Source organism: Odocoileus virginianus, chromosome 18, assembly GCF_023699985.2.
Source record: "Odocoileus virginianus isolate 20LAN1187 ecotype Illinois chromosome 18, Ovbor_1.2, whole genome shotgun sequence".
Classification (NCBI taxonomy): domain Eukaryota; kingdom Metazoa; phylum Chordata; class Mammalia; order Artiodactyla; family Cervidae; genus Odocoileus; species Odocoileus virginianus.
Window position 1 is genome coordinate 53335649 of NC_069691.1, and position 237677 is coordinate 53573325.

General features: G+C 46.4%; 1 protein-coding gene across 3 annotated transcripts; it reads left to right on the forward strand.

Moving 5' to 3' along the window:
* The first annotated feature begins 70658 nt into the window (after window positions 1-70658).
* SH3RF1 (SH3 domain containing ring finger 1) lies at window positions 70659-228141 on the forward strand. Of its 3 annotated transcripts, none has more exons than XM_070480710.1 (12): window positions 70660-70803; window positions 72245-72728; window positions 183729-184004; window positions 184753-184848; window positions 199655-199957; window positions 201036-201146; window positions 208278-208426; window positions 209177-209347; window positions 211734-211990; window positions 213142-213446; window positions 218005-218297; window positions 226233-228141. In XM_070480710.1, exons 2-12 carry the CDS (start codon window positions 72336-72338, stop codon window positions 226399-226401), a joined length of 2523 nt encoding a protein of 840 aa, XP_070336811.1. In that variant the 5' UTR covers window positions 70660-70803; window positions 72245-72335; the 3' UTR covers window positions 226402-228141. The 3 variants fall into 3 exon arrangements, with proteins under 3 accessions (XP_070336813.1, XP_070336811.1, XP_070336812.1); XM_070480711.1 differs by having other exon boundaries at window positions 208314-208426; XM_070480712.1 differs by lacking the exons at window positions 183729-184004; window positions 184753-184848 and having other exon boundaries at window positions 70659-70803.
* The last annotated feature ends 9536 nt before the right edge of the window (window positions 228142-237677 follow it).

Genomic DNA, 237677 nt, shown 5'->3' on the forward strand with positions numbered 1-237677 from the left:
TTAATACATAAAAGAACTCTATAGAAATGTCCTGTTTCTGGGAGTAGCACACTATTCTGATTTACCTCTCTGTTTAAAAGAATCACATGCTAGCATCTCACATGATAGCAAAGTAATGCTCAAAATTCTCCAAGCCAGGCTTCAACAGTATGTGAGCCAAGAACTTCCAGATGTTCAAGCTGGATTTAGAAAAGGCAGAGGAACCAGAGATCAAAATGCCAACATCTATTGGATCATAGAGAATGCCAGAAAAACATCTACTTCTGCTTCATTCACTATACTAAAGTCTTTGACTTGTGGATCACAACAAACTGGAAAGTTTTTAAAGAGATGGGAATTCAGACTACCTTACCTGCCTCCTGCGAAACCTGTATTCAGGTCAAGAAGCAATGGTTAGAACCGGACGTGGAACAAAGGACTGGTTCCAAATTGGGAAAGGAGTATGTCAAGGCTGTATATTGTCACCTTGCTTATTTAATTTAAATGCAGAATACCTCATGCAAAGTGCCAGGGTGGATAAAGCAAAAGCTGGAATTAAGATTGCCAGGAAAAGTAATCAATAACCTCAGATATGCAGATGACACAACCCTTATGGCATAAAGTGAAGAGAAATTAAAGAGCCTCTTAAGGAAAGTGAAAGAGGAAAGTGAAAAAGTTGGCTTAAAATTCAACATTCAGAAAATGAAAATCATAGCATCTGGTCCCATCACTTCATGGCAAATAGATGGGAAAACAATGGAAACAGTGATAAACTTTATTTTCTTGGGCTTCAAAATCACTGCAGATGGTGACTGCAGCCATGAAATGAAAAGATGTTTACTCCTTGGAAGAAAAGCTATAACCAACCTAGATAGCAAAGGTCTGTATAGTCAAAACCATGGATTTTCCAGTAGTCCTGTATAGATGTGAGAGTTGTACCATAAAGAAAACTGAGTGCCAAAGAATTGATGCTTTTGAACTGTGTGTTGGCGAAATCTCTTGACAGTCCCTTGGACTGCAAGGAGATCCAACCAGTCCTTCCCAAAGGAAATCAGTCCTGAATATTCATTGGAAGGGCTGATGGTGAAGCTGAAGCTGCAGTACTTTGCCTACCTGATGCAAAGAGCTGACTCATTGAAAAAGACCCTGTTGCTGGGAAGACTGAAGGCAGGAGGAGAAGGGGACGACAGAGGGCGAGATGGTTGGATGGCATCACTGACTCAATGGACATGAGTTTGAGCAAACTCCGGGAGTTGGTGACAGACAGGGAAGCCTGACGTGCTGCAGTCCATGGGGTCGCAAAGAGTCCGACACAGCTGAGCGACTGAACTGAACTTATTCAAAAAATTTTTAAATGCTAAATAAAGTTGGCTCTTTATCCATAAATTAGCATGTACTTTACCCTTTATAACTATTGATGATCTTTCAAGACTGCTTATGTATGTGTGTGTTTCATATACACTTGAAAACAGGTGAGGTAAGATGATGAATTGAAAGGCCAGCGCTTTGGAGAAAGCCTCAAACCCAGAGATTAATACAATATTTAAGAGAAAGTGGGCACTTTTGACTGGAGTATATGTCTAGTGCCTCACTCGGGTAAATCAGACTCATAGATTAAAGGGGCAAAAGTAAGGCCAAGTATTCATCATATTGGAGGATCCTGTAGGAAATTCCATGTTAAGTTGAGGCTCCAGAAAGCTCAAGGAGACCCCCAAACTCAGGGACTGTCAGAAGAGAAAAGGACCAGAGGTCCCCTCAAAGTTGTAGCCACAGACTAGCCCTCGATTGCTTTTATATCTTGAGCACCAAAATTTGGGTGGATTGGGGAATTTAGACTCAAACATAGTTTGAGGTGGTTCCCAACTGGTAGTGGTCCTTGAACCTAACAGAAGCCATTCCAGCAGCTCTCTGAAGGAAGGCATATTTATTTTGTGTCTTGTAAAACAAAAATGTAAGAGCAGTGAATACAGAGTTAAGGATATAATGGTACAGAAGAATTTAAGGCAATGTAAGTGGGAAATTATAGGAACAGGATATGCACAGACTTTAGATTTGGAATTATCAGAGATGTGTTTAAAACAACTATACTTACTGTGTTTACAAAGTGATGTAGATTTGAAGAATCAAATGGAATTCCAAATGAAAAATAACAATAATCAAAGTTTTGAAAGTGAGTGAACATGCTTAGCACAGTATACATGGCAGGAAAGAGAATTAACAAACTGGAAGCAATTATCCATAATAAAGCACACACAGAAAAAGACGGAATGTATACAAGAGAAGGAAAGAAATTCAGTGAGAATGTTTAATGTCTGTTTGATTAGAGTCCTAGAAAAAAGAAAGGGGTAAAGTTATTCAGAGAGATAAAAGCTGAGCATTCTTCTGAACTATTGGAAAACTCTGATCCACAGATTGCAGATGAATGGTGAATTCCAAGGAAGATAGAGTAAGAGATGCATGCTTGGTGTCTTCAAAGTACAGATGGCACAAAAACACATGAAAAGATGCTCAACATCACTCATTATCAGAGAAATGCAAATCAAAACCACAATGAGGTACCATTACACGCCAGTCAGGATGGCTGCTATCCAAAAGTCTACAAGCAATAAATGCTGGAGAGGGTGTGGAGAAAAGGGAACCCTCTTACACTGTTGGTGGGAATGCAAACTAGTACAGCCACTATGGAAAACAGTGTGGAGATTTCTTAAAAAGCTGGAAATAGAACTGCCATATGACCCAGCAATCCCACTTCTGGGCATACACACCGAGGAAACCAGATCTGAAAGAGACACGTGCACCCCAATGTTCATCGCAGCACTATTTATAATAGCCAGGACATGGAAGCAACCTAGATGCCCATCAGCAGACGAATGGATGAGGAAGCTGTGGTACATATACACCATGGAATATTACTCAGCCATTAAAAAGAATTCATTTGAATCAGTTCTAATGAGATGGATGAAACTGGAGCCCCTTATACAGAGCGAAGTAAGCCAGAAAGATAAAGACCATTACGGTATACTAACACATATATATGGACTTTAGAAAGATGGTAACGATAACCCTATATGCAAAACAGAAAAAGAGACACAGATGTATAGAACAGACTTGTGGACTCTGTGGGAGAAGGTGAGGGTGGGATGTTTCAAGAGAACAGCATCGAAACATGTATATTATCTAGGGTGAAACAGATCACCAGCCCAGGTTGGGTGCATGAGACAAGTGCTTGGGCCTGGTGCACTGGGAAGACCCAGAGGGATCAGGTGGAGAGGGAGGTGGGAGTGGGGACTGGGATGGGGAATACATGTAAATCCATGGCTAATTCATTTCAATGTATGACAAAAACCACTGCAATGATGTAAAGTAATTAGCCTCCAACTAGTAAAAATAAATGGAAAAAAAAACAAAAACAAAGTAAATGTGTAAAATAGAAGACAAAGAATCATAAAAGAAGGTGAAAATAAAAAGACACACTACACGTCAAAGGAATGTTAAAGACTGACTTGGCTTTTCAGCAGTAGCAGTGAGACAGTGAAATGGTACCTTCAGTGGGCTAAAAGAAAATAATTGTTGTTCCAAATTATGTAAATAATAAGGATGTCTGATGAGTGGATAAAAATTAATTTTGACTCCACTGCTGGCCATAAGTAAAAGACAGATTTATCTTGCCACCTTTAATAACTCAAACACTGGACAAAAGACGTGAAGCAGTGCTTCTCAGACTGGGTAACAGACAACAAAAGGAAACAGATGATTAAACCCTGTGATTGCCCAAGGTTACTGTATAAAAACAGGATGGAGGTCACACAAATAACTCATTAAAGGGGACTTGTAAAAACAACTCAGCAATCTCCCCAAGTTGAAAGTGTAGAAGTTAGAGTTTAGAGAGGGAAGCAGCCAGAAATTGTAATACAGAGTTCCAGAATGGAGAGAGTCACACAGAGAAGCAGTAAAATCCCCAAATATTTGGAAAGTAAACACGTTTGTTCTTTAAAATTAAAATGTTGATTTACAATATTGTGTTTCTGGTGTACAGCAAGCTGAGTCAGATACGATCATGGGATGGAAATGATATCTCATGCAAATGGAAATGACGTGAAAGTGAGGGTAGCAATAATCATGTCAGACAAAGCAGAATTTAAAAGTCATAAAGATAAAGGACACTACATAATAAACTAATAAATACAAGAGGAAGATATTGTTTAACATACATGGCCCCCCATAGGAGAGCCTAAGTACATAAAACCAATATCAATGGACTTACAGGGAAAAATTGACAAGACTGCAATAACAATGAAGTGAAGTCGCTCAGTCGTGTCCGACTCTTTGCGACCCCATTGACTGTAGCTTACCAGGTTCCTCCGTTCATGGGCTTTTCCAGGCAAGAATACTGGAGTGGGTTGCCATTTCCTTCTCCAGGAGATCTTCCCAACCCAGGGATTGAACCCAGGTCTCCCGCATTGTAGGCAGACACTTTACCGTCTGAGCCACCAGGGAAGTCACAATAACAGTAGGTGATGTTAAAACTCCACTGACATTTCAACAGACAGAACTTCCAGGCAGAAAATAAAACAACAGAGATCCTAAATGAAACAATAGCACAGTTAGACTTTAAAGGAGATTACATCCCCAAGCAACAGAACACATGTTTTTTCAAGTGTACATGGAACAGTTGTCTAGGATAGACAACATGCTGCTGCTACTGCTGCTAAGTCGCTTCAGTCGTGTCTGACTCTGTGCAACCCCACAGATGGCAGCCCACCAGGCTCCCCCTGTCCCTGGGATTCTCCAGGCAAGAACACTCGAGTGGGTTGCCATTTCCTTCTCCAGTGCACGAAAGTGAAACATGAAAGTGAGGTCGCTCAGTCGTGTGCGACTCTTATTGACCCCATGGACTGCAGCCTACCAGGCTCCTCCATCCATGGGATTTTACAGGCAAGAGTACTGGAGTGGGGTGCCATTGCCCTCTCTGATAGACAACATACCAGAACAGAGGATAGAACAAATTAAAGAGGATAGAAGTCATTTCAATAAGCTTTTCTGACCACAGCAGCACAAGAACAGAAACCAAAGAAAGAGAAACAAGAAAAAATGATGACATGAAGAATAACCAACATGTTAATAAAAAACCCAATGGTTGAATAATGAAATTGGGAAACTTAAAAACACCTTGAGACAGGGATAGCCATATAAATATCTTTGGGATGAAACAAAAGCAATCTTAAGAGGGAAGTTCATATCAATAGAGGCCTTCATCAAAGAGAAAAATCCCAAGTAAACAACCTAACCTACCACCTAAAAGAATTAGAAAAATTATAACAAAACCTAACATCATCAGAAGGAAGGAAATAATAAAGATCAGAGAGGAAATAAATAATACAAATTAAATAATAGAAGAATTCAATAAAACCAAGAGCCGGGTTTTTTTTTTTTTTTAAAGAATAAAATTAACAAACCTCTAGCCAAACTCACCAAGGAGAAGAGAGGACCCAAAAAAGAAGTGAAAGAGAAGAAGTAGTAACTGATACCACAGAGACACAAAAAACCATGAAGGACTGCTTGTAAGCAGTAATATGCCAAAAAGTTGTACAACCTAGAAGAAGTGGACTAATTTCTAGAGAAAAACAACCAATCAACAACAAATTAAGGAAAAAGAGACAACAGAAAAGGGAGATCACTGGTAGTAAAACTGCATGCGTAACTTTAAGAACTGCCAGGAAACAAGTTGAGAACCATGTGGCTTCACAGAGAATTGTAGCAAACATCTAAAGGAAATCTAATGCCTATCTTCTTGAATTATTCCAAAAAGTTGAAGATGCCCCCAGATTAGCTTACAAAGTTACCAGTATCCTGATACTAAAACCAGACAAAGACACTGCAAGAAAACTACAGTCCAACCAAGGACTACTATCTAGAATATATAAAGAACTCTCAAAACTCAACAGTAAAATCAGTCTAATTAGAAATAGGTGAAGACATGATAGATATTTCACCAGAGAGAATATACAGATATCAAATATGTACATGAAAAGGGGCTTAAAATCCTTAGCTGTTGGAAATGCAAATTGAATTACAATGAAATATCACCATACACCTATCAGAAGCAATGAAATAAAAAATAGAGACACCAGCAAATGCTGATGAGGGTGCACAGAAACCAGATTGTGGATATCCTGTTGAAGGGAATGTAAATTTGGCAGTTTGTTATGAAGCTACATCTACCTACTATGCAACTGACCCAGATAGATCAGGCATTTATCTAAGAAACCATTAAAACATACATTTTCTCAAAAACATGTACAGAACTGCTCATAGCAGATTTATTTGCTATAGCCAAAATCTGTAAACAACCCAGAGTTTCTTCAGCAGGTGAATGGTTAAATAAAACTGGTACATCTACATCATGGAATACTGCTCAGCAATGATAGGAACTCTACTGATACACAGAACAACTTAGATGACTCTTCAAAGATTTAGGTCAATTAAAAAAAAAACAATTTCAAAGTGTTAATTAGTATATGATTCTATTTGCATAATATTTCCAAAGTAACAAAAACTTAGAGAAGATCATCAGTGTTTGTCAGGGAGTAGAAATGAGTGTGTTTACAAAAAGGCAAGTTGGTGGATGCTTGTGGTGATGGGACTGTTCTTTATTTTGACTCTGGTGATGAATACATGAACATATATGTGATGAAATTGTGGAACTACGTACACAGATATGCATAGTTGGTAGATGAGAACTTGGGGAAATTTGAAAAAGAGATGGATTATGTCAATGCCAGTATTCCTGGTTTTGATATTGATTGTACCATAGTTTTGCAAAATGCTAACATCTGGAGTAACTGAATAAAATGTATTTAGGATCTCAATTTCTTTAAACTGCAGGTAAACTATAGTTAGCTCAGAGATTTCAATCAGAACATAGTTACTGGGCTTCCCTGGTGGTCCGATGGTTGGATGTCCACCTGCCAATGTAGGGGACATGGGTTCAATCCCTGGCCTTGGAAGATGGGCACCTGGGACTGTGCGCCGAGGCTTCTGAGCCCACACTCTAGAGCCTGCGCTCCACAGGAGAAGCCGCTGCAGCTGAAACCTGCATACCACAACTAGAGGGCAGCCCCACATGTTGCAGCTTGAGATAGGCCTGTGTACAGCGACAAAGATCACCACAGCCCAAAGTCAAATAAAAATTTAAAAAAGAAAATAGTTGTTATGACTATATTACATATGTTCAAAAAATAGATCTGGAAGAAATAAAAGACCCAGCGAAAACCTTAAAGATGAAACCTACCACTTGTCACATGAAAAATACCCTGAAGAGAATAAATGCAGGTTAGACATTGCAAAGGAAGGCGCTGAAAACATGGCAGTAGAAACTATATTTCTCGTAATAAAACCGAGAAAGTAGTAGTAGCAATGATAAGAGCAGCAGGGACTTGGAGCAAACCCAAGTGGCCTGATTATGTCTAATTGGAATCTCTGGAGAGAAAAAAGGAGGAGATACTAAAAACACTTGAAGAAAGGGCTGAAAAATTTTCCAAGTTTGTTTAAGACCGTAGAGAGAGAGATTCAAAAAACTCAACAAACGTCATGCACAAGAACCATGAAGAAAATACACCATGGAACACATAAAGACACAAAATTTTAAAAATACATTGAATGATTATCTGAATAGTCTCAGAAAAAGTGTTTGAGAAAACACACCACCTATTCTTAATAAGAAATCTAAGCATTTAGAAATACATGGGAATTTTCTTAACTCAATAAAGGAAATCTATGAAAAAGGCCACAGCTAACATGGTATGTGATGAAAATTGTAATGTTTGTTTCCATTTGACAGTGTACTGCAAGTTTCAGTTAGTACAATAAGACACTAGAGAAAATAGAAATAATCTGGATTGCAAGGAAGAAGTATAACTTTTTTTTAACAAGTAGCAAGATTCTCCATGTAGAAAACATGGTTGGATCTACAAAGTAGTTCCTAAAACTAATACATGAATTTAGAAAGAATGCAGGATCTGAGCTCAATAAACCAAAATTGACTGGCTTCCAATATGCTAGCAACAGTCAGAAGTTGAATTTTTAAATTGCTCATTTTAATTGCATAAATTATTTTAAATACTTTAGAGATATATCTGACAAAGTATGTAAACAGCTTTATACCCTGAGAAGTACAAAATATCACAGAGAAATTTTAAAAGACATAAATAAATGGAGAGTTAAACTGGATGCCAACTACTCTCATTTCACTTCAGAATTTTACTGAGTGGGGTGCAATAATATAAGAAAATTGGAAGTTTTGAAAAGAAGGAAAATCATTTTTCACAGATAGAACCCTTATGTGCATAGGAAACCCCCCACAACTGATCATTTAGAATAAATGATCTTAGTCAGACTCCTAGATAAAAAAATATAAAAGTAAATTATATTTCTGTGTATCATCAAGAAAAATATAGAAAATAAAAGGCTCTATTTATAATAGCATTAAAAATATTAAGCAACAAAGGATATGTAATCCTCCAAGGGGGAAATTGTAAAATATTATCAAGAGTCAGAAAAATGAAAGTAATAGAATACCATATTCATGAATTAGAAGACTCAACAGGATAAAAATGTCAGTTCCTACCTAATTGATGTATCTATTGATTTAGTGCAATCACAATCTAAGTCTGAATTTGATATGGTCATTGTTGAATTTATATAAAAATAGAAAAGGCCAGATATAGTGAAGAGACTTTTAGAAGTAAAGAGTCTAGTTGTTACAGATGTCAAGACTTATTATAAAATTATAGTGACTAAAATATGAGGTTATAGTGAGAGAAAATTCAGTAGGCCAATGGAACAGGATAGATATCCCAGAAACAGATTCATCTGTGTATGGATATTTGAAATTCATGGAAGTGTCACTTCTGAGTTGTAGAGAAGAGTCTCTTAAATAAATGGTGCTGGGACAGCATATCTAATACAGGAAAGAAGAGAGGAAGGAGCGAAAGGGAGGGAGGGAAGGAAATAAGGAAGAGCGAGATGGAGGGAGGAAGGACATTGGGCCCTGATTTACTCCATGTAAAGATCAATTCCAGGCAAATATTAATGTGAAAAATAAAACTGAAGTTTTCAGAAGCAAACTCACGGTAGGGAAGAATTGTTAAGCAACTCTTAGAGTCTAATTATAAATGAAAGATTGATAAATTCAAGTACATCAAAGTTAAGATTTTCCATTACTCAAGTCCTCATCAGAGCAATCATAAGAAAAAGAAATGAAAAGTCTCCAGATTGAAAGGGAAGAGATAAACTGTCATTATATGCAGAAGACATGATGCTATATGTAGAAAACCCTAAAAACTCCACACAAAAACTAATAGGACTGATAAATGAATCCAGTAGGGTAGCAGGCAGCAAGGTAGCAGGATATAATTAACATGCAGAAATTGGCTGCATTTCTTTACACTAACAATGAGATATCAGAAAGTTAAAAAAAAATCCTTTAAAAATCACATTTAGAAAGTTAATACTTAAGAATAAACAGGACCAAGGAGGTAAAAGGCATATGCTGAGAACTATAAAACAATGATAAAGGACTGAAGATGATTCAAAGAAATGGAAAGATAGCCCATACTCTTGGGTTGGAAGAATTAATATTGTTAAAATGGCCAAACTAACCACAACAATTTACAAATTTAATGTGATTCCTATCAAATTATCTATGACATATTCCACAGAACTAGAACAAATAAGACTCAAAATGGCTTAAAGACTTATAAGACATGATACCATAAAACTCCTAGAACAGAACATAGGCAAAACACTCTGGCATAAATTGCACCAATGTTTTCTTAGGTTAGTCTCCCAAGGCAATAGAAATAAAAGCAAAAGTAAATGGGACCTAATCAAATTTACAAGCTTTTATACAGCAAAGGAAACCATGAACAAAATGAAAAAGTCTACAAAGTGGGACAAAATATTTTCAAACAATGCAACCACAAGAGCTTAATTTTCAAAACACAAACAGCTCGTGCATTCAATAACAACAAAAACAACCCAATGGAAAAATGAACAGAAGACCTAAGTAGACATTTCTCCAAAGAACACAGACAGATGGCCAAGAAGCCCATGAAAAGATGCTTATCATGATTAATTATCAGAGAAATGGAAATCAAAACTGCAATGAGATAACACCTCAGACCAGTGAGAGTGGCTATTAAAAAGTCTACAAATAATATGTGTTCATGAGGGTGTGGGAAAAAAAGGAAGCCTCCTACACTGTTAGTGGGAATGTAAATTGGTACAATCAAGAGGGAGAACAGTATGAATGTTTCTCAAAAAACTAAAAATATAGCTACCACATGATCCTGCAATCCCACTCCTGGGCATATATCCAGACAGATCTGTAATTCAAGAGGATACAGTTCACCTCAATATTCATAGCAGTACTATTCATAATACCCAAGACATAGGAAAACTCAAATGTCCATCAACAGATGAATGGATAAAGAAGATGCAGTGTGTATGTTTGTGTGTTTGTGTGTGTGTCAGTTCAGTTCAGTTCAGTCACTCAGTCGTGTCTGACTCTTTGCAACCCCATGGACTGCAGCACGCCAGGCCTCCCTGTCCATCACCAACTCCTGGAGTTTGCTCAAACTCATGTCCATAGAGTCGGTGATGCCATCCAACCATCTCATCCTCTGTCATCCCCTTCTCCTTCTGCCTTCAGTCTTTCCAAGCATCAGGGTCTTTTCCAGTGAGTCAGTTCTTTACATATTTATATTCAGCCATAAAAGTGAAAGAATGATTTGCAGTAATATGGATGGACCTAGATTTATCATATTAAGTGGAGTCAGAGAAAGACACTTACAAGTGCAATCTAAAATATGACACAAATAAACCTATCTTTGAAACAGAAACATTCTTACTGACATAGAGAACCAACCTGTGATTGCCATGGGGTGGATGGGGTGGTGCTGGAGGACTGGATTGGGAGAGTGGGTCCAGTTCAGTTCAGTTGCTCAGTCGTGTCCGACTCTTTGCAACCCCATGGACTGCAGGACGCCAGACTTCCTTATCCATCACCAACTCCCGGAGCTTGCTCAAACTCATGTACATCGAGTCGGTGATGCCATACAACCATTTTATTCTCTGTCGTCCCCTTCTCCTCCTGCCTTCAATCTTTCCCAACATCAGGGTCTTTTCAAATGAGTCAGTTCTTCACGTCGGGTGGCCAAGGTATTGGAATTTCAGCTTCAGCATCTGTCCTTCCAATGAACATTCAGGACTGATTTCCTTTAGGATGGACTGGTTGGATCTCCTTGCAGTCCAAGGGACTCTCAAGAGTCTTCTTTAACACCACAGTTCAAAAGCATCGGTTCTTCTGTGCTCAGCTTTCTTTATAGTCCAACTCTCACATCCATATATGACCACTGGAAAAACCATATCTTTGACTAGATGAACCTTTGTTGGCAAAGTAATGTCTCTGCTTTTTAATACGCTGTCTAGATTGGTCATAGCTTTTCTTCCAAGGAGCAAGCATCTTTTAATTTCATGGCTGCAGTCACCATCTGCAGTGATTTTGGAGCCCAAGAAAATCAAGTCTGTCACTGTTTCCATTGTTTCCCCATCTATTTGCCATGAAGTGATGGGACCAGATGCCATGATCTTAGTTTTCTGAATGTTGAGCTTTAAGCCTACTTTTTCAGTCTCCTCTTTCACTTTCATCAAGAGGCTCTTTAGTTCTTCACTTTGTGCCATAAGGGTGTTGTCATCTGCATTATCTGAGGTTATTGATATTTCTCCCAGAAATCTTGATTCCAGCTTGTGCTTCATCCACTCCAGCATTTCTCATGATGTACTCTGCATATAAGTTAAATAAGCAGGGTGACAATATACAGCCTTGACGTACTCCTTTCCCGATTTGGAACCTGTTGTTCCATGTCCAATTCTAACTGTTGCTTCCTGACCTGCACACAGATTTCTCAGGAGGCAGGTCAGGTGGTCTGGTATTCCCATCTCTTGAAGAATTTTCAACAGTTTGTTGTGATCCATGCAGTCAAAGGCTTTGGTGTAGTCAGTAAACCAGAATTAGATGTTTTTCTGGAACCTGCTTGCTTTTTCAATGATCCAACAGATGTTGACAATTTGATCTCTGGTTCCTCTGCCTTTTCTAAATCCAACTTGAACATTCGGAAGTTCACAGTTCACATATTGTTAAAGCCAGACTTGGAGAATTTTGAGCATTACTTTTCTAGCATGTGAGATGAGTGCAATTGTGCGGTAGTTTGAATATTCTTTGGCATTGCCTTTCTTAGGGATTGGAGTGAGAACTGACCTTTTCCAGTCCCTGTCGCCACTGCTGAGTTTTCCACATTTGCTGACATATTGAGTGCAGCACTTTCACAGCGTCATCTTTCAGGATTTGAAATAGCTCAAGTGGAATTCCGTCACCTCCACTAGCTTTGTTCATAGTGATGCTTCCTAAGGCCCACCTGACTTTGCATTCCAGGATGTTTGACTCTAGGTGAGTGGTCACACCATCATGGTTTTCCAGGTCATTAAGATCTTTATCTGGGTCACCCTGAAGCCTGAGCAGTGTAGACCCGGAAGGCACACACTGCCGTGAGCGGGGGCAAACCCAGTGGTGCATGCACTGCGAGCACTCCCCACACACGCCAGTGATATTTGTTGGCAATGTCCCTCCCTCACCACAACACAACTGAACAAGTAAGCCTAAATTCTGCCTCCTGTGTCGGGGCAGAAATTAGACACTGAAGAGACTTGCAAACAGAGGAAGCCAAAATAAAGAAGAGGGAACTGCTCTGGAAGCGACAGGAGCACCAGATTAAAACCCTGTAGTTAGCACTGACTAAGCATTGGAGGGGTCCTATAGAGAGCAAGCACAAGCTGGAAGGAGGAACTATCTGAAGCTGAACTGACCCCACATCACCCACAACTGCTCCAGAGAGATTCCTAGATATGTTTTGACTATTATCACTTTTAAGTTTTTTTGAATTTAAGTTTTTTATTTTATCTTAATTTTCATTTTTATAACCTACTGTTATGAGATGAATTTCACCATGGATGGTTTGTTGTTTTGAATCAAGTATTTTGCCTGGGATTCTTTAACCTACACCAGCATTCCCAGTTATTTTCCAAATTTGGTTTCTGATAATCTAGTGTAAGATGACTGTGTGCTCAGTAAGAACAGGAACCTTGTCTTATCCAACTTTCATCTTTGGGGCCTATTTAGGTTCTGATAAGAGTTAACAGGAGAATGTTGGATTCCACCAAAAAAAGATACCCCACGTCCAAGGGCAAAGGAGAAGCCCCAGCAAGATGGTAGGAGGGGCAAAATCGCGTTTAGAATCAAACCCCATATCCACCAGAGACACTTGGAGGGCTCAAACAAAACCTTGTGTGCACCAGGACCCAGAGACCCCACAGAGACTGAGCCAGAACTGTGTCTGCATGTCTCCTGCGGGGTACAGGTCAGCAGCGGCCTGCTGCAGGGGCAGGGGCTCTGGGTGCGGTAGACCTGGGTATGGCGTAAGCCCTCTCGGAGGAGGTCGACATTAACCCCACCATAGAGCCGCCAGAACTTACACAGGACTGGGGAAACAGACTCTTGGGTCCAGGAGGTTCAAATTATTATATTTAAGATCCCTAAAAAAGGAGATCATATTGTATAGCACAAGGAACTATATTTGATATCCTGTAATAAACCATAATAGGAAAGAAAAACAGCAGACTTCCATTCCTCAAAAGACACCAGAACGGAAAAGAGAAGCCACAAAGTAAAAATTTTGACCAGTATTTAGAGTATATAAAAAGCCTTTATGGTCAATAGAGTTGAAAAGATGATTGATCTCATTGATACATAAGGAAATACAACTTAACCACAACACAAAGGCATTACACCTTCATTAGATTAGCAAGAATTAGATGAATCCAATACTTGGTAATTTTGTGAAGCAAAATGCACTCATATGTTGTGATGGGAGTATTCATTGGTACAATTATTTTGGAAACAATTTGATATTGTCTTGTAGAAGGTTGAAGATACACAGACCTGATGATTAGTATTCCAGTCCTGGGTGTATAACCAACAGAAATGTGTGCACGTGTTCATGAGAATTCATGCCAAAAATGCTCAATGCAACATCATTTTTAGCAGCTCCAACCTGGAAGAATCCCAAATGTCCATCAACATTAAAAAAAAAGTTATAGCTAAACTATACTATGTTTGTATGAAGGAATATTCTACCACATTCAAAAACATGAATGAGCCTTAAAAAATTTTGAGTGAATTAATCAAGATAACAAAGAACATATACAACAGGATTCCACTTGTTCAAAGCCTCAAAGAAATAGGCTTAGGGAAACAATCATAGAGGGTAAAATTATAGAAAAAACAAGGAAATAAATTATCACAAAAGGGAGAAGGGATTGTAGTTAGACACAGGACCAACCATTCTAGACAAGTGACTTGGGATACATATTTATCTCCATGATTGTAACATGCCAAAATGCAAAATGAATGCCTGCAAATGCATATTCAATTTTCTTACTGGGCATGTAGTGAGAAGACCCGATTCCCAGGCTTGGTTAGCTGCCTGATTAACTCAGTTGACCTAAGGCTGTTATTTACCTGCCGATTGACCTGAGGTCTCCCTGAGGAGACCAGTGCTCTGGATCCTGAGCTCTCAACTACAAAGTGAGTGGTTTCATCAAAGGAGAAATTCTCTGCAGGAATGTTTCATAAACTGTAGCTCACTGAAAATGTTAGTGAATTCATCCCTCTTTCAAAATTGTTAAAAATTTGCTAAAGACCTTTGCCTTGTTCTCATTTGAATTTGTTTTCAAGGTGTAAAACTGAAATTTTGAGGGTATAGTGAAACACAGTACTCTCAGCCAGGAACCATGAGGAATGATGTCTCTAGAGATGTTCTACTAAGAGTTGGTGTCCCACATTGAAACAGACTCCTTGGAGCATTAACTGCACTTTTGTAATTGTTTACTGAGTTGTAAGAATAGAAGAATTCCTTCTCTGGGAGGGAATTATAGGTTCTATTAACATGGTGTGTGTGTGTGCACTTAGTCGCTCAGTCATGTCTGACTCTTTGTGACCCCATGGACTGTAGCCTGCCAGACTCCTCTGTTCATGGGATTCTCCAGGCAAGAATACTGGAGTGGGTTGCCATGCCCTCCTCCAGGGAATCTTCCCTACCCAGGGATCAAACCCAGGTCTCCCCCATTGTAGGTGGATCCTTCACCATCTGAGCCAGCAGGGAAGCTCAAGAATACTGGAGTGGGCAGCCTATCTCTTCTCCAGGGGACCTTCCCAAGCCAGGGATCAAACCCAGGTCTCCCCCATTGTAGGTGGATTCTTCACCATCTTAGCCAGCGGGGAAGCTCAGGAATACTGGAGTGGGTAACCTATCTCTTCTCCAGGGGACCTTCCTGACTGGGAGATCCTCATTCCCACCAGGAATCGTACCAGGGTCTCCTGCAATGGAGATTCTTTACCAGCTGAGCTACCAGGGAAGCCCTATTAACATCATAAACAGGTTCAAAATTGGGAAAAGGAGCACAACAAGTCTGTATATTGTCACCCTACTTATTTTACTTATATGCAGAGTGTATCATGTGAAAAGCCAGGATGGATGAATCACAAGCTGGAATCAAGACTGCGGGGAGAAATAACAACAACCTCAGATATGCAGATATCTCTAATGGCAGAAAGTAAAGAGGAATTAAAGAGCCTCTTGATGAAGGTGAAAGGGGAGAGTGAAAAAGCTGGCTTCAAACTCAACATTCTAAAAACTAAGATCATGGCATCTGGTCTCATTACTTTATGGCAAACAGAAGGGGGAAAAGTAGAAGCAGTGACAGATTTATCTTTTCTTGAGCTCCAAAATCACTATGGACAGTGACTGCAGCCTCATTAAGACACTTTTTCCTTGGAAGCTAAGACAAACCTAGACAGCATATTAAAAAGCAGAGACATCACTTTGCTGTGATGTATGTATACAAAGTCTGTAAGGTCAAAGCTACAGTTTTTCCAATAATCATATACAGATGTGAGAGTTGGACCATAAAGAAGGCTGAGCACTGAAAAAAAAAATTTTTATTTCAACAAAAACTTTTTATTTATATATATGTATTTATTTTTTTTTCATTTATTTATATTAGTTGAAGGCTAATTACTTTACAATATTGTAGTGGTTTTTGCCATACATTGATATGAATCAGCCATGGATTTACATGTGTTCCCCATCCTGCACCCGCCTCCTACCTCCCTCCCCACCCCATCCCTCTGGGTCATCCTAGTGCACCAGCCCTGAGCACTTGTCTCATGCATCCAACCTGGACTGATGATCTGTTCCACAATTGATAATATACATGTTTCAATGCTATTCTCTCAGATCATCCCACCCTCGCCTTCTCCTACAGAGTCCAAAAGTCTGTTCTATACATCTGTGTCTCTTTCTGTCTTGCATATAGGGTTATCGTTACCATCTTTCTAAATTCCATATATGTGCATTAGTATACTGTATTTGTGTTTATCTTTCTGGCTTACTTCACTCTGTATAATGGGCTCTAGCTTCATCCACCTCATTGGAACTGATTCAAATGTATTCTTTTTAATGGCTGAGTAATATTCCATGGTGCATATGTACCACAGCTTTCTCATCCATTTGTCTGCGATGGGCATCTAGGTTGCTTCCATGTCCTGGCTATTATAAACAGTGCTGCGATGAACATTGGGGTGCAAGTGTCTCTTTCAGATCTGGTTTCCTCGGTGTGTATGCCCAGGAGTGGGATTGCTGGGTCATATGGCAGTTCTATTTCCAGTTTCTTAAGGAATCTCCACACTGTTCTCCATAGTGGCTGTACTAGTTTGCATTCCCACCAACAGTGTAAGAGGGTTCCCTTTTCTCCACACCCTCTCCAGCATTTATTGCTTGTAGACTTTTGGATAGCAGCCATTCTGACTGGCATGAAATGGTACCTCATTGTGGTTTTGATTTGCATTTCTCTAATGATGAGTGATATTGAGCATCTTTTCATTTGTTTGTTAGCCATCTGTATGTCTTCTTTGTAGAAATGTCTTTCTTTGGCCCATTTTTTTTATTGGGTCATTTGTTATTCTGGAATTGAACTGCAGGAGTTGCTTGTATATTTTTGAGATTAATCCTTTGTCTGTTGCTTCATTTGCTATTATTTTCTCCCATTCTGAAAGCTGTCTTTTCACCTTTGTTGTGAGCACTGAAGAATGGATGCTTTTGAACTGTGGTGTTGGAGAATACTCTTGAGAGTCCCTTGGACTACAAGGAGATCAAACCAGTCAATCCTAAAGGAAATCAATCCTGAATACTCATTGGAAGGACTAATGATGAAGCTGAAGCTCCAATGCTTTGCCACCCAATGGTGAAGAGCCGACTCATTGGAAAAGATCCTGATGCTGGGGAAGATTGAAGGCAGGAGGAGAAAGGGGCAGCAGAGGATGAGATGGTTGGATGGCATCACCGACTCAATGGACATGAGTTTGAGCAAACTCAGGGAGATGGTGAAGGATAGGGAAGCCTGCATGTTGCAGTCCATGGGGTCACAAAGAGTCAGACAGACTTAGTGACTGAACAACAGCAATTTACATGGCAAAAATAAAGGTAATGCAAGACAGTTTTTTTAAAAAAATGTATCTAATATTTATCAAGATTTTAAAATGTGCATTTATTGTTAAAAACACTAAGTTATAATTATTTAATTATACTTAAATCAGTGTCCCCAAAGATTAGAAAGGAAATCAAGCATAAGAAGACTGCATTTTATGATAATTATAGCAATTTTGTAAATTATTCAACAGAAAACATTCTAGAGAATTAATATGAAAATATTGGTTCTGTGTGCTACTCAGCAGAGTCAGGACTTAACAAGATTACAGGCATGTCCATTATTTCTTTGCAAAGCATAAATGCCAAACTGTCTTAATTATCATAGCTTTAGAATGTATCATGAGCATCTGTTCAAGTCATGATGGAATAACAAGGAACAGATTTGCCCTCTGTAAATTTCAGGGCTCTCCAGAGAATCAGAAGAGATAGGAAGCATGTTTATTATAAGAAATTGGCCCACATGATTATGGAGGCAGATACAAAATCTGCAGTGAGGCCCAGGCTCAAGATTCAGGCAAGGCAGTGGTACACGTCTAGTTCTAAGGCCATTAGCTTGGAGACTTGGGAGAGTCGATGGTGCAAAGACTGGTAGGCGGACAGTCAGAAGAGCTGGTGATGCAGGTGGAATCTCAAGACTGTCTGCTGGAGGAGTTTTCTCGTGGTTGGTGGGGCCAGTCTCTGCTCTCTTCAGGCCTGCAGTGGGTTGGATGAGGCCCAGCACATTCATGGAGGGCACTATGCTACACTCAGTGTCCACCGATTTTAACGTTAATCTCACACAGAAGCACTCTTCAAGTAAATACATAAAATTAACCTTCACACCCTCCTTCCTTAAATGACTTCAAAAACAGACAAAGTACAGTGTTCAGACATTGGACACAAAACCCTACAGAACTATGACGTCTGAGTGAAAGGCAACAGAGGACGGGAACCTTGTCGTTGCCCAGCTCACTGCCTGGGAGAAGCCGTGAGGATGCAGCGCAGGGAGGCAGTCAGACAGACTGTCGGTCTCCCTTGGATGGGGAGACGGAGCGCAGAGTTTGAGGACACCAAGGGGGCTGAGACTTGCAGAATAAAGCCCTGGTTGGGGAAGCGCTGCATGTGAGGAGCTGAAACGAACGGAAGTCTTCCCTCAAGTTCCCACCTTAGTCCTGATTTGTGTGTGTCTGTGTGTGTGCGTGTAAACTCCGGGGAAGGTCCTACTGGAATGGAACAGGTGGCACAATCTTTGGAGCAGAGATGGCCAGGAAGCATTTGTGTCTCCACCTTCTGGAGTGGAAAAACCTGGCAGTCCATGGGGCGTTGGGTAAATGGCTCAGAAAAACATCACCTCACTTGTTCGGTTGCTAAATCATGTCCAGCTCTTTGTGAGCCCATGGAACACAGTGGGTCAGGCTTCCTTGTCCTGCACCATCTTCCTGGAGTTTGCTCAATCTCATGTCCATTGAGTCAGTGATGCCATCCAACCATCTCATCCTCTGCCTCCTGCTTCTCCTTCCCTCAATCTTTCCCAGCACAGGGTCTTTTCCAGTGAGTCAGCTCTTCACATCAGGTGGCCAAAGTGTTGGAACTTCAGCTTCAGCATCAGTCCTTCCAGTGAGTATTCAGGGTTGATCTCCTTTAGGATTGACTGGTTTAATCTCCTTGCAGTCCAAGGGACTCTGAAGAGTCTTCTCCAGCACCACAGTGTGAAAGCATCAATTCTTTGGCATTCAGCCTGCTTTATGGTCCAACTCTTACAGCCATACACCACCTCAGTAGCAATGCAGAATTCTTCCTAGACCTAAGACTGTTCTGACTCTAAGCAGATCAACTTGAAGGTAAGCCTCAAAAGGCTTTTGACAAAAGCTAGATCGCTTTGGTCATGTCCAACTCTTTGCAACCCCATGGACTGTAGCCTGCCAGGCATCTCTGTCCATGGCATTCTCCAGGGGATCTTCCCAACCCAGGGCTCAAACCTGTGTCTCTTCTGACTCCTGCATTGGCAAGCAGGTTCTTCACCACTAGTGCTACCTTCTGTCCCCAGCTGTTGGCCACTGCCCGAGGCAGACACGATATTCAAGAAGTGCCTCTAGTTCTTTCCACAGATGACTTTTGGAAAAAAGACCTTTGCACTTAGTGAGCTCTAAGTCAGGTTAAATAGAGCAGCCCTGCAGGTGGGGTCTTCCAGGAAACCACCAAACCAGTTATATAATCACAGTTCTCTGGGAATGAAGCTTTGAAGGCGTTGCAAGCTGGATTTGCCCCCTCTAGTGGGTGCTAGGCTGCTGTTTTTCATTGGGATTATGAACTGCAGGTTCTCCAAGCTACTACAGAACCTGAGAGGAGATGAGAGTAAGGCAAGTTAAAATACCACCCATCTCACTGCTCTTGCTGAGATTGTCATTTTTTAAAAAATAAGTGCTTCCCAGATTGCTAAAAGCCTCTGTTTAATTTCCAGAGCTCTGAAGAAGTTAAACTCGAGCACTTATGCCAATTCTATCATTGCTTTCATGGAGGAGAAATTTTTCAGTAGTTCTCCATTTTTACTTATATTAGACAGTAAAAATTTATAGCATAAATTTTATATAGTTATATAGCAAAGATGTATACTATAAACTCTAAAACATCCACTGAAAGACAGAAAGAGCTATGCTATGTATAATAAACCTACACCAACAAGAGATAAAATGGAATTATAATGATTATTCAATTAACAACAAAAAAAGAGAATAAGGGAAACATAAGAGAAATGGGACAGCAAATAAGGAGACGTCAGATTTAAACCCAACCATATCCATATCAATAATCACAATATGTGTCAATGGCTTAAACATCCCAATTGAAAAGCAGCAGTTGTCAGTTTGGATGAAAGAAAAATAAGAGCCAAGTCTATGCCTGTCCAAGAGAAGCACAGTTTAAATGCATATTGAATAGATAAAAGAAGCTTCTGGGTGCCAGTGACCTGAGGGCAGCTGGTCAAGAAAAGTCCCGGGTGGTGGCTGTCGGGGGCAGAAGCACATGTGGTGGGTGGTGACCAAGGTCAGCCCAGGCACTACACACACAGAGAAACGTCAGAGCACACCCAGACGTTGAATCTTCAAAGTGAGTCATTTAAGAGAGCATGGCGTACGTGACATTCGAGGTGGAAGCGACTAGGCCGGCATGAAGGTTGCTGAAGGGGCCATGCGGGCCCAGTGCCTGTTCTCAGTCTCCACCAGGAGCCCAGGAGACGTCTGCGGGTGGTCTCTGCCGTCTTCTTTGGCGTTCTACTGCCCCAGACATTGCTAATTCCTCTTCCTCTGCGAGCACTTCAACACCACTCACACCACAAGGCTCTGCGCCTCCTACACTGCAGAAAAATCATTGCCTGAGTGTTCCTTCCCAAAGGGCTTCACAAGGCTCTTACAGCAGCGACTGTCCTACTTGTCTTTGCATTTCTGACGTCTGGCCCCGTGGCTGGCTTAAGCTAGGGAGTCAATAAATGTTCATTGAATGAATGAATACAAAAATCCTTTACAGCCTGTGAAAAGCCTAGAAAATAAATTTTATGTTCAGTATCAAGTTTGAGTATTGTATTGATTAGACAAAAGCAATGAAAATGACAAACTCCCTGTAGCTGGCCAAAAAAAGTGATTGAGGCACATCAGATAACTCTGATGTTTGGCTCAGAAAGCTTCTTACTGAAAATGGAAATTCAAGACTTTAGTTGAATAAAGCATTCCTGATGGAGAGCACTTGATTAAAAAGAGCTCATTAACGAAAAACAATACTGTTTTTATAAGAACTAAGCTCCTTTCATCCAGCCCTGGTTTGGTCTCACGCTTCAAGAGATAGCACCTTTGGTAGTCATAGACGCCTGCTCCGCCACAGGCCGTGTTTGCAGAGGGTCAGGCCCTTCCCTGACGTCACTCTGGAAGAGATTACCAGCTAATTAGCCGGTCACCATTATTGCTTCCGAGCTCCAAGGTGGGGCGTCTGGTGAAATCACAAGGATTTCAACAAAATGAGCTTTTTTTTTTTTTTTGGTGACAGAAAAATGCTTCTCAGAACACTGAAATTTTGGATAGTTGGGATGGAATGTACCTGATGAAAGGTGACATGTAGATATTCCAAAGAGCAGAAAAAAAAATTTCTGGGATGGGATGAATACTTTTGACTTTGTCTTCAGATCAGACATGGGGGAAAAAAAATCTGTTTCTCAGATTTTAGTTTCTGTCTCTTCATTTCCTCTTTCCCAGCAATACATCAGCCATTCTGTCCATTGTATCTTCTCTGAGAATCTGTCTTCAGGTTGTTTTTCTCTAAATAGGCAACAGCTTTTCTCCGACTCTTGCCGTCTAGAGCCGTCACCCCACCCTACAGAGGTTCTGTGAGTCCTGTCTTTACTTGCAAAGACCATTCTTGCATTTTCCAAGGGAATTTGGAATTTGTCACTTTCATCTCTGTAAATCTATTAGTGGTCACTCTTTATTAAGTCTTCTTAAGTTAAAAATGCTCTGTGTGGACTTTCTGCCCCATGGGGGACTGGAAAGGCAGGGAGGTGGGTCATAGGAGAGGGAAGAAGTATTCTGAAGGGGTTCCCTGAATTGTAGTGCAATTATTTTAGTTCTTGTTGCTTTCTCCACTCTTCTTCCTGGGAAATTCCAACATAAATCTTTAACTTTGAGGACTTAAAATTTTAAGCCAACTAATCCATGATTTTAGCCAAAGGCCATTACAAAATATAGTATCATGTTTAAGTTGAAAACCTTCACTTTTGGCCATAGAAATTTGTACAAAATTTTCACATTTCTTTGATATATGTACTCACCTAATCAGAGTGTGTTACCAGGAACAACTCGCTTGGTTGTTCCATAATTGTGAGCTCCATAGTTGGGAAAGTGACTCTATTTAGTTCTCCTTGGCTTCCCTGGGGTGTCCAGAATAGAAGTTCAGGAATTCATTGAATGGATGTTTTATGAATATATTTGGGGCAATTAATACAAATGAGAGGCTTCTTTAGGTCACAGACATGAAACAGTAATCTACTCTGAGGAAGTCACTCGGACTGATGGAATTTGCTTCAGAAAGAAGTGATTTCTAGCCTGGGGACCTTGGTCAGGTCACTTCAGTCTGTGCATCTGTCAAATAGGGCTCCCTCAAAGTCCTGCTGAGTGAAATATCATATAAAAGGCCTTGTTGAGTGAGACAACATGTAACATGTGTCTGGCCCTCAGTGAGCACACAATAAACACATGCAGGCATCCTTTTTTTTCTTTCATGTTCTGTCTTGAACAGTTCCAAAGTCAGTGTGATGTGGCTGCAGATGCATGAGCAAAACAGAACAGATGGAAAGATTTTCCTCCTCCAGCACTGCCCTAAAAATTTCCTACAGCCCCTTTTTGCTGAGATTTGTGCTCATTTAATTACATTATACCCGATTAGTTAAAGACCCTTGGGCAAATTTATGATCCTATGATCCGGGCTTAACATTTATAAAAATAATTTTTATTTTTGGCTGTGCTGGGTCTTTGTTGCTGTGCTTGGGTTTCTCTAGTTACAGCGAGTGGGGCTCCTCTTCATTGCGGTGCGCCAGCTTCTTACTGTGGTGGCTTCTCTTGGTGCAGCTCCTGGCCTCCAGAGCACAGGTTCAGTCGATGTGGATAGGCTTAGCTGCTCTGCGGCATGTGGAATCTTCCCAGATTGAGGCTTGAATCCATGTCCCCTGTTTTGGCAGGCAGATTCTTAACCCCTGCTCCACCAGGGAAGCCCCATCCAGGCTTAATATTAGAAGTAGATACATTTCTCACAAGTGAAACCATGTGTAATTATTAGTCAAATCCATTTCACCTACCATCGGTAATCAAGGCCTTTTGAAGTCTTTCAGTTCCTCCGAGCATGGAGCCTAAACAATACGTTGTTTGACTGAATTGTTTTCCAGCAGCATGGAGTCAGTTGTGTCTAGTTCAAGCTGAGCTGGTTGAGACTGGATGGGACCCCAGACCCTACAGCTGGGTCTGCACCAGTGTCCAGCTGGTGACCTCTAGACTGTGCAGAGGCCTGTAGGCCAGGTATAATTCCCTGAATGTTGATTATGCACCTGTTTCCAATCCCCTTTCCCACACTCTCCATGCCTCAGACTGCCTGGCTTCTTTATTTGTTATTCTATAAAGATCATGAGCCTCTTGCCTTCAGGGGGCAGATTTGAGGTCCGGTATTCCATGTCCTCCCTTGGCTGCTTCTCAAATAAACTCTCTGCTTCAAATCTCGGCTCTGCTTTGGGCAAAATGAACCTGATTCGGTAACACAGGCAAAAACAACTAGTTTGTTGTTGTTGTTTTTCGAACTATAAAGTGTGTAATTGATCTCGTGTCCATTGGCTAGTAGAAAACTTAGAATCAAATTTGTCGCTTAATCTTTAGAAAAATATATCCTTTTGTTAGCTTCATTCCTAGTTCTATTTTGTCTATCAATTTTTTTCATATTACAACATGTTTTTACTGACATGTAATTACTGTGATCTTGATATGTATCTTATAAGCTGTCTGTAATCCTGGGAAGCATATAGGAGACACAGAGAAATATGTATGATTTGTCATCTTCCATGGCAACAAACATCAGTTGGAAAGGGGAAGTAAAAACAGAAGACCAAAGCACCTTGTTCATTTCCTTTTACAGACCTAATAATGGAGGATTTCCCTGTTCTCTGTGCTATTTTCCCCTCAAAAGCATGCTCATCAAAACTTATTTAGCCTTATTGTCTTTTTTTTTATATTATTACAAATAGAAAAGGAATTGATTTCAAGGGTATGGGGTAGGTCACCAGGAGTGCCGGAGAACCATGCCTAAGAAATCACCAGGCTCACCAGGTCACGGTGCGCAGGCAGTCAGACTGGTGCGGGTGGGGAGCTGTGGTTCCGAGCTGCGGCCCCTGCCTGCCCCGTCCCCTCTGTCACACGGCTGCTCTGCGGCCCCTGCCTGCACCTAGCCTTCTTTCCCCAGCATTGCTGCTCCTGATTCAAAGTCCTGGGTGGAGCTGCTCACTGGCTGAGGCTCATCACATGATCCTTGTCTAGCTGCAAAGGCACCTGGGAAAGGAGTTCTGGTTTTTAAGCACCTTCTTCCTGATATGATCTTTTTAACCTTTACAGTGAAAACAGGGTTCTGTGTCTTTCCACACTCACCAAATAGAGAATGGCCCCAAAATAAGAACGTTCATACCTTAGCAAAATGACAGCTGTCAACTCCAGTTCCCCCATTTGCCTGCCTTATAGCCCACACATGCTTTCCCCCCCATACCTACATTTTTTTAAAAAGGATATTATCTAACCAAAATATGCAACAGCAACCAAAAAAACAAACAAACCACATTTCTATCTCATTCTCTTCCCAGTGGTGTACAACCCAAAGCCTTGTCAGTTACTGCAAGGAGCTTCTTCCTCCTCTGGTTTGGCACAACTTGGTTCCAATAGTTCTATACTCTGCTTAAGTTCCACTATCAATAACACCCCCTATATAAAATACTGTGGAAAAGGGAGGAAGAAGCTTTCATCTTTTGAGAAGGTAGCTTGCAGGGTGGTGGTACTTCAGTTGCTCAGGCGTGTCTGACTCTTGTGACCCTGTGGACTGCAGCCCCCCAGCCTCCTCTGTCCATGGCATCTCCCAGGCAGGAACACTGGAGGGGGTTGCCATTTCCTTCTCCAGGGGATCTTCCCAACTGGGGGGTTGAACCCACACTTCTTGTGTCTCCTGCATTGGCAGGCAGACTCTTTATCACCTGGAAAGCTCTTGGTCAAACACAGAGACGAGTGGGCTTGGCTCCCTCATAGCCCCTCCAGAAGGCCCCGGACCTCTGACCATGTGGAGGGTAGGGGTGGTGGGCTGGGGTCCTAGAGATCTGACGCCCCATCCTTAGTCTTTATACCAAAGGAGAGAGGAAAGGGTGTAAGGACTGTCTGTCGTTTTCACCGATATTGATTTCCAGAACATAACAATGTGTCTGCTCATAGATATGTAGATAGGAAGAATCTTTTTCTCTCTGCATCTGTGTATGCGTCTCCCTCTCTGAGGAAAGAAAAATGATTGAAAGAAAATATACCAAGTTGGGAAAAAGTCATTGTCTCTAAGAAATAGTTGGCTTTTCCTACTTCCTTGTTCCTGTGCTTTCTAAATGTTCTATAATGATCCGCCTCATTTACATCTACAAAGACACATATAAAATATTTTTCTATTAAGTGTGAATCATCTTATCTCTTTGCTCTGTGGCAAACAATTAGCTTAAGCACTGATTTAACTTAAAACCAAGAAGATGGAATATTTAAGGGCTTCTCAGGTGGCACTAGTGGTAAAGAACCTGCCTGCCAGTGCAGGAGATATAAGAGATGCTGGTTCGATGCCTGGACCTGGAAGATCCCCTGGGGGAGGGCATGGCAACCCACTCCAGTATTCTTGCCTGGAGAATCCCATGGACAGAGAAACCTGGTGGGCTACAGTCCATAGGGTCACAAAGAGTTGGACACGACTGAAGCGACTTAATACAATACTTGGGCTATTTAAAACTCTATTTCTTTAGAGATAAAATGGCTTGTGTTAGCTAAGAAAGTATACTGCTGGCTATAAAAGTCAACTCTATGGTCCTGGTGCTGATGGAATGTTGTGTCTTGACTGTGTTGGTGTCAGCATCCTAGCTGTGATATTGTCCTTTGGTTTTATAAGATGTTATCATTGAGAAAAATTGAGGAAAATGTATAAAGCATCTCTCTGTATTATTTCTTCTTCTACAGCTCGATGGATCTGGGCTTGCTCAGCCATGGGGTGACTCAATTTGAACATTGCAGCTTTGGTGATGTGGGTCTTTAGAGGTTGATCTGGGTATGCCAGAAGGGATGAGGGCCTATGGGTTCTATGCTAATTTTAGGAAATCCATGTAACTGACAGAGGCTGTGATAATTTGTAGTCACCAAAGTTAAGTGGTTCCCTTTTATTCCGCTTTTTGGAGGTGAAATTTTGGATAGAAGTCTGCAACTGGGGTGTGTTAAAGGAACCTCAAGGTTCTTGGTTTGCTTCCCTGATAATGAGTGATTTCATCTGATTCACCATGTGTTATACCCACTAGTATGTCCCTTAGGAGAAGAGTCTCCCTTAATAAAAGTCACTGAGAGCTGCACCCCATGTATAAAGGAAGACTCTTAAGCAAAATGATCACAAACAAGGGATATGTAATGTAATGAAGAGCTTAACAAAAAAAGCCCAGCCAGTGGCTTGTCACAGCCTACTCTGTATTATTTCTTACAACTACATGTGAATGTACAATTATCTCAAAATAAAAAATTCAGTTTTTAAAAAGCCCCTAAAAGATACCATTCTGCTATTTCTTAGGTACATTAAAGGCCGAAAGTATCCACTGTTATTGTCCATCTTGGGGTGATTCTGAAGGTAGATATTTAATATTCTCTCGTCATGATGTTGACAATAAAAATTTTGTTGCCTTGTCTTTTAATACTTTAGGCCATAGATTTGGCCATATCCAAATATCCATGACCAAGTGGAAGGGGATTCTGTTAAATAAGAGCACGTGTTGTCGAGGATCAGCTCTGCTCAGGTCTCCTGTGTTTCTCTGCTTTGGATGACCCTTCGGGGAGGTGTGTTTTCTGAACAGCCTTGGAAAGTAGTGCCTCCATTCAAAGCAAAGGACAGGCGTGCGTATTGCCCATTAAAAGATGTGCAGGTTCCCCGGGCTCAGGGCCCCATCTGTAACACATCCCACTGTGTGTGGAGGTGTCATCTGGTCTCTTTCAGCCATCTGAAGGAGCTGGGGTTCAGGGAGTCAGTGACAATGTGGAGAGCCTGCTGAAGCTACTACACTGCTATAAGCTCTGCATGGTCCTTCGTCTCTGACCCAAGAGCCTCCCTTCTTCTACCAGCATCCATGAGACTGGACTGGGCTGACCCAGGCTGCATGCGGGGTGAACTCAGATCCTTGAGAGCTTGACAGTTCTGGTGATTAGGCTGGGGTGCTGATAGAGGTGTGACCTCTGGGATAGGAAGGATGAGGGCCTTGTGGTCTAGCTAATGGGATTTGAGGAAAGTCCATGAGAACTGACAGGAGGCATGCTAATGAAATTTTGTAGTCAACAAAGTAATATGTGGTCTTTCCCTTTATTTGCTTTTAAGGAGGGGAAATTGGGAAGAAGTTTGCAGATGGGGGTGTGTTTAAAGAGAGCTGCTCCGAAGGTTCCTTGGTGGTTGCTCCCTGCGCTCACATGGAGGAATCCCTTCCAATCTGGCAGATCCACCCAGTGTAACAACCAACACCTAGATTTGCCCCGGGTAGGCAGAAGAGTCTCCCCTTCAAGTAAAAGTCACTGAGAGCTGCACCCACACAGTGTATGAAAGGAAGGAAACTCGTGGCTGCAGCAGGCAGAAACGCGGTAGGTCATCACAACGGGGCTGGTTTGTGTGGGAGATGAAGCAGCTTTACTAAGAAAGACTGGCCACAGCCGTGTGCCTTGTGGCTCAGCCCCTCACAGCCCCTCATTTGGAGATGAGAGAATATTTGCACAGGGTCCTGGCTGCTGGAGAAACATTCTGACTGTTCTGGAAGGTTCTCAGAGGAACCCATCAATGAGGCACTGACTAGTCCTGGGGCTCTCACTGCAGTGGTTTGGGTTTAAAAAGCTGGTGGAGGTGACCAGTAGGATGAGACCCTGCCAGTGGGTAAAGCTGATGAACCCTGAGGAAGTGAACTACAGGGACAAAGCAAGGCTGCTGGTGGCTCCATCTGGGTCCCTCCTGCAGACGCCCGTCCCAAGGTGCCGATCTCAAATGAGCCCAGCTGGATCCATCCTCCTGCTGAACATGGCTGCACATTCCCATCAGGGATTCTGCACCAAGCAGAGGATTCTTGGGTCAGCTGCTGAGACCATGGCTGCAGCCGAAACTGGGATTCCTGCCATGAGCTGCCCATTGGTTGTGTAGGGGGGCAGGCCACCGTGCCTGGGTTATTACCTCTGTGCGGACCTGGCAGATTGAATTCATCAAAGCTTGGATCCTTCTAGAGGCTGTTGGGGATGCCCCATCATTGCTGACACTTTTCTTGGTTGCAGTGTGGCTGCTCTTCTCTGAGCAGCTGGGACTGCCCGCAGCCCTGTGGCCCTGGGGACTTCTCCGTGGCAGGCTTTTGTCTTTCCGGATGGTTCACCTGAGGATGGTGCACTTTTGTCACAGGAGCTATCCGCCATGGTGCTGTGAAGGTCAAGGCATGCAGTAGACCTGCCCCACCCTCAGCACCCACAGGCCCCTGATACTGCTGAGCATTTGGAAGATCTCCTCAACACCAACTCATGAAAGTCCAAGGCAGTGTGGCCACGGAGTCGGCTTCCCCAGAGAGCCATCAGTGCCTCTCAACTGCCCCCTAGGTAATACCCGCACAGAAGTGGTGAGGAGCTCTCTTTTGGACATTCAGGATTCTGTCCTGACAGGCCTGGGCAGGGTGTCTTTCTTTCCCCTGAGAGCAACCCCAGTCTGGCCCGGTTTGTTCAGTCTGGAAGGCAGCCTGTCCAGAACAGGGCCTGAGGAACCAGGTTGAGTTCTGGTCCTGATGTGGGGCCTGTCTGGCAGGGGGTGCTATCCTGGGTCGTGAGCGCAGTGGCCGTGTGGCGAGTGCACACCTCACCCAGCCTTCCTGCTGTGGCCCCAGGAGCTGATATGGGGGTGTAGTGGGCCTCTCTGCTGCTGCTAAGTCACTTCAGTTGTGTCCGACTCTGTGTAACCCCACAGACGGCAGCCCATCAGGCTCCCCTGTCCCTGGGATTCTCCAGGCAAGAACTCTGGAGTGGGTTGCCATTTCCTTCTCCAATGCATGAAAGTGAAAAGTGAAAGTGAAGTCGCTCAGTCATGTCTGACTCGTAGCAACCCCATGGACTGCAGCCCACCAGGCTCCCCCGTCCATGGGATTTTCCAGGCAAGAACACTGGAGTGGGGCGCCATTGCCTTCTCCTAGTGGGCCTCTCTAGGTCTCATAAAAAACACCCTCATCTCTGTTGCATCTAACCTGTCCAGACAAGAGGTCTGCATGCAAGTAGAAAATTATTAGAAAAATAACTGCTGAGATGGGCCATGATCTTGTAGTACTAGAACAAGGTAAGGGGATAGCCAGGCCCCGGGAAGTACAGGTTTGAGGGAGGGAAAACCCTGACCCTCTCCATCTTTCCAAATAGCCCTGACACCCTCCACAGGAATGGAAGTGCACAGGGGCGTTAAGTGCCTTGCTCTTACCTGGGTCTCCAGCCCCTTCCAGACAACTCCACCCAGGATCTGATCACTATCCCCCTTAACCCAACATGAGTGCAGTTCCTGTAACAACCCTGGGGTCTGCTGGTGGCCTGGATGAAAGGACAGGCTGGGCTGTCGACCATCAGACAGTCCCACTGAAAACACAGTTTCGACCCAGCTCTTCTGCTGCGCAGGCAGCCCCAGGGCTTGCCGTCAGCTGGGGACGGTGTCTGAGACTCTACCAGCCATGGCTCCCAATGGATGTGGCACCAATGCTTGTTAACAGCATCGTCTTTTCAGGTGCTTCCCAGAGACTGTACCTTTTTCATAGGTGCCGTGTGTTCACTCACCTTCCTCCTGGAGACGGAGTGACGCGCACGTTAGGAGTCGTCTTTGAGATCTGCAACTGTTTGTGGGAGCACACCTCCGCCCTGCAAGCTGTCCAGGTAACTTCACCCCTGCCAAGACTGTTCTGGAAAGTAGAATGGCCCATGACTTCTGCCTCATGCAATTGCTAGTCACCCTGCTGTATGTGGAGCAAGGCCACCAGCCAGGAGGATTTTGCGGTAGACTCTCATGGTTCATAGCGTTTCTTCAACTTGGAGTGGGGCCTCTGGGGGCACGGTCAGGGTTCCCTGGGTGGTTTGGCCTTATCCTGGTGCTTGGAGTCCTGTGGGTAGTAACTCTAGAGAGAGTCTGTCTGGGAGAGTTTGAGGAGATTTGGTCTTAGCCTCTGTCAGATCAATCAGCTTGGCTGATGAAGGATAAGTTCATGGAGAAATGTACCAGAAGCTGAGATGGTTGGGTTGGATGGTGGCCCCCTTCCAGCCCCCTGCCCCTCACAAAGATACCCGAAACCTGTGAATGTGACTGTATTTAATATTTGTTTTAGTTTCTGGCTGTTCCAGGTCTTATTTGTGCATGTGGGATCTTTACTGGGGCATGCAGGCTCTAGTTCCCTGAGCAGACATGAAACCTGGGTCCCCTGCATGCAGAGCTCAGGATCTTAGACACTGCGTTACCAGGTAAGTCTCAAATGTGACCTCATCTAGAAAAAGGTCTTCTCAGAGGAACTAAGTTAAGAATCTTGAGATGAAGTCCCAGCTTATCCAGATGGGCCCTCATTCCAGTGACAAGTGCTTGTAAGGGACAAACCGAGGAGAGATAGAGGAGGACAGAAGCAGGCAGGAGCTGAAGTGACACAGCTCAGGCACACCGCCCCGGAGCCGCCAGAGCTGAATGGGAGGAGACTCGGAGCCTTTGGAGGGGACAGGCCTGGGCCTCCAGCTTGATTCCAGACTCCACGACTCTGTATAAGAATAAGTTATGCTGTTTTGAGGCACCTAATTTATGGTCATTTACTGGGGGTTTCAGGAAATGAATACAACCATGTTGAGATGAAGTTTAGTTATTGGTGGGAGAAAATTTTCCATGAGTGTCTCATTTTTTAAGTGAAATATAGTTGATTTATAGTGTAATAGTTTCAGGAGTACAGCAAAATGATTATGTGTGTATATATATATACATATATATGTATACACACACACACACACACATATATATATATATATATATATATATGTATCCTTTTCCATTATGGTTCATTGTAAGATGTGAATATAATTCCCTGTGCTGTACATTAGGACCTTAACTCTTCATTCATTCTATATATAATAGTTTGCATCTGCTAATCCCAAACTTCTCTTTGCTAATCATGTCTGTTTTCTATGTCTGTGACTCTATTTGTTTTGTAAATTTGTTCATTTTTGTCATTTTTTTAATTCTATGTATAAGCAATACCATCTGATATTTGTCTTTATCTGACTTACTTCAGTCAGTAAGATAATCTCTAGGTCCATCCACGTTGCTGCTTACGGCATTATTTTGTTCTTTTTTATGGCTGAGTCATATTCCACTGTGTATATATGTACCATATCTTTATCCATTCATCTGCCAATGGACATTCAGATTGCTTCCATGGTGAGTACCTCATTCTTCTGTGTCTTAAAAAGAAGGCAGTGACTGCCATTTGTCCCAAATTTTCTTTTTGAGGGACAACCTTGGATACAGTTGTTGTTTTGACTGTGGTTAAATCTCAGCCTCCTCCCAGTTACTAACAGACTCCTTTCTTAAGTCTTCTGTAATCAGGCTGTGACTACCTCTCTAGCTCGCTGCCTCCCTCTGCAGATGCCTAACACAATTCCCTCCCCTCCTCTCAGACTCTCTAAAATATGTGAACATCACTTGTCACAGAGGCAGATCAGTTGTAAATAGATTAATTTATTATAACATTTTGCATTCGTGACCTGTGAAGAATGGGGAGTAGAGAAGAGAGAGTTTTTGCTTTTAAAAATCTGCTGAGTGTGGGAATGGAGACGAGGCAGGTAGGAACATGAACATGTGTAGTTATCTTTGCAAAGTCCCGTGGAGTCAAGAGTGCTCTCGTGAGAACAAATCACCCCTTCTTGTCCCCTCAAATGAGACAAGGAGCTGATTTGTCAACAACTCTTCTGCAGGCGAGAGACATACATTCCTCTCCTGGTTCCCTGCCAGCCTGGAGGGCTGAGATAAGGAGTCATACTGGCATGTGTGAACATTATGAGATGACTACTGGTGCCCTCTGTGGTTAAATGTCCTCAGCGCATCCTGTCAGCATGCTATTGTCACAGCTCCAAGCAGGTGGAAGGGTGAGGAGGATGGGGTTGTGGATGAGGGCTGGCTGCAGGCTCTGTGGACCAGAAGCAGCTCCACACACGATTCTCCCTGCGCAGCACCTCAGTCAGCTTTGGGGCTGGGGGCAGAGCCAGAGCCACACACTGCTTCCACGCCAGGAGCCCCTCCCTGCCACATCCCTCGAACCTGCGGAACCTGGCTACCCAGAGACCCACAGCCCTATGCTGCAGCTGAAGGGGGTATTCAGTGCAGAAATTCACAGGATTTAACCAAAGTAAAAGGCCAAATCCTTTACGATTGTACATTGGAAGTGACAAATACATTCAAGGGGTTAGATCTGATAGACAGAGTGCCTGAAGAACTATGGACGGAGGTTCGTGACATTGTATAGGAGGTGGAGATCTAAACCATCCCCAAGAGAAAGAAATACAGCAAGAAAAAATGGTTGTCTGACGAGGCCTTACAAATAGCTGAGAAAAGAAGGGCAAAGGAGAAAGGAAAAGATATACCCAACTGAATGCAGAGTTCCAAAGAATAGCAAGGAGAGACAAGAAAGCCTTCCTCAGTGATCAATGCAAAGAAATAGAATGGGAAATACTAGAGATCTCTTCAAGAAAATTAGAGATACTAAGGGAACATTTCATGCAAAGATGGGCACAATAAAGGACAGAAATGGTATGGACCTAACAGAAGCAGAAGATATTAAGAAGAGGTGGCATGAATACACAGAAGAACTATACAAAAAAGATCTTAATTGCCTGGATAATCATGATGGTGTGATCACTCACCTAGAGCCAGACACCCTGGAGTGTGAAGTCAAGTGGGCCTTAGAAAGCATCACTACGAACAAAGCTAGTGGAGGTGACAGAATTCCAGCTGAGCTATTTCAAATCATAAAAACTGATGCTGTTAAAGTGCTGCACTCAGTATGCCAGCAAACCTGGAAAACTCAGCAGTGGCCCCAGGACTGGAAAAGGTCAGTTTTCATCCCAATCCCAAAGAAGGGCAATACTAAAAAATGTTCATACTACTGAACAATTGTGCTTATTTCACATGCTAGCGAGGTAATGCTCAAAATCCTTCAAGCTACACTTCAATAGTATGTGAACCAGAAACTTCGAGATGTACAAGCTGGATTTAGAAAAGGCACAGAAACCAGAGATCAAATTGCCAACATCTGTTGGACCATAGCAAAAGCAACAGAATTCCAGAAAAAAACATCTACTTCTGCTTCACTGACTATGCTAAATCCTTAGGCTATGTGGACCACACAAACTGTGGGAAATCCTTAAAAAGATGGGACTATAGACCACCTTAACTGCCTCCTGCGAAAACTGTATGCAGGCTAAGAAACAGCAGAACCAGACATGGAACAATGGACTGGTTCAAAACTGGGAAAGGAGTGCATCAAGGCTGTATATTGTTACCCTGCTTATTTAACTTATACACAGAGTACATCACACGAAATGCCAGGCTGGATGAATCACAAGCTGGAATCAAGATTGCCAGGAGAAATTATCAACAACCTCAGATATGCAGATCATGCCACCCTTATGGCAGAAAACAAAGAGGAACTAAAGAGCCTCCTGATGAAGGTAAAAGAGGACAGTAAAAAAGCTGGCTTAAAACTCAACATTTAGGACTTCCCTGGTGGTCCAGTGGTTAAGACTGGGAGCTCCTGGGAGCTCCCAATACAGGTTCAATCACTGGTCAAGGAACTAGATCTCACTAAGACCTGGAGCAGTCAAATAAATAAAAAAATTTTTAAAAGCTCAACATTCAAAAAACTAAGATCATGGCATCCGGTTCCATAACTTCATGGCAAATAAATGGGGAAAAAATGGAAATAGTGACAGATTTTTGTTTTCTTAGGTTTCAAAATCATTGCAGATGGTGACTGCACCCCTGAAATTAAAAGACACTTGCTCCTTGGAAGAAAAGCTATGAAAACCTAGACAGCATATTAAAAAGCAGAGACATCACTTTGCCAAAGCTCCATATAGGTGAAGCCATAGTTTTCCAGTAGTCATGTATGAATGTGAGAGTTGGACCATAAAGAAGGCTGAGCCCCGAAGAATTGATGCTTTTGAACTGTGATGCTGAAGAAGACTCTTGAGAGTCCCTTGGACAGCAAGGAGATCAAACCAGTCAATCCTAAAGGAAATTGGTCCTGAATATTCATTGGAAGGACTGATGCTGATGCTGAAACTCCAATACTTTGGCCACCTGATGCAAAGAACTGACCCAATGGAAAAGACCCTGATGCTGGGAAAGATTGAAGGCAAAAAGAAAAAGAGGTGACAGAGGATAAGATGCTTGGCTATCGTCACAAACTCAATTGACATGAGTTTGAGCAAACTCCAGGAGACAGTGAAGGACAGGGAAGCCCAGTGTGCTGCAGTCCATAGGGAACGTTTCACGCTTTCAAACATATAGACTGTGAGTGGGGTCTCAGAACCTGCAGAAGCCACTTCTCACCTTGAGATAAAAAAGCATCACCAATAACAGCCGTCAGTTGCTTCTGAGGCCCAGCGATGCCCAGCCTAGGAGGGGACAGGGACCAGGAGTGCAGGGGGAAGAGCCAGGCTGGATTTCATTTTTCAACTGGTCTTTGGGATAAGCTGACATTTCTTTGCCCTTTTCTGAGACCAGAGATGTAATATACCATTGTAACATTTTCTCTAGAATTCTGGCACTTCATGAGGGCACTCACTGGCCTGCCTACATGTTCCACACACGTGCACCAGCCATTCGAGGAAACCCCAGTGGTGTGGTCTTTCCTGTGAAGCAGCCTTCTTTCTGGGGATCCTCTCCCAGGGATGACTTAGCCTCATCTCGTGTCAAAATGATTCCTTTCTCTCACTCTGCTTGGGCAGCCCCGTGAAAATGAGGCAAACTACTGACCTGGCCGTACTAATCACATTCTCATTTTTCCTGAGACCTATGAGTTGTCTCACCCATAATCTGTTTGGATAATTTCAAGACAACATTCCAATTTTAATTACTTTCCTACTTTCTGATGTCTTCCTTTGACGTTTAAGAAAATAATTCACTTACAAACAAAAATGGTTTGCAGATGGCTTTTTTCCCAAAAGAAATTTCCAGAATAGGCTATAAATTAAGATAATCAGATGTACTGTTTCCTGGAGATGAATCTCAGGATTTGACATGTTTGGGGGACTTTATAGATAGCTTTTAAGACCCTCCAAACTATCACTCCTATTTTTCATCTCACCTCTATTTTTAGGTCTAGAAGGGTGAAGACACTTGTCTGTAGAACTGAAATTGGATCCCTGAAAACGAGTGTCGGCAGGGCTCCAGGCAGGCACTCTGTGGCAGGAACACACAGGTCACACACTCGGCAGAGTCCGAGGCCTTCGCGTGCAGGTCCCGGGGGCGCCTCGCTGGCCTGGAGCCAGAACCATGGGCTGTTGGAGCCCTGTGCGCTTTGGACCCCTCCTCCAGGAATGCTGCAGAGGTTCGAGGCGGGTCGGTGAGGGAGCCTGCAGGACTCCTGTGCTGCCAACTCAGACTCCAGAAACTCAGGCTCCACCTTCTCCTACTGAGCGAATTTCTACTTATTCCCATCCTGGGCTTCAGTTTTTAACAGAAGAGTTGGCGCAATGCAAACGTTCTTGTACTTCACCGCAAGAGAAGCGTCTGCCCAGGCTTAGTGCATTTATGAGCATGAATGCCGTGTAAACTGCTTATACCTCTTGGGTGAGATGTGAATTCTGGAGGTGACATGTGTGTGTGTCAGAGGCCCCAGGGGAGGGTCCTTCTGCCTTGATGTATCTTTGTGTTAGCACGCCATGAAGGGACAAAGGGGCAGGATGTTTAAAAGCACAGGCTTTAGACACAGAAGCAGCTCTACTGCTAATCAGCTGTGTGATGTCTGGGAAGTGATTTGCTTGGGCTCACCTATTTCTTGGGAATAATAGCATGGAATTTCCTTAGGTTACTCTGAGGGTCACCTGCTGACAGTAACAGTCTCGGTGGGCAGTCAGTGAAGACTGTGACCCAACAGCTCTGGAAGATGTTATTCCAGCCTGTTTGTGAAGCAGAAAATGAAAACCACGTGCTCCTTTCTGAACACCAGCGATGCACAAGAGACACACAAGCTCCCTGTCCTGTTCTCAGTATTGAGGAATAGCTGAACACGTGTGTGCGTGCTCAGGTGTGTCTGACTCTTTGTGACCCCATGGACTGTAGCCTGCCAGGCTCCTCTGTCCGCAGGATTTCCCAGGCAAGAATACTGGGGTGGGTTGCTATTTCCTAATTCAGAGGATCTTCCTTACCCAGAGATCAAACCCACATCTCTTTCGTCTCCTGCATTGGCAGGCAGATTGTTTACCACCAGCTCTACTAGCATCATCTGGGAAGCTGAACACTATAAAATATACAAAATACAAAACTCAAAAAGCAAAAGGCATCCCACTTATCTAGCATATGTGAAGAACTCCTACAACTCAGCAACAAAGACAATCCAGTTTTTAAAAATGGGCAAGAGATGGTACTTTCTTGGTGATCCAGTGGCTAAAGATTCTGTGCTTCCAATTCAGGGGCCATGGCAATGGTTTTGACCCCTCATCTGAGAACTAGATCCCACATGCCACAACTAAGACCCAGTGCAGCCAAATAAATACATGTTTTTTTTTAATGGGCAAGAGATCTGAATAGACATTTCTCCAAAGAAGACATCAATCAGCTCATGAAAAGATGCTCAACTTCACTCACCATCAGGAAGATGTAAGCCAAAATCACAGTGAGATGCACTTCACATCCATGAGGATGGCTGTGATTACAAGACAGATAATAACACGGGTCAGAAAGGATGTGGATAAATTGGTACCCTCAGACACTGCTGATGGAAGTGTAACATGGTGCAGCGACTTTGGAAAACAGCACAGCATTTCCTGGAAAGGTTAAATATAGAGTCACCCTATGACTCAGCAGCCCTATTCAGTTCAGTTCAGTTGAGTTCAGTCATTCAGTTGTGTCTGACTCTTTGCAACCCCATGAACTGCAGCTCGCCAGGCTTCCCTGTCCATCACCAACTCCTGGAGTTTACCCAAACTCATGTCCATTGAGTCGGTGATGGTGATGCCATCCAACCATCTCATCCTCTGTTGTCCCCTTCTCGTCCTGCCCTCAATCTTTCCCAGCATCAGGGTCTTTTCCAATGAGTCAGCTGTCCACATCAGGTGGCCAAAGTATTGGAGTTTCAGCTTCAACTTCAGTCCTTCCAATGAACACCCAGGACTGATCTCCTTTAGGATGGACTGGTTGGATCTCCTTGCAGTCCAAGGGACTCTCAAGAGTCTTCTCCAACACCACAGTTCAAAGCATCAATTGGGGATACCATCAAAGCATCAATTCTTTGGCACTCAGCTTTCTTTATGGTCCAACTCTCACATCCATACATGACTACTGGAAAAACCATAGCCTTGGCTAGACGGACCTTTGTTGGCAAAGTAATGTCTCTGCTTTTTAATATGCTGTCTAGGTTGGTCATAACTTTCCTTCCAAGGAGTAAGCATCTTTTAATTTCATGTCTGCAATCACCTTCTGCAGTGATTTTGGAGGCCAAAAAATAAAGTCTGACACTGTTTCCACTGTTTTCCCATCTATTTCCCATGAAGTGATGGAACCAGATGCCATGATCTTAGTTTTCTGAATGTTGAGCTTTAAGCCAACTTTTTCACTCTCCTTCTTCACTTTCATCAAGAGGCTTTTTAGTTCCTCTTCACTTTCTGCCATAAGGGTGGTGTCATCTGCATATCTGAGGTTATTGATACTTCTCCCAGCAATCTTGATTCCAGCTTGTGCTTCCCCCAGCCCAGCGTTTCTCATGATGTGCTCTGCATAGAAGTTAAATAAGCAGGTGACAATATACAGCCTTGACGTACTCCTTTTCCTATTTGGAACCAGTCTGTTGTTCCATGTCCAGTTCTCACTGTTGCTTCCTGACCTGCATATTACCACATGTGAAATAGATCGCCAGTCCAGTTTTGATCTATGATACAGGGTGCTCAGGGCTGGTGCACTGGGATGACCCAGAGGGATGGGATGGGGAGGGAGGTGGGAGGGGGTTTCAGGATGCGGAACACATGTACATCCACAGCTGATTCATGTCAATGTATGGCAAAAACCACTACAATATTGTAAAGTAATTAGCCTCCAGTTAAAATAAATTAATTTAAAAATGATAAATTTAATTAGATCCCATTTGTTTATTTTTGTTTTTATTTTTATCATTTTCAGTTACCACTGTGAAAAATGTAAAGCCTATGTCCAGATAACTTCTTTGCTGGTGAATGTTCAGTTTTCCTAATATCGTTTGTTGAAGAGATTATCTTTGCTCTATTGCACTGTCTTTGCTCCTTTGTCAAACATCAATTGACTCTCTTCTATTCCATTGATTTATTTTTCCATTTTTCTACCAATACCTCACTGTCTTAATTACTATAGCTGTACCATAAGTTTTGAAGTTAAATAATATCTTTTCCTCCATATTTTATTTGTTGTTCTGGGTCTTTTGCCTCTGCATGTAAACTTTAGAATCAGTTTGTCAATATCCACAGAAAACTTGCTGGAAGTTTAATTGGGATTGCATTAAATCTACAGGTCAGGTTGGAAATAACTGACATCTTTACCATATTGAGTCTTACTATCTATGAACATGGAATATCTATTCATTTCTTTAGTTCTTGATTTCTTTCATTGGAGTTTTGAAGTATTCCTCATATAGACCTGGGACATAAGTTTTTTAGATTTATATTCAAGTATTCCATATTATGGATTGCTGATATCAATTATATTGTGTTTTTAATTTCAAAGTATCCTTGTTTATTGCTAGTATATAGGAAAGCAGTTGGTTTTTGCATATTAACCATGTATCTTGCAACCTTATTATAATAACTGATTAGTTTCAGGAGTTTTCTTGTGAATTCTTTTAGATTTTCTACATAGACAATCAGGTCAGCGCCAAACAAAGACAGTTTTATTTCTTCCTTCTCAGTCTGTATGCCTTCTATTTCCTTTTATTGTTTTTTTTTTTTTTTTTTTACATTAGCTAGGACTTCTAGTATGATGGTGAAAATTGGTGGTGAGACGGTGCATCCTTCCCTTTACCTAATCTTAGCAAGAAGGCCTCAACTTTCTGAGCACTAACTATGATGTTAACTGTAGAGTTTTGTATATGTTATTTAGGAAGTTGAGGAAGTTTCCCTCTACTAATGGTTTCTTGAGAGCTTTTATCATGAATGGGTGTTGAATTTTGTCACATGCTTTTCCTGAACCTATTGATACAATTATGTGATTTTTTTTTTCTTTAGCTTGTTGATGTGGTGGACCATACATGTTGAAATAGACTTGCATCCCTGGGATAAGTCCCACTTAGTCATGGCATAGAATTATCTTTATACATTGTGGAATTTGTTAGCTATCCTTGTTGAGGATTTTGCATATATGTTTAAGATAGATATTGGTCTGGCATTTTCTTAATGTCTTAATAATTGTTATTTCTTAAAAATGTTTTTTTTTTTAATTAGGGTAGTGCTGATTTCATAGAATGAGTTAGGAAATACTCACTCTTCTTCCATCCTCTGAAGGAGATTGTAGAGATTTAATATTTCTTTCTTAAATATTTGGAAGAATTCACCAGTAAGCCCACCAGGTTCCTATTTCCATGGGGTTTCCCAGGCAAGAAAACTGGAGTGGGTGGCCATTTCCTTCTCCAGGGGGTCTTCCCTGACCGAGGTATGGAACCTGCATCTTTTGCATCTCCTGCATTGGCAGGCAGATTCTTTACCACTAGCACCACCTTGGAAGTTGAGAAGAAAATAGGATCATATGAAACACTCAATTAAAATCACAAAAGGCAAAAAAAAAAAAAGACTAGAAGACAAAAAAAGGGACATAGAACAAGGATATAAGTAGAAAATAGTAACATCTATGATACACATTAATTCAACCGTATCAATAAGCATTTTGAATGTCAGTGGGCCAAAATACACCAAACAAAAGACAGAGACTGTCAAAGTGGATCAAACGAGACCCAGCTATATGTTGTCTACAAGAAACCAACTTTAAATATAAAGACATGTGATTAGAAGTAAAAGGATGGAGGAAGATATACCATGTAAACAGGAACAAAAAGCAATCAGGAATAACTGTTAATTTCAGACTGAGTAGACTTCAGACTAAAGAAAGTTATCAGGAATTTAAAAAGGGCATTACGTGATGATAAAGGGATCAGTTCTCTAAATCGCATAACAGTCCATAATGTGTATGCACTTAACAACCATTTCAAAATATGAGGCAAAAACTTACTAGATGAATGTAGTATTATAGTTGGAGACTTCATTTCTATCAGAAATGTACAGCTCTAGCAGGCAGAAAGTCAGTAAGGAGATAGTTGAAATCAAGAACATCAATCATCTAGATATACTGACACATGTACTATTTCATCCAGCCACAACCAGGTACACATTCTTTTCAAGCTCACCTGAAATTTTTTATTTTTAAATTTTTGGTCATGCCACATATCCTGTGGGATCTTTGCTCCCTAACCTGGGATTGAACCCAGACCTTTGGCACTGAAAGTACCAAGTCCTAACCACTGAACCACCAAGTAAACTCCCAAGCTCCCCAGGAACATTTACTAAGAAAGACCACATTCTCAATCATAAAACACACCTTCACAAACTTAAAAGAGAAGAAAGCATATAATGTCTGTTCCCAGAACACAACGGAAATAAGCTAGAAATCAAAAAATGAAAGACAGGTGGAAAATTCCCAAATACTGGATGTGGAACAACAAACTCCTACATAACACCTGGATTAAAGAAGAAATTTCAGCCCGCCAGGGGTCTGTCTGTGGGGTCGCAGAGTCGGACATGACTGAGCACACGTGCTCTCCTGTTTTCTCCCCCTTCTCAACACATCAGGTATGCTGCTGCTTTCTTTTTTGGTGGTTGCCCTAGAAGTAATGCTTCCCAGGTGGTTTAGTGGTAAAGAATCCGCCTACCAATGCAGGAGATACGGGTTTGATCCCTGGGTCAGGAAGACCTTCTGGAGAAGGAAATGGCAACCCACTCCAGAATTCTTGCCCGGAGAATTCCGTGGACAGAGGAGCCTGGCGGGCTGCAGTCCATGGGGTCACAGAGAGCAGGACACATCTGAGCAACTATTATTGCTGTCATTCAGTTCCAGGTGTTCAAGCTGGATTTAGAAAAGGCAGAAGGGAGAGATCAAATCTCCAACAACCATTGGATCATTGAAAAAGCACGAGAGTTCCAGAAAAACATTTGCTTCTGCTTTACTGACTACGCCAAAGCCTTTGTATGAATCACAACAAACTGGGGAAAATTCTTAAAGAGATGGGAATACCAGACCACCTGACCTGCCTCCTGAGAAACCTGTATGCAGGTCAGGAAGCAACAGTGAGAACTGGACATGGAACAACAGACCAGTTCCAAATCGGGAAAGGAGTACCACAAGGCTGTATATTGTCACCTGCTTATTTAACTTATAAACAGAGTACATCATGAGAAATGCCAGGCTGGATGAAGCACAAGCTGGAATCAAGACTGATAGGAGAAATATCAGTAACCTCAGATATGCAGGTGACACCACCCTTATGGCAGAAAGTGAAGAACTAAAGAGCCTCTTGATGAAAGTGAAGAAGGAGAGTGAAAAAGTTGGCTTAAAACTCAACATTCAGAAAACTAAGATCATGGCATCCAGTCCCATCACTTCATAGCAAATAGATAGGAAAATAATGGAAACAGTGACAGACTTTATTTTGGTGGGGGCTCCAAAATCATTGCAGATGGTGACTGCAGCCATGAAATTAAAAGACGCTTGCTCCTTGAAAGAAAGCTATGACCACCCTAGACAGCATATTAAAAAGCAGAGACATTATTTTACCAACAAAGGTCCATCTAGTCAAGGCTATGGTTTTCCAGTGGTCATGTTTGGATGTGAGAGTTGGACTCTAAAGAAAGCTGAGTGCCAAAGAATTGATGCTTTTGAACTGTGGTGTTGGAGAAGATTCTTGAGAGTCTGTTGGACTGCAAGGAGATCCAACCAGTCCATCCTAAAGGAAATCAGTCCTGAGTATTCATTGGAAGGACTGATGCTGAAGCTGAAACTCTAATAACTCTGGCCCCCTGATGTAAAGAACAGACATTTGAAAAGGCCCTGATGCTAGGAAAGATTGAAGGTGGGAGGAGAAGGGGATGACAGAGGGTGAGATGGTTGGATGGCATCACCGACTTAATGGACATGAGTTTGAGTAAACTCTGGGAGTTGGTGATGGACAGGGAGGCCTGTCGTGCTGCAGTTCATGGGGTCGCAGAGTCTGACATGACTGAGCGACTGAACTGAACTGAACTCAGTGCACTTATACATTAGCACACATCACCTGTTTACATATGCAAACACAGTGGCTGACTGCTAGATGGACTTGGCAGTGAACAGCCTGTGTATCTGAATCCTGAGGTCCCTCAGTGCTCACCATCCTTTTGGCTGCAATGTAAGCGCTAGACAGCTGCAGCATCCTTTGTTGATACGGCAGCAACAATATAGTTCTCAGGTGTGCTCAGCTTTTTACCCTGTTAGCACGGAGTGGCAACTTCCAGCCCCTAACGTGCCAGACCAGAATCAAAAAGTGCTTTTTCAGTCTGTTTTTCTTTAGCTAAAGTGGGTGGAGGCAGGACAAACAGTGGGAACTCAAAATTTGAAATGAATTAGTTTGAAATCTCAGAAATCTGATTTTGAGCAGGATTGATTGCATTGACTGGCTTTGAACAAGCATCCTATCTCATCCTTCAGATCCTGGTTGGATTGCCACTGGCCCCTGCGGGTGGGAATCTTTAGGATCAACTCTGAGAGAACAGTGAGGAATGATCTAATCATGTCTCATATCAAAATTGGCTGGGGGCACGTGAGTCGTCTACCTCCCATTACACACTCAGTCTCTCTGCCACCTCCACACTGCTACCTGCCCTGACATCCCTTCTGCAATCCTGGTTCTGCCTGCCTTTGGTTCCACTCCAGGCCCACTGCTCGGCCAGCACTCCAGGACTTCACTTCCTGCATCTGCTCTTTTTCAGATCCCGTAGTTCCTTCTCTCCTGTTTTAATTTCTTGTTTGCTTGAGCACGCCCTCACACAACGTCTTCTGAAAAATGCATGAGGCGTAGGCTTACTGAGTGTTTGTGGGTCTGAAAATAGTTTGCGTGTGTCCTGCGTTATTGATAGACTGGCTGACCACAGATCTCAAGAAGAAGAGCCTTCCACAGGTATTCTGTGAGAGAGAGTGTGGGCCTTCAGTGTGGTGGGGTCCAGGGCAGACAGCGCCTATACCAGGCCACAGAGCCAGGGGCCTCAGAAAGGGGTGTGGAGGGTAAGGGTCAGGGCCTCCAAGTTGGAGACAGCATGGCGCACAGAATCCAGAGATAAGGGGGAGGACTAGGGGAGACCCACCTAGGTGACTAGGAAGGCCAGATTTAGCCAGAGAGAGAAATACAGGCTATCCAGTTCAATTTGAATTTCAGATAAATAATGAATAATTCTTTTAGTGTAAATGTGTCCCATGGAGTCTATTTTACCTGGTGACCCTACAGATAAAATACACACACCCATCTGGCCCTCACAGGGTGGCAGGGAATTGACAGTCGAGCTGAAGCCTATATTATCTTCAAGGCTGTGAGAAAATGAACCTTCCTAGCTGAGGAACTTGGGTGGGGCTTGAGGGGGCAGGGCAGAGCAGCTGGGATGAAAAATCGAGAATTTTCCAACTGATACCTTGTCTTTCTACGGGGCCTCCTATAGCTCATGGAATTGGTTTTGCTTAAGAGGTGATCAGAGGGACAATGGCACCCCACTCCAGTGCTCTTGCCTGGAAAACCCCATGGATGGAGGAGCCTGGTGGGCTGCAGTCCATGGGGTCGCGAAAAGTCAGACACGACTGAGCGACTTCACTTTCACTTTTCACTTTTATGCACTGGAGAAGGAAATGGCAACCCACTCCAGTGTTCTTGCCTGGAGAATCCCAGGGATGGGGTCGCACAGAGTCGGACATGACTGAAGTAACAGCATTAGCAGTAGCTAGAGGTGATCAGTGCTGCAGGTAGGGAAGGATGAGCCGGGCACGCTGTGTGTGTGGTGGAGGGGCGGGGGCAGGCAGCCACTGGCAAAACACAGGCTGGAGGAGGGTGCCGGGCTCCACAGAGGCCTGGGCTGCCATCGCCCAGACTCAGGAACAAGAGCTTCATCTTAAAGAGCACAGCAAGAGTGCCGAAAAAGAGTACGGCCACTGATGAGAAGTAAAGAGAGGCCTGAGAAAACAAGTGGAGAAAAATCTCTCGAAGCAGTGGAAATGCAAGGACAGAAACCACAGAGCAAATATAAGGGGACCGGAGGTAAATGCAGGCATTTGAGAAAAAGCAATCAAGGGAGGAGAGCCGATATTTAAGCAAATAGGTGAAGAAAATCTTAACAAAGCTAAAAAATACTTGAGTCTTCAGACAGAAAGGATTATTTGCGTTCCAAGGAAGGAGCATCAAAAAAAAAAAAAAAAAAAAAGAACGCACAAGACAGATTCCTGTAAAATGTCATCATTCCAAGGATAATGATAAAGTTTCACAGTCTCCCAGACAGGAAAAACAAGTCATTGACACAGAAAGAGAGTCAGGCTGGCTGTAGATTTCTATCTGCAACTCTGAAATCAGAGGTCAGCAGGATAGTATCTACTGATAACTGTCAGCATGGGTATAAAGCAAAACCCAACCGCATGTTACTTAAGAAACCCACTTTAAACAAAATGAGAGAGGTTGAAATTCAGAGGATGTAAGCGAGGCCACTAGATAAATATAAACCGAAAGAAACCAATTTTGGCCTTTAATGTGGGAACAAGCAGGATTGATATTATGTAATGGTAAAAGGCAAATTTATAAAATAGGTGTAACAACCATAAACCATGTTCACCAATCAATATAGTAGTTAAATATGTAAAGCAAAAACCATCAACACAATGTAGTAGAAATGCAATTATAATAGAGGATTTTAGTACATATTTTTCAGGGTCAGACAAATCTAGACCAAAATTAAGAAAAAGAGGAATAGAATAAAAGGACCAACAAATTTGACTTGCAAGATGTATGGCACTTTTGGGCTTCCCTGATAGCTCAGTTAGCAAAGAATCCTCCTGCAATGCAGGAGACCCTGGTTTGATTCCTGAGTCGGGAAGATCCACTGGAGAAGAGACAGGCTACCTAGTCCAGTATTCTTGGGCTTCCCTGGTGGCTCAGCTGGTAAAGAATCCACCTGCAATGCGGGAGACCTGGGTTCGATCCCTGGGTTGGGAAGATCCAGAGAGAAGGGAAGAGCTACCCACTCCAGTATTCTGGCCTGGAGAATTCCGTGGACTTCAGTCCATGAGGTGGCAAAGAGTTGGACATGACTGAGCGACTTTCACTTTTTCTGTAATATTAAGATAGTTTTAGGTGTACAACATAGTGATGTGATATTTTTGCAGGTTATGCATCATGCAAGGTTATTCCAGTATTATTGACTCTATTCCCTGTGCTGTATGTTACATCTCTGTGACTTACTTATTTGAAAACAGAACTTGGTACTCTTAGTCCCTTTCACATACTTTATTCATCCCCTACCTTCTGTCCTCTGGCAACCACCGCTTGTTTTCTGCATCTAGGTGTCTGTTTCAGTTCTGTGAAGTCTAGTCGTTGTTTTGTTTTTTAGATTCCACATTTTTGTGTGGAATCATATTGTACAGTGAAAACATATAGTATAGGTGACCCTTAGAAATCATGGGCTTGATGGGCTTGAACAGTACTTAGTCCACTTATATGAGGATTTTGTTCTTTTTTCTTTTTTTTTAAGGATTTTTCAATAAAATATTGGAAAAATTCTGGAGATTTATACAATTGGAAAAAAATGCATGGATGAACCAAATAGACTAGAAATATCAAAAGAACTAAGAAAAATATATTTCATGAATGCTTAAAGAATATGTAGATACTAGTCTATCCTTACTCAGGCATAGGTTTTAGTTAATATAAAATAATAATGTATTAGTTTTCTCACTGTTTTGTAATTTTGTTTTCAAAGAATTACCTTACTGTAAAGTATGTCTCTGTCTCTCTCATAACAGAAGAAACTGCATGTAAGCCTATCATCTCAGGTGAGTGGTTTTTTAAAAGCTATAAAACAATATTTCTAATACTATATTAGAAATATGACTGCATGTCATAAAATTACTATAACAATTGACTCATTAGTGTATACTTAGGCTACCATAAAAACATTACTACATATTTCTTTTTCACCTTATCTTTCCATTTTTGATGTTTAGTGTTAGTTGCACAAATAACATCTACAGTGTTGTATTGTATCAGACCATGTTGGCACTGGTAGTGAAAGACAGATGATTCATCATGCAGACAGGCAACATGAGCTTAACAGTATTGACAAACACAGTACCAGTGATGTAAATGGATTTCCTGTCCCTTATGATTTCCTTAATAACATTTCCTTTTTTCTAGCTTACTTTATTGTAAGAACACAGTGTCTAAGACATATAACGTACAAGAATGTATTAATTGTCCATTTATGTTATTGGTGAGGCTTCTGGTCAACAGTAGGCTACTTGTAATTAAGGTTTTGAAGCATCAAAAGTTATATGTGAGTTTTCTATTGCCAGAGGGTTGGTACCCTTAACCTCTGTGTTATTCAAGTTTCAACTTGTATTTGTCTTTTGCTGTCTGATTTATATTTCCAAGCATAATACGCTCTAGGTCCAAGCAAGTTGTCACACATGACAAGATCTTATTCTTTTTTGTGGCTAAGTAGTACCACTGTATATTTATAGACCACTTCATTATCTGTTCATCTGTTGGTGGACACTTAGGATGCTTCCATATCTTGGCTACTGTGAATAATGCTACAGTGAACATAGGGGAACATATATCTTTTTTAATTAATATTTTCCCTTCCTTCAGATAAAAACCAGAAAATGAATTGCTAGATCATATGGTAGTTGTAATTTTAAATTTTTGAGGAACCACTTTACTGATTTCCACACTGGCTGCACCAATATACATTCCCACCAACAGTGCACCTGGGTCCCCTTCTCTCTCCATCCCTGACAACACTTTTTATTTCTTGTCTTTCTGAGAATAGCTATTCTGACAGCTGTGAGATGATAGCTTATTATGGTTTTGACTTACATTTCATTGATGATTAGTGATGTAGAGCATCTTTTCATGTGTCTGTGGCCATCAGCATGTCTTCTTCAGAAAAATATCTATTCAGATCCTCTGTCCATTTTTTAAGCTGGTTTATTTGCTTGTTTGTTTTCGCTTTTGGATTATATGAGTTCTTCATATATTTAGAGTATTTACCCTTATTGTGTTGGTCACTCAGTCATGTCCGTCTCTTTGTGACCCTGTGGACTGTAGCCCACCAGGCTCCTCTGTCCATGGAATTCTCCAGGCAAGAATACTGGAGTGAGTGCCATGCCCTCCTCCAGGGGAATCTTCCTGACCCAGGGATCAAATCTGAGTCTCCTGCATTGCAGGCAGATTCTTTACTATCACCAGTTTACTGAGTCACCAGTTACTGAGTCACCAGTTTCCTCCCATTCAGTAGTTGCCTTATTGTTTTGTTGATGGTTTCCTTTCTTGTATGAAAGCTTTTTGCTTTGGTTTCCCTCACCTGAGGAGACAGATCTGAAAAAAAATATTGCTACCACCAATGTCAATGTTTTTTTCTTGGAGTTTTGTGTTTCCAGATCTTACAGTTAGGTCTTCAAACCATTTTGAGTTTATTTCTGTATGCTGTGTTAGGGAGTGTTCTAATTTCATTCTTTTACATGTAGCTGTCCAGTTTTCCCTGCACCATTTATTAAAAAGACTGTCTTTTCTCTGTTGTATATTCTTGTCACCTTTTTTTGTTGATTAACTGACCATCAGTGTGTGGGTATATTTCTGGGTTCTCTTTTCTGCTCCATTGAAGTCATGAAATTGAAAGATGCTTACTCCTTGGAAGGAAAGTTATGACCAACCTAGATAGCATATTAAAAAGCAGAGACATTACTTTGCCAACAAAGGTCCATCTAGTCAAGGCCATGGTTTTTCCAGTAGTCATGTATGGATGTGAGAGTTGGACCATAAAGAAAGCTGAGCACAAAAGAATTGATGCTTTTGAACTGTGGTGTTGGAGAAGACTCTTGAGAGTCCCTTGGACTGCAAGGAGATCCAACCAGTCCATCCTAAAGGAGATCAGTCCTGGGTGTTCACTGGAAGGATTGATGTTGAAGCTGAAACTCCAATACTTTGGCCACCTTATGCGCAGAGCTGACTCATTGGAAAAGACCCTGATGCTGGGAAAGATTGAGGGCAAGAGGAGACAGGGACGACAGAGGATGAGATGGTTGGATGGCATCACTGACTCGATGGACATGCGTTTGAGTAAACTCTGGGTGTCGGTGATGGACAGGGAGGCCTAGCGTGCTGCAGTTCATGGGGTCACAAAGAGTCGGACACGACTGAGCGACTGAACTGAACTGAACTGAAGTATATTTCTGGTTTTGTGCCAGTAGCATACTGTTTTGATCATTGTAGCTTTGTAGTGTAGTCTGAATTCAGGGATTCTGATACCTCCAGCTCTGTTTTTCTCTCTTAAGCTTGCTTTGGCTATTTGGGATCTTTTGTGGTTCCATATAAATTTTAAGATTATTATATTTGTTTTAGGCTGATAGTCATTTAAAAGCTGAATGTTTTTAATTCTCCCCCAGCATTTTATCTTTTAACAACATATTTTACATCTTCTTGTGTATCCTTTTATTGCTTATTATAGTTGATTTTACAACTTTTGATTATGGTTTTTTAAGTGGTTGATCAGCTGCATTTATATTTGCCTTTCCCAGTGAGATTTTTTTCTTCATATATTTTCTTATTTCTTATTAAGGCCTTATTATGGCCTTTGCTTGAACATGATCCTTTAACATTTCTTTGAAGGCTGGTTCAGTGGTGATAAACTATTTTAGTTTTTGCTTTTCTGGGAAACACTATCTCCTTCAATTCTGAATGATAACGTTGCCAAGTAAAGTATCCTTGATTGTAGGTTTTTTCCCTTTCAGCAATTTAAAAATATCATGCCACTCCCTTCTGGCCTGCTAAGTTACTGCTGAAAAATCAGCTGATGGACTTACAGGGGATTCTGTAGGTGACTCTTTGCTCTTCTCTTGATGCCTTTAAAATTCTCTCTTTGACTTTTTCCATTTTAATTGTAACGTATCTTTGTGTGGTTCTCTTTGGTCCCTCTTGTTTGAGACTCTGCTTTCTGGACTTTGATATCTGTTTCCTTCCCTGGGTTAGGGAAATTTTCTGTCATTATTTTATCAAATACATTTTGTGTACTCTTTTCTCTCTTCTCCTTTTGGGACCCCTATAATGTGAATGTTGTGCATATAATGTTTCAAAGGTCCCATAAACTGTCTTCATTTTTTAAAACTTGTTTTTGTTTTTGCTGTTCTGATTGGGTGGTTCCCACTATCCTGTCTTCCAGGTCACTTAAGCATTCTTCTGTATCATCTCATCTGCTGTTGTTTCCCTTAGTATGGTCTTCATTTCAGTTAGCTTATTCTTCAGAGCTGACTGATTCTCCTTTCCTATTTTCTAATTCCTTACCCAGGTTCTCACCTTGACCTGTATTGTTTCCCAAGGTGCATGAGGCTAGAGCTGAAGGTGAAGCTTGTAGGTTGGCTGGAGCACATGTGCCTCTCTGTGCTGCCTCTGTGCTGGGACTCAGAGGGAGTTAGCACGCACACTGTTTAAGAGCTGAATCTTCATTTCTTACAGCCCTCTGGTTCTCCCAGTTGTAAGCTCCTCTGGTTTTCAAAGCCCTTTAAGCAGGCTTACCTTCCCAGCGCTGGTCGCCAGGGCTGGGGTGCCCAATGTGCAGCCTGCACCCTCATTCCCCAGGGACCTCAGAGTTTGTGATATCCCCTTCTGCTTTGGGTGCCCTGTGGAGGGTGCGGGTCCCGACTGGATCACGTCTCCACCCTGCCACCTCTCCTCACGTGGTTTTTTCCTTCACGTCCTTGGTTGTAGGAGAACTGTTCTGCCCATTGTTATGTCGTTCTCAGAGAGAGTTGTTTCATACATAGTTGTAGTTTTCGTGCATCTGTGGGATGAGGTGAGCTCAAGGTCTTTCCACTTTGCCTCCTTACTTCTTCCTACTTTGCCTCTCTTTTGTATTTTAATGGAACATCAATAAAAGTTAATTTCATCTTTGCTCCCAAATAATATCTAAGATATCTGAGCTGATTCACAAAAGTAGAGATTTTATAACCCGCATTCCCTGATTGTTATTTTTTTTTAAAAAGGGAACTCCTGTCCACTCCAAAACCCTCCAGTTATTAGAAATTCAGATCCAATATCCTAAATAAACTTCTGTCAAAATGTAAATAAAACTGAAATTATAAACCACCTACAAAGCAATGATGGAGGAAGCTTCATACCTAAACATACATGACACAGTTCAAACTATTCCAACTGGGAATTTATAGCCTTAAATGCTTTATTTTTAAATAAAAAATAGAAAAATAAATTTAGAGCTCAATCTGAGGAATAATAACAGCAAGATGAACCAAAAAAAAAAGTTTAAAAAGTGAATAAAGAGAAAAAAAAAGAAAAAAAGTGAATAAAGATAGAAATGAAAGAATAAAGCAACAGTAGTTGAAAGGATGCATGCTGCATCACTTCAGTCATGTCTGACTCTTTGTGACCCCATGGACTGAGGCCCACCAGGCTCCTCTGGCCCTGGGGTCTCCCAGGCAAGAATACTGGAGTGGGTAGCCATTCCCTTCTCCAGGGGATCTTCCCGACACAAGGATTGAACCTGGGTCTCCTGTGTCTCCTGCATTGCTGGCAGATTCTTTACCCACTGAGCCACCAGATAAGTCCATCTTAAAGCTGATTTCTTGAGAAAGACCCTGTGAGTAGACGAGCTCCTGGCCTGGTGAGGGAAACAAGAGGGAAGTTGTGAAAGCCAGGGCAAGCAGCTGACCCCGCAGGCACAGCCAGGAGGTGCTTCACTCTGTCCCACCTCTGCCTTGTGCCATTTTGGTCAGAAATATTTCCTTGCTCTTGGTGACATTTCCAGTAGAACCCATGGCTTTTCACCCACTTTGGTTCTAATGGTTGCTCAGTCCTGTCCAACTCTTTGTGACCCCATGGTCTGTAGCCCTCCAGGCTCCTCTGTCCTTGGGATCCTCCAGGCAAGAATATTAGAGTGGGTAGCCATTCCCTTTTCCAGGGCATCTTCCCAACCCAGGGATCAAATCTGGTCTCCTGCATTGCAAGCAGATTCTTTACCATCTGAGCCACCAGTGAAGCCCTTGGTTCTAACAACAGTCCCATTTTTAGGGACCCTGTGGCTTGAACACATTTAGATGAAAGCACTGCCTCATCAGGTCTGTACTTCCTCCCTTCCCAGCACAGGCCCTTCACTGCCTCTCAAGGCCAGCACTGACAAAGGGGCCGGACTGCCCACTGCACCGACGCCCCCACCCCCAGGCCCCCCAGAACCTCTGGTGGTCTCTCCCGCTGCGCTTTGACCTTGTGCTTCTCTTGATGTCAGCGTCTGTCCTGGGACATGCCCTTGGAGGCCACCACACCATGCCCTTCCCTGGAGCAGCGGATGCATTCGCCAGCCTCTGAGATGCTCTGGCCACCATACTCCCTTCCCGCTGCCATTTGTACGTGGGGTTTTGTCCGTGTGTTCGTTTTCTTTTTTAGAATTCAGGTCACCCTGACAGGTAGCCCTCTCTCAAGGAATAATTTCAAGATGACCCACACCCTGCTACCTAACGGTGCTATGAGAGGAACAGAAGTTGTCAGATGCTGGAAATGCTCCTCACTCTGCCGCTGGCCTGTCTTGCTGCCCATGGAAGGTCTGCTCCAGCCCACCCACCCCCTGCAGACTCCGGAGGGGGAGACCCGGGCTCATGCTGAATCCACAGCTGACCCTTGAGCTTCAGGACGCTTGCCCAGTCCCACAGCCAGGGGAGAATGACAGGATCCTTCTCAATCACTCGTCCACATGGGTGAGTGTAGTTATTGAAGCTCACTTCACCCCGTTTGCTGGGGCAGTGGGGGGACCCAGCACACCCCACACTCCCACCTGGCCTGGCAGCCCTAGGCCAACTCTCTCTAGCCCCATGTTGGAAGCCTAGTTCTCTCCTTTCTCAGCTGGAGGAGTTGTGGGGCTGCGGTGGGGGTTAGGGGAGCCCAGGGCAGAGCAGGTGTCCATGGGGATGGATGGTGGGAGCAGGTGTGACTGTCAGAGGTGAGCGGGAAAAGTGTCTCTATGAGGGGTTTGCACTGGAAGCCAGCAAGAAGGATGCCCACAGATCAGGGGCAAATCAAGCCTCAAAGGACTAATGAGAGAAACACCTAACCCCCTGGATATAGCTGAAACCCATGAGCGTGCATACACATGTATATATGTATATAGATACATTGAAAGTTTGAGAAGTAAGAGCATATTTTTGTCTCAAAATACTTTCTTTTTTTTTCATTTTTTTTTTCCAGAATACTTTCTAAGAAAATACTTGAGAGAGAAAAACGTAACTCTGCAGCAGAGATACCATCTGAAACAAGCTGTCTAACTGCCCATCACCAAATCCACATCACGTGTCCCTGGTGGACGCCAGGACAGGAGCAGAGCATTGCTTCTGAAGGGGCATAACCCAAATAATGAGGAATCACTTCCAACCCAAGTTTTTCAAAGTATCTGGCCTACAACTTTCAAGAAAATTCAAGAATGAACGAAGTTTTCCAAGGTGAAGAAAGGGGGTGTGCTAGCTACGTGCGGGGTCTTGTTCTGAACTGAATGAATTTTTGCTCCAAAGGACATTGTTGAGGCAGCCCCTCCTCCTCCTTGTTCTTATAATTATTAACTGTTGATCAGACTCCCTGGTGGTGATGTCTGAAGGCCAGTGTACCAATCCTAGTGGTGGTGCCGAGGTTTGCAGGAGAAAGTCTGTGAGGTGACGTGACATCATATTGGTAGCTCACTGTCAGATGGTTCAGGAGAATGGAAGTTCCTCATCTTGTACTCAGGACTTTTGTTTCAAAGTTAAACAAAATTTAAAAGTTTATGAATACAAAGTGAAAAGACTAACAACTGGGAAAACTCTGAGCAATGCCTATATCACAGAAGCACTAATATTTTAACATATGAGGGGCACTGATTAAGATAAAGAGAAAATAAGACAAAACCCACATGGCAAGGGAATGGTAAACAGAGATTACCTCATTGTTGTCAGAGACGAGCAATTAAAATATTAGCCACCTAACATAAGGTACCTGTCAAACTGATAAGAATTTTAAAAAGTGGCAGCCAGAAAGGGTGACTTGGGATGTGGAGTGAGTATTTTCATCCTATGAATGGTAGAAATGTAAATTGTTTAGTTTTTGTGGAGTGAAATCTACCTGGATCTGTTAAAAATGGATATTCCATCACAACTAGTAGAAAGAGAAGTTCTGGAGATTGGATACGCCAACAGTGATACTAGTCAACCCTCGTCACTGTATTATAAACTCAAAGATACTGAGACTAGATCTTAATTGCTCTCAACACAAAACAGAAATGCTCATTGGGTGACATAATTAAAGTGTTAGCTAGTGCCAAGGTAGAATCACCTTGTGATGCTCACGTGTATTGAGCCAACTTGCTGTATGCCTCACACTCACACAGTGCTATATGTCAGGTATATCTCAATTTTAAAAGTTCTTTAATGCATTTCCCTTGATGCAGAAATTCCATCCGGGAAAGCCTATTCTGTAGAGATAAGAATCTTCATTGAGATTTTGTTTTTATTTTATTTTTTAAAAATGTATTGAAATGTAGTTGATTTACAATGTGTTACTTTCTGCTATAGAGCAAGGTGAATCAGCTATCTGTGTACGTGTGTCCCGTCTCTAGATTTTTCCATGTCGGTCATTGCACAGTGGTCAGTAGAGCTGCCTGCGCTGTACAGTAGATTCTCACTACTGACCTGTTTGTATACAGTGGCGTGTGCATGTCAGTCCTGATCTCCCAGTGTATCCTGTCCCCTTAGCTTTGCTTTCAGTAACAAAAAGCAGAACACTAAATGACTATTAGTAGGGAAATGACTGGGATACAAACACCCCATGGAGAACTTAGGGACCATGATAAATAAGGAAAGCTCTTTGCCAATTGACTAAAAGGGCTTCCTACAATATATTTGTAGCAGGGGAGAAAGGCAAGATGTAGAGAAATACATAAGGTACATTCCTATTTGTCAGCACAGTTAACTTCCCAATGCATATAAGCCATTTATTTTATGTTTGGTTGCAGGAGCAGGTCACAGAATGCTCACCCTCATGGTTACTGCACCATACATTGATTTGGGGTGAGGACTGGACACAGATAAGAAGGAGAAGATGGATTTTGATGGTATCACTCCATTTTGATGAATTTCTATTGCTCTACAAACAGTCCTTACGATCTGGATTAACTGGTCGCTGAGACACCAGCAGTTTGGATGAATTGATAGAGAAAGATGGCTACCATGAGACAGTGACAAGTAACAGTCTGCAGATCCACTGCCCAGCAGAGGGGGCTGGAGGCAGAACACGCAGCTGGAGGCAGGATGAGTGACGAACACGCTCAGGAAAAAATCTGTGAAGACCCAGGTCCCAGGGAGGTTTAAGAGAAGATTCACAACTGATGCGTATTTCACTCACCAAAGGTGAGTGAGGGGCTGGTAAGCAGGGGAGGAAGGGAGTGAGCCCGAGGGGTGAGCATCAGAGGCCAAGGACACGCAGACTCAGGGGTGGCGCTCAGGAGAGAGTCAGCTTGTGCGCGGGGGGTCTGGAGCTCAGGGCAGAAGGGTGTGCACAGAGCAGGGCTGTGGGGTGTCCTCTCTCCATCCTCCCACCCTGCAGCTTTTCCAGCCTCACCATTAGACATTGGCACAGCTTCTGGAGTCAGGAGGAACGGGGGAAACACAAAAACAAAAGACTAAGCCCAAGATTTGAAAACCTAACATTTTTATATTTTTAAGAAAAAAAAAGTTCCTTAATTTTGTTGTTTCTTAGTTGCTACATCTAAGTGGTGTCCAACTCTTGGGACCCCATGGACCGTAGCATGCCAGGCTTCTCTGTCCGCCACTATTTCTGTGTTTGCTCAAATTCATGTCCATTGTGTTGGTGATGCTATCTAACCATCTCATCCTTTTGCCTTCAGTCTTTCCCAGCATTGGGGTCTTTTCCAGTGAGTTGGCTCTTCACAACAGGTGGGCAAAGTATTGGAGTTTCAGCATCAGTCCTTCCAATGAATATTCAGGGTTGATTTCCTTTAGGATTGACTGGTTTGGTCTTCTTTCAGTTCAAGGGACTGTCAAGACTCTTATCCAAAAGAAAGTTGTGGTATATATACACAATGGAATATTACTCAGCTATTAAAAAAAACTTATTTGAATCAGTTCTAATGAGGTAGATGAAACTGGGGCCTATTATACAGAGTGAAGTAAGTCAGAAAGAAAAACACCAATACAGTGTATTATGCATGTATATGGAATTTAGAAAGATGGTAAAGATGACCCTATATGCAAGACACCAAAAAAGACATAGATGTAAAGAACAGACTTTTGGACTCTGTGGGAGAATGTGAGGGTGGGATGATTTGAGAGAATAGCATTGAAACATGTATATTATATGTGAAATAGATCACCAGTCCAAGTTCGATGCATGAAACAGGGCACTCAAAGCCAAGGCACTGGGACAAACCAGAGGGGTGGTATGGGGAATGAGGTGGGGGGGTTGGGATGGGGGACACATGTACACGTGTGGCTGATTCATGTCAATGTATGGCAAAAACCACCACAATATTCTAAGGTAATTAAGTTAAGTTCAGTCACCCAGTCATGTCAGACTGTATGCGACCCCATGAATTGCAGCACGCCAGGCCTCCCTGTCCATCACCAACACCTAGAGTTTACTCAAACTCATGTCCATTGAGTCAGTGATGCCATCCAACCATCTCATCCTCTGTCGTCCCTGTCTCCTCTTGCCCTCAATCTTTCCCAGCATCAGGGTCTTTTCCAATGAGTCAGATCTGCGCATGAGGTGGCCAAAGTATTGGAGTTTCAGCTTCAACATCAGTCCTTCCAGTGTACACCCAGGACTTATCTCCTTTAGGATGGACTGGTTAGATCTCCTTGCAGTCCAAGGAACTCTCAAGAGTCTTCTCCAACACCACAGTTCAAAACCATCAATTCTTCTGCTCTCAGCTTTCTTTATGGTCCAACTCTCACATCCATACATGACTACTGGAAAAACCATGGCCTTGACTAGATGGACCTTTGTTGGCAAAGTAATGTCTCTGCTTTTTAATATGCTGTCTAGGTTGGTCATAACTTCCCTTCCAAGGAGTAAGCGTCTTTTAATTTCATGGCTACAATCACCATCTGCAGTGATTTTAGAGCCCCCAAAATAAAGACTGACACTGTTTCCACTGTCTCCCCATCTATTTCCCATGAAGTGATGGAACCAGATGCCATGATCTTAGTTTTCTGAATGTTGAGCTTTAAGCCAACTTTTTCACTCTCCTCTTTCACTTTCATCAAGAGGCTTTTTAGTTCCTCTTCACTTTCTGCCATAAGGGTGGTGTCATCTGCATATCTGAGATTATTGATATTTCTCCCAGCAATCTTGATTCCAGCTTGTGCTTCCTCCAGCCCAGCGTTTCTCATGATGTACTCTGCTTATAAGTTAAATAAGCAGGGTGACAATATACAGCCTTGATGTACTCCTTTTCCTATTTGGAACCAGTCTGTTAGTCCATGTCCAGTTCTAACTGTTGCTTCCTGACCTGCATATAGGTTTCTCAAGAGGTGGATCAGGTGGTCTGGTATTCCCATCTCTTTCAGAATTTTCCACAGTTTATTGTGATCCACACAGTCAAAGGCTTTGGCATAGTCAATAAAGCAGAAATAGATGTTTTTCTGGAACTCTCTTGCTTTTTCGATGATCCAGCAGATGTTGGCAATTTGATCTCTGGTTCCTCTGCCTTTTGTAAAACCAGCTTGAACATCTGGGAGTTCACAGTTCACGTATTGCTGAAGCCTGACTTGGAGAATTTTGAGCATTACTTTACTAGCATGTGAGATGAGTGCAATTGTGCGGTAGTTTGAGCATTCTTTGGGATTGGAATAAAAACTGACCTTTTCCAGTCCTGTGGCCATTGCTGAGTTTTCCAAATTTGCTGGCATATTGAGTTCAGCACTTTCACTGCATCATCTTTCAGGATTTGAAATAGCTCAGCTGGAATTCCATCACCTCCACTAGCTTTGTTTGTAGTGATGCTTTCTAAGGCCCACTTGACTTCACATTCCAGGATGTCTGGCTCTAGGTGACTGATCACACCATCATGATTATCTGGGTTGTGAATCTTTTTTGTACAGTTCTTCTGTGTATTCTTGCCACGTCTTCTTAATATCTTCTGCTTCTGTTAGGTCCATACATTTCTGTCCTTTATTGAACCCATCTTTGCATGAAATGTTCTCTTGGTATCTCTAATTTTCTTGAAGAGATTTCTAGTCTTTCCCATTCTAGTGTTTTCCTCTATTTCTTTGCATTGATCGCTGAGGAAGGCTTTCTTATCTCTTCTTGCTATTCTTTCGAATTCTGCATTCAGATGGGAATATCTTTCCTTTTCTCCTTTGCTTTCCCTTCTCTTCTTTTCACAGCTATTTGTAAGGCCTCCTCCAACAACCATTTTGCTGTTTTGCATTTCTTTTCCATGGGGATGGTCTTGATCCCTGTCTCCTGTACAATGTCACGAATCTCCATCTATAGTTCACCAGGCACTCTATCAGTTCTAGTCCCTTAAAGCTATTTCTCACTTCCACTGTATAATCATAAGGGATTTGATTAAGTCATACCTGAATGGTCTAGTGGTTTTCCCTACTTTCTTCAATTTAAGTCTGAATTTGGCAATAAGGAGTTCATGATCTGAGCCATAGTCAGCTCCCAGTCTTGTTTTTGCTGACTGTATAGAGCTTCTCCATTTTGGCTGTAAATAATATAATCAATCTGATTTCGGTGTTGACCATCTAGTGACATCCATGTGTAGAGTCTTCTCTTGTGTTGTTGGAAGAGGGTGTTTGCTATGACCAGTGTGTTCTCTTGGCAAAACTCTATTAGCCTTTGCCCTGTTTCATTCCATACTCCAAGGCCAAATTTGCCTGTTACTCCAGGTGTTTCTTGACTTCCTACTTTTGCATTCCAGTCCCCTATAATGAAAAGGACATCGTTTTTGGGTGTTAGTTTTAAAAGGTCTTGTAGGTCTTCATAGAACAGTTCAACTTCAGCTTCTTCAGTGTTACTGGTTGGGACATAGGCTTGGATTACGTAATATTGAATGGTTTGCCTTGGAAACGAACAGAGATCATTCTGCCATTTTTGAGATTGCATCCAAGTACTGCATTTCGGACTCTTTTGTTGATCATGATGGCTACTCCATTTCTTCTAAGGGATTCCTGCCCACAGTAGTAGATATAATGGTCATCTGAGTTAAGTTCACCCATTCCAGTCCATTTTAGTTCGCTAATTCCTAGACTGTCAACATTCACTCTTGCCATCTCCTGTTTGACCACTTCCAATTTGCCTTGATTCATGGACCTAACATTCCACATTCATATGCAATATTGCTCTTTATAGCATTGGACCTTGCTTCTATCACCAGTCACATCAACAACTGGGTATTGGTTTTGCTTTGGCACCATCCCTTCATTCTTTCTGGAGTTATTCTCCAGAAAGATTCTCCACTGATCTCCAGTAGCATATTGGGCACCTACCGACCTGAGGAGTTCCTCTTTCAGTATCCTATCATTTTTCCTTTTCATACTGTTCATGGGGTTCTCGAGGCAAGAATATTGAAGTGTTTTGCCATTCCCTTCTCCAGTGGACCACATTCTGTCAGACCTCTCCACCATGACCCTTCCGTCTTGAGTGGCCCCACACAGCATGGCTTAGTTTCATTAAGTTAGACAAGGCTGTGGTCCTGTGATCAGATTGGCTAGTTGTCTGATCATGGTTTCAGTTTATCTGCCCTTTGATGCCCCCTTGCAACACCTACCATCTTACTTGGGTTTCTCTCACCTTGGATGTAGGGTATCTCCACACCTGCTCCAGCAAAGCATAGCCACTGCTCCTTACCTTGGATGAGGGGTATCTCCTCACAGCCACCCCTCCTGACCATGAACATGGAGTAGCGCCTCCAATTAAAATAAATAAATAAAAATTTTAAAAAGGAGTCTTATCGTATATACCTCAGTGTAAAATAATCATGTCAAAACTAAGAACAGAGCTACCATATGATCCAAAATCCCATTCCTGGTCAAATATCTGGATAAAAACATAATATGAAAGGATACATGCCTTCCAGTGTTCGTTGCAGTGTTATTTACAATAGCCAGGACATGGAAGCAACCTAAGTATCCATCAACAGAGGAATGGATAAAGAAGATGTGATACATATATACAGTGGAATATTGTGTGTGTGTGCTAAGTTGCTTCAGTTGTGTAAGTGATTCTTTGTGACACTATGGACTGTAGCCTGCCAGGCTCCTCTGTCCATGGGATTCTCCAGGCAAGAATACTGGAGTGAGTTGTCATTCCCTTCTCCAGGGGATCTTCCTGATGCCGGGATCAAACTTCAGTCTCTTACGTTTCCTGAATTGGCAGGTAGGTTCTTTACCTCTAGCACCACCTGGGAAGAAAAAGAAAAAAGTAATGCCATTTGCAGCAATATGGATGGACGTGGATATGATCATACTGAGTGAAGGAAGTCAGACAGAGACAGACAATACCATATAATATTATGTATGTGAAATCTAAAAAAAATGATACAAAGGAACCTAATTACAAAACAGAAATAGTCTCTAAAAAACAAAACTGTGGTTACCAAAGGGAAAGGGTAGGGAGGGATAAATTAGGAGTTTAGGATTAACATATACACACTACTGGATATAAAACAGATTAACACCAAGGGCAGGAACTATCTTCAATACTTTGTAATAAATTGTAATAGAAAATAACCTGAAAAGGCATGTATACACACACACACACACACACATATATATATATGTATACATACACACACACTATAAGGTGCTTGGGGCTTCCCTCATAGTTTAGTTGGTAAAGAATTCACCTGTAATGCAGGAAACCCCAGTTCCACCCCTAGGTCAGGAAGATCCGCTGGAGAAGGGAAAGGCTACCCACTAAGTATTCTGGCCTAGAGAATTCCATGGACTGTATAGTCCATGGGATCACAAAGAGCTGGACATGACTGAGAGACTTTCACTATACACACAATATATATCTGTGTGTATGTATACACACATATATATTTATATGGTATGTGCTAAGTCACTTCAGTAGTGTCCAGCTCTTTGTGACACCATGGACTGTAGCCTTCCAGGCTCCTCTCTCCATGGCATTCTCCAGGCAAGAATACTGGGGTGGGTAGCCATGCCCTTCTCCAGGTGATCTTCCCGACCCAAAGATCAGACTTGCCTATCCTGGACTCCTGCATTGCAGGCAGATTCTTTACCACTGGGCCACTGGAGGAGCCTATATATATATATCTCTGTGTGTGTATGTGTGTGTGTGTGTGTGTGTGTGTGTGTGTATAAATCTAAGTTACCTTGCTGTACACCAGAAACTGTCAACATTGTAAATCTACTGTACTTCAATAATAATGAAATACGTAAATAAAATGATCATACTCTTACTGCTGCTAAGACTAGTGAAGTTTTACTAAGCTCTTACTAAGTGCCATAGAGATACACCAAGTGCTTCAAATGTCTTCTCTCTTTTAAGCTTCACCACAACCTGTTAGGGCGTGCGGTACATTGTCTCCACTTTCCAGATGATGAAACTAAGGCTGACAGAAGTTAAATAACTGTCTTAAAGTCATGTGAGTAAACTTTCTAAAGCCCTTCTATTCAAATCTGTCTGAGTCCACAGTCCTATTTATCCTGTTTGTACAATAATTGATATTTGCAATTATGGCCTGGAGTCGTCTGTAAATGTTAACCTCTTGTGTTTTTTATTTCAAAAAATCAGGGAAAGGTATACTATCTCTCTGATACTTTCATCCAAATAAAAATTGGTTTTCCAGAGTGACCCATATTTCAAGAATTCTGGATAGCTGAAGCTTTAACTGTACTTTGCAGCTTCTTACTAAATTTCGGTAATTAGAGTTCTACAAATTGCTTGCAATTGAGTTGCAAGTAAAATTTTTATGAAATGCTATAAAATATAGTGGTTATAAATTCTGAGTGCTACATAAATTCTATCTATTGCCATTTCTTTGCAAACATCAATTTTAAAAAGGTTTTTAAATGTTTTTGGCAGAATTATTTTTCAGTGTAATACTTCAATATGTACTTTTCTTGGCAATCCATGAGATTTCCTGGAAGTTCCTGCTGTGTATACACTTACTATGTAAACGTAAAACTTGACTCCCCAGTATAAGCATCAACCATTTGCAAATGCCAGCAGGTTTTATAAGCAATTTGTAGTCTATACGGTCATCATCTTTTTCTCGTATTTTTTTCTAATGCTTGGAGCTCGGGCCACAGAACTCTTAGAAAGACTATTTTCAAATTCCTTTTGCTTTAAGATCTCTCCATCTTTTGACTAAACATTCCTTCATCTTCCTGGAGTAAATCTGATTTAAAATGTCTAGTCAGCTTACCTGATCCCATTTCCTCCAATATGTCAACGTAGCCATAACTTCTTTGAACATTTAACCTTTCCTGAACCCCCAGCACCATTGTACAACCACATATAACAGTGTATACAGTTCCTTTTCCTTTATCAAAGGAAAGAATCCTTGGGGAATAAAGATTTGACAGCTCCAGTTACAAGATAATTGTAATACTTTTAAAAAAAGAGAAAAAGAGATGAGACAGATGGTGTAAGCTGGAGACATGTGGAAGTTTGCTTGAAAAAAGCTTCAGAAATTCCATTGACACTGAAAAGAAATTATGCAAATTGTCATTTTTGCACAAAAGCATCATGGAAAATAGGCAAATTATCTTAATCTGTAGTCTTCCACAATCTTGTCTAAGAGAGAGAATATCAAGTGGACTGATACCCTCCTGGTATCCTATTTTTTAAAAAGCTCTGTAGCCATTCATTTTTCTTATTTATTTTTACCTATTTATTGGGTCCACTCATTTTAAATCATAAGGAAAAGAGAATAAATTGAGTGGAATGGTTAAGAACATCTTCTATTTTGCCATGCTTAGGTCTAAGTAATTAATATAAGCCATTGATATGTTTTTTGATGAGTTATTCAGTACTTTTATCATACATTATGGAATTTACATAGGGGAGTGTTTTGTAGTAAATTTGCTAGCTATTTCATCAGATTAATTTATGTGGATTAAAGGATGATGGAAATTTAATTTTAAATATTATGCTTGTCACTTTAAAGCAAGATTTTCACATTGTACCTTTAAACTTTATATGCTTGTCTGATTTACACATTACCCAAAATTTACAAAAAAAGAAAATAAGAAGCTCTGAGGCCAAAGAAGCTATGAGGACAGGAATTCTAAGAAAGAGTGTGAATGTTGGAGTGAAAATTCTGGCATTGTAGGTTGAGGGGACTGAAGGACAGAAAATTAGTGAGCAATCTGATTTCAGTAAAAGGAGGACAATCACATCCTGAATTCAGGCAAGTGTTTGAAGAACAGGTTTGGAGTGTAACACCATCAGTATCTAGTGTGATGATAACTGTGCTTTTAAGAATATAAATAAACATGTTTATTTGGGAGCAAGAAGGAGCAAAGGTGACCTGTTAGCTGTAGACAAAAGAAAATGTTATGATGGGATCATTTCAACTCATTTTGAGATCACGGAATATAGTGATCTGAGTGTACATATGAATCAGAGAGAGTAAATGAAGAAAGGCCCACATCTTTGACCCAATATTATAATGAAAACAGAAACCTGGGTCTTACATTATGAGTGTCCCATGAGTGTGAGTGTGTGTTTAAACTGGCCAATTTAAATGCCATTAGAAAAGTCAACCTTTATGTTCAATTTGAACAGAGAAAGAGAAGTCTAAAATTTGATAAACAACAACCTCAAAGATATAAGTCACTCCCCATATATTTCAACCTCAAGTATATAAGGTTCAGACGATAAAGAATCTGCCTGCAATATGAGAGACCCAGGTTTGATCCCTGGGTCAGGAAGATCCCCTGGAGAAGAAACTGGCCACCCACTCCAGTATTCTTGCTTGGAGAATTCCATGGACAGAGGAGCCTGGCGGGCTACAGATGGGTTACCAAGAAAGATGATGGAATTTCATTTCCTGAAGATGATTAGATAAAGTGATGGATAGTCGGGAAGACTGCTTTAGAAGCAAAAAGATCACTTCAAGGTTTAAAGTTTCTAAGTGAAAATGGAGTTTGACAAGAGAAAGTATTTTTCACAGAAAGAAAGACATCCTAGTACATTTTCTTCAGATAATTTACATTTATGTTTGAACTTGGGTCAGCAGTCTCTCTGGCATGCTTAGAGTGACGTTTCACAGTATAAGCTGCCAGACCTTCTGAGGCTTAATGTGGATGACCCTGGACCACATCTGGGTCCTGAGTTAACTCAGGGCAGTCATGCGTGTTTCTCTGGGAAAGCTAATATTTGTCTCCCTTATTAACTGATATCCTTTATATAAAAACCTGTGCAGCTTTTATTAAGAGGAGAGGCCAAGCCCTGGACAGTGGGGTGGGTGGGCAGAAAGGAGACCAGAATGAGGGTAGGTTGCAACACGCGGGTCCTTCCTGTTACCGCAGCAAACCGGCACTGCCTGGAGCTCTTGTATGCTTCCTTGGCTTTATTAACCGAAGCCCAGAGGGCCCTCGAGGGACTAGCTTCCCTGCTCAGCTCTGGGTGACTAGATCGGTCCTTCCTTAACTGCGGGCCTAGTGTCGGTTTGTTATAACTGTGTGATTCCCAAACCCATGCTGGTCCTGGTAGGAGAGCATCCCTAGGGACAGGCTGGAAGCCCGCGTTTTGAAGGAGCTCTGCCGGTGATTCTGGCTGCACTGAACCTCAGGACCCATCCCCGAAGCCTGGGTCAGGATTAGAGGCACTTAGCCCCAGCTCCTGCCCAGTCAGACAGCTCCTCAGATGTCTCACGGAGGCTGGAGGAAGGTGCCATTCCCCACCCCGCCTCGGCCTCGCTCCCCAGCATCCATCCTGATTGAGCTGACGTCCCGGGGAGGGGCCTATGAATACTCCATCTGCTTGAATTTTTTTGCCAGACAGTGGAGTTTGCAGCATCTTCCCACTCCTGAGACCAAAATAGCCCCTCTGGCTTTGCCTTCTCTGAGCTGCTAAGAGCCCTGTTTCCTGACAACTGTGGTGCCTCAGGACCCCTGTCTTTCTACATGGTAATTCCATCACCCTTAGATGTCCTTTATGCAGTTAGGTTGAAGATAAATATTTAATTGGGGCTTCCCAGGTGGTGCAGTTGGTAAAGACTCCACCTGCCAATGCAGGAGACAGATTCAATTCCTGGGTGGGGAAGATCTCCTGGAGGAAAGCGACCCACTCCAGTATTCCTGCCTGGAGAATTTCACGGACTGAGAAGCCTGGCAGACTACAGTCCGTGCGATCACAGAGAGCTGGACACAACTGAGCAGCTAAGTGACCTTGCACACATACATTTGTTGCCACTTGCTCAGAATGTCACTACTACATCCAGGGCAGACTGTGGAGACAAGAGCAGAGGCCGGAAGGCTGACAAGGAGGACCAGAGGCCGAGATCCATGACGGTTGAAGTAAAGGTGCAAAGAAGGCAAAGGAAAGGAGGGAGAAACTGAAATATATTTGGGGGCGGGTAGCTGGCAGACTTGTTGATGGAGAAGAAATGGGAAAAATCACCATGACCCATGGGTTCCTAGTTTAAACACTGGATACATCATGCTGATATTTACCAATACCGTGACAACTGGAGGAGGAATTAGGTTTTTTTTCCTGTAATAAATATTTATTATGAGTCAAAGGTAGTTGCTTTTAGCAAATATATCTCACAAGTTTTTGTTTAACCACAAAACTTAAAAATCAAATGGGAAATTTCTAGGAAATTGCACAAACATTTGTGGTTGAAAAAGTTATGTAGGTTTTCAATTTGTCATTAAATGTCAATAAACATAGATAAGAACTGTTAACACAGTAATAATAAATATGTCAAGTACAGCTTTGCCTCACCTGGATCATTTCCAAAGTATCTCTTCGGTTATTATATTCTTGTGGAATGACTGAAGTATTAATATTCTGTAACTTTAACTTTCTGAGGTGGTAACTAATGGTGCACAACAACTTGCTTTTTTAATATATTTATGTTGGGAGAATTAGTTTCTGTCTTTACAGTGTTTCCCATCAGACATCACTGAATTTTGATTCATTTCAATTTTAAATAAGTCTGGTCACATGAGGCTTCAATATTTTTATAATATATAAAGTATATAGCTGATATACAATATTATATGTTACAGGTATACAATATAGTGATTTGTAATTTTATAAAGGGCTTCCCTTGTGGCTCAGACAGTAAAGAATCTGCCTGCAATGAGGCAGACCTGAGTTTGATCCCTGTGTTAGGAAGGTCCCCTAGAGAAAGGAATGGCAACCCACTCTGGTATTCCTGCCTGGAGAATCCCATGGACAGAGGAGCCTTGCAGGCTACAGTCCATGGGCTTACAAGAAGCTGGACACGGCTGAGCAACTAACATTCTATTTATAGCTATTATAAGATTCTGCTATAGTCCCTGTGTTGTACAATATATCCCTATAGTTTATTTCATAGTGAATAGTTTGTACTTCTTAATCTTCTGCACCTATATTGCCTCTTCCCCCTTCCCTTGCCCAACTGGTAGCCACTAGTCTGTTGTCTGTATCTGTGAGTCTGTTCCTTTTTTTTTATGTTATCTTCAGTAGTTTGTGTATACTTTAGATTCTATATATAAGTGACATCACACAGTATTTGTCCTTCTCTGACTTATTTCACCTCCAAGTCTGTCCATGTTTCGTGAATGACAAAATTTCATTCTTTTCATGGCTTTATCCATTCATCTGTCAATGGACACTTATGTTGCTCCATATCTAGGCTATTGTAAGCAGTGCAGCTGTGAACACTGGGGTGTGTGTATCTTTTCTAATCAGGGTTTTTCACTTTTTTCCGATAAATACCCAGGAGTGGCATTGCTGGGTCTTATGGTACTTCTATTTTTAGTGTTTTGAGAAACCTCCACATTGTTTCCCACAGTGGCCACACCATTTTACATTCCCGCTGACGGTGTAGGAGGGTTGGAGGAGGGACTGGTTTTGAAGGAACTTGGTGAGCAGACACACATGTTTCTGTATGTGTAAGCATGTGTACCAGAGCTCAACAAAGAGCATGCTGGATGGGGAATGGAAGAGTCTGACTTGTGTCAAAGCATCATCACTGCCAGCAGGAGCTTCTCGACACCTCATCTTTTCCCGTCTGCAACTGGGGAATGATTATATCTGTCTTCACCACTTCAGAGGGATGCTGAGAAGACAAATGAGATAGTGTTTGGGATAGCACTTTGAAGTCTTGGTTGGATGAGAACTGTATAAATCCAAGCTATCATTATCATGTCAGGGCGTGTTTATTTCTCATGTATCTGCTCAGAGTCACAGGGGCCATGCATATATCATGTGTACATCCTCTCCTTCAGGTTCAGTTCCCAGAAATGGTCAGATGAACATGTTTTTCTTTCCCTAACCCTCCTTTCACCTATATTATTCTCTTGACAGAATTTTACAGTTATTAATGTTGCTGAAGACTTCTTAAAGACCCTCGGAAGAAAGGATTTTGCCCAGTATAACTTTCCAAGGCAATTATAATGATGATACCTTACTATAAAAGAGATGTACAAGTTATAAAGAACCAGGGCTCTGCCTCACAGAATGCTCAACAACAGTCTAAGAAAGGTATGATTTTTCCCCCCACCATTTGACAGAGGGACGGTGGCTCAAGAAGTTCAAATAATTGACCTAAAACTTCACTGTACATGTTGGAGTAGTTCAAACTAATGAAAGTACTGTGTTCTAAAAAACAGAGTGAATGAGCAGAAGGGATATTGAAAGAACTGAGCCATATCCCAGGTGACACTTTTGGAATTGTGTGAACATCTTTCATCCCTGTATCCCAGACAATCTCCAGGTCTTTCATAATGGGTTGCTGTTTTTTAGTCACTAAGTCCTGTCCACCTCTTTGCGACCCCATGGACTGTAGCCTGCCAGGCTCCTCTGTCCATGGGGTTTCCCAGGCAGGAATACTGGAGTGGGTTGCCATTTCCTCCTCCAGGGGATTTTCCCCACCCATGGATTGAACCGGAGTCTTCTGCATTGACAGGCAGGTTCTTTACCACTGAGCCAGCAGGGAATCCCTTGATAAGGGGTGCAGCTAGGCATTTTCTGGTCTAGAGTTTCAAAAGCTGGACCATTCCACTCAGGGCCTTGTGTGCGTGCATGCATGCATGCTAAGTCGCTCAGTCGTGTCCGACTCTGTGCGACCCCGTGGACTGCAGCCCAGCAGGCTCCTCTGTCCCTGGGATTCTCCAGGCGAGAATGCTGGAGTGGGTGGCCATGCCCTCCTCCCAGACCTTGGGTACTGTTCTCTAAATACAAACAAGTAACTAAAATAAGAATAAAATAAAACATAATTGTCCTTTGGTCTCCAGAGTCATTACCTGGTTAAGTGTCAGCTTTCCCTCATAGGTCACACATCACGCTCAGGTGTGCCTGAGGTGACCTTCGAGAGACATCCTTGGGAACAACAGGAAGAAACGACTTGGAATCCGGACATGAGGTTGAGTCTCAGTCCAAAGTGGCTAGTTGTAGTGAGTGAACCTGTTTGAGTTTTGGTTTTAATAACCATAAATGACATATAATATTTACCTACTTACTGACTGTAACTGTCCAGTCAGCCTTCCCTTCACCCACCTTGTTGCAGATGCAGAAGTTGATAGACTAAGTAGTCACTTTCAGGGTGACTTGTTGGATTAGTGGTTTAAAACTGCTCTGTTCTGATCATGTACCCCCTTGTCTTTCTCAACTCAAATGCAGGTATATATTTGTTCACTTCATTTTTTATTACATGCAGATGCTTTTACTGTTCTAAACTTGGTAGTAATTCTTTTTCTTATTAAGGTTTACATTCATTTGTCAGATAAATACACATTCTAGGAGCTAAAAATGAAACATTTGCAAATAGTATCTACATTTTACAATTCAGTGTGTTATGAACAACTTGAAATAAGTTACTTTGCTTTGAAATTAGCAATGCTCAAAACCAAATCATTTCCATAGCTCCCTCATTCTGCTGCTTGATTTTGCCTCTCTGCGCATCTTTCATCACCTTTGACGTTGCTCACTTCTTGTTTTAATCAATAGTTTAAGACTTAAGTATGGGTGATTTACAGTGGTGTGTTAATTCCTGCGTACAGCAAAGTGATTCTGTTACACACACACAGACACCCTTTTTAATTGTCTTTTCCATGGTGGTTTATCGCAGAACACCAAACACAGTTCCCTGTGCTGTACCGCAGGACCTCGTTTATCCATCTTCCGTATGTGTATTCACTCCCTTCTAACGGGGGGCAAGTGGCCTGTCCTTCCTGGCATCCGTGCAGTAGACTGTCCGCATATTCAACCGTCAGCGCAAAGCTAATGAGAGAGCGGGCTTCCCCGGGGGCTCAGATGGCAAGAAACCTGCCTGCTCTGTAGGATAAGTGGGTTCCATCCCTCGGTTCCATCCGTGGCTGCCCACTCCAGTACTCTTGCCTGGAGAATCCTATGGACAGAGAAGCCTGGTGGGCCACAGTCCCTGGGATCGCAGAGTCAGACACGACTGAGCGATTAACACACACGCGCGGAGAGAATGGACAGGGCAGCAGTGAGGACTTGACCGCATCTCAAACGTCGAGCAGTGACCGCAGTCAGTGAGAGAGCGGTGACTGCAGGGTCACAGCGTGTCCTTACTCGGGTGGTTCTCATTTGTCTGCAGTGCTTTTGCCGTGGCCCCAGCCGGACCTTAGAGGACCATCCGCTCCCTTCAGAGGGTTGGGCTGGGTGAAGGGCAGGCAGCGGTTTCTCGCAAAGGAGTACGTGTCCCCGCTTCTCCTTACATTCTGCACACCTTTGAGGAAGGGTAGTTGGGAAAAACGTTTGTTGAGTGGACGGTAATGCAAATAAAATGACAATTTTGAGATCAATGACAAAATTTTAACTTGTCTTCCCTCTAAACTGAGTATGAGAAACAACCCCCCCACGCCTGTGGACGACGTTTTTCCAAAGGACCGTTCGGTTAACAGGTGTGTGTCTGGCGTTACAGGTGTGTGCGGGGGTGGGGGGAGCGAAGGTAGGCAGAGGCCTCGCGGCTGGTTCCGGCCAGGCTGACCGCGGGTCCGGGGCTGGGCTTCCTGCCAGCCCCGCTTTCCGGGTCCTGGCCCGGTCCCAATGCTCGCGGTAGGGTCTGTGTCCAGGAACCCAGCGGCGCCCGCGCCTCCTCTGCGGCCAGCGCGTCCCCCCTAGACCTCTCTCCCAGCCTCTGCGGCTGCCGCTTGGGTCCCCTCCCCGGCCCTTCCCGGGACCCGCCCCGGCCCCGGGCCCCCGGCAGGGCCCCCTCGCCCGAGGAGGCCGGGCGGTGCTCCTTGCCCCTCCTCCCTCCTTCCCTGCCCCTCCTCCCTCTCCCTCCTCTTTCCCCTCCCTCTCCCTCCTCTTTCCCCTCCCTCTCCCTCCTCTTTCCCCTCCCCCTTCCTCCTTCCCGGCCCCGCCCCCCATCCAGCGCACCTCCCCTTCCCGCCCGGCCCCGCCCTCCATGCCCCGCCCATCTCCCGCCCCCTCCTTCCCGGTCCCGCCCCTCCCCTCCCCCTCCCGCCCGGCCCCGCCCCTCCCCTTCAGCGCCCCTCCCCCTCCCGCCTGGCCCCGCCCCCTCCCCTCCCCCTCCCCGGGCCAGGCAGGCGGCGGCGGCGGGAGCGCGCGGGCGACGAGCGGAGCCCAGAGCTGCCCGGCGTCCGAGGCGGGCGAGCCGGAGAGCGCGGGGCGTGCGGACAAAGAGGGCTCCGCGCTGAGGTAGGACCCCCCGCCCCGAACCCCCGGCCCCGAGCCCCGCGCTCCCCGGGCCGGATTGGAGAGGGTCGGCCGGCCGGCCCCGGGCACTGCGGCGGCGGGAGCCTGGACGCCCGGCGGTCGGACCTGGCGACGCGGCGCTGCGGGCGCTCCTGAGACCCGAAACTTCCCGAGGGCGCGGGGCTCCTGTCCGGCCAGGCCCGGGGCGGCGGCTAGGCGGCGGGTGGACCCACCCGGCCCGGCCCTGCCTTCCCGGCCGCTGGCCGGGGCGCGAGGTCTGAGCGGGCGGCCCCCTGCAGCAGCCCCGGGGCGCGTCTACACGGGCGGCTCCCGGCACTTGGCCCTGGGATGTCTACGCGGGCGGCCCTAGCAGCAGCCCCGGGGCGCGTCTACGCGGGCGGCCCTAGCACCTGGCCCCGGGCGTCGACGAGGGCCGCCCTGGGCACCTGGTCGCGGCGTCTGCAAGGGCGGCCCCCTGCCTCTGGTTGCGGGAGCGTCCACACTGGCGGCGCGGGCACCTGGCCCGGCGTCCACGCGGGCCCGCAGTACCTGCGGCGACCGGAGCGACGGCCAGTTCCCCGCCCGCATCCACACCGTCACCTGGCTCTCCTGGGCACGCCTACACTGAACCAGGGGTCGAGGAGAGCAGTGCAGGCTCTCTTCTGAATGCTTTTTCCTGAATGGCCCCATTTTCATATTCTGCTCGCGGTTCCCAGTCCAGCATTCCATTCTCAAATTCTTTGGGTGATAATTTTGCCAGATTTTCTGAATGGGATTAGCACAGGCCGTTCAGAAATCGCTTCCGAGTTTGTCAGCCGCTGCCATGAAGGGTGGTATGTTTATATCTGAGCTGCTTTCAGGCCCATCTTCAGTGTGTCCTTTAGAATTGTCAGCCTTCATCTCGTTTTCCTTGGGCAAGATTAAACAATTCTATTTTTAAGACCAGCGAAGAAACATATGTATTTAATACTGGGATCATTTGCCACAAGCGAACCACTCAAGTGGCTTGAATGCTGGGGAACTTGGTTGGATTTAAAAGGAATTTCAGGTGGAGGAAACAGTTCATTTGCCACTTTCACCTTCTCAGATAAGTTAAGGACTTAGGTAAGGCCTCAGGTTTCATTTTGAGAGCCAGAGAAATTATGTTTCTGTTGCCTTTCATAAATCCTGTTTATGGTAAGAGTCCCCTGTGGTACTTGATAGCTGATGCTGCACAGTGAACTGGGTGTCTTCACGGATTTATTGTGAACTGCTTAAAAAGCCTATTTTGTTTCCAGTTGTTGACTCTGGAGTTCAGGCACCATGTATTCCAAAGTGAAGCTTGGTTCTCTCAGGAAGCACTTCCGTGTGCTGTTGGGTCCTGGCTCTTCTTTGTGCCTTTACCCCCCAGTGATGGTACTCCTTCTCTGTCTTTCCCTCCTCTTCCCTGGGGGCCCCGGAGCAGCGTCTGACATGGATGTTACATGAGCCACTTTTGAGAGCTGCACACAAGTATGCGTGTCACTGCTGCGTTTCCCTGGGTGAACTAGAGGAAGATGGATGAGTCGGCCCTGCTGGATCTGCTGGAGTGCCCTGTGTGCCTGGAGCGGCTGGATGCCTCTGCCAAGGTCTTACCTTGCCAGCACACGTTCTGTAAACGCTGTTTGCTGGGCATCGTCGGTTCCCGGAATGAACTCAGATGTCCCGAGTGCCGGACTCTGGTTGGCTCGGGTGTGGAGCAGCTTCCGAGCAACATCCTGCTGGTCAGACTTCTGGACGGCATCAAGCAGCGGCCGTGGAAGCCCGGCCCTGTGGGGGGCAGTGGCACCAACTGCACCAGCGCCTTGAAGGCTCAGAGCAGTGCTGTGGCCACCTGCAGCCCCAAAGATGGCCCGAGCTCACAGGGTGGACCCCAGCCGCGGGCGCAAGCCTGGAGCCCCCCGGTGAGGGTGAGTAGCCTGTGGAGGCAGTGCGGTGGTTGTTCCGAGCAGATGTTCGCATGTCTTCTTTATTCTTTGGGTGTTTTCTACATCAACTCATGGCTGAAGGAGCCACATCATTGGAACAGATAGGAAATTATGTGTCAGGAATTGTTTTTTTTCTTTTTTGGAATGAGATTGGATATAAATAATAAATGGTTTTGTTTTTAGAATTCTCTCCTGGATGGTGGGCCTCTATGGCCTTTTAAGATAAATTTTGAGAAACAGTAGCAATTATTCAATGAAATCTAAAACACAGCAGTTTTTTTATGCCAAATGTAAAGTGGAAATTTGTTGTGGTTTTACCTTTTTGATGGCATTGGAAGAGTCATAATTATGCATGTATGTGTGCATATGTGTATGCATATTATAAATAGGTGTGTGGGTAGGTCATAAGTGGGAAATTGAGCTTTAATCTTGATGTGGCTTGGAGCCATTCTATGGGTTTTATGAATGCACAGCACAGAATTTTCTGGTTGGAGGAATTTTTAACAAATCATGGCCACAGGTAGCAGAGTTTTGTTGCTGTAGCAACAGATTGTCATTGAGAGCCATGCTAAAACAGCAGAGAATCTAGCTTTATGTTGACTTTTATAGGGATTGAAACAAAATGTTTCCATCAGAAAGATTTTTCTGGGGTTTTGGGTTTGGGCTGAAATAATTTCAAGTGTAGCTAAGTATCTCGACAGTTACCACAACAGAAATTTCTAGAAGGTAAGATATTTTGAAGAAGTCTGGATTATGTTGCAGGTGATGACATCCTAATGAAACATGCTTTTCTCATTTTTGTAAACCTCAAAAGTAGTTCTGGACATTTAAAGCAAATCTGTTTTTTGTTTTTTTTTATCCTGGAAGAAATGATTTTAATGATTGGCCAAATTGAGAAAATGCAGTTTTAAAGAACAGTTAATCTGGATGAGAATATTTTTGTCACATACTCATAGTAAATACACAGAACTGACTTTTTTATGTAATGTAGGAGTGACCTTTGGGATATTGTTAAATAGTGTCAACTCACAGGTGTGGCTCCATGGGAGCCATAACAGACGGACTGCCTTTCTACCATTCCTCTCCTTCCTTCTCAAGCCCGTCTCTTACTAATTGTGTGTTTGCATCCCTAGATGGTAAGTACAGAAAGTGTGTACTTTAATCGCTGGAAAACAGTTTTACCCTCAGGCTATCAGATTTCTTTTAAGTCACATTTACTATTTTTTTAAGACAGTGAGAACTTTGTGTTTTCGAGGTTTTCTTTGCCTATCTGAAGCCCCCTAGTTATGAAATTGCTTATAGGGTTTTCTTAGATTTTGGGTTTTTTTTAAATGGAGTTTACACGATTAGCATTCATGGACTCATGAATATTTCAAGCTCAGAACCTCTGATCAAATTGGTCGTTTCTGAGACATCTGACCCAGGTCTGCTTCTCTTAACTAGGGATTGGATTTGCTTCTTGGAAGGATTTTGTTTCCTTGTTAGTTATGCTGGAGAGTCATAGCTTCTGGCTGTGAATAGAAGCGTCTCATCAGTTGACAGGTTGCCTTACCTGTTGTGAGGAATGTGGTGAATGTTTGATTACTGATAAAAAGAAATTTAAGACAAGGGCTCAGCATTCAACTTGGTGTCCTTTGAATTCTAAGGTTTTGTTTTTTTCTTACTTAGAAACTGACAGCGTGATGCTGGAATGTTCATTTATTTGAGCTGCTAATCTACCAAAATTAACCGACACTTTTCTTAGATACGTTATTTTGAGGTTTTGATGGTGTCAGTATTATTATTCTGACTGATTATGGTTTTCCTAATTTACTTTGTGTTTCTTCTTTAGCATAAGAAAAATTACTCGCCAAGAAGCTCAACTGAGCTTGAGCCTTAAAACTTGGATAAGGTAGTTGAGGCCATTAAAAATAGAAGGTGATGTCTGTTACTTGGCGGGGGATGGGGGGACATGGCACTGAGAGTGGAGGACAAAATAACAAAGAAATGAAGTTGTTCGGTAATGTGGGTGGATGCAGATGCTGCAGTTCTTATAAAAAGAACTTTTCCCCCACCTAGTCTAAAATAATTTCTCATTAGCAGTTACTGGTACCTTTTACTTTGAAATATTCAAAATAACCAGGTATACAGAAACAGCACCAGCACCTAAAAGATAAATACATTTCAGAAAATGTTCCTTTATTTCTTTTTTCTTTTAAAAAATTTATTTAACAAAGTGATTCAGTTATACATACCTTCTTTTCCTAATCTATTCCATGATGGTTTATCCCAGCTTCTTGACTATATTTCCCTGCTCTTCAGTAGGGCCTAGTGTTTATCCATCCTGTATATACTAGTTTGCATCTGCTAACCCCAAACTAGGAAATGCTGCTTTTAAAAGTGAGAGCCTTGGAGCTGTCCACCAGCCCCTGGGGTGTCCCCTGAGGTGAGAGAATCCCAGATCCTTAGCTGTTCCGACACCAGCCAGGGGATGTGAGAGCCTGTACCCACCGTGGCGGAAGCTGGTGCTGATCGCACGTGTTATGCTGTTTGGTTATTGGTTATGATCCTGTGAAGAACTGGCTCATTGGAAAAGACCCTGGTGCTGGGAAAGATTGAGAGTGGGAAGAGACGGGGGCAACAGAGGATGAGATGGTTGGATGGCATCGCTGACTCGATGGACATGGGTTTGAGCAGACTCCAGGAGATGGTGAAGGAAGTCTTCAGGGAAGCCTGGCTTGCTGCAGTCCACGGAGTTGCAAAGAGTCGAAGGAGACTGAGGGACTGAACAAGAGCAAACCTGTTCCTCGTTCCGTGAGATCGTGGCCATGTGGCTTTCTCGCGCGAGTGTCTCAGGGAGACTGGCTGTTACCAGCAGATATGAACATTTCTGACATATGACGCACATCCTGTTCCCGGAATTTTAGTGTTTTTTGCCTCATGTGTGTGTGTGCTGTCGCTTCAGTTGTGTCCAACTCTGTGACCTGCCAGGCTCCTCTGTCCATGGAATTCTCCAGGCAAGAATACTGGAGTAGGTTGCTGTGCCCTCCCCCAGGAGGTCCCCCTGACCAGGGATTGAACCCAAGTCTCCTGTTTCTCCTGCACTGGCAGGCAGGTTCTTTACCCACTGTGCCACCTGGGAAGCCCTTCTTGCCACATTTTGTTGTCGTTCAGTCACTGAGTTGTGTCCAGCTCTTTGTGACCTGATGGACTGCAGCACACCAGGCTTCCCTGTCCTGCACTGTCTCCCAGAGTTTGCTCAAACTCATTCCATTGAGTCAGTGATGCTCTCTAATCTAACCACCTCATCCTTTGTTGCCCCTTCTCCTCCTGCCTTCAGTCTTTCCCAGCATTCATGATCTTTTCCAGTGAGTCGGCTCTTCACCTCAGGTGGCCAAGTATTGGAGCTTCAGTTCAGCATTTGTCCTTCCAATGAATATCCAGGACTGATTTCCTTTAGGATTGACTGGTTGGATCTCCCTGTAGTCCAAGGAACTCTCAAGAGTCTTCTCCAACACTGTAGCTCAAAAGCATCAATTCTTCGGCACTCACTCAGCTTTCTTTATGGTCCAACTCTCACATCCATGCATAACTATTGGAAAAATCATAGTTTTGACTAGATGGACCTTTGTCTCATATGAACGATCAAATGGAAAAGTGTTGAGTCGATGTCACCACAGGGAGCTGGCAGCTCTTTACTTCACGTAAAGAATTCCTGTGATCCAAGAGCCAAAGGTGACCAGGGGAATGAGGTGCAGGATGGGGGTGACTGTAGATAACTGTTTCCATGGACTGAAAAACACCTACTGAAGATGGGTTTTGCATATATAAGTATATGCACAGTCAGACATGGACAGCATGTGTGAGTGGTTCCTGTAGAATTACGACTAATGGAATAGATTTCTGCTTTCTGAGTGTGGCTCCACTGATTCCGTAGCCGACACCTGTGCCTGTGTCCGTCTGTCTAGGTGTTGTTACAGAACAGCTTCACACTGCTGCTCCCTCAATGTGAGCATATTCAGCAGCATTGATCACACGACCCCTGGTTGGCACTAACTTGTATTTCATGTAGTCTTTCCTTTATCTGGCAAATATTGATCAAGCACTTAACTAGGTGCCAAGCATTGCCCTAGCTGCTGAATAGATAGAAGTGGGCAAACCAGATGCAGATTCTGCTTAGGAACTTGCGTGTCAATCTGGTGGGGAGACACACCTTTGATAGTGTGTGAGCAGTGCAGCTAGGTCATCCCGGGTGTTAGGCAGGGAGCTGGGGAGAGGATGGATGAGGGGCAGGTTTAGCATGAGGGTGTATGTGTGTGTAAGAGAGAGCTGGAGAGAGGATGGGCAGGGGCCTGGTTTAGGGTGAGGGGTGTGTGTGTGTGTGTGTGTGTGTGTGTGTGTGTATTCACGAGCTTCTTGAGGCCAAGGCATTTGAGTTGAGGTCTTCAGGGTGAATGGTGTTAATTAGTTGGGAGGGGCTGGGCAGGAGAAGGGGCAGAGTGTTCCAGGGGCCTGACCCACATGAAATGAGGCCAGGCACCTGCAAACAAGTGGGGACAGAGTGACAGAAAAGCGAGGGGCAGGCTGTGGCCCGAGAGGAGCCCCCGGGGCCACACTGCGTTGGGTACTGGGAGCCGCACACCATGTGGCCACACTGTCCGTGCTCTGCTCGGATCCAGAAGGAAGGGCCTCTGGGCCTGAGACAACCGTCAGGCTCAGGCAGAAAAGGTTGGAGCGTGGTGTCCGGGGACCGGGAGATGGGGAAGGCGAGGAGTTCTAGAAACCGGGGCACAGGTGAGTCCCCTTCTCCTGTTTTCATTTCTCCCTGGTTACACTTCCCTCTCTCCATGGAGCTGACTGTGAGGGGTGAGCTGTGCCCTCCCAGACCTAGGAGTTGAAGTCCTGTTCCCTTGTTCCTGGGACTTCCCAGGTGGTACTGGAAAGAACCTGCCTGCAATGCAGGAGACATGCGTTGGATTCATTGGGTCAGCAAGATCCCCTGGCGGAGAAATGGCAACCCACTCTAGTATGCTTGCCTGGAGAATCCGATGGACGGGGCAGCCTGGAGGGCTCCAGGCCCCGGGCTCGCAGAGGCAGACCTGACTGAGCACGCACACAGGGAGGCCGCAGAGTGCGGGGTGAGATACAGGGGCATCCCCGTGACCGAGGGCGGGGACCCCGGAGTGAGCATCTGGTCGGGGCAGGAGGTGGGTGAGAGTGGGCAGGCAGGACCAGCTCCCCTGGCAGCTGGGTCACTGGGCACGGGGGAGCATCCCTCCTGGACAGACTTGGGTTTTCAGGTGGCAGTTTGGACAGGGGATGGTGAGGTGGGGAGGTTGTGATGTTTCCCAGTGGATGAGTCAAAATAGACAAAGGTGTTGCTCGTTTTTGCCAAGCCCTGTCGCAGACATTCTTGACGTCTCCTTATTTATTGATTTATCTCACCCTTGACCCCTGTTCTGTCCTTGTGTCCACCCCAGCCTGGCTGCTACCTTGTTCCTGAGTCAGGAGGGCAGTGAGGCTCGGGGCTGGGCTGGGCAGGGAGCCTGCGCCCAGCAGAGAAACGCCAAATGACTCTTGTTTTCTACCACAAATGGATCGTGATCTTACCGTGTAAATATCAACCAACCCTTTGCAGTTAAGGACTATTTTTATTTGAACAATATTGTTATTTTTAAAATGTAAATTTCCAAATGAGTTCCTGAAAACATCCTGGCTGTCAAAAAAAATTCATCACTTTGAAAGTATAATGTGTGTCTTTCTTTATCTCTTTGTATATGTTTGTATGTGTATGCATCTGGTTGTTTTGGTTCTTTACGTAAGTGAAATTCCATACTCTCTGTATCTGATGACTAGAATATGTCTGGGAAATCTTGTCTCAGCACGTATACATCTACCTTCTTAAGAAGAAGGCACCTTTTTTTTTTATTGAGCTGTACTATACACATAGAAACCCACTCCAGTATTCTTGCCTGGAAAATCCCACAGACAGAGGAGCCTGGTAGGCTATAGTCTGTGGGGTCGCAAAGAGTCTGGCACGACAGCCACTGCACTTCACTTCGTACACACAGAAGAGTGCATGGATTGTGAGCATGCGAGGTGCTAAATTAACACGCTTCATTCTTTTTAAATGACCACGTGCTGCTTTTCTCTCCATTTAAGAAATTAAAGATAATAAGTACTCATCCTAAGAAATTTGTGGTCTAGGAGGATGTCCAGGGGGAATGAAGGCTTCTACTGTCTCTGATCCTAGGGGATTTTTTGGTGTTTTCTTCCCTAAGGAGAAAACTGAGTAGAGACAGGATCCTGTTACACATGCTGTCAGCCATGTGCAGTTTTCTGCCGAGTGGCGTCACTCAGAGCTGTCCCTGCTCTGGCTGCTGCGTGGGAAGAAAGCCGCATCTTGTGGCCTGGGAGGGTGGCCGGAGAGGCCCAGGAGCTTGTGCAGGGCCCCGGCTGCCTCCCCAGGCGCCTTGCTGACGGCCCTGGTCCTGTCAGTGCTGCAGCCAGCGGGCCCTGTCCAGCGCTCTGTCCCTGGCTCATGCTCCGTCCTGGCATGAGAGGGCCGGTGGATGCCTGCACGGCGTGGGCCGGCCCCGTGCTCGCTTCCCGCGGCCCTTGTGAACCAGTGCCGCCCAGCACTCAGGTGCTGGAGCGCAGCTGCCGTCCCGGGCCCTGTCCGACCCCCGGCTGTCCTGCTTGCCCCGAACCCGCGGCCTCTGCCAGCCCCAGGGCCTCGCAGCACAGCCTGCTGTGGTCGCCTGGTGCACACACGCCTGCCGTCGCCGTCCCTCCGCACGGGGCCTGGTGCCCCGCGTGTCTGTGACCTGGTCTCCCTCCCGCAGCCTGGCGGGCCTCCAGGGTCCCACCCGGCCAGGGTGGAGACACTGCACGCCTGTGCGAGGTGCACGGGCCCGGGCAGCCCTCGGTGTGAGGCAGCCAGCCTCTCCGCAGCTGCGCGGTGCCGACTGTGGGGCTCCTTCACTGTGGATCCCAGCCCTCATCCTCCCGAAGCTTCTGTCATCGTGTGTATTGTTATTGTTTAGTCGCTGAGTCATGTCCAACTCTTTGCGACCCCACGGACTGTAGCCCCCCAGGCTCCTCTGTCCATGGGATTCTCCGGGCAAGAACACTGAGTGGGTCGCCTTGCCCTTCTCCAGGGGATCTTCCTGACCCGAGGGCAGACCTTTGTCTCATGCATTGACAGGCGGGTTCTTTACCTCTGTGCCACCCGGGGAGCCCTCATACTGTGTATACCCCCTCACTTTTTTCTCTCAATTTCAAAGACTTCTGAGAGTCGTGACTATACAAAGAGAACTCGCGACTTCCATGCGCCCTGTGTGTGGGGCCGTCCTTGCCCTGGCCGTCTCTGTGCCTGTACCCCATCCAGAGCATGGGTGCTGGCCTCTGGAAGGCTGGCGGGCCTGTCACTGCAGACACAGACAGCCTGCCAGTGGGCTCCTGGGACAGCAGGACGGGCAGGAAGGCACCAGCGGCAGTTGAGTAGTAGATTATTTGAGTTGTGAAACGTGCGAAAAGGCAGCAGTAAGCAGACTGTGCACATGAACTGTTAAGTTGCATTTAGTAGAGTGCCGAAAGACTTGGTCTGTAAAGTTTCAACTTTCTTCCCTTCAACTAAGGAATTAAAAATTTCCCGAAGTATTTTTCAACAAGGGCAAAAATTTAGAACACTGTATGTTCACTGTTTATGTAACTCAGCAATGGATGAACAGGGGTGACTTTTCATTAGTGTGTTTAAAATGTAGTGAGTGTTCCTGGACAGCGGAGATCTGCCACGATGAAATGCGAGTTTGCTGAAGGGGTTCCATGCATGCTGCATGCTGAGTCCCTGCGTCATGTCCGACCCCACGGACTGTAGCCCGCCAGGCTTCTCTGTCCATGAAATTCTCTGGGCAAGAATACTGGAGTGGATTGCCATTCCCTTCTCCAGAGGATCTTCCCGACCCAGGAATTGAACCTGGGTCTCCTGCATTAGCAGGTGGGTTCTTTACCACTGTGCCACCTGGAATGCCCAAAGTGCTCCCTACCTGGTTGTAATTCATATGAAGGAAGCTTCTACGCCCCCACAAATAATGCAACAGCAACAGGGCAGAACGTCATTGTGGGATCCAGCAGCCTGGTATTGATATAAGGTTCCTGGAAGGTGTTTGGACACTAAGGCTGAAAGCTGAATGTTAGATTTCTTAGGAGGAGATTATATTTCCTCAGAGCTGAAAATCTTATGGCACTGCTGATTCAATAACTGCTTAGTTCTTAAACATGTATTATTATAAAACTTTAAAAATTCTTTAACACATTGATCACATAGATGAAACAATGTCACGAATAAGTTAAACCTCAGATCTTAAATTTTTATTTGCTCAGCTCATTCAAAGGGATCTTTAGTTACCAAATGTGTCAATTTTTTTGTTTTTTTGTTTCTCATGGTTGAGTTTGTCTTTTAAACACACTGATATATTATTTCCAGCATTTCATATGTTTTTACTTTTTCTCCCCCACCATTGAGCAACAGTTGAAGAGCTTAAGTTTTTGACTCTAAATGTACTTGCCATTTTTGGTCAGTCTAATTAAGTTCAGTATTATGTATTTCATTGTATGTGATACTATTAGCACTTTTGTTTTCCTATTTTCTACCTATTTTTAGGACAAGTCCAAAATATTAGAAGGTCTTGAAAGCCCAGACTGTCTTGTATAAGGGTAGTGATTTTGCTGAAAGTGAAATGTTAGGTGAAGGTCCTCAGTAGGAGACAGTGTGGAATGTTTAGAGTCCAGGAAAGTCCAGCTGTGGCATGGGGCAGCCTGGTCTTGCTGCTCACACTGCGAGGATGTCAGGAGGTGGGACGTGAGGACCATCCGTGTGGTGCCAAGTGATGGGGCCGTGGCATCCTTGCTTGGTGACTCGCCACCAGTGACTTCTCTTCCACAGGACAGGGTTTCCTGTTTTCTAAAACTCGGGGTTTGTGTATCTGAGTTCCTGTGCAGCCCTGAGAATTTGACCTAATTACCCACGCCAAGTCCAGCTTCGATAGTGAGCATCCAGGACAGACTGAGGCTAGTGTCTGGATGCCGTCTGGGTGATACGACGGGAGATGTGCCTCTGCGTCACCCCGGGCCCGCAGCTCCTCACAGTCCCCGCAGGCGTGTCTGTGTCTTCAGATGGGTGGCAGGCGGGCTGGACGTTGAGCAGGGGGTGCAGGAAGGCGGGGGTGCTGGGGAGCCCAGCGGGGGGCCGGGGTGCTGGCCGGGCCGCCTCTGTGCTGCCTGCTGCGGTCCCCAGGGCTGAGACTGGAGCATGCCCTGGCCAGCTGTGCTGCCTTGCAGGGGCCTGGGCGCCCCGCATCTGTCCTTCCCACCTGGCCGGCTGTCCCGGCGGCGTGTTGATGCTGACAGTTGGGGGCAGGGGCGGGGGCAGTGGCTGAGCTTCTCTGGGGTCAGACGAGCCTGGGTGGGAGGGCAGCGAGGGCAGCTGTGGCCGTGCTCCTCCTCGTGGGCACACTTGGCTTAGGGAGTGAGGAGGGAGGCGCTGGGTCATTTGGAGGAGTGGTTAGGGGGCATCGGGAGGCCGTGTGGGCTGAGGGCAGTGGGAGCCGCCAGGTGGACGGGCTTCGTTCAGGGCAGGGGAGGTGCCAGAGAAATGAGGCTGCTTCAGAGGGCTCAGGGGGCCGTGGGCGCTGCTGCTTTCTGTTTCCTGGGAGGACGTGGTGGCATGGACTGTGGGGGATTTGCCCCCCGGCAGACACCCTCTCTGCCCCTCGTTTCCTCAACCTGCCATCTCCCTTTTTGGGACCCCGAGGGTCTGCTGTCCAGTGCCCAGGGAGCTTGTGGGCGCTCAGCGCTGTGAGTGCCTTCTGGTCTTCCTCCTAGAATGAGAGCTTTTCATGCCCCGTGTCAGCTATGTCGCGAAGTAAGCTGTGTGTGTATGTACACGCCCTAGTGCATGCGGGCGTATGTAGCCTGCTGATTTCCTTAGTCGACATTTGTCATGTTCATGTCATCAGACATTTTGTTCTGTTTTAAGCAGGCAGCTTAAACTTGAGGTTTCCAAGCTGTTCGTGAGTTAATGACTGCAAATGTTGTCACCTCTCATCTTGTCCTAGTTCTGCCACCCGCTCGGGCTGACCCTGGGCTGGGAGAGGAGCATTGGGGCCTTGTGTCTCTCCCTCCTCCTCCTGGGGCCCTAGCGGCTGTGGAATTCCTGACGTGCTGACCATCCGTGACTGTTTCCTCTTCTCTCTCCCTGCCTCCCTATTTCTCTCTCTCTTTTTGATGCTACTGCTGCTGCTAAGTCGCTTCAGTCGTGTCTGACTCTGTGCGACCCCATAGACGTCAGCCCACCAGGCTCCGCCATCCCTGGGATTCTCTAGGCAAGAACACTGGAGTGGGTTGCCATTTCCTTCTCCAATGCATGAGAGTGAAAAGTGAAAGTGAAGTTGCTCAGTCATGTCCGACTCAGCGATCCCATGGACTGTAGCCCACCAGGCCCTTCCGTCCATGGGATTTTCCAGGCAAGAGTACTGGAGTGGAGTGCCATTGCCTTCTCTGATTTTTGATGACATGGGGGAAATAAGAGCTGAAATAATTTAAAATGCTTGTCTTTTGATCTTGTTCTTTGGCAGAGTTTTGGAAAGTCTTAGATTCCCAAACGTCTGTCAGGGAGACTAGATGAGCTTTGTAGCTGGGTTCTGATTTTTGAGAATTAGTGTTAGGAAAGATTATGATGTCCCTACCTGGGTCCCTTCATGGATGCTGCATGTAGAATGTGTGCTTTATTCCTTGAGGCCGATTTTTGTTCACCCCACTCACCCTCTCCCACCCCTCCTTCAAGAGCCCACACCATGTATTTAGACAGATGCTCTGCTCAGTTTATCTGTGTTCTGATCATTTTTTATCTCCTATCCAGAGTAGCTGATGACTTTTTAAAATGTGACTAGGCCCATCTCTTTTAATTAAAAGACGTTTGCTCCTTGGAAGAAAAGTTATGACCAAGTTAGACAGCATACTAAAAAGCAGAGACATTACTTTTCCAACAAAGGTCCATCTAGTCAAAGCTATGCTTTTTCCAGTGGTCATGTATGGATCTGAGAAAAGTGAACGTGAAGTCACTCAGTCGTGTCTGACTCTTTGCGACCCCATGGACTGTAGCCTTCCAGGCTCTTCCATCCATGGGATTTTCCAGGCAAGAGTACTGGAGTGGGGTGCCACTTCCTTCTCCAGGGGATCTTCCTGACCCAGGGATCGAACCTGGGTCTCCGGCTTTGTAGGCAGACAGTTTACCCTCTGAGCCACCAGGGAAGCATGGATGTGAGAGCTGTACTATAAAGAAAGCTGAGTGTCAAAGAATTGATGCTTTGGAACTGTGGTGTTGGAGGAGACTCTTGAGAGTCCTTGGACTGCAAGGAGATCAAAGCAGTCAATCTTAAAGGAAATCAATCCTGAATACTCATTGGAAGGACTGATGCTGAAGCTGAAACTCCAATACTTGGACCACCTGATGAGAAAGGCTGACTCACTGAAAAGACCCTGATGCTGGGAGAGATTGAGGGCAGGAGGAGAAGGGGACAACAGAGGATGCGATGGTTGGATGGCATCACCAACTTGATAGATGATGAGCAAGCTCTGGGAGTTTGAGCAAGCTCTGGGGGTTGGTGATGGACAGGGAAACCTGGCTTGCTACAGTCCATTCGGGTTGAAAAGAGTCGGACACGACTGAGTGACTTGACTGACTGACTGGGACCCATCTCTGACTAAATAAGTGCATTTATATAGTTGATAACTTTCTGATGAATTTTGAAAATGAAGCAACAGTGAAGAGCTTTGCTGTGCTTCAACTTTTATTAAGTTTGGGGTTTTTGTTTTTGTTTTTTTTTTTAACGGAGTTTTTATTTATAGTTAAAATATTCACTTCCTGTCTTTGTAGGGTAAGAAAGGACACTGACTGGACATTTTAGGAAGATGGTCATCTACTGCATTGTAAACTGTCTTTTGGAAAGGACATTTCAGAAGCTTGTTGGTAACTTATTCCAGAGCCTCACAGGAATCAGAGCCAGGGAGTTCTTGTCTGTCTTGTTGTTATATCGCGTCCAGCTCCAAGTCCTTGCAGGTTCATCACATTCCTCTCGTCTTGTCCCTCATGGGAAAGAAGCTCTCCCTTGTACCCACCCGGCCGCCTCCAGGGCCATCCCTTATCTGGCCTAAGCACTGCACTTCCTCTGTGTGTCCCCAGAGGACCCATTTCCTGACATTTTAGTCATTTTAGTTGCTCTCCTTTGGAAGCCCGCCAGCTTCTCCCCTGGCTTGGGTTCCCGTCCAGGGACGCCCTGAGCCTGCTCACGAAGTTCTGGAAAGAAGAGAGCCTTGCCCTGGGGAAGGGCTGTCACGTGGCCCTCCCGAGTGCAGAGCTCCTTCTGTCTCTGTAAAAATAACTGCCTGTGTGGCTGACTCATGCTTGCATAGACTCAGATTTTCTCTTCTTTTAAGTTTGGTTTTCTCCCATCTCTTATTTATTTGAGCCCTTAGTGTTTACTTCCTGATTAAACCACCTCCTGTTTCTGTCATCCTCACAGTGGTCAGTAGCTCTCCATGGGAACTGATAACCTTCTGTCCCAAATGCTGCTTCTGTAATAGTAATTGTCACATGTCGACCCTTGATCTTAAAAACATACTTAATTTGTTATTATATTTATATAGAGTATTGTATCTATTGTATTGAACCAGAAGCCTTGAAAGTTCAAATCTTTACTAAATACCTCCATTTGGTATTTTTTGTTGTTCACTTGCTCAGTTGTGTCCAGCTCTTTTCGACCCTTTGAACTGCAGCATGCCAGGTTTCCCTGTCCTTCACTATCTCCCAGAGTTTGCTCAGACTCATGTCCGTTGAGTTGGTGAATGCCACCCAACCATATCATACTCTGTTGTCCCCTTCTCCTACCCTCAATCTTTCTCAGCAGCAGGGACTTTTCTCTTCGCATCAAGTGGCCAAAGTATTGGAGCTTCAGCTTCAGCATCAGTCCTTCCAATGACTATTCAGGGTTTATTTGGTAGTTGACTATTTTCTAATTAATGGTGTTTCAGTTTTGTCTCCTGTACCAAGTTATATGTTACTTGGGAGCAGGACTCTTGTGTTTTATGTCTCTCTTCTGACTTTTACCACTGAAAAGGTAGTGAGTGTTTGCTTCAGGAGCTAAATCTTGATGGGCTTGAAAGTTCATATCCCAGAACCCCATGTCCACTTGGACCCTTTTATCTTCTTCCCACACGTGTGCTTTTGACATCTGTAACCATATTTGTTCTCCACAGTCTGAATCAGCTACGAAGGTATTACCAGAGGCTATGGAAACTTAACTGCCATCAGACCCTTTCTGGGGGGTGGCCCTCAAAACATTTGTGTGACCCCCACCACAGTGGTCAGGTAGTCATGTTTTCCTAGTTTATTAGAAAGAATGTTCTGCTGAATTGAACCAGAAGTCTTGTTAAAGTATGTGATATGTTATTTCCTGTCCCCCCATGCAGATTGTCACTCTGACACAAGAAAGATAAAGTGGATCCAATAGGAGCTAGCTCCCAAGGATGACTTTGATCTTTACTAAATACTTGCTTAATTTTGAGAAATTTTATTGAAGTATAGTTGATTTTTTTAGCTCAGTTGCTAAAGAATCCGCCTGCAATGCAAGAGACCCCAGTTCAATTCCTGGGTCTGGAAGATCCACTGGAGAAGGGAAAGGCTACCCACTCCAGCACTCTGGCCTGGAGAATCCCATGGGCTGTATAGACCACGGGGTCCCGAGAGTCAGACACAAGTGAGCGGCTTTCAGCTCGCTGCACGACGTTGATTCACACTGCTGTGTTCGTGTCCGCTGTGCAGTGAGGGATTCGGTTATATGTGTATGTTCTTTCCCACTGTGGTTTGTCACTGATGTGTGGTAAGACCTTGTTGTCTATCCATCCTATGTATACGGGCTTGCGTCTCCTAATCCCAAACTCCCAGTCTGTCCCTCCCCAGCCCCTCTCCCCATTGGCACCCACAAATCTATTCTGTGTGTCTGTGTGTCTGTTTCTTTTTTGTGGATAAGTACATTTGTGTTGTATTTAAGTTTCCACTTATAAATGATGTCACGTGGTATTTGTCTTTCTTCTTCTGACTTATAATCCTTCGCTGAGTGTGCTGATCTCTGGGTCCGTCCTGTTGCCGCAGATGGCATTGTTTTGTTCTTTTTGTGACCAAGTAATGTTTCATTGTATATATATGCACCATGTCTTCTTTATCCAGTCCTCTGTCGATCGATATTTGCATTGTTTCCATGTCTTGACTGTAGTAAGCAGTGCTGTTGTGAACATAGCGGTACATGTAGCTTTTCGAATTACAGTTTCTTTCTGGATATGTGCCCATGAGTAGGATTGCTGGATCAGGTGGCCATGCTGTTTTTGGTTTTTGGAGGACCTTCACACTGTTCTCCATAGTGACTGTGCCAGTCTACATTCTCAGGTACAGTGAAGGAGGGCTCCCGTTTTCCACACCCTCTCCAGCATTCACTGTAGGCTCTTTAAGGATGCCGTTCTTACTGGCGTGCGGTGATGTTGCATGGTAGTTTTAACCTGCCTTTCTCTAATGATCCGTGATGCCGAGCATCTTTTCGTGCCTGTTGGCCATCAGTGTCTTCTTGGAAGAAATGTTTGTTTAGTTATGCCCATTTTTCAATTGTCTTGTTATTGTTGTTTTGTTTTGTTATTGAATTGTATAAGCTGTTTGTATATTTTAAAAATTAAGCCCTTGTCAGATGCATCATTTGCAAATATTTTCTCCCAGTCCACAGACTGTCTTTCCATCTAGGTGATGGTCTCCTTTGCTGTATAAAAGCTTGTACATTTGATTACATCCTCTTTGTTTATTTTTGCTTTTATTTCTGTTGCTTTGGGAGACTGACCTAAGAAAACATCGGTACAATTTATGTCAGGAAACGTTTAGTCTGTGTTCCCTTCTAAGAGTTCTGTGGTATCTTGTCTTGCGTCCAAGTCTGTAAGCCATCTTGAGCTTATTTCCTTGTGTGGTGTGGGGATGTGTTCTGACTTTGTCAGTTGACATGTGGCTGACAGCATGAGCTGAAGTACTGAACCCCTCTGGTGCTCTGCCTGCACCTCTGCTTTAGGGGTGAAAACGTGACCTGTAATAAGGCTTGATTTTGGTGTAGATGATAGAGATGCTGAGCAGTCCCTAGGGTTGGCAAGAAGCACAGGTGATAATGTGGCTAGCAGTGAAGGCACCTCCACACCCTAAATCCTGCAAGAGGCAACACACAGGGTCAGAATTAAATTGAAATTCCTGATAATGAAGCAGAAAGGGGGCAATTAGAAGAAAAAATGAGCTCCAAGGGACTCTGCAGTTCTCGAATCCTGAGCCAGCCGTAGTGCAAACATGATCCTGGTTTCTCTGGTGAAGATCCCTGGAAGACTGAGTCCCTGTGGGTGTTAGTATGTCAGGTATTTAACTGGGATGTGTGGAAGCACTTTGAGCCATCATGACCTCAGGAGGCTGAGCCGTGAGATGTCCACAGATAAGAAGCACTAGCTCGACCCCGTGTTTCTTGGCGGATGAGGGAGGGGTCCGTCCTGAGGACCAGCCCATCAGCAAGGCTTGGGAGCCTTAGCAATGCCTCATGCTGGGTTTCTGGGCTTGCTGTGAGCATAGCTCTCTGTCAGAGAAGCGGGATGCCCCGTGAAGGTTTATTATGCAGATTCGCATGTGTTGCTAGGTTTATTTAAGTTTCTCTTTGTGATCCCAGCTTTCTTTACTTCCTGGACTGAGAGGCAAGTTTATTTTTCATGTTGACGTGATACATAAATTTCTCAAGCCCCGCTAGCGACTTTGTTCTCTTTCTAGTAGTGGCATCAGGTCAAGGTCGGGGTAGGGAGTCCACGCATTGACCACTGGCTGGTGTCTGATGTCTGTGCAGCTGCAGTCCTGCTGCCACCCACCCATCCCTTCCGTGACTGGGGGGTGTTGGCCTGGGTGGGATTTACTCAACATACCTTATGTTCAGCTGGCTCAGTGATCAAGAATCCACCTGCAGTGCAGGAGACACAGGAGGCCTGAGGCCTGGGTTCAATCCCTGGGTTGGGGTGATCCCCTGGAGGAGGGCATGGCAGCCCACTCCAGGTTGCCCTGAAGAGTCTCATGGACAGAGGAGCCTGGCGGGTTACAGTCCATAGCGTCACAAAGAGTCGGACCTGCCTGAAGCGACTGAGCACACGTGTTCAGTGGTAAATGTTGAAATTTAGAAGGTTGTATTTTGCTCCTTCAGTACACAGTTTTTCCTCTGTGACTGGATTGAAAGGTCACCATTTCTTGGAAGTTACCAGACACACTGGTAACTTAAAGAATAGAATAGGTAAGTTAAAGCTAGAGCAAGGCCAAGATTGATTTTAAATTTGATGCATCGTATCAGTTTTCTTAGTCAGTTGGGTGTAATCTGACAAGTGTGCAGAGTTGCCGGTAACTGTAGCAGTCACGTCCTGGATAAGCACGCCACCTGACTGGAGAGGGGTTAGATCACAACCGTCTATCGGCAGCTTTAGAAGGAAAACAGCAGCAGTTTTGGTGACAGCACACCCATTGTAAATGGTGGGAATAATGTTCAGAGCTGGTTGTTTGGGATTCAGGAAGGTAAATTCTTTACTACCTGACTTTGGGGAAAAATTTGTAGCAAGTTGTTTTGTGATCTTGAGAGAGTGAAGTCATGTTTTAGTAACTTTGTGTTCTCTTGGTTGCCTGCAGGCAAGCTGTGAGAGAATGTCTGCAGTGCTGTTTTGCATTGATACCACTATCTGAAAAACAACGCAGTGGTGCACTTCATAAGCTGGAAAACTCAATGTGCCCTAAAGTGTGAGCATGCAGTGCTGCTTTTATATTCCAAGTAACAGCCCCAAACATCAGGTTGCTTGCCTTCCTGTTACATTTCACACAGACCGGACACTAGAGTCCTAACCCTGTAGACCTACAATCTTTCGATTACTGCTTCCGACTGATAAATACACTTATTTGGCACAAACAGACATGATCAAAGGTGACCTGAACAATATATATGTTTGATGAGTGAATATGCTGGGCTTTTCTTTAAGGTTTGACCAAAGAAGGATAGCACCCACAGTAGCACAGAGTTTTGTTTAATAAAAACAGAGGCTAAAGACAGGAACTGTTTCTCGTGAACTGTGCAGCGCTAAAGTCATTCAAGAGTAAGGCACAGTTTTCTGGACAGCTTTGTGGCTCCCTTGCAGAGGAAGGGAGGCACCTTTGTTCCGTGGCCCTGCGGCATACCTGACAGGTGAGGTCACCCGTGTAGCTGATAGCGGCCGCGGGTGCTCCTGCGCCTCGCAGCTTCCAGTCCTTGGAGCCGGGCTTACGCGTACCTGTCCATGAAAAGCTTCTGAAGGACAAAAGCCAACCCCAGGGGCGTTGTGAACCGTGAATGGACAGTAAAAGACAGAGTGCTTCTGTTTCTCAGATAGCCTGTTGAAGAACAAAGGAGCTATTCACTCCTGTGTGACTTTCATGTAGCTACAATGAAGGAGGGAAGGACGGTCGTCGTCCTTTCGTGCTTAATCTTAAGGCTGCTCAACTGAGATCTTTGCAAACAATGGTTTTCAGTTATTCAGGCTGATGAAGTCACCGAGGGATGTGCTGCTCTGTCTTCTTACGTCTCGTTCCTTTAGGAAGAGGTGAATTGAAGACGTGGGTCCCCACCCCCTGCAGGTGCAAGGTGAAAGCATTTAGAGTCGGGTGAAACTCTAACTGTTGCAGTCGTCCCCTGACCCGTCCCCTGACCCGTCTCCTGACTCGTCCCCTTGCCCCTGCCGTGTCTCTCGGGGTCCCTGGCGGTCCCATCAGGGTGACGCGATGCCTCTTGTCCAAAGGTGCACGGGCAGAGTGCCTGAGCCCCGCCCTGTCCTCCACCTTGTCTTTGACGCCTGCGTTGCTGACTCCTGCCACACAAGTCTTGTCATTCATTAAATCACGGAGGCCTGGGGCCTTGGCACCTGCTCTTTGCCCTGCCTGGCGGGAAGGGCCGCTCTTCCACACTCCTCAACACGGCTCACTCCGCTGCTCCAACTTGCTCTCTTCGCGGGAGGTCCTCTCTGACCGCCGTATCCGAAAAAGCACCTGTCTCCCACTGTCCCCGCCCTGGCCTTGTCCTGCTCCTTCTTCTTCGTGGCGCTTTGTTCCTGGAGTTAAGTCGCTCAGTCGTGTCTGACTCTGCGAACCCATGGACTGCAGCACCCCAGGCCTCCCTGTTCATCACCAACTCTCGGAGCTTACTCAGACTCATGTCCATCGAGTCGGTGATGCCATTCAAGCATCTCATCCTCTGTTGTCCCCTTCTCCTCCTGCCTTCAATCTTTCCCAGCATCAGGGTCTTTTCCAGTGAGTCAGTTCTTTGCATCAGGTGGCCAGAGTATTGGAGTTTCAGCTTCAGCATCAGTCCTTCCAACGAATATTCAGGACTGGTTTCCTTTAGGATTAACTTGTTTGACCTCCCAAGAGTCTTCAACACCACAGTTCAAAAGCATCAGTTTTTTGGCTTTAAGCCTTCTTTAAGGTTCAACTCTCATATCTGTACATGATTGCTGAAAAAACCATAGCTTTGACTATCCGGACCTTTGTTGGCAAGATGATGCTTTTTAATCTGCTATCTAGGTCTGTCGTAGCTTTTCTTCCAAGGAGAAGAAAAACTTGAAGGGTCTTTTAATTTCTTGGTTGTAGTCAATGTCCTCAGTGATTTTGGAGCCCAAGAAAATAAAGTCTCTCTCTGTTTCCACTGTTTCCCCATCTGTTTGCCATGAAGTGATGGGACTGGATGCCATGATCTTAGTTTCTGAATGTGAATTTTAAGCCAGCCTTTTCACTTTCCTCATTCACCTTCATCAAGAGGCTCTTTAGTTCCTGTTTGCTTTCTGCCATTAGGGTGGCATCATCTGCGTATCGGGGACCCCTGACTTGTTTGTTCTTTCCTTTAAATAGATGGTCAGCTCTTTGAAGGCCAGGACTTACACTTTTTTCCTGTCTGTCGTCCCAGCAGCTGGAGCAGACCCTCAGTAAAGAATTTGTTACTTGAACAAATCAGTGAATGAGTTCTACTTGAGGTACGTTGGGCTCTAGGACTCTGCACACTTCATGCTGAAAAAATGTGGCAAATGGGAAAATGATCGTGAATCATTCAGATGTTTAAGTTGGAACAGAGAACTTTTGTAGTTGTAGTTGAGCACATTCAAATGTCATATTTGTTTGTTTGGCCATTCATTTGGTATTATTTTGTTTTATGGGGATAAATGTAGAACAGTTTAAAAAATTATCTTGCTGTGAGCCCTTTTGTTCAAACCAGGAGATGAGCGACGTGACTTGGGGCTGTATTGGCACCTCTGTTTTTAACTTTCGGAAATGATACACGCCCTTTATGACTGATGGAGCGCTTTGTCAGGCCTCCTTCTGTTGAGGCCACCAGGATAAAGAGACCACGGAGAGGAACGTGGTGCTTCTCATGTGTTTCTGCAGATACCGTGCTTCACGCACTGCTGGAGGAGGAGGGATGTTGTTTTGTGTGCCCACGGGTGCTGGAGGAGGGGGTGGAGATGCCATGTCATCTCTCCTGTGTCGTGACTCCTGAATATTCCTGCTGAGGTTTGTGGGGGATGCAAATCAACCCTAAGAGATCCTGTGTTTTTAGCCCAGCCGAAGGGTGGGTTGGTTCTTGTTGGTTCATGTCAGAAGCAACTTTCCTTTTCCAAGTCTGGTTGCGGCTGTGTTCGTTACATGCAGACTCACTGGAGCATCCCCTGGGGGCCCTTGTGTGTCACCAGGGACCACACCACACTGCATGTGCCTCCCCTGGGGAGTGGCCCCTTGCTTGTGTCCGGCAGGGGGTCTTTGTGTTTCTCACTCCCAGAAAATTCTGTGCTTCCCTCTTACTGGCACTCACTCTGTTTCTATGTAGATTTAGAGGCTGTCCCTTCTGCTGCTGCTGGAGAGGCACCAGAAACGGCTCTGAGTGCTTCTCTGAGGTCACTGTGAGTGTCATGCAGGTCATGCTGGAGGGACCCTCGGTCCCATCTGGGGGTCTCACAGCCCCCCGCCCCAGCCCTGCTCTGGTGACACCGCATGGCTGGCTCCCTCTCCCCTTTCTGCTTCCGTGCTCAGCTCCAGGGTTTGTGGTGCTGCAGGAGGGATGTGCCACCTCCTCAGACTCCAGTCCCCTGGCCAGCAGCCCCTCCGTAGTCTCAGAGCAGTGAGCCTATTCTCTGTGCCCCTGTTTGGCGTGGGGCCTCTCCACCTGTGGGTCGCAGCTGTCCTCAGGAGCTTGGACCCCAGCACAGATCAGGGAAGCTGGGTCCACCTTCCAGCTTCAGGCCTGCCCTGTGAGACTGGTCACTGCTGGTCGCTGTCCCAGCTGGGCTCACCTCCGGCACTGCTCTGGACATCCATTCGCTCCTTCCATAGACAGTGATTCAGGAGGAAATCCTACAGCTGGTCCCACCACCTCTCCTGTCCACCTCCCGGCTGCAGACCATCAAGCTTGCCTTTCTCTTTTCCACCTTCTTACTTCTTGTTTCCTCTTCCTGCCCCTCCTGGCCCGTGTCCGATTCCAGTATCTGACCTTTGTCCTCAGACATCACCTTTTCCCATTTTCCCCAATCAACCCATTGTGCCTTACTCTGTTAAATAGCTGTTAATGTCCTTTTTTCTTTTAAAATGTAAAAAAAAAAAAGATACAGTTTTTTTTTTAAATTTTTATTAGTTGGAGGCTAATTACTTTACATCATTACAGTAGTTTTTGTTATACATTGATATGAATTAGCCATGGATTTACATGTATTCCCCATCCCAGTCCCCCCTCCCACCTCCCTCTCCACCCGATCCCTCTGGGTCTTCCCAGTGCACCAGGCCCGAGCACTTGTCTCATGTACCCAACCTGAGCTGGTTATCCATTTCACCCTAGATAATATACATGTTTCAATGCTGTTCTCCTGAAACATCCCACCCTCGCCTTCTCCCAGAGTCCACAAGTCTGTTCCATACATCTGAGTCTCTTTTTCTGTTTTGCATATAGGGTTATCGTTACCATCTTTCTAAAGTCCATATATATGTGTTAGTATACTGTAATGGTCTTTATCTTTCTGGCTTACTTCGCTCTGTATAATGGGCTCCAGTTTCATCCATCTCATTAGAACTGATTCAAATGAATTCTTTTTGATGGCTGAGTAATATTCCATGGTGTATATGTACCACAGCTTCCTCATCCATTCGTCTGCTGATGGGCATCTAGGTTGCTTCCATGTCCTGGCTATTATAAACAGTGCTGCGATGAACATTGGGGTGCATGTGTCTCTTTCAAATGATACAGTTTTTAAAGGTTGCTTTCAGTTTGTATAATCACAGAGTATTGACTAAATTGACTAAATGTAGCACAATGCATCCTTGAACGTGTCTTACACCCAGTACTTCTCCGCACCTCCATAGCCCTTCCCCATCCTCACTGGTGGGCTTTCCAGGTGACTAAGTGATAAAGAAGACTCCTGCCAGTGCAGGAGACACAGGGTTGATCCCGGAGTCGGGAAGATCCCCTGGAGGAGGAAATGGCAACCCACTCCAGTGTTCTTGCCTGGGAAATCCCATGGACAGAGGAGCCTGGAGGGCTACAGTTCATGGGGTCACAAAGAGTCGGACACAACTGAGCGACTAAAACAACGACAGCATCCTCACTGGTAACCACGAGTTTGTCCTCTAAATCTGTCAGCCTGCTGCTTTTCCGTTATAGTCACTACTTTGTTCTGTTTTCCTCAGTGTCTTTTTTAACGTTAACCATGTTTGATTTGGGATAGAAAAACCAGTGGAGCATAGAGCATGTGGTAAGAGATGGCTTGCTCAATACTTTCTCTAATTTTTCTGCGAAATGGAACATTGTCTTCTCCCACCTTCCTTTCTGGATGGAGAGCCATGAGATTTTTCACATTTTTCACCAGCAGTCTTGCAAGATGGGAATTATTATTCCCAGGGAATTATTTTATAGATTAAAACAGTTCAGTTGGCTTGTAGTTTCAGAGTTAAGTGATTGCTGGTTAAGTGACTTGCATTAGTGGATCAGGCCCAGTTACTGTACATGTGTGCCTTTCTGAAAATGAAAGTTGAAAAATTGAATTTGTTCCTTGGTAATTTGATTTGTAGAAAGTGGGGAACAAAGGATTCCAAACAGGGCTTTTAAAATCAGTTCTAATTAATAGTGTGTGCAGAGGCATCTGTGGAGATGGGGAGGCAATTAGTCTAATTATGTTTAAAATACAGTTGCATGCCTCAACAGACCCTCACCCCCGTGGGCCTGTCTTTCTCTGATTTCTCTTTTAGGCAATCAGTGGACTTTTTGGCCATTAAGCATGACCTGGTCAGACTCTGTGGAGCAGAAGAGTGACAGGATGCAGAGGAGAAGGGCTCATTCCCTCCTGCTCTGTGATCACGAGTGCCCAGCACACCCAGGTAGGATGATTGAGGTGTGCTGGGGACCATTTTTGTTTTCTAACTACTTACCTCCCTCCCATATCCCCCAACCCACACACCCCTCCCCCCGCCGCCCCACCCAAATCTTATTTTTGAAAAGCTAAGCTCTCTCTGAAATATTTTTCTCATGCTCCAGTTTGGAGTAATCTAGAAGTGAGTCCGGATCGTCCCTGGTGGCTCAATCGGTAGAGAATCTGCCTGCAGTGCAGAAGACCCGGGTTTGATCCCTGGTTTGGGAAGGTCCCCTGGACATAGAAGTGGCAACCCACTCCAGTATTCTTGCTGGACAATTCCATGGACAGAGGAGCCTGGCGGGCTACAGTCCATGGGGTCATGAAGAGGCAGACATGACTGAGTGACTAAACCACCCAGAAGTGAGTCCTGTTCTGCACATTATGAACTGATTTGAGCTTCAGAGCAAAACTTGAGGAAGTAGACCCTTGTCTGACGACTTACTGTTAGCATGACAGACTCAGCTGCTGGCCAGGGGCGAGGCTGGGGCCACTGGCCTTCTGAAGGCCTTCTGTGCCCACCACGTCTTCAACTGCTGCAGCTGCAGTGGGTCGGACACCCCTGACAAAATGTGTTTTTTTTTTCTTTTCTATGTAAGCAGTTGGTGTTTGCACAGGAGAAGGAACCAAAGTCATTTTCTGCCTTTTCATTAAAAACTAACAGTCCACTTTTCTCTTCCCTACATTGGATTTTATGGGAAGAACTGTGCTAGGTGGTCTTCTGCAGATACTCCCCTACTGCCCTCCCTTTGGTTTCTGGTGGCATTAAAAGTGATTTATGAATTACATTTTTGTTTTATAGGATATCCTGCTATTACAAAATGGCAGTCTTTATTACTGACCTACCACAGTGATTTTGCTTTTTATTTCAGCCGCATTTGCTGTGTTTCTGACCACATTATTTGTAGAAGAAACTGAGGTTGACTACTATTGCCATATTGATAGCTGGACCATGTGGTTTGCTCCTTGCAGTCTTTCTCCCACAAGAGTGGCATGTTGAGGGTAGATGACTGGTGGCGTTAGGCCAGTTGGACCTTTGTTTTCTAACTGCTTTGCTCTTCCTGCTGTTAAGAACACAAGCTTATTACATTGTTGTCAATACAGTGGATGTAGGTGTTTGTTCAGTTGCTCAGTCATGTCCAACTGTTCTTTGCAACCCCATGGACTGCAGCACACCAAGCTTCCCTGTCCTTCACTGTCTCCTGGAACTTGCTCAAACTCATGTCCACTGAGTCAGTGATGCCGTCCAACCATCTCATCCTCTGTCATCCCCTTCTCCTCCTGCCTTCAATCTTTCCTTCATCAGGGTCTTTTCCAATGCGTTGGCTCTTTGCATCAGGTGGCCAAAGTATTGGTGCTTCAGCTTCAGCATGAGTCCTTCCGGTGAATATTCAGGAATGATTTCCTTCAGGATGGACTGAGCAGTACACGAATTTTGACAGATAGTTAACACGGACATTTGTACACGTCACTTCCTGGGCAGTGAGGCTTGTGCGCCAGCACTGGGGCCTCTTTTCATGCCTCATCCACAGACACAGGCTCAACAGAGCGGGTCTGTTCAGAGGTGACAGTTTCGGCTTCCTCCCTTCTCGGAGGTTACTCTGCTGAATAGTTGGAGCTTGAGAAGTTTATTCTTTAATCTTGGAAACAAAACCACTCTTCTTGTTATGGTAAACATAAGGAATTCTTTTAACATCTAGTGCAGTCTAGGAATTTGGTTTGTAATAAAGCAAAAGGTTAATGTATTCTTTTAAATAGATGTTTGTGTTTATAGTATTGTGTTCACCTCTTGTGTGTTGATCATCTTTTCATATGTGGAACCTGCGTTTTGCATCACCTTTACTAAAAACCAGGAAACACACATTTTTGCTTTGTTATAATTTCAGTACCATTTTCACACAGAGCCTTATTTACTGTCCTTTTTGTTTCTTATTAACAGACTGTTCAATAATAGTACTATTTTTTTTTCATTTATTTTTATTAGTTGGAGGCTAATTACTTTACAATATTGTAGTGGTTTTTGCCGTACATTGACATGAATCAGCCATGGATTTACATGTGTTCCCCATCCCGATTAATAGTACTATTTAAAGACATTAAAGGAATTAACAGGTTATGGCCAACAAAGGTCCGCCTAGTCGAGGCTATGGTTTTTCCAGCAGCCATGTATGGATGTGAGAGTTGGACTATAAAGAAAGCTGAGCGCCAAAGAATTGATGCTTTTGAACTGTGGTGTTGGAGAAGACTCTTGAGAGTCCCTTGGACTGCAAGGAGATCAAACCAGTCCATCCTAAAGGAAATCAGTCCTGGGTGTTCATTGGAAGGACTGATATTAAAGCTGAAACTCCAATACTTTGGCCACCTGATACAAAGAGCTGACTCACTGGAAAAGACCCTGATGCTGGGAAAGATTGAGGACAGGAGGGGAAGGGGACAACAGAGGATGAGATAGTTGGATGGCATCACTGACGCAATGGACATGGGTTTGAGTAAACTCCAGGAGTTGGTGATGGACAGGGAGGCCTGGCGTGCTGCAGTCCATGTGGTTGCAAAGTCAGACATGACTGAGCGACTGAACTGAACTGAACAGCAGAACCGAAAACCAATGATTAATTTTAGAAAAGTTTAGCACTGGGGTGGCCATTATGTCTTGGTCAAGTATGTGCAACATAAAAAAACCAAAATCATCATTTTGTCCTGTGTCTTATTTTATTAGACAGCCTTCCCATATTCTATCTTAAATATTGTCTTAAATATTCCCATTTGCTTTTTAGTTTAGTCAGGGCACGAGGTGTTGTTTGTCTTTCCCCTTCAAGTAATTCTGCTTATTGTTAGATTAAATTATTAACTTGTGGTGGGGAGAATTTAGATTGATTGACATCCTGCCATTGGGACTATAGTGAATTCTTGAGTCCACAGGCAAAAAAAAAAAAATAAAGAAATACAATGTATTGTGAAACTCCAGAATTGGGTAGAAAGAGATCGTCTGTATAGTGGCTTTAAAAAAACAAAACTGGGAAGAGCTTTTACAAAAGCAGCAGGAGGTTCTTACTGAATCAGCACTAGGCCATTGTGTGGAGGGTTTGCAGATTTCTAATTAAGCCACTGGGTACTTACAGTCCTCAGTTCACATGGAAAATTTGAAAGTGGCAATGAGGCTACTGTCCAGTGTGTGTGTGAGTGTGTGCGCACGCGCAGGGCTCTGCATGTAATGACTCAATAGTGAATATTAGACAAAAAAAAGTGTCATGCATGAAAGCAGCAAGAAGAATCCAAATAGAGTGGCCTGAAAAAACAATAGGACAACCACTGAAACGTCATTCCATGTAATTTCGAGATCAGACGTAGTGCTGGCCCCAGCATAAGGTGAGCCTGTGGAAGCCTGTTACTAAATCAGAAATGGGTGGGAATGCAGCTCAGAACCTCACTTACTGCTCTTTAGTCGGTTACCCTAGAGACAGACTTTGCATACTGACTCTGGCATCACCAGGGTAGCTCAGTGATTTGAGTGAAAACCTGAATGTACGATTTGAAAATGAGGGTTGACCATAGTCCATACAGTGCATTACATTTGTGGTTGGGTGGGAACTTCTAGACTTTTGCAGTCATCTTTTGGAAAACAATGACATAAAAGATCAGAAATAAATTCTGACTCTAAAAAGTTCAAACAGGAAAAGCTCAGGACATGAAAGCAAGCTTTCTGAAATCCCTGGGGGCTGGGCTGTCAAGGCTGATTTGAATGTCAGGCATCCTTTCAGTTTGCAGCTGAACGAGGTAACTGGAGAATGTAGATAACAAGATCAATAGTCAGGGGAGTGCTGGAGATATTGCTTAAAGACTGAAATGAGAGAATCAGCCTAGAATGACCAGAGTCCCATGCAGCTCTAACTTGAAATGATTTACTGAGCCCTTTTGCGTGCTCCGTCTGCTGCGTTTTGCCTTCTGGTGTTGTTCTGAAGTTGCATTGAAAATGACATCTCAGAGATTCTCCTTGAAAAACACTAATTCAACTAGGGATTGTTCAAAAAGTATCAAATAACGAGTGGAGTTGAAGCCTGGACAGACGGCTCTGATGGAAATGAATACTCTTCCCGTGTGGTGCTGTTTTTCTAGACCACCTCGATCAGAAACGCCAGGGTACTTATTAAAAACGCAGGTTTCTGCTTCCTCCCTCCTTCCCCCAGACCCACTGGTTTTGGTTTCCTGGGGCTGGCACTCTGAAATCTGTATTTTGAACAAGTTTTTAGGCTAGTGTGTAAGGAAAAACACTTTCAAAATATAAATGCAGATCTTTGCTCATAAGACACAGTGATTGAAGGTTTCAAATCTGTCTTAACTTTGGAAACAAGGAAAATTTTGGAAGTGGTATTTCACCCCAAAATTACTGCTTGATAGAAATGATTATGCAGATACTAGAACTTGGGCCACTGCACAAGCGAGGTGTCTATGTGAGGAGAAAAGTTTTCATAGAAAGCGTTTGCATGTTTGTGATCAAATTACCCCTCGGTTTAATGATCAAAATGGCTTTAGGCAGAGTATTTCCCTTTTGGAGAGAGTAACAGAGAGTCACTTACCATAATTTTTACTCCTTTGTTAGAAAAAGTTTTCTAATTCAACTAGAAAAACATTTGATCCCATTCCTCCTTTGCCACCAAAGGGGACCATATTTATAATATTTGGAACCTGTAAATATTACTATTAGGCTTCCCTGGTGGCTCAGTGGTAAAGAATCCACCTGCCAATGCAAGATACTCAGGTTCGATCCCCTTGATGAGGGCATGGGAACGCACTCTAGTATTCTTGTCTGGAGAATCCCATGGACAGAGAGCCTGGCGGGCTACAGTCCATGGGGTCACAAAGAGTTGGACACGACTTAGTGACTAAACAACAACAATAAATATTATTGTTCATATGTGAAATCTTTAGATTTTATTGGAAATGTGATTGAACTGAAGCTTCATCTCTTATTTTTCAAAAGCAACTTTTGATGTTACACTTTCTGCTGTTTTAACTACCTGGTTGCAAATTTAGGGACTGGCCTTAAGGGCCAAGAACAGGTTGGCTTCGTGGGCACGGAGAGCTGTGGAGCGAGCTGGCCTCCCGGCCCCAGCCAGGTACTTGAATGACTTTGCCGTGGGCTCTCGGCCCCAACTTTTGAGTTTTCCTCTTAGAAAAAAGCCAAGTTCTCCTTTCAGTTTGGGTGTGTTTCTGGAACCGCGGACTTTGGCCCAGCCCGGCGTGTCCGGCCTGCTCCGTGTTGTGTGTGGGGCTCAGGGGCCCATGTTAGCAGAGGCCCGTGGTCACGTTCCTCCCGCCCTCCTGCGCCTCCTTTAGCACGGGGATGGTGATTTAAAGCACGGACAGCACCCCCACAAGATAAGGCCAGACAGTCCTAGCTAGAATTGGGGCTAAAGTTCGCAGCCTGTGCTCAGTAGTGTGCTTGTTGAATAAAATCTATGTGAGCTCCTCCTACATGTTATCCAGCCTGCATTTCCTGTGTTAATTTGAAGGTTTAAACTTGGGTCCATTTCACATAGACTTGAGCCGTTGGCACAGCTTTAAATTTGTTGTTGTTGTTTAGTCACTCAGTCATGTCCGACTCTTTGTGACCTCATGGACTGCAGCACGCCAGGCCTCCCTGTCCATCACCAACTCCCGGAGCTTGCTCAAACCCATGTCCACTGAGGCAGTGATGCCATCCAACCATCTCATCCTCTCTCACCCCCTTCTTCTCCTGCCCTCAATCTTTCCCAGCATCAGGATCTTTTCCAGTGAGTCAGCTCTTTGCATCTGGTGGCCAAAGTATTGGAGTTTCAGCTTCAGCATCAGTCCTTCCAATGAACACTCAGGACTGATCTCCTTTAGGATGGACTGGTTTGATCTCCTTGCAGTCCAAGGGACTCTCAAGAGTCTTCTCCAGCACCACAGTTCAAAAACATCAATTCTTTGGTGCTCAGCCTTCTTTATGGTCTAACTCTCACATCTGTACGTTACTATTGGAAAAACCATAGCTTTGAGTAGATGAATTTTTTTAGCCCCCAGTAAAATTTTCTAGCTCCAAGGAAATGTTTACGAAGAAGGCCCCACTCCCTTCTGAGGCCCCTGCAGTGAGCGGGATTCTGTCTCAGCGAGGCCTCAGCTGGTCACCCAGCTAGAGCTGAGCACCAGCTGTGTAGGCGGGAAAGGAATCGTGCAAGCTGGCGGCCCAAGTTGCAGTTTCTCAAACCACTTCCTTAAATAATCAAGTGAAACTCAGTTCATTGTAAAACTCATTGAGAGGTTTTAATTGACCTTCAGAAAGTTGACCATCCTACGATTCCAGAAGTAATTGTCTGTGCTCTGTGAGCCTTACTTGTTGGGGTTCATTATATATTTTTAAAGAGAAGATTTTCATTGATGGATCGTGTGTTGTAATGTGCAGTTAATTATTTGCAGTTCCCTGAGGGTATTTTAAAAGACTGTACTCATTTCATTGAGATAGAAATGTTTGATAATGGAGGCAGACATTGCTAAAATGGTTGGAAGCTTTAAACGTCTTTTGATTTCTTTGGAAAAGTCTGTGAAGGGCTATTTAGTGAAAAAGCATGTTTGCCTGTTGACTGGCTCCAAGGTTCTCCTGGCAGCGGTCTGTTTTGCATTCGGAGCAGCCCTTGTGACTCCGAGCTCACCCGCCAGCCACTCTCCAGCCCCTGCGCCTGGCCTCACGGGCATCAGCTTCTTTCTGCGAGTGGCTTGCACACCTGGGTGCAGGATGTCCCTCCTGGTTTACCAGAGATGTGTGACATCGTAGAAACAGCCCTTTGTACAAAGCAGGTCGATTGGTAACCTCCCTTATTGGTGTAATCATGGCCAAAGCAGTAACCCAGGTATGGTTTGTAAAGGCAGAAATCCCACTGAAAGATGGAGGTGAATAGTAAAAAGATCACTGAAGTGTTCCTGAGATGAGCCAGGTGTATCTGGTGTGGTCTAGTGTTTAAGAACTGGCTCAGGTCAGGCTTGGTCTGTAGATGTTTGTGATCAGGACAGACTTTTTGTTTTAATGGGCTAGTCATCAAAATTAAATGTTTCCAACAGTAATAATAATAAAGACCTGACCGAGCACAACCGTGGGGTACAGCCCTCAGTTTTGAAGGTGCTTGAAAGACTGTGGTATTTCACAGCTGCAAGGGGATCATCACGGTAGAGAAAAAGAGAGTCAGCTTGGGGATTCTTTACCTGTCCATCTTTATTCCTGAAATGGTTAAATAGCCTGAAAATCACGTAGGAAGCGAGAGGCTAGGGAGGCTCTGATGGGGCAAAAGTGAGGTGGAGGGAAGCATGGTCAGGACCAGGGTTCTCTGGCCCAGTGTTCACACAGCCAAGGTGGTTCTGCGTGGACCTGAGGGTCCCTGCAGTGGGAAGTTTTGATTTAGTCCTGAGATCCAGGACCGTGACCTGGGCAGCCGAGGCGGCGAGTGGTGCCTCGTGAAGGGAGTCCAGGGCTGATCCCTGGCCTTGGTGCGTCATATCTGACCTGAGAAGGTCCTTTTGCCAAGATGGGCAATGGCCCAGGGGTCCAGCCTCTTCTGCAGCTTGGATGCCCTCTCCCCGGAGAGGATGGAGCACAGGGAACCCTATTCAACACTCTAATGGCCTATATGGGAAAAGTCTAAAAAAGAGAGGATATATGTGTACGTGTAGCTTATTTGCTTTGCTGCACACCTGAAACTAATAGCACTGCTAATCAGTTATACTCAGTAAAATTGTTCTTTAAATGTAAAGCTCCATACACGTTTTATCACACCAGCCCCTGACTAGGTTATTTTTCAGTAGTGTAAGATATTTTTTAGTATACATACTAAAAACGTGGTTCTTCTCTCTTCCTTTAAAAAAGTCTCCCAGTGTTTTCTTTAGCAAAATTGTGTCTCATAAGCATTTCAGAACTTTGTGTTTGTGGCAGGCTGGTTGTTGATGTGGGTACTCTCCTATGAGCGTGGCAGCCTTTTTCACTCTGGAAATAGGTTCTCCTTCTCTTCTAAGTAAATGAGAATCTCCTTTGGACGATGATGCTCTGTGAAAGGTTCCGTGCTTGTAAGTGTGACCCTCTTGCTGCCCCGCCACATGTCCTGTGTGTCCAGCGGGAGCCTCTTCCAGGCTGGGTTCCCGTCGCAGCGTTCCTCCTCCATCTGCCAATGCTATCCCTGCTTCTCGCCATCAGGAGACGTTAATCACTGTGCGCTGCACACAGCCAGTTGGCACCACACATTTGGCTCCTTCTGTTGACTCTCTAGTTGGCTGGCAGATTGTGTGCTCATTGAGAAGGGGATGTGTGTGTATTTGTGTTTGTTTATGTGCGTGTTACTGGCAGAGGATAAGGCAGGAGCAGAGTTGGACTGGTTAAATACAACCATCTCTCTTCCATTTTCTTTTTTTTCCACCTCACTATGTACCAGAGGAAATCATGGGTGTTTACTCAGTTTTCTTTTCTTTTTTTATGTATTCTATTTATTTTCTTTTAAAAAAGTTAAAGTATAGTTAATGTGCAATATTATACATTACAGGGCTTCCCTGGTGGCTCAGTGGTGAAGAATCTGTCTGCCAATGCAAGAGACGCAGGTCTGATCCCTGGGTTGGGAAGATCCCCTGGAGGAGGAAGTGGCAACCCGCTGCAGTATTCTTGCCTGGAGACTCCCATGGACAGAGGGGCCTGGCGGGCTACAGCCCATGGGGTTGCCAGAGTGTCACAGGTGTACAACCTGCAAGTGAAAGTCACTCAGTCGTGTCTGACTCTTCGCGATTCCATGGACTACAGAGTCCATGGAATTCTCCAGGCCAGAATACTGGAGTGGGTAGCCTTTCCATTCTCCAGGGCATCTTCCCAACCCAGGGATCAAACCCAGGTCTCCCACATTGCAGGTGGATTCTTTACCAGCTGAGTCACAAAGGAAGCCTGTGTACAATATAGTCATTCACATTTTTAAAAGGTTATAATCCATTTATAGTTATTATTAAATATTGACTGTGTTTCCACATTGTACAGAGTAGCCTTGCAAATTATTTTATAACTAAATTTGTGCCTCTTAATTTCCCACCCCAAATCGCTCCTCCCTCCTTCCCTTTCCCTACTGGTAACCATTAGTTTCTTCTCTGTGAAGAAAAGAACAGCGAGTCTGGCTCTCTTTTTTGTTTTATTCACTAATTTGTTGTATTTTCTTGATTCCATATGTAGGTGATACCATACAGTATGTGTCTTTCTCTGACTTACTTCCCTCAGTAACGACACTCTTTAGGTCCCTCCACGTCGCTGTAAGGGGCATTGCTTCATTCTTATTTATGGCTGAGTAATGCTCCATTCTGTACATGTACCACAGCTTGTTTATCCATTCATCTGTTGATGGACACCAAGGTAGCTTCCATGTTTCAACTACTGTAAATAGTGCTGCTCTGAACGTTGGGGCACATGTGTTTTTTTGAATTACTGTTTTTGTCTTTTTTGGGTACATACCCAGGAGTGGAATTGCAGGATCATATGGCAACTTTATGTTTAGTTTTTTGAGAAACCTCCATGTGGTCAATTATGTGTTACCTTTTGAGTCTGTGTATTTAGCATTCTATTTTTAGAGTGGCAAGGTATGGGGTACACGTTTGACATCTCCTCCCCGTGCTGTGAATCCCCTTGGCCCTGGTGGCAAGGTGGCCAGCGTATGGGAGGAAATAGAGGATGAGTCACCAGGTGTTTGCATGCTGAATCTCTAATCCCGTGAGCAGAGTAATCAGGTGAGGGCCCCTTCGCTGGTGAGCGAGGGTGTCTTTGAGGGCAGGCTCAGCCATGACTGGTGACAGACGACTCAGCTGTCTGGTGACAGCCGTCTGAGGGCGCCTCATGACCACACTCACTGCTCACTCGTGCCGTGGGCCCAGTGGGGGGCTGGGGGCGGAGCCTCTGCCTGGGGTCCCCCAGAGCCCCAGGACCACAGAGGCTCCATCTGAGCTCCTGCTTCTAGGCAGGGATGCCAGCCAGGCTCTGCCTTGCAAAATCCCCCCTCATCCCACCTCCCCCTGAAAGTGACACATTTCACTCGTGCTCACAGTCTGTGGTCCGAACCTCTGCTGGGCCCTGCCCCGCTTGAAGGCGTGGGGGGCACAGCCCTAGAGGGTGGGGCAGAGGAGTCTGTGAGCAGCCTGGCCACTAGCAGGTGGGGACCCAGCCTCTGCCCCAGCATAGTGACCACACAGTGCCCACAACCGTGCGGAGTGTACGGCGGGTGGCCTGACAGTGTCCATGACGGTTTTGTCACTTATGACACAGAGGACGTGTCCTTGGAAGAGATTAAGTAAACTCCCCCTACCATGTGCTCATTATTATGTGACTTGTAATTATTGATATGATGTGCTTCTATACAAGAGGTGGAGAAGCAGGGATGGTAGGAACATGGACTCTGCTCCTTGGATTGCTGCAGATTTCCTGTGTGATCTCGGGTAAGTTACTTAAGCACTCTGTGCTTTAATCGCCTCCTATTTAATGGGATTAGCAGTAGCCCCTATCGTATAGAGTCACTGTATCATTTGAAGCTGTGTGTCTGTACCGCTGTTAGAATAGCCAGTGTGGAACTCAGAGAGTGCATGTTGAGTCACTCTTAGCTGCTATTTTTTATTATGAACTTCGTTGTGCCACAGAGTAGATGACACCTCTAAAACTACAAGGGAAATGTCTGATGGCCAGGTTGGCCTGTGAGGGCGTCAGTGTGCCGTTGAAGCCAGGTTATCCTGATGCATGCATGCTTGTCAGTGTTTATAATTTTGTGCTCATAAATTTCCTTTGTGTTCGTCAAGAATTAGGGAAATGTTGCTCTGAGTCCTGTTTCCCACGGTAGGGTTAGAGGTGGAGTCCTATCTTAAAAACTTATTGACCAGAAACGTATTAATTGATACCTCAGCCCAAAGGTTATTGACCAGAGACATTTCAGTATTCACTTACATGACAAGTCTCTGGCCACAGGCATTAATTTCTGCAAAAATCTCTAGGTCAATAATGTGTTAAGAATAGAACATGAAAGAACTTGATTTAATTATCAGATATGTTTGTAACCAGGAAATCAGTGAATGAGAATGCAAGTGTGGAAACCCGAGTGAGTGGTCTGGTGTGTAAAGCTCTGGAGCAGCGGTGGTTCGGGGAGCGGTCTTGTCCTCAGGGACAGACGTCCAGCAGTGCCTGGATCTTTACATCCTTGCCAGAGGAACATGGTACTGCTGGTGTCTCATGAGTAGAGGAGGGACAGTAAAACCTTCGGCCTTGCGAGTTTTACTCGGAGTGGTTTGGGTGAGGACTCTACGTTTCCAGGATCTTTAGGTGGACTGACTGCTCGGGTCTGGCAGAGTGAGGTAAGCATGGGAAAACAGCAGCAGCAACAAACAGGCTTACTCCCCAGTGCTAGGGTGACTTAGGATCGGGGTGGCGGAGGGGGTCTCAGAGCAGAGCAAGCAGGCTTACTCCCCAGTGCTAGGGTGACTTAGGATCGGGGTGGCGGAGGGCGTCTCAGAGCAGAGCGAGCAGGCTTACTCCCCAGTGCTAGGGTGACTTAGGATCGGGGTGGCGGAGGGGGTCTCAGAGCACAGCAAGCAGGCTTACTCCCCAATGCTAGGGTGGCGGAGGGGGTCTCAGAGCAGAGCAAGCAGGCTTACTCCCCAGTGCTAGGGTGACTTAGGATCGGGGTGGCGGAGGGGGTCTCAGAGCAGAGCAAGCAGGCTTACTCCCCAGTGCTAGGGTGACTTAGGATCGGGGTGGCGGAGGGGGTCTCAGAGCAGAGCAAGCAGGCTTACTCCCCAGTGCTAGGGTGACTTAGGATCGGGGTGGCGGAGGGGGTCTCAGAGCACAGCAAGCAGGCTTACTCCCCAGTGCTAGGGTGACTTAGGATCGGGGTGGTGGAGGGGGTCTCAGAGCACAGCAAGCAGGCTTACTCCTCAGTGTTAGGGTGACTTAGGATCAGGGTGGCGGAGGGGGTCTCAGAGCACAGTATGGGCGAGCAGATGGGTTACTCAACAGGGACTGGAGACGTTTTAGAGTGGTTCTGGGCAAGGGTGAAGATAGAGAGATGGAGGAGAGTGAAGACCCTTAGGCTTACCTGAAAGCTAGATTTGTAATTATGTTCCTTAATGAAATGTCAGCTTGGAAGGGCAGAGCCGACAAGTATGAAAGAGGAGTGGTCCTATGAGATAATGGGGCAGACAGAGGTGGATTGCTGATTAAGCTGCTGATTATCTGGAGGCTATGAAGAAAATCAGACCATGAATTATTGTGGTGAAATACAGAACTTTCATTTTTCCAGAAGCCAATTCACACACACACACACACACACAAAAACCCAAAAACTAAAGTAACCAGATATGTTTTTCATGATTTAAAATGACATTTCTTGTTTATCAGCAAGTGAAAGAGGTGAAGAGTGTAGCAGATCAACACTTATAAGAGTACCTGCCCTGTGGTTCGCTTTCACTAAGCTCCAGTTACCATTAGTGGTGAGAATGAAGACCATGAATAATCATATTGAGTATGGTTTAAAATTTAAGTTATTTATTCTGACTCTTTAGAAATGGTGTAATGCACAGACTTCATTACCTTCCAGGTGACCAGAATATTGAATTAAGCAGCTCATCCCGTTTACTCAGAGCATCCGGTTTGCTGTACTCTGCTCTGTATTGGTGGCTGAGTCGGGAAGAATCCGTCTGCAGTGCCCAAGCCTCGGGAGACTTGGGTTCGATCTCTAAGTTAGGAAGATGGCCTGGGGGAGGAAATGGTAACCCTCTCCAGTATTCTTGCCTGGGAAATCCCATGGACAGAGGAGCCTGGTGGGCTGCAGTTCATGGGATAACAGAGAGTCAGACACGACTGAAGAGATTTAGCATGCACGCACGCTCTGTATTAGGGCTGAATATTTACATGCAGGCAGTCTCCACCATTGATCAGCAGACCCTTAGGTTCTGTCATACTCAGAGTTGCAGTGCTGTGTGATTATTTGATGGGCATGAATCTTACTGGGGGTGTGAGCAGATCAGCAATGAATGTGAACATAGCTTGGCGCAGCCAGCTTTCAGGACTGAAGCACAGGACCCACGCTCATCCAGCAGTGTCACTGGGCGTCACTGTGATGTCGGGTGGTGCTGTTTCAGCCGGAAGGTATCTGGCCCAGGTGAGTTCACATGCCCCAGCCACGCCAGGGACGTGGTATGAAGCACAGCTGCCCTTTGATCTTAGCTCCGAGGGCTGGAGAGGAGAGGGCGGTGGCAGGAGGACACCTGGGTCCTGGGCCGTCTCCGCCATCGTTCCAACTCTGTCATGCTGTCTTGTTGAGGCTCAGTGTCCACCATTGGAGGGGTGAGGGCGCCCTGTCCGCCCCAGCTGTCGGAGGTGAGATCTAATTCTGAGGCTTGGTGGAAACGATGACATGCCATAATTTCGTCTATGTTTTTTTTTTTCTGGTTCTTGCTTCCTTTATTTTATTCCTCGTGTTGGGCACAGTGATCTTTTCCAAATGTGGGTCTGGGCACTAACACCCCTGCTTGCATCTCTCATAGCCCCCCACTGTCTGCAGCAGAGAGCCCCACGAACCGGTGCTGTCCGCAGGCTGGGGGGCTGCCATCCGCTTACCCCTCCCGTCGCTGACCCCCGCCGTGCCCTTCCTCCAGCTCGCACTGAGAGCAGATGGTTGAGGCGTGCCTGCACCTCTGCCTTTGTTCAAGCTGCCCCCCACAGCCTCCCTTCTCCTGTCCACCTGTCCGTCTCCCTGGCCTCGCACCCCCGCCCTTCAGCAAGGAAGCCAGCCCTCTCTTTTGCCAATAATATATGTACTATGTTTTGGATATATTTCCATTCTGGAATTTTTAAAAACTGTTGAAAAACATTTTCCCCCCACTTTTTCTCCTTCTAGACTAACAAGTTTTTAAAGAAAGGACCTGATGCTTATATATCTTTATATTTCTGAAGTCAAATGGTGCCTGAGAGGTAGTGAGTAATTGATGAATGTAGTTGAAGGAAGCAATAATTGAAGAGAGATGGTCCAGGCAGAAGTAGAAAAAGATGTCAGTTGTTCAGGACTCTGATGGGAATGGAAGTGGTAGTCGGTGCTTACAGGTCGCTGGAGGAGGAGTGAGTATCCTGTCATAGCTTTGGGGAAAAGCTCACCTGGGCAGGTAGGACTCTTGAGCGGATTAGGGGTTTATTTTCTCAAATTTGGTGCAGCAAGCATGACTGCGGTGTCATGAGGACAGCAGGAATGTAGAGACAGGACACATTTGCTGCAAGCCCCGTGTGGGGCTGTTCTCAGTGCGTCCATGTTATCCCTGTATCCTTGCCTCTCCCGTTTGTTAATGAAGAGATGTGGGTGCTGGGAAGATGAGCAAGCCCAGGGCAAGCGGCTCATCCACCCAGGCTCCAAGCTTGTGGTCTTCACACTCTGTCTCAGCATCTCTCGTAGCATGTGGCTCATTGACCAAAGACTGTGTTTTTAACCTGTTGAGCCTAGTATATTGTTTCTACTTAATGACTGTAAACTTCAAGAAGTAGATCTCATGTATGGAATTTTTTTTTAATGAAAGTAGAGTCACTGATATTTGAACAGTTATATCTTAAGATTGAAAGTGAAAGTGTTAGTCACTCAGTTGTGTCTTTGTGATCCCATGGACTGTAGCTCGACAGGCTCCTCTGTCCATGGGATTCTCCAGGCAAGAATATTGGAGTGGGTAGCCATTTCCTTCTCCATGGGATCTTTCCTACCCAGGGATTGAACGTCGGTTATCCACATTGCAGATAGGTTCTTTACCTCCTGAGCCATCAGGTGATTAAAGGTGAGATTTTTAGTTTAGATGGAAATATTTCTAGACTTTTATTGAAAAACAGGCTGAGAAACATTTAAAAGCAATTCCACATCTCTTCTAAATTAACCTCAGTTTATTTTCATTGAATATTCTTTTTAACTCAGTAGATGAAGGAAAAAAATAGCCTGTGGAATGCCTTTTATGAATCTGTTGCTTATATACAGTGGATAGAACCTCCATGGCTCTGTTTGAAGGCCAGCATTTTGAGTAAGATGTATTTTGACTATTTATAAACATGGTATGGTTTGTTTAGATGTGGATCATTTAAAGCCATCTTGAGTTGAACATTGTTGATTTTAAATGACCTATCCATATAAATACAGTTAGAGGCTACAGTACATTTTCATAGCTGTGTTGTTTCAAGTTAATCCTAGTTGCAACTTGGTATTGATTATACACTTGATATTTACAAATAGATCCCATAAACTCTCATGGGCTGAGCTGGGGCTGGTTTTGTTTCCACGTGTGATGAGTCTGCTCTGGGCGTGTGGTGAGTGATGCCCTGTGATGTTCTCATTCTCCTGTCTCGGCCCTGGTTAGTCACAGGGGTGTTAGGAAAACATTTCTGAGAGCAGTGAGGTTGAACTCTTAGAGCTGTCAGTGCTTTGGGACATGTAAATTTTAAACGGTTAACATGTATTGGCGACCCTCTAAAAGAGAATAATATATACATCCTTTCCCAAACATCAGTTCAGTTCAGTTGCTCAGTTGTGTCTGACTCTTTGCGACCTCATGGACTAGAGCACTCTAGGCTTCCCTGTCCTTCAGCATCTCCCAAACTTTGTTCAGACTCATGTCCATTGAGTTGATGACGCTGTCCAACCATCTCATCCTCTGTCACACCCTTCTCCTGCCTTCAGTCTTTCCCAGCATCAGGGTCTTTTCCAATGAAGCAGCTCTTCACATCAGGTGGCCCAAGTATTAGAGCTTCAGCTTCAGCATCAGTCCTTCCAATGAATATTCAGGATTGATTTCCTTTAGGATTTTTTTTTTGAGATATACCAGTTTTTATTTCCAAGTGTTCCAAGGAGCACAGTCAATTTGGGAAACAAAAAAGTCATTACTTTAGAGTAAATTATTATTAAAATTGCTCTTTAGAAGACTCAGAAGCTGCTCCTCTGATGCTTATTTAAAGAAAGTGACCAACAGAAGTATTAGGGAATTGAACTGAGTTTGACAAACCTATTCTTAACTAAATTCACATATTTTAATTATTCTGTGCAAGTCTGTTCATTTAATAAAAGAGGGAGAATTGCAAATATGAATCCATTTCCTTTGATTAAAAAAATAAACAAAAGAAGGTGAGTCCATTTTCCTGCAATTTAGGTTAGAATTAAATTGTGATTTATTTTTATTGGAAAGCAGCAACAGGTGAGTGAACACTCAGACCTCTTTGGTTAACTGAAAGGAGGCCTTGAGGGTTTCTGGAGAAACTCACTCTTTTGAGGTAAAGTAAAATTAACTTAATGGAAGTGTAACCATAGGTTAACCTGCCTGCTACAGAAAAAAATTCTACAGGAGCCTTAGAATCTTCTGTGGAATATGCCCTGAAATGTGTGTGTAGCAGGTATCAAACACTTTGTGAATCTAAAAGAGCTCTTTCATAGGGGCTATCATGCTTTTATTATTTTTTAACTCAAAGTGAAGGTGTCTTCTAGATTGTACTCTTGGAACCATCTGAAATTTCTTTTTTTTTTTTTCCATTTATTTTTATTAGTTGGAGGCTAATTACTTTACATCATTACAGTAGTTTTTGTCATACATTGAAATGAATTAGCCATGGATTTACATGTATTCCCCATCCCAGTCCCCCCTCCCACCTCCCTCTCCACCCCATCCCTCTGGGTCTTCCCAGTCCACCAGGCCCGAGCACTTGTCTCATGCACCCAACCTGGGCTGGTGATCTGTTTCACCCTAGATAATATACATGCTTCAATGCTGTTCTCTTGAAACATCCCACCCTCGCCTTCTCCCAGAGTCCACAAGTCTGTTCTATACATCTGAGTCTCTTTTTCTGTTTTGCATATAGGGTTATCGTTACCATCTTTCTAAAGTCCATATATATGTGTTAGTATACTGTGATGGTCTTTATCTTTCTGGCTTACTTCGCTCTGTATAATGGGCTCCAGTTTCATTCATCTCATTAGAACTGATTCAAATGAATTCTTTTTAATGGCTGAGTAATATTCCATGGTGTATATGTACCACAACTTCCTCATCCATTTGTCTGCTGATGGGCATCTGGGTTGCTTCCATGTCCTGGCTATTATAAACAGTGCTGCGATGAACATTGGGGTGCACGTGTCTCTTTCAGATCTGGTTTCCTCGGTGTGTATGCCCAGAAGTGGGATTGCTGGGTCATATGGCAGTTCTATCTCCAGCTTTTTAAGAAATCTCCACACTGTTTTCCATAGTGGCTGTACTAATTTGCATTCCCACCAACAGTGTAAGAGGGTTCCCTTTTCTCCACACCCTCTCCAGCATTTATTGCTTATAGACTTTTGGATAGCAGCCATCCTGACTGGCGTATAATGGTACCTCATTGTGGTTTTGATTTGCATTTCTCTGATAATGAGTGATGTTGAGCATCTTTTCATGTGTTTGTTAGCCATCTGTATGTCTTCCTTGGAGAAATGTCTGTTGAGTTCTTTGGCCCATTTTTTGATTGGGTCATTTATTTTTCTGGAGTTGAGCTGGAGGAGTTGCTTGTATATTTTTGAGATTAATCCTTTGTCTGTTGCTTCGTTTGCTATTATTTTCTCCCAATCTGAGGGCTGTCTTTTCACCTTGCTTATAGTTTCCTTTGTTGTGCAAAAGCTTTTAAGTTTCATTAGGTCCCATTTGTTTATTTTTGCTTTTATTTCTGAAATTCTGGGATGTGGGTCATAGAGGATCCTGCTGTGATTTATGTCAGAGAGTGTTTTGCCTATGTTCTCCTCTAGGAGTTTGATAGTTTCTGGTCTTACATTTAGATCTTTAATCCATTTTGAGTTTATTTTTGTGTATGGTGTTAGAAAGTGTTCTAGTTTCATTCTTTTACAGGTGGTTGACCAGTTTTCCCAGCACCACTTGTTAAAGAGGTTATCTTTTTTCCATTGTATATCCTTGCCTCCTTTGTCGAAGATAAGGTGACCATAGGTTCATGGATTTATCTCTGGGCTTTCTATTCTGTTCCATTGATCTATATTTCTGTCTTTGTGCCAGTACCATACTGTCTTGATGACTGTGGCTTTGTAGTAGAGTCTGAAGTCAGGCAGATTGATTCCTCCAGTTCCATTCTTCTTTCTCAGGATTACTTTGGCTATTCGAGGTTTTTTGTATTTCCATACAAATTGTGAAATTGTTTGTTCTAGTTCTGTGAAAAATACCGTTGGTAGTTTGATAGGGATTGCATTGAATCTATAGATTGCTTTGGGTAGTATAGCCATTTTGACAATATTGGTTCTTCCAATCCATGAACACGGTATATTTCTCCATCTGTTTGTGTCCTCTTTGATTTCTTTCATCAGTGTTTTATAGTTTTCTATGTATAGGTCTTTTGTTTCTTTAGGTAGATATACTCCTAAGTATTTTATTCTTTTTGTTGCAATGGTGAATGGTATTGTTTCCTTAACCATCTGAAATTTCTTTCAAGAAAAAAGATAAAGTTTTAGCACTATAGAACTCTAGGAGATATTTGTGGAATTATTCAGAGAGTTAGTCTAGAACTCATGAGTTGAAGCAGGAAATCCAAAGAATTTGTTTATGTGTGTGTGAGGGAGGGAGGGAGGGAGAGAGTCTGCTGTATGTCTGTGTATTTATATGTAAAAATAAAACAGTGTGTGTACTGAAGTGCTCAGCTGCGCAGTCAGGTCCGACTCTTTGGGACCCCACGATCTGCCATGCTCCTCTGTCCCTGGGACTTCCCAGGCAAGAACACTGGAGTGGGTTGCCATTTCCTCCTCCAGGGGACCTTCCCGACCCAGGGGTCGAACCCGAGTGTCCCGTGTCTCTGCGTTGGCAGGTGGACTCTTTACCACCTGCCACCTGGGAAGCCCTTATGTGCTAACAGATGATTACACACTGTTGGAGGCAGAGCACTGACCCCCTCCTAATCCTGGAACTGGTGAATATGTTGTCACGTGGCAAAGAGGAATTAGGACCACAGGTGGGATTAAGCTTGCTCATCGGCTGTTCCTGAGCTGAGGAGATGACCCAGGAGTGCCCAGATGGGTTCAGTGGAGCCCAGGGGCCTTTAGAACAAGTAGGAGAGCAGCAGAGAAGGTCAGAGTGAGGCCGCATAAGAAGCACTCCAACCTCTTCTTCTCCTCTGAGTTGGATGAAAAACCCATAAACCAGTGACCTCTGTATGTAAGGGGGTAAAGGTCAGAGGGTGGGTCTTACCTGGAGCCTTCAGAGAGGACTGCAGTCTTGTCTGCGCTTGACTTAAATGAGCCCATCGAGATCCACTTTGAACTTCTGACCTCAGAACTGTAAGATGATAAATTTCGGTTGTTCGAACCTATGAAGTTTGTTGTAATTTGATACAGTGGCCACAGCAGACTGATACATATGTCAACTGTGAGCTATTCAGGTCGACTCATCGTGTTTGAAGATCCCCCAGTATTTTCTTGTGCAGATTTTTAGTTCTAATAGAAGATATGCATTTAGCGTATGGATCCAGTGGTAATCTGCTTAATGCTCCTGGAAGCAGTTAAAAAGTGACAACAGTGAAACAACTTGTTGAAGAAGAATAAGAATTGAAAATGCATTCAATTACTTTCATAGGAAATAAAACCCTTTATAAAATTCAGACCAGGCATTTGGAATTCAGTTACTTCATGACTCCAGGGTCTATGGAGTTGCCTCCATTCACTCTTGTGACATGCTTTTTTTTAAAAAAGGTTTTCCTCATGAATGTCCTGAATTGAAGCATTTGCGGTATAGAAGATTCTGCTTGAGAATCCAGGATGTTATGTTTCCCTCTGGGAAATTCCACTGCAGCTGTTCATACCACTGCTGTTTGACACTCCTGCCTCTTGACATTCCTCTGGAAGTGTCCAGGTTTATCTTGATGGCACTGCCCGGCTGCCTGGGGCTGCTAGCTCTCTGCTCTCAAGGTGTGTTTCCAGCCCACTGGTGGAGGGGACTCACGATCAACACGTGATACAGTGAGATGAGTCATGCATGCTCAGGGACCCCCAGCTATCCCTGCCAAGTGTTGTCACAGAGTGAATAATGCTCATGGGCTTTTATAAAAGAAACGTCATGTTGCTGGGGGCTCCACTACAGGTTGTAAAGCATAAATCCCAACTTGACACACCTGTTAAGAAAATCCCTGACTTTTGTCACCGTTGAGGGTCTCCACGAATTATTTTACTGTGTACCTATCAGTGAAAGATGGAATATTTGGTGACAGATGCAGTATATTCAAGAGGAACATTTAAAAAATATGTGAAATAGGGAATAGTTCTTTGTTTCTCATTTGCCATCTCTAATCTATTTAGAGTTGAGTCTATCTGAATTGAGTATTCTGAAAATAGATTATGGATTGGTATTATAACCTAGTGATTTTTTAAATCTCCTACTCCTGTTTAGCATTTTATAATTGGAATTAATTGAACTATTTAAATTCTTTGTTATGTGTTTTTAAAACCAGTTTGGTAATTGAGGTGTGTACAACTTATATTTAGAATTAAGGATAACTAATTGGACTGCCAGGAGATCCAACTAATCTGTCTTAAAGGAGATCAGTCCTGGGTGTTCACTGGAAGGACTGATGCTGAAGCTGAAACTCCAATACTTTGGCCACCTAATGTGAAGAGCTGACTCATTTGAAAAGACCCTGATGCTGGAAAGATTGAAGGTGGGAGGAGAAGGGGACGACAGAGGATGAGATGGTTGGAGGGCATCACCGACTGAATGGACATGAGTTTGAGTAAATCTCCGGGAGTTGGTGATGGACAGGGAGGCCTGGCATGCTGTGGTCCATGGGGTCACAAAGAGTCAGACACGACTGAGCGACTGAACTGAACTGAAGGATAGCTAATACTATTTTTACTTATTCATCCGTCATCCAGTCACAGGTTTATAAGAGTGGCTTTTGACCTGCATGGCAGTCCCAGTGCACTGAAGAGAGCTCTAGAGACGCGCTGTCACTGTCCACAGTGGTTTCCTGTGAGGTTGGTGGCGCATCACGGCCAGTTGTTCATGAAGTTTCTAACCTGAAGATATCAGCTGCCGCTTTGTGCTGTTTCTGTTCCTCCCTCTGGGGACGGAGGGTGGTTAAAGGAAGTTGGCGTGACTGTGATTGTGTCATTAATTACTTAATTCATCTAAGTATTCTTTTCTCTCCTGTCCCCCACTCTTTTAAATCAAACATCATGAAAACTTTCCTCCTGATAGCATCTTATGTATTTTGCTTTTCACTGTCATGGAATGGTGGTGTTTTGGTGACCAGGAAAAACTTGATAGAGAGATACAACAGCTGTGTGGAAGGCAGACTCGTTTTCGTTTATGAATTCAAAGTTGAATTGTAAATGTCAGGTGATTGCGAAAAACAAACCCAGTAGCAGTTGAACTTAATTTCAGAAGCAAAATACACTCTTTTATGTACAGCATGTTTTGCCCTGTTTGGAAGCTGCTTCTTCATTCACTTACCAGAGGTGCTTAACCGCCCACCTCTTGCATTCACGTTAAATGCATGCAGCAGGAGCGGAGCGTGAGTCCCCGCCTGGGCTGCTCTGCGGTCGGATGGTCCTGGCAGTGGCAGTGGGTGCCGTCCCTCCCCTCAGGGGTGGTCAGAGCACGATGCTGGCCGGCCTGTGGCATCCTGTCCCTGAGGTGCACCACCGAGGCCGCAGCCTCCCCTTGCAGGCTGGGGTATCCTCTCAGCTTCAGGACCGCATGTTCCCACACTTCTTCCTCCGCCTGCCCCCCCCTCAGGCCACTTCACCACTCGTGCCCATGCTTTAGAGGCAGCTTTGAGAAGTGCTGCCCTTCACTGTCCCCTCCAGGTGCCTTCACTATGCCCTCACTGTCCCTCACTGTGCTCTCCAGGTGTCCTCACTGTCCCTGACTGTCCCTCACTGTCCCTCACTGTCCCTCACTGTGCCCTCACTGTCCCTCACTGTCCCTCACTGTCCCCTCACTGTGCCCTCCAGGTGCCCTCACTGTCCCTCACTGTCCCTCACTGTCCCTCACTGCCCCATCACTGTGCCCTCACTGTGCCCTCCAGGTGCCCTCACTGTCCCTCACTGTCCCCTCACTGTGCCCTCCAGGTGCCCTCACTGTCCCTCACTGCCCCATCACTGTGCCCTCACTGTGCCCTCCAGGTGCCCTCACTGTCCCTCACTGTCCCTCACTGTCCCATCACTGTGCCCTCCAGGTGCCCTCACTGTCCCTCACTGTCCCCTCACTGTGCCCTCCAGGTGCCCTCACTGTCCCTCACTGTCACTGTGCCCTCACTGTGCCCTCCAGGTGCCCTCACTGTCCCTCACTGTCCCTCACTGTCCCATCACTGTGCCCTCCAGGTGCCCTCACTGTCCCTCACTGTCCCTCACTGCCCCATCACTGTGCCCTCCAGGTGTCCTCACTGTCCCTGACTGTCCCTCACTGTCCCTCACTGTCCCTCACTGTGCCCTCACTGTGCCCTCACTGTCCCTCACTGTCCCTCACTGTCCCCTCACTGTCCCCTCACTGTGCCCTCACTGTCCCTCACTGTCCCTCACTGTCCCCTCACTGTCCCTCACTGTCCCTCACTGCCCCATCACTGTGCCCTCCAGGTGCCCTCACTGTCCCTCACTGTGCCCTCCAGGTGCCCTCACTGTCCCCTCACTGTGCCCTCACTGTCCCTCACTGTCCCTCACTGTGCCCTCCAGGTGCCCTCACTGTCCCCTCACTGTGCCCTCCAGGTGCCCTCACTGTCCCTCACTGTCCCCTCACTGTGCCCTCCAGGTGCCCTCACTGTCCCCTCACTGTGCCCTCCAGGTGCCCTCACTGTCCCTCACTGTCCCTCACTGTGCCCTCCAGGTGCCCTCACTGTCCCTCACTGTGCCCTCCAGGTGCCCTCACTGTCCCCTCACTGTGCCCTCCAGGTGCCCTCACTGTCCCTTCACTGTCCCCTCCAGGTGCCCTCACTGTCCCCTCCAGGTGCCCTCCAGGTGCCCTCACTGTCCCCTCACTGTGCCCTCACTGTTCCCTCACTATGCCCTCACTGTCCCCTCACTGTGCCCTCACTGTCCCCTCACTGTGCCCTCACTGTCCCCTCACTGTCCCTCACTGTTCCCTCACTATGCCCTCACTGTCCCCTCACTATGCCCTCACTGTTCCCTCACTGTGCCCTCACTGTCCCCTCACTGTCCCTCACTGTTCCCTCACTATGCCCTCACTGTCCCCTCACTGTGCCCCTCACTGTCCCTCACTGTCCCCTCACTGTTCCCCCACTGTGCCCTCACTGTCCCTCACTGTCCCCTCACTGTGCCCTCACTGTTCCCTCACTGTCCCTCACTGTCCCTCACTGTTCCCCCACTATGCCCTCACTGTCCCTCACTGTCCCTCACTGTGCCCTCACTGTCCCCTCACTGTCCCTCCACTGTCCCTCCAGTGCCCTCACTGTCCCCTCACTGTGCCCTCAAGGTGCCCTCACTGTCCCTCACTGTCCCCTCACTGTGCCCTCACTGTCCCTCACTGTCCCTCACTGTGCCCTCACTGTCCCTCACTGTCCCCTCACTGTGCCCTCACTGTCCCTCACTGTCCCTCACTGTCCCCTCACTGTGCCCTCACTGTCCCCTCACTGTGCCCTCACTGTCCCTCACTGTCCCTCACTGTGCCCTCACTGTCCCCTCACTGTGCCCTCACTGTCCCCTCACTGTCCCTCACTGTTCCCTCACTGTGCCCTCACTGTGCCCTCACTGTCCCCTCACTGTGCCCTCACTGTGCCCTCACTGTCCCTCACTGTGCCCTCACTATGCCTCACTGTCCCTCACTGTGCCCTCACTGTCCCCTCACTGTGCCCTCACTGTCCCCTCACTGCCCCTCACTGTCCCTCACTGTCCCCTCACTGTGCCCTCACTGTCCCTCACTGTCCCTCACTGTCCCTCACTGCCCCTCACTGCCCCTCACTGCCCCTCACTGTTCCCTCACTGTGCCCTCACTGTGCCCTCACTGTCCCTCACTGTGCCCTCACTGTCCCTCACTGTGCCCTCACTGTTCCCTCACTGCCCCTCACTGTTCCCTCACTGTGCCCTCACTGTCCCTCACTGTCCCTCACTGTCCCTCACTGTTCCCCCACACTGCCCTCACTGTCCCTCACTGTCCCCTCACTGTGCCCTCACTGTCCCTCACTGCCCCTCACTGTCCCTCACTGTCCCTCACTGTCCCTCCCCCACTGTGCCCTCACTGTCCCTCACTGTCCCCTCACTGTCCCTCACTGTCCCTCACTGTGCCCTCACTGTCCCTCACTGTCCCCTCACTGTCCCTCACTGCCCCTCACTGTCCCTCACTGTGCCCTCACTGTCCCTCACTGTCCCTCACTGTGCCCTCACTATGCCCTCACTGTCCCCTCACTGTCCCCTCACTGTCCCTCACTGTCCCCTCACTGTGCCCTCACTGTGCCCTCACTGTCCCTCACTGTGCCCTCACTGTCCCCTCACTATGCCCTCACTGTCCCCTCACTGCCCCTCACTGTCCCTCACTGTCCCCTCACTGTGCCCTCACTGTCCCCTCACTGTCCCTCACTGTCCCTCACTGTGCCCTCACTGTCCCTCACTGTCCCCTCACTGTCCCTCACTGTCCCTCACTGTCCCTCACTGTCCCTCACTGTGCCCTCACTGTCCCTCACTGTGCCCTCACTGTCCCTCACTGTCCCTCACTGTGCCCTCACTGTGCCCTCACTGGCCCTCACTGTCCCTCACTGTTCCCTCACTGTCCCTCACTGTCCCCTCACTGTCCCTCACTGTTCCCTCACTGTCCCTCACTGTCCCTCACTGTCCCCTCACTGTCCCTCACTGTCCCTCACTGTCCCTCACTGTCCCCTCACTGTCCCCTCACTGTCCCTCACTGTCCCTCACTGTGCCCTCACTGTCCCTCACTGTCCCTCACTGTCCCTCACTGTCCCCTCACTGTCCCTCACTGTCCCTCACTGTCCCTCACTGTCCCTCACTGTCCCTCACTGTCCCTCACTGTCCCTCACTGTCCCTCACTGTGCCCTCACTGTCCCTCACTGTCCCTCACTGTGCCCTCACTGTCCCTCACTGTCCCTCACTGTGCCCTCACTGTCCCTCACTGTGCCCTCACTGTCCCTCACTGTCCCTCACTGTCCCTCACTGTCCCTCACTGTCCCTCACTGTCCCTCACTGTCCCCTCACTGTCCCTCACTGTCCCTCACTGTCCCTCACTGTGCCCTCACTGTCCCTCACTGTCCCTCACTGTCCCTCACTGTCCCTCACTGTCCCTCACTGTGCCCTCACTGTCCCTCACTGTCCCTCACTGTCCCTCACTGTCCCTCACTGTCCCTCACTGTCCCTCACTGTGCCCTCACTGTCCCTCACTGTCCCTCACTGTCCCCTCACTGTCCCTCACTGTCCCTCACTGTGCCCTCACTGTCCCTCACTGTCCCTCACTGTCCCTCACTGTGCCCTCACTGTCCCTCACTGTCCCTCACTGTCCCTCACTGCCCCTCACTGCCCCTCACTGTCCCTCACTGTTCCCTCACTGTGCCCTCACTGTCCCTCACTGTCCCTCACTGTCCCTCACTGTCCCTCACTGTCCCTCACTGTCCCTCACTGTCCCCTCACTGTCCCTCACTGTTCCCTCACTGTGCCCTCACTGTCCCTCACTGTCCCCCACTGTCCCCTCACTGTCCCCTCACTGTCCCTCACTGTCCCTCACTGTCCCTCACTGCCCCTCCAGGTGCCCCCACTGTCCCTCACTGTCCCTCACTGCCCCTCACTGTGCCCTCACTGTCCCTCACTGTCCCCTCACTATGCCCTCACTTCCCCTCCAGGTGCCTTCACTGTGCCCTCACTGTCCCTCACTGTCCCTCACTGTCCCTCACTGTGCCCTCACTGTCCCTCACTGTCCCCTCACTGTCCCTCACTGTCCCTCACTGTCCCCTCACTATGCCCTCACTGCCCCTCCAGGTGCCCTCACTGTCCCTCACTGTCCCTCACTGTCCCTCACTGTCCCCTCACTGTCCCTCACTGTCCCTCACTGTCCCCTCACTATGCCCTCACTGCCCCTCCAGGTGCCCTCACTGTCCCTCACTGTCCCTCACTGTCCCTCACTGTCCCCTCACTGTCCCTCACTGTCCCTCACTGTCCCCTCACTATGCCCTCACTGCCCCTCCAGGTGCCCTCACTGTCCCTCACTGTCCCTCACTGTCCCTCACTGTCCCCTCACTATGCCCTCACTGCCCCTCCAGGTGCCCTCACTGTCCCTCACTGTCCCTCACTGTCCCTCACTGTCCCCTCACTATGCCCTCACTGTCCCTCACTGCCCCTCACTGTCCCTCACTGTCCCCTCACTATGCCCTCACTGCCCCTCCAGGTGCCCTCACTGTGCCCTGCCCCTGGCACCTGCGTGACTGAGCTTACCCCAAGTCCTGGTTCCATGGCTCCTCCCCCTCCCGTGCCAGCCTTCCACCCAGCGTTTTCTCTGCCAGCCCCCAGGTGTGAAGTCAGTCTGCACTGCAGTGGGGCCACCTTGCCGATGGCCTGTGCTGACGCCGTCCTCACCCTGAGCCCTGACGTCCCTGCTGGCAGACTCCTGCCAGGGGCATGCCCGCCGAGTGCCTTGGTGCTGTGGACAGGCTGCCCTCTCAGCCCCGCCGTGTCTGCATGTTCAGGGCCTGTCAGCTTGTGCGCCCAGCCCTGCCACAGGGCCCGTGGCGATGTCCTGTCCCTGCCCCGGGACTGACGTGCCTGGGCTCCCTCTGCGGTCTGTCCTTACCCCAGGCAGCGTGTGCGCAGCGTGGGGGGTCTCTGCTGAAGGGGTCATCCACCCCAGCCCCCAGCCCCTGTGGAAGGCCACTGTGTGCCCCAGCCGGCCCCGAGGGCCTTCAGGCTCAGTTCCCTTCAGCCTGCTGACGTCTGCTCTTCAGCCTTCAGTCATGCTGCCTGTCTGCACCAGAGCCAGCATCTGCCTGCCGTCCAGCACCCCTGCTGTCCCCGCCCCACCAGGGCTGTTGGGCCCCCCGTGGCTGCCCCATCACCCCAGCTGCTTTCCCTGCTGGGCTGTGTCCTGAGCCACAGACAGACAGCCTCAAGGTCCTATTCCCCTCGCAGCTCTGTGGGGTGGACTCTGAGCCCTGTCCTCTGCTCCCAGCACTGGGGGCCTCCCAGTGACACGTGGAACACAGTCACAGAGGCTGTTTCCTGGTGACACGTGGAACACAGGCACAGCAACTGATTCCCGGGGATACCAGGAACACACAGCGACTGTTTCCTGGTGACACCTGGGACACACAGTGACTGTATCCCAGGGACACCAGGAACACACAGTGACTGCTTCCTGGGGACACCTGGAACATACAGCGACTGTTTCCCGGGGACACCTGAAACACAGTCACAGCGACTGTTCCCCAGGGACACTTGGAACATCAGCACAGAAACTGGTTCTTGGTGACACCTGGGACACACAGCAACTGTTTCCCAGGGACACCTGGAACACATAGCGACTGTTTCCCGGGGACACCTGGAACACACAGCGACTGTTTCCTGGGGACACCTGGAACACACAGCGACTGTTTCCTGGGGACACCTGGAACACATAGCGACTGTTTCCCGGGGACACCTGGAACACACAGCGACTGCTTCCTGGGGACACCTGGAACACACAGCGACTGTTTCCTGGGGACACCTGGAACACATAGCGACTGTTTCCCGGGGACACCTGGAACACACAGCGACTGTTTCCTGGGGACACCTGGAACACACAGCGACTGTTTCCTGGGGACACCTGAAACACAGTCACAGCGACTGTTCCCCAGGGACACTTGGAACATCAGCACAGAAACTGGTTCTTGGTGACACCTGGGACACACAGCGACTGTTTCCCAGGGACACCTGGAACACACAGCGACTGTTTCCTGGGGACACCTGGAAAACACAGCAACTGTTTCCCGGGGACACTTAGAACACACAGCAACTGTTTCCTGGGGACACCTGGAACACACAGTGACTGTTTCCTGGGGACACTCAGAGCACAGTCACAGGGACTGTTTATCACAGCAGAGCCACACGGGACCTGACCGGTGCATCTCAGGGGCGGATGTGCATCTTCCCATCCCTGCGGGCTGTTTGGAATGGCAGGGTTTCTTTGCTGGTTATAGGGAAGGTCCTGATAGCTTTCGGTGCCTCAGGGGCCATGATGCCAAGCAGGGTGGGACAGGATGCCCACCTCTTCTTGCCTTTGCAGCTGCTTCTGCCACCATCCTGCTCAGCCTTTGCTTGGCTTTCCCCATTCCTTTGCCCGAGTCACTTCCTTTTTCACTTGTTCTGGTCTCTGTCCATGAGTCCTGCTCCTCGGTCCTCCTGCCAATGTCCCTCTTGGCCACTGCGCCTTTCCTCCACTTTGTGTTTTGTCTCTGTACCTGATGCAGCCCGACATGAGCTTGGCATGTGTTTGTGGGTCTGTCAGTCCCTCCTGCTCTGGAGAACAAGCTTGTGAGTGAGTGGAGTGCCAGCCTGCCCTATTCGCAGTGCACAGCCCCCCAAACCTGCTGTGACTGCTCAGCGCGAGTGCCCTTCCCTGAGGAGTGGTTTCTGGAGGTGACATTGTGGGGGGCAGGGAGCAAGGTCTGATCTTGGTCTGATCTCTGCTGCCCTCGCCCCCCACCAGGCCAGCCCCTCTCCCCCAGCCTGCTGAGACTGTTCTCTGTCCGCCCGCACTTCCATTTCCCACCATCCCTGGGGCCTGCAGCTGTACCAAGGCTGACATGGCCAGCCCCCAGAGTGCTCCTGGCCTTGATCTGCATCTCCTCCCCCGTGAGTTGAGTAGGTGACCTTCGGTGACTTCCTCAGAGAGGGGCCCCCTGAGGTGTGGGCTTCAGGGTCCTATGGGAGGCCTGGGGAGTGTGCACATGCAGGGGGACCCTTGTCACCTGTGGGGGCATTGGAGGCGACCTCGTGTGTGCCTCCCCCATAGGGGCTGCAGCTGTGCAGGCAGGGGGTGTGACGGGGTGTAGCTCCTCATAACCCTCGTGCGCTGGGGGTGCCGTCCACCCTGCTCATATCCAGGGTCGCTGTCCACCCTGCTCACATCCAGGGCCACTGTCCACACCATGAACATCCAGGGATGCCATCCACACCGTGTGTGTCCTGGGGCTCCGTCCACACTGTGTGTCCTGGGGCTCTGTCCACACTGCAGACATCCAGGGGTGCTGTCCACATTGTGAGCATCCTGGGGCTCCGTCCACACTGCAGACATCCAGGGGTGCCGTCTACACTGTGTGTCCTGGGGCACCGTCCACACTGCAGACATCCAGGGGTGCCATCCACATTGTGTGTCCTGGGGCTCCGTCCACCCTGCAGACATCCAGGGGTGCCGTCCACACTGTGTGTCCTGGGGCACCGTCCACACTGCAGACATCCAGGGGTGCCATCCACATTGTGTGTCCTGGGGCTCCATCCACACTGCAGACATCCAGGGGTGCTGTCCACCCTGCAGACATCCAGGGCAGTGTCCACATTGTGTGTCCTGGGGCTCCATCCACACTGCAGACATCCAGGGGTGCCATCCACATTGTGTGTCCTGGGGCTCTGTCCACACTGCAGACATCCAGGGGTGCCATCCACATTGTGTGTCCTGGGGCTCCGTCCACACTGCAGACATCCAGGGGTGCTGTCCACCCTGCAGACATCCAGGGCAGTGTCCACATTGTGTGTCCTGGGGCTCTGTCCACACTGCAGACATCCAGGGGTGCCATCCACATTGTGTGTCCTGGGGCTCCGTCCACACTGCAGACATCCAGGGGTGCTGTCCACCCTGCAGACATCCAGGGCAGTGTCCACATTGTGTGTCCTGGGGCTCCGTCCACACTGCAGACATCCAGGGGTGCTGTCCACACTGTGAGCGTCCTGGGGCTCCGTCTACCCTGCAGACATCCAGAGGCGCTGTCGCACCCTGCGGGGTCCTGGTCAGACCGCGTCCAGACTGCCTTTTCTCAGGAGATGTGGTGGCTTAGGGGTGCGATCGGGAGCAGGACGGATCTCCATAAAAGTTAAAGTGTCACAGAGCAGAGAGTTGTTAACCTCCATTCTCTCTCACTTTTAGTTGTAAAGTGCAGTTTAGAAGGTGAAAGATTAACACGGAAACAATAAACTGTCTGAATTTTATCCTCAGGTTATGAGTTCCACTTTTATTAGAGTGAACTCTGTTTTTATTTTCTTCCGGTATTTATCCAACAATGTTGTTAACTTGGAGTTAAACTCTGTTACCTTAAATTCCTGTTAGGGGGTTGTCAAAATATACAGAACAACTAACACCTCATATGCAGGTAATAATGATCACCACGTTGCTGACTTCCTGTTGCAGAATGTTTTGCCTGGGAGTAAAATAAGTCAGTCTTATAAACCAAGCACATGGATTGGATAAATGTTATGATTATACAGTACACGTCAGACTTCACAGTGTGACTTGGAGGAGCTAGTGGGGTTCTGTGGATGGGGGAGGGGAAGGAGGCTTAGTTTTCGAAGGGCGAATTGTACAGTTGATTATATTGGAAGTCTGTGTATCCATTAGGCACCGAGGTTATGTTTTAGCTTAGCAGTTTGGTGTATGTGCTATACAAAAGTGTTAGAATTGTAGAATGCAGATACTGTGTCAGTGGTGAAGTAAGAAATTCATGACAAATTTTAGGGAGGAAAGTATGACACGTTTTGTCATCTTGGATTTAACAGCTGTGTCCTTTTTAAGAGTACCTATGTGTCATCCACTCCAGCTTCATCGAGATGTAATTGACGCACAGCTCTGTGTATGGTTAAGGGTACACCATAATGATGTGCCTTACATACATCATGAGATGATTATCACAGTAAGTTTAGTGAACACCCATCTCGTAGATTAAATAAAATAGAAAAAAACATTGTCCTTGTGATAAGAACTCTTAGGATTTACACTCTCAACAACTCTCATACATGACCTGGAGCAGTGTTAACTGTATTTGTTGTGTGTGCATGACACCCCTAGTACTTCTTTTTCTCATAACTGAAGTTTTGTACCTTTGACCACCTTCAACTCCGCCCACCCCACCTCTGATAAGAAATCTGGTCTCTTTTTCTGAGTTTGTCTGTATGATTTTGAAGTATAACTGACCTGTATAACCCTGTGCTAGTTCCAGGTATACAGTATAGTGATCCAGTATTTCTCTGTATTTCAAAGTGGTCACAAACAGCTGTGTTCTCTTACTATAAGGCAGCATTGTGGATTACGAGGTATGTTATTGAGTATGGTCTTTATAGGTTGTAATGAAAGGCTGGTGTGGAGGTTTTAGCCTACTGCGTATTTCACCAAACCTTCTTTTCCAATGTCAACATTTTCTAAATTTTCCCAGAACAAACTGGTTAGTACAACGGATCATGGTAAAGCTTAACTTATGCAAGAGTTGTCTTTGATGGAGACCAAAACTGGCAATTTGGGCAGTTTTTGAGTTTTGGTTTTGTGGAAAGTAAATCTTAAAAGGGCATCCAGGTTCGAGTCTGCCGGATGAGGATGCAGCTGTTTCACTGTCCAGGGCACTCGGTTGGAAAGACCAATTTTTTGTGTGTGTTTGAAGGCTTCTCTGAATTCTGTTTATAAACATTGTCAGGAGCAGAGAGTGTCAGGAATCTTCCACTTGAAAGAAGAACGACAAAAGGAGTAAACCTCGCCGGGACTCGCCGTGGTTCGGGGCCGCGAGTCTCAGCCCCATGCCTCTGGGATTACTCGCGGTCCCCCGAGAGCTCGGAATGGGTGGTGTCAGCAAGTTGCACGGCACATCGCAGGCAGCGTGTGCCTCCCACTTCTGATGAGCCACTCAGGGCCTTTCAGTGGCAAAGCTGAGTTGTGTTTAAACCCATTTTGACACGTGACATCCAAATTTAACTGAACTTTTAACAGAATTTTAATGTTAGCCTTGTAGCAGAATTGTTTGTCTGCCCTTGAAGGCACATTTTACCTATGCCAGACCTTTGACCTCATTCATTTCCATGACACTTGAGACCTCTGCTTTGACTGTGTTCTTGAAAATGATGGTCCTTGCCTCATGAAGGGTATGGATGGTACTCTTTTCCTACAGTCACGTTTTCATGGAAAGTCATGTTCCAGAGCGAGCTGGGAGCCAGGCAGTCAGCTGTCCGGCTGAGGACTCCAGTGTGGTGGAAATGACTTTCCCCAGAGCTGGGTGCCCAGGTGCCGGACATGGGCCGGCGCGCGAGTTGCTGAAACGTCCAAAGGCCAGACCGTGGCTGCTCTCGTAGCGGAACAGGGGTCTCCCCCTCCTCCAGCCACTGTCTCCAAAATGGGCACTTGAGAAGTGCTAGAAGACAGGAATTTATTTTGCAGGAGAGAAGATCACCCAGAAGTTCACTTGGCTCATTCATTGCTGACTGAGGAAAGCTAAGTGTAAATGTTTAATGCTGGAACTCATGAAATGACATGCATTCAGAATGAGAGAGATTCTTCATCAGTCTTCCTGTGAAGAGGCAGCCAGCTCTTGACGTTTTTCTTCCATTTACAAGAAGTTCATCGTGAAGACAGAGAATTATGTCAATTTCAATTTCACTGTTAAGACAGTCAGAATTATGCACAGCTTGGGACACAAGCTATTTCCTGTCTTAGTTAGTTTTTTCTAGTTGTAGACAGCCAGTGAGGCGGAGGCATCCTGGCAGACAGGTGATTCACTTTGAGTTGAAGTGAGTTTAGTGTGTCTTTAAAGTATTAATGAAAAGTTGCATTTTTTTTTTCCTTGCCTCCCTTCTGTTTCCCTCCTAATTTAGATTACCACAAGCTAATTTGAATTGATTGCACAGGTGTAAATTATTAGAAAAAAACAAAACCCTGTCTATCCAAGTATCGTTTTTGTCACTGAGGCAAGATAAAAACCTCAGAATAAAAAGCATGACATTTGAGTGAACACAATGATTTTACACAAGATGACAAGTAAATAATTGATTTCTGGTGGTTGCTGGCTTGATGAGAGAAGGCAGAGGAGCTCACAGGAAGAAATACTCCTGGCTTCCACACTAACAAGCCCCTGGTTTCTGTAGCAGGAGGGCAGGGACCCCGATGTGGGTGGGAGGGCAGCTGTGCCCCCGCCCCGCCCTCGGTGGCCATAGAAGAGCAAATGCAAGCTGCCCTTCTGCACGTCCCTCAAGTACTTGGTGAGGGTATCAAAGGAGAGAGTGTTTGTTTTTAGCCGGCAGTGTTTAATAGCCTGAAAATAACTTCTTTTGGAAAGGAAATCTTGAAACTCAAGCATCGGCTCCTTTACTTGACATCAGTGTCTTTTCTTTCTTTTCTTTTTCTTTTTTTTTTGGCCTTTATGATTTTATTTTTTTTTTCTTCCATTTATTTTTATTTGTTGGAGGCTAATTGCTTTACAACATTGCAGTGGTTTTTGTCATACATTGAAATGAATTAGCCATGGATTTACATGTATTCCCCATCCCGGTCCCCCCTCCCGCCTCCCTCTCCACCCCATCCCTCTGGGTCTTCCCAGTGCACCAGGCCTGAGCACTTGTCTCATGCATCCAACCTGGGCTGGTGATCTGTTTCACCCTAGATATACATGTTTCGATGCTGTTCTCTTGAAACATCCCACCCTCGCCTTCTCCCACAGAGTCCACAAGTCTGTTCTATACATCTGAGTCTCTTTTTCTTTTTTTTGCATATAAGGTTATCGTTACCATCTTTCTAAATTCCATATATATGTGTTAGTATACTGTAATGGTCTTTATCTTTCTGGCTTACTTCGCTCTGTATAATGGGTTCCAGTTTCACCCATCTCATTAGAACTGATTCAAATGAATTCTTTTTGATGGCTGAGTAATATTCCATGGTGTATATGTACCACAGCTTCCTCATCCATTCGTCTGCTGATGGGCATCTAGGTTGCTTCCATGACCTGGCTATTATAAACAGTGCTGCGATGAACATTGGGGTGCACGTGTCTCTTTCGGATCTGGTTTCCTCAGTGTGTATGCCTAGAAGTGGTATTGCTGGGTCATATGGCAGATCTATTTCCAGCTTTTTAAGGAATCTCCACACTGTTTTCCATAGTGGCTGTACTAATTTGCATTCCCACCAACAGTGTAAGAGGGTTGGAGAAATATACCGTGTTCATGGATAGGAAGAATCATTATTGTCAAAATGGCTATACTACCCAAAGCAATCTATAGATTCAATGCAATCCCTATCAAACTACTAACGGTATTTTTCACAGAACTAGAACAAATAATTTCACAGTTTGTATGGAAATACAAAAAACCTCGAATAGCCAAAGTAACCTTGAGAAAGAAGAATGGAACTGGAGGAATCAACCTGCCTGACTTCGGACTATACTACAAAGCCACAGTCATCAAGACAGTATGGTACTGGCACAAAGAGAGAAATATAGATCAATGGAACAGAATAGAAAGCCCAGAGATAAATCCACGAACCTATGGTCACCTTATCTTCAACAAAGGAGGCAAGGATATACAATGGAAAAAAGACAACCTCTTTAACAAGTGGTGCTGGGAAAACTGGTCAACCACCTGTAAAACAATGAAACTAGAACACTTTCTAACACCATACACAAAAATAAACTCAAAATGGATTAAAGATCTAAATGTAAGACCAGAAACTATCAAACTCCTAGAGGAGAACATAGGCAAAACACTCTCCGACATAAATCACAGCAGGATCCTCTATGACCCACATCCCAGAATTTTAGAAACAAAAGCAAAAATAAATAAATGGGACCTAATGAAACTTAAAAGCTTTTGCACAACAAAGGATACTATAAGTAAGGTGAAAAGACAGCCCTCAGATTGGGAGAAAATAATAGTGTCTTTTCTTAAATGCATCAGTGCCCCCCGCATTACTTGCTCTAAGACCGCACAGAGCAGACAACCCCCCAGACGGCTTGGCACCCCAGCCCTGTGCTCGGCGTGACTCCATCCCAAGTCACTGTCTTTCTCGACTCTGTCACATCTTCCATATTATTTTCCTTGCACCTATCAGACATGCCTTTTAATTTTTTATGCTTTGAGAAATCAGGTACCTGGGTTTACTGTGAATTCTCTTTCATGTAAGGAAGATTATGAAGGTATTTGGGTCTTTGGGTGGAGGACTCAGACTTCTGTGCCCAGGGCTGTGTGTTAGAGGGTGGATATGTCCAAAGTCTGATTTCTAAATGCTGTACTTTTTAAGATGCCATGGAAGCAGTTAACCCCTAGTTAGCATGAGCAAAATCTACTTCTAGGTTACCTGTACTTCTGTGGTGGTGGTTTGTGGTTTAGTTGCTAAGTTCTGTCTGACTCTCTGAGACCCCATGGACTCTAGCCCACCAGGATCCTCTGTCCATGGGATTTCACAGGCAAGGATACTAGAGCAAGTTGCCACTTCCTTCTCCAGGAGGTCTTCTTGACCCAGGGATTGAACCCCTGTCTCTTGCATTGCAGGTGACCTCCTGCATTGCTGGTGGTTTCTTTACCACTAGATACCGGGGAAGCTGCATCAGATTTGATCTTGATGCAAATCCTGGCTACTGCTTACTCTCCATAGGGATGAAAGTGTTCATATTTGATTTCTTCTTGAAAATTCAGTCTGTAGACTGTTCTTGCACTGAAGTGATTTGGAGAATTGTGGCATGTTTCCCAAGGTAATTGAAGAGACCCAGTATTTTTGAACAGTAATGATAGCATTTTTTCCCTCATTTTAAAAGCATTTCTTTTTATTGTAGTGAAATATGTATAACATAAAATTTACCATTTCAAGTGTATAGTTCTCGGACATTAAGTCCATTCATGGTGTTGTGTATCCACCTTCCCTACTAAACACTTTCTCCCCGTTCCCCACCCCAAGGCCAGGACAGTCTTTTATTCCTCATTGTCAGACACATCTGATCTCATCCAGTCCAGCCTTTGGGGCTCTTCATTCGTCCAGAGCTCTGGTTAGTGCCTGGCTGCATGCCCTGCATGTTTGGGCTCCTTTTCTATTTGTGTGTGTGTGCGTGTGTGTGTGTGTGTTAATTGACATATAGTTGATTTACAATGTTATGTTAATTTCTACTCTGTGGTAAAGTGATTCAGTTATAATATATATACATTTTAAAAATATTCTTTTCCATTGCGGTTTATCATAGGATATGGAATATAGTTCCCTGTGCTATACGGGAGGACCTTGTTTATCCATTCCATATATAATAGTTTACATCTGCTAACCCTGGCCTCCCACTCCATCCCTTCCCCAACCTCCTCTTCCTTGGCAGTCTAGTCTGTTCTCTATGTCTGTTTCTGTCTCATAGATAAGTTCATTTGTGTCATAGTTTAGATTTCACATATAAGTGATTTTATATGGTATTTGTCTTTCTCTGTCTGATTCACTTCACTTAGTATAGTAATCTCTAAATCCATCCATGATGCTGCTAATGGCATTATTTCCTTCTTATGGCTAAGTAGTGTTCCTCTGTGTGTGTGCGTGTGTCTGTGTGTGTGTGTGTGTCTTATCACATCTTCTTTTCCATTCATGGTGAGAAACTCAGACCCATCCAACAAAGATCAGGTACAAGGCAAGGATGTGCCCTCTCAGCAGTCGTTTTCCACATCATACTGGAAGTCCTCGCCAATGCAGAAGTAAAAGGTACGCAGATTGGGAAGGAAGCTATAAAACTGTTTGTTCCCCCCATTCATTCTTGGTCAGTTCTGCTTTTATTTCTTCATACTTTAAAACAAACAAATTATTGTCTTTGTTCACAGTTGACATGACATGATTGTCTATGTAGAAAATTCTAAAGAATTGATGGAAAAATGCCTAGAGCTAATAAGCAATTGTGATAAAGTTGCAAATAACAAAATTAGTTTATAAAAATCGGTTGCTTTCCTACATACTAGCAACAGAGAAGTGGGATTTGAAATTAAAAACACAATACTATTTACAGCATAATCTCCAAATATGAAGTATGTATAAATCTAACAAAATATGTACAAGATCTATATGAAGATAACTACAAAACTCTGATGAAAGAAATCAAAGAACTTAATGAATGGAGAGATAGTCCATTTCCATGGATAGGAAAACTCATTATCATCAAGATATCAGGTCTTCCAAACTTGATCTTTAAATTCAGTGCAATCCCATTCAAAATCCCAGCAGGTTACTTTGTGAATATCAACAAACTGATTCCAAAATGTGCATGAAAGGCAAAAGAAACTAGAATAGGCAACACAATTTAGAAAAACAAAAAAGTTGGAGAATTGATGCTACCTGACTTTGATACTTAATATAAAGCTACAGTAGCCACAGTTGGGTGGTATTGGCAAAAGAATTGTCAAAAGAACTGACAGGCTGACCAGTGGAACAGAATATAAGGCTCAGAAATAGACCCACATGAATACAGTCAACTGATTTTTGACATGAGAGCACGTACAATATGGGGGAGAAAAGATAGTCTTTTCAACAAAAGCTAGTAGAGTACCTGGACATCAGCAGGCAGTGAGATGAACCTAGGCACACACCTTATGCTCTTCATAAATTAACTCAAAATGGCATATAAAAGTAAAATTAGAAGACTCCCTAGAGGATAACATAGGAGAAAATATAGGTGACTTTGGATCTGATGATTTTTTTTAAATACAACACTAAAGGCATGATCCATGATGGAAACATGGATAAGCTGGACTTCATTAAAGTTTAAATTTTTTTTCTGCAAAATACATTGTCTGGAGAATAAGAAGAAAAGCCACAGACTGGAAGCTAACATTTGCAAAAGACATATCTGATGAAGGACTGTTATCTAAAACTTGCAAAAACTCTTAAAACTCAACAGTAAGAAAGCAAACAACTAGGAGTAAAGGGTTAACTGTATAGTGATGAATGGAAACCAAACTTTTATAGTGAGCATGCTATAGTGTACAGAGAAGTTGAAATATAATGTATATGAATTTTATATAGTATTATAAGCCAATGATGCTTCAATAAAATTTCATAAAAGAAAAACAACCCTATTAAAACTGGGCAAAACACCTGAACAGACATCTCACCCAAGAAAGTAAACAGATAGCAAATAAGCATATGAAGAATGCTCCACATTATATGTCATCAGAAAAATGCAATTTAAAACAACCGTGAGATATTACTACACACCTGTTAGAGTGGCCACTCTCCCACAATCTGCATGGCACAGCCCCCCTCACCCCTCCAAAATAAGAATGGCCAAAATCTGGAATGCTGACAACACCGTATCTTACTGAAAATGTGGAGCAACAGGAACCCGCATTCATGGCTGCTGGGAGTGCAGAATGGTGCAGCCACTTTGGAAGGCAGTGTAGCAGTTGCTTGTAAAACTACTTATACTCTTAGCAGGTGGTCCAGCACTTGCACTCCAAGTGAGTCAAAATGTATGTTCACACAGATGTTTAGAGCAGCTTTATTCATGATTGCCAACACGTGAAAGCAATTGGATATCCTTCAGTCAGTGAATGGATAAATTGTGGCACATCCAGACAATGGAATATTATTCAGCACTAAAAAGAATAAGCTATCAAGCTGTGAAAAGATATGCAGGAATCATAAAATGCATATTACCAAGGGAAAGAAGCCAATCTGGAAAAGCTGCATGTTTTATATTTCAGCCATATGACATTCCGGAAAAGGCAAAACCGTGGTGACAGTAACAGGATCAGTGGTTGCCAGGAGTTACGGGGGACAGGTGGAAGGGTTTTGGAGCAGTGACTCCACCCTCTGCCTGATACTGTAATGACCGGTGAGTGCCGTTACACATGTGTCAGACCCACAGAATGCCCAACAACTTCAAACACGAGTTCCAACATGAACTTTGGACTTCAGGTGAGCAAGATGTGTTAGTGTCAGTTCATGGATTATAGTAAGTGAACCTCTCTAGTGGGGTTACTGATGGTGGCGACTGTGAGGGGGCAGGGGTATATGGGAACGCTCATACTGTGGCTTACTTTTTTTTCTAGGAACCTAAAACTGCCCTAAAAAGAGAAAAATAGAAATGATGAAAATATATTTAATATAAATATTGAAAGGAATACTGATTTATCGTGTCATTCTATTGCTTCAGACTAGAAATTTTTACTTTTTCTTTTGTAATGATTGTATCTTTCAGAGACTCTTTTAGAAATGAGATAATGAAGATATCCCAGAAGCATTTATTTCTCTTCAACACTATTAACAAAACACTAAGTCATGGTATGAAAGATGAGAGATAAGCTACACTTAGAAAGAAGTGTCTGAAACTGGATTTTGTAATTTTTGTTGCATTGTTGGCATTAGGATGTAAAATTTTAAGTTAATACCATTGTGCAAAGCCCCACTTGTCAGTGTGGGTCAAAGGGGTGACCATCCAGATATAGTGTCTTTGGGTGGGGTCAGCACAGTTTTGTGCTGGATTCCTTGGCATCTGACAGATTGCCCAATATACATGGAAATAAAACTTCTCAATGCTTTTGTCTGCCAGCCACACTCATAACATTTGTATATTCATAGTTTAGCCTGTAACTGTCCACTATGAAACATGCTGTGGACACACACAGGACTTCATTCAAGTTGAGGTAATTGGCTGTCTAAGAATGATCGTGAACTTCCAGATGTTCAGGCTGGATTTAGAAAAGGCAGAGGAACCAGAAATCAAATTGCCAACATCTGCTGGAGCATCAAAAAAGCAAGAGAGTTCCAGAAAAACATCTACTTCTGCTTTATTGACTATGCCAAAGTCTTTGACTGTGTGGATCGCAACAAACTGTGGAAAATGTGAAAGAGACGGGAATACCAGACTCTGACCTGCCTCCTGAGAAATCGTATGCAGGTCAGGAAGCAACAGTTAGAACTGGACATGGAACAACAGTCTGGTTCCAAATCAGGAAAGGAGTTTATCAAGGCTGTATATTGTCTCCCTGCTTATTTAACTTATATGCAGAGTACATCATGTGAAATGTCAGGCTGGATGAAGTACAAGCTAGATCAAGAATGCTGGGAGAAATATCAATAACCTCAGATACTCAGATGGCACCACCCTTATGGCAGACAGTGAAGAACTAAAGATCCTCTTACTGAAAGTGAAAGAGGAAAGTGAAAAATTTGGCTTAAAACTCAACATTCAGAAAACTAAGATCATGGCAACTGATCCCATCACTTCGTGGCAAATAGATGGGGAAAAACAATGGAAATAGTAAGAGACTTTATTTTCTTGGGCTCCAAAATCACTGCAGATGGTGACTGTAGCCATGAAATTAAAACATGTTTGCTCCTTGGAAGGAAAGCTATGACCGCCCTAGACAGCATATTAAGAAACAGAGACATTACTTTGCCAACAAAGGTCCATTTAGTCAAAGCTATGGTTTTTCCAGTAGTCATGTATGGATGTGAGAGCTGGACCATAAAGAAAGCTGAGTGCTGAAAAATTGATGCTTTGAACTGTGGTGTTGGAGAAGACTCTTGAGAGTCCCTTGGACTGCAAGGAGATCCAACCAATCCATCCTAAAGGAGATCAGTCCTGAATAGCCATTGGAAGGACTGATGCTGAAGCTGAAGCTCCAATACTTTGGCCACCTGATGTGAAGAACCGACTCATTGGAAAAGACCCTGATGCTGGGAAAGATTGAGGGCAGGAGGAGAATGGGACGACAGAGAATGAGATGGTTCAATGGCATCACTGATGTGATAGACTTGCATTTGAATAAGCTCTGGGAGTTGGTGATGGACAGGGAAGCCTGGTGTGCTGCAGTCCATGCGGTCGCAAAGAGTTGGACATGACTGAGTGGCTGAACTGAAATGAAAGGATTTGACCTAGAACCTCACCTACCGTAGATCTGGCTGATGTGATACCTAGCCTTTTCTGAATTCTCCAGTGAATGATGGCAGCACGGTGATCTTGGATTTAGGACCATAGAGAATGGATTGAAATTCCAAACCTGCTCAGTTATGGACAACAGTGGAGACTTGTTTTTTTAAGTAGTGTATCAGTTCAGTTCAGTCACTCAGTCATGTCCATCTCTTTGCAACCCCATGAATTGGAGCACACCAGGCTTGCCTGTCCATCACCAACTCCTGGAGTTTACTCAAACTCAATGTCCATTGAGTCGGTGATGCCATCCAACCATCTTATCCTTTGTTGTCCCCTTCTTCTCCTGCTTTCAGTTTTTCCCAGTATCAGGGTCTTTCGGAAAGAGTCAGTTTTTTGCATCTGGTGGCCAGAGTGTTGGAGTTTCAGCTTCAGCATCAGTCCTTCCAGTGAATTTTCAGGACTGATTTCCTTTAGGATTGACTGGTTGGATCTCCTTGCAGTCTAAGGGACTCTCAAGAGTCTTTTCCAACACCAATATTTTTTTTAAAAAGCAGTGTATTGATTTTTAATATTTTCCTTAAAATTTTTTTTATTATTTTTTAAACTGAAGTATAGCTGCTGTTCAATATTAAATAAGTTACAGCTGTACAGCACAGTGATTCACAGTTTTTAAAGGTTGTAACTCCACTTATAGTTGTTATAAAATATTGACTGTGTTCTCCGTGTTGTATGATGTATCCCTGTAGCTTATTTTATACCTAACAGTTTGTGCCTCTTATCCTGACCGCTGTGTTGCCCCTTCCCCCACCCCTCTCCCCACTGGTAACCACTAGTTTGTTCTCTGTATCTGTGAGTCTGCTTCTTTTTTGTTATATTCACTAGTTTGTTGTATTTTTTAAATTAGTGGACTTTGTATGGGACTTTGGATTTAAAGGTGTAAATGTTTTTCGTCTCTTGTTCTTATTTGCATTGTCTTGTGAAAATAATTCTGTTTTGATGAACAAGTTGTTTTTGAGTAGCATCAAAATAATGAAATAATTATGCAAAGTTATGCATATTATTATGAAAAGAAATATTTTTCATAAACCACTTAGGTAAATGAGATTCTGTTTCAATAGGTTTTAAAAAAAAATTTAAATACCCCATTAGGCTTGCATCTTTTTTGGAAATAGTGAATTGAAGTCTGCATAATGTTTCATTGTCATTTATGAAATTAGTATTGCTTCATTATTGGCCTCATATTATGCATAATCATAAGTTAAACCATATCTAGAGAATGAGCGAAGCTGTCACACAAAATGTTTTGTCTTAGTGTGAATTAGAAGATGAAGTTTGCAGTTTCAGATGCAAATGATCCTTTTGGTAAGAAGGTGGAAATAAGCAGGAAGGCAACCACAGGAGGAGGAATAGGAAGGAGAAGAGCCGGGAGGAGAAGGGTAAAAAGGCAGAAGGGCTCTTGGGGCTGGGGCTGAGTAAGGAAGGGGGATAGGAGAAAGGAAAGCCTGGAATACTCACTGAGGCCATACATTGTGCCAGCCTGCCTGGGGTGTCATGTATAATCTTAGCTGCCTTTTTTGTTGTTGTTGAGTCACTCAGTTGTGTTTGGCTCTTTGCAACCCCGTAGACTGCAGCACGCCAGGCCTTCCTGTCCTTTACTATCTGTTGGAGTCTACTCAAACTCATGTCCATTGAGTCAGTGATGCCATCCAACCATCTCACCTTCTGTTACCCCCTTCTCCTGCCCTCAGTCTCTCCCAGCATCAGGATCTTTTCAGATGAGTCAGTTCTTGCAATCAGGTGGCCAGAATATTGGAGTTTCAGCTTCAGCATCAGTCCTTCCAATGAACTTTCAGGACCAGTTTCCTTTAGGATTGACTGGTTTGATCTCCTTACAGTCCAGGGGACTCTCAAGAGTCTTCTGCAGCACCACAGTGTGAAAGCATCAATTCTTCGACTCTCAGCCTTCTTTATGGTCCAGCTCTCACATCCATACATGACTACTGGAAAAACCAGAGCTTTGACTCTACAGACCAGCTATACTTTGTTGGCAAAGTAACCTCTCTGCTTTTTAACATGCTGTCTAGGTTTGCCATAGCTTTTCTTCCAAGGAGCAAGCATCTTAATTTCATGGCTGCATATCTGCCTTTACTGTCTCCATTTTGCATGTTATGTCACAGTGTGAGTTAATGGTAGAAACAGGGTTTGAACACATATGATTTCACTTTTCTAGTAATAGTGACTCTCATCATGGGCCAAGCTTGATGTTGAAAATAGTACAATTACAGGCTCCATATAGTCTCTCTCCTCCCTCAGCGTGAGTCCCAGTGGGGAAGATGGCTCCAGGGGGTCCACAGTGACCTGCAGGGGATGCGTGCTGTCGATGGGAATGCGTGGGAGAACCTCAGACAGACCTGGCATCAGGGAAAACTGCGGAGGAGGCGGGTCCTCGTTTGAGAACTGCAGGACAAAGGCAAAGACCGCTGTCCTCTCCTGGGACAAGCTGTCTGATTTTTATTTTGTTTGGTGTGTGCTTCATCTTTTTCCTCCATTGCTTTTTTTTTCCAACTTGTTTTTATTTTCTGGCCTTAGAACCCAGAGTCTCAAGGAAGTTCCGATGCCATTATTCGTTACTGGGGGGTGGTGTGCAGTGGGGACTCTGAGCCTACTTCTTGGCCTTGGGGGCTCTCTAGGAGCTGGGTGGGTGCAGGATGGAGCAGGAGGCAAGTCCGGGCAGCTGCAGACCCCACACTTGACACGGATTCAAGCCTTACTGTTGTCTCACTTTGTCCTTGGGTGTCAGCATGTGGTAATGAACTTCGTGTAGCTAAAATGCCTGTCATTTACTGGCCTTTTAGGTTATGTGTATTTGATTTAACAAGAATGAAAAATATTTGTTTACTCAGTCATTCGGAAGGGAACATTTGACCTAATGGGTTTCCCTCATGGCTCAGATGGTAAAGAATTTGCCTGCAGGAGACTCGGGTTCAACTGCTGGGTCGGGAAGTTCCCCTGGAGGTGGAACTGGCAATCCACTCCAGTATTCTTGCCTGGAGAATCCCATAGACAGAGGAGCCTCGTGGGATACAGTCTGTGGGGTCACAGAGTCGGATACAACTGAGTGACTAACACGTATTTGACTTAATAGCAACATTTTTCAAGTTTTGTTAAAACTTTGTTAAAGCTAATATTAAAATACATTGTGTGTGTGTGTGTGTGTGCGCGTGCACATATGTTTTTTAGAAAGCTTTGTGTTTGTCTTCCTAAAAAGAAGTGTGTCTTTAAGGCTGATTTTTTGTCTTTTTCTCCTGCCCGGTGATAACTGTGGGCTTCCCTGTGAGACACAAAGAATCTGCATGCAGGGTGGGGGACCCGGGTTCGATCCCTGGGTTGGGAAGATGCCCTGGAGGACGGCACGGCAACCCACTTCAGTATGCTTGCCTGGAGAATCCCATGGACAGAGGAGGCTGGCGGGCTGCAGTCCATGGGGTCCCAAAGAGTCAGACACGACTCAGCACAGCGCAGTGGTAACTGCGTCCTTGGTCGACGGCTGGTTCCTTTAGAAACACAGTCAAAGGGAGCAGAGGGGGGCCCAGTGGACTCTGTAGGCAACGGAGGACGGATGTAATCCCAGGGAAACCGGGGTGGGCACAAGGGTAAAGGTCATTTCAACTCTGGGCAGCAACTGCTAACACTTGGCAGCCTGAGCCAAGTGTTTTGCATGTTTGTGATGACTTGTTTTAGAATGTAGGAGTCTTGGTGGGATGTTCAGAAGCCAGCAGATCCCGTGTCTTTTCGGACTGCGGCCCCATCCACTTTGCCCCTGCCCCGTTTCTGTAATATGACCACGGTCCTGACTGTAGTTTCCCTGGTTTGTCAAGGCTTGCTGTATGTCCCACCAGGTACCTTGTCTCCTGAGAGCTTGGGGTGGGGTTGCTCAGTGTAACTCGCCTTCATGGCACAGGCCAAGTGGTTGACTTAGACATTTTTTGCTTCATGTATCTAAGTTGATTAAATCCTATGTGCAGTCTTCTTGGACACTAGACTCCAGGGCAGTGTTGGCAGGACCCTGGGTGAGGTCACACAGTTATTGCATGAGGCTGGGGGCCTGCCAGCATCCCCCATGTCTGGAATCACGTGTGACGCACAGCGGCATCATTTTCAGGTCACTGGGAGTGGGGTGTCATCCACATCAGCTGGCAGTTCCCGTGTCTGTTCACGTTTACTCCGCACCCTCTTCAAGGGTGCTCTTAGTTCCACTCTTCGATCTCCCGAAAGGACTGATCTGAGCGAGTTCAGGCGCGGGGCCTCTCTGGCTGCTGCACTGGCCGCCCTCCAGATCCTGGCACTGTTTATTCCACTTAGAAACATGAATTAAAAATGTATTTATTGTTCTTCTGTTGGTGATGAGGGCAAGACCCAATTGTAAAAGGCCCCAGTGGGCTGGAGTTGCTCTTTCAGGTGGTTTTTTTTTTTTTTGCCGCCAAAGTGGATTTGAGAACTCCTGTGGATATGGTTTGCTTGTTTTCCCAAGTCAGGATTTGGGTTTTTCCCGTGTGCGTGTGTGTTTTGTTAAGAAATTCTTCACATATTCCTGGTGTTATCTTTCCTTTCCTTGAGTCAGAAAACTTTCACTGAGTGTCAGTGTGGTGTGTTGGCAAATTTCAAGAAAGGGAAAGAACAGAATTTATTAGTCCTGTTAAGAATGTCATTGAGCTCCTCGACGAGTGCCTGGCTGTGTTACTAAGTGAGAAACTATGGCAGGGGACTTTTCTGACAGGTGAGGGTGAGTCAGCACATTAACGAGATCAGACGCTTTAAAAATAACGCCCGAAGGATGTGCTCTGGGCCACACTGCACCGCTCCGATTAGGGCTGTGTATTTGACAGGGCTGTAAATTGGCCTCCATTTTGGGGTGATTTTATCTTGTTATTGCAAAATCGGAGTTCTTAATGTAAAAGAGATTACATTAATGCACATGGGGCAGTTTGCCATGCTTAGTACTGCCTTATCAGTGGGATTACAAAAATACAAGCTCCTTCTTGTGATAGGAATGTGACAAGTCATTTCTTTTCCTCCAAGACCATCCATGTGGTGTTAATTTTTGACCTGATTCATAGGGCCTCTGATACCCTCCATACAGAGTGTGTATAAAACAGCTAGACCAACCATCACTCACTTGCAGCTCTTGCCAGCAAAGAAATACTGTGTACTAAATTTGAATCTAGTTTCAAAACAAATGTCAACATTTTAAAATGCAGGATTTACTGGAACGTAAATAGTGTGTTTAGTCCTGCAGTTCCTCCTGACTCCCCGCTTATTCTGTCAGCATGTCGGGCAGCGCCACAAATTTTCATCTTAATATGTGTCTCTCCTTCATTCTCTGTCTCTCCTTCATTCTCTGATGGCTGACTGACACGGGGGATGGAAAGCCCACCCTCCTACAAAACCTTCTTTCAGCAAATCAACTTCTCAGTATGTCAGATTACTTCAGATTTCAGAAACAACGTAAGCAGGAGCCCAGCCTCGTCACAGGGGGGCAGCTAGGCAAGATGCAGTCTTATTTGTGTAACTTAGGTGTGTGTTCAATAATCATCTTCATACTTGTGTTGTTGCCGACATGCTGCTGCTGAGTCGCTTCAGTCATCCAACTTTTTGCAACCCCTTGGACTGCAGCCCACCAGGCTCCTCTGTCCATGGGATTCTCCAGTCAAGAATACTGGAGCGGGTTGCCAATTCCTCCTCCAGGGATCTTCCTGTCTCAGGGATCAAACCCACGTCTCCTATGGCTTCTGCATTGCAGGCAGATTCCTTACCCCAGAGCTACCAGGGAAGCTGTTGCCAGCATATTTGGAGCATTAAACTTGGCTTATTTGGGGACATTTTTATGTTTTAGGGTTGTTGGAGGAAAGAGACAAAATTTAATTGTACTAATAGACTGTTTTGATTTTGAAGATGCGACGGCTTTGACAGAATAGGGAGAATTAATGAAATTATCTGCTGGGAGTTTTGTTGAATTAGTGTGATTAAACAAGATGAACACCTCAAGGTTAAAAGTCACTCTAGCACTCAAGACCTCTAGGAATGTGAATGGGGCTAGTGTTACAGGCTTTAGAAGCAAATTCCTTCTTGTCGCACATTCGATGGAGGATTTGTTTTGGCCTATTACTTCATCTCACTCAGCAGTTCCCCATGACCTGTGACTTGTCCCCTGACTTGTTATTTCCTCAGGATTTAAATGAGGGAACAGTCAGAATGAGGGAGAGGGGAGTGGTATTTTTTGAATCCTTCTCTGTGCCAAGCTCATGCCAGGTACTTTCTTCACAGAGGTCTTATGGGATGAAAATGTTTTAATTCCTGTTTTGCAAAAAGTGCTCAAGATCACACAGCCCTGTCTGTCTCACACAAGGCCTGTGTTCCTTCTTCTGTCATGTTCTCCTAGTCCCCCCATTCCTTTTAGGGGGTCTGGAGGGTATATCAGAGCAGCTGTCTCCTGATTAGAATGGAGAAAAAGAGGATTATTCAGTCATTCATTCAACACATATTTGTATATGCCAGATATACAGATATATGTATATTTGTATATGTATATTCTAGGTGTGCCCTCAACCAAACAGGCTTCCTTTCTTTTATTTAGCTATGACTTAACACATTTATGGGCTTCCCTGGTAGCTCAGACAGTAAAGAATCTGCCTGCAATGCAGGAGACCTGAGTTCATTCCCTGGGTCGGGAAGATCCCCTGGAGGAGGACATGGTAATCTACTCCAGTATTCTTGCCTGGAGAATCTCATAGACAGAGGAGCCTGGATGGCCACAGTCCATGGGATGGCAAAGAGTTGGACATGACTGAGTGACTAACACTTTCATACACTTTACACAGTTGTAGACAATCATTCTTATTTGTGATGGGGGTTGCTGAACAATTAGAGAACAGATGTCTCTGTTTCATTGTTCAGTTGCTAAGTCATGTCCAACTCTTTGTGACCCCCATGAACTCCCGCATGCCAGAAACAGTTTCTTTTCTGCAGAACTTCTTGTCGTTTACTCACTAAGTCATGCCGGACTCTTTGAGACCCCATGGACTGTAGCCTGCCAGGCTCCTCTGTCCATGGCAAGAATCCTGGAGTGGAATGGGTTGCTATTTCCTTCTCCAAGGAATCTTCCCAAGCCATTAATATGCTTATGTCAGTCTCATGCAGGATTTCCAAGCTGGGTTGATCACAAACTCTTTTTTCCTAAGAGCTTCTAGCCCAAACAGTGTTGAGAACTCGCACTGCTATCTAGGTACAGAATGCTGTATTTCCCTCCTGTAGTGTTTTTTTTTTTTTTTCCTTTTCCCTACGCAGAAAGCACACAATTGTGTCTTTCAAAGTTCTTTTTATTGAAAAACACCTTAGCATTTCTTTTTTAAAATATTGAAATATAGTTGATTTACAGTGTTGCATTAGTTTCAGTTATACAGCAAAGTGATTGTTATACATGTATACATGTCCACTCTTTCTTAGCTTATTTTCCCACATTGGCCATTAGAGAGTATTGAGTAGAGTTCCCTGTACTATACAGTAGATCCTTGTTAGTGGTCTATTTTATATATAGTGGTGTGTATTCTTCAGTCCCAGTATCCCAATTTATACCCCCACCTTTACCTCTTGGTAACCATAGGTTTGTTTTCTACATCTGTGTCTATTTCTGTATGTAAATAAGTTCATTTTTATCAATTTTTTAGATAACACATAAGTAATATCATATGATATTTGTCTTTGCTTCAGTGTTTCTAATGATAAATTTATTAAATGTTACTTTAGGTGCACTGATTAAATATCTGATGACAACAATGTATCTAAGGAAGCTTAAACTGATTCTCTTCTTGTTACAAAGTTGCTAGATAAAATTATTATGCTACTTCTTTAGAAATAGGCACTTCCGGGCAGGCCTTGAATTAACTGATACTTTGGTTTCTGAAGGTAGGTATTTACTTCCATTGTGTTTTCAGAGGTTCAGACAATTGTCACAGTGCCTCAAACCCAAATAATAATTATAAGCTGTCTACAAGCTGAAGACTTTCGTTCATTTTAAATTACCCTCTGTAAAGAACCACATCCCCTCCTTTAGAGGAGATGGTAAATTGAAATAGCCCTGCCTGCCCTGGACTCCGTTTCTTGAGCACAGAGGTTCACTGTTTGAGCTTTCAACTGTGTTCTATCTTCCTGGATGTGTGGGCACAGGAGAAAACAGGGCCCAGAACCAAGGTTGATCTCATCCCAGGAGCCAGCCCCTGCCGAGGAGGTGGGTGTGAAGCTGAGGAGGTGGGGGAGCAGCAGCCTTTTTCGGGGCCAGGGCACACGCGCCACCCTCCGCCTTCCCGGCCCCCGGGAACTGGGTGGTGCAGACCACGCCCCTCAACAGGTCTTTACTGAGTGGCTCAACTGTGGCTTCCTCTTTAATTCTGTATCTGGAGGTCAGAGGTCACTGAGAGTTCTGGGGAGCTCAAGGTGACCTTGGTCTCAAGTGGTCATTTGCCAGGCGTTGTGGTAATGGAATAGAGAGTGGCCTGTGCACAGCCGTCAGCACATGGCCTTGGTGTTCTTCAGGTTCTAACAGCCACCCTGTCACCAGGCAGCAGTTACCGCAGGACCATGGGCAGTCCTGCTCAGCCATTGGTCAGGGCTGCAGTGCCGCCTCCAAGTGAGCAGCCCGTGGTGAGCCAGCCGTCGGGGGAGCGGTGGTCGTCAGGCTGAGCAGTGAGATAAGAGGCGGGTCTGGTCTTCTCACCCAGCCTCAGGCCGGCGGGTGTGCTGGGGGCCCAGGAGTAGTCTGGGGGCTCTGGCCTGCGGGCTCCGGAGCCTCACCAAGGCCAATGCTGGCCAAGCCCAGGCCTCCGGGTGGCAGCGACCCTCTCCCCATGCCCGCCTCTGTGATCTGATGGCGTCACCCGTCTGCATGGGACCTGCCCCCACATCTGGGCATCCTGAGGAGCCTGAGGCCAGCTGGGTCCTAGGTGCCCGGCTCCCTCAGCCGTGACCGCTGGACGGGCCTGGGGACCTGGCCCCTAGGACCATTCTGATGGCGGGATAAACGGAAGCTGGAGAGCGTTAGATACTGTGCCCAAGGTGCATGTCTCAGAACTGGGGGTAGGGGGTGGGGTGCAAATCCAGGAGATGGACTCTGCTCCTTTTGGCTTCACCAGGGTCCTGGGCTGTCAGGGTTCTTCTCGTCTCATCAGGTGTGGTAGATGGGGTTTCAGTGTTGAGACCTTCTCCCCAGAACTTTTAATACTAAACCTCTTATTTCCATTGGAAAGATTAAAATCCACGTATGATTTGACTGGGAAACCGAGGCTGTGGGGGAACTCAGTAATGCTTTCTGTGTGACGTGACAGAAAGTTACCATGGAAACAGTAACAGTGTTATGAATGCAAAATTATAACCTGGAGCGGGAAATTAGCAACCTGAGGAGACAGAGGCTGAGAAATAGCAGACAAATTCAGCATGCTAACTCTTTTCAGTCATATCCGACTCTTTGCGACCCTGTGGATCATAGCTTACCAGGCTCTTCTGTCCATGGGATTTTCCAAGCAAGAATACTGGACTGGGTTGCCATGTCCTTCTCCGGGGGATCTTCCCCACCCAGACATCCAACCCGTATCTCTTGTGTCTCCTGCATTGGCAGGCAGGTTCTTTACCACTAGCCCAGTGTGCGGGCTCAGTGCCTGCCACTCTCAGCCTTCACGAAACATCCGTGTGAAATTACTCTTTTTCTTCTCCCTGGTGTTGTTACTACTTTCAGAACTTGTTGAAAGTAAAATAATTCCCATGTGTGCGTATGTGTTTTCAGTTCAGCGTTTACTGTTTTTTTCCACCCCACCCCCCACCGGATCCTGCCTTTCCAGCCCCCTCTAATCCCTTCTTGAAGATATTCCCAGTGGAGATAAAGTGTTTCCTGGGTTTTGCATCAACAGATTCCCTGTGGAGTGAGCACTGGTATTTGCTGATTGATAAAGCTGATTCTGGCAGCCAGATGGAGGGAGTAAAGTTGAAAAAACAACAAAAACATTATTTTCCCAGTAGAAACTTAAATTCTAAATTATGTTGTTCCTGTCACTGTTAAGTAAATACGATCCTTTCCCAAAAATGCTTATTTCAAAAACATTGGTAATATGTCTTAAACCTTGTTGTAGAAAATTCTTTAGATCCCCGGTAAGTGGGGGTGGCAACAGTCACCCCCTGCTCTCCATGTATCTGGGGTCCCCTGGTGGGCCCCGTGTCTGCCTGGCTCCAGGGCCCTCTGAGATATCCCTTCTCCTCCTGCTGCTCTCTGCTGTGAAAGGACTGAGGACCCCAGACAGGCGCCTCCCTGTGGCTCTGCCCTGAAGCTCTAGAAGCTTGTCAGCCAACTCGGTGCCTTAGCCCCACAAATTCCTGTGGGTGCAGAAGCGTCTTTCTCCCTGGACTCGGTGCCTTAGCCCCACAAATTCCTGTGGGTGCAGAAGCGTCTTTCTCCCTGGTCCCTTCTGGGCTCTGAAATATCTTGCTAATCTGTAATCAGGAAGAGAAGAGTAACAGAGGCAGAGCTGTCTTTTTAACAGAAGGGGATTTCAAGCGACGAGAGGAGCACGAAGAGTTGAATGGGTCCCAGTGTGTACGTGCGGCTGCCAGGTGATGCTGACCTGTGATGCCCAGGAGGGGCTGGGAGGCATGTGCGCCGTGAAGCTCACACACATGATGGGCCGCCCAGCTTTGCGTCAGAGCGGGACCGGCACCAGGGGGTCACGTGTGTTCACTGCTCTGTTCGTCTACCAAGCTGTGTTTATCATTCACTTGCCTTGTAGAGATAAAGTTGTGTGCTTTAGCAAATGTGTACAAATATTTTTGAAAAAATGGAAATATACTTGTCATAATGTGTTTTTTGTTGTGACCTGTGGCTCATTCTTACTAATGTATAAATTTCCTTTTCAATCTTTACTTTGAATTAAGGGTTACTTAGAAATGTTAAAAAAATTTTTTCCATGTGGAAAAATTTCAAATTTATCCATGCATTATTGATTTTTAATTGCTTTGTGACTAGAGATGTGGTCTGTATGATAACTGACCTTGAAAATCCATTGAGAGTTGTTCTGTGACTTAGCACATACAGAGGTTTTCAACATGTATGTGAAAACAATGTGAAGTCTCAGGTGTTCTACCTCTACTGCACTGAACACGCTTTGGGATCTCCTAACAAATGATGGGTTTATTAGTTTATCCTGTATTTTTATTGAATTTTATCTGTACATGGTTGAAGCAATTTTAATAAATATATGATATATAGATTTGTTATAACTTCCTGTTAGTTTTTTGTCATTATATAGAGGCCCTTTTTTATTGAAGTGTGATTGACTTACAATATTGTATTAGTTTCTGATGTACAACATAGTGATTTGATGTTTTTATACATTGTGGAGTGATCGCCGTGATTAGTCTAGTAACCTTCTGTCACCGTACAAAACTAGGACAGTATTACTGACTATATTCCCTATGCTGCACATCACAGCCCCGTAACTGATTTATAGTCGACTTTCTGCCTCTTAGTCTTCCCCACCTGTTTCACTCCTCTCCCCCCGCTCACCCCATGTGACAAGCCCCAGCTTGTTCTCTGCATCCTTGAATCTGTTTCTGTTTTGTATGTCAGTTCATTTGTTTTGTGTTTTAGACTTTACATGTAAGTGAGGTCACACAGTGTTTGTCCTTCGCTGGCTTACTTCATCCATGTTTTCACAGATGGCGTCATTTCAGTTTTTTTATGGCTGAGTAACATATTCCACATCTCCTTTATCCATTCCTCTGTTGATGAACACAGGGGGCTTCCATATCTTGGCTATTGTAAATAATACTGCTATGAACATTGGGGTGCATGTATCTTTTCAAATTAATGATTTTTTTTTTAAGATACATGCCTGGAAATAAAATCGCTGGGTCATATGGTAGTTCTATTTTGTATTTTTTGTAGAATCTCCATACTGTTGGCCATAGTGGCTTTTACATTCTCATTTTAGACTCCATTTTACATGCAGCTTACATTCCCACCAACAGTGCAGGAGGGTTCCCTTTGATGCACATCCTGTCCAACACTTGTTTTCCTTTTGACGATGGCCATTCTGACAGGTGTGAGGTAGTACCTCATTGTGGTTTTGATTTGCATTTTCCTGATAATTAGTGATGTTGAGCATATTGGTTTGATGACTGGCTTTATAGTATAACTTGAAGTCGGGAACTGTGAGGCCTCCTGGTTTTTTCTTTTTTTGTGATTTCATATGAATTTTAGAATTTTTTTTTCTCCTTCTGTAAAAAAATGGCATTGGAATCTTGTTAAAGATTGCATTGAATCTATAGGTGACTGTTGGTAGTATAGATATTTTAACAGTAATAATTCTTCCAATATTTATTATCCTCTTTAATACTCATTTGCTTAATGTATTCATTTATATACTTTTAAAGTTTCTTACAAATTGGATGATTTTAAAAAGGTGAATTAAAAATTTATTTCTATAGGAAATGCATTATTTCTTATAACAGAAATTTCTTTCTAAATATATAAATCAGGATCCATGTGTTGAATCCATATAGAATATAATATTAGAAGTTGGAACAAAAATAAATGGTGGGTTTTGGGGACATGTACAAAAGTATATAATTTTAAATACACATTTATATTGACCAGCCCTATGGAAAATTATAGCATATAAAAGAGTGAAGAACTTGGATTTTTGACACTCTACTGTGTGTAGATGGATATACACTGCTGAAGAAGAACAATAATATTAATACATTTAAGGTGTTTTTTATATATATTCATTCATTTGCTGGTAGTCTAAAAATGAGGCCTTTCATTTGTGGTTTAAAGTGATGAAAATTCCACAGTAGCTTGACAATTTCTAATTATAGAAAATACATGAAAGGTGGGTTCAGAGGACTTTGTTTTTAACCTTTTCATTAGGTAATTTAATTTATTCTCTGGCTCAAAAATAATGCCAGAAAGGATGGAAAATCTTATTTGATGCAGTAACTTTGGGCCATATGATTTTTCTAAACGACTGTTATGAAACATTATTTTCCCTTCAAAGGAGAACTTTCTCATTATGAGGTGTCACTGTTTAGCAGTTCCAACAAGTAAATCAACTATAGGTTTCTTATACAGTAAGCAAAAAAACAACTGTTGGAACTTTTCCTGTCTTCTCTTCCTCAGTGCCCTATAGTCAAGAGTTAACTTTTCTTCATTTTTTAAAAGGATATAGTACTATTCAGGCTTCCCTTGTGGCTCAGCTGGTAAAGAATCTGCCTGCAATGTGGGAGACCTGGGTTTGATCCCTGGGTTGGGAAGATCCCCTCGAGAAGGGAAAGTATAAGAATTCTCCAGAATTCTGGCCTGGAGAATTACATGGACTCTGTGTGTGTGTGTGTGTATTCATGCAGTATATATGTATATATATAGTGTGTATATATATATGTATACATGCAGGTTTAACAAAACATGGTCCACTGGAGAAGGGAATGGCAAACCACTTCAGTATTCTTGCCTTGAGAAACCCATGACCAGTATGAAAAGGCAAAAAGGTGTGACACTGAAAGATGAACTCCGCAGGTAGGTAGGTGCCCCACACGCTACTGGGGAAGAGCAGAGAGATACCTCCAGAAAGAATGAAGAGATGGAGCCAAAGCGAAGACAGCACCCAGTCGTGGGTGTGACGGGCGATTGAAGTAAACTCTGATGCTATAAGAACAAAATTGCATAGGAACCTGGAGTGTTAGGTCCGTGAATCAAGGTAAATTGGAAGTGGTGAAACAGGAGATGGCAAGAGTGAACATCGACATTTTAGGAATCAGTGAACTAACATGGACTGGAATGGGCAAAGTTAATTCGGATGACCATTATATCTACTACTGTGGGCAAGAATCTCTCAGAAGAAATTGGAGTAGCCGTCATAGTCAACAAGAGCTCAAAATGCAGTACTTGGGTGCAGTCTCAAAAATGACAGAATAGTCTCTGTTCTTTTCCAAGGCAAACCACTCAGTACCACAGTGATCCAAGTCTATGCCCCAACCACTAATGCCAAAGAAGCTGAAGTTGAATGGTTCTATGAGGACCTACAAGACCTTCTAGAACTAACACCAAAAAATGATGTCCTTCTCATCATAGGGAACTGGACTGCAAAAGTAGGAGGTTAAGAGATACCTGGAGTAACAGGCAAGTTTGGCCTTGGAGTAAGTACAAAATGAGGCAGGGCAAAGGCTAATAGAATTTTGCCAAGAGAACACATTGGTCATAGCAAACACCATCTTCCAACAACACAAGAGAAGACTCTATGTGTGGACATCACCAGATGTCCAACAAATGTCCACATCAAAATCATATTGATTATATTCTTTGCAGCTGAAGATGGAGAAGCTCTATACAGTCTGCTAAAACAAGACTGGGAGTTGGCTGTGGCTCAGATCATGAGCTTCTTATTGCCAAATTCAGACTTAAATTGAAGAAAGTAGGGAAAACCAGTAGACCATTCAAGTATGACCTAAATCAAATTCCTTATGATTATACAGTGGAAGTGACAAACAGATTCAAGGGATTAGATCTGATAGAGTGCCTGAAGAACTATGAATGGAGGTTCATGACATTGTACAAGAAGTGGTGATCAAGACCATCCTAAGAGAGGCAAAATGGTTGTCTGAGGAGGCCTTAAAAATAGCTGAGAAAGAAAGAGAAGCTAAAGGCAAAGGAAACAAGGAAAGATGTACCCATCTGAATGCAGAGTTCCAAAGAATAGCAAGGAGAGATAAGAAAGTTCTCTGGACTTCTTAACTGATCAATGCAAAGAAATAGAGGAAAACAACAGAATGGGAAAGACTGGCAATCTCTTCAAGAAAATTAGAGATACAAGGGGGACATTTCATGCAAAGATGGGCACAATAAAGAACAGATACGGTATGGATCTAAGCAGAAGACACTAAAAATACACCAGAAAGAATATTAGATATACAGAAAGATACTATAAATACACCAGCAAGAATACACAAAACAACTATACAAAAAAGATCCTGATGACCCAGATAACCACAATGGTGTGATCACTCACCTAGAGCCAGACATTCTGGAGTGTGAAGTCAAGTGGGCCTTAAGAAGCATCACTGCGAACAAAGATAGTGCAGGTGATGGAATTCCAACTGACCTATTTGAAGTCCTAAAAGATGATGCTGTTAAAGTGCTGCACTCAATATGCCAACAAATTTGGAAAACTCAGAAGTGGCCACAGGCCTGGAAAAGGTCAGTTTTCATTCCAGTCCCAAAGAAAGGCAATGCCAAAGAATGCTCAAACTACCGCATAGTTGCACTCATCTCACACGCTAGTAAAGTAATGCTCAAAATTCTCCAAGCCAGGTTTCAACAGTATGTGAACCAAGAACTTCCAGAGCTTCAAGCTGGATTAACAAAAGGCAGAGGAGCCAGAAATCAAATTGCCAGCATCCATTGGATCATAGGAAAAAACAAGAAAATTCCAGAAAAACATTTACTTCTCCTGTACTGACTATGCCAAAGCCTTTGACTGTGTGGATCACAACAAACTATGGAAGATTCTTAAAGTGATGGGAATACCAGACCACCTGACCTGCCTCTTGAGAAATCTGTATGCAGCTCAGGAAGCAACAGTTAGAACTGGAACAACAGACTGGTTCCAAATAGGGAAAGGAGTACATCAAGGCTGTATGTTGTCACCCTGCTTATTTAACTTATATGCAGAGTACATCATGAGACATGCCGGGCTGGATGAAGCACAAGCTAGAATCAAGACTGCCAGGAGAAATATCAATAACCTCAGATATGCAGATGACTCTGTCCTTATTGAGTGAAGAGGAACTGAAGAACCTCTTGTTGAAAGTGAAAAAGGAGAATGAAAAAGCTGGCTGAAAACTCAACTTACAAAAAACTAAGATCATGGCATCCGATCCCACCACTTCATGGCAAATAGATGAGGAAACAATGGAAACAGTGACAGATTTTATTTTGAGGGGCTCCAAAATCACTACAGATGGTGACTGCAGCCATGAAATTAAAAGACACTTGCTCCTTGGAAGAAAAGCTATGACCAACCTAGACAGCATATTAAAAAGCAGAGGCATTACTTTGCTGACAAAGTTCTGTTTAGTCAAAGCTATGGTTTTTCCAGTAGTCATGTATGGATGTGAGAGTTGGACCATAAAGAAAGCTGAGTGTTGAAGAATTGATGCTTTTGAAGTGTGGTGTTGGAGAAGACCCTTGAGAGTCCCTTGGAGTGCCAGGAGGTGAAACCAGTCAATCCGAAAGTCCTGGATATTCATTGGAAGGGCTGATGTTTAAGCTGAAACTCCAATACTTTGTCCACTTGATGCAAAGAACTGGCTTATTGGGAAAGCCCCTGATGCTGAGAAGGATTGAAGGCAGGAGGGGGACTACAGAGGATGAGATGGTTGGATGGCATCACCAACTGGATGGACATAAGTTTCAGCAAGCTCTAGGAGTTGGTGATGGACAGGGAGGCCTGGCGTGCTGCAGTTCATGGTGTCAAAAAGAGTTTGACATGACTGAGCTACTGATCTGAAGTGAACTGATAGTGCTATTCTAACCATACAGTGCTAGAAAAGTTTCATTATTTATTTGTGGAACAAGTGCTAAGTCTGTTTATGATTTTAATATAAAATGTCAGTAATTTATTCATACTTAAAGAATTATTATGCCATTCCAGACTCACTGTTGTAAAACATAATTTAAGCACAGTTATTCTATGGTCAGCCTGTATGTAGTTAAAAGTAAAAATTGTGGAATTATGGATGATTGCTTTTAATGCTTTCAGCAAGAACAGTTTCCTCCCCTGCTGTCTGCAGACTAGAAATGGCGGGTCAGAGTGCGGGCAGAGTTGGTCTCCTCTGAGGCCTCTCTCCGTGGCTTGCAGAGACCGTCTGTCACGGCTGTCACTCGGCCTCCCCTCTGTGTCTTTTATGGGACCTTTGTTTACTTTGTTTCTTTTTCATTATTTTTAAAGTAAAATAGTCAAAACTATTTTAACAATTTTAAATAGTTGATAAGAACAGGTCTTGTTGGGTAAGACCAAAGTTGAAAATAAATATCCTGTTGGATGAAACTAAAGTAGACAGATTCACTTGTTAATATACAGGTTGACTTTGAGGAGATAGAGTAAATGATCAGCTTGTTAAAATAGAATGCAGAGCCCTTGTGGGGGACTCAATAAGATGGTTAACCCTCTTGCAAAGAATAGCAGGAAAGCAGGTTAAAATGTAAAAAAAGTGTTCTTGGAGCCATAAGGCGTCTTGCAATAAATGCATGGAAAAATAAACTGACACATCCAGGTGTTAGAATATTGTTCAGTGCTAGGAAGACGCAGGCTATTAAGCCACACAAAGGCAGAGCGGAGTCTTAAAAACGTAGTGCTACATGAAAGAAGCCCATCTGATAAAGCTACTTCCTGTATGATTCCAACTCTGTGATATTTTAGAAAACACGTAAGTATGGACAGAGTGTGGAGATCAGTGCTTGTGTCAGAGAGTAAGATGGGGAAAGAAGAATAAGTGGAACATAGAGTTTTCTAGCAGTGAAAATACTCCCTCTGTATGATAGTACAATGGTGGATACATATCATTGTACATTTGTCCAAACTCATAGAACATGCAGCACCAGGACTGAAGCTTGATGTAGACTGTGTACCTTGTGTGATTATGATGTGTTTACATAGGTTCTTGAGTTATAACAAATGTACCATTCTGGTGGGAAATATTGCTAATGGGAGAGGCTATATACCCTCGAATGGGTCGAGGGCATTTGGGAATTCTCTGTACCTTCCTCTCAGTTCTGATGTAAAGCTAAAACTTCTGTTTAAAAAATTGTCTTTAAATTTAGGAATATTCTACTTAGAGGCATCGGGGAGGTTATAAGATAGTGAAGGATTATGGGGCCAGGATCAGGGAGGATGGAGGCCCAACTTCACATCACCTCTTTCTCTGAAACAACATCAGGGTGAGTCCAGAGTACTAGTCCCTTAGGCGTCTGGCAGAAACAAGCTTAAATCCCCTCTGGAAGAATATAATGTTATCCTAGCCCTCAAATCGTTTCTACTAACAGTTTTCCAAAAACAACATCTGACAATCAAAAATAAACACTGGAGAAGGAAGGACAACATTAGCAAAACCTTGAAAAACAATAGCAGTGGAAAAATACAGACGCTTCATAGATTGGTATTAAGCGGAACAGACTTCCAAATTGTTTACTATTTTCAAGGAAAGGCAGGAATTCAAGAGAACTGGAAAGTATAAATAACCATATGAAAATTCTAGAACTGCAAATTAAAGCAACCAGCAGATTAGGTATAACCAAAGACAGATTTAGCAACCTGAAAAATAGGTAAAAGAAATACTCAAAGTTAAACACAAAGAGCAAAAGGATGAAAAACACAGACGAGAGGTGACAGGATGTGGTGAGAGAGTTTAATGTACTTATAAACAGAATCTTGAAAGGAGATGTGAGCTAATATGAAACACAATGATATTTGAACAGGAAGTGACTCAGAACTTAAATGATAGCTTCTATCTACAAACTCACGAAATCCTGTGAACTCTAAGAAGGATAAATAAAAAACAACTCCTACCAAGTCATATTGTTGTAATACTCATGAAAGCAAAAACAGAAAGAAGACGTTAGAAGCAACCGGAGGGGGGGAAAAAGACAAATTACTTTCCAAGCTGCACTTAAGTCAACAGCTGACTTCTTAGCATAAACGGCAGAAGCCAGAAGGCGATGGGGTGGTATCTTTAAACTGTGGAAAGAAAATACCTGCCAACCTAGAGTTCTCTGCCCAACAAAAATATCCTTCAAGTGTGTGGGTGAAATAAAGACATTTCAGATAAACAGAAATTGAATGGTTCTGTTGCTAACAGATTTTAAACTAAGGATATATTAGGAGGGGCTATTTAGGTAGGAGAAAAATTATCCCAGCTGGTCAGAAATGCAACTATAAACATGGCTATGAAGAGAAATCTAGTAACTCACTGTATAAAATAGTAACAATGTCTTGTTGGATTAAAATACATGGAGAGTTAAAACACATGCCACATGGGCTTTTGAAAATGGGGAAATGGAGGTCCAGTTGCCGTGAGATGCTGTGACACTCCTCCACGTGTGCTGAAGGGGAGGGGCAGCTGGCACCTCCTGGCTCTCCTCGGGAGGAGCGGACTTGCTGTAACCACGTTAGGAATTTGGGTGAGTGCAAACTGTTTGGGTAGGCATATACCGAGATCCAGCGCTTTCACTCCCCATGTACACTTATTAATAACAGAGGTTCATGCAGAAGACACATTCAAGAATGTTCATGACAGCATATTTATAGTAACCGAAGCCTGGAGAGAGTGCACATGTCCACCTAGATTAGATGGACAGATTGTATATGCATACAGTGGATTATGCATTGATGTGAAGGAGTAAGCTGACAAGTACACATAACCACATGGATAAATTTCACACATGTAGCATGGAGCAGAAGCAGCTTGACACATACACACTGCATGGTTCACTGAAGTAACATCTTTTAAAGGACTGCAGTGCCATCGTGTCTAAGACTGCGGACTTAGGTAAGAGGCAGGGTGGCAGATGCCTTTAGGAAAGGAAGGGGCTGCTTGCTACCAGGACCAGGTGGAGGCGGCCTGCTCGTCCGTCCCTTGACTGGTGGTGGTTATGTGTTTCTTGGTGTGGCAGGTCTGTGAACTGCATCTCTCATTTGTGTATGTTTCTGTGGATGATTTGCTTCACAACAAGGAGGTTAAAACACACACTCAGTCCTGTTTGAACTGTGTGGAAAGTCCTGAGATGGAGAACTGTCTTGACATCATATTCTCTGAGTATGTGTGTGTGTCTGTCTCTCTTTTAATCTCTTGGAGGTTCTCTTGGGAGAAGTTCTCAACAGCTCCTATGCTCACTGCCGGGAGTCAGCTAGTCCCTTGGTTCCCTTTGTAACTCTGGCCCAAATATGAAGAAAATCTCCATCCTTTATGTTGCCTTAGTACAGCAGATAAAGATATTTTAAAATATTTTACCAAATATCCAGGGGGGAAAGGGCAGGAGAAAAACCTAGTAACATCAATGGAACGTAAACCTGGACAAGATTCTTTCTTTCAGGTTTCTAGTTCAGCAGCAGCTGATTTAGTCCCAAGGTTCGTGGGCTGTCTTCTTCCATCACCCAGCGAGTGTCTGTTACGTTCTAAATAGAGCCCTTGTCCTCAGTCCAGTCCCCAGACCCAGGGACCTTCTCTTCATGTGACAGGCAGTCCGTGGGGAGACCTCACTGCTCCCGTACATGGATGGTGGGATGTGCTTGAGGATGGAGCCACGCCATAATGATCACTCAGGCACTCAGCAAACTGAGCATCCTTTGTTTTTGTTATTCAGCCCTTCAGTCATGTTGACTCTCTGTGACCCCATGGACTGCAGCACACCAGGCCTCCCTGTCCTTCTCCATCTCCCAGAGCTTGCTCAGCCTCATGTCCATTGAGTCGGTGATGCCATCCAACCATCCCATCCTCTGTTTCCCTTTTCTTCTGTCCTCAGTCCTTCGCCACGTCAGGGTCTTTTTCATTGAGTTGGCTCTTTACATCAGGTGGCCAAAGTATTGGCGCTTCAGCTTCAGTCCTTTGTAGCATCCTTAGTAGCGGAGCCAAGTCTCTCTGTCCCGGAGGGTGCAGTTCTGAACACCAGCTTTAACTTGCAGACTTAATATCTCTGTATACTGAAGTGGAATGTAACATCTCTGGAATAGCCACAGGCACTTGCTTATACGAAAGGAAAAAGACTCCTCAAATCACTGTGGGTATGAGGTCCTCAGGCTTTGCCTGCTGGAAGCTCACCCTGGGTTCCTGCTGACACTTCAATCCAAGCGTGGCCGGGGGTGCCCTGCGGCCCACCATAGCCTCAGATACTCTGCCTGCTCATCCTTACTTCAGCCCGAAACATGATTGTGAAGAAACTTGGGAAGGGTGAACAGTCTGCCTGAGAGCATGCAGCAAACTCAGCATGGTGGAGAGAGTCCACGACTCATTTTTTCCCTAAGGACCCCCCTTTTTCTGATGACACAGGAGATACTTGGTTTATTCTTAAGTTGGGATTCTGTGCCAATGGCCCTTGAAACAGAGAATTTTTGACTTGAAACATCTGCAAAGGAGAGGCCGGCAGGTGTGCCTTGGTGCGTGGCTGTGCCTGAGTCCTCCCCCGCCGGGACTCCGCCTGTCTGGCGTCTCAGCCAGAGTGTGATGGGCATGGGGCGCCTGCTACTCTCCTGGCTGTGCCCGCTCGGCCCCACGTGGGGACCAGCTCTGTGAAGGAACTGAAATGCCAGCAGAGTGTCAGTGCTGGGTGTTGAGGCCATGTGTCTGACTGCAGGGAGCCCTTCCTGAGTTGATTGAAGTGGTTTGGGGCAGGCATTGTGTTCATTGTTGTGATCAGTGGTCACTTTATTCTGAATGCACTTGAATGTTGCATCAGTGGAAGTAGAATCGTGAGAAGCACAGAGTGCTTCAGCTTAGACATTTGGCAAAGCTTCTACTTGAACCAGGAAGAGTCTCTTCAGAATAACTTTTAAAGCCAAAGCTGTCTTTACCAGAATGAGAGAATTTAAATGTAGTCCCAGAAATTTCCATTTGTATGTGTTTATAGTTTTTTTTTCTTTTCCATGAGACATAACTTGTTGAAGATGTCAAGGCAGCTACATAATTCCATTGAAAAAGTCAGTTACAAGTGATCCATTGATAAATTAATTCCCTAGTGACGCAGCCGCCAAAATATTGGAGCAGAAAAGAGCATGTGTTTCACACTCCTTGCTGAAAGCTTGACGCACACACGCAAAACTGATACAGGGAGTATGGAAGAAATTATCTGGCCAATTCTGGCCACTTCTGCACAAAGCTCTTCATTTAGAATTTACTGAACTGTGGCAGGCAGGTTGAAATTATTAAGTAAGCCAGAAAAGCTTTATAAAGATTTTGGGTATGTTGATGTTTGGGGATGTGGGCTTTTTTCCTTTTAGCTGTTCAGTGAATTATAATGGTTACAACTATGTTTTCATCCTTTTCTGTACCATGCATGAGGGAAGGGGTCCAGAAGTGATGGAGGAGACAGGTGTGTGGCTCCCAGTTATTCCTGTTCCTGAAGTTCCGGCTTTGGTCCACCGCTCAGTCTCCGCGGCGCCATGGGCGTCTCCCCTGCTGCAGGGTGGGGTGCATGGGGCTGCCTGGTGGGGGAGGGACCCATGGTCTCTGGGCAAAGCAGTGATGGGAGGGGAAGGCTCGAGGATGTGCACCAGTGTGAGGCGTCTTTATTGTGTTGGATTTCACATGAAGAGTGAACGGGTCCTGGGAAGGCTGTTTTCCTCCACTCATGCCTTGGAGTCAGGGATGTCATGTTCATTTCCGAGGCCTGCTGTTGTCAATTCCCAGCCACAAGCCTGGAGAGAAGAGGCTGGGACGAGGCGAGACAGGGCCCGTCCCTTGGGAGTCTCGGGGGAGGGGTCGTTACCTGCCTTCCCAGCCCTGGGGGACTCACTGCCAGCCTCCCTCCCCCGGTGTCCTCTGAGGGTGCCTCCATCGCTCCGCAGCCCCTGTCCCTCAGCACGGCCCCTCTGGCTCCACGTGGCTGCGTGTCGGGGCACTGCTGCTCGCACAGGGGCCCAGCCCACCCCGGCTGACACCATGCGGACAGATCACACCTGCAGACCCGTTTCTGCATGCAGCCTGCCTCCTCCTCTGCCATCCCGTGGACACAGCTCCTCTTCCTCCCTCTCCTTTCCTGCCCACACCAATTTGGAAAGTGAGGGTCAGTGAGTAGTGTTCACCTTTCAATTAAAATATTTTCCTGAGACAAAAGAATGATGCTCCCCGAGAGTCATAGTTCTTTTCTGTGCAGCTAAACTGTGCAGCTGAGACTGCAATTCACTCTTAAATTTTTAGAATTCTCTCTCTGTTGTACATAGGATATTTCAATTGAAACGTTCTGAGGTCAAAAGATACCATTTCCTTCTGGCCCTTCTGTCCTGGGATTTGTCCCTGCCCATCTCCGGGCTCCCCACCTGTATGGGCTGTGTCTTCCTCATACATCATTTTACCTACAGAGTCCAGTGCAGAGCTTCGTGCCTGATGTGTACCTGGTGAATACTTGTAGGGTGTGAGAACTGTAAAGAAGAGCCTCTTTGTATGTATGGAAGGAAACCTTGATCCGCTCAGTTCAGTTCAGTCGCTCAGTCATGTGACTCTTTGTGACCCCATGGACTGCAGCACGCCAGGCCTCCTTGTCCATCACCAGTTTCCAGAGTTTACCCAAACTCATGTGCATTGAGTCGGTGATGCCATCCAACCATCTCATCCTCTGTTGTCCCCTTCTTTTCCCGCCTTCAGTCTTTCCCAGCATCAGAGTCTTTTCAAATGAGTCAGCTCTTTACATCAGGTGGCCAAAGTACTAGAGTTTCAGCTTCAGCATCAGTCCTTCCAATGAACACCCAGTACTGATCTCCTTTAGGATGGACTGGTTGGATTTCCTTGCAGTCCAAGGGACTCTCAAGAGTCTTCTCCAACACCACAGTTCAAAAGCATCAAATCTTTTGGCACTCAGCTTTCTCTATAGTCCAACTCTCACATCCATACATGACCACTGGAAAAACCATAGCCTTGACTAGATGCAAGTTTATCGGCAAAGTAATGTCTCTGCTTTTCAATATACTGTCTAGGTTGGTCATAACTTTCCTGCCAAGGAAGAAGCACCTTTTAATTTCATGGCTGCCGTCACCATCTGCAGTGACTTTGGAACCCCCCAAAATAAATTCAGCCATTGTTTCCCCATCTATTTGCCATGAAGTGATGGGACCAGATGCCATGATCTTAGTTTTCTGAATGTTGAGCTTTAAGTCAACTTTTTCACTCTCCTCGTTCACTTTCATCAAGAGGTTCTTTAGTTCTTTGCTTTCTGCCATAAGGGTGGTGTCATCTGCATATCTGAGGTTATTGATATTTCTCCTGGCAGTCTTGATTCCAGCTTGTGCTTCATCCAGCCCAGCGTTTCTCATGGTGTACTCTGCATTTAAGTTAAATAAGCAGGGTAACAATATACAGCCTTGACGTACTCCTTTTCCTATTTGGAACCAGTCTGTTGTTCATGTCCAGTTCTAACTGTTCCTTCCTGAGCTGCATACAGATTTCTCAAGAGGCAGGTCAGGTGGTCTGGTATTCCCATCTCTTACAGAATTTTCCACAGTTTGTTGTGATCCACACAGTCAAAGGCTTTGGCATAGTTAATAAGCAGAAATAGATGTTTTTCTGGAACTCTCTTTTTTGATGATCCAGCGGATGTTGGCAGTTTGACCTCTGGTTCCTCTGCCTTTTCTAAAATTAGCTTGAACATCTGGAAGTTCACAGTTCATGTATTGTTGAAGCCTGGCTTGGAGAATTTTGAGCATTACTTTACTAGCATGTGAGATGAGTACAATTGTGCAGTAGGTTGAGCATTCTTTGGCATTGCCTTTCTTAGGGATTGGAATGAAGACTGACCTTTTCTAGTCCTGTGGCCACTGCTGAGTTTTCCAAATTTGCTGGCATATTGAGTGCGGCACTTTCACAGCATCATCTCTTAAGGGTTTGAAATAGCTCAACTGGAATTCCATCATCTCCACTAGTTTTGTTCATAGTGATGCTTTGTTTGTAGTGATGACCCAAACTTGTCCCTTTCAGGTGAAATGTCATTATAGGAAGCAGATGACACAGATGACATACTTGCAAAAATGTGGAATGAGAAGGCTTCATCTTGGTGGTCCTGTAACTAGGACCACTTGAAAACTGGGAGGAGTCTCCAAGCATTTGAGTCAGGAAGTGAAAGCCTTCTGTTGCAGATAATCCCTTACGTGTGTAATCTTGTCCGTTGCTGTTTCCCACTGGTTTCACTGGAGGTGGTGCTCTCTGAGTGGTAATTTAGAGTACACCCTGGGGCACAGGATCTTGGCATATTCCTTGTTGAGCCAGTGTGCAAAAAAATAGCAGTACCTTTTACCCCAGCTGATATCGAAGTCAGGGATCTTTTCTGGACCAGCCTCGTCATCCAGAGATGGGCATCTTCTCCCGAGTGGCTCCTGGATCAGTAGTGATGGCTGTGGACTGAGGTGAAGGTCCTGAGGCCTCACTGAATGCAGGATGTCATCATATTATTCAGTTTGAATGAATGTCTGGGAAGGAGAAGAGCAGCTCACCTCAGGGAAGGCTCAGGAAGCAAAGAAGTTGTGATGGGGTGAAGCGCAGGTCTGGCACCCCCCCGACCCTCGAAGTCCCTACCTGACAGCCCGCATTGGTTCCCCTGCAGGAGCTCACCGTCTGGTTTTCTGGGATCTTCCAGCTTCAGGGTCAGGCGTGTGCCTGTGTGTGGTGCCCTGCATTGCAAGTGGAGTTGGAAGCACGCCTGTATTTAGGGTTGCCTGAAGAGCGTCGGGGTGATGCTGTCAGTAGTCAGTTTGGGAAGACGCAGGTGCCCCCCAGGAGAGCTCCTGCTCCAGCACGTGGACGTTGGAGGCATGGTGGGGTCACGGTCCGCCCGCCCACAGGATGCTCGGGTCTGGTGCCTCCACGCGTGAAGGTCTGCGTGTCACCAACAGCCGTGCTCAGGCTCTTGGTGCCTCTCCCCCACCGCCGTCACAGATTCAGGCAGAGTAATGACATGAGCTTTTATTGCTTTTAAAAACAAACAAACCTTCCTTTGAGCCCTGCTAATGGACACAACCTGTCAGCTCGAGCTTTGTACGCTCATAAACTTTGTGATGTTATAGAAATGAACCATCCCTTTTCTACATACATATCTTGGTGAAGGCTTCCAACAAGCAGTCATGTCCAAACTGATTTGTTTCTTGTTGACATAAAAAAATTTTTTTGAGCAGTTATTAAAAAGTCCTGGAAAACACTACCAAAAGCCGCCTTTGTCCTTTCTTCTTGTGGCAGGAAAAGCTGCTCCTTGCCTGCTGACCTACGCTGTAGGTCTTCAGGGAGGTGGAGGGGCTGTCTGAGGTCTAGACCTGCCTCATTTCTGTCCTTTTCTGCAAGAAAGGAGTGTAGTCACTAACAGGGACCCGAAGCCATCACTGGTGTACAGGAGACACTGTTCCCATCAGCCCTTCAGGTCACAGGAGAGCAAGACTGCACCTGAAGACCCCACCCGAGTCTGTAATTGGGACAGATGAAGTTTCTCCTTGACTGGAAATTGTGAAGGTTGGTTTTCATGTTATGTTAGTTTCCATTCTCTCAACATCTCCATCATCATATTTTTGAGGAGTTTTGAAATTTCAAGGTGATGTTAGGTAGGAAATTAAGAATACTTTGGAAGAGAGGATGTTTTGGCATCTTAATTATGCATGTGTTGAAACACAGGGGTCCTGCTTCACAGGTCCTCGTGTCCAAGCACTTGCTTGGGAGTAATTTTTTCCGTCAGCCTCTTTTGTGAATGATTATGTCTTACCTGATTTGAATATGAAAATCTACTGTATCTAGCAAATCAGTGGTAACAATGTCTTTCTTTTAATTTATAGAGTAAGACGCAAATAACTAAAATTATTAACTTGATTGCATTCAGTCAAGGATATGTAGTATTTATGGTTTCCCTTGCTGTGCAAAAGCTTTTAAGTTTAATTAGGTCCCGTTTATTTTTGCTTTTGTTTTCATTACTGTAGGAGACAGATTTTAAAAAATATTGCTTTGATTTATGTCAAAGAGTGTTCTGCCTATGTTTCACTCTAGGAGTTTTGTAATATCGGGTCTTATATTCTTAGGTCTGTAACAGATGATTGGATGGCATCACCAACTCAATGGACATGGGTTTGAGCAAACTCTGAGAGATAGTGAAGGACAGACAAGCCTGGCATAGTGCAGTCCATAGGGTCACAAAGAGTTGGACATGACTTAGTGACTGAACAGCAACAGGACATTTGGAGTTTATTTTTATAGATGGTGTTAGGAAGTGTTCTAATCTCATTCATTTACATGTAGCTGTCCAGTTTTCCCAGCACCAGTTATTGAGCAGGCTTATCTTTTCTCCATGAAGTGTTGTTAACTTTTTCTGTAGGTTAATTGTCAGTAGGTGTGTGGGTTTCTCTCTGAGCTTCCTGTCCTTTCCTTTTGATCTGCATTTCTGCTTTTGCTCCAGCACCACACTGCCCTCATTGCTGCAGCTCTGGAGTGTAGTCTGAAGTCAGAAAATGTGATTCCTCCGCTCCGTTCTTTCTCAGTATCGTTTTTGCTATTCAGGGTCTTTTGTATTTCCATTGTAAAGTTATTTGTTCTAATTCTGTAAAAAATGACATTGGTGATTTGATAGCAATTACACTGAATCTGTAGATTGCCTCGGGTAGGCAGTATTGATTTTTGGCAATATTGATTCTTCTAATCCAAGGACACAGTATATCTTTACATCTGTTTGTGTGGCCTTCGGTTTTTCCCATCAGTGATTTATAGTTTTTGGAGTACAGATCTTTTGTCTCCATAGGAAACCATAAACAGAATGAAAAGATGACTCACTGAATGGGAGAAAATGTTTGCGAATGATGTGACCATCAAGGGATTAGTCTCTAAAGTATACCAACAGTTTATGCATCTCAACAACAACAACAACAGAAAAAAAAACTTACTCAAAAATGGGCAGAAGACCTAGGCAGACACTTCTCCAGAGAGGACATACAGATGGCCAACAGGCACATGAAGAGATGCTCAACTTTGCTAATTGTTTGAGAAATGCAAACCAAAAGTGCAATGAGGTACCACCTCCACTGCTCAGAATGGCCCTTTTAAAAAGTCTACAAATAATGAATGCTGAGGAGGGTGTGGAGAAAGGGAACCCTCCTACACTGTTGGAGGGAATGTAAATTGGTGCATCACTATGGAGAATAGCATGAAGCTGCCTCAGAAAACTAAAAATAGAGTTACCGTATGATCCGGCAACCCTACTCCTGGGCATGTATGTGGAGAAAATTCTAATTTGAAAAGATACACGCACCCCAGTGTTCACAGCATTGCTTATTCACAGTAGCTAAGATGTGGAAACAACCTAAGTGTCCCTCAAGCAGATGAATGGATAAAGAAAATGTAACCATTTTCTACACATTCATGTATCATCAGGGTGCCTCAAAGTTCGCCATGAGTTTACTTTCCTTCTACCTAAAAGAACTTATTAATCTTCAGGAGTCCTCTATTAAAAGGTTTTTCCAAAGTGAACGTTTGCGCAGAGAATTTTGGACTGGGACACCAGGTGTGGAGCGGGGAGCAGATGGGTGCCGGCCACATCAGGGAGGAAAGAACGAGGCCGCCAGGCTCCCCTGTCCACAGGGTTCTCCAGGCAGGAGTACTGGAGTGGGTTGCCATTTCCTCCTCCGGGGATCTTCCCAACCCGGGGATCGAACCGTATCTCCTGCACCTGGTGCATTGTAGGCAGATTATTTACTGCTGCACCACCCGAGAAGCCAGAGGGGACAGATGTTAAAATTTATTGAGACTTTTATCCACAAAAGTGTCTGAGTTTGCTCCATGTGCATAGGACTCTGGCGTCAATTCGTATTTTTCACTGTCCTACAGTGTATTTGAGGTGCTTCTACTGAATTTTATTTACTTGGGTAGATGAGAGCGACAACCAAAGCCTAAACCAAGGAAAGGAAAACAAAAACAAATCAGGCTGGGGAAGGGCTGGGGTGAGACCCACGGGTCACGGTGCACGGGGCGCCCACCTCGCTCTCTGGCAATGCTTTTAAGCTCCGGCCTGGGCAGCGGTTGTTAGTGTCTCTGCTGGTGCAGGGCGCAGAGTGGCCTGTTCGCACTGTAGTGGGCTAGTCGGGTGACGGCTGGAGTCGGGAGGTGGGTCAGTGTTTGTGTGAGTGGGACTCGGGAGAGCCTGGCTGACACACGCTTCTCCGCAGCAGGTGCAAGTTTGACCCTCACTGCTGCTTCCTTCGGGGACAGCCCTGTCCCAGGCCACGCAGCACATCGGATGCTGAGGGGAGGAGCCACTCTGGCTGCCTGGGCTGCATCTGCCTCCTTGTCCCTCGCTGTGATCCACACGGTGTGCTGGCCCCTGGGCTCGGAGCTGCGAGGTTTCCTGTAGTTGAGCCCGGCAATCCATGCAGGGGCTGAGGCTGGGGGGCGGATTAGGGAAGGGGTGCAGGCAAGGGGTCCGATGCTGCAGGTCCCCTGCGTGCAGGCAAGGGGTCCGATGCTGTCTTGCCATCCTCTAGGACGCTGACAGCAGACGGTAGTCAGAGGGCTCTGTGTCCACACGGTGATCTGGCATCACCACCAAGGCTTCTGCTGTAGCTTAGTGGGAGGAATAAGTTTTAGGGAAAAAAAAATACAGAGTTCTGATAAGATGCTATTTGGAAGGTCCAACCAACTCTTTGAAGTAGAACACTGTAAAATGTATTCAAAGTAAATCGTATTTCACTTGGAAGCAAACACAGTTCCAAGAATGAGCTAAGGTAAACAGCGGGTGGCCTGGCGTGGTGTTGCATGGGGCCGCCTCTGGGCTGGGCCCCCAGCAGCCGTCTCCCCTGGCCATGAGCCCCGCAGTGCTGCCTGCTGTCCTCGTGTGACCCGGGCAGTGTGCAGAGTCCCCACAGCCCGATGAGATGGGGGCTGCGCCTGTCCTGTGGCCTTGTACCTCCTTGGACTGGCCAGGGGAGCGAGTGCTGGCTCTGGGTTCACACGTGGTGTTGGCTTTCTTGCTCCTGCACTGAATCACCAGAAACTTCGGGCTGAAACAATGCAAATTTATTTCCTCACAGCTTGGTAGGTCAGAGTCTCCCTGGGCTGACCCCACGGCGGAGGTGCGCCCGAGCGCTCCCGGGATCCTCCAAGAATGTTTCCTGCCTTTTCCTCAGTCTGCAGGCCATGCGGCCCTGGGCCAGGGTCTTCCTCCACCTTCCTGCCTCGTGAGGCTTAGCCAGTGTATCATGTCCATTGCCAGCAGCATGCCCCCATCATTGCTGCCTCTGCCTCCCATCTCTGTGGGAGTGTTTCTGATTATCCTGTGATCCCCGTGGCCCACTCAGTCCAGGATAAGCACCCCAGCTGAAGGCTCTGAACTGCACCTTTGCTGAGTCTCACTGGCCCACTAAAGCAACATCTCAGGGTTTAGGGTCCTAGCTTTGGCACTGACCAGCTGTGTGATGTTGGCCTTAGATTTGCTTTTTTGCCCCAGTGTGCTGGAGTTGGGCTAAATAATCATGCAGGTTCCTTCCAGCAACAGCACCCTGTGAATCTGTGCCTCCGAAGAGGGATCAGGTTCATTGTTTCTACAGTTTAACTCTCATGGACCCTGTCTGTGAGATCCAAGGCTTTAATGCCTTTACCATCAGCTTTGTGTGTCTGTGTGTGTGTTCAGCCCATGCACACTTATGCTATCTGCTATTCAGTCACGCGGGGAACTGGATCAATGAAAATATGGTTAGGATCTTTTGTCTGTTTTCTTACCCCTTAATTCCATGGAATCTTGTCTCCATGTATGTAAGCAACTTGAAAATAAGATTTATTTTAAAACATGTTAACACTTAGTTTACTTTTAAAATAGTAGATTACACAGTTAACATGAAGTCAAAATGATGCTGTTGTTCAGTTGCTAGGTTATGCCAACTCTGCACCCCCATGGACTGCATAACACCAGGCTTCCCTGTCCATCACAATCTCCCAGAGCTTGCTCAAACTCATATCCATTGAGTTAGTAATGCCATATACCATCATCCCATCCTCTGTCAGCCTCTACTCCTTTTGCCTTCAATCTATCCCAGCATCAGGTTCTTTTCCAATGAGTCAGCTCTTCGCATCAGGTGGCCAAAGTATTGGAGCTTCAGTTCAGCATTAGTCCTTCCAGTGAACATCCAGGAATGATCTCCCTTACAATTGACTGGTTGGATCACCTTGCAGTCCAAGGGGCTCTCAAGAGTCTTCTCTAGCACCACAGTTTGAAAGCATCAGTACTTTGGCACTCAGCCTTCTTTATGGTCCAACTTTCATATCCATACATGACTGCTTAAAAACCTGTAGCTTTGACTATATGGACCTTTGTTGGCAAAGTGATGTCTCTGCTTTTTAATACAACATCTAGATTTGTCATAGCTTTTCTTCTAAGGAGCAAGTGTCTTTTAATTTCATGGCTGCAGTTACCATTCTCAGTGATTTTGGAGTCCAAGAAAATAAACTTTGTCACTGTTTCCATTGTTCCCCCATCTATTTGCCATGACATGCTGGAGTCCATGAGGTCTCAAAGAATTGGACATGACTTAGCATTGAACACCATTTCCCATGAAGTGATGGGACCGGATGCCATAATCTTAGTTTTCTGAATGTTGAGTTTTAAGCCAGCTTTTTCACTCTCCTCTTTCACCTTCATCAAGAGGCCTCTTTAGTTCCTCTTCACTTTCTGCCCTGAGGGTGTTGTCATCTGCATGTCTGAGGTTGTTGATATTTCTCCCAGCAATCTTGATTCCAAGCTTGTGCTTCATCCAGTCCAGCATTTCTCATGGTGTACTCTGCATTTAAGTTAAATAAGCAGGGTGACAATGTACAGCCTTGATGTACTCCTTTCCCAATTTGGAACCAGTCTGTTGTTCCATGTCCGGTTCTAACTGTTGCTTCTTGACCTGCATATAGATTTCTCAGGAGGCAGGTAAGGTGGTCTGGTATTCCCATCTCTTTCAGAACTTTTCACAGTTTTTTTGTGGTCTACACAATCAAAGGCTTTAGCATTATCAGTGATACAGAAACAGATGTTTTTCTATGAAATGTGCCTCATTATAAAATTATTAACTTATAAAATGGCTTGAGTGAAAGTTGCTCAGTCATGTTCGACTCTTTGCAATGCCATGGACTATAGTCCGCCAGGCTTCTTGTCCATGGAATTCTTCAGGCAAGAATACAGGAGTAGGTTGCCATTTCCTTCTGCAAGGGATCTTCCCGACTATGTAAAATATATAAAATAGCTTATATTACAGTAATCCTCTTAGTGATGTGGACGTATACAATGGGTTGTGAATGTTCTTTTGTGTTTAAATAAACTTTCCTTGCATTTGCAAGTTTATTGTGTGTTTGTTAAGATCACCGTGGAAATCTTTCAGTGCTTGATTTTATAACTTTTTTTCTGTTCTTGCAAATGCTGTCATTTTTTTTAGTTTTTATCTTCTTATTTAAATAGAGAATGAAAAATATCTCCTTGGTCCAAGTGGCTTTTTATAAAGATCTGTAGGGTACAAGCTGAGGAAATCTTTAATTAAATATCTGTTTTTCAAAAAATTTAACATTGGAGGATAAAAAGTTGAGCAGAGACTTCTCCTCAGTCCATTTGTGTCCAGCAGGCAGCCAGTGGGCACTGGTACAGGATGCCCGACATCCCTAGCCTCAGGATGACAGAACGACGCAGACACACTGCACTGTACATGGCTGATCGTCCTGTCCAGTGTAACTGGCTGCCGCCCCCGTGAAGAGTGGCAGATGTCAGTAGTGCCCTTGGCTGCAGGTTTGGAGTAGGTGTTTGGGTGGAAAAGGAAGCATGTCTCATTGAGGAGCACAGCCGAGAGGGGCCGGTGTGCGGCGGGGGATGGATGTGACGGCCGGGCCGCCAGCCCCTCCCCGAGTCCTCGCTGTTGGCCTGGAGCCGCTGTCGGGGAAACCCTCCCTTCTACCGGCAGTGACCTTGGCCTGTCGTGACGTCCCCTTAGCTTTAGGCCCAGGAGCTGCCCATAAAGAATAAGTGTAATGCTGGCCTTTAGCATCACCCTGTCAGGCTTGTAAAGGCTCCATCCTGAGGTGAGTGTGAGCTCTGGGGTCAGCAGAGGTGTGGCTTTGCTTTCTGTGGCCCTTCAGTGGGAGCAGTGGTGATTGCTGACCTGCCGGCTGTCGTGAGCGTGGAGCGCGCACTGTCAGTGCTCAGCTAGTCCTGTTGCTGCCTTCCCTTTCCAGCTCTCTCCTCCCAAGCCTTTGGAGCGCTTCTTTCATCGGTTCAGGTGTGTTTGGCTGTGCTGGGTCTCCCCTGCTGCCAGCCTTCCTCTCCTTGCGGTGCACAGGCTTCTCGTGTGGAGCACGGGCTTAGCTGCCCTTCAGCGTGTGAGATCTCCCCAGGCCAAGGACCAAACCCGTGTCCCCTGCATTGACAGGCGGATTCTCACCCACTGTCCCACCAGGGAAGTCCCCCTTTCAGACCTTCTAACACGGTTCTAGACCATTTGCTGTGTATTTAGAGGCCGTGTTACTAATACTCCTCTTAAGCTGGGATACAGAGGAGGAACAAGGTGCTCCATCACGAAGGTAAAGCACGTGGAAGCCACAGTCCAGTTGTTTAAGAAAAAGGGGACCCACGCTGTCACCATACTCACACCCCTCACTTCTATACAAGAGCCTGTGATGCCTGCCCTCACCTGTGATTCCACCCTGAGCTTCAGGAGAGATGAACCTTGAAGTGTGACACTGCATCCTGGCAAGTCAGGTCAGAGACGGTGGTGTGGTGGGCCTGCTCTTAACGTTTCTGCAAGACGTCATGAGAAAAATAATGGCTGTGTTTTAAACATCTGAAAATCTCCCCTTTCTGATGAATCAAGTCTTTGTGACTGTGGTTTTAAGAATTCATCTTGTGTCACCTCTCCATCCACCTGTTTACAGGAGCTTCTCAGTGAGTAGATACTGGGTCCTCGCGAGTACACGTTGGATTCTGAAATTCACACACCGAGTGACCGCCAGGCTTCTCAGCAGTTAGTGAACTAATAGCCCTTTTTGAGCAGAGGGAAGGTGTGTACATTTTTATTTTCTTCAAAGCTAGACTGTTCATTCTGCCGCTTTTTGTGGTCTGCAGCAACTAGAGGTCAACTCTCACTGTGAAGTCATGCCGATGGGAGCGCCAGAAGTTCTTGCAGGGAAGTGAGGAGCATGATCATGGACACAGCTTAGGCCCCCCCCTCCCCAATTTTTAAACAGCTGAACTTATTGTATACATATACTCCTTTTTTATGTCCATAAGGGAACTTATTAGCACAACAAACTAAAACCTGTGTATTTATTGTGAGAGATGGAGCCTGAATGACAAGCGGGTGAAGTGAGGATATTACTGGCATTCTGCTGATACTGCATTAATGTGCGAGAGTTGATGATTTGTGCAACTGAATGTCCTCATCAGTGAGGGGAGGGCCTGGAGCTGGCAGTGAGGGTCGAGTGTTTAGGGTTCACCAGCTTCACTTCATTTTCTTTTAAAATCTACTATATGGTTGGTGAAGAAAAATGTAGGAGTCTTCAGCTGCTATTTACAGTGCTTGATTTCTAAAGTGAGGTTGTCCATATAGGGTTATCTTTTGTCTTATTCATCATCTTTGAATGTTAAAAAACAAGATAATCTATTACAATTTATAGTGAATACCTTTGAACTTTACACACTGCCTTCCTTTTTCTTATGCATTTTATCTTTGAAGTTGTGCCTATTCATGATAGAAAATATGCAACCACACAGCAGAGTCTAAAATGAAAAACACAAGTATCTGTCTTTTCCTAGCTAGTCCTAAATTCCAGAGGTAGGTGCTTACTCTGTTTTCTGTAGTTCTTCTGCTGGTTACCTGTACACCCTTAGAAGGTGCTTCCATTTCTTGATTGCTGAGCCTTAGACAGTATCAATTTCAGATACCCTGTCATAAAATTTAAATGTCTTCTCCCACCTCCCACCTCCTCTTCCTGAACAGCTGGTTTTTGTCCAGCATATGATTTTTTTTTTTTGCATCATTAGAGATGATAATATTCCCTTCTGTGGCTCTAATTAAGGTTTCTTTGCTGTGTGTGGAGATTAACCCTAAAAATTGAAACTGCATACAAACAGCACTTGCAGTGTTGGGATTATGTACCCATTAGCCACTGCAGTGGATCCGGGTCCATGAAGCACACATAACCTGTGTCGGGGGTCCTGCCCCACTGCAAGTGGGATGGGTCCAGCTCCTGTGTCTGGTGGGTCCTCTTTACATTTCTTTCCTTTTCCTCATGTCTCCCCAATCATATGCGAGTCACATTTCTTGCATCAGGTGTCATCTCTCTAGTGAGTGGGTGTGGGTTTTGCATAGGCGTTGCCTCCTTGAAAAAAATTTTTTTTTCATCTGAAATGCACGGGGCATAAATCTCCTGAGATTTTGTGTGTTCAAAGATATCTTTGTTTTGTCCATGCACATAAGGAACAGGTTAGCTGGCTAAGATTTTCTGATCATGTTTATTATAAGATATTGAATATAGTTCCCTGTCCTTATTGTTCATCTATATTATATATAGTAGTTTGTTTCCCTTAATCTCATACTCACAGTTGATCCCGCTCTGCCTTGCACCATTGGTAACCATAAGTTTGTTTTCTATGTCTGTTAGTCTGTTTCTGTTTTATAAATAAGTTCATTCATATCATCTTTTTAAGATCACGTGTATAAGTAATATATGATATTTGTCTTTGTCTGTCTTCCTTCACTCAGTATGATGGTCTCTCGGCCCATCCATGTTGCTGCAAATGGCATTATTTCATTCTCTTTAGTGGCTGAGTAATATTCATATATATATGAATATATGTGTCTATATGTGTCTATATATATATATATATATATATATATATATTCCACATTTCTTTTCCATTCATCTGTTGATGGACATTTAGTTAGGTTCCTTTCACATCTTGACTGTTGTAAATAGTGCCACTGTGGACACTTGGGTGCATGTACCTTTTCAACCTGTGGTTTTCTCCAGATACATGCCCAGGAGTAGGACTGCTAGACTATGTGGTAATTCTGCTCTTGGTTTTTAAGGGGCCTTCACACTGTTCTCCATAGTGGCTGCCCCAGTTTACACCCCCACCAGCAGTGCGCTGCGGTTTTCCCTTTCTCCACACCCTCTGCAGCGTCTCTTACTTGTAGAGTATCTGATGACAGCTATTCTGACCTGCATGAGCTGGTGCCTCATTGTTTTTCTGATCTGCGTTTCTCTAATAATTAGCAATGTTGAGCATCTTATCATGTACCCATTAGCCATCTTCATGTCTTCTTTGGACAAATGTCTATTTAGATCTGCCCATTTTTTGTTGGGTTGTTCAGTTTTTTAATATGAGCTGTTTGTGTATTTGGGAACTAAGCCGTTTTCGGCTGCATCGTTTGCAAACATTTTCTCTCAGGCTGTTGGTTGTCTTTTTATTTTGTCGATGGTTTCCTTTGCTGCACAGAAGCTTTATAAGTGTAGGTTGGTTTCATGTGTTTATCTTTGCTTTTACCCCTGTTACTTTGGGGGAGTGGGACACTCGCCATCTTGATCTTTGGCCCTGCCTTATATATTTTTCTATCCAGCCATTGAAATGCTTTTAATGTTTTATAAGTTTTAGTGTATTTATAATTTTTGATAAAAGAATTTGACTATCTTAAAAGTAAATATAATTTGACTACTCACACCAAAGGCTTTTTGGTCTGTTTTTTACTTTTTTAGATATCAACTAAAAACTTTAGGTTTGAGATACAGTTCACATACTAATAAAATTCACCCATTTACAGCCACTGAAATTTTCCTGATTTCACTTGCTTTCAAGTCTTCTTCTCTAAGTTCTTAAAAATTTCTGGTATGCTAATACATGTTTGCTGGAAAAGGTCAGTTTTCATTCCAATCCCAGAGAAAGACAATGCCAAAGAATGTTCAAACTACTGCACAATTGTACTCATCTCACACGCTAGCAAAGTAATGCTCAAAATTCTCTAAGCCAGGCTTCAACAGTGTGTGAACCATGAACTTTTAGATGTTCAATCTGGATTTAGAAAAGGCAGAGGAACCAGAGATCAAATTGCCAACATCCACTGGATCATAGAAAAAGCAAGAGAATTTCAGAAAAATATCTACTTCTGTCTCACTGACTTTGACTGTGTGGATCACAGCAAACTGTGGAAAATTTTTCAAGAGATGGGAATACCAGACCACCTTACCTGCCACCTGAGATATCTATATGCCTGTCAAGAAGCAGCAGTTAGAATTGGACATGGAAAAACAGTCTGGTTCCAAATTGGGAAAGGAGTACATCAAGGCTGTATATTGTCACCCTGCTTATTTAACTTATATGCAGAGTATATCATGCGAAATGCCGGGCTGCATGAAGCATAGGCTGGAATCAAGACTGTGGGGAGAAATATCAATAACCTCAGATATGTAGATAACAACACCTTTATGGCAGAAAGCAAAGAGGAACTAAAGAGTCTCTTGATGAAGGTGAAAGAGGAAAGTGAAAAAGCTGGCTTAAAACTCAGCATTCAGAAAACTAAAATCATGGCATCTGGTCCCATCACTTCATGGCAAATAGATGGGGAAACAGTGGAAACAGTGGCAGACTTTATTTTCTTTTTTCTTTTTTTTTTAATTATTGTAGTGGGTTTTGTCATACTAGACTTTATTTTCTTGGGCTCCAAAGTCACTGTGGACAGTGAGTGCAGCCATGAAACAGCTCCTTGGAAGGAAAGCTATGACAAATCTAGACTGCACATTAAAAAGCAGTGACATCACTTTGCCAACAAAGGTCCGTATAGTTAAAGCTCTGGTTTTTCCAGTAGTCATCTATAGATGTGAGGGTTGGACCATAAAGTTGAACACCAAAGAATTGATGCTTTTGAACTATGGTATTGGAGAAGACTGTTAGGAGTCCCTTGGACTTCAAGGAGATCAAATCAGTCAATCCTAAAGGAAGTCAGTCTTGAATATTCATTGGAAGGACTGATGCTGAAGCTGTAGCTCCGATACTTTGGCCACCTGATGCGGGGAATTGACTCATTAGGAAAGATCCTGATGCTGGGAAAGATTAAAGGCAAGAAGAGAAGGGGATTACAGAGAATGAGATGGTTGGGTGGCATCACTGACTTGATGGACAGAAGTTTGAGCAAGCTCCGGGAATTGGTGATGGACAGGGAAGCCTGGCGTGCTGCAGTCCATGGGGTCACATGGACTGAGTCAGACATGACTGAGCGACCGAACTAAACTAAATGCATGTTTTCCCTCTTTTTCTAGAACTGCTATGTGTTAGTCGCTCAGTCATGTCTGACTCTTTGTGACCCCATGGGTTGTAGCCCACCAGACTTCTCTGTCCATGGGATTTCTGAGGCAGGAATACTGGAGTGGGTTACTGTGTCCTCCTCCAGGGATCCTCTGGATCCAAGGACTGGATCTGGGTCTCCTACATCGCAGGCAGATTCTTTACCATCTGAACCACCAGGGACTCGGGCAAGTAAACACCTGTGTTTAGCCACGACTGCACACTGCCTTGATTTGCATCTCTTCCTTTGATTTCCTTGCCTAGATCAGATAAAACAACCAAAGTATAAGCAGATGCCTGTCTCAGTGCCCTGATCTTCTGTTGGGTTGTTGCGTATCAGCGGACATTACATAGGCCACCCCACTAACTTCTTACGCAGAGTTCCGGTCGTAGGACACCAGACACACCCTGGCAACTAGGCCAGAGGGTATGAGGTGGGTGGTGGGGGGAGCAGGCAGAAACGCCTCTCATCGCTTAGGATTGTGAGGTTGCTGTGAAAGGGTGTGGGGAGGAGGGACCTCATCTTTCAGTAAATACACTTTCTGTGTGTAAGGCCCAGAGCTGGATCCTGCAGGGGACTCAGGACCGTGTCAGAGACTATCCCTGCCCTCAGAGTGTTTTACGTCTCATACTGTTACTAGTTAAGAATGCAAGTGTATATTTAAAAGGTGCAGTTAAGCCAAAAGGGAAGCATAGACAACCTCTGGGATCCAGAAGGAGATATACATCTCTATTAAGGAATAAGAAAGGGGTTGGACACTGTTGTATTTGACTTGGGTCTTGTAGGGTAAATGGGCTTCTGACAAGTGGACATGGGGTCTGGGGAAGAGGTCTCTTCACATGGAGAGAGTGTCGGAGAAATGTCCCGGGGATGGGGGAAGAGAGACTGTGTTAGGGACTAGGGAGTTAGAATATTGGATACCTACTGAGAAAGGAGGATGAGGTATTCGAGAAAATTGTTTGGGATCTTAAGTTTCAGGAGAAGAGTTTGAACCGAGTTTGCTGGAAGGGAATTGGGAAAAGCCTGATGTGATAGAAATGATAGATTTAACCAGATGGGTGTGGTAGATCTCTTGGCATGAAATCCAGTGTGTTGATTCTGGTCTGCCCACTGGGCTATCAGGATGCAAATGGGAGACCTGGCCCTGGTCTCACAGTGCTCACAGCCTGCAGACAGGACAACCGAGTTGCTTTACCCAAAGAAACGTTCAATAATAACACATTTTTAAAAACATAGATATGAGGTAGATTTTTAGCTATAATTGAATCCATTCCCGTGGCCATCTCAAATAATCTGATTTCTCATCTCAAATTTTATTATGAACGCAGCTAGAATGATCAGTTATCTTCTTATGCCATATGTCATTGTTGTTGTTCAGTCGCTAAGTTGTATCCACGTTGTTGCAACCCTATGAACTGCAGCACACCAGGCTTGCCTGTCCTTCACTGTCTCCTGCAGTTTGCTCAAATTCATGTCCCTTGAGTCGGTGATGTCATACAACCATCTCATCCTCTGTCTTCCTCTTCTCTTCCTGCCCTCAATCTCTCCCAGCATCAGGGTCTTTTCCAATGACAAAATGTGGTCCACTGGAGGAGGGACTGGCAAGCCACTCCAGTATTCTTGCCTTGAGAACCCCAGGAACAGTATGAAAAAAATGCCGTATATATTGAATGTTTATTACAAGTAGTCTCACTTAACTTATACTTGCTGCTATATGTTTAATCATCTAGAAATATAAAAAACAATTTATCTCTTTATGATTTATCTTGGTTGAGTGTTAGTGTTAGTTGCTCAGTTGTGTCTGACTCTTTGTGACTCCCTGGACTGTAGCTTGCCAGACTTCTCTGTCTGTGGGATTCTCCAGGCAAGAATACTGGAGTGGGTACCCGTTCCCTTCTCCAGGGGATCTTCCCTACCCAGGGATCAAACCTGTGTTTTCCGAATTGCAGGCAGATTCTTTACCATCTGAGCCACCAGGGAATCCCCTCATTTTGGTGGAAAATACCTTTAATTCATATCCTGTTCTTTGGTCATTTAGAGAAAGACAGAAGAGTTAGATTTGGGCTTATCAGAAGTGTCTCAGTAAATCTTTCCTTTTAAGTTTCTCTTATTTCTTATTTTTATAAATCATTATACTTGAATTGGAATACTGGTTATTGTTTTTTTTTTGTGAGTGCTTCAATAAAATCGCTTGTTTCAAAATAATAATCTACTATTGATAAAAATTATTTATTGCACATGGGTATTTCTTTTCCTCTTATATCATCATATATTTGGAGAAATTAAGGCATAAAGACAGTGTTTTTCAGTAACACTCGTCTCACCCACAGAACATTTTCAAGTATTTTAAGCATCCTTTTAAGACAGAGTCAAAGGTGAAAGAGCTTAGTTGAAAAGGCCAGAAGATTGTACTTGGAACGCTTTTTGAAAGCCCAAATCCCAAAGCTTTTGCGCCTAAGCGTTTGTTTCCTCATTGAAGATGTTGATAGCGCCGTCTGGGTTCACAGGGTTGACTTTCCACCCTGAGAGTAGATTGTTCCACAGTGAGATGTCCCGCCCCGCGATCACGTGCCGTCTGCACACTGGCTGCACCAGCAGAGCATCCCTCCGAAAGCAGTGACTGTGACGGCGCATTGTGTATCACTGCATGGAAGGCGTTCGCGGTGGGAGGAAGGGCCGAGCGTGTGGCCCGCAGCCCAGCTGCCTCAGCTGTCCTGTAGCCTGGACCCTGGGGCCTTGAGGCTGTATTTAGGCCCTGCAGCTCCTTCACACCCCAGGTGTCTTCTTCCCAAATGTGCCCTCAGGGAGCCTGCCCCCACCTCATCCCCTCCGCATGCTGGAGAGCCCACCCCTTAAAAGGGAACAGAGACGGAGCCAGCAGGAATGAAAGCACCCTCTCAGATGGTCTGGGAGCCACAGGAGTCATCGAGATCACAGGTGCCCTGTCTTCCTGTGCCTTTGGGCAGAACTCATCTAGTGAGCAGTTGGATTCTTCCAAGTCTCCAATGACAGAGGTGTCATAATTCACTGCAGTACTGAACAGCCCTTGCTGTCAGGAAATCCTTTCATCCCACTTAAATAATGCATGCATCCATTTCAGCCTATGTTTTTCCATCAGCAGATATGCAGCTGACTTACTCTCCCTGCATGAGACTTCTCTGTTGTATTTGAAGACTGACTGCCCCACAAATACATCTCCGCTTCTGCAGCTTGTCTTTCATAGTATCTTCAAATACGTCAAATAGAGAGAATAGTTGAGATGTAGGTGAAGTCATCTGTGCCTCCCCCTCCCCACCGAGAGCCCTGCAGCTGTGTGCTCCTCCTGTGTTTGGATTTCAGCCTGCATCCAGGCCTTCCAGGGAGTGGCCCCGGCACTGCTGGGGGGTCAGACGGCCGCAGAATCCAGCTCTCTGCCTGGGTGGTGGGCTTCCTTCCTGCTGGGCACTGGTCTCTTCTTCTGCACTGCAGGTCTCTTGTTTGCCCAGTTAGGCTTGCTACTGACTGAGATACTTGTGTATCTTTTCCCCCCACATGTGTACATAGTTACAGATCTGGCATATGGGGTCATTTCTAAGTTTTTTTCACTGTGCTGCCACTGGTTTATTTTTAAAGCATTTTAATATTGAAGTAAAACGTACATTAAGTGAATTACAGCGTGAAAATCCTCAAGTGTGGAATTATACCGAGTTTTGACACATGTCTACAGCTGACTAACCAACATCCCAGCCAAGATATAAAATACATCTATTTTCTCATGCCTTGTGAGGATTTCTTTACAGTAGTTTGGCTTTACCTATTCTCAGAGTCATGTAAATGTAATTTGTATATATGTATTCTGATACAACATTAGGCAGAAAGTGAAGAGGAACTAAAGAGCCTCTTGATGAGGATGAAAGAGGAGAGTGAAAAAGCTGGCTTGAAACTCTACATTAAATAAACTAAGATCATGACATCGGTCCCATTACTTCATGGCGAACAGAAGGGAAAAGAGTGGAAACAATGACAGATTTTATTTTCTTGGGCTCCAAAATTGCTGCAGATGGTGACTGCAGTCATGAAATTAAAAGACACTTGCTTCTTGGAAGGAAAGTTATGACAAACCTAAACAGTGTAATAAAAAAGCAGAGACATCACTTTGCCAACAATGGACCATATAGTCAAAGCTATGGTTTTTCCAGTCGTCATGTATGGATGTGAGAGTTGGACCATAAAGAAGGCTGAGTGCCAAAGAATTGATGCTTTCAAATTGTAGTGCTGGAGAAAACTCGTGAGTCCCTTGGACAACAAGGGGATCAAACCAGTCGATCCTAAAGGAAATCAACCCTGAATATTCATTGAAAGGACTGATGCTGAAACTCCAATCCTTTGGACACCTGATGCAAAGAACCAGCTCATTGGAAAAGACCCTGATGCTGGGAAAGATTGAAGGCAAAGGGAGAAGGAGGTGACAGAGGATAAGATGGTTAGATAGTGTCACCAACTCAATGGACATGAATTTGAGCAAACTCTAGGAGATAGTGAAGGACAGAGGAGCCTGGCATGCTTCAGTCCATGGGGTCGTAAGGAGTTGGACGGGACTTAGTGACTGAACAGTTCTGATACATGTTTATTCTGTTTATATATGTTTATTCTGATTTTCCAGTCATAAGTATCAGTAAGGTGTCCTTTTCTCTGTGTTAGAATAGCTGAGGAGTCAGCGTTGGTCTTCGGCAGGTGGGCCACCTGGGCTCTCAGTGTTCACGTTGTGAATAGTTCTGCAGGGAGCCTTTCTGCGCAGATCTTTGTGCGCACACAGCTTCATTTCTTGGATCAACACCCAGGACTGGAATTGTGGGGCCATGAGTAGCTGTGTTTGTAACTTTATAAGAAACTGTTGAGTAGTTTTCCAGAGTGGTTACACCATTTTAAATGCCCACTTGCAGCATGCGTGAGTTGTTGGCTCTGTATCATTAACATCTTCTGTTGTCAGCCATTAAAATTTTAATCATCCTAATGGGTATGAAGTAATAACTCATTGTGGTTTTAGTTTATATTTCCCTGATGACTAGGGATGTTGAGCACGTCTACAGTTCGTTTTTGAAGTGTGTGTTCAGATCTTTTGCCTGGTTTTCAGCTGGGTTGGTGGGTTGTTATTTATTTGCAGTTCTTTATATTTCTGAATTTAAGTCCATTGTCAGATACAGGTATTGCAAGTGTTTTCCCCTATATGTAGCATGAGTTTTTATTTTTTATTGTCTCTTTCGATGAACAGAATTTTTCAGTTTTGATAAAGTTCAACTGTAAATTTTAATGTTTAGTTAAGAATGGGTGGGGGGGAGGCAAAGGAGACTTCCCTCATCATTAAGATATTATTCTGTGTGTTTTCCTGGAAAACTTACAGGTTTATATTTTATATTCGATTTTGAGGTCCATCTCAGGTTATTTTTATATGTGGTGTGAGGTAGGGGTCTCTCCCATGGACTTCTAAGAGTTCCACATCCATTGCTGGAAAGACTATTTTCCCCAGTTGAATTGCCTTGACACATTTACTTGATTGTTCATATGTGTGCAGTCTCCTCCAGTGCTGTTTTAATTCTGAAAATGTGAACTCTCTTTCACAGTTAATGTCATGTTTAAATTATATGAGCATCTCTCTCCACTACATTAATGAAAACACTGGACAAAAAAAAGAAAAATCTAACCCAGGCAGCTGAACTGGAGACCTTGCCTGACCGTCCTGTTCAGTGTTAAAGCCTGCCCCCGTACGCCCCTCCCCAGTGCCCCTGGCTCACCCCCGTTCCCCGCTTTCTGTGAGGGTCGGGTGGGGGCCTGGCAGGGCCCCGGGGCAGAGGGGAGGAAAGGCAGGCTTGGGGCAGGGCCCTTGCCGGGGACCCAGGTGTTTCCCAAATAGATAGAAAGTTGATGCTTTACCAGGAAATAGCCCTCATTCTGCCATGAATCCTCAAGACAGCAGATCAAGTTACTGTCGCTAATTTTCCCAATAAATGTGCTGCTCTCTGTGAACTATTATTATAATATTAAAAGTGATGAAACAGGAAACTAACAGGGCAACGAGTGACGTGAGTTTTCCTCGTCTTATTTCAGAGGCTGCGTTCTCAGGAGCTCTCTCCCCGTAGAAACATCTGTAAGATTTGTTCTGTGCAATGGTTTGTCAGTTGGGCACTCCGTTTTTAAGGTCATTCAAGAAAAAATAGAATGTGTCAGTTGTGTGATTGCTTCCTCCTAACCGCCAGAAGAGTCTGTAAGATTGTTTGCTGCGGTCTGCTGCGGGCTTGGCTTCGCGTGTTTCAGACGCCAACAGCTCAGTCAGCGCAGGGCCCGCAGCTGCCCTCTTGCGGAGCGTGTCCTGTTCTCAGCGCCGTCTCCAGCACACGCTGAGGTGGACGCCAGTCGGCCGCAGCGGCTCTGGCTTTGCAGGTGTTCCTTGCGCACGGGTGCTAGCTCCCCGGCAGCCCCAGGGCTGGGGAGTGACATGCCTCCCTCCTCCCCCGCCCTTCTCTGTCCGCCGTGCGTGTCCACCACGCGCTGTGCCCGGAGGAGGTGCCGGGGACAGGCCACAGGGGGTGCAGCCATGCATCCCCATGGGGCATGGCTCCCAGGTGTGGGGGTGTGCGGTCAACGTGTCCGTAGCTGGTGAGCCTGACCCACCGTAGAAGCGTCTCTGAAGCAGCTGACCCTGTGGAGGCGGTGTTTGCCATGTAGCCATCACAGTTCAGTGCTCAGCCCACCAGCGATGAGGTTCATCCAGCAGGGCTGTGATCACGGGCACCCAGGTGGGTGCTCGTGAGGAGAGGTGGGGCCCGCAGCCGCGGTGCCCAGGTACCCTGGTCTCGTGGGGACCAGGCTGGGTGAGGTGACGGCCGTGTGCAGCGGGCTCAGGACGAGCAGCCCCTCCCCCTGGTGGCAGCATCCAGTCTGGTCCTGAAGCAGGCATGGCCGGTACGTGTGGAAACGGACCGCCCTGGGGACCTTCACCCACCCCAAACTTGGTCTTATTTATGGGTGATTCCAAACAACAGAAGCATCCGTCCCAGACAGACAGGAAACCGTAAGCGGGGGAAAGCTGGCCTCCTTGTCACCTCAGGACGTGTCCCTCTGGGGACATACTGGGGACCCTCCAGGTAGGAACGTGGTGGGGGCCGGGTGCCTCTGGTGAGCTCCAGTGGAAGACTGTCAGTCCGTCCAGGCTGCCTCGTGAAACACCCCAGATGGGGCAGCTTGTAAATGACAAACCCGATTTCTCAGCACCATAGCAGCCGGCAAGTCCAGATCAGCTGTCTGGAGGAGTCCCCCTGTCCACTGCTCGTGCCCCTTGCTGCGCCCTCCCTGGGCAGAAGCGACGTGGGTTTCTGTGGGTACCAACTGCACTGTGGAGGGCCCCACCTCCTGCCCTGAGCACCCAGCTGCTCAGCATCGCCTTTGAGGGGTGGGTTTCAACATCCGGACCACAGGGGCACACAGACATTCAGACAGCAGCGTGGAGGCGAGGCACCTCGGAGACTGGATTGTGAGAGCAGACTGGTTCACCTGCTGAACAGGTGAACGTGGCAGGACGGTATCCACATAGCGGGGCTCAGTTCTTTCTGGAAGTTTTTGGAAGTCAAGTTGCAATCAGCCACAGTTTATACCAATTGAGATACAACTCAGTCATTAAACTTTATACATTTTATTGCTGTTCCTATGACAGGAGTATCTTCTAAATGTTCTTTTTAGTAGGCCATTGAATCTTTCTTACTTTATGGAGCAGTAAGAAATGCATGAAGGAATTTGAATTTAGAGGGGTTGTTGTGCATGTGTATTTGGGCACTGGCATTTAGAGTCTATAAAATCAATTGGCAGTGACGGTTTTATTCGCATGTGAGGACCTCAGCTAGATCGCCATGCAGCTCTTTGCTAGATGTACTGGAGTACGCCCATGGGGCAGAAATGGGCCAGACAGCAGTGAATCAGAAGTGTTTGTGTGCCACTCTCCTGAGGATTTTAATGTCCATAAAATACCTGTGTATAGAATGGAGAAGCAAAAACATTAGAAAAGTAAAACAGGCCCACGTCATAGTTATTCTTTTTTTATAGGAGCAAAGCAGTCACTGTTTACTGAAGTGTATTTTTGGGTTAAGAACTGTTGTCAAAGCTCCTGTTGCCTGCACTGCCCAGCTCTTTGCCGAGGTCTGAGGGCAGCTGCAGGGCGCGCTTGGCCGCCTCTGGCGCTCTCTGCTTCTGAGCCTCCCTTTCATATGTAGCCAAGTGAAATGTAAACTCTGTGGATGCCGGAGGCCTTGCCCAGGAAGCAGTTTGGGAAGGCAGCCGAAGGTCTGGGGGCCAGGCAAGGCTGCGACCCCCAGCCTTTCCAGGAGGTGCCCGAGGGGCCCCTGTGGCTCCCAGCTCTCGGGATGGTTTTTGCACAGGGAAAATGCAGTCTTGCTTGCTTTTTAATTGCTTTATTCTTTATACTTCATTGTCTGCAGTCTCTGTGAGGATCAGCCTCTTAAAGATCAGTGAACTTTGCTGGGTTTGAAGTCAGGGTGAGAATCATTTTATTTAGTACAGGAAGTTTTCTTTGGGGAAGTCTGACCCAAACTGACTTTTCAGTCTCTTGGAATTTAATTGAATCAGCCCAGCGGAGCAGGACAGGGCCGCGGCCCAACGTCCGCTGGTCGGTTAGTGTCATTGACCCCTGGTTGCCTTCTCCAGGGTTCCTGGTCACTGAGAGAACCCAACATGCAGGGCAGTGTGTTTCCGGTTGCAGGCACCAGGGTATAACCAGGCTGTTGCCTGAAGTTTACTCCTGCCACTCACTGTGTTAAGAGTGTTGGGTGATCTTTGTTGTTCACTCAGTCGTGTCCGACTCTTTTCAACCCCATGGACTGCAGCACGCCAGGCTTCTGTGTCCTTCACCATCTCCTAGAGCTTGCTCAAACTCATGTCCATTGAATCAGTGATGCCGTCCAACCATCTCGTCCTCTGTCATCCCCTTCTCCTGCCTTCAGTCTTTCCCAGCATCAGGGTCTTTTCTCTTGAGTTGGCTCTTCATGTCAGTTGGCCGAAGGTTTGGAGCTTAAACTTCAGCATCAGTCCTTCCAACAAATATTCAGGGTTGATTTCCTTTAGGATTGACCTCCTTGCAGCCTTTGGCTCTCAGCCTTCTCTTTGGTGCAGTTAATATCAGAATTTAAGTTTTTAATGAGTTTTTTAATTTTATGCCAGCAAGCCAGACTTAGCAGTACTTCCACGTCCTTAAAAACTGTGAATAGGGTGGAAGTCTGACTAAAGTAGCCTTAGGAACCGAACGCCGTCTCGGGGCCGGGAGTGGTCTGCTGTTCTTTCCTCGTGTGACATGATTTTGTTTGCTCTTGGTGACACACACACACAGGCAGTTTTTTATGTGGGTTTGTCTTCCTAAGACAAAGTGTGTGTTTGATCTGGACTTATTAACAACCACAGTGAAACAGTTGAGTTTTCAGACATTTTGGGACAGTTCTTTCATTGAAACTCCCCTTTTTCCTTCAGGGAATACCTCAGTTACCATGTGCCAAAGCGTTATACAACTACGAAGGCAAGGAGCCCGGGGACCTTAAGTTCAGCAAAGGCGACATCATTGTCCTGCGGCGGCAGGTGGATGAGAACTGGTGCCACGGCGAGGTTGGCGGGGTCCACGGCTTCTTCCCCACCAGCTTCGTGCAGATCATCAAGCCGTTACCTCAGCCCCCGCCCCAGTGCAAAGCACTTTATGACTTTGAAGTTAAAGACAAGGAAGCTGACAAAGACTGCCTTCCGTTTGCAAAGGTAAAGTTAGAACACATTGCCTTCTTTTTGCCAGCTCTTCTGTGTACTTGCATGTGTGAACTCTGGCCTGTGCAAAAACATACAATAGTTTTATGTGAACTCTCTCTCTCTGTGCTTCTAAAAATATCTGGAAGCAGACTTCTCAGATCAGAAAGACAGTAATTTTGTGCACAGAGTGTTCCCTATGAAAGATAATTTTGGTTGATGCTCTGTATGGTATCATTTTCATATTTTGGGCCTAAATGTAATTCTAAGCTATGTTTTTGGGTGGGTGCATGCCACTCAGGGATTTTAATTCCCTGAATTATGAATAACAAAATGAAGCATCTTTACTTCCTTGTTTTATATGTAAATTTCTTTGCTGAAAAGCATACCAGTCTGTATCTATTGAATTGATAAAATGCTTTGGGATTTTGACCAGAATGTTGTGTTTTTTCAGTAAAGAAAAACAGTAGGATGTACCTTTAAATGGGCTTTTAAGCCCATTAAGGAAGAGAAGGTGAACAGAGCCTGAGAGGCCACCTCGAACAGGAGTTCAGGGCGTGGGTGGGGTGGCAGGTGCCAACAGGCTGCTCGTTTACAGCTGTCTGGCCTGGTGCCGTTCGGTTCATCACCTCCTGTGGTCACATCCTACAGGCATGGCATCTTAATTCATGTGCTCTTACAACTTGAGTCTCCTGTTAAAAAGAGAATCAGGTGGCGTGCTTCCTAGGGTCAGGTGGAGTAATGTCCGTTGATGTCTCTTTAGGACGACGTTCTAACTGTGATCCGCAGAGTGGATGAAAACTGGGCTGAAGGCATGCTGGCAGACAAAATAGGAATATTCCCAATTTCATATGTTGAGGTGAGTCAGTGTGTGGAAGCGTCAATCGTGTTAGTATTCTGCTTAGCAGACCAGTCTTAAGTGTGCAGGGTGAGCATTCAGAAGTCCTCATGATCATTTCTCAGTATACACACACACATTGCCTCCCTGTCGCACACCTTAAGTGATACAGTGTTGCATGTCCCTTTCTTGGATAAAACTAGGGAACAAAGAAAGACAAAAACCTAGTCCACTTAAGAAAAAAAAAAGCCCTCGTAGCAGAAAGCCCCAGGAATGCCCTTGTTCTAGATTGTGGGGTGGAATTCCTCCATCCTGCGCCACAGCTCCTGAGGACCAGGGGACTATGAGATGTTTGAGCTCTGTACTTTGTCCCCTGTTAAGAGCATTGGCATGTCTGTCGAGTAGGATCCTGAGCTGCCTGCAGTTTTGGGGTCAGAGGCTGGTGAGGTCCTGACTAAGGTGGGAGATGCATGTATCTGTGTGTTTATGTGCCACACCTCAGAACTCAAACACTGATTTGCAGGGTAGCCTCCAGTCAGCATTAAATAAGCGATAAACTGCCCACACTTCATCCCAGCAGTCAGTTAGCCACCCTCCCCACTTTAATCAGCTTTATTCAGAAACATACAGCCAATCCTCAGTAAAGTCTCTTTAGGAGTATGTATAAAGTAATATGTTGTATTAAAGAATAAATGAACTAAATTAAAAATGAACTAGGAAGTTATAATTTACAGTAGGCCTTGTAACATCATGGGCTTCCCCGGTGGTAAAGAGTCTGCCTACAGTGCAGAGACCCAGGTTCAGTCCCTGGGCTGGGACAATCCCCTGGAGAAGGAAACAACCCACTCCAGTATTCTTGCCTGGTGAATCCCATGAACAGAGAGGAACCTGGCATGCTACAGTCCATGGGGTCACAGAGTCGGACATGACTGAATGACGTCACTTTCACTTTATAGCATCATGTATAACAAAGTTTCATGTCCTTTAGTCATAAGAATTTTATACAGAAAACAAAGGGGTATTTATTTATAGTTATGGCTGATCTGCATTGTTGCATGGCAGCAACCAACACAAATTGTAAGCAATTTTCCATCAATTAAATAATAAACAAAATTAAAAAAAAAAATTTAATGCCAAAAACAAAGTCGAAGACATTTCAGAGACTAAAACACCAGCCCAGACAACCCTGCAAGGTTAGCTGAGATCCCAGAAGGCTTCTGGGAAGCAGCGAGTTCTTAGCGACGTCTCTGTGGTGGGTAGGTGGCGCTTCACCAAGAAAATGGAAAAGATGCCTTTTTACAGCAGAAAGGACAGTCACACGGGACGACCAGTGTGTGCACAGGCCAGAAAGAAAGAGGCGCATAGGCTGTTTGGGAAACTGAAGGTAATCCTGTTTTTGAGATGTCAAGGCATGTATCTTAAGCATGTAACAAAGTAAAACCACGTCACTTTTGTTCCTGCCTTTTCACCTGAGGCGTTTGTTTTGACACGATCCTGAGAACAAAAATAACAAATTGTGTCATTAGAGCCAGCGTTCAGTCTCCCCCATAGACAGTGAGATGGCCCTCGTTTCCATAAAAAATTACTGTGACTACCATACACCCATGGAAAGGTAACTCAGACTGTGTACACACCTTGAGTTTTATTCGTATCCTTCAGATGTTCCTGTTTATTTTTTCCTTCTTTGGAATAAAGAACAGAGGAAGTCCTCAGCGCTCAGGTGACCCTTCCTGTACACTGTTAACATTCTAATGTGGTCTGGGAAAGTCGCACGCATTTCCGGGTGTTTGGATGCTTACTCGCAGGAGCGTGGGTACACGAGCTTAGTAATGAGCCTGTCTCCACCTGTGTGAGCTGAGCTACAAGCCAGCTCTTGGCGTGCAAGTGCTGGCCTCCACTCCAGGCAGGTGTGCAGGAGGACTGCCGTGCTTTTGTTACCAGGTGGGTGTAGAGTTGCGTGATGGGCATGAATGATCCACCCACAGCAAACCCCGAGTCAGAGAGTCATTTGAGTCACGGGGATTATTTACTCTGACTTCAGTTGGGAAGATAAACGTCTGCCCAGGTGGAAAGTACTTGCATTCTCCTGCCTCTTGATTTCACAAGAGTAGTTTCCTCATTTGAACCACAGTTTTGCCAGTTGAGACGAGTGAAAGATCGTCTCTCTTGGGGGGAGGGTGGGGACTGGGAGCTTGTCGTTGATATCTGGCCATTGGATGGACATTGCTGGCACCTGGAGATTGGCATGGAGTTCAGCCTTTAGGTGAGGAGGTGGGTAGATTTCAGTAGCAACCTACAAAATTCAACTGTTCAAGTAAAGCACAGGTGACTGTGCAGGGCAGCTTCGCATGGAGTGAAGCCAGCTAATGTTGGGAATCACAAACTGGGACTCTTTCCTGAGTATTGTCTTTCTCTTGCTCCATAAACCCCTTCAGGGCTCAGACTGTCCCTGCTATAAAAACAGACGATGTTACAGAAACCCAGTTGTAAATTATTTTCTTATATCTTGTAGACAGACATTTAGGTCTCCACCATGTTAGGTGCCTCTGATTTTTGCACGGTGCTGCCCCAAACTCACCCCTGAGGATCGAGCAGGTACGTGTGATGATGTGTCTCAGGGGCCTGACCCCGCTGTGGCCTGTGCACCGCGGCCCAGAGCTCAGGCCAGACATGACCCAGAGGACAGCCGGACGGTCCTTGAGGGCCCCAGTGTCCCATCCCCCGAGGACGTCAGCTCAGGGCCAGGTCCCCAGAGCGGTAGCCGGGCCGTCTCAGCCTCACCAGCAGGGCTGGAAGCCCAAGTCCTGTTGGGCGGCTGGTCTGCAGAGATGCCCACAGGTGGGGCTTGCCCGTGGCAGCAGCTCTGACCAGGATGGCCGGGGTGGGGGGCGGGCCTGCAGCAGGATCTTGGGCCTGAGTCAGGAGCTCAGCATCAGCAGTGGGTGAGGAGAGAGCTGCGTGGGAAACCCAGGGTGTTAGAGGCGCTGCCGGGGTGCTTCCCCTCCCGTGACCCGCACCCCCACCCCTTCCTCCGTCTCCTGTCTCAATCCCACCCCGCCCCGGCACCAGGACTGTGTATCCTGCTCCTGACCTGTGTCACAGGAGGTGACAAAAGACCTCTGATTAAAGTACCAGAATCTTCAGGGTTTGAACAGGAGAGGCTGGTGGGAGGTGAGCAGGAAGACAATGGCCATGTGAATGTCCTTGAATTCTGCCCCTCAGCTCTCTGTGAAGAGGAGGGGTCTTTGCCTTGATCACATCATACCCCCGCTGGAGACTTGCCCACTGGAGCCTCGAGGCTGTGGATTCTGTTGTTGGATGGATCTTCCTGGACGTGGGAAACTAGGAAGGAAGGACGATAGACGTTCCCTGGGGAAACCCAGGGGACTCTTGGAGAAACCACATCAAGATATGTGTAAAAGGCTGTGTTTGTCGAGGACTGAATGTGGTTTCAGAAGAAACCAGTAGCTAGCTACTTTCTTTGTTCAGAAATACTAGGCTCCTCCAAAACCGCATGGAAGATTTTAACACCCTCATTAATTCAGAGCTGACTCACTCACATTTCAGGGTCATTTGGACAAAGATGACATGACTCTTGGCATGCCAAAAGTTGGGATGAAGTAAGTGCTAAATATGGCATTTTGGATGATACTCAAGCATTGTTGTGTACTGTAGGCTTATGAGCTATACATTTTTATTAAATCTAGTCATTCATGTAAACTATCATCCAGTTTTTCCAACAAAAAAAATTCAGCAGCTCTGCTGCAGCTGGAATATGAAAGTGGAGCTGGCCTGAAGTGGGCGTGGCCTGTGGACTGCAGTCTTGTTCTGTGGTTGGTGCTGGCGGGGGCGGGGTGGTGTTGGGGCCCGGATCCCTCAGATCTCTGCCCGGTGACCCCTCTGCGGGCACACCTGCCCTCAGCGCCTCGTGCAGAGTGATTCTTCCTCTGCAGCTGCCCTGCCTCACACACGGGCACGGTGGTCCTGGGAGAACTTGGACTCTGAGCCCGGAGGCCCAGGATCCCAGTCCTGGCTGGACCAGCGGTTGTGGGTTGACTGTGTCCTCGCCTGTAAAACAGAGCCGCGGGGCGAGTGGGGCTGGCAGCGCTGCGCAGTGCCCGCGCCTGTGAGAGGTGGTGCTGCGGGGTGACTGCAGCCGTCAGCGCTGCGCTTGCAGTTTCTGCACCGCGCAGTGTCCCCTGTCTGTGTCTCCTCTGAGGGCGTTGCCCTCTGCCCCGGGCTCCCCTTGGTGGGACTTGTGCCCCTGGGCCCAGCGTCTTTCCCTCTGGCTCACCTGGGCTCCCGCGCACAGCACTACTCCTGGTCACCTCACTGAACGCTGGTTGAGTGGGCAGCCTGAGGACCTGGTGAGCCGACACCGGCAACAGACTGGACTTGGACGTTGCTGACGTTCACCTCTTTCAGCGAGCACTGACATTCTGTCGCCGGCTTATCTTGGTGTTACATGCGGACACCACCATCCTCGAAGCACAGAGTCTCTCCAGTGACTCCTGGAAGTTCTCTGTTTTTTTGTTTGTGTTTTAATGAAGCTGGATGAGTGCTTGGTTAGGCCTAGTTTAGACTTTTCCAGCCTAGGGTAGCAGTATTGACAGCTGTGGATTAGACACTGGAGCCTCTCCAGGTGGTCTCCCTCATTGTTTGTGAGATGAATTCTCACCTGCTTGGTACTATTCCTTTGGCCCACTTTGAGCAGAAGTCAGGTGGCCTAATTGTTAAGAATCCTCATTTTTCTAAAGTAACTTTATGGAGTTATCAGTGACACACAGCAAACCGCACATGTTGACGGTGTAATGATTAGGTGGTGTTTGTTGTTTTGAACTTTCAGAATCAGCTTGTAGACAAATCTTGGGAGATATTCCTGTGGCCAGAGAACAGAAGTGTGTCATCAGCCCTGGTTATGGAAAACCACACGTGTATCTCCAGGAGCATAGGTGCAGCTTTCAGGGGAGTGAGAGCTGTGGACGTAGGGGCTTGGGAAATGTTGTCCGTGTTCTAGGGAGTTACATGTGGAGGTTTAGGTGCAGAGTTTGAATTTGCCAAGGTGCCCCTCAGAGGAGCTAAGAGCATGGTTCACTTTACTCCTTCGCCTAGAGTCTTTGCCCTAGAGAATGAGAGCCAAGGATCAGAGCCATTGGCTTTGATCTCTCAGTCAGAGAAAGCAGACTGAACAATATAAAAGGATATTCTGTCATTCATATTTAAGGGTGTATTCTTTTACTTTCAGATGCAAAAGTGAAATGTTCAATTCATTGAAATCATTTTTTTTAAAACAAAAAGTGTAGGAAAATTGGGGAGGAGTTGTAAAGAGAATTACTATATTGCTTGGCTTCCCCAATACCCCTTCAATTCTGAAGTAATTTTTATAAAGTTGTTGGAAAGTCAGGAAGACAGTCGGTTGTCATACTTTCTCCTTCAATTTTGAGGTAAATTAATTTTTATAAATGCAATGCAGAGATACTGTTTAGGATTCAGCGAGGGAGACTTACTGCACGCCCAGCGTCGTACGTTCACTCACCTGCAGGTCGAGCTGGCCGAGTCCCCAGCCCTGTGTTGAGTAGTGTCTTCAGCCGGTGGGCTCTGCCCTGAGCTGAGGCTTTTCAGGTCTTCTGAGTGTTGTCAGCTTGGCGTAACTGATAGTGGCATTTCGTTTTACCACAGTGACAGAAGTGAGAGCCAGGACTCTGAGGTTCTCGGGGCAGATCGGCTCTGACACCAGGAAAAGTCCTGCTCACTGTGGACATCTGGAGGCAACCTGCCCAGACCTACTCAGAAAAAAAGGAAATTAGGCCAGGCTTTACTCGGCAGTTTACACTCCATCTTTTACGCAGCAGCCTCTTTCCCATTTAAGAGTTTCCTTTTGTTTTCCGTGAGGAAAACCCCCCGAGAGCTGAGATTCTAAAGATGGGTTAATGTTTCTTTATTTCTCGCTGCATGAGCGGGCAGTTCCATAGAACACAAACACGCTCACGTCCTGTCGAGCCTGGAGCAGAGGCCAAGTCAATGACCAACTGGTGTCTAACGTATGCAGTGCTTTCCCCCAGAGTCCACCAGTTCTTTAGCCTGGCTGCATCCCCCTGGGCCCTCACTAAGCTGGTCCCTTGGAATTTCTGTCTTTACAGCTCATCAGGGGTGTTTCTTTGTCCATGTGTCTGTGGAAACTCACCTCTGTTCGGGGTCCTGATGGAAACGGTCCTTTCTTAGGAAGCTGTTCTTTCCTGATTCTCCTTTGTGGAAGCAAAACATGAAGTCCTTGCATCAGACTTCCCCGGTTGCAGCTTGTCCATTCTCACAGCCTGGCTTGTGGCTAGAGGGTAGTGTGTGTGCAGGATTCCGTGTTTTCCTGGGAGCCTCGTCGTCCGTGAAGAATACTGTTAATCATTTCATTTCTCTGATATAATCGTGCTGCAGAGGAGTTGGGGAGAAGTAACTCTTAGGCGCATCGCATGTCATTTTGGTAAATATCCTTTCCTCCTGCTGTGTGCTTTAATGGCAGCACGGGTCTGATCCTGCCTTTCTCTACACAATTGTAGTGCCACTCTCCATCAGTTTTTGTGACTGTGAAATAAGAATTCTGGGAGCTACACTGTAGTTTAGTTGTTTTTCCATTTTTAAAATAAGCGTCTTGTTTGGGGACACCCATCCAGTAACTGAGAGGTGATTTGTGGTCTTCCTTCAGCAGCCTGGGCCTGCCCTAGACCCCTGCCTCGCTGTTGCCTCCGAACTCATGTGCTGAGAGCTAGTCTTCCTAAGCCTGGCAGAGTCACTATGATCGTCAAGCTTCACTTGAGAAGTGTTGAGGACATTTTGATATTTTATCAAGAATAATGACAGCTTTTCAAGTTTGAACACCCAGAAGGTTGATTTTCAGAAGTGATGAAATATTCAACAACGTCAGATTACTGAGGTTGCCTTTTTTAAGAGAGAAATCATACCTTAATCAAAACCACCATATTTTAAGGCCTTAAATTTTGTCATTTGAAATTCGTATTACACTGTTATGTACATACTAAATTTGGTAGTGACTGAGGTTTTTTATTAAGCAAGGGTTGAGGCCTGTCCTGTGTCCTGAGAGAGGCAGAATGAGAGTGTGCCCTGTTCTGCACATGTGTGTGGCCTGTTTCATCTTAACTGTGAAGCCCCTGGGGACAGGCCCCAGTGGTGAAGTTGATGAGCTTCAGAAACCGGGTCAGGAGGTGTGTCACAGCCGCCCTGATGGCAGCGACGTGGCGGGTTCCTGCCTCATGGCTGTTGAACAGACGTTTCTCTGCAGGTGGGAGGAAGGGGAGTCCCACCCCGCGCAGCGCTGGGCCTCGCGCTGGCCCTCCTGGTGCGGCGTCCTGGTGGATGGTGGAGGCTCTTCCTGCGCCCCTGCTCACCTGGGCGGGGCCACACCTGTGTGCCTGCTTTTCCCCTCAGGTGTTGACTGCTGGGCTCCCGTCCTGGCAGTGGGCAGCCTCTCGCCTCCCGCAGGCTGTTCCCCTGTCTGCACGCCCCTCTGTCCTTCCTCTCCTGCCGGGATTCCCAGGGCTGGCTCCCCAGTCCCTGTGGTCATCACCGTCCCGACTGCCGGCTAGCTGTGTCCCCTCTGCTCTCCTCTTGCCTTGCTCCGCCAGTGCTGGCGACTCCTGCCATGCTGCTCCCCCTTCCTTTCCTTCTAAGGGGTACCATCACGACCACTGCCCCCAGCTGCTGCCTCTGTGGGCTGCAGGGCGGAGGCTGGGGTCTTCTCACCTGCGGTTCTGGGCACCCTCCTGGCCCTGTGTGTTCTCCAAGTTCCTGGCCCCGCAGAGACCCCAGCTAGCAACACCTGCAGGGCTTCCACGCTTGGCTTACAGAGTGCGTGCATGTGTGCTAAGGCACTTTGGTCATGTCTGATTCTCTCTAACCCTGTGAACTGTTGCCCACCAGGCTCCCCCGTCCGTGGAATTCTCCAGGCCAGAATACTGGAGTGGGTTTCCATTTCCTCCTCCAGGGGATCTTCCCGACTGAGGGATCGAACTTGAGTCTCCTACGACTGCTGCAGACTGCTTCTGTTTTGATTGTTGTTCAGATGGAAAAATCAGGGTATTTTACAGAACTTACGTGTGTAGCTTGCTACGCTTGTGACAGTCGCTCAGAGAACATGGGGCAGGGGCATGTCCCTTCCAGGTCTGGCTGCAGTCGTTGTAGGCCTGAGGTCCTGGCCTCTGTATGCCCTGAAGGAGTCTTTGTGTTCCGGGTTGAGAAAAGGCATTTGTACACCGTATGTACATGAAACTTCCTAGCTTGTCAAGTGCAGCCGTGTATGATATCTGAAAAACAGGAGACGCACGTGGTGACTGGACAAGTGACGGGCAGGCTGGGCCTTCACGGTGATGGCAGGGCGTGTCTGTGTCGCGTCACGGTGGCGACGCATGTTCCCCTGCCCCTGGGCACGCAGGACGAGGTCCCCGTCCTGCTTCATGAGAAAGCTGAAACCGGGACATTTGGGTGTCCGCCAGGACTGCTCAGCTGGGGAGGCAGAGACCCAAGTCCCCCTGGGCCTGTCACCTCCAGGCTCGGGGTGTGGCTTTCTGGAGCGTGCTTTCCTCAGCTTCCTGAACGAAAATTCTTTCAGGCTTTTGATGGCGTGCTCCCCCCCTTCATCCCTTACATCTCAAAATCAGAAACCTGAGAAAGAGCATTCCAGAACCTTCCAGTATTTATTTTCTGACAGCCAGGCCCACCAGAGGGGAGGACAGCTAACACGCACTCTGAGCTCGGGGCTGGGGCTCCCTCCTGGCTGGATGTGGGGCGAGTCCCAGAGAGCCCTTCCCGGTCCTGTGGCACGGGGGCTGGGGTGCCGCACGCCCCACCAGCCGTGCCAGCTCAGGACGTGTCAGAGCTGCTGCGTGGGGCGGGGACCGTTAGGGCCCTTCCTGTCCCACACGCTCCTTGTGTTCAGTGAGCCTTAGGAGGCGCCCCCTGGGCCCCCCATGCATTGGGGGCCCACTCACGCTGTGGCTGTCTCGGTTGGGATGGGGGGCAGGTGTCCGGTGCACACTGGGTGGCAAAACGCGTACAAAGAAAGAATGTGCCTATCTCAGAAACTTCCATACTGATTACATGACATAGTGGTGATATCTGGTGTATATTAAATAAAATGCATTATTAATTTTACCTGCTGCTTTTTATTCTTTAAAATGGGGCTACTGGAAAATTTCACGCCACACCTGCGGCTACTGTTCCGCTTCGCTGGGTAGCGCTGGTCTAGAGGCCGCCCTCCCCACCCCCGCCCTCCGATGGTCCTGAGACACCAGCGTTTTTATTCTTTCAGCAGATCTGTACAGACGCCGAAATGGAGCTGCTACCTGGGGAAGGCTTTTTCAGACCGGTTTAAAGACACTCCTGAGTAACCCCTTCAGTCTGCTGGTTATTCCTCTACTCTGGGGGAGTCTTGTTTTATGAATAAAGACTAAGCTTGCTTTTGTATTTAGATCATCCAGAAACAAAAGCCTTGTTACGCAAATTGCAGAGAACAGTGAGAGACTGGTGAACATACAAACTCTCCGTGGCCACTGTGTGCAAGCAGTTTGCAGACGGCTGTAATGTGAGGCAGACACTTTCACTTCTGCTTCAAGGGGCTGAGGCATGAATTCCCCCACAGCATCTTCCCTGGGGACGGGCACTGGCCTGGCAGTGCAGCAGACGGGTCTCTATCGAGACCCTCGCTTGTGAAGGTGGGTTTTCAGAGCTGGCAGGAAAGGATGGGGTTATGTAAATTGCTGGGCTACATGGAAGGAAGAACGCTCCATCCCTGTCTCTGTCTTTATACAGAACAAAATGTCCACATTATTAAAATACCCAGACGGACAAAGGGAGGAACTATAAATACACTGGGAGAAAAGTGATTTTATTTTTAAAAAATAATTGTAGAAAAAGAAGATGTTTAAAGTATGATGTTAGCTTAAGATACCATAGTGGAAAAGATGAATAAATTTGCACATCCAAGAAATATTTATGTATGACAAATATGTATTAAGTTAAAAGCTAAATTGGAACAACATTTCTAACTCAATGGATATATGTTGTTGTTCAGGTGCTAAGGCGTGTCTGATTCTTTGTGACCCCATGGACTGCAGCACACCAGGCTTCCCTGTCTGCCACCATCTCCCACAGTTTGCTCAGGTGCATGTCCATTGAGTTGGTGATGTCATCCAAGCATCTCATCCTCTGTTGTCCCCTTCTCCTCCTGCCTTCAATCTTTCCCAGCATCAGGGTCTTTTCCAGTGAGTCAGTTGGCCAAAGGATTGGAGCTTCAGTTTTAGCATCAGTCCTTTCAGTGAATATTCAGGGTTGATTTCCTTTAGGATCAACTGGCTTGATCTCCTTGCAGTCCAAGGGACTCTCAACAGTCTTTTCTAGCACCACAGTTTGAAGGCATCAGTTCTTTTACGCTCAGCCTTCTTTATGATCCAATCTTGATGTCCATACATACCTACTTGGAAAAACCATAACTTTGACTGTATGGACCTTTGTCAGCAAAATGATGTCTTTGCTTTTTAATACAACATCTAGGTTTGCCCTAGCTTTTCTTCCAAGGAGGATATATCTACTCTTGTATATGTATATGTATACATGCATACGTAGTATTCCAATATATTAAAGAAAGATTTATATGCTATATAAAGAGAACTCATAAATGTATAAGAAAAATACCAACTCAATAGAAAAATGGATAGTGTGGGAATAAGTAATTCCTAGGGAAAGAAAAAAGCATGCTTAATCTCATTAATAGAGAAGAACAAATTATAAGAAAATACAAATTGCTTCTTCATCTGATAGAGATTTTAAAAAATGGTAATGCCTAATACTGTAACTTCTAGAAATTTTAACAAAACATCAATAACGCCTGATACTGCTAACGGTATGAGAAACAGGGACTTTTTATTCCCTTTTTCGTTAGAGGTGATGGGAACGGACACTTTTTGGAAGTGCAACTTGGCAGTATCATTCGAAAATGCTTTAGGCTGCATTTAACCTGACAGCTTCACTTTTGGGAGGTTGCCTTGTGGATGTGGCTGTACAGGCAGGATGCGCGAAAGGAGATGGGCGGGTACCGCACAGCCAGCCTGCCTCTGTTCACAGGAAAGGCTTCTCATGAGACGCTGTGAGCGGAGAGAGTATAGCTTCTTTTGTGTTAAAATCAACCAGATCGCCAGTCCAGGTATGATGCATGAGACAAATGCTCAGGGCCGTTGCACTAGGATGACCCAGAGGGATGGGATGGGGAGGGGGGTGGGAGGGGGGTTCAGGATGGGGAACACATGTAAATCCATGGCTGATTCATATCAATGTATGACAAAAACTACTACAATATTATAAAGTAATTAGCCTCCAACTAATATAAATAAATGAAAAATAATAATAATAAAATTAAAAAAAATAAACCAGGCGGGTGCTTAATTAACAACATCTCCATGGGATTTACATGCAAGGGAGTGTTCCGAACTGTCAAACAGGAGAGGTCTGGGAAACAGGTCTGGGGTGGTCGGGGGAGGAGATGAAACTGGCCGGGCCCTGGCACCTTTCACTCGTATAATCTACACTGTTTCCTGTTTAAAATAATGAGCATATGTTCCTTATATAATCTATATTTAAAGGCTTTATTTGCCTTTTATTGAAAACCCATCCCGTTGAGGAGCAAACACTCTGTTATGAATTAGAAGACGTTCTTCTGTGCAGACCTACTGTGCCCATGCTCTGAGGCTCAGAATCCAGAGACCAAGTCCCCCGTAGGGCTTTATGGAAAACAGTGACTGTTCAGCTTTGTTCTCATTAGATTTTTTTGTTCTTGTTTAGAAAAAGTGAAGTCCTGTCTTTTAAAAAGATGGTAATCACCAGCCCAGGTTGGATGCATGAGACAAGTGCTCGGGCCTGGTGCACTGGGAAGACCCAGAGGGATCGGGGGGAGAGGGAGGTGGGAGGGGGGACCGGGATGGGGAATACATGTAAATCCATGGCTAATTCATTTCAATGTATGACAAAAACCACTGCAATGATGTAAAGTAATTAGCCTCCAACTAATAAAAATAAATGGAAAAATTTTTTTTTAATTAAAAAAATAAAAAATAAAAACAATCGTGACCTAGAAAAAAAAAATAAAAAGATGGTATTCTCTTTGACAAAGAGGCCAACCACACACACACAAAGTATCTTCATATTTCTTAAATTGCCTTGTTATTACTGCTGTTATTATGTCAGTATTTTTCCCCATGTTTATTTATGCCTCTCGGTAAGACTAATTCTTTCTCTGTTTCAGAGTTTTCCCAAAGGGGATATTATCGGTTTTCAGATCAGGAAATCCCATGTGTCCGTGCTGTCCACTCCAGGGTGCTGCGTTTCCCCTCGTGTCCACCCTTGGCAGCTGGTCCACACCCAGGGCTGGAGGAGGGTGTTCTAGGGCACAGAACAGGCGTTCTGAGGGTGGGCAGTGTGTGCGTGAACATGGGCTGTGGCCAGAGAAGGCTCTGCAGAGAAAGCTGCACAGGAATTCAGACGGACTTCCTCCGGGAGGTCGCTGACCCATGGGGCTGGCTGAGAGGTTTTAGCTCCTAAGACGTCACAGGGCAGCCAGGTCAGCAAAGGCCACATACAGCCCGTGGCCAACTTGAAATCAGATTGCATTCCAACAGTGTGTAAGCATGACTGAACGCTATGTGTGTGTGTGTACTTGAAGAAACAGAACTCCGTGGCGTTCCATGGAAAGGCATCGGGTCCTTGCTCTTCTGTCTGATTTGCTCACTATGGAAGGAGGTGTTCCCAGCCCCCTGAGCTCTAGCATTGCAGACTGGGTCTTCTGTCTAACTGAGTGATGGGTTTGGGGTAAGAAGGATGGAGGAGTTGGTCTGTCTGATGGGATCTCAGACCCTCGTCCCCAGCCTGGGCAGGAATAAGAAGACCTGCCTGACACAGCCCACTGCTCCGTGCCCAGGCCTGGGCCATGCCTGTGGTGGAAACAGAGACCTTGCTTCCTTGGGCACTTGATTCTTTTGGAACCACTCCAAAGATGGGGTGGCTAGACCGAGGCAGCAGCATGAATTTTGATGAGATTGGGTGTTTTCGGGTGGTATGGCCATAGAGGGCACCATCATGAATCCTGGGTCTCTTGGCCACATGCCGTGATGGTGCTGGAATATGGCTGCCCCTTCCTAGCAGCCCAGCCCCCATCCCCAGCACAGTGGCGTTGAGATCCATCCCGCCCCCCAGCACTTGGGCATTACTGGGCACTATGCCCCACAAGTCTTGAAAGTTACCACGTGGAAAGAACCCTTGCCTTGAAGGAGGGGTGAGCTCGTGCTAGAAAAACTGTCTGACCAGGTTCTGACTGGGTCCCCAGGGAGCAAGAGCTTCAGGGCTCAGACACCACGCCTCCCAAGCTGCTGCTCCCAGAGCAAGAGTGAGTCCTTGAACATCACCGACAGGATTCCCGTCCTTCCAGGAGGACATCCTCAGCCATAGGTGGGAGACAGCCCTAGCCTGTTAAGATGTGACAGTGCGTTTGGAAGGACACTTTCCATCCCGGAAGGGTGGAAGGAGGTGCCTGCAGAGTGCTGGAATGGGACAGTGCCCACCGTCCTCGGGATTTCCAGGGTCCCTGAGTAGTTGGGCTTCCTTGGTGGCTCAGATGGTAAAGAGTCTGCCTGCGGTGCAGGAGACCAGGGTTTAGTCCCTGGCTTGGGAAGATCCCCTGGAGAAGGGAACGGCAACCCACTCCAGTATTCTTGCCTGGGAAATCCCATGGACAGAGGAGCCTGGTGGGCTACAGTCCACGGGGTCGCAAAGAGTCGGACATGACTGAGCGACTTTCACATCTGAGGAGTTTACTTGTCGTCTGCACGTTGGCTCAGAGGTTGTACACTCTTGTGTGAACCATTGCACTCAGCGTTTCCCATTACTGCACTGTCTGGGTGCAGCTGGCTGTCGTGGGAGCTTTCTGGAAGTACTGTTTCTGCCCTCAGAGAGCACAAGCTACCTGTGTTTTTCCTCTCTTGCCAGCGTTCCCAGCCCTGTGGGGCAGCTTTGCCCTGGCTTTGCACTCAGACAGCTTTTCAAACAGGCCAGTTCACCGGCCAACAGGACTTGGGTTTCAGGGCTTAGCCTGTTATAATTCAAAATGTAAGCTCAGGAAAGTAATGGGCATGTGGCAGAACAATGGTAATCAGGAGTTTCTAGTGACGTTTCTGGGAGGCCCCTGCACAGGGCAGGGAGGCGGGAAGTGAATTCGCTTGGAAGTGTGCACGTGTTCACGGCCACAGTCACTGCCCGGAAGCGGCTCGGCTGAGCCGAAACCGGTTGTCACCAGGCCGACCACACTCCCTGCTGCTCCCTGTTCTCTGTTTCCTCTGGAGGCTGAAATAAGTCTTTGTTACCATATCTATGGCTGATTCATGTTGAGCTTTGACAGAAAATAATGAAATTCTGTATAACAATTATCCTTCAATAAAAAATAAATTTTTAAAAAAGACAGCCAATCATAGAAGGCATGTTTATGTATACAACCCTGAAATAGATACAGTAAACCATCATTAAGTGAAAAAAGCAAGTAGATATTCTGAAGATTCTTGGGGGGAAAGTGTTCTCAACCTTGGTGTTAGGTTGGAATTGGTGGTTCTTGGCTTAGCATGTGTCTGTGATGTAGGAACAGTGCAGTCCCCATATTGAGACAAGACACGCCTGTGGGCAAAGCGTGTACCTGCACACGGAGACTGAAGGACTGACACTCAGCTGTAGACACAGTGTGTCGAGAGTCCCTGTCTTGAGACATCTTTCTCTTGTCGGTTTGCAGTTTAACTCCGCAGCCAAGCAGCTGATCGAGTGGGACCAGCCCCCCGGGCCAGCGGTTGTGGCGGGCGAGGGCACCCCGGCCACCACCCCGAGCAGCACGGCCCCCAAACAGCCAGATGGCAAGAAGAACACCAAGAAGCGGCACTCGTTCACCTCGCTGAGCATGGCCAGCAAGGCGTCGCAGGCCGCCCAGCAGCGCCACTCCATGGAGATCAGCCCCCCGGTCCTCATCAGCTCCAGCAACCCTGCGGCCGCGGCACGCATCGGCGAGCTGGCCGGGCTCTCCTGCAGCGCGCCCTCTCAGGTACGGGCCGCCGCAGAGCTCTAAGGGGCATGAATCCTAGCAGCACAGACTTAGCTGTGAAGACCAGCCATGTGCTGGTCAACCCACCTTGGCAGCGCCTTGTCCCGGGGAACTGAAAGTTCCTTCAGGCCCCCTGGGAACTCATTCGGAGCCTGTCTTTGTCTTGAGCATCTTCTTCCTAACTGTTGGGACTGAGGCAACTAGGTTTAGGATTAAATTCTTGTTACACAAAGCAGCAGTTTTGGTGTGACACTGTCCCCTGGAGAGCAAGGTCACAGGCAGTCACCCTCCTCCCACCTTTAATAGTGGAAGAAGGACGGCCCCCTGGGCAGGAGGCACCCTCCTCCAGCTGTCTGCAGTCACACTGGGGTGCAGCAGCAGTGAAATTCATCCCGTAACTGAACACAGGCACGAAGGGACCTGAATAACTCCGTTTCTTCCTAGTGAATTCGTCTCAGGTAGTGCTGTGGATAAGACACCTTTGGACACAGGTCGTTTGGTTAGGCATTGTTCCCTGAAGGGTTTTGTAAACAGTTGCCTGCAGTCCATCAGCACATCTGGGTAGCTATGTTTTAATTACGGGTCCCCACGGAGAGGTCAGTCCATCAGCACATCTGGGTAGCAATGTTTTAATTACGGGTCCCCACGGAGAGGTCAGGTCCTGAGACGTGATCTGAAGATGGAACCATGTGCATTAGGTGTGTGACGTAGGTTCAGTGTGCTGGTGGACAGGTGAGCATCCAGAGAGCCCCCCTGAACAGGATCCCTGGCGAGGTGCTGATGGGCTGGCTCACCGTGCGCCAGGCAGGTCCCAGCCACACCCACGTGAGGCAGTGGCCGTGGGATCCTACACGTGAGGTGTAGGACCAGTGTTTATCAAGTGACTCCTTGGCGTCTGACACATGTGATGCCCTCCGAACATTTGGGCTCAGTAACCTGAACGGGACTCTGCCTTGCCCCAGTAACAGACACTACAGGTTTTGTGTGTTTCATTGTGACTTGGCTTCCCCAGGTTGAGCTGGTCTCGTCTGTTTTGTTAGGTGTGTCTTCCTTGTATTGACTCCTGTTTCCTTGGCAGGTTCACATAAGTACCACCGGCCTGATTGTGACCCCACCCCCCAGCAGCCCCGTGACCACCGGCCCTGCATTCACGTTCCCGGCGGAGGCCCCTTACCCAGCCACCCTGGCAGTGAGTATAACCCTCCCCTCCACTCGCCCACCCCTGCCTGTTGGCCTGGCCCCTCCACCCTGCTGACACTTACCGAGGGTGAAGGAGGTCTCTATCCTTCACCTCTGTCTCTTAATTTTAGCAAAAAATTACATAGGCTCAGGCCTGCAGCCGGCACTTTATTTTAGCAGTGGAGGTGGGTGGCCTGAGGTGACAGAAGCTCTTTCAGTGTTCATTAAAGTTCAGCCTGGTTTTTTGCAGGCTTATTACCCTTTGCTTCTGTCAGGTTTCTGGTCGACCTGATTTATTCAGGGACTGAGGAGGCTGGACTCCCCAGGCTGGGTGGTGCCTGGGTCCCCAGAGCATGGATTCTTGGCTCTGATGTCATTTCCACTCTGGGTCCCTGGTCTCCTGTTGGTCTGTGTGGTCGGGGTGCCAGGGGGCTCTCAGATGAGTGATTCTCCCCACAAGCCCGCAGCCTGCAGATGCAATCTGACTCGGGGGGGCACCCTAGCGGGGAAAACAAATAGGAGGGTCAGGGCTGTCGTGGGAGGCTGATACAAAGAGGAACCCCAAGGGGAGAAAGCTGAAAGAGCAGAGACAAGGAACGCGACCCTGGGAAGAAGAAAGCAAGGATCCAAGGATTGCGCTTCCTGAGCTTGCAGGTGAACTGTGGGGAACGAGCGTCTCGCGTCCAGGCCACGACCTTGTTACATGTTCAGACTGTTTCTTCCAGTGCGAGGGGAGTGAGGAGAGACGAGATCCCTGACACCACTCTCCCAGGGGGACCTGGCCCTCCACCCACCTCAGAGTCTCTGCTGGCTGTGCTGCCCGGGGACGCTGTGGCCAGCAGCGGGGTCAGGCCTGGGGCAGGAACCAGCCCCGTTGCATGTGAGTGACGTGGCTGAGAGATCAAGCAGCCTCCTTGGGCCTCGGTGTCCCCTCCTGTAAGATGAAAGGCATCCTGTCTGCCCCAGGGAGGTGGCACCTCCTGGGCCTGGTGAGGGGCCTGTGACAGCTGCCCATCGCCCTCTGTCAGCGCCATGGCAGCTGTGACGTGCCCGCCGCTTTGCTCAGATCCTGGGGTCTGGCTCATCGTTAGGGTCCTCTCTGTTCTCCGCACAGGGGTGGCGAGGCTTCCCAGGGGCTGATTTGTGTTCAGGCTGTGGACTTTGTATGTTGTGAAGATGGAAGACCGAAGGCCAGACCTGCATCCATCCCAGGCCAGGACCTCACTGCATGTTGTTGGCTCCATCTAGCCGTGTTTTCCTCGTTTCCTTTTGCCTCATTTTTGTTTATCATGTCTTGATGTATTTTATGAGTAGTTGGAAGCTGACTTTGAAGTAAGGTGGGCTATAAATAAATGCAGGATTGGTATCTAGCTGGCAGACACTAGTGCACTAGAGACTAGTGTAGACTTTTCAAAGCTTTCTGTAGAGTTAAGTAAGCATGTTCCTGTATTTAAATAGAAGTTAATAAGTTCCAGTTAGCATTCAAGCCGTTTTTTGTTAATGTTTCTAGAATAATTACAGCTTCCTTGATACAACAACTGTGTAGGGTGGGAGAAGTTGCATTGATTCCCTTGGGGAAAAGGGGGAGTCAGGTAACTTTTACGGAAAGGCGGTTTCCCTGAGGTTCCACTGACCCTGGGTGCTTCACCCAGAATCAGGTTTCCCAGTCTTCCTGCTCTCTCAGCCCCAGAGAAGACCCTGTCTATCCATCCTTCCTTCCTTCCCACCCACCCCAGTACCTTCACATGCTGTTGGAATTTCCATTTCCAAATGACTACTTCGTGTGGCAAAATTCTAACTTGATTTCTCAAGGGAAAAATGGCCGATTTTTCTGATCGTAGAAGAATTAATTAGTGGAAAGATGTAGAGTTGGCTGTGCTTCAGCCCTTGTGGGCTGATTATTTTACGATAAGGGAATGGCCAGTTGCTCTTAGCTGGGTGCACACTAGGGCATCCTGGGCACCAGTCCCAAGAGAGCACGAACCCACAAAATTAATTTACACTCAGTCACTTCTTCCCAGGGTCATATCAGAGAGCCTGAATGTTCAGCAAGAGGATTTATTAGCAGTGTGTCTCTGCCAGTTCCGCTTAATGGAAAACTAATTATAAGCAGACCCACGGCCTCTTGTCCCAGGAGACGCCTGGCTCTCAGAGCCCAGAGTCAGCAAGCAGGAGTGCTGGATTTAATGTGTTAGGTTTAAGTGGGAAAATATCTGTAACAGGTGCCCTCTGAATCTTCCATCAACCTGGCGAGTGTCCTGTGTAAAATGTGAGATCTTCCCAGGACCTCGAGTGCAGTCTCAGCAAGAGCAGGTGGTGTGATGGGAAGGACACCGCCCTTTTCCTGGTGTGGATTTTGGGTGCTGAGGGCCACGGATGGACCAGGAGTGATTGATCATCGTTTCTAGCACTTCTTCACAAGTTGTAACTTTTTAATCTCTTAGGCAGAATGAACTTGTGAGCATATTGTCCTAAATGTCTCACATGTAATGGTTTAAATGTTAAATATCTAACATTAGAAACAACACTGGTATTCCCTCTAATTCAGACATGGACTGTTCACAGAAGGGCAGGTTTCCTCTGCCTTGTTCCCTGGGGAGGAGGGTGCAGATCTCCTGTGTCCCCTGCACCCCAGCAGGGGAACTTGTGAAACAAGGGAGGGGTGACCCCCGGGGCCAGCCAGAAGGGTCAGTCACAAGATGGCACGGGGCGGCCGGGGCAGCGAAGGCCACATGCAGCTCGTGGCGAACTTGAAATCAGATTGCATTCCAACCATGTGTTAAGTACCACTAAACCATGTGTGGGTGTGTGTGTGTACCTAAAAGTAAATGATGTCAGCTTCCCAGAACAGCCAAGATGTACTTGGCCATTGTCGCCCACGGTGGAGGGTCCAGAGGGTCAGGGCAGGGCCCTGGATGTAGGGGCGGGACCGTCACACTTGGCAGTTGGAGAGGCAGAAGTGGCACCTTTGGAATTGGCAGGATGTGGACCAACTTCACAGTGACCGCAGAGAAGGGCTCAGCATCTTGGGGACCGAGGTCTGCTGACCTGGATCGGACTGTCCTGGAGGCAGTGGGAGCACAGGAGGTTTTCTCATTCCCGAAGACCACGTTGAGCACCTGCGCCTCCCGTGGGCAGAGCCGGGCGCTGGCAGCACGCGGACAGTGAGGCAGGGTGTGGCTCCACGGCCGCGTGAATCCTAACCACCAGAGCCTGCCCCCGAGCCTCCGCTCCTGGGCGCCAGAGCCGTGTTGCTGAGAGCTCCGTGGACAGCACGTGGCCACATGCATCATTTCTCTCCTCGTGTGTCAGAGCTGGAACCATGTATCCACAGCTGTGAGAGGAGGTCCATTCCCAGAGAGAATTAATTAATCTTCCTAATTACCAGATCCTTAATTACACCTCCCCTTCAGACACCATCTTCCAAGCATCTGTTTCTAGCATTTTAAGTACTTTCATTTTTTTTCTTATTTTTTGTAGCTGTGCCTACTGGCTTGATTCTGCTAGGTATCCAGATGAGACAAAAGCTCACTTCCCATCTTCTTAACTTTACTGAATCCTGATGCCTGTGTTTTTTTAATCACTAGTATCAGTGTTTCCATTTTTCTACTTCCTACTCATCGTTCAAAAAAAAGCAAGATACTCAGTTGCACACACACTGCTGTGTGCAAGGGGTTGATGCTGCAGGAATTAGTGACACCACTGCCCCGAGGGGGTGACTGGTCGCCATCCCTCTATTGGCCGAGCAGCTGAGTTCACCGTACAAGCAGAGCGTTTACAGAGGTTGAAAGTGGATTCATTGGAATCAGATGTTTAGGAAGGATGGAATTGGGGGATGTTTAGTGGTATTTGCTCAGAGGACCCAGAAATGCCCAGTCTTATGCTGCAGTCACCTTCTACCCCAGAAGGAGAGGGGTATGCACACATAAAGGACAGTCAGGAAGAAAACGGACCCTTCATGTAGCCTGGAAGAGAGTGGATATGTGTCCATGTGAGGCTGAATCACTGCTGTGGGCAAGAGACTGACACGACATTGTAAATCAGCTATCCTCCAATAAAAAAGTTAATTAAAGAAAGAGAGGACGGATCGTTTACAATCAGAACCCCGAGCTCCAAGCAGAGTGCTTTCCTGGTCAGCGGCCTGTAGCCCTCACCCATGCTTAAGACCTCGTGGAGCTCAGCGCCTGGGCACCTCCATGCTGGTTGCTGGAAGGGGAGAGGGCAGGGAGGCGCCAGTGAGGAGGGGCCCACAGCCCGGCCTTGAACTCTTGCTCACTGTCTCATGGCCCGACGGTAGCCTGGACCCAGCCACCTGGACAGGGCGCTTTGTTCTTGGAGGGAAACTGAGGGCAGCCCGCAGGGGCTGAGTGGGGACTGGAGTCTGCATGGCGTTTCTGACACTAGCCCTATGCTGCCTCCTTGTCCCAAGATCAGTGAGTGGGGAACACAGTCTGGATATAGCGGACCTGACTCCCGTCAGCTGGCCCCTGAGCCCTGATTTTAGGGAGCATCCTCGTGGCCTCCAGACATCAGTGCTGGTAGCGGAGGGTCTGGACCTGCAGAAGCACAAGCAGAACCTCATCTCAGCAACCACGAGACCACGGCTAGTCCCCTGCGTCGGATCCCGGAGGCCCAGCCCCAGCCTCCCGAGCCTCAGCCGTTCTTCACCACTCAGTGGAAGCAGGCCAGCTGCAGAAGGCCCTGGTGAGGGGGAGGCTGAGGTTCCTGCAGGACGGCTCACAGCAGGTTCCTCCCAGGCATCTTTGTCCCTGGAGTCTTTCAGTGTGGGCTGTTCACCAGCACCCGTGGGGCCTCCTGGCCAGCCCAGCCCTGGACGTGCCAGGGTCCTGGCATCTGACCAGCCTCACAGAACAGCCACGTCGGGGAATCCGGTTGTGATGTCTGCTCCGTGTGCTTATCCTCCAACACACGCACACACACATGCATGTTTTCCCGAAGATACGCAGCCCAGTGCTGGGGTATGCCAGATGTCAAGTGAGTCCTAACTTAGGCTTTGTAAAATTCATACACACCAAACATTTCCTTTCTATACTTACTAACTATAGGAGATGATCTTTTCTTCAGTTCAGTTCATTCGCTATGTAGTGTCCAACTCTTTGTTGGACTGCAGCACGCCAGGCTTCCCTGTCCTTCACCATCTCCTGAAGCTTGCTCAAACTCGTGTCCATGAGTCGATGATGCCATCCAACCATCTCATCGTCTGTCACCTTCTGCCTTCAGTCTTTCCCACTCTCAGGGTCTTTTCCAATGAGTCAGCTCCTCCCATCTGGTGGCCAAAGTATTGGAGCTTCAGCATCAGTCCTTCCAATGAATATTCAGGGTTGATGTCCTTTAGGATTGTCTGGTTTGACCTTGCAGTCAAAGGGACTCTCAAGAGTCTTCTTCAGCACCACAGTTGGAAAATGTCAGTTCTTCTGCACTCGGCTTTCTTTAGGGTCCGACTCTCGTGACCTCCGCTTACATTTCGTTAGCGTGATGTGGCCGTGTTTGTCAGGCCTGTGGGTCTCCTTCTCTCTTTCTGCTTCTCCTAGGGTTAGTGAGTGCAGGCTCTACTGACGTGAAGGTGCAGTTTCCCTCCCCCTTTGCCAGTGGAATGCTCCTCAGAGCCGAGTGCGCCCTTGACTCTGAGTCCTTCCAGGGGCGGGTGGCCTGAATTCCTTTTGTCCACTCGTCGCCTGCGCCTCCGCGGCCACACAGCTGTGAGGTGGGGCCTGGAGAGACCCAGAGGAGGCAGCTCAGTGGCGACCTCGGGCGCTGCCGAGCTGCTGTGTGCAGTGGCCCGCGGGCCCGCCTGGCTCACGTGCGCTAAGTCTCCCGCCAGGGTTGTTTCTGTCACTTTGTCCTGAGACCAGCAGCTCAGGTGCTCGGCCTTTCCCTGGTTAAGGGCCGTGAGGGCTCCAGGCCCCGTGAGTGCCCTCCTGGAGTCACAGCACAGCCGTTGTGTGACTGTCCGCCTGGCCTTGCCTGCCCTGGGAGCGCCCTCAGTGCCTTTGTCCTGCCTCGGCCGCAGCCTGGGGCAAGTCTTCTCCGTTGTAGGAAAGTGGAACACAATGTGCACAACAGTTGCAGCATGCATCTAGAAACTTGAGGTCCTTCTCTCCAGTGTTTCTGGAACCGTGTGACTTAACAGGGAGATGAAGTAACTGCTGATGGAGTGTCAGATTTTTTTTCCAGACAACAGGAACCAGTTGGTTTTCTTTGTGTTTAGAAACCATGGGGTTTTTCTTCCGCTATTCTGACATGGAGACACCACATGCCCTGCCCAAGTTGCAGTCTTCAGCCTCCTTATTTCTCCTTTGATGCAGTTTTACACCGAGTGGTTCAGAGATTTGGGGCAGGTTGGCGAGCTGGGGGTTCAGGCGAGTCTGTGTGTGCCTGTTTGCTCAGTATCCAGACCCTAAAGAATGATCTGGGCTGTGTCAATTAGAAAGTAGCAGGCACTCTGTTGATTCTGGAAAGGCGTGGAGTCTTATGGGCAAAGCCCGTGGAGGGACTGGCAGCTGCTTGCGGCGTCCTTGTTAAAGATTACCAGCCTTGATAAAGATTACCAGCCTTGATAGCCCTGAGCTGAAGAAGCCGGCAGAGCTAGCAAGAAAGGCGTGAACAAAAGCAGCCAGCATGGCCCCGCAACTGGGGTCCTGTTGTTTGTGGTTTGGGAAGCCCAGATGTCCGAGGAAATTCTCTTCTGTGGGCATGGTGTACAGCGCCGCTGGACTGTCTGCTACTGTGTTGAAGTTTCGGGTTGCAGAGCAGTCACAAATTCATCCCCAGCAAGCCGTGTGCTGTCAGAGCTGCCCCTTGGAAGGCATTTGGATCCTGATCCTAGTTTGTGCTTAGAAGTGCCGTACATCTTGAAATCGCATGCAGTCTTGTCATTCTTTCTTTCCCTCCTCCCAGCTGTCATTGCTTACCTGTTTGCTGGAAGGGTTGCTGTGGCTCTGAGGCCTCAAAGAACAGAGAGGAGCCTTTTAGAAGGAGGCTTGGGTATCGTGTGCAGGCGCTACTCTGTGTAGGTTCCACCGATGTCTTTTTTTTATGGGTTTCTGATTCCTCTTCCCTCCCACTTACTGGAAGAGATGTAAATAAGTCATCTGTTCCTTCTTTTTCTTTCTCTCTCCAGACTCTGAATCCTCCTCTCCCCCCGCCCCCTCTCCAGGCGGCCACCCCCACGGGCACTGCTGTTGCTGCTGCCGCCGGGATGGGCCCCAGGCCCGCAGCGGGACCCACTGACCAGACCACACACCCGCGGCCACAGCCCCGCCCCAGCGTGTAAGTGCGGGGTCCTTTCTGCCCCCGGACCGAGCCCAAATAGAGAGGCAGAGAGCAACTTTCTGGGGGGAGCTGGTGCCAGACTGGTGTCTCCTACCCACCTGTGTCTGTGATGAGGAAACGAGTGGTCTAAGGACAGGCCTTCTGGCCTCCCTCTGCAAGTCTACCCAGGTTCTGTCCCCGCCTTCGCCCCCAAGCAAGGATGCGAGGGGACAGGGGGGGCCCCGCGCTGTTCTGCTCTGTCCGTGGTGGGACTTGCTTTGCCTCTGACTCGCAAGTTCAGCGTCTGCCCCGACTGAGCCCGGGACGCAGGCACCCATTGCCGGTTCACTGTGTGCGGGGAGGCTGTGTGCCGAGCTTCCCGAGGGATTTGGGACCACATGCCCTCGATGAGGCTGCTTCCCAGGTCTCACCAGGGCCATCTGCAGGGCCAGTTTCCCAGTGGGCATCTGATGCCCTGCTGCAGGTGTGCAGACGGGGGCGTGGCATCGCCCATGAGTACCGTTTGGCAGGGTCAGCACCTTTCACGGGGAGGGCCGGGGGGAGGTTCGGAGTCAGGCAGCTTCTGCCTTTTCAGAGTGGATGGCCGCCATTCAGTGGAGAGTGATCGAGGCTGCCCACAGATTAAAGGATTCTACTTTCTATTTACTTTTGTACAAAACATTCAAGGCTTCGTGCCAGAGAAGAGTTCTGCGCATCGTGTGGTATGTCTGTTACTCACCTTGAAGTCAGATACTTTTCCGCTTCTAGGTATGTTGCCATTTATCCTTACACTCCCCGGAAAGAGGACGAGCTGGAGCTGCGGAAGGGGGAGATGTTTCTCGTGTTCGAGCGCTGCCAGGACGGCTGGTTCAAGGGGACATCCATGCACACCAGCAAGATTGGGGTTTTTCCTGGCAATTACGTGGCCCCCATCACGAGGTATGGCTCTGAGCAAGCGGCTTGCTGAGCCCTGAACTCAGAAGCTTTGTCCTTTCCCATGATTTCCAGCCTATCCACAGTTCCTTCTCATGTTACAATTATGTGTTAACACAGCCAGCATTTTAGACGTCCCTGCCTGTATTTGCCAAAGTCCCTTCTAATCCTCAAGATTTTAGCTTACTCTTCACATGTGGAGAAGGCAATGGCACCCCACTCCAGTACTTTTGCCTGGAAAATCCCATGGACGGAGGAGCCTGGTAGGCTGCAGTCCATGGGGTCACTAAGAGTTGGACACGACTGAGCGACTTCACTTCACTTCACATGTGAAATTGTAAATTTCTCCCAATACAGGTGCTGGTTTTAAATTATTTGCTTTAAGTCACATGTGAGAAGACTCTACTACACTGTTTGCAACGTTTTTCTGCTAGGAAAGTAGTGCTGTTTGATATAAACACAAGTGATGTTATTAATCCTCTTGTTTACGTGATGCTTACCTGACACCTGGCGCGCAGAGTTCTGTGTTCCATACATTAACGCTGGGGCCTCAAACAGCTCCCTGGTGTAAGTGCTGTTATCCCCACTCAGCAGTGAGCAGGTTGAGGTGGAGAGGTTAAACAGTTTGAGGTCACCTGATGAAGAGGTGCTGAAAGCCAGGTGTGTATTCCAATAGCTTGGTGATTACATCTGAATTCTCACAATTACTTTTTATAATGCAATCAGAAATGAAACTCCTTTAACATGACATGAACCCCTCACCCTCCTCGGGGGAGGGCAGTTTTGCTCCCCAGGGGATGTTGGCAGTGTCTGGACATGCTTCTGATCATCGTGATGGGGGAGCAAGTGGTACTCGCCGCCCATGTATAGAAACCAGGGATGCATATGTCACCCTGCAGGGCACGGCACAGGCTTCACAGAAGGGAGCTGTCTGGCCCCCAATGTCACCAAGGCTGAGAAACCTCTTCTAGGATAGCAGGAGGCAAGCACTTTGGATGTTTGATATATACTCTTCACTTTATTTAAGTTTAGTCCCCATTCTGGGCACTGAGGAAGCTTGCTCTGGGATGACCATGATGACCTATGATGGGATCAGTGCTGAGAAAACCCCCGGTTTTGGCCACTGGGCTCTTAATAAATGGTCCAGCTTAATTGTGTTAAATCATTTCTCAAAGCCCTTGACTTTGAATAAGTGGCTGAATGAACTGACATGCTGTCAGATGTCGGTCTCAATCCTCAGGCTGGCTGGCAGCCTAATCCAGTGAAGATCACTGTCATTGCAGATGGCAGCAGAACATTAGCTCCAATTAGACTTGCAGATTTTTCATCAGTGTAAACCTTCTTGTCGGTATATGCTAAAATTTACATTCACAGCCCAGAAGATGGTAGCTCCGTCTTCCCTGGTGGGATAAAACAAACAAACAAAAACCACAACAAGGAAGGGAGATAAACCAAGCAACAGCCACATGTCGACTTTCTGAAGAAAGCATTTTCCTAAGACTCAAATACAAACTATCGAAAGTCTCTGGAGAGACGCTTCCTGATGGAAAATTCTCTGTTATTCCTCATGGTAAATAATGAGGTTCGAGTTAATGAAGCCTTCTGCTTGGTAGAAAGTTACTATCTATAGAACTGTTGTTTAAATCAATTTAGAATATTAAAAAGCATGTTACATAAAGCTACACTGAATCTACTTTAATGAAATTCAGCCGGTACATATTTGAGGGCCAGCTGTGTCGCTGTAACTTCACATGCAGGAAGGGTGGGAAACACCCAGTGCACGCTGCCCTGCTGTCAGGGAACTTGTACTGAGTCAGGAGTACTTCACTGGGAATTGACGGAAAACACTCCACATCGTGTTTTGTGATCAAGGGTCACAGAGGAAATCCACCTGAAACAGAGGACAGTCCCGAGGTCCTGGGCCTGAGGCCAGGCTGCTCGGGAGGACAGGACTGAAGTGCAGGTGAGAGGGAGGGAGGGTGAAGGGAGCCAGAGGGACATTACAGGAGTGTGTGCGCACGCGTGCCGGTAAACAGGGCAAGTACAGAGAAGCCGTACGTGAGCCCAGCTGTGCCAGCCTGGACGCTGTGCTCTGACAGGCCAGAGAGGAAGCGTGCAGGCCCTGGAAGCCCATGGGGAGAGTTACCTCCAGACGGGAGCTGAGCCGAGAAGCTGTGTCACCAGCAGAGTGCTGTGCGATCTTTCTCGCGCTCCGAAGATGTTTCCAGAGCTTTCTCCGCCTCAGGGCCGTTGTTCCTTGAATGTGTTTTTCTTACCTTTGGTCAGATAATTGCATTCCTAAAGTGTTACATCTTTAAGCTCTGCATCATTTTCTTTGGCGTTAGTTGTCCTGTCTCCCTCTTGCTGACGGACTGGGTTTCTGTCTCGGCAGGGCCATGACCAGTGCTTCCCAAGGCAAAGTCCCCATGTTGACGACTGGCCCAGTGAGTCGCGGGGGGGTCCCGGCCAACCCTCCCCCCGCAGGCGGACCTGCCCAGAAGTCCCCGGGGAATGCCATGGCTGGCGGTCCCGGGGTCCCCACAGCCGTGGTGTCAGCAGCTCATATCCAGACAAGCCCCCAGGCTAAGGTCCTGCTGCACGTGTCTGGACAGATGACCGTCAACCAGGCCCGGAGCGCTGCAAGGACAGGTGGGCGCTGGGCCGCGGCCCTGGGAGAGGGGCCCGAGCAGCCGCAGACCTGGTGCACCAGAGGCTGCGAGGATGTGAAGATGGTCTGAGAGAGCAAGGTGGAATTTTGAGACAGTCTAGCAGAGGAAGGTGGAACTTTAAGACAATCTGAGAGAGGAAGGTAGAACTTTAAGACAGTCTGACAGAGGGAGTGGGACTTTAAGACAGTCCGGCAGAGGAAGGTGGAACTTTAAGACAGTCTGGCAGAGGAAGGTAGAATTTTAAGACAGTCTGACAGAGCGAGGTGGAACTATAAGACAGTCTCACAGAGGATAGTGGAACTTTAAGACAGTCTGAGAGAGGAAGGTGGAACTTTAAGACAGTCTCACAGAGGATAGTGGAACTTTAAGACAGTCTGAGAGAGGAAGGTGGAACTTTAAGACAGTCTGACAGAGGGAGTGGGACTTTAAGACAGTCTGGCAGAGGAAGGTAGAATTTTAAGACAGTCTGACAGAGCGAGGTGGAACTTTAAGACAGTCTCACAGAGGACAGTGGAACTTTAAGACAGTCTGAGAGAGGAAGGTGGAACTTTAAGACAGTCTGGCAGAGGAAGGTGGAACTTTAAGACAGTCTGACAGAGGGAGATGGAACAAGACAATGAATAACTGAAGCAGGGGCCAGCACAGCCTCAGCACCATCACTGTACATCGGCTCTGTTTCAGATAACAGTCAGACCTTAAATAGCTTTGTTATTCCTGAAGTGTTTAAAATGTCCCAGGGGTCTTGGTTAACAGTGATAGAGAAAATGTGTTCAGTTCTGTCAGAAAATCCACAGGAAGGAAGGGAGTTACCGAGAAAAGGGAGAATGGGAAGCAACGCTGGAGCCAGCCTGCTCTGCCCCGCGAGTGTGTGGGGGTGTTGCCTCGGCCAGAGCCCGGGGCCTGCTGCACCCCTGGGTGTTGTCGCCCTGCAGGCGCCTGGCAGACATGGCAGCAGACAGTGTCATGGAACACAGTGGGGCGCTGACCTGGGATCAGGGAGGGGATGATGTCCAGGGCCCCCCGAGGGTCAGAGCATCTAAACCGCTGTGGTTTCTCATCACTGTGACACGCGCAGGGCTCGGTGAGCAATGAGGCTCCAGCTCACACTTTCCTTCTCTCTTCCCTGTCCAGTCTCGGCGCACAGCCAGGAGCGCCCCACGGCGGCCGTGACACCTATCCAGGTTCAGAGCACCCCGGGGCAGCCCCACCACCCCCTGGCGTCGCCGCAGCCCCCTGCCCCGCTGGGCCCCCCTGCCCACGCGGCTGCCAGCGGCCTGGGCCGGGTCGGAGGCCCCCTGGCCTGTGCCACAGCCCCAGCGAGCATCCCCGCCGCCTCCCTGGAGCCTGAGCCCAGCGGCCGCCCCGCAACCCTGCTCCCGGGAACACCCACCTCCCCTGACAGCGGCTCGGCAGCCAGGCCAGACAAGGACGGCAAGGTGAGCCCCGGTGGCTGCTGACCCGCTCATGGTGCGGGGGGTGGGGTTCCATTCAGCTCTGGGGCTTGTCCCCTAGCCGTTCACTGCCCTACCACCTCGCTGCCCTGAACTCCTCCTGGTGAGTGAGCTTTGCTTCTGGTTAACTGTTCTGCAGAAATGCACTTAGGATATGAAGGAGTTGAAACTGTTGATCCAAAGTGTTGCTTGTGGATTCATTGTCCCTGCACTGTATTTGATTATAATGTGTGGATGTGAATAGTTTTTCTCTTGACTTGAAATGTAGGGGAAAATTAATTTCTAATTTGATCTTTCTTATAAAAATCCTTTGGGCCTGAATTTCAAAGAAATTGTAAGTGGGAAGCTATGTTTGAAAGACTGACCTGAGGCTGGGCTGGGGACAGAGGAGTGTGTGGTGGTTGAACACCCGCAGAAAGCAGCGTGCAGCAGACTCCGGTAATCATGCTGCAGGCGTGACTTCACTCCATGCCCGTGTGCTCCCCCCAGACTGCTCGCCAGCTCTGGGAGGCTGTGGGATCACACCTGCTTCCATGGTCATGTACGTCGCTCTGTTTAAATGACCAGGGAGCCTGTGAGCAGGGCTTTATAAGGAAATAAACCTAACAGCCTACTAAAAAGTTAATATTTAATTGTTGAGTTGACATGAGTGCTTTTGCAAAAGATTGTTATCTGTTCAATGTTTATGATTAACTACATTAAACTTGTACTCCGGCTCACGTGGTCAACCCTGCCAAGATCTTCAGAAAGTAAACTTACTTTACAGTTTTGATTTGAAGGTTCCAGGACAAGACATCAGGGCCTTGTCTCAGGGAATCAGGCTCTGGAGCCCCAGGCCTCCGAAGGAAGAATTCACAGCATCTGCAGGATGTCTGTGCTAGGGAGAATAACAGCCCCCAAGGAGGTCCATGTCCTGATCTCTGAAATTTGAGAATACATTTCCTTACGTTGCAGAAGGGGTCTTACAGATGTGGTTCAATTAAAGGTTTAAAGACGAGTGGATTAGCTGCGTGAGCCCAGTATAAGCAAAGGGATCGTCTAAGTGAGGAAGGAAGATCAGGGCTGGAGGGAGAGACCAGACGCGTAGAGCAGTGACCTGTTAACCCCGCTCAGTCCCCCTGCTGACAGGTGGCCACTGGCCTCTGCGAGGATGCCTTGTGGCCCTGTGTCCTGCTGTGGAGCATCAGCTCTGTCTTCAGGCAGCTCGAACTCATGGAAAGTTCCATCAGCACGCGCCTGTCTCCCTGTGACTTCAGACCTTCAGAGTGTGCTTTGAGGGACTGCATAGAAAACGATGGTCTCCTTTCTATGTGATCCCTGCAGGGAGTTCAGGGTTATCTTCTTTTCTTAAAGGCTTCACTCTTGAGGGGTTTTTTCCCTCATATTCTTCATGTCACAGATTTCTAATTTCCCTTTCTAAGTCTGCTACCTCATTTAATGTTCCCAATTCATTCAAGAGATTGTCCCAATGGCTATAAACTCAGTGACCCATGATTACTGCAGGGAACATCACTTCACCCCCATCCCTCCATCGTCTTGCCAGAACACTCAGAGAGAGCTTGGCGGATGCCTGATGAGATCCAGCTCTCTCGTTCTCCCATCCAAACAGTCCCCCAGTTGCCTCACCATTTCTGCTGTAACCTGTTAGCTCGCATACTCCTCGGTCTCACTTCCTTTCCTGAGTCAGCCTTTCATCAGATACCCCATTTTAGGGGTGGTCCCCTAAAGCCCCGTTTCCCAGGTGGTCTGCAAGCGCCCTTGTGGTCGTCTCTGAACATGAGGACCACACGTGCCTTTCTTTGGCCTGCTGAGTTGACCTTGGTCCCAGGTTCACCAGGGTCTATCAGAGATCGGCTGTGTTCCAGCTATTAATTTCCTCAGTACGCTGGGGTGGATCAGCCTGCTGGGGGGAGTGGTTTCATCTCCGCATCCCCGTTCCTCCCCCCGTTTCCCTCCTACCGAGGTTTGTTCTTCCTGTCTGGCTGAAAGTGACTCTTCATGCGTCTAAGGACCACCGTCCACCCCAGACACCAGATCCATGTCTTTCCTGTTCCCAACAAAACTTTAAAGCAGCACATACCCCACCCCCAGCTTTTTTGGTCAAAGTTTAAGTTCATTCTGGCCTTCAGCATCTTGAATTGCCACGGCTATGGTATGTTCCTCTTGGGGGCCCTTCTCCTGATCTTCTCGTGGAGGCCTTTCTGTCACTTCCTGGGGCATCACATAAGTGCCTTCATCATCGGGTGCTTCTGCACCTTCACCTGCTGGGGTGTATAGTGTGTGCTGGGAGCCTCTTCCTGGAGAGCCCACCCACTGCTCTTGAAGCTTCAGGATTTCCTTCTGAATTTCAGGCCATGCATATATTTTCTTGTAACTTTTAAAATCAATTCTCACTAATTACTAGAGAAATACAAATCAAAACTACAATGAGGTATTAATATCACCTCACATTGGTCAGAATGGCCATCATCAAAAAGTCTACAAATGAGGAGGCTGGAGTGGGTGTGAAGAAAAGGGAACCCTTGTACACTGCTCCCTAGTGATGACTAGTGCAGAGAACAGTGTGGAGGATCCTTAAAAATCTGAAAATAGTGACTGTGTGACCCAGTAATCCCATTTCTGGGCATATACCAAGAGGAAGCCATAATTCAGAAAGATACGTGCACCCCATTGTTCATAGCAGCACTGTTCACAACAGCCAGGACGTGGAAACAGCCTAAGTGTCCATCAGCACAGGAGTGGGTCACGGAGGTGTGGTGCGTGTACACAGTGGACCATCACTCAGTCACACGGAAGAGCAAAGCGATGCCATTTGCAGCCACGTGGGTGGATCTAGAGACTGTCATGCTGAGTGAAGTACAGCAGACGCAGAAAGACCAAGGTCATAGGATATTGCTTATGTGTGGAATATAAAAAGAAAAAGGGCACACACAAACTTATCTCCAAAGCAGAGCAGACTCACAGATGTGGAAGACAAACGTGGTGAGCAGAGGTGAGAGAGGGAGAGGCAGGTTGGGAGCCGCCTATGCACACCACCGTAGAAATCCGTGGCTGATCAGAACCTGGCGTGCAGCTCAGGGAACCCTGCTCACTGTCTCTCGTGACCTCTATGGGGAAGAGCCCCTGCCCTGTGGCTCAGCAGGAGCCGTGGGCCGCGTTAGGTAAATGGTGCAGGCCGCCTGGGATGATTGGTCATCTGATAAATGGTTACCTATACTTCCTTCTGCCAGACTGTCTCTAATTGAACTCTGTTATTATGGATCCCCGCCGCCCCAAGGGATATTTTACTGAGTTTGAACAAAGTCAGTGTTCAGGAAGAATTCTTCTCCTCAAGGGCTGCTCACTAATCTCCTTCCCTGTCAGTGGACCTTAATAGCCCCAGTTTGCCTAGAGAGCATTCTAAAGGGTTATTTCTCTCAACTGTTGCATTTTCAGACCATGTTTTCAGTCAGAGGACTTGATGACACAGTTGACACATTAGTAAAGCAATTTAAAATGATGATTGTTATTACCTGCGCTTGGGCATCAGAATATTGACACTTGGGGTCTGGGCACAGAGGAGCGCCAGCCCTAGATCTGGTTTCCTAGCAGAGCAAAGACCAAAAGGAAAAGACCACAGGACACCAAGATCCACGAGGTGGCTTCTATGGTGTGAGGTTGATGGGAGTAATTCTCATTTATACACTTGCTTGCAAAAAGAGACATAAAGTGTTTCTATTATACTGATGGGCTTTTTTTGAATTTTGTAGTTGTTTTTGTTAAAGAATCTGCCTGAATACAGAAGATGCGGATTTGATCCCTGGGTGGGGAAGATCCCCTGGAGAAGGAAATGGCAACCCACTCCAGTATTCTTGCTTGGAGAATCCCATGGACATAGGAGCCTGGCTATAGTCCATGAGGTTGTAAAGAGTCGGACACGACTGTGGAACTAACACTTCACACTTTCAGAGTTGTTTTTTTAATTAAAGAAGTATTTGCACAACAGATATGGTTTGACTTCTATTATTATCAGTTTGTTAAATTTCATCAATGTGGTGACGAATGAATATGACTTAACCCTTCACCCTGATCAAGACATCATCCCCTTTGAGAGATAAGCCTCAGGTCTATGGCTGTGGAGTAAAATGCTAAAATGCAAGTGGGTTTATGTTAATTGAGTCTAGCACACATGAATTGAAGATAGAACAGGCAGAATTTCAGGAAATTAAAGCTATCGTCCGAAATTTCCATTTTGTCATAAAGGGTCTCCTTTGCCTTCACTTTGCCTGGAAAGTGAATTGGTGGGATTTTGGTTTCCCCACCTTTTTATCTGCTCATCCCACCTCTGTGGAGGTTGGTGACAAGCACTTGAATGTCCAGAACCAGGGAAGATGCGCGGGTGGGTGGGGGTTGTGCAGAGAGGTGAAGGGCGTTGAGCACACAGCCCCAGGAGCCGGACCAGGAGTCCCAGACAGCCTCAGGGTCCCTTGGAAAGCTCAAATCTGAACTTGAAACTCTACCAACAGAACTGTGTCTCCAACCCATGCACTTTTTTTTTTCTTAGAAAGAGAAAAAGGGGCTGTTGAAGCTGCTGTCCGGGGCCTCCACCAAGCGCAAGCCCCGGGGCTCACCGCCGGCCTCACCCACGCTGGATGCTGAGCTGGGGGCCGAGCTGTCCTGCGGGCCCCCGGGCGCCCCCTGCGCCTGCCCCGGGCCCTGCGATGCGGACACCGTGGCCCCTGGCCCCCAGCGCAGGGCCTGCTCCCTGGACTCCGCCCCCGTGGCGCCACCTCCCCGGCAGCCCTGCTCATCCCTGGGCCCCGCGGCCAGTGAGGTGCGGCCCGCCGTGTGTGAGAGGTGGGTTCTCGTCATGGGCGCTGGGAGCCGGCAGGTCTGCGGCACCCGCGGCGTTCCAGGCTCCTTCCTGGGGTCTGCGGCCACAGCTGGCGCTGGCTCCTGTCTCCTTCAGGTGGCGTGCTCCATCTCTGAGGTCCCCTCTGCATCCTCACCCCTTTCCATCATGTCTCCAGAGCTCTCCTCTACGGGGCAGTGGTCACGGCGGCCCTGGTCCCTGCCTTCTCCTGGCTCCTCGTTCACGGCCAGCCAGCCACCCTAGTTTCATCTTTGGCCCTTTTTATCAAAGGCTTATGAACACCACTACCTGCTCGTTGTAAAGCTGCTGGAGTGTTCCATCCCCCAGAGTTCTCTTCGGGTTCTTCCTGAGCCAGAATGTGGCAGAGTTCTCCTGGCCCGACCCCTGCCGACCCAATGACGGGGTTCCGTTACCCTCAGAATAGTGAGCCCTGTGCAGTGACTGTGACCTCAAGTCACCTTTACAGACAGGAGCTGTCCTGTCTGTTTCACCACTGGGGCTCTCCGAGCGTGTTAGCAGAGAAAATCTACTTAATAAGACAGAAACCTGTTAGGAAAAAAATAAAGCCGATCCGAGAGAAAAAAACCAAAACCAAAAACCTGCTCGGATCATATGAATTAAAAATGCAGCATGGTGTGCTGCCTGAGAAGACGGCATGAAGCACCCTGAAACTAGAGGACTGTTTTCCCATAACGTTAGCACAAGTATGTAAGCTTTGCTGGAGGAGGTGCCGTCTGTCTCTGCAAGCTCGGGTCCCTCTGTCCCTACGTCTCACACGGCACGTTTCTCATCTGTGGAGGTGTCGTCTTTGGGGCAGCATTTTCTGTTAGTGATTCAAGATCTTACTGTCAGGTGTTACACTTGACGATGACTTAAATCCGCCTGAACGCTGTATTTCAGATGAACACTCGTACCCACCGAAACCTGAGGCCTGCATTCAGACAGTTCGGGGGGCATGCTTTATTACCCAGAAGTAACTCAGGAAAGAATTAATCAAACCATCTATGTGCCTTAAATACAAAGTACACCATTTGCTGTGCACGTTTATGGGGACACAAGATAATTCTGTGTAGTTCTGACCCTTCTCAAACCAGTTTTGAAAAGAGACATTACCCTGAAAAGTGTTTCTGCCTCACCCGTAAAACATTCTGTCTTTCCCCTCATCCACTGGGCTCTTAGCCAAGCTTTGAGATTTCGCCCCAAGTTCACGTCACCCTTCATTCCAAGAGCCCTGCTTTTTCCTGCGGTGTTTCTTGGCTCTCCAGGGAGGACGCCTGTGCCCCTGGACCCAGTCCAGTGACTCGTTTACTCTCTCTGGGCCACAGAGGCCATTCCTCGCGCCCGACCCTGAAGTGCAAGTCCCTCTGCAAGCCGAGCCTCCCCGCGCCCCTGTCACTGGTGGTGTCCCTGTGTCTGCCAGGGGGGCCGCTTCACCGTACCAGACGCCCCCAGCACTGGCTCTTTCCAGAGGCCAGTCTCCAAGCTTCTGCACCCCAGCCCAGCTCACAGAGGGGCACCTTGCTCACAGCGGGTCGCCTTGATTGCAGAAGGCTCCCACAGTCCAGAGCATCTCAACAGGAGGGGCCGCGGGCGGCTCCCCCTCCAGACAAGGAGCAGGCAGGTTTCCTGCTGATCACGTGGGCAGGGCACACAGGGATCCTCTGCTGGGTATGTTATGGAAGCATTTCCATTTTTACAAGTGGGAAAGTGGTCTTTGGAGAGAATTTCTGCCCTGCATTTATATTTTTATAATCCACGTGCTCAGTGGGATATTGAATATAATAGCCAGCCTTACCAGCTTCTCACAGCGTTTTTGCCATCCTACAGTGATGGTGATGTCATGTGTCTAACTCAGCTTCTTAGGTCTGCCTGACTGTAGACACAACAGGAAAAATGTGTGGAAGCAAATAGCATAGGAAAACAGTCTATTATCCTGTTATCTTATCCACTGGGCAGGAAATTTTTTGGTTATTCAAAAACTACCAAGGATGTATTTTAGGGATTACCTCTTTTGGGATTTTAAAAATTTCAGCCTAAGAAAAAGTATTTCATGCTAAAAATGCAGGGAAGGTTAGCTTTCACATCAGTCTAATTTAGGAAGCATTTCAGGATCTTAGCGTCCTCAAATCACAGTCTAAATGTCACGACTCCTGCCCCCACAAAGTGCGAGAGCGTGGGGCTCTTCTGGTAGAATTTTTCCTTCTAGAGTTCCACAGAAATATTTTTAATGTCTAATACCAGTGTAGTATGAGATAGGATTCGTCTGCAGATCAGAGTGACAACAGGCGTAAAATTTCCTCTCAAAGTGGGACCCTGCCCCGTAAATCCCAAGGGGGAGAAAGCCGCTCTGCCCTCTTCTCACACTGTGAGGAGGGAGGGAGCCGCCTGGAGGTGTGTGGACAGATCTGGGGTCCGCCGAGCCTGTTCTCTGAGGACCAGAAGGAATCTTTTGTGTTTGTGAGAGAGACTGAGGAAAACGAGCAAGAAAGGCTGTATTCTGGGGGCGGAATAAAACTGATGACAGCGGAGATAATGAAGCAGGTGTTGCAGGCTCTAGTGTGGAAGGACTGAGGGAAAATAATTAGGAAATTGCAAAGAGAACATGGAAATAAGATATTTCAGAAGGGATGGCAAATAAAAGTATGTGTGGCAGTTTTTTCCCTACAAAAAGAAATTGCAGATAAAGCAGACACAGCAAGTCATCTCCGTATATTTTTAAGTTTAGGATTTAAACTGATAAGCCCATCTGCTAAATTGGAAAAGGACCTCTGATCTTTGATCAGGAACCATACCAAAAACATACAAATTGGACAGAGATAGATTTATAGAAAGGCAGCTGGGCTTAAACAGAATGATTGATTTGAGGCTGTGACATGAACCCACTGGATGAAGCAGTGAGCGTCAGTCACTCAGACTTCAAGCGAACTGCAAAGCAGCAAGTTTCGTTTTGCTAGTGACATGCTAGTAGCAGAGGTCACCCACCCAGACCAGGACACTGGGCACCCTGCCCCCCAGAGCCTGGGGACTCGACTTGGGCTGAATCAGGAGAGATTAGAAACAAAAAGGCGTGAACTACAGAAGACATGAAAGAGACCAAAAAAATTAAGGAAGTGGAAAATTTGTGCTAATGAAAGACTAGGAGCGCCCCTCTAAGCAGAAGCCAGAATAGCTGAGCCCGGGCCGAAGGGCTGCCCCGGGGTGTCGTGGAGCCTCCTTACACAGCAGGCATCTCTCTCTTGCATTCCACCTTGGAGGTCATCCGCGAAGCCTCAGTGTCCCACGAGAGGCTGAGGCCCACTCAGGGCCGGGTCTGTGAGCCGCCCTCGTGGCCTCTTGTCACCCCCGGCTTTGTCCGAAAGAAGCAGGAGGCGCCTCCCAACAGCCAGGAGCCACGTAGCTTTCGATGGTTTCTCCTTCTTTCCTCCCTGCTTCCCTGTCTTTCCTTCTTCCCTTTCTCCTTTCTTTCAGCTTCCCATTAATTTTTTGAAGAATTTGGCTGGCTGTCTGTGCCAGGCCTCGGTTGCGGCCTGTGGGATTAGTTCCCTAACCGGAGGTTGAACCCTGGCCGGGCTCCTGCACTGGGAGTGGGAAGTCTTAGCCACTGGACCACCAGGGAAGTCCCTTCATTAATTTGTAAATTCATTTGTCTTTTTTTAAATTGGGGTAAAATGTCCATAAAATTTGCCTTTTTTTTTTTTTCAGGTATACGGTTCAGTAGCATTAAGTACATTCACATGGTAATATAACCATCACTGCCATCCATTTCTAGAGCTTTTCATCACCCCGTTAAACACTAGCTTCCCATTCCTGCCCTCCCCAGCCCCTGACAAACCCCGTTCTAGTTTCTGTCTCTCTGGGTCTGACTAGTCTCCACACCTCATAGGTGGAATTGTGTATGACTGATTTCACTTAGCATAATATTTTGAAGGTTCATCCATGTGGTAACCTGTCAGAATTTCATTCCTTTTTGAGGAACGTTGTACATTTGGAAAAATCACTTTGCTATGCAATTAAACCTTTCCTTTTGTCATTGGACGTTCTCATGGAGGATGGCCGTGTGTACTGTGCTAAGGACCATGCCCAGGGCTTCTGGACTCTGGTCAGGGGTGAGGCTTCCTTCAGTCGTGGGTCAGATGGAGCACGGCTTCGAGAGCCTGCTGGGCGTGGGTGGGCTCGGGTTTGTCCGAGGGAGCCCCCAGGGGACCGTGTGAGCCCGGGCCTGGGGCTGGGGGCAGAGGCCGCAGCCGGGGCAGTGTGCAGGTGCACGGGGAGAGCCACCAGCTGTGGCGCAGAGAGGCTGAGGCCCTTGAGCGCCTCACACGCCAGACTGGGGAGCAGCCTTGCTCCGAGGAGTTGGGAAGCTGTAAGGAAAATTGAGCGAGAAATAGCTGCAAATCGAATTGGCTGTTAAGAAAGTTAGTATTTTGATCGTGTGCAGAATGGAGTGGGGATGGGAGGAGATTGGAGGCTGGGAGGACAGGCAGGTTCTTTGCTCAGGTGGGAGGGGGCAGAGCAGCGAGCCTGGGGTGCAGACGTGGAAGGTGGACCCCAGGTCCGTGGCGGCTGTGGGAGAGAGGTATGGTGCCTGAGGCTCAGGACGCCGCAGAATCCCTGCTCAGAACACCCGAGGGGTCGTGGCTGGGCAACAGGTGTTGGGCTCTGTGGCTGCACTCACGTTGCCGGGGTAAGTGAGCATGGACTGGGCAAAGCTGCTCCATGCCTGGGATGGTGGCCCGCTGTGCCCAGCATTGGTCTTGAGCATGCCTGTTGGGAATCTGTGTGCACACCACTCTTCGGGCCAGGGTCAGGATCTGAGCAGAGTCTCTGCTGCAGCCGGTGGTCTCCCTATGGTCCAAGGTCATGGCTTTTGCTCCTCTCAGTGCAGGAGGCTTGTCGCTCAGCCATGAAAACCCTCTCCCCTGGGGACTCGGTAGGAAGATTGTGGTCTTAGCTCAGCAGCAATTCTAGTTCAGAAAATGTTTGACAGAGTTGGTTTAGTGCATTTTCTAAAATGCAAATGTTAATCTAGTCACTTTCTTCAAGAACTGTTTTTGTTCCATTTCACCTTTAAGGCAACTCACGGAGGACCAGGGGCGATACGTTTCATCAGAGATTGGCTCTGAATATGATGAGTTACTTGTGTGCGTCTTTCTGTAATAAAGGAGCTTTGCTCAGATGTTAACCTGCCCCAGATGGCAGCATGGCTTTTCACAGGCTCTTCAGCCTGTTGGCGTTGGACTTGAGACATCCTCTCATCTGGATCCCTTCCTCCAGAGTAGCCCACGATGGACTCACTCGTCCTGCTTTGCAAGCTGTCAGAGAAGGGCTTCCAGAACCCTGGCTCTGCCGTTCTAAAGTTGGTCAGGGGTGTGGTCAGGCTGCCGTCCTCCAGGCCATACCTCCGGAAGCAGCAGGCGCCCGCCCGCTCTTACCTGAGACGCACGGTCGTGGTGGGACCTGGCACTCAGGGTGTGAACTCCGTGACACGTGCTGAGTGTATCATACCCATGTTGTCCCCACTGGTAACACCTCTGTGGGTCACGGCCGTCCTAGTGCAAAGATGAGGAAACTGAGGCTCAAGCAAAAGCTGCTCTGAGCATGAGCCCCAGGTCCGCTTCTCATAAGAGGCCAGGCCTCCCCACCCACCCGCAGGCTTGCTCGCAGCCCGCCCTGTTTCTGGCCTCCCAGGACCTCTCACGAATGGCCAGGCAGCCTCTGTGCTGCGCTTCTGCTCCACATCCAGAGCGGAAACTTGGCTCCCGAGCCCAGAGTCACCCAGGAATGGTCCAGGCGGCCGCTGGGCCTGTGTAGAGATGCCTTTATTAATCAAGTCATAGCCTGAGGCTCTTGCTCAGGTCCTCGCATGAATGGATTCTGGTCCTTATGTGTTGGATGCTGGTAAAACCAGTGATCCTCCAGAAGGACTGTGCTCCGATGGGTTTCATGAGGGTTGGGGCAGTTCTGTAGACCAGTTCTGATGACCATTTTTTCAGCCGTGACATTCTCTATGTGCTGTTAAGAGTGAGTCCTAGGAGGCTAGAAGTTCGTTTTCCGACTTTAAGAACCAAATAAGAGTAGAAACTCAGCCACTTTTATAGCTCTGTTGTTTAGCTGCTAAGTTGCGTCCAGCTCTTGGCAGCCCTGTAGACTGTACCCCCGGACTCCTCTGCCCACGGGATTCCCAGGCAAGAATAGTGGAGTGGGTCGCTGTTTAGGCTCTAAGTTCATTCTCTGACTTTGAGAACCAGATGAGAGTAGAAACTCAACCTCTTGTATAGCTTAATACTCATTGATCAGCATCAGCCAGTGAGAGAGGTGTGTCCACATTTATAAGTTATCCTTTGCTGTGTCACACATTACTCCAGAACTCGGAAGTTTAAATTAAGTGTGAACGTGTATCGTTTCACAGTTCTGGAGGTTAGGACTTTGGGGATGACTTACAGGGATGGTCCTGGCTTCGGGCATTTTTTGAGGTTAGTGTCCAGACGTCCACCTGAGCTGCAGTCTTGTGACGGCTTGAGTGGGGAGAGAAGACCCCTTCCAGGTGGCTGCTCACGTCGCCACCAACTTTTGAAAGAGACCTCTGTTACCTGGCCTGCACGTCTGTGCATGGGACAGGGGGGTGAGTCGCCTGGCAGCATGGGTGGTTTCCTGGAGACAGCAGGGTGGGGGTCACCGCACACCCGTTAGGACCCTGCCTCAGCACCCCAGACCATCATTTGTGAAGGCTTCTGTTGGTCACACAGGTGGGCAGAGACCGCACAGGGTGAAACACAGTCATCTCCTCCTGGCTTCTGTGACTCTTCAGCATAATTTTGCAGAAGGAAACAAGCCTGGAAGCAGAGGGTAGATGACCTTACACCAGCCAGGCTTCAGGAATCTTGAAATGATAATTACACCTTTTCCCAGTGATCCCTGAGTTGAGAATGCTCAGAGGAGCAGACCATATGTCTGACCCGTGGCGATCAGAGCCCCAGCCTCCTGGCTGGCAGTAGATTGAGCAGGTGGCCCCAGTCCCTGCTCCTTGTGTGAACCTTGGGACAAGCTGCCCCGGGAAGAGTTGGGTGTGTAAGGAAGAGTTTCCCTGCAGTCCAGCCTCATCCAGCTCAGTCCTTGGTCGCTCGTGGACCTTTATGCGCGTTCAAGCGCGGGTCACAGCAGGTCTCTACTCAACAGGGGACGGTAGCGGTGTGAGTCGTTTTACCAACATCGTAGGCAGATTTGTGCTCTGTCAACATCTGAGGCATGCACACTGGCTTTGCCTGACTCTGAGCAGCTGTAACTGAGCCCCCACCTTCTCTCTCCCTCCCCCACTTCTACTGTCATCATTCTATCACCTGCCTCTGCCTCCCTCCTCCCCTCGCTCCATCATCTATCATCCTCTCCCTGCCTCCTCCCGCCCCTCATCATCTGTCTATTCCCCCATCTGTCTACCATCCGTCTATTCTCCCATCTATCTTTCATTTATTCTCTCCCCCCGCCATGTATCATCTCTCTCTCTGCTCTGTCAACAATCTGTCTACCATCTGTCTATTCCCCCATCTATCTATTCCCCCATCTATCTTTTATTCTCTCCCCCCCCATGTATCATCTCTCTCTCTGTTCTCTCACCCATCTATCTACCCACTATCTATCTCATTCATCTATCTACCATCTATCTATTGCCCCATCTATCTGCCATCTATCATCTATTCCCCCAGCTACCTTTCATTTATTCTGTCTACCTGCATGTGTCATCTCTCTATCTGTTCTGTCACCCAACTATCTACCATCTATCTATTCCCCCGTCTATCTACCATCTATCTGTTCTCTGCCCCATCTATCATCTACCCCCGCATCGGTCCATCATGTCCTCTCTCTCCCCGCATGGACCATCTCTCTGCTCTGAAGCCTGACTGTCTGTCCTCTCCACCCCGCAGACACCGGGTGGTGGTCTCCTACCCGCCACAGAGCGAGGCGGAGCTGGAGCTCAAGGAGGGCGACATCGTGTTCGTGCACAGGAAGCGGGAGGACGGCTGGTTCAAGGGCACGCTGCAGCGGAATGGGAAGACGGGGCTCTTCCCTGGGAGCTTCGTGGAGAACATCTGAGGAGCGCCGGGGCGGGACCGCATCTGTCTCCACCTCCCTCCGATGGCTCGCGGGCACTTCGCCCCTTTCCGTGGCCACCTGCCACCTGCCTTGTGCTGTCTGATTCACTCCACAGAGGCACCTAGCTGAGACGGACAACTGTTTACAAGGCTTAACTAATTTATTTGCTTTTTTAAACTTGAATTTTTCCTGTAATAGATGAATTCTTTGGATTATGATTTTGAGAAGTTATTAATTTATGGAACAGTAGCCGATGAGAGGCTGGGTGACCCCCTGTTGGGAGCAGCAGAGTCCCCTCGGTGCAGAAGATGCCCCAGGGCTTCCCTGCTGGCTCAGTGGTAAAGGCGGCCCCACCCTCCCGGGCTCACTCCCCCGCTTTGGGTCACAGATGCCGGGTGTCGCGCTTGGCTGTCTCTCTGGGAAGTCAGCGCCCGCAAGTGAACCCAAGGCACTGAGGGAGTCCCCGGGTGGCGAGGTGGGAACCTGTCTTTCTGGTTGGGCCTGGAGTCACCCCAGAACCCAGTCCTCACTTTAATCGTGAGGGTCTCTGATTTCCTAGGAGGAGGGATAAAGCACAACCCTTGGGGAGCTCGTGTTCAGAGATAGGTTTAGTTGCATTAGAAGCGGCTCGGCTCCGTGGCTGGACGTCGAAGAACCGCGGTTGCACCCTGTCTGCGGACAGCCCTGCATGTCCCCGCGCTGTCACCGCAGGCGGCCTCCGTGTGTGGTGCAGAAGGGCCCCCTGAGGGCCACAGGCGTTCACGGGGCGCTTCCCATGCCCCCCACCCCCGGGTGGGGCTGGACCCCACACAGAGGCTGCAGGGGACGCCGCGGCCCTGCGGCTGGGCCAGGCAGCCCCTCGTCTGCCCAGGTCACCCCGAGCTCCTGTCCCCAGGCAGCCGAGGCCAGGGCTGCGCCCCTTGCAGGACACGGGTGGGCTGAGCCCACAACGCCCACCGCCCCCACCCCAGCCAGCCACACAGCCTGGCCCAGGGCCCCTCGCAGCCGAGCCAGGGAAGGGGCCTGGCAGCGGCAGAGGCTGCGACCAGAGTTTTCTCGTGAGAAAGCAAAAACAAAACCCTTCTCATTTTTTACCTTCAAGAATTACAACTAGGGAGTCAAAACATGAACTGAGAGTCTTCTTGCAAGCAGTTTTATGGTCTTAAAGAGATATATTATGTGGCTGAAATGAAATCATTCCTAAATTAACCATTTTTTATAAGACACTGTACATTATGTTCCTGTGTATTGAATTTTTAAAAAAAATACTGGGATATTCATGTAATATATAAAGTTTTGGTGAAATGAACTTCAGCTAGAAAAAAAAAGCTGCCATCAGCTTTCATCTGTGTAAGTTGACACCAATGTGTCATAATATTCTTTATTTTGGGAAATTAGTGTATTTTATAAAAATTTTAAGAAGTAAAAAGACTACTACCGGATAAGATCACTTTTTTACCTGTCTTTTCTCCATATTTTAAGGTATGTGATTGAAGTACCTCTGTTAATAGATTCCTGGTATGAAGTTGGTTAAAATTTCATCTGTTAATAGATCACTTAGATAATATAATGTATGGGTTTTCTGTTGGTTTTTGGGCACAGTAGATGGAGACTTTGTAACAAGGGCTTGTTACTTGGTGATAGGGTAATGATAAAATTGCAGTTTATCATTCCTTTTCATGTTAATAATTTGAAGACTGGAGAAAAGGTTCAAGATTAAAATTTGATGTTCAAACTTTATGACTCCTTTACTTTTTTCTTTTCTTTTTTAAACATGGGACACATTTGACATCATTTCTACTTCATAAAAATTCTTTGCCTGTGCCTCAGACAAATGGCATCTACAGTAGTCAGCTTGCTGGCTGTGATACACTTTAGCCCTCCAGTCCGCAAAACTTGTTAGTTATAAAGTCCTCTTAAAAGAGTGTGTGGCATCTCACCAGGGAGTGGGTGACATGCCTGCTGCCCTTTCCCCATTCATGGTGGCTCAATCATCTGGTGACTCCACAAGTTTTTCTTAGCTACAGGAGTACCAGACCTAAACCATCTGTGGCACAGCCTGTAGGTCTCAGCAAGGCTTGGGAGCATCGTCTGCAGACTCACTGTGACTTTAATCTCCCCTGGAAACCAAAAAGTCCTAAGTTTAAAAAGACTGTGTCTACCAGGTTAAAAATATATGTATTTTCCTAATTTAATTTTTGTCGTTGAGTTGCTAAGTCGTGTCCAATTCTTTGTGACTCTGTGGACTGTAGTCTGCCAGGCTCCTCTCTCCATGGGATTCTCCAGGCAAAAATACTGGAGTGGGTTGCCGTTTCCTTCTCCAGGGGATCTTCCCAACCCAGGGCTCAAACCTGTATATCTAACATCTCCTGCATTGGCAAATGGTTCTTTACCACTAGTGCCACTTTAGTTTTGCCAAAAGTGACCTCTGTAACCAGGCGAGCGAGACAGTGATGACTTAGTTTCCTCCTGTTTCTGCCCCGTCTCCTCCCTGGGTTACAGTGAGGAGGAGGAAACCACAGCCCTGTATTGAAAAGTGCTGTTTTAACATGTGCATTGTTTTCACCTCCGCTTTCAAATATTTCACTTTATTCTCCCAGAGTGTACGCTTGTAGCCTTGGCTGAGTCTGACTGCATTTAGAAGGAGCAAGTGAAGGTGGTATTTCCCACTGTGGTGCATGTACATTTCTGTTCCTAGTGAGAACAGGGCAGTGTTTTCATCCTCCAAAACTCAGCTAATTATTTCAATCAGAGCTCTTTACAATATTAGAGTTCAAGTTTAGGAAATGCTTTTAATAGCTATTACAATAAGTTGTAAGCTCATTGTGTGTATCTGTGTGAAATTTTTAAAAATGGTTTCAAGCCAGTAAAATGATGCTCTTATTAAGGTAGCAGCCTATTCACATTGTTCCTTTCCAAGAAGAATGTGCCAGCCCACCAGAATGGAGGGGATGTCCCATAAGGGTTGCCATGTCCAGGCTGAGCGTGGGCTTGCCTTTCCTTGACTCCTGTGAACACCTGGCTCTGCCCCTGGTGGTGAATTGCACCAGAGACTGGAAGGAGCTAATAGGTGGCTGGTGTGAACTGTGGATGTCTGAAAATGCCCTCTTTCTGGTTTACAAGGGAGTATTTATTTTACTTCTCTTGTCTTTCCTGCTAATAACTTTTAATAACTTTCTGACATGGCTATTTAGGTTTCTATCTTTAAAACAGCACCGTGATCTCACTTGATGCCAAGTCTTGTTCTGCAGCCATCCTGACCCCAGGAGCCCTGATGGCGAGACCTGCAGGTGGCAGTGGTCTTCGAGCCGCCATCCTGTACCACGGTCACAGGTCAGACGACCTGGGTGATGTTCTAAGGCCCAGAGGTGGCAGAGTGACCAGTGAGCCACTGCAGTTGCCCGCAGCTTAGAGGAGAAACCCGGTTCCAGAAGGCTTTGACCTCAAGTTGAATCCTTCTGTGTCTGAGACCTTTGTAAAAGCACTAGAAGAAACCAGGGGAGACTTCCAAGTGACACCTTCCTAAGTGTGACTTAAAAGCCAGAAGCCATAAAAAAAGAAAACAGGGATAACTTCAACTACAGAAAACATACATACATGACAAAGACCGTAAAGTCAACAGAAAACAGTAGGAAAAAATTTGTAACTCTTACAGTAGACAAGGATTTCTTTATATATAAAGAGCTCATGGGACTCAATAAAAGTGAAAATCCAAAAGTAAAATTGACAAAGAATGTGTGACAGAAACTGCCAATTGCCTCTCAATATCTGTTGCCCTCGTCCCCCTTATTAACTGATTCCTGGGCGATGCCCTCAGCTGAAAAGCCCCAGGTTCCTATCTCCTTCAGATACAGCCACGTTACTGAGTTATTGCTGAGATGGAAGCAAAGTGTCAAAGGGAACTTCTGTGAAGCTTCTAAAAGGGAGGAGGCACACACCCTCTGGCTGTTTTCTTTTTCCTTCTTGCAGCCTGCAGTGTAGACATGATGGCTGGTGCTCCAGCAGCTATCTTGAGTCATAAGTGACCTTTAAGATGGAAGCCACATTTTAGCATGATGGGGGAGAAAGAGAAAGAAGATACTTGAGATCCTTATAACTTTCCAGCCTTCAGGCCAACCTTAACTACTCATCTTCAGATATGGTCTATGTGAGAATAAACCCCATGACTGTGGTCTGATCTCTCACCCACAGTCAACCTGATGCCAGTATTACCTAGCGGTTCCTCAAAAAATGAATGCAAATATACTGAAAGATGATCTACCTCATGAAGATGTGCATGAGCAACTATGAAATATCTTTCATCTATGAAATCAGAAACTAAATAAATTAGAAATTAGAAGCACGTATTTTGCTGGTGAAAATGTGATTTGATTTAAAAAAAAAAAATCTAGGGAGAGCAGTCTGGAAAATATCAAAATTGCAAATGCATTCACCCGTTCTGAGAATCTGTTCTCCAGAGGCCCTTTTTTGTCAAGTGTAAAATGCCAGTACCTTGTCGATCACAGCAAAATATTGGCAACAACCCGCGTCTAGCAATTGGACACTGGTGATGTTTGTGCAGAGAAAGCTGCACAGCCGTCACGAGCTATGCAGGTAGGGGACAAAGATGAGGCAGAATGCTCCACCGCTTAGTGAGAAGTCAGGAGGTGGGGAAGAAGGCGTGCGTTAGCTGTTAGCTCATGCTTGATGCACTGTCTCTGGCAGGAGACAAGGGGAATTGCCGGGGCGGTGGTCTCCAGCACTCAAGATGGGACCCGTGCCAGCTTCCTTCCTGAGTCTCCCCTCGGACAGACAGAGAACCTCAGCTCCCGGCCTGTGGGGGTCACAGAGTCAGAGGGATGAGCAGACATTGGAAATGCTTTAGAGAGTTGAGATCTGAGAAATCAAGGGATACCCACTTCAGAGAGAAATATCGATCATCTCACTACTGGTCAAGAGCAGACAGGAAAACAACATCACTGAGGAAGAGAAGCACCGCCCCAGGTGTCCACCGCTGCTGTGAGTGAGAGCTCACTGTCCATAAGAGCCCAGGGTGTGCCTGACGTGATTGTCCACAAAGGATCAGCTTTGACTGCTCCGTTACTTTGAGAACTTGAGAGCCAGCTGACTTGTTTCATGGTACAGTGGATTCCATGAAGACCTTCCAAGATAAAATATACTCATACCCAGATCAGCAGTGGGGTTCTTCTGGGGCCCCTGTGTGTGTTCCCAAGTGCAGAACCCTGAGAAGTCCCTGCCATGGTCTGGAGCCAGGGGAAAGGCCACCGTAAGAGTCTTACGGTGCAGGCTTCCAGACTTGGGGCTCATCGAGGACGGGTGTGAGACAAGCAGGCTTCTGCTGGTGCTGTCAGTCCGGGTGTTCATGTGGACGGGAAGGCTGAGTTGTTGGCAAACCCCCTCAATGCCCTGCATCACCCAGCAAACAGACTCAGGTATGCAGCACGAGCGTGTCGTCCAGGTGGATGAGCAAGCGTTCCCTGCTGGCCGGACTCCATCTCCCGGACCTCACGTGCTCCATTTGGCCCATGCGGAATCAAGGGTCCCTTGACCTGCATGTCACACCCTCTCAGCACAGACGCTGGGGCCAGAAGATAAGGAGGAGTTAAAAAGAAATAGAAACCAAGCCCTCCTCATGGAGCAGAAAGTGAGCAGATAGGATATAAAATTCAGAGTGTCTTTGCTGGCCCCTGCCTTCCTCCAGCTCTTTCCATAGCTTCTCTAGCTCACACTTTAAGGAGCTCCATTATTTTTGTAAGTGGAGTCCCTGAAAGACCTAATATCAAAGGAAATCAGTATGCCACAGCCTGCCGGCCCTTAAATCTAGACACCTAGTTGATAGCTAGAAGGATCGAAAGGCAGTTGAACATTTGAGTTGCTCTGTTCAGGCTGGGGATTCTGAATATAGGTGGGCATAGGGGAGAAATAAACATATCAGTGTTTGTTCTCCAGAGCAGTGCCATCCATCTGCTCTGGCGAGTGACGGGGTGTCTCATACCTGCACCTTTTAGTCTGAACACCGCCCGTCTCCTGTGGCTGCCGTGACCAAGGAACCGAATCCCTCTAATCGGATTGCATTTTGCTGTTGTTCAGTAGCTGAGTCACATCCGACTTTGCGATCCCATGGACTGCAGCACGCCAGGCTTCCCTGTCCTTCACTATGTCCCAGAGTTTGCGCAAACTCATGTCCATCGAGTTGGTGATGCCATCCAACCATCTCATCCTCTGTCACCCCCTTCTCCTGCCCTCAACCTTTCCCAGAATCAGGGTCTTTTCCAATGAGTCACCTTTTTTGCCAAAGTATTGGACCTTCAGCCTTAGCATCCGAAGTTTCAATATAAATAGTCACACATTGCTAAGAATTGGGCAGAGTGACAGATTTGAGTCAGGAAGAGAATTGAGGGCCCCTAGGCCTGTGGTGTATGGAGTAGATGCTGCTTCTCTGCGGACAGAGGCCAGTGAGTCCTCCGCGGTTGCCCCACATCTTCCAAGTGTGTCTTCACATGAAGCTGAGTTCACAAAGGGCCACAAGGATGAACACGTGACTCTCTGGGGCTGTCAGGGCAATGGTCAGGGGATCTGCCTTCTGTGAACTAATGAAAGTTGTCAGCAGACTGGGGTTGAGCTTTATAGAGAAAACAGAATTTGAGCCCTGTAATTACACATGAAACGGTCCCCTCCCCTGGGAACAAGGCCATGCTTCTCACTCCCCCCCACCCTCACTCCCCCCCACCCCCAAAAGGTCAGTTCCCTGCAGGCTGGAGCTTTATCTTGACCATCAGAGCTGGGCCATTCCTTCTGCCACTGGAAATTGAAAACTTGGTGGAATTATCTTTTCGCTGTTTTTGAGCACTCAAGGATGTTGCAAGACATAAAGCAAACACGTCCTTTTGGGTTAGACCAGTATCCTTATCAGTGATGTCACTGGAGCACATTCAACAGATTTTGTAAAGGCAGCTGCAAAGTGAAGACGGCGGCCTGGCTGGAAGCTCCCCTTCGACACCCAGCGTCACCCGGGGTCACTTGTGAGCCCCCCTCCTTCCCCTCCTATGGAAAGGTCTAGTGAGCGCTCTGCTGGGACCTGATGCTCACGGAGGATGCTGGTTTCGTGAGGGAGGGTCTGGGGCTTCCCTGGTGGGTCAGACAGTAAAGAATCCGCCTGCAATGCAGGAGACCTGGGTTCAATCCCTAGGTTGGGAAGATCCCCTGGAGAAGGGAGAGGCTGCCCACTCCGGTGTTCTGGCCTGGAGAATCCCATGGGCTGTAGAGTCCACAGGGTCGCAGGGTCAGACGCGAATGAGTGGCTGAGCTCGCACATCGGCGCTGGAGCAGCGGGGCCCACACAGCGCTGTGCCCGGGAGTCCCCGGGGCACGGACACGGCCTCCTCCGCCCGGTGGGGCAGGCTGCTGTGCCCTCCGGCCCTGGCCCCGCGGCCCTGGGCCCCTGTCAGCTCGTGTCCACAGGCAGCTGGCCCCGCCGGGCTGGCAATTGTGGGGTTGCTGTGATGTGGTGGCCATGGCGGACATCAAAGCTGGGCTCGAGTCTCTCCCCTCTCTGCTGGAACGGTCCTGCCTGTGGTTTCCTGCCCACCGGGACAGAGGCGTGGGCCTGGCCTGTCATCCTCTGGCCCCTGTCATCACCCTGGCGCGATGAGGCTGTCGGAACAGGGCTCCACACAGCAAAGCTGTAATGATCCTGCCACCAGCTGAACACGCCCAGCGGCGTAGGCAAAACAGATCAGACGCAGAACTTTAAAAGTCGGAATCTTATCCTTTGATCCTGAGCTGACTCGTGCCAGAGAAGCACTTTTTCTTTCCCTAAAAAAATCCTGTTTCATATCATTTCTGTCCTGTCTGTGTGCCTGCATCTCTCCCTGCCCTTGCCCCCTTCTTGTGGGTGTTGGAACCCAGTCCTCAGGGTGGTGGGGGTGTTGTGAACCCCCTTGGTATGAATGTTGACTGGTGGAGCTTGGTGTGCGGTAGAAATGATTTATCCTCCGGAAATTCCCTTCTGAAGAGCCTTTGAGGGTTTTTTTAATTGTTGTTTCTTTGTTTTTACCTTTTCTCTCTTTAGTTTCAGTTGTATCAAGTCATTATCAAAGTTCTGGTATACAATGAAAAATTGCTTAGCAGAGTTGAATTGGAGTAGGGGAAAAGCTTATTAAGTGGTTTACTTAAATTCAGATTCTTAAGGGGCTGAAATATATTTTCTTTTTTAAAAAATTATTTTAATTGGAGGATAATGGCTTCACAATATTGTGTTGATTTCTGCTACATATCAACATTAATCAGCCATAGGTATACATATGCCCCCTCCTTCTTGAACCTCCCTCCTACCCTCCCACCCCTGAAATACATTTTTAGTTGCCTGAGATTAATAACACACATGCCCTGCTCTATTTCAAAACCAACTCCATATTTATTGAGCAAATTCTTACAAGCCAGTGCGTGTTTGGCTACTTCAATGATACACATTGTGAAAGACACAGAAGGAATTATTTTTTTATCCTGCAAATTTGCAGATTGCTTATGAAGACATGTACAATAAAAAATGATACAATTAAAAATTAGGTAGGATCGTAGAAAACAAGTAGGATATCAAGAGGAAGCGATAACTGGAAGGGACACTGTCCCTGCCCTCAAGGAGTGTACAGTATGGATGGGGAGAAAAGTGCAAACTGAAAATGGTAAGAAATGTTAGAAGCAAACCATCACTGTAGTGGCTCTGAGGCAGAGACGACAAACCCAACACGAGCTCTGAGCAGAAGCTGATGGAAGAAGGGAGAGAACATTGTAGATAAAAAGGTGCCAAGACCTGGGTGATGAGGATGGAGAGGCATCTTTTGCGGACTGTGAGGGTGGAGGAGACACAGGAAGGGCCAAGCGCAGAGGCTCAGCAGTGGACACGAGGCAGCCCGTCTTGGGGAGAGGGACCCTGGGGCTCACACGGAAGGCGTGTGCTTTGGAGTGGGCGGAGGACCAGATGCTGCCGCGCCAGGAAAGGCCAGTGGGAAGCTCTCCTGGGGCTGCTGAGGGTCCCCCCTCCACGGGAGCGATGGGGACAGGAGGCCAGCCTGGGCCCTGGGTGTGAGGTCAGGGGGGGGGCGGGAGCTTGGGAGTCAGGAGGTGGGAGCTGCCCCCCAGCTCCCGGAGGCAGAGGGGACACAGAGCGGAGAAGATGCTTAGAGCGGAGAAGATGCTTAGAGCAGAGAGCCAGTGGAATAGATGACTGAAGAATAGAGGAGATGGAGGAGAGGGGGCAAGAGCATCTAAGAGCTGCTTCACCGTTGCCATGGCAACAGCGGAGCCTTCAAGAGCAATGGTCATGCGGGCAGGAGGAGTGACTCCAGGTCAAGATAGGAAGTTCCACTTTGGAAACGTGGAGCTCAAAACAATGGCAGGAGTTTCAACTGTAAATTTCCTGCTGAAAGCATGACATTTAAGCTCAAGTGGGGCAGCAGTGAGAAACTGCCAAGCAGGTAACTTTGAGCTCCTTCAAGGATGAGGGGTGTGGGGGGTGCACGAACCAGGACCACCATCTGCAGTTTAGAAAGGCTCCTGGGATGGGAACTGTGTTCTAGTGATGGGCGAGGAGAGGGTCAGGGTAGGTCACAGATCCCAGCCACCCGGAGAGCAGCTTCCAGCAGCAAATGCCAGCAGGACCCAGGACAGCAGACTGAGGAAGAAGTTGTATTTCCATCTTGTCTACCTGGAGCCCCTAAATGGGGGCTTCCTTTTGACCTTGGAGAGGTTCTGCTCGCAAAGCTTTGGAACCAAACCAAGAAGTTCCTGGCAGCCGTCCTCATCCTTTTCTCTCCTCTTTAAAAAAAAAAAAAAAAAAAATATTTAATTTAAAACTATTCCTCTTTGAGGAAAGAATGCAAAGACCTAGTAGACCCAGTCAGAGCCGAAACAAAACCCCTGTGTGCTTGCTGTAATGCGCGTGATGACATGGATATTGTGCTGGCAGCGCTGATGGGGGTTAGCAGGCGGGGAGGATGTCTGTAGAATCACACAGACATCCCACTGAGCACAGCCTGAGAGCTGATGCTAAACATGAGGGTGTTTCTTACACCAAGTGTTCTGTGCAAAGTAAGGATAGAACACTTGTGAGTCAGCCGCCCCACCGGCCGCCGCGCTGGGCATGGAGCCGTGTGCAGAGAACCCGCGGCCCAGCACAGGAGAGATTTCAGCAGGTGCCCCGCCGGGATCACTGGCACCCATCCCCCTTGCTGTCTGGACCTGCATCTTGGCCGGATGCTCCCTTCACACGACTTCTTTCCATCTCGAATCTTTTTCTCTGCTTCTTTTATTACACCCTCCTCTCTGGGCATGTGGCCACGGAGAGAGAAGAAACACATGTTGTTGGTGGTTCTGTCTACTAACTCTACTGGTGCTTTCTCAAGATCAGGAACACTGGGTGACTTGAAAATGTGTTTCCTTCCTGACAGGACAGAAAGAGAGAAGAACCCAGAATTGTTTGTTTCTCCCTCAAAGGAAAGAAACATTCCGGGAGCCAGACAACCCCACTGATCCTCAAAGACGGCGAGTCCAGACCATGGATTCTTATGTTCCAAAATGCACAGATGGACCTAAGGCAGGTGTCCCTGGATGTGGCGGAGGGTTGTCCTGGGCTGATACAGACCGAGTCCTTGGTCCCGCACTTCCTCCACAGTCCTGACGTAGAAATAGAGGGGCCACCAATCTCACAGGTACCCTCCTTGCAGGAAGGGGCAGCGTGGGGCAAGGCTGGGCAGGGCAGTCCTCTGGAAGCTGGGTGGGGATGTTCAGAGATCATAATCGCATGCTGCCCCTCAGCCCTTTTGTGGCTCTGTCTTCTCAAAGAAGAGTCTTCTGCAAACTAAGAAGTGCAAATCGAACAGCTGAGAGGATGGCACAGAGCTGCCCCGAACAGGGAAAAGGAGATCCCAGATGCCCCAAAAATAGTCAGATGCCGTTGAGAAATCCTTGGGATAATCGCGGAGGAATCATGAGAAATTACAGAGCCCTGAGAGATAAGGAAACGGCAAGTGTAATTTTCAAAAAGGGAAAGAAGGCAGGTCCTGTGAGGTATAGACAACTTAGCTTGATGTTGACTCTTGGCCAGAATCTTGAACGATGTCTGAGAAGGTGGTTTTCAAGCTCTCACAGAGGGCATCAGCCACTCTGAAGAGCCAGCCCCGGCCTCAGAACACACGTGGTGTCAGTGCACTCACCTCCTTTCCCAGCAAGAACATCTGATGGCAAACGTGTAAGTGAGGTTGCTGATGGCCCACGGT

Excerpts from the sequence above, each read along its gene's own strand:
- SH3RF1 (XM_070480710.1), top strand. The coding sequence starts at position 72,336 with ATGGATGAGTCGGCCCTGCTGGATCTGCTGGAGTGCCCTGTGTGCCTG. Across the intron at positions 201,147-208,277 it reads CTTACCCAGCCACCCTGGCA|ACTCTGAATCCTCCTCTCCC; the intron begins GTGAGTATAACC and ends TTCTCTCTCCAG. Across the intron at positions 211,991-213,141 it reads CCGGAGCGCTGCAAGGACAG|TCTCGGCGCACAGCCAGGAG; the intron begins GTGGGCGCTGGG and ends TTCCCTGTCCAG.